The sequence below is a fragment of the Ambystoma mexicanum genome, chromosome 1p, assembly GCF_040938575.1.
Source record: "Ambystoma mexicanum isolate Mex_15411 chromosome 1p, UKY_AmexF1_1, whole genome shotgun sequence".
NCBI lineage: Eukaryota > Metazoa > Chordata > Amphibia > Caudata > Ambystomatidae > Ambystoma > Ambystoma mexicanum.
Window position 1 is genome coordinate 640,263,249 of NC_090921.1, and position 288,358 is coordinate 640,551,606.

General features: G+C 46.2%; 1 protein-coding gene across 4 annotated transcripts; it reads right to left on the minus strand.

The window, feature by feature from the left end:
* Positions 1–88,964: 88,964 nt before the first annotated feature.
* Positions 88,965–215,792, minus strand: CTXN1 (cortexin 1). 4 transcript variants are annotated; one of them, XR_011303983.1, is made up of 5 exons: positions 215,471–215,792; positions 97,858–97,938; positions 96,811–97,194; positions 95,162–95,250; positions 88,965–90,784 (listed from the first exon to the last, which is right to left on the minus strand). XR_011303983.1 is itself a non-coding variant. In XM_069649677.1 (4 exons), exon 3 carries the CDS (start codon positions 97,103–97,105, stop codon positions 96,848–96,850), a length of 258 nt encoding a protein of 85 aa, XP_069505778.1. In that variant the 5' UTR covers positions 97,106–97,194; positions 97,858–97,938; positions 215,471–215,785; the 3' UTR covers positions 88,965–90,784; positions 96,811–96,847. The 4 variants fall into 4 exon arrangements, 1 of the variants encoding a protein (XP_069505778.1); XR_011303981.1 differs by having other exon boundaries at positions 96,295–97,194; positions 215,471–215,788; XR_011303982.1 differs by lacking the exon at positions 95,162–95,250 and having other exon boundaries at positions 96,295–97,194; positions 215,471–215,788.
* Between the last annotated feature and the right edge of the window lie 72,566 nt (positions 215,793–288,358).

The following is a 288,358-nucleotide window of genomic DNA, read 5'->3' on the forward strand; positions in this document are numbered from 1 at the left end:
ATGGGACATGGCCACATGACTGTTTTGGAGCTGCTGCAGCAGCGCCTGAAGGCAAAGAGGCAGCTGCCTGAGCGGCTTTGGCACCTCTATTTCCCTGACCCCCACGGGTATTTTTACAGTGACCCCTTTGACTGGCGGCTCCTCTCGTTCTCACGAAGGAGGAGTATTAACGAAAAGAACCTCCCCTCCACTGCTGTCCCCCAGGACAAAAAAGTGGAGGTTGACCCATGGCTGCGCTTAAAGATTTCGCCGCAGCTTTTGAGGTCTGCAACCTCTCAAGGCTCTCGTCAGCCTTGCTGCCAAACAAATGCGCACCATCAAAGGGCATGTTCAAAAGACATCCGGGGAAAACCAGACTTCTGCAACCATGCAAACCTGCGTATAACAGTGCTCGCGACCATGGACCGGCTAACACTGTCGGCCGTACCCAAACCCGATTTATGGAATTTGCATATGGCATCCTTGCCATCTTGCATGAGAGCAAGGAACCCATCCCTTTCTTCCCCCTCGGGAATATGCTCAGCCGCTAGAGAAACACAGTTCCACAGAGTGTGTGAAAACCTTGCTAAGGCACACTCCTTGCAGAAAAAACCTTTCGAGCCCAACCGTCGAAGAGTTTGTTGTCCCTATCCGGAGGGATGCTAGGGTACGCCGCCTGCCTCCAGGTGACCATAGCCACCTGAACCACCAAACTCTCAGGAGTGGGGTGAGTGGATAAGTAGCTGGGGTCACTAACGAAAGGGTGGTACTTCTTTGTCAAAGATTTATTAACAGCGGAAGAGATTCCGGTGACTGCCAAGCTGCTGCCACCCTTTTCTCTAAGGTGAGATGAAAAGGTAACACCAGGTTAGAGGACGAACCTTTATCGAAAATATCCCTTAGATCATCTTGTACAAAATCTTCAGGAGGACTGGACCAGGCCAGATACTCCGAGAACCTAGCCATGAGCCGCCTGTATGACGACTCAGCATGAGCCCCAGGCTCAGGCCTACCAAATTGCACTTCGGAGAAGTGTCCAACACACTGGCATCATGAAGGGTTTGCCTCAACTCCTCCAATTGACTGTCTCCAGAAAACAAAAACAAAGAGGTGTGATGGCTGGAAGGGTTAGACTGAATCTTAACCACTGCCATTGCTCGGGGCAACCCTCCAGACCATCGTTCTTCGCCTGCCGAACCATTACAGAAGGGGAAAGACCATATGCAAATCAGGCTTGGTCCCACCCCAAAATGGGGCAGTCCAGCCCGAACTGCTAGGTCACATCCCTTCTGCACAAGACCACAAGCATCCCCAAACATGTTTCGGCCTTGTTGGGTCTCATCAGTGAGGAGTTGCTTGGGTCTCTAGCAGTTCGGGACAGAGTCCGTGAGCGCATGGTGTAGAGGAGAGTTCACTTCTTAAAGGATGGAGGGGGAGGCCTGACGGGTCCACAGGGGAATATCCCAGATCACTTTGCAGAATACTATGAAAGACTCTATTCCCAGCCCCCATGCATGGGGAGAGGGACATACAGGAGTACTTGGGCGGACTTCCTCTCCCATGACCGACCATAGGGGAGAGGTCCATGTTAGAGGTGGACAGCACAGATTAGGAGGTACTGTTCGCCATAACCCACCTTAAACTGGGTAAAGTACCAGGGGAAGACGGCTATAATACCGATTTCTGTAAGCAGTTTCAGGAGATTCTGGCGGGCCCCTTGCTAAGGTCTTTAACTCAATCCAGGGTGCTACTATATGCCCCCTACTTTTCTCAGGCAATAATAGCAGTTATTCCCACGAAGGGCAAGGACCACATGTGCTGTGCCTTACATAGGCCCATATCTTTACTAAATGTAGACGCAAAGATATTTGTGAGGATAGTAGCATCGCGGTTAGAGGTACACCTGCCCCGGCTGGTTCACCCAGATCAGACAGGGTTCATCCAAAAAAGGCAAGGCTCAGCAACCTATGGGAGGCCCTACACATACTAAATGCCCCACGGTTGCAACGGGAGGGGTCCTGGTCCTCTCCCTTGATGCCAAAAAGGCATCTGAATGAGCCAATTGGTCCTCTATGGAAGGGATCCTGGGGGAGATTGGTATGGGAGCACAGTGGATGGGGTGGATCTCTGCATTTTACTGTTCCCCAAGGGCCAGAGTGGTGGTGAGTGGAGGGGTGTCTAGGCCAATATTGTTGAGGAGAGGCACCAGGCAGGGATGACCTCCGTCGCCCTTGCTATATGCACTGGTAATGGAGCCCTGGGTAGTTGACCTAGGGGCAGTGAGGACATTACTGGGGTGAAAATTGGAGGTTGCAAATACATGGTGAGTCTTTTTGTGGACGATGCCCTGCTCTATAGGTCACAAACCTGCAGGTCTCTGTTCCTGCCTTGCTATGGGCACTATAGGAATATGGGGAATTATGGGGGCTCAGGGTTAATTTGGACAAGTCTATGAAATGTCTGGCTGGGAACTGGAGTCAAGAGGATAGGGATTTTGTGAGGTATAGGGGATTCAGGATGCAGCAAGCAGGGTTTCGATACCTGGGGATTGAAATTACGAAGGATACCAATGATTTGTTTGAAAAGAATGATCTCCCATTCTGGGGCAAGATACAGGTCGACCTGCAGAGTTGAGGATGGCTTGGTCTTTCCTGGATAGCATGTTTAAATTGTGTCAAGATGACGGTCCTCCCCAAACTGCTGTTACTGTTCCAGATGCTGTAGAAAAAATGAGTTCCAATTAGGAACCTTGCATCCCCTGCACACTATTTGATGGCCAAAGCCTATAGGATATTAATAAAGCGCAGTCTAGTGTCTATTCCCCTTGTGATAGGGGACTAGGTAGACCGTCTTGTGTTCGTATAGGTATTCAAACAAAATTCATTGATTGATTTGACATATCATATGATAACTATCATATAGTGACTTGTAATGCATTTTTTACGTTAACAACGTTAACAATTTAGACCATTTCACAAATGTAGATATTTAAAGTTCAAATTATTGATTTACTATACAGAGTAGCCTAATCAATTTCTACAAAGAAAAAACATTTTATGAACAGTTTTAGAGTTTTACAAACAAATTAGGACATCAATTCAAGTACTGTTTCAGTTATAAGTCAGAACAAAAGAAAATCGAACTACAGTTATTGCATGAAGTCTCGAAAGAATTTCAACCTATTTTTTTTTTTTTTTTTTTTTCCCATTGTTTATAACCTCATAGGTTTTTACAACATGTTTTAAAATTTTTCTTTCCCAGTTGCGCCGTTTGTTTAGTATCTACCTAGGGACACCACTCCTATGGATTCCTGTCTCTTATTCTGGGCTCGCGAGCCGGCCAGACGTGTGCGCCTCCTCAGCGGGTCCCTGTCGGCTCTTACAGGTTCAATTTGGCCCATTAGCTCTTTGCAGAGCGACAGTCAAAAACTTCGCGGCTGTCCTGGACCATTTAGCCGAGTCCCCGGCTATCAGCCGTGACCAGGAGGTTTCCTCATCCAACGTCTTGGCTTCATTGAAGAGTGGTGTCAGATAGGATTGTCTCTCATCGGATAGTGCTGGACAGATCATTAGCAGGTGTCGAAGTGATTCTTGGTTGTCCGGCGTACTGCATAGCCGACACTCCGCTAATGGGGACAGCGCTCTATTAAATAGAATTTCTCTAGTAGGGAGTAAGTTTAGCCGAGCCCGCATAAAGGTTCGTCTTAGATTTTTTTCCGGGAACTTATCACAGTACTTCAAAGGTTCCTTTAGGCGATTGTACGAAGGAGGTAGATGCATTAGAGATTTATAAGAAAGAGCTTTTTCGTTTGTACAGATCCAATCTTGCTGCTCTAGCTTAGTTTTGACACGGCCTGGATTTGAGATCAATGTTTCTTCATCACACAGCACCGCCTCCATAGCAATCTTGATTTTTTTTCCCCAATCTGCCAAGGCTTTACAGTTCTGTCCTTGTAATTCCCCCCCCACGATTTTGAAGATCGAGGGGGAGCTTTGTAACCGAATTTTTCTGTATAGCTGCGTTGCGGATATTATCACCACCGCTCCGAGAGATAGCAGACCTAAGTCTCGACGGATTGCTGGAAGGGGAGCTGACTTAGGCAAGCCTAGTACAGATTTCCAAATGAAGCCTTCTAGACGAGGCCATAGTTCAACCGGGAGATTGAGGTTTGCCGCCATGCCATAAGTAATAGTTGGAACTACTTTGGTTTTGTAGAATTGTATGGCGGGAAACCACGAGAATTTTCCAAATTTCCCATCGACTGCCCGCATTTGAGAGGTTAGGTTCCGTACTTTTGACCAGAGCGAGTTTTGGAGTGAGTTTTCCCGGAGCGTGTTGTCTAGCATGACTCCGAGATATTTGTATTCAGTTACAACTTCAATTTTGGTTTGTCCCAGTGCCCAGCCGAAAGTAGGTTTCGTGCTCTTTGTTGGTTTTGAGAATATCAAGATTTTGGTTTTCGTTTTGTTGATTTGCAGGTTATTCATGCTCATGTATGCCGCTACGTTGGTCAGCTGACGCTGGAGGCCAATTGCTGTTTGGTCTAGTAGAACCAAGTCGTCGGCATACCAAAGCCTGGGCACTTTCACCCCTCCTAGTTTGGGGGGGAATGCTCGCACCGTTTTCTCGGACTCTTGATAGTCCCCAATAAATGCAATAAATAGGGCCGGGGCCAGGGGGCATCCCTGTTTAACTCCTCGTTTGGTGTAAATCATGTCGGAGAGGGCCCCTTGCTGGTTTAAGCGGACCCTTAATGATGTTTCCGTGTGGAGGGCCCGGATAGGGTCGAGAACTGGGCGCGGGCAGTTCCATGCTGTCAGTTTGTCCCATAGCATCGCCCGATCTACTGTGTCGAAGGCCTGTGAGAGGTCTATTAGTGCCATGTAAACTTTAGTCGCCCCCCTCTTAGCATTGGCCTTGATTATACTCAGGATAAGAAGATTGATTGCCGTTCCTGTACCTTTTTGGAATCCTGTCTGAAAACAGTCCGCCGCTGGGGAGAAGGCGGCCCAGTCCTTGAAGTGTTTTAACAGCAATGATGCATAGATTTTGCCAATTATGTCAAGAAGTACAATCGGTCTGTAGTTGGCTGGTAGGTTTCTATCGCCCTGCTTAAAAACTGGGACTAAAATTGCCTCTGTCCAGGATTTAGGAACTTGCTTCAGGGTTTGACATTGGGTGAAAAGTTCATAAATCGCATGTGCCCATGCTGCTGGATGTCTTTTAATATCCACATTCGTCAGTCCATCTGGGCCCGGTGCCCTTGACGTTTTTAGCTTGGCAATTATTCTTAGGATGTTTTCCTGGTTTGCTAAGTTGATCCATGGGTATTCCCCTCCTTTTTGAGGCTGGACGGGCGAGTTCCCGGGTGCCCGGTATAAGTCTGAGTAGTGGGAGATCCAGCTTTGTTCCGATACTGAACTTGAGAGTGGAGGCGCTTTTTGGCAATTTCTATTTCTGAGCAGTGTCCAAAAATCTTTGGTCTTTCTCGTCGCCCCAATTACCAGCATGGCTTCCGCGTCCTTCTGGTACAGTGCTTGGCGATGGTGTTTTAGCCATGCCTTGTAAATCTTCTCGCCCGTGTGATATTCAGTCCATGCCTCCACCTTCCCTACCTTGATCGCTTTCTTTTTTAACTTTCTCAGTTCCAGCCTTTTTGTCACCACCTCTTGGTTAAACGTGTGGACATGGTTGGGAGGGTTTTTCTCCTTCCCTCCAAAACTTGTTTGGTAGGGCACAAGTAGCGATACATATTCCGGTCTGCCCTCCATTTGGTTTCCTGGTTGGACCCTCCCTTTTTGCTTTAGGGCGATTTCCAGCCCTCTCACGATGTTGGCTGAGAGACGAAGACGGTTTTGCTGCATATTCGAGCTTATCACTGGAAGGTAGTGCACTCTTTCCTTCATAAGACCGCCCCAGGACATCTGTAGCAGATTGTGGTCACTTTTTGATGTTCGGTATACTGTGAAGTCCGTCAGGTACGGAATCAGACCTTCGGAGATGAAGATGTAGTCGAGAGTCGCCTCCGCCCCCGACCTTTCCCATGTTGGAATTTGGGTTTTGTGCTCCACCAGTTCATCTACATTGTATAGCTTACGTGATTTCATTAGTTCAGACCACGCTTTACCCCTTTCGTCGACCACGGGATGGGGAGGCTTGTCATCTTTGCCATTTCTGGTCCCACATTTTGCGTTCAAATCACCGCATATTATTACGTGGGGGATCTTTAGATCGATTGTAATATTGTCGATGATGTTCGCAGTGTCCGTACAGAAGCCCTCAGTGGAAACTCTCTCCGGGTTCCAGTATAGGTTGATTATTGCTATTTCTGATGTGGCGTCTACGGCTAGATCTTGGAGACGATGATTCCAGGATACAAGAGTTGTTAACATGCCATAATCTTCGGCTACCTTCTTTATACTCGAGATTCCTGAGCCTACCCGGATTGCCGTCAGTAGGCCGGCCGATGGTCGTCCCTTTAAGGCCCTTGTTGCTGGGGACACTTCAATTTCATAGCCGTCCAAAGCCGGTTTGCCCAGGAGCCAGGTTTCTTGAAGGCAAATAAGGTCAAAGGCTCCTAAGTTAGTCTCACTTTCAGTCATTAGGTGGCGGTGACCTCTTGTGTTCCAAGATGCCATAAGAAGGGATAGTTCTTTTTGCTTAGTGGGCGGCCTTTCTTCTCGCCCCATAGTGGCATTGGAACACGATGGTAATTGCTAAACTCTGGGGGGGCGGGCAATAAGGTCTTGAACCCACTTCCACGGTTTCAATTGGGTTCCCTCTTTGTTCGGCACTGTTTTAATCTGTTTACCTCGTTCCTCCTGGTGTTGCTTCTCATCACTTAATCTTTGGGCTTTCGGTGGATCTGTGTCGACTGTTCTAGGTCGACTGTTCATGTGATTACTATATTCTTTGTTTTCATAATGATTAGACGGCCTGAATTCTCCCCTTACATGTGCCCTTGAGGACCACTTGGGATTATACGGTGTCTTTTCTGCAATGTATTTTGCGGCCTGATGTAGAGTTGCGCCATTATTCTCTCTCTCGTGGGTTTGGTTTGTGGGCAGTGTGGTTTGAAGTTTTTCAATTTTCAGGCCCATACGATGCAAATCCTTTACAAGTTCTCTGGAGAGATCGAAGGCTGCCTTTTTATTCACATGGAGATAGGCTTTGGCTCTGTGGTCTCGATGGTATGGTTCCACCAGTATAAGATCGGCTGATCTCAAGTTTCGCAACGTGCTTGTCTTCCGCAGCAATTTCAGGACTGTGCCTCGGTTCAGTACTAGGTAGGCATCTTTTGCAGACGTTTGCTCTAATTTAAACAGTACTGAGTCGTGTAGTTTCCCTTGTATCTTTTCCTTCGACTTTTGGTGGCTACTCAACAATTTGTGAGGTTGGAAGCGAGTTTTATACTGGTGCTCCTGTTGGATTGGCCTACCACTTATGTCTTGGTCTGGTTTGCGAGTTCTTGATATTTCTTGTTCTTTGAGGGTTTTTAAGGCCTCTAGGGCAATACTTGGTGAGTTTGCCGGTGAACTGGAAATGCGAGATCTTCGGCCTCCCCCGTTCGTACTTGTTACCTCATTTTGTAATGGGGACCACTTCCCCAAAGAGGGTTGTGGCGCACTTGTCGATGGGGAGCTGATTTTTCTCGATGTTGAGGGCCTCGCCTTCTCACCATCCGAGTGTTGTGAAATATTCAATAGATCCTGATCTGACTCCTCTCCGCTACTTACATCCAGGGTCAGTACTGGTCTCAGAGTGGTTGAAGGATTCTCTGGCTGTACAGCGTTATTGAGTTTGGGTTTTAAGCTCCCCTCATCGCGACTTTTTTGTGCTTCTGGAAGTTCCCTTTGGGTGGACTTTGCTTCTTTGTCCGTTTCCAGCACGCTTTTGCCCTTTGTTTGCTTTGAATTAATCGTGGGCCGCCCGACTCTAACCTGTTCCTGTTCGTGGCTCGCCGTTTTCTTTACTGACTTTTTGAAAATGGGGGCGGTACCCATGTTGCTGCCACTTTCTATTATCTGTATGGCCTTTGTGGCGGAAGTGGTCTGGTTATTTTTTGCTTCTAACTCACCTTTCAGTAAGTCAATTTTCCCCTCAAGGTTTGCAGCAATCCTATTTGAGTTTTTCTCCACGGCCATTAGGTATCCTTCCATAAGGGTTAGTTTTTCGCTCATTGAGCTTATCATGGACGAGTTGTCCTTGAGTGCTTCATGAATTGCCTCATACAGTTTGCAAAAGGGGTTTAGGGCTATTGTCATCGCTGACATTATTGACAGTAAGTCAGCTTTATTTTTAGAGGGGGTGTCTTTCTCTATTATGCTTGGAATTTCACTTAGGCGCCTCGATTTCTTGGGGGTTTTTGTCTCTCTCTCCATTAGGTGATGGGCCGGCCTTTCTGTTGACCTTCGCTTTATTTGTGGCGATGGGCTGGGCGTTGGTGAGTTGTTTTCTCTTAGTGGCCTCCCTGGATTTCCAGGAATATGTGGATATGTCCATGCATATTGGTCCTTCGCGGTGGATACAGTCTGCTCATCTCTTTCACTGGGAGTGGCTGGGCCCCGCTCTCGAGGATTGGAGATAGCCTCTTCTGACTGAGCTGCTTTTGGAGATTCGTGCACTGCATCTCTCTCAGTCGCTTGATAAGCGGAAGTTTCTTGCGTACTTAGGTTTACCCTTTGCTGGGGTGAGATGTTTTCTGAGTCGCCGCTCTCCTCATTGTCTGTCGGCGTGGCGAGGATCGCTGGGGAGCTATTAGCGAACTCTTGAGGGGTATCTTCGGTTTTCCTAGATTTCAGTCTTGGAGAGGGTTCTATGATGGCCTCCAGTATTTCAGCATCTGAAAGTTCCGGCTCCCTCTCATGTTTCCTTTTATGCTGTTGGATGAAATAGTCTTTGAGTGATGCTGATATCAGAGGGGTTGCTAGGCGATTGGTTCTCCCCTGTGCTCTCGCTGGGACTTTGCGGGATTTCTTCCCTGGCGCCTTTTCCATCCTTGCTTTTGCTGTTTTACTTTGCTTTGATGGAATTGTTCTACGTGGTACTGGGGATTTGTTCAGGGTGTCATCCGGTTTAGGGACCTCATACCGGGAGGCCAAGTACTGTTGGGTGGAGCCTCCACTGCCACTGTACTCTGGTTCCTGAGTTTGGGGCGTGCGTTGTGAGGGTCTCTCTTTTGTTTTCGTCTCCAGTGCTACCGGTGGAGTGTATTGGTCTGAATTTTCGCGGAATGAATCATCCTGGGGCGTAGTCACATCCTCCTCGAGTACTTCGAATACCGAGTCGTCTGATTGACTGCCACTCATAGCTGATTTTTCCGGTTCATGGTCATAGCTCTTGTTCAGATCTGAGCTGTTTTCACTCCTTCCAATTTGGGTTGCCTTGGCGTTAAGTAGATTAGACTGATTGGAATGGTCAATGGGTGAGTGTGTACTTATCCTTGGTTGGTGCATTTGAGCAGTAGTCGAGACTTTAGAAGTTGAAATGTCTTGGTGATTGGAGGTGCCCTCCGCGTTTGGCCTACAGGCGACTGCGTGAAAGCGTACTCCTGGCCCTGTGAGTCGGTCCGCGGCTCTTCTATCTTGAGAGCATTTTCGGGATGGTAGATCAGGGCCTATAGATTCTTGCCTTGCCCCTACTCCGACGGTCTCCGGCGGGAGATCACTTGCCATAGCGGTCGAACCGTCGGGCGTTCTGTGCATAGATCTTTTAAGAGGGCTCCGCGTGGTGGCGGGTGGGGGGAGTAGCCCTTTCCACACTGCACCGTTCTTCACCTCTCCTTCCCCTTTACCCCTTAGATCTACTACTGGGAGCAAGGGGCCATCCAAATACATGGGGTCCGCAGTGGGACTCTTGGAGCTGCCTAGTTCCTTAACCCTATCCACAGGTGAGTTCATCTGCGTACAAGGCACAGGTGGCGAGGAGTGTGAACAGGGATGGAATACGGGGGAGGGATTACTCATAGTTTGTGGTTGCACCTCTCGTGGGGTTGCTTTCTGTATTTTCAGAGAGTATTTATTTAGCGGGGTGTGCTCCTGGCACTCTGGTGGAACAACAGTGTCGGGTACCCATTTGCTGCTACGCAGACGACGGCTTATGTCGTCTTCCAAGGGGGGTGGGCAAGCCATCCCCCAGTAGTTAGAGTTATATGTGTTTAATACACAGCTAAGGGCTGGGTGGAGGGGGGGCTTTCTATGTAAGCCCCAAGCAGATGTCAAGGAGGGGCTTACCGTCTGTTGCTTCTCGACGCCCTGCCCCGCGCACTTGCCTGTTCCTCTTCGGGTGGCCGTGCCGTCCAGAGCCGAACAGCAGCCAAACAGCTCTTTTTGTATTAGATGCAGTGCCCTTTACTCCGCAGTCGGGCTTAACGCCGCGAGGGTGTCTGGGGCTGTTCTTTGTAGTCGAAAAAGGTCACGTGACAGCACACGTGACCGCAACCAGGCAAAGCTCCACCTCCTCCAGGAAGTGGCTGAACGCCGGCAAGCTGCTCTGCGTGAAGCCAAGACGAGTCTGAATGCGAGCGTTCGGGAAACACCCCGCTCGGGCGTCTGGGGCTGTTCTTTGTAGTCGAAAAAGGTCACGTGACAGCACACGTGACCGCAACCAGGCAAAGCTCCACCTCCTCCAGGAAGTGGCTGAACGCCGGCAAGCTGCTCTGCGTGAAGCCAAGACGAGTCTGAATGCGAGCGTTCGGGAAACACCCCGCTCGGGCGTCTGGGGCTGTTCTTTGTAGTCGAAAAAGGTCACGTGACAGCACACGTGACCGCAACCAGGCAAAGCTCCACCTCCTCCAGGAAGTGGCTGAACGCCGGCAAGCTGCTCTGCGTGAAGCCAAGACGAGTCTGAATGCGAGCGTTCGGGAAACACCCCGCTCGGGCGTCTGGGGCTGTTCTTTGTAGTCGAAAAAGGTCACGTGACAGCACACGTGACCGCAACCAGGCAAAGCTCCACCTCCTCCAGGAAGTGGCTGAACGCCGGCAAGCTGCTCTGCGTGAAGCCAAGACGAGTCTGAATGCGAGCGTTCGGGAAATTTCAACCTATTCATTTATTCAAGGGCTCAAGGAGGTTGCATATGCTACATCCTTAGAATTCCATCACTCAATATGATTTATAGACTTTATGTCCCTAGCCCGGGAATGCTTGTGCATTGGTGGGCTCTCGGTTTTCAGATATTTGCAGTTAAAAGGATTGCTGACGAGACCTGGCTTGGGGGCTCAATTTGCATAGGGAGTTCATCTCCTTTGAAAAAATTTTGCTGCAAAATAACAATATGAAAGGTCGGCTATCTACACTATATGGGATTTGTGGCATAGTGACCCTATTGATATGCTGTCGGCGAGGGCGAAGGGGACCAAAGACTTGATGGTAGACATAACCGCCCAGATGTGGGTCAGGATCTGTGGAAGGGTTTAGATGTCCACATTGTCCCTCCCAATACCAAATGCAGGCGTTCAAGTAAATACACCGGTACATAGTGATTACTAGCATATGGGTTGGGGTTGCTTCCTCAGAGGTCGTAGACTGGTTCAACGATTTAGATGAAGTGAAAAGGACCCTGTCGCTGTGCCTATTGCTGTTTGGGGGTATATGAGGGGGAGGAGGAGGTGCGGAAGGAAGGCCACATGGTGTGCACCCTGCTAGTGGCAGCGAGATGCTGCATTGCACAGCACTGGAAACATAGGGGCATACCCACAGAAAAGGAATGGGTGCAGAAAGTGAGGACTATATACTATATGGAGTATTTGCCACACTTGTTGGACGAGGCAAGTACGGGCATAGAAGGAGCATGGCTTCCTTTCTTCAGCAAATATGGACGTTAACCTACCATGGGAAAGCAATACGATTGTATATATGTGTGTTATGTGAAAGTGAAATAGCGTGTGTTTACAGCAGTGCATGTGGCCGTGGGGGGGGGGAGGAGGAGAAAATTGACATGAGCTATATATTGTTAAAATTGATAGAAATCCTATTGAATGACAGGTATGTTATATACAATTACAATGAATTTGATTTTAAACAACTATTGTTCTGCAACACATTCAAAGCTGCATATTAGCTTTTTAAAATCTAATCCGATTCTACAGTGATTTTATGCATCAGTAAATGGAAGATCTCTTACATTATTTAAAGGTATTAAAGGGAATGGCAGTGTGTGGCCATGTATTATAAGTAATAAAATGCCCCCTACCGTATGTAAAAAAGGATATTACAATTCACCTTTGACTTCGTGACCGTATAAAGGAACTCGGCCTTCAGTCTTGTTCTTCTAATTGGTCACAAAACTACTCATTGACTTGCAATACCCTTATAACGTACAGTAAGGAGTATGCTATCTCATATATAATTTGTGACCTCTGCTGTGCAAGGTGCGGTCAGGGGAGAGAAGCGGGTGAGAGAGATTGGGTGTGAATCCACTTAAGAAGCGTGGCGTATCACTGTGCGTTTTAGATGCATTTACCTGAATTTTAAAACCATCCATTTGCGTTAAAGAAATAACATGTCAATTTCCATCTTCCTTTGAACAGCAGGGCCATGCATCCTCATCCGACGGCCAGCTCCACCACACCTGCGGGAGCAAATCATGTTTGAAAGGAAAATGAGGTCTCTGCTGTATGGATGCTATGCTATGCTGGGCCGACAAGTAGTGTCTTTGGAGAAAAGTGTTTTGGCCTAAAAATTAGGTCCTTGGTGTGGGTGCGAGCGCAGATAGAATAGATGTGTGGAGCTCTGTTTCACGCTCTAGTTATGAGCCTGGACTAAGCTGTTATTTATTGAGAAGAAAGCGCCTTTTCGATTCTAGAATCTTGATGGTGTCATCAAACATGCACACTTGGTTTTCATGTGTAATACAGACTTAAAAACATACAGTGACCAAAACACAACTTAGACCAGAGTTGATTGTGTTTTTGCCAGTGTGGATTTGAAAACCTGTTAATTTCTAGCAATTTCAGGATGCCTTGTTTGTGCCTCTTAAAAGGTTCTGCACAAAGTGAAAGCTCTGTACACAGGGAACGATTCCCGTTAGTAGAAAGGCTCTATACCTGTGATCATGCACCATTTCCTTATAGAGATGCTGTGACAATCCTTTTTTTGTTTTAGCCATTGGGTGGCCCTTAAGCACCGTGACCACAAAAGTGATGGGTGGAAGGTTTTGAATGAATCTGTACCACTGGCATTGCTCTGGGCAACCTTCCACACCACCGTTTTTTAGCCCGTCTGCGCCATTGCAAAAGGGGTCTGGCCATATGCAAATCAGTCAGGTACTGCCACCAATGGTAGCAGCCCAGCCCGAAATGCTAGGCCAGGTCCCCTCTGCACGGAAACACAAGCAACCCCAGACATGTTTCGGCCTTGTTGGGCCTCCTCAGTGAGGTGCAGCTTGGTTCCCTATGGCGCAGCGAGCAAAGGACCCACGTCTGGGCATACCCTCTCTCACATACTGAGACAAACTGTGACCACAAAAGTGATGGGTGGAAGGTTTTGAATGAATCTGTACCACTGGCATTGCTCTGGGCAACCTTCCACACCACCGTTTTTTAGCCCGTCTGTGCCATTGCAAAAGGGGTCCGGCCATATGCAAATCAGTCAGGTACTGCCACCAATGGTAGCAGCCTAGCCAGAACTGCTAGGCCAGGTCCCCTCTGCACGGAAACACAAGCTACCCCAGAGGTCAAGATTTATTCTAAACCTTCCAGCCATCAACTCTTTTGTTTTGCTATGGCCCTTAAGCACCACCTATAAGCCAAAACGATTGCGTTGGGGTACAGCTAGTATGATGGGTAGAAAAGTGGAGGTACAGACAGCTTATGGGTGTTTGCTAATTTACCCACCATTTGCCTGTTAATGGACATGCTAATGCAAGTGGCTATTCGCACACACAACCTGCCCCTCCCGCCCATAACATATCCTGCTGGGATCTCTTTGAAACAGTTCTATCAAGAAGTACCATTATACTTTGGCCTGCCAGTGGCAGTATTATTTCTAAGCAGCCTGCAGATAGTTAATGGCTTAGTAAAAGCTGTAAATGAGCTACTGGTCTAATTAAAATGTCTTAACCAAGTGCGCCTTCAGCCACTTGTTTTAGATCTGTGGCTTGCACTGAAGTCCTGTTAACAAATCATTCAAAAAGCCGATAATTTTAGCTTGTGTATAGGTATTATATAGGCATTTGCCAGGTACTGCTCTCATATGTCCAGGTAATCACGGCATTTTCCAGCTGTTTCCATCTTATGGCTAAGTAGTAGCATTATGGCAGTGTCTAGCAAATCAAATTCCTACCCCGTGCCTACACAAAAGCTAAAATGGTTGGCTTTCCAATGACTTGTTTGCTTTTCATTCTGGCACATGTAGCTTTTTGTCATTTGTAAATGTAGCACAGACAGAATGCTAAGTAATGCTAAAACAGAAAACTAGATGAGCTACACATTAATCATTCACTCATTCTGTCAAGCAAAACACTTCATTTCAGGAGTCTCCTGAATGCCAGAATGACTTCCAACTGTCTGTGAGAGAAGCTGGGCTTACTCTTATATGGAGCATTCTCTCAAGTGAAGTTCTGCAAATCCTCTGTCCCTTCAGTGAGAAGATGGTGCAAGGCGCAAGGGGGTTCTGCCCTTAGAAAGCCTTACAGTCGTATACTTTGAGGGGTCGATTCATGGAGCAAACGTGCGCCGAAAATCCCAGCGCAAGCAGGCGCGAGGTAGCGCAAGCACGAGAAACGCAGCGCACGCGCACGTGTGCGATTCAAGGAAGACGCTGCGCGTGTTTCCCGCTGTCCGTGCACCCAATCCTGCCATGGCGCATGCAGGCACACACGGCGTGCGCTACGTGCACAGCAAAAGCGCACATAGCGTGGCGCACACAACCAAAGTGGGCGGAACAGTGGGCGTAACACGTGGAATGGGGAATAACGCGTGAAAAGAAGGAGTAACTGGGGAAGTACTGCAGGGAACTACACGGAACGCCCACACGCACGCCAACAACCCGTATTCATGGATTCGAATACGGGAAACCCGCACACGGCAAAAGACGCACACAGGCGTCAACGCGTCCGCCACACGAAGGCAGGCGGAAGCGTCCCTGCGCACAGTATAAAAGTGCGCGCAAACAACAAACACATATCTACAGCTACGATGAATGCCCCATTTGTCGCAGCACTGATCGTGGGACACCGCAGGAGGAGGAGAATAGCCCGGGCACGCATTTTCGTACCACGGACAAGCCTTTTTGGGATGCCTGACGACCAGGTCTATGGCAGGTATAGGTTTCCACCCCACATCATCCTAGACCTGGTCAGGGAGTGGGAAGATGACCTTACATCACCCACCCTTTGCTCCCAAGCATTGAGCCCCTTGGAGAAGCTGCTCAATGTCCTGCATTTTTTGGCCACTGGGTCATTTCAGCGGACTACTGCCATAGTGGGGGGGGTCTCACAGGCCACGCAGTCACGCTGCCTACACCAGGTACTGGCAATCATGACAGTTCGCCCCTCAGTCCGCAGGCACATATACATGCCCAGAACACCCGCAGAAAGGCAGGCCGTTGTCCTGGATTTTTTCAGGGTGGCACACTTCCCCAAAGTGCTCGGTGCCATAGATTGCACCCATGTGGCCCTACGTCCACCTAGGGCCACTGAGCACATCTACCGATACCGCAAGCACTGGCATTCCATCAATGTACAGGTGGTATGCGATGCAAAGGGAATCATCACCTCTGTCTATGCAAACTACCCTGGCTCCACCCATGACAGTTTCATATACAGAATGTCCGCCCTGAGCCGGGCCCTGGAAGCTGGGCAGCATGGCGACACCTGGCTCCTAGGTGAGTACAAATGCCCTTGCACATGCATGCATGTCACACACACACACAAATAAACAAACCCCAATAATCACAACCATTTACACCTCCCCAGGGGACAGTGCCTACCCTCTGAGCAACCACATGATGACGCCAATCCAGAACCCCACCACACCACCCCAGGTAAGATACAACGCCGCCCATATTGCAACCAGGGCCATAGTGGAGCGCACATTCGGAGTGCTCAAGTCACGTTTCCGCTCCCTTGACCGCTCTGGCGGGCAGCTACTCTATGCACCACCAGTAGTGTGCAGGATCATTGTGGCAGCATGTGTCCTGCACAATGTTGCAACACGGCAGGGCGTCCCGGTGGACATGGTGGTGCCCCCACATCCCCAACCACAGGCACAGGCGCTGCCCATGGGAGGGGACAGGGCACGTGGCGAGGAAGCCCGGACCCAGCTTGTGGCCACATTTTTCACCTAAACTCCCACCGCTGCGGAGTGCACACAGGCCTGGCACATACCAGGTGACAATCGATGATGACAAAGAGACAGTCAACTGTCACAACCCTACCACACTGAGATAGTTGCCATGGAAGTGCCACATTGTCTGCATCCCTAGCTACTTAAACACAAGCTATCCTGTGTGACCAAAAGGCACACATATGACATGACATGATATGGCCTATACACAAGTATTTCAAGGTGCGATGAGGCAGGCAGGGGGGAACAAGGGAAGACAGACAACGGTACTACTAGGCCAGGTGTCATTTAGATTGTGCAAGTGCAGGGGTAGGGGGAAGGGAAAAGTGCAAGGGGAAGGGGAGGGGGGAGTGCAGTACAGGGTAAGTAGACCAAAAAACAAATACATAGGCCAGCTGGTGGCAACTGCAAAGGCAAGTGCCTACAAGCGCTCGGAAGGGGGGGCTGTAGGGTTTGAGAGACAGTCCTGCAGTGCAGGGGTTGCCAGGGAGGCAGTGCAAGTGGAGAGTGGCTGGGCCAGGGACCGAGGTCGGTGAGAGTGGCCCAGTTGCAGATCCAGTGCAGTTCCAGTGAAGAATTTAGCAAGGGAGAGGCAGAGAGAAAGCAGAAGCAAAGAGGAAGGTCTTGAGGTGCTTCCCGAACCAGAGATGGTTCTCCTCAAGTTCCAGTGAGGCAGGAAGGCTGTTCCAGAGGGAGGCCCCTGCAGCGGAGAGAGATCTACCCCCAGCTAGTTGCTTTGAGAAGCGGATGACCCTGACATGCAAGGTGTGAATCACACACACCTGCAAAACAGGCCATGGCCATCACTGTTATGTCACTCAAACCCTCCCAAACCACAACATGACATGGAAAGCAATACCCATACACCAACACAGTAACAATAAGGTACACATTGCCATGTCCAAAATGTACAGTGGCATCAGACAATGATGCCTGACCTGGAATCAGATGAAATGACTGACCAACAACCTCCCACCCAAAATAAGTAATTTCCAAATGCATTACAAGAGTTGTAGACGTAACATAACAATGAATGCCTGTCTACATGCACATTGTGCATTGCAAAATCAACACTGCAGCTTCTGTGTGCTGTGTCCTAGTCCTGCAACACACTGCTTAGCGCACAGCACAGTGAACAGCCATTGTGTGTGATGCACATCTAAGCGACAGACCACATCAAAAAGCAAATTAGGCATGTACAGGATCCATAATTGGTCACAGAACATGTGCTGCAGGGACACAGTGGGCACCAGAAGGCAAACAGTGTACACGTGGATATGCAAGGGTGGTTGTACATGTAGTGCATCAGAGTGCAAGTGTGTGGGTCAGCAAGGACATGCACTCAACATATGCATGTGCAATCAAGTGACCATCAGTGTTCTCTACACATCACATGTGAACATTCACCATGTGTACACCCCAGCATGTCAAACCACAACTATCCCCTCGCACCTGAAAGGTAAACACAACACATGAACAGGCATTGATCAGCAGAACACAACATGTACATAGGATACCACCATTACAATGTCAGGGTTCCCATCACACTGCAGGGCAAGGCAACTATCAACAACAACCCCCTCCCTCACAAATGACCATGACCCACTGAACAACTACACCTGGGTCATGGAGCCTTCAACCCTCAATTCCACCTGGCCACAGGATCACCTTTCCCCTTCGTCACCATCTCCCACCTTGTGTGTAAAAAGGTGCCTGTACCCTCAGAATCCACACTCATTTACAAAATCACAAAATCCAAGCCAGAAAAACGAACCAGAACACCCTCCAGTAGATGACTCGACGTAGCAGTACCTCACAAAGGCCAAGTACTACCACAATGATGCAACAACCAAGGTAGCACAGTAAAACAATGTCACAACAGGATGTGAACCATGTGTGGTACATAACATAGAATGATGCACCATGAACGGATGTGTACTGTCACAGGTCCCGTGTACAGGCGCGGGAGTGTCATGAAACAACCACCCCCACCGTGTCCTGGGTGCCTGCAAGGTCAAACTCACACAGGCCCCTGAGACCCTGGTGGGGAAGGAGGGTCAGGGATATGCAGTCGGGACAGGTGTTGGCACACTGGATAACTGGAATGAGTGGCAGGAGAGGGGAGGAGGAATGACACATGAAATTAGGGAATGCATGAAAATGTACTACCTGCATGAACACATACACAATCCAAACAAACCTGGACATCATTGTCATGGCCTTCTGTAGTCCAGGCTTAGGAGTGGCACGAACCAATCACCCCCTCTAGGGTTTTGGCGCCTGCAAGTGTGGGGCTTACACAGGCATCCGCAACCCCAGCGGGGAAAGAGGGTTAGGGAACGTTGCTTGGATAGGTACGGGAAGCAGGAACACCGGGTAGAGGGTACAGGGTTCAAAATTGCATAGGATTCCGGGTGATTAGGGGGAAAAAACATACCAAATTGAATTACACATTCATCCATGCATTAGTGCACCCCCCAGCAAGCCTATGCAGAGCAGTTTGAAAGAAAAACAACAAGACACTTAGCTCTGGTTTTGAGTGCTGGCCTCCTGCCTGCGCACTCTCAGGTCCGGTTACAGGAGCACTGCAATGCTGCAAAGAGAGCCACAGTCAACAACCTGTACGTGCCAATTACACAAAAACACACCACAAACATGCCCCATAGCAACAAACTACTCTACAAACAGACAATCTGGTGTAGATGCTTCGTACCCATATATAACATTACCCCTGTGATGGGTCATACACAGTCAATGCAGTAAGTCAGCCGCCGGTGGGTGCGTGGCAAATGGAACACCAATGTGTCACAATTCACACAACATGCAATGTTCCCTGGGTAAGCAGACATACCCATATAGCAAGCCATGACTTCAGAGCAAGTTGTGTACCACCATGACCGAAACAAAGTTGGCAGTGCATTTATCAAAATGCACATGGAAATGAAATGCACTGCACCTGAGTATGTCCCTTGCTGTATGTCCCTGTGAGCTGCCCCTTTCCCTGTCTCGGAAGGCTACATGGTTGATACAAGTGCCTCAATGGACCTTGGTGTACCGGAGGGTTTGTGCCACTGCCCCTGCAGGTGTCCCAGACAACCTTACAATCAACAGCCATCAGTCCACCAACACATCTGAGCTGCATTGTGTGCTTCAACACCAATATTCGTCCAAGCTCACCCTCAGTGCTGTGACTAAGCCTGCATGTGCAACTCGCCTGGTGCAAGCTTTGCTGTGTTGTGGCCCCCCTGTGCTGCTCACCTTGCCTGGAGTTCCTTGGAACACGTCAGCAGTTCTATGATGTAGGTCTGCAATCCCTGTGCCTCTGCTTGTGCACACATGTGCATGTGGGCACCAACAAACGTGTCCAGAATTCCGACGTCCAATGGGCCATGTCTGCTGGCAAAGGTGCTCTGGAGGCTCATCCCCCTGCAGAAAGGGCATGAAACACATGATTAATGCTTCAAAGTCATCTGTGTGTGTCTCTTCAGGCATCTCATTACTTGACCATGTCAGAGAGTCACATCAGAAATCACACCATAAGTCCATCTTTCACATCCAAAGTGTGGAACACTATCTACGGCATGAATTGCAACAAGCACGTGTACAGTAAAGATAAGAAACATACTACACAATGCATAGCAATGAATGTACACATTAATCATGAAACACCCCATCTAGCAAAAGCTGAACAGTGGACAATAACACCAAAATCATCCCCACTAGGGGTGTAAACACAAGTCACACAGCACCAGACATGTCACAGATATGACAGTCCAAAGCCCTTGTAAAAGGTTGTGACACCGAACCATCCTTGCGAGCCCATGGATAAGGGAGGCAGGAGTGGCATATGTGAGTCATGGACCCCAAGCAGCAAACACATACACAAGACAAGCCTGAAGGGCCCAGCTGGAACAGACAGTGGATGCCTTCAAAAGCCACAAAGCACCGCACTGTCACATGAAAGCACAATAGACAAGCAATTTTAAACTATATTAACTAATTACACTAACTATGGAAAACCTACATTACCTAATTAAACTAACTATCAAACAGAAACTTAACTAACTAAACTAAAAGAAAAATCAAAAATGGCCACATACGACCCGGGGGGAGGGGAGACACCCAGGAGGGGGGGAGGTACAGGGTGCTGCTCAACATCCACATGCGATGATGCTGAGCTAAAAAAAAAAAACACCATGGGCTCAACGCCTGCACAGCCCGACCTATGTGGGAGATAGATGGTTGTCCGAGTCTGGCTCATCCTGTAAAGGAGGATGTGGCACAGTAGCCTGGCCACGCCTAGCCGCAGCTTGCCCCTCGTCGGCAGCAAGTCTGCCGTATGGGTGAGCCTGGTTCTGTGTGGCGATGTGACGTAGGTCTGCATGCAGAAACTCACGTGATACACGTGCTTCCTCTTGCAAGGTAGCACGTGTAACACGGAGTTCCTCCTGCAAGGCCTGGCTGGACAACCGCTGCACCTCCCGGCAAGCCTGTAGCTCAGCCGAGATGGTACGCTCAAGCTGTGCAAACCTCTCCTCTGCCTGCTGCCTCTGGGACATCATAAGGACACCCAGAGTGGATTTGAGGGAAGCATACTCCTCCCTCAGGGCATCCATGTGCGCCTCTGCGTGAGCAGCAATTGCTTGACGCAGAGACGACATTTCAGCCTGGCGTGCCCTGTCTGAGGCCACCATGCCCAGCCTGAGCGAGCGGGCCGTGGACTGTGCCGCCTGCTGCTGGAGAAGCATCTGCGTAGCAGGGGGGAGCACAGATCGGGCCACACGCTCCATGCTCTCAGCGATGTTCTCCATTGCTGCCCCCTGCCGTTCGGAATTGGCAGTCATGTCTTGCTCCCACTCAGTATACTGCGGTTGCGCGCGGCGACCGCGTTGCTGGGCTTGACCCCTGTGGGACCCAAGGACCGGGGGTCCTCGCTGTGTTGGCACCGCTCGCGGCTGCACGACTACATGCCCCCGTCGACGTGATGTCCCAGGCACATCAGTGACTGGTGTGGAGGGTGACCCTGCGTCCCGATCCACCATGGGCGGAGGAACCAAGACTGTCTGATCCCTCAGTGCAGGTGTCGCGGACAGAGGAGTGTCCACATCAGAATCACTCACCCCTGACACATGGACTTGATGCTCATCCAACTCAACATGGACGTCAGAGTCGTCATCAAGGCTGGACTCATAGGCTGCCAGAGACAAGATGGACTGTAGCACTTGGGGGTTTTCGTGGCCTACCACCCCACGACCCCCACTAGTGCCGGGTTGATGTAGTGGTAACAACCCTGTGTCTGGCATGACAACACCATCCTCCGCCTCCATTGCGTCATCACCTGAAAAATAGAGAGAAAAAAGGTCACTACACATGTCAGAAGCACACAACACACACACACCGACAGCAAACGCATCAGGCAGACATGTGACACACAACATATAACCTGGCATGCATGCTGGGTCAACTTTGAATTGCTTCTGTGATCAGACCTGTTGAAAGGTGGCAGTTTCCATGGAAGTGGGTCTATGCAGTGCAGAAAATGTGTACGCCACTCACTACCTACATGTACAAGGACTCCATGGTCTGTGCCAGGAAATGTGAAGGCAGTGCAATGTCAAATTCAGACATCACGTGCATTGTGCATTCAATGTGTACCATATCTAGAAGCCAAGCACCCCTCCACCCCAGTACCAAAGCAGGGATGCCTAGCATGGTATCAAAAGGCTGACCATACACCTGTGTATTGACAGGCAGTGTTGACTGGCATCAACAGCTTAATGTGATTCAAGTGACAACACTGCAAATGATGCTGGGACAGTAAGCAGGACACATGATGAAAACTCTGGATGCCGCCCATGTGTGAAGAAGACACAACAACAGTTGGACAGAGTCATTGGCCATTGAACAGGCTGAGGCCTGTGAGCCACACAGATTGTCAGACCCTAAACATGTGTGCAATGCAGGACTGAGCCACAGTTGACATGGGAAGGCTGATGAGATGCCAGGCAATGTATGTAACCAAGGACTTGTATTACAGTGATTATCCAGTCAAGGACACATAGGGGCATGCATGCAATGCACATGGAGCATGAATGGGCACTCATGTCCCTGCGGGATATCTGACCTATGCACAGTACAAGTGAGATACCCTGCACCAAGTACTAAGGCTGTACCACACGGCATATGTCTGGCAGATTCTACGCTGGAAGTTAGCATCTACACAGGACGCATGAACAAGAAAGTACACATTGGCAAGATTGAAGCAGACCAGTGCAAAGGTGGAACTGGGGTGCAGAGTGGCGGAGGAGGGGCAAGGGAGCATGCCTACATGGAGTCCCTGCATGCAGGCAGAGGAGACATGCATCACGGAAGCATTGCATTACTTACACATCAGAACCATGTACACGTCACATGTAGTGGCAATCATGCACAACACATCCCACAAGTGAAACACACACGTCCTCAACAAACACGCATCAACACTCACTGGACTGGGCATCAAAGTCCAGCATCTCTCCCACTCCTTCGACCAATTCAGGTGGTATGAACTCCGCAACGAGTGCCTCATGCGGAGTGAGCACTTCCTCCTCTGGTGCAGGCCCACTGCCAGTCACCAGAGTCAAGTTGTAATTAGAGGCACGCTTAGTCTTAGTGCTGTGTTTGATGTCATTCCAACGCTTTTTGCACTCTTGTGCCATGCGCACCTCATGGCCGAATGAACTGACATGTTCCGCAACATGCTTCCAGTGGGTGTCACGTTGGGCAGCCGTAGTCTGACTATTGGCACCCACTAGCATGTCACGGCTGTGCCCCGCATGTAGTCCACGAGGAAGTCCAGTTCCTGCTTGCAGAAAGGCTTCTTCCTCGACGTGCAGGAGTTTATGGCTGTGTGTGGGGTCCCAGCCTGTGCTGCAGGTGCAACCTTCCTCCTCTTGGACTGTGGCGCAGACCCTGGCTGGCTAATGGTCAGTGGGTTCGGTGGATTGAGCCAAGGGAGTGGCAGGTGGAGGGACGACCAAAGGCCTGACTTGTGTCAGTGGCAGCTGGGTGCCCTCTAATGGACCCTGCGCAGCAACATCAGCTGTGGCAGGGTCATTGACCGCAACAGTCCCGGTTGGCAGACTTACAACCGGGGTGTTGTTGGGTGCATCTGCCCCTGCACTTGCCAACACCCAGCTGTTCGTGGCAGCAGATGACATGACTGCCCCAGGGACACGTGTCTTGGTCTGAGCAGCCCGGCCTGCCCCTATGGTTTCCCTCCTGGCCTGTTGGAGATCTACCAAGGGCTCCTCAAGTGCCAACGCAGCCTGCGCTGGCAGACCCTGAGCCTGGGTGGCGGTGTCCACAGCTGCACCTGCAGCTACCACTACCCTTGGGCCCGTGGCAGTCGATGGAACAGACTGCCGGGTCACACGGGTGCCAGTGCCAGATGCAGAAGCTGCATCCCCCGGAACCACAGGGGGTGGTGGCATGACTGCACCGACACATGGCACAACATTGTGCTCAAGTGGCGCACCCCTGCCTCTTCCCCCTCTGTGGCCGCCCTGGACACCCTGGAGTCCCCCTACTCCCTGGTCACCATGGCCACGTCCCCGACCACGCCCACCACGAGGATGACGCCCAGCTGAGGCGCCCCTCACCTTTGGTGGCCTCCCAACCATGGCACAGATGTAGTAGTGCCGGCACAGATGGAGTGGTGCCAATGGGAGGTGTACACCACAATTGACCAGGGCAATTGGGGTGAAGGGGGTGGGAAGCAAGATGTTAACAGCCCCCCTGCACCTGCAAGGCTGTATGTGACCCCGGTGATGTAGTGACAGGTCACGCAACGCTCAGGCACCCCAAAACTGCAGTAAAACCGTGCACGCAACCCTGCAGCCTACGTGCGTGGATTCAACCTCCCGCAGTACGCGGTGGCACCCAGTAACACGAAAAACGCGTACGCGTGGGACACACAGGCTACTATGCCATCGAAAATGGGTGCGATACACAGGGGCACCCGCAGTGGGAAAAGAGCGTGTGCGACTCACCGTCTGACTAGCGCGATGCAGAAAAACATGTGTAGCCAATACCCCCGCCAAAAGAAGAGATGCGTCCTTGATAGCTGTGTAGTTGTGATGGCGCGCGAAACAACAGGAAGCAGCAACACACGTCGGTCTCCACGAAAGGCACGTACAGCAAACTGCTGGGCCCGCTCACCTTTAACCAGTGCTGAGGGAAACGCCCGCGCGCGTCACGTCACTTACGCGCATGGGCCCTTTCCTCGGATTACACGCGGACATGCAGTTTTTCACGCGCGCTGAAATGCCCATGCACGCCTGCGCGCGTCACGTCACAGGGGCGCTTGAGGGGCCTTCTGTCTAATGAAATTGCGTACGCGTGCAGACGCACTTATGCGCTAAGGGCCTTTCCTCGAATTACACGCTGCCGTGCAGAATTTTCACGCGTCAAATCACTCCGTATCAAGCTGGCCACGCGTAAGCACACGGAAGACCACGCACCTGCCCAGAAGGCCGAATTACTGCCCCCCAGAGCCCCGAGCATGCTCCCACCTGCCATCTGCTGCTGCCTGACTGCCTGCTGCCCACGTGCCCTGCCATTTGCTGCCTGCACATCAGCCAGGGGTGCTGTTGCTGTGACCACCCCTGCTGGAACCAAAGACTCCCGACTGGGATTCCATCGCTCCACAGCCCAGCCCCAGGACCCAGTTGCCCACCCACTCCTGCCTCTGGGGTTGTCATGTCGGGCACTGAAACATCTGGCACCACTGACAACCCCCGGCCAGAGAGGCAGAGGGGCACCAGCTTCAGTGCCAGGGAAGTTGGTGTACTGGTGGAGCAAGTCCTGGGGCAGTATGATGCCCTCTTCGGAAGTTCCCGCGCCGAAAAGGAAGGACGGACTCGGATCTGGACGGACATCGTGACTGCCATCAACGCGGAGGGGGTGGCAGTCCGTGACTTCCAACATGTCAAGAAGCGCTGGGAGGACTTCAGGTCCAGGACCCTGAACAAGGCCCGGCGCCTCTTGAAGGCAGCGGATGCTAAGGGGCGCCGGAGCCACTTGTCGGAAGATCAGATGAGGGTCTTGGAACGCATATCCCCAGCGCTCCACGTCCAGGTCCTTGAGAGGCAGACCCGTTTGGAGTCGAGCGGTAAGTGTACATGCATCCTGATTGTGAGCTGTGCGTGTGGTGATGTTTCAGTAGTGTGCAGGTTGCACATCTGTTTGTATGGGGTCGAGTATGGGTGGGGGTGTACAGGGCCGTGAGGCTAACACATGCGAGGGCTGTAATGTGTGAGACATGGATGGTGCTTGTGTGTGTAGGCTTGCATGCCAAATGCAGTTGTGTGGGCACACATGTTTGGATGAATGTGTATGTAAGTAGACATGTTCTTGATGTCACGCATGTATGTTGTTTTCAGCTGCATGTATCAGCACTGTGTACATGTGCATTTGTGTGTATTTGACAAGGGTGCAACAGTGATGCAACATGGATACATGTGACAGCAGGATGTGGAAGCCTGATTGGCAGATGTGACATGGATGCCCATCTGAACAATGCGACACTTGGCAGAGGTGTACACATGCATGCAAGTTTGGTGGTGTGTGTACATGTGTAGTGCACTTCCTGTGTTGCATGTGATGTCTGGCTCAGCTTTGCCTGCTCATGCTGTTGTATGTGTATGGATGGTGCTGGCAGTTGCGATATGGCTGTGGTATGGCTCATGTGTGCGAGTTGAAATGACGTGTGTTGGGGATTGTGATGGCATGTCTGAGGTTTGCCAATGCCACTCATGTACAACTGTCATGTGTGTATGTGTCCATTGTACAGTGCCCTGATGCCTGTGTTTTATTTCTCCCTGTCTGCAGCGTCAACTGATGAAGAGGGCGGAGAAGGTGCTGTGGAGCACAGCGGTGGGGATCCCACCGCCAGTCGGAGACGCAAGGCCCGGCTCCCCTCCCAGGTTGTGATCTCGTCGGGGAGTGAGGAGTCTGGTGCTGCGTCCCAGGCCACAGCTGCCGGGGGGAGGTCCAAGAGGCGGAGGTTGGAGTTGGACTCCTCGGCATCAGAAGGGGCAGCTGGGACCCCACAGGGCCCAACGGGGGAAGATGGCATGGAGTCATCCATGTTGGTGGGGGGTTTGGTGGAGGAGGAGGCCTTGCAAGCAACAGAGACGGGGTCTGGAGGTGGGGATTCCACTGGTGCTAGTGGTGCAGTGCAGGACCAGGGACAGGAGGCAGCACAGGCCGCCGCGGAGGTGCCTGTGTGCAATCCTGTCCCTGATCCTGTCCCTGCATCATCTTGCACCAGCAGGGATGCCTACGTCCAGACCCGTTTTCAGGCAGGGGATGAGCTCACGACAACTGGCCTTCCTCTGCCTGCGGACGTGGCTATCCGGGTCTGGGTTGAGCCTGTCCTGACTGGTGTGGCATTGCGTCAACAGGCCATGCGAGGTGACCTGCAGTCTTTTCATGAGGAGACTGCACGTCATCTCGAATGGCTCGTTGACCGTGTCGGCCTACTGGGACAGGTCACCCAGGCCGGATTCCTCCATTTGATGGGGCTTGCTGTGACCCCCTCCTCAACTGAGGGCAGGAGGACCCAGGACAGAAAGTGTCTTCCGTGTGGCAGCGGTTGGGCCACGCCATAGATGCGGAGCGGCAGCGGGCGGAAGAGGCACGGCTCACGATGGTCAGGGCGGAGAACTCCATGCGGAGGGCCCTGAGGCGGGCCGAGTGCCTCGAGGCAATCCGCAGGGGGTTGGAGGTGGACACGTCGACGGCCCTGCGGACCCTCGGGGCAATGGAGGAGGACCGCCTCCGGGACATTGAGCAGGAGTTCGATGATGCCCTGGCCCGGGACTTCCATAAATGAGCCGTCGGACTAGCCCGCTGCCCTTGTACATAGTTCTGTAGTTAGTGTTAGGTTTCCTTTGGTTTTGCATTTTTTTTGGACCTTTTGGACAATGGGCCACATTTTTGTATATAGTTTTTTTTTATTAGGTAGGTTTCATTTCTTCTGTCGGGATCATGGACCCTGGCTTGTTCCTCTGTACATAGTTGACTGTTGGATTTTCTTTTTTTTTTACAATTTACCCATGGAGCAATGGCTTTCAATTATAATTTTCCATTGGATTTTCTTTTGTGGACTGTGACTTTGGACACCATTCCTTTGGATTATGATTTTTGGTTTTGCATTTTTTCACGGACATGCTTCTTTTTATTTTTTTACATTCCCATTTCTGTTTGTTTATTTTTGATTCAATTTATGTTTCCTTTAATACATATTTTTTGTTCAAACTTCAATGTGTAGTATCATCTCATTTGTTTCATCCATATCATGATATGGGTTTTGAGATTCACTGACACCCATTGGGTGTATGTGAGGGACATGTGTTCGTTTCCAAACTTGCAATTGGGGTTCTATTGTGTTATTGCCATTTCTAAGTGGGTGGAAGCAATACTCGGGTGGGTGTTTTGCATTTGGAGGCTGACCATAGGGACCAGGGATCTAGATTGTGATGACATGTTGGCTGGGGAACATGAGTTGGGGCCTGGTGGAGGGTGCACCACAGTGCGGGGGGGTGGGGGTGATGGGAGACATGAGTGGGGGCCTGGTGGAGGGTGCACCACAGTGCCGGGGGGTGGGGGTGCAGGGGGACATGAGTTGGACATGAGTGCGGGCCTGCTGGCAGGTGCCACACAGTGCTGGGGGTGGGGGTGCAGGGGAACATGAGTTGGACATGAGTGGGGGCCTGCTGGCAGGTGCCACACAGTGCTGGGGGGTGCAGGGGAACATGAGTTGGACATGAGTGGGGGCCTGGTGGAGGGTGCACCACAGTGCTGGGGGGTGGGGGTGCAGGGGAACATGAGTTGGACATGAGTGGGGGCCTGCTGGCAGGTGCCCCACAGTGCTGGGGGGTGGGGGTGCAGGGGAACATGAGTTGGACATGAGTGGGGGCCTGGTGGAGGGTGCACCACAGTGCTGGGGGGTGGGGTGTTGGGAGACATGAGTGGGGGCCTGGTGGAGGGTGCACCACAGTGCTGGGGGGTGGGGGTGCAGGGGAACATGAGTGGGGGCCTGCTGGCAGGTGCCCCACAGTGCTGGGGGGTGGGGGTGCAGGGGAACATGAGTTGGGGCCTGGTGGAGGGTGCACCACAGTGCTGGGGGGTGGGGTGATGGGAGACATGAGTGGGGGCCTGGTGGAGGGTGCACCACAGTGCTGGGGGTGGGGGTGCAGGGGGACATGAGTTGGACATGAGTGGGGGCCTGCTGGCAGGTGCCACAAAGTGCTGGGGGGTGGGGGTGCAGGGGAACATGAGTTGGGCATGAGTGGGGGCCTGCTGGTAGGTGCCACACAGTGCTGGGGGGTGGGGGTGCAGGGGAACATGAGTTGGACATGAGTGGGGGCCTGGTGGAGGGTGCACCACAGTGCTGGGGGGTGGGGGTGCATGGGAACATGAGTTGGACATGAGTGTGGGGCCTGCTGGCAGGTGCCCTACAGTGCTGGGGCGCGGGTGTGCAGGGGAACATGAGTTGGGGCCTGGTGGAGGGTGCACCACAGTGCTGGGGGGTGGGGGTGATGGGAGACATGAGTGGGGGCCTGGTCGAGGGTGCACCACAGTGCTGGGGGGTGGGGGTGCAGGGGAACATGAGTTGGACATGAGTTGGGGCCTGGTGGAGGGTGCCCCACAGTGCTGGGGGGTGGGTGTGATGGGAGACATGAGTGGGGGCCTGGTGGAGGGTGCACCACAGTGCTGGGGGTGGGGGTGCAGGGGAACATGATTTGGGGCCTGGTGGAGGGTGCACCACAGTGCTGGGGGGTGGGGGTGATGGGAGACATGAGTGGGGGCCTGGTGGAGGGTGCCACACAGTGCTGGGGGGTGGGGGTGCAGGGGAACATGAGTTGGACATGAGTGGGGGCCTGCTGGCAGGTGCCCCACAGTGCTGGGGGGTGGGGGTGATGGGAGACATGAGTGGGGGCCTGGTCGAGGGTGCACCACAGTGCTGGGGGATGGGGGTGCAGGGGAACATGAGTTGGATATGAGTGGGGGCCTGCTGGCAGGTGCCCCACAGTGCTGGGGGGTGGGGGTGCAGGGGAACATGAGTTGGGGCCTGGTGGAGGGTGCACCACAGTGCTGGGGGGTGCTGGGGGGTGGGGGTGCAGGGGAACATGAGTTGGACATGAGTTGGGGCCTGGTGGAGGGTGCACCACAGTACTGGGGGGTGGGGGTGCAGGGGAACATGAGTTGGACATGAGTTGGGGCCTGGTGGAGGGTGCCCCACAGTGCTGGGGGGTGGGGTTGATGGGAGACATGAGTAGGGGCCTGGTGGAGGGTGCAGGTTGTTGAGGCACAAGCAGGACTCTGGTAGCGGAGGCAAAGGAAAAATGCAAGGGCAAGCGGCGAAAGCGCCGGCAGAGCGAGGAAGAAGGCAAACAGAGAGCAGAATAGCAGAGAGAGAGATCGAGGTTCGGAATGCTGCCAGCAGAGCGTATCCGAGAGAAGAGCAGGTGGCTGCGAGACAGCCGTGAGCGGAAAACAGCATCTTACCCAAAGGTGAGCGAAAGGCTAAACTAAGGGGGTTGCAACGCAACGGTCACCGGAAGTGTGGTGGATAAATACTTCCCGGCGGCCGCCCCGGGCACAACAACTAGACCAGTACTGTGAGCGAGGGTAGAGACGTGCCGAAACTAACAATGCACTCTTCCGTGAAGCGTCCAATGCGGAAGTAACCGCCATCCGGCACGGCGGATGACATTCTGGTTCTGGAATTTGAGGCCTAGCTGAAAATGGTTCAGCTATGCAATGGGTTTCTGATTTGCCAAGTTTCTGGAGTCTGGAGCAAGGAAGCTGTAGAGTTCAGCAGCAGGGTGCTCCGCCAGCATCGGGATAGTGGGTGAATCTGTCTGTCCTTTTGTGTGGTGAGCTGTGTCTATTTATGCTATGAACAGATGTCATAAAGGGGGTGTGTGGGCTGGTTTAGCCTAAGTTTGCCCCTTTTGACAAGTGATTGGGTCAGAGTCTACTCTCTGCCTTGATAGGAGGAGAGAAACAGAGTGTCACCTTTATGGTGTGATTTTATGAGGCTGAGAATCCACCCCTAGCCCCTGGAACACAAAATCTACTTTTGGCACAATACATATTTACACATGTGCAACCTCTATAACAATTACATATACAGATTACATATTTTACAATGCAGCTACTCCTCAAAACCCCATAGCTGTGGGATCTTGTCTCCGCTTTTCACAGAATTTTGCCCTTTTCATCAGGAACACAATGTCCACTTTTTAAGCAAACTTCTACAAGTGTGCATGTTTAACAGGGGCATAAGTGTATAAAGTTTCATACTTCTAGCAGAAATACATTTTGCGTAAAATCACATTTCTTGCCATTTCTTTCCAGAACATGTCACACGATTTTGCCGCCTCTTGAAACGTGCAGCCAAAATTTAGATTCACAAATCTGTTACTTTTATATTTTTCACAATTTTGACTGGCAAGTTATATGTCTTTTTAAAATGTGTTCTTTGTTAATGTTCAGCCACAGATGGTTGTTTGAGTCTGCCTCTTTTTGTCTCCCTGCAGTCCAGTAGCAGTCTCCTCCCTGTTTGCTCCTGGCAGAGGCCATTTACAACTGTCCTCACACCTCGCATTTCCTTAGTTGTGGCTGGTCATTGTTCCTCATGCCTCTGGAGACCAGGTTCTTTCCCAACCCCATAATTAGAGCTTTTGTGTGATTTTCTGCTGGGGGGAAAGACTTTCCTTCTGTGAGAAACCTGTTATTCCAGTTTGGTAGCTTCAGCCAAGTTTATTTTAATTGTTACTTCTGTTGAAATTTTCTTAGTTTAAAACAAACTTGTTGTATCAAATCACAGCTACATTCTCATTCAAGATTTTAAACCATGGGATCAAAACAATTACAATATGGGTTACTATCAGTACCAGGCCTCTTAGATTGCAAACATTTGATTTCAGTTTATACATGTTAAAGTTTAATCAGGCAGGCTCCTGACAGCTGTCATTCAGGCGGCCCAGGGTACTGCGCCCAGAGATTTTTGACAGATCCACAGACAGCTCACTTTTGCTGTGGAAATTTCTTTATGCTCTCAGCTTTTCAGGACTTTGTAAGTTCGCAATGATTTCTTCAACTAAGTGAATTGTAGCACCCAGCAAGAATTTTGCATGTTTGAGGGTATTCTGTACCTGCAGTTTCAGCAACAAAGAAAAAGGTATTTAAAGCAAGATTTTGGGTTTCCGTTAGCAAAGCACTGCTTTTTCCTTCTGTACTCCATTTTCAATTGTTGTGGAGCCCAGTGGCATATTTCAGGAGTGAGAGCTCTGTTCCACCACTGACAACATGCGTGGCAGATTGGGCAGCCATCTTTTTGTGCGTTGCAAAGTGGGATTTTCAGAGGTTTTGGGGTGCACAAGGGTTTTGCAGCCATTTTTCTGTTTTCTTGCACATCATAACACAGTGATGCGGCAGAGCAAAAAGTGGGTCAAAACATCCCACAGTAGAGAGAGATTATAAGATTGCAAAATTAAATGAGTGCCATTGAAATGGAAGAGAACAGGAAACACGCCTAGCTGTTCATTCAGGGAAACTGGTATGATCAAGACGCTGGGTACTGGCAAACTAGAATGTACAAGACATTCCAATGTAGTAGGCACTGATATTTGGTAGGATGGTGGGATGTTAAATAATAAAGCTCTAGAGTGGTTTTACGTGACTCAAAAAGCGTGTGAGGAGCAGACTAAAATGGCACAACTCATGGGTCAGTTATATTTCCATTTCCAAATAATTGAATAGCGATTACAAAATAAAGAGGCCAGTATGCTGAGTTAGACTGGAGACCTGGAAAAGGCCCAGCAATCACTCATGCAATTGGAATATAAGGTACAACAAAGGCAGATTTTAGAATTAAAACATGAAAACCTTATTGAACAACTTCAAAATGAGGTAAGAACCTACCTTGAGGCCATCGCAGAGGGATACATTGAGTTTGCTGCCCTGCAAGATACATATAAAGAGGGCAGAAACGATAAACCACCTTCGACACCAGTTGAATGACCAGACTATTCAACATAGAGTGTTGGATGAAATTGCGGCCTTTAAAAATCCCATAAAGGAGCTTAAACAAGAGAACAGCCAGTTAGTTTTAAAAAGGGTTGACTCCCGAAACGATTTTGATCAGATGCACCAGGATTTAAATATTCAGAAACAACAGAAAATGCAACAGATTAAGGAAAAATACATCTTAAACCAGGATAACAGTGTCCTATTATAAAAAGTAAATCAGCTGAAAATGGATGCAGAAAAGAGTCAGTCAGGTTCTCAGTAACGGACCGGAACCAGGGAAGAAAATATAGGGTTTATGGAGCATTTGAGTCATGCAGAAGCTGACCTATTACAGGCAGGGCATAGACGCTCAAGAAAGAGAACTTGTTATGTTAAAGGAAAAGTTCCATGACCATATGTGCATAACACAAGACTGTAAGTGAGAATATGAAATCCTTCAGGAAGAGGTTCAGACAGTGGCTCAGAGCAGTGTGCTGGAAGCCAGCCAAGTCTCAGTGTCAGATTTAAATATTCAACTCTTTGAATATAAGCAGGACATTCTGGCAGAAAGAAACACCTGTGAGAGATCAAATAATGAAATCTGAAAACATATATCAGGCATTGAGACATCCTGATCAATCAGGCTACGGAATAGGGCCATATGACCAAGGAGAGATGTCTCTGTCATCAAGGACTTTGTGACAGTTACCTAAAAACTCCCAGGTACAGACTGGAACTGACCTCATGCATACCACTTATGGAGAACAGGGAAACTTGAGGCAAGGGGGCCTTACCTATTCCTGGTCAACCTGATTAGGAAGGCCTGTCCTTATCTGACATTAATGAATATTCACATCTACCAAACTGAGGGGAAGGTAGACCAGTAGTGTGTCATGGGAGACCAAAAATAGTCCGATGAGTATTTCTGACCTTGAAAACTCATATGATGAGAAAATCAGAGAGTTACATTGACAGAAAATAATATTGCAAAGGGAACATCTATCTTGCTTCGCTGAAAGAGAAAAGCAAAACCTTCAACCTAGGAATGGCTTTTTTAAAAACCGCCACATATTCAGGTGAATGGGTGGATTCTCCCAGACTACCTGGATGGAGGGAAGTACCCATTGATAATATTCTGGAGTAGAGACTGTGTTCTATCCTGTGCCAAAAAGTGATGACAGGGAAAATGACCCTGAAAGTTCACAGCGGCACAGGTGAAAGGATTCCAGATCCCATGATTCCAAAAGACATTTCCAATCTCAGAGAGATATAGAGCGCCTAGAAGATGGGGACGGAAGTTCAAATTGCAGCACTGATTCCATGGGTGAATGGACTCAGGTTCAGAGGTGAAAGGAAATATGAAGCAAAGAAAGGGGGTTGTTAAAGTCCCAATCAGGCAGATTAAGGTCATAAAGAGCTTCATGGCGCCATACTACAAGAACGCCAAATATTCGGTGTGGGAACATTTGGAACTCTATGAAAAAATTATGCCATCATTTGAAATAAAAAATTATGTCAATTGCATGGAGTTTGGGAAATGGACATTTCCAAGGAGTTCGGTAGTTTCTCTGGTGGACTGGAAGACCAGGATCATTGCAAATGGTTCACCTATATGGCGAAAAACACAGGGATACTTTTATTTCATAAAATTACACCTAATAAATGGGGTATATTTCCCTTCCTGTTTGCTATATATATATGGTATCACACACAAAAAAGGACATGCAAGGCTTTCATTATGCCAATCATTATTCACACTATTACTGTGTACCCTAAACCAGGTAAATAGAGTTGATGGTTTGCCTATACATTGAGAATTTCAGCCGATAACGGGCATATAGAGAAAATAGATGTAAGGAACAATGGGAATAGCACATGTCGAGACCCCGGGGGAGGAGGAGCCCGTCCAATGTCCTTGCATGACTCAGAATAATTTATTGTATATGAATAAGACAAGTAAAATAATAACTGCCCCAACCCACCATGGCTTAAGAGAAGTCACCCTTGACTTTTCTATGTCTGTTCTACAGAGTATGCTATGCCAAATCTGATGGGTAAACAGATTCAGTCTCTCTGATTGAAGAAATTGGTCCCGAAGAAGATGCCGAATGAAAAAATATGTTATTGAAACCGGTCGACCAGATGTTTGGATTTCTTCCAAACAAGGGGGACACACAGAAAAACTAACAAATATACTGACATCACTTAGGATATTGTAGACTTGTTCTATCTTAACCTCTGCTATTTCCCCAATAAATAAATAATCAGTTTTGGAAAGAGAAACACAAAATATCGAAATATGGAGGCAATTTGTACCAAATGTGTCCTCCCTAATGTACAGAGTTTTTATTAAATACACCATCAAGCTGATCGGGCATACTTCACGGAGGGCGAATAAATCATCATTTAGACACATAGGGCCTCATTACGAGTTTGGAGGTAGCCATGGTGCTATTAGAGCTATGCCTGCCTCCAAACTCGGTCCAGGTCCGGGTTACTTGAATGAAGAATTACCAGCCAATTCCAACCTTGGAGGACCCGGTAATGCCTCATTCAAAATACCCCTCTCCATTCCCATTCGAGCCCCCATAGGACTCAATGGCAATGGGGAGAGAGTTAATAACGGGCCCGTTAACAACGGGCCCGTTATTAGCTCCCTGGTTCTTTAGCGGCTCCCGCTAAGGGACCTCGTAAGGGGTTAACAGCACCGGCATCCTTACCGGCGCCGTTAACCCCTTACCGCTGCACTTGTAATGAGGCCCATAGTCCCACGCGAACTGCATGATCAACCAATTAACGCAGTACAGGAGTAACCACCCTTAACTGTCTTTTTACTTTCTAATTGTTCAGCTAAGGCTGGGAATTTTTTTTAAAGTGACGACCTCATTGTAGAATTAGGGCTAGTTTCCCCTCTTACCTTATCTTACCTATCCCACTTAGATAGGCGGTGCCACAGCGTTACCTAGGGCTTATTAACATCACAAAGGGAAAGGGTGTCTTCCAGTTAGGGCGAGTGTTAGTGTACACAGTAATAGTGTGAATAATGATTGGCATAATGAAAGCCCTGCATGTCCTTTGTTTTGTGTGATATCACATATATGGCGCCCGTTGCCAAACACTTCTCCACTCACAGGAACCCACAAGAGGCACTGAAATATGCATATAATTTACAATGTGGGGAAGATCAGTCACCTACGGGGTTTGCACAAGAAATAAAATGTTATTTTGCGCAGGTGGGTGAATATGGGAATTTGTGACCACATACTTCCATGCTCTTCCCAAATATATAATTACCAAACTAGTTCACGATTTCAATCACCAGGATATATGAAGTCCAGAAACCCACTGACAATAAAAACAACCCTGAAACCACTAAGACAACTACCACACATGCCGCTTTGAAGGAGACAGAGGTAAAAACTACCACTTGTTTGGATCTGAAGATGAGGGGACATAAAAATACTCCTCCAACTGATAAGCAGAATCAGAGCTAGAGGAGACCCCCCCCAAAAGCCCAATCGAATGGGAGTCAGGCAGGGTATCAGCATAATGACCCCTCTGATCCTGCCACCTAGGTTATGTCCTCAATATAAGGGTACAAAATCAATCCTGGGGTATGTGTACACTCCCCCGGCACAAAGGGGTGGTCAAATCAGGTAGGTACGTCCCAGGAAACTTGCCTCCAAATTGTTAACAGGAGAGAAGTCCCCTGCTACCTCCAAACCTGAATTTTATCAACAAGTACCCTCTTAATCCTAACTTCCAAAACAATCATCCTCATTCTCCCCAGTTCCAGGACAATAGAGTCCTGAACCAAGGAAAAGAGAGAATCAAGACTGCAAAATTATGTTGGAAATGTTCAATACCTGAGCTACTTCTCTAGAAGGGACAGTTACCCTTTTATGGAGCAGCAGAGGTATTAGCAGAAACCTCCCTAAAACCCAAAGAAAGTTACCCAACTAGAGCGACAGGTCCAACAATTGACCGATCAACTAGAGTGCATGCTGAGGGTTCAGTCGATCCCTCAACCTAACCATGCTTCCCAGAATGACCCAACACCGGGGTCTGATTTCCAGGGGATGGAGCGGGGGGTGACAATGACTGAAGAAAAGTCCCGACAAGCAACAGGTTTCTAAGGATGGGGCCCTGGTGGAAGGGGGATGCCAAACCCTTGAGGAAGCTTCCTTTCTTATCAGAACAGAGCCCCTGGAAGCCTCTAAGCCTGATGGTGAATCTTCTACCCCCGGAAGCTAAAACCCAAAGAAAAGAGGGTAAATAGGAGAGGTCAAAGAAAAATCCACTTTGTGGAGAACAAAAATAAGATCATCCCCTTTGAAAGAGAAAATCCTGGAGGATTCAGGCAAAGAAATATTCTCTTTCAGGAATGGGGGGATCCCTCCCAAAGAAAAATGGATCACAAGGGACCCTGAGTCCGACAGGGTAGTTATGGAGACTGACCCAGACCTAGAAATTCCCAGACCCAACCATTCCATTCCAGATCTTACAAAGACCGTAGAGGCATCATCCCCATAAACAGTTGTAGTGCACTGTCTTCAAATACCCTGGGACAGCCAGCCAAGAATCTGGGGAGATAGAGGATTTTCTTAATACACACATGATTTCAAAATGTTGTTTCATTCATACAGATTCCCAATATCCGACATGGAAAATCGCCCAAGATCACACAGTGTCAGAATTCAGTATTAAGAAAATGACTGCCAAGCTGGCAAATATCTCACACTTTATTTGTACACTTGAGGAAAAATAGGACAGCTATTATTCACTGGTCAAGGAACAGGGTCAGTGTAAATTATTGGCTCTGGTGGACAGTGGATCCCAAGCTACTCTCCTGTCCAAAAAGGCTCTCGACCAACTGCATTTAGGAAGGGGGGAGAGGCACCAGATTCCCCTCATACCTCTTTCCAGACAAATCCAACATTTCGATGGCAAAGATATTTCTGTTGAAGGCACTGCAGATCTAGTGATAAAAATTGGGTGACATCATTTAAAACACCCGGTGATAGTTGGAACTCCAGAGGGCACTCCTTGTTTACTGGGGAATGATTTCCTTCAGAGGTTATCACCTCTGATCCGCTGCGTGAACCACGGCATCTAGACCCGGACTAACCAGCTTATCAAACTAAATAGAAGTATAAATCATGTGAGTCTGGATGTCGCCTGGCATCTTATTGACCGGCATACTGATCAATTGGAATTTCACTTTTACAACAACCAAGTCACAGAAATCACCATCATTTCTGTAGGAGACCCAACTGGTGATGGGAACTCTTGAAAATGAACTTCCTCCCAATTGGAAGTGTCATTCCACACTGGAAGGGAACAAGCTGACATTTTATACCAGCCAAAAGTCCGAAGAAACACTGAATCCCTTGAAAGAGGAAGCTGAAAAACCAGCTCAAAGTCTCACCGACATTCAGGAAAAAGGGGAACACTTGTCTTTCCCCATTCAGATGATTGAGGGGGAGTAGCCAGTACTCACCAGAGTATGCCTCAATAATGGAAAAAGATTCATCAGCAAAGGATTATTCAGGAAACTCCAAAAAGATCAGACCATTTCCACATTTAAATTGATAGATAAATGGGAAGATGGTCTAGAAACAGCACATAAATTCAAAGCATTTCCTGCCTAACAGGTGTATGCTAAATATTTCCATTGGCAGCAAAATTATAGTACACAAATGTTGGGTCTTTAGAGATGTCCCTTCTGACTTTTTTTGGGTAGTGACATTCTAAATCAATTCGCAATTTGTCTAGATTTGATCAACAACCAAGTATAGTCACGACTGGCGGGTAACTCCATGGGGTTTGACAACGCCGAAAGAGAATTCCTGTCAGCTCAATTGCTGCCTTATGTGGTTGCAGTTCAAGTGGGAGAAGAGGTCACCATCCCAAGACAGGTGCAACAACTCATCATTCCCCTCAAAATAAAGCGAGGACAGAACCTCAAACATAAGGACGTCTACATAAACTTGAACTATTACCTCCAAAATCAAGGTTTATATTTACATCCGACTCCTTTAGTGGATCGAGAACACGACACCATTCGAATATTGGTGGATAAACGCAACCCTCAAAGTATCAATTTGGGTGTGGCCACCTCTATTTGAATGGCAGTTGATGCCCAATACTATTCTATTAATTTAGGGATTGAAATCATCGGACCAATCTAGAAAAACTGTTTCGACACCAGTGACGATATTCCTCTGGAAAAGATTTGTACCTGTTGTGGGGGGGAATTTCTTGGTATACTCTTCATGTCCTTATGGGATGGAAGAGGCAACCTGTGACATCAGGAAGGATGAGGTAGTATTTAGAGTGAATAACCACTCCCTCGAATCCAAGCAACCTCATGTCCAGGTAAACACCATCAAAAGAGATCTCTCTACCCAACTGGCGGATATCGCTGACATTTCCAAGCCTGAGGTCTTTCCAGGTTTCAAACAGATGGTCAAGGAACAGATCAATCTTGCTGATGCCTGTGAGACTGAGCAGCAGGGACAGAAGGTGAAACAGATGTTCCTGGACTTCCAGGATATCTTTTCAGTGGATTCATATGACTGAACGTACATCTATCAATTCAACCACCATACCCATGGACCCTGAGATGGCTACAGTATTCTTTAAACCATACCAGTTACCTCTCGCATCCATGCAGTCACTCACAGAGATTATTAGCAATTTAGAATCCTGTAGGCATAATTTGTCCGATCCACAGTACCTTTAACAACCTGGTTGTGGGGATACTAAAACCAAATGGGCAATGGAGACTATGTGCAGACCTGAGGGAGTTAAACAAACAGGTCCACATGTCTAGATTACCACTTCCCTATGTCGATCATGGGCTGGCACAGATCCAAGGATCAAAAGTGTACATGACCATTGATTTGACTAACGGTTATTGGACAGTACCTGTGAGTAGGAAAGACCGATCCAAGCTTGCCTTTCCATTTGGGGGGCAGATATACACATGAACAATAACACCTTTTGGATATATGAACTCCAGAAATGAGTTAAATATATTCCTTCATAAGGCCATGGCTTGGGCGAAACGGGAAACATGGCCTATGTGGATGATGTATTGATCAAGAGCTCAACTGTGGAAGAACATATTGCAGAAATTCGCTATATTCTGGCCCAGTTGCAGAAAGGCAGAGCAAAGCTGTCCTTTCGAATGGTACAATGGTGTAAGACCAGAGTGAACTTTCTAGGGCACAAAATAAATCACCCCTGAGGGTCTCAACCCCCAGGTGAAGAAAGTGGAAGCCATATTGAAATGAAAAGATCCTACTACTCTGCGAGAATTGAGAATCCTTCTTGGACACACTAATTATAGTCAAAAGTGCATTGATGACTGTGCAGAGGTCACTCGACCCTTGGTCCATTTATTAAAGACCAGAGACAAGTGGGAGTGGGGTCTGGACCAATCTGAGGCAGTTAAACAACTGAAAAGAAGCCTTTCTCAAGCTCCTTGTTTGGCTTACCACATTAAGATTAAGGAGCTCTTCTTGGAGACAGGGTTTTCAGATACTTGCCCAACAGGAGTATTGCACCAAAAGCACAACAAGGTCAACAAAGCTATCTCTTACGTGAGCAAAACTGTGAATAGGAACTCCTGGCAATGGTATGGGCATTGAAAAACTAGTGCCCTTTTATCCAGCGGGAGCACATCATAGTAGAGACTCCTTACCAACCCTTGCAGTACTTACAAAGTTGCAGAATCTGGGCAAGGGATGTAAGCAATTACAGCATTACTTCCTGGATTCTGTCCATGCAAGGCTTTCCTGTGGGGGTCAGGTATGGCCAAAACAAGAAGAGTCCTCTAGTGCAAGGATTGGCAGACTTGCATGATTGTGCCCAAGAAAACTGTCTCAAAGATGAAAGTCTAATGACCAAAGACAATATGGAGGCATACCTAACTTCCCTATGCAACAGGAGAAGACACTTGTCAGGGGACACCCACAGTTAATGCGGATGGGTGTTCCTACCATGTTGGCAATAACGGGGAAAAAGAGCTTGTGGCTGGCATTGGGGATGCCTGGGTGAATGATACCCCGCAGCCCTCTGCTGGTTACATAATAGGACCCTGAGATGGTCAGGTGGCAGAGTTGATGGCCGTTCATTAAGCCATCCTCAATGCAGTACAACACCAACTCAACCAACTCAAAGAACTGGTGATAATCACTGATTCTGACTATTTCAGGAATGGGTTCGTGGAACACCTGACAAACTGGAAGATTTGTGCTAACAAGAAATCATTAAAACATGGGAAACTGATCTAGTCTATTGATGATCTGGTGACCTCCAATGGGATGACAATCTATTGGAAGAACATTAGGGGGTCATACCAAAATAGAGGGTCCGGATAGGACTGGGAATTACCTGGCTGACCAGTTGGCTAAAACGGGAGCTCTGCAGGGGGGATTTCATAGATATGGAATCCCTGCTGGGTGAAATCCAAGTCACAGATGAGACCATGCCTGAAACTCATGGCAACAGTGAGCTCTTGCTCAGTGGAGTAAAGATGCCCCGGTGCAGATTTGTGCACTACACAAAAGGAGCACCCGATTAATGGAAAATTCTATCAAAACATTGAAGAGAATTGGATTATACTGGTAAAGAGGACCTCGGGTGTTGATGAAATCTTCCAAAATGTTTTGAATCCAAGACGGTTTGTTGGTACAGAGATCCCTATCTGGATGTGACCAGTGGGTATTACCTATCTCATTACAGAGCCTAATGTTGAATCATGCCCATGATGCGGCTACTGCCGGTGATAGGGGTTTTCACACGACATTGGAAATCTTACGTGAGGCTGCATACAGCCCACACATGGGCCAGGACCTCAACATATATCTAAAAGGTTGTCTTTTGTGTGTGAAATTTCAGCCAAATTCCCCTACACACAGATCTCCCCTTCAAAAATGGGGAATGACACTGCCTTGGTCAATTTTGCAAGTCAATTTCATCAGGCCAGTGATTTGCTACTTTAAAGGAAACAAGTACATGTTGATTGTAACTCGCTTCTTGACAAAGTGGGTAGAATGTGTTCCTGCTCCGAAAAATTGTTTTACCTCAGCATCTGTTCTATAGAACTCAGGAGCAGACGCTGATAAATTCATGCACCACCCACGAGTACATTCGGAACCTGAGGGAGCACCTACAGCATGCTTTTGCTTATGTCTAGCGCAACTTGGAGAAGTCCGCCGAATGTATGAAATCATACTATGATTTCAAGACCACAGAAAAGGAGTACGAGGTAGGTGACAAGGTTTATTTGTACAATTTCCAGAGAAGCCATACTAAGGAACGGAAATTTCTTCCATCTTGGCACAGTAGTTTCAAAATTGTGGACAAGATATCACCTTTTGCCCATAAGATCTGCATTCCAAAAGGAGAACAGATAGAAACGAAATGGATCCATATCAATCAGTTAAATAGCTGCCATCCTAGACTAGCTTTAAGAGTGATTGAGGAGCCCACTGAAGTTAGAGCCGAGGAACCATCTGAGGAATGAAGGTAATATCAAAACCCCAGATGGAAACTAAAACAAATATAACAGGTGAGTAATTAAATTAAATATTCATTTAAAATGTTTGGCTAGAAAAAGAAAGAGTGTGTTGAAAACTTGAAATCCAATCAATGTGTTTCATCCTGAAAGGTTACACGGGGAATGAAGGTTTAAACAAAAATACTGAACAATTCTTTCTACTCCTCTCTTTAGTAAACAAATTCCATTCCGTCCATCCTTGGGACTGGAAGAAGTGGAGTCCTGGGAGGACTCCTGGAACCCTGGAATGGAACCAAGGAAATAAAAGGAGAAGTACTTTCCGTACCCCTGGAATGCAAAATCAGTAGGCGGAGACTGGGCCACCCACTCCCTGGGGAAGAAAAGAGAGCGGGATGTGCTCCATCGAAGAATTTGACTTGTGAAAAAAAAAACACTCTCCCCTGCCCTTTCGCACTAGCTACGTCATGAGAATAATGGAGAGGTGGGATCTGTGAGGTAGTTTTAGCCCCAAGACAAAAGGAAAATGTTGTTTGGCTGACTAAGGCCTAAAAGTGCAGAACATTGAACACACACTGTGGACTGGCAGAGGAAAAGCCAGCATGCACATTTCAACACTGCCAAATACACCAACAGTGTTGACAGAAGAAAAAAGCCAAAATTAAATGGGCCCTGTGCTGAAATGAGAAGGCCCAGAACCAGAGGCCTACTTTACATTAATTGTGACTGATGCCTAAAGTGTAAAATTAGAAACAGTGACCATGGAAAGGTTTGCATTTTGCAGCTTAGAACAATGAACACATGTAAAACGAATCTCAATTGCCAGAGTAATGTGAATATACATTAGGATGTAAAGATGTACATTAATGACTTGAGGTCAAGTATTAAAGCAAGACTCACGTGTAAACAGCATTGCAACATTAAAAAACACCAGTTTTCAATGCATAAAGAAATGCTGGGTTTACCCCAGAGGACATTCTTCTCAGGAGATTTGCTGGCCCAACACTGATCACCTTCTCCTATCTCCCATCCCCCTTTGAAGCCACAGCAGCGGCCAGCAAGTAATTTATGGGGTAGAGGTGCTGAACAACTGTGTAAATAAAGGCAGCTTTTAATGGGTAGAACTCTGATTAATCCTTGAAAATAAAATCAAATACTTGGGGCCTCATTACACGGACGGCGGTGGACCAAGGTGCTATTAGCACCTTGGTCCATGCCGGTAAAATACCGGCACCGCCTTGGAGGAAAGGGGAATTACCGCCCTATTCCAAGGTTGGTGGGGCGGTAATTCCCCCTTCCCCCATTGCCCTTCCCCATTCCCATTTTTGCCCCATAGGGCATAATGGGAATGGGGAAGGTGCTAATTACGGCACCGCAAATTGCGGTACCGTAATTAGCTACCTGGTCCCTTTGCAGGTTGGTTTTTAACGCCTGCAAAAAGCAGGCGTTAAAGTCTCCAACCCGCAAAGGGACCTCGTAGTAAGGCGGTAAGGGTTAACAGTCACCGGTACCATTAACGGTGACCGTTAACCCTTACCGCCGTCCGTGTAATGAGGCCCTTGGTGTCTGTTTGGAGATAATGATAGCAGACCTGTCCCTGAGGGATTTCCCATGAGTATGGCGGTGGAGCTTGCCTTTCTGCTCTTACAGATAAGGACCCAAATGGGCATTATCCTGGGAGAAAGAATGTTAATGGATTAATTACGATCCTCACCAGGGTCGTAAGGAGGCCCTAAAAGCTGTCTAGGACTCATACCAGGAGAGGTAAATCAAAGGGGATTGATGCTGGAGGTATCCATAACTGAACCTGGAGAGGCCATTTGACCAGATACATGTCCTTTCCCTATAAGAAAAACCCAGAGAGATTTCATGTAAGTAACCTGTCCAAACAGACCAAGGGCCTTATTACGAGGTGGGCGGAACCCGCTCAGAATGTCTGGTCAGACCAGATGTCCTTTGCGGGTACCGCAAGGGGACCAGGGAGCTAATAACGGGCCCGTTATTAGCTCCCTCCCCATTCCCATTGACCCCCTATGGGCCCCCTATGGGGGCTCAATGGGAATGGGGATGGGTATTTTTAAATGAGGAATTACCGGGTCTTCCAAGGTTGGAATGGCCCGGTAATTCCTCATTCAAGGAACCCGTACCCGAGTTTGGAGGCAGCCATGGCGCTAATAGCACCATGGCTACCTCCAAACTCGTAATGAGGCCCCACGTTTTGTGGGGGACCTGTTTGATTTATTATCTTTACATTATTAATTGGGTGGGCAGATTAATAGATCCTTAGAATGTTTTACTAAATAATCATTTATTTAACTCCCCAATAGCCAACTAACACAGGGTGATTTTGTTGAAATTCGAAATCAACAACATCGCTTCTGGTGTGAATAAAAATATAGGGCCTCATCATGAGTTTGGCCTGAGCCCTTAAATGCAGCGGTAACAGCATTACTGCCGCATTTAAGAGCTGGCATTTAAGAGCTGGCCAGATCAAGAGTTGGGCAGAAAATCTCATTTTAACCTCCAGCTCTTTTGCTGGAGGTAAAAATGCCCATTTTTGGGGCGTTTTCGGTGCTATTACTGCCGGCACAATTTACTACCTACCGCCCCAGCAACTCATGGTCTGGGTCAAATTGCAATGGACCGAGTTACGGTATTACCCCCCTGGGATACTGCCAAACTTGTGATGAGGCCCAGAGTCTGTTAAAGTAATTGGGTACTCATATTTCTCATTGCCAACTCCACAATTCCCTTATGGAAAGGGGTGTACTTGTCAAAACAAAATCTCTAACTGTTCACCATGCCTCAGACCCTGCCCTTAAAGCAGATGGGTGCTGAATGTAAACTGAATATCTGGGTGTTTGTGCTGGGGCAGAAAAATGTGTTGCCAAAATTAAATAAAGTGAAGTCCCTGATTGATGCACCCAAGACCGAAGTTCTATGCACTGAAGTTATAAGCAACCATGGGTGGCTTATAAATTCGCTCTCCCTGGATGACTTTTCACCAAACTTTGCAAAAAGTGTGATATGTGTGGGCCCATATAGACAGTTAAAAAGTTTGATTCTATGGGTGTGATCTATGGGTGTGATATGCTGCGGTGGTTGTGCCCAGGGCCTAGAGTTTTGGGTGCTTGGGTGCATGGCCGCAGGCGTAGGCCGTAGGCCATACACCCAAGACTGTAGGCCCTGGCCACAACCACTGCAGCATATCACACCCATAGATCACACCCATAGAATCAAATATCTATCAAATATTTGCAAATCTACAGTTTGTGTACTGTGCTGTACTGTTTGATTTATATAGTTTGTATGTGAAGTTTTGGATACGTCATGTCATTAATATTGTAGAGTTTGGTAACAAGCACTGCAGTATAACCTATCAATGGAAGTAAACTTTTTTTATTGTGGTGTATGGTTAGATGTTTGCTTCAATGGTTCTGTTATGCAGCAGTATGTATGCGTTGTATTAGAATATACTTACTGTTTGATTTTTTGAGATTGGATATATTCTTTTCATGAGTTAGGTAACTGGAGTAGATATTCTTTTTCAATTTCTGTGATAAAAGAAAAGAGCATGTTAGTGTATGTATTTTATAAAGACTTATTACATTGCATAATAGACATTTCAGCTTTCTTTGACCCTCATATTTAGTAGTTTACAAACCAGTGTACTGTGCAATTTGCTCAGTTTCTGTGTTTGTTTTTCAAATCATTGGGTCTGTGGGAAAAAAAATCCATGTCGGATTAAAAAAAAAACTTTTTTTATGCTACAGGCTATTTGTTTGTTTGTTTTCAGTGTTCACTTGTTGTTTCTGGCTAATGTTCTATCTGTTGGCTTTTTGCAGATTTTTGGAGCAGTTAGATACCTGTTGGCGTATTATAACAGTCTATTTTTTGTTAGAATTTAGTGGTATTGATTTTTCTGTTTGGTTGTTGAAAAATCTTGGGGCAGTTAGATACCTGTTGGTGTATTCAAACTGGTTATAGTTTCTTAATTGAAGTTTTGTTAATGTTTAAGTACAGATTAGTTATTAAATTTGGTTTTAAGAAGATTAAATAAGCGTTTGTAAGATTTGCTGGTAATCTCTGCTTTACAGTAATGGTACTATCATTACATTCTAACCATCCACATTTCTTTTTTATATATGCAGTGTAGTGACCTGCATTGGTTGTGACTCCTGCGTGGTAGATTATACCTATTGTTGTGAAGGTTTTCTTACCAAGTGATACTTGACCATGTGTGAATCCAGTCAGCTTGCAGTTGTTTTTGGTACCATCTGCATGGTAACGTAGAAGCATTAGTATTACGTATTTACTATGTGTTTGTATTAGTAAGGTGGAGCGATTATCTGAATTGCAGGTAGTACATAATCTACCATGGTTTGCATTTTGTACAAGTTACTGAAATCGAACAGATTCACAATTAGGTATGGATACATACACAAAGCGCTCATTAGGGATTTGTTCCTGTGCCACATTGTTGGCGATGAGTACATGGATATTTCCACATGTGTGAAATCTGGAAGATTTCATTTATAGATATTTTTTGTTTCCCAGTACTTGTAGTAAGTACATTAGAAATTCTTGTGGATCTTCTTGTGAGTTTATAGTTAATTTCACCATTCCAGCACAGTAGTGCTATTCTTGTCTTAATCCATGAACACCATACGCGTTGTCAGGATTGTTTGTTGCGGTTCTATGAAGGACTAACATTTGTAAACACAATTGGTCTGTACGAGTAAATGTTTGAACATTTGTGGTGCTTCTGCTTGGATCAATAGGGCGGTGGTGACGGCTATAAAACAAATTATGAAGGTCTGGAAATCGCGGAAAAAAATGTGTCGTGATGGATGGTTGGTGGATATGCGCATATTATCGAGATATGAAAAGTCTCGTGCTTATCGGCTTCATCGGGAGTCTGAATATTGTGAAAGGTGGGATTCTTTTAATGAATTATTTGGGTAAAGGGTAAGTAAATTGGATTGAAATATCATAGGGTTAGGGGGGAATTTCTGTTGTGGTAGTTGTTTGTATGTATGTGTTCGTTGTGTGTGTTACTTTGTGGTTTGGGTATAAGGTGGGAAATTTGGAAGAGGATTCATTGTTATATGGTTGATGTGATATGTTAAATGAACTATTGATATGTTGTCTCTTTTGTTATTCTCACAAGTATTCTTCATTTTTTGTTGTTGTTATGTACATTTTAAATAAAGATGGAAAAAAAGAACAAAAAACAATTGGTCTGTACTGTGTAAGTAAATGTTGTCAACAATTGGTGGCAATTGAAATAGAATATTCATTGCTACATTTGCGTAGCTACTTACACCAGTTATATTTGAACATTTGAATGGATCAGATAGTTCTGTGTCCAAGTCATTTTTTCGGGGTGTGTGTTGCTTCTTTGAAGAAGTCCCTGAGTTACTTTGAGTAATAGGTTCTTCTTTAGTTGTGGTAATTGATGAAGTATTATCTTCTTTTACTCTCTTTGGAGGATTTGCAGTGAGATCCTGTTGCATTTCTGTTTGAATTATTTTTCTTTTACAATGTTTTCTTTTTTGTGGAACAGGGTATATTTTTAGATGGGGGTATATAGTGAACGTAGTCTATTGTATTCTAAAATGCAAGGAATATCAGCGTTTACTTTACTTGCATCAAAGTTGATTAGAAATAGACAGTCAAGTGTACGTAAGCGTGATAGTGCTACCTAGCTCATGCCTTCTTTAAAGACTGTGTTCCCAATATCTATCAATGCTTTGTCTAGGGTAAGACCTTGTGATTTGTGAATGGTGACTGTGTATGCTAGAGTTAGAGAAAATTGTTCTCTGCGTACATACATATCTTTGAAGAGAAGTAATTGAGCTGTTGAGCGCCCTATCCTTTTTACTTCTGAAAGTTTGTCAAAGAGATTATTGACAAACTGAATGTTGTCACGTGGGTATGTTTGAAAGCCAACAACTGTACCCAGTGCTCCATTAAATAGTCCTTGCTTCACGTCAAGGTTACGTTTAAGCATTACTCTACAGTTTAAGGATAATTTTAATATTTTCTCCAAACCAGCCAGAATTTTCTAAGGTATTTAATCTTGTTGTGGCTTGTTGACACATGGGTACTGTCATACCATGTACGTCCAGTTTGTCTGTGGAGCAAATTTCAATTACTGGTTGCATTTCTTTTTTCAACATGGTTTCATTGAATTTGGAACAGCTTGCAAGAGTTGGCATTAAGGACATACAATTGACATTTCTGTGTGCTAATTCTTCCATGACATCAGTAGCACATGAATTATGGCCATAAGGTGCATGGATGTGCCGGGTTTTTAATATTGCTTATGCTTCCTGAGAACACCAACGCTAATACTTTTAAAAATGTTGGCGTATGTCAGGTCTGTGGACTAACGCATATTTTCAGTTAATTCTCTGTACTGGAAATGTTGCCAAAGGTTGACATTTCCTATGCTGCCAACAGTTTTACGGCAGAGTTTGTGTCATAAGGTTTTAAAAATAGGTTCACCTTTCACTGGTGTCAATTGAAGAAGATCTCCGAAAACAAAAATGTGTTTTCCTCCAAAGAGCTCTTCGTAATTTGTTTTAAGTACTTCTTGCAATCTGAGGTGAATCAAAGCTAACATTAGGTTGGAGACCATGCTCACTTCATCTATTAGTAGCATTTTCATTTGTTTTAACACTCTGCGTAGTTCCATTGCAGCTTCTGTAGAAAGTTTGTAATATTCTAATTTGCTTTGGTGTTCTACTGGAACGAGTAGTAATTGGTGTAAAGTGACACCACCTATGTTGTAGGCAGCTAAACCTGTGGGGGCAGTTACAACAGCTGACAGTTTGTTGTTTGTCAATTGTTGAAGGAACTTGCTGAGGATTTTGATTAAGAATGTTTTGCCTGAACCAGCTTCACCACTGACATATAGTAGTATAGGTTTGTAATTTTGGCAGGTACATTCTTTATTTTCATGTTGTACACCATGTGCAATTTCTTTTGTTACTTCTTGAAAAATGGTACGCTGCACTTTGTTCAGTTTTGATTGTAGTACAGTTAAGTCGTCTGTATCTTCTTCATAGTGACACGGTGTTCTCTACTTCTGTCATAGCTAATTCTGCCTCATTTGCTATTAGTGGCCGTCCCAGTGGTTCTTGACTTCCTGTTACAGAAGGTTGACTACTGTCGGTGTCCTTATCTAGTTGGGCCTGGAGTTCTTCTTCGTGTTGCTGTTTATTGTGCAACATTGTTTTGTACTGCGTAAAGTTTATATCGGTGATAGTGCTTTCATTTGCTTTGAAAGCGTCTTCATATGAGTCATAGTTTTCTAGTATCTCTTCTTTTTTCCATGGTTTAAAAAGTTGTAGCAGAGACATGTAATATAGTTCTTTATGTTGAGGAGTTTTTAATGACAATTTGATATGATTACTTAAGCTTTGTTTGGTAAGTTTCACTAAGCTGCCTTCACAAACTGTCACTCTATATCTACCTTTTTTTTCATTGGGTTTTATATTATTTTTGTATGTGAAGTTTTTGGCTATGCGGTATAGACACATGGTTTCCAAAGTGGTACTCCTGTTCAGGTAGTATGTGTCTAGTAAATTGTTTTTCAAAATGTCTTGGCTGTTGGATCACTTTTTGGCTATTGTTTCTATGTCGTCGTATGATTTGAGAACTCTTTTTCTAGATTTAGCATGACCAAGATTTAGCCATACTATATTTTCGTATTTTCCATACAAAGCAGTACCGGTTAAACGATTTGCAGCTTCATAGGAGCCACATTCTCTATGAGAGAGCATTTTTATGCCTAAACTGTACAGTTTCTGAGATAGTGTTTTGTCCGATGATAGGTCATTCCAGAGATCTTGAAGCTCTGTTTTTTCTGCTTTTGTTAAGTAGGCTGTAACATATCGTGCAACTGCAGTGGAATTGTCTGCAATGTACTGCACATCTATGTTTACATTCCATAAGAGAGCAATGATTGCATTGTAATCACTGATACATTTTGATTGTTCTGTTCTTTTTATGTAATACGTGTTCTTAGGTGATTTACCTTTAACACTATATCTAACTGAAGACATGAAGTTGTTCACTTCACCTGCTTCTGTAACTAATCTAGGAAAACCAAAGCAGCATTTGGTGTAGTATTGTGCTTTGTTTTTGTATTTGCGATGACAAAATTTGCCACATTTGTGTCTTTGAAATTGTACAATTTGTGCATGAAGATCACTATTTGTTATTTCTGATGGAATTTAACAAGTGACATATTTTTCGATAAACTGTAAAACAGTGGCATCACTGTCTTGACCGAATTTAAGAGCATCTTTAGTCCATAAAAGCATGTGGATATGTGGTGCTCCTCTGGCTTGGTATTCTTTTCTCCAAAAGAAGTGTTGCACTTCTCTGAGGGGAGGAACAGTTTTATTACAAATAAAGTGTAGCATTGCAATGAAACGATGATGGAAATATCTTGAAACATTAATAGGATCTAGAGAGCAAAGTTCTCCAGGTGTTAGTATATCTACGTTTGTTTTTATTTTTGTTTGATATGCATAGGAAATCATGTAAATCTTCCCATGTATATTCTGCACAACTTAATGTAACAAACCAAGTGGGTTGGCCAAGGTTTACACCTGGATGAACAAGTATAATAACCAGAATCGTCCCCAGAATAAAACCTCAACTGGTAACTGAAGCTCAGGTTCAGAAGCAGAATCAAGCAAAACTACTGATAACCACACAGAACAACAACCTAGTGAAACAGTAAGACCCGTGACAGATCGAACCACAACACCACCATGTAAACAGCCTTTTTTAGGGAAAGGACAAGACCGAAGAAAAGAACACGAAGGGGAAAGAGAAAAAGCAGGAGCATCTGCACTCAGAGCCGATATCCGAACAGAAGGCTTTAGTTATCAATCTATCACATAGAAACCTCACAACAACTGAATTGACAATACTACAGAAAGGCTTGAACTTTGTTCCCACGCACACGTCCACCTTGTTGAAATGAAAATAGAACTGTTTAAATTCATACGTAAGCTGAAACTCAAAGCCTTTTTTGCTGACACGTCGCCTGATCGAGTCAGTAGAGATTCAAAATTCTTTGACTTACGCTCAAAAAGCACTTACATGCTTCCGGTTACGCATGGAACGATAGACGTGTTTCAAGAAGCAGTGTTGAAGGATTTGCAAAAAGTTTCTTTTAAGCCACCCAAATACAGGAACCTCGGCAAAAAAGACATGTCAGTAATAAGAAAGTTGTACGAAGACCCAGACATCACAATTCGCTCAGCTGATAAAGGAGGAGCCTTAGTAATATTGAACACAATAGATTACGACGAAGAGTGCCAAAGACAACTCCAAGATACTAATACGTACAAGGTTCTACCCAATGACCCAACACAAGACATTAAGCTCAAAATTGAAGAAATGTTAAGTGATGCTGAAGAAAATGGATGGATTTCGTCAGCAACTAAATCATATTTAACAACACAATATCCGAAGATTCCCCACTTCTATTTACTACCATAAATACATAAGACCCTGGATAAACCACCGGGAAGACCGATTGTGGCAGCCACCGAAGGACTTTTGCAACCCCTAGGAATATATATCGACAAGATTTTACAACCTATCATCCAGAAATGTCCTTCCTACATTAAGGACACCAGAGATTTTCTCAATAGACTGCACACCGTAGTAATAGAACCAACAGACATTTTAGTTACTACTGATGTATGCAGTTTGTACACATCAATACCATATGATTTAGGATTACAAGCAGTGGAGTGGATTTTGTTGAATGAAGAAGATGTAGGAGCCTCTAAAGAATTCATGATGATCTTACTTGATATGATAGCACGGAACGCATACTTCAGACATTACAAAATCTTATTCCAGCAAATAAGTGTAACCACAATGGGAGCCACTATGGTGCCAGCCTATGCCAATGCCTTTATGATCAAATTTGAGGAGGAATATGTCTTGCACCACCCAGTTTGGCAAAAGAATATCAAACACTGGGGTCGTTACATTGACAACATTTTCTTGATTTGGAAAGATACATTGGAGAATCTACAACTGTTTTAGCAGAGACTTCAGTTTACATCAGAAATTGGAAATCCTGGTTTACACTTCTTAGACGTACCGATCACCCCATTGGTTCCTAATTTTGAGACAAACATTTTCCATAAAACAACAGACAGAAATAATCTCCTTCACAGGTTAGGTTTTCACCCACCCACAACCATCAAAAGCTTACCATACAGTCAACTACTAAGAGTTAAAAGAATTGTCAATACTGACACAAACTGGGAATGTGAATCGACTAAAATGCTCGACAAGTTCAGATCAAGAGGATACAATGAACTAGAATTACAAGAAGCAAAGCAAAAAGCGGATCAAAAAGAACGTTCTCAGTTACTAATACCAAAAACTCATGACAGTAAAACTGACCCACTACTGGTATTCGTCAACAAGTACAGCATCCAATCTAACAGGATCAAGAAAACAATACTGAAGTGTTGGCCAGTACTAGAATGTGACACAAGATAACAAGGCAACTTCAGCAATAAACCAATCTTTGCTTTTCAAAGAAGTCACAATCTAAAAGACCTTCTAGTGGACACTAATCCCAATCGAATCAAAAAACAACGCAGAAAAAATCCAGGAACGTATCCATGTCTTTCATGCAATAACTGCAACAATGTGACTAAGGGTAACATCATTACACATTCAAGTACTGGTGTAAAAATCTTACTAAAAGATCATGCTACATGCGAAACACAGAATGTAGTATATGCAATCAAATGCCCATGTGGCCTTACATATGTTGGACAAACCAGACGCAAAGCATGCATACGCTAGAATGAACATAAATCCAATGTAAGAACAAACAATCGTCATTCACCTATATAGCAAGGCATTTTCAAGACCATCAACATCAGTTATCTCAGATGAGGTTTCAAATTTTGGAGGTAATCAGAACTAAAGACTTACGCATGAACATGACAAAGAAACTGCAACAACGGGAAGCGTATTGGATTAATAGGCTTGGAACGGTTGCTCTCACAGTTTTGAATGAAGAACTAGACCTATTTTGTTTCTTATGAACTTGGTATAATTGAAGAATGTCACTCACAAAGGTAATCATTGATAATGCGGAGTCAGAAGCATAAAACTGAAACTGTTGATAAGCAGCTAACCAAAATTCAGTGGAAGTTGCTCTTACAATGCATGGGAACGTATTTGAGCCACTATGTGATACGAGAAATAACAAGTGTCAATGAATAATTATGCCATGCCAGAATAACTGTATGCACAATATGTATAGAGTAATTCACATGTGATACAAGAAATAACATGTGCCAATGAGTAATTATGCCATGCTACAATAATAGTATGCACAATATGTACACAGTAATTCACATATATGCATGGGGATGGTTATGAGTCGTAATCCAGCAAAAACCATGGTCAACTAAAAATCATGCCATTCCAAAATCACGGTATACATAACATGTATAGAGGAATTCACATTGAGCAGCGAATGTAATAGATAAGAAATACTGATGTGTTTATTTAGAGACACTAACAGGAGACAATTGATATTCTGAATTAAATTAACATAATTATCAGGTAGCAATCACTGAACTTTATGATGTGTTAAGTAGATACCTACACATTTCTCTGTAATACGTAAATAGAATGGACTGTCTCGTACTTACAACAGTACACTATTACCCAACGTTACACCACCGGACATCGTATACAATTTTCTATGCCTTACACCATTTAAAGAGCAAAACAAAGATATTTAAGACCTTAGTACGCAAGTCAGCCCGATCATTTAGTAGAGTTCCCATTGACTCGCACACAGATATCGCCTGCAGGAAACCACAACTCCCAGACATTCATGGACTACTAATTTGCGTCATCACATGCTCTGCTGTGATGACGTAGTACATTTAACCGCGAGTAGCGGTACGCAGCGTCCTGTTGGCAGGGGAAACACCTGTTGCCCCGGACACCACAACGCTGTGGACCCTCGAGACGAGCTCGCTAGGTAGCGCAAACAGGTAAGCGTTTGAGACGATGCTTGTACGAGTACATGAATCTTTAGAGAATACACGTTAGTCTCCAAACCGATCCACATGTCCTTCATTTAGAGAGGACCAGCCACACGCAACACACTGCCTTGAGATTCCTTTATGGGATTTGACTAAGAGTATTCCTCACCGGCAGCCGGATGAGGTAAGACAGCAAATAGATTTGTCCATGTGTTTTTCTACACAAAACTGTGAATCAGCATGTAAACAATCTCTTAGAGTTAGGGCACACAATTTAAATATATGTAAAGTGGAGTATTGTCAATTTCTTTTCAGAATCCCTGTGAATGTACCAATACTATGAGTATCAACACAAACAGCTCAAGAGCTTAATATACTCTGGTTCACTCTCACGAGATGCGACACAGTAGTTCTAAACAAGAATTGCTCGTAGACAGCACAGTGTGTGATTTGAAGATATTGAACAATAAGAAAAGCATTCATAAAATTGGCAGGTATGTGTTATATCATTTGCATGTATAATTGCAAAAGAAAGCAAATGAATGTTGATAAATACAGATTGTATTGTTTAGTTTAAGTTGATTATACCTGGGGTGAAGTTAACCCGAAGTTGTATATGTTTTATAGAAACTCGCCCTGAGGAAGGACACAGTCCGAAATGCATCGACAAGGGCTTCTGCCATTATGATTACAATAAAGAAAAATTTGAAAATAATGATGAATAAGTGATTGAAATACAAGCAAACAACATGAGTCGATCTATGGACGATTGACTACTAACATAGTACTACAAAAACCTTGATGTCTTAATTGCAATACAATTGAAGTAGTATTTACTACATAAACAGGCGTCTCCAAAGCTCAGTGGAAGTGCCACTGAGCTGTTCTCTCCTGGGCCAAGGTTTCTTATCATACAACGTACATCTCTGTGACATCAGAACCAATACTCTTTCGTACCACGCATGTTTGCTAACAGATTTCTAATGCTTGATTGTAAAACCTCATCTTTTTCATGCACTTTTTTGTATCAATTGCATAGCTGACATATTTTGAAAGTGGGTTCCTGATTTCAATATGTGTGCAACTCCGTAACATAGAGTTGCTAGTTCACTTTCAAAGAGTAGGTGGAATATGTATTTGACATTTTGTCTAAATCTGGGATCTTCAGGATACATTCGTAACAAGCGGTATTCTGATGCTGTTATCTGAGTGGGTCTATCATCGTACCTTCCTCCTTTGCCAGTAGGAAAGAGTAGAGGAAAAGCACGTGCTTCTATACTTTTTTCCCATATGCTGATTGGTGATCCTTTGGTTTGTCACATTTGGTATGTTTCTAGTGCATCATCTATGGTGTAATATTGGATACTGTAGCAGGATCTAGAAGTTCAAATAGACCAGTTTCTGGTGACTCTTGAATTATGTCAGTTGTTTCCCTTAAGTTTTCTTCAATATTTCTTTTTTTGTAGTATTCATTATGGTCTTTTAGATATTGAAAGGCTTGTCTACCTTTATGTAAGTCTATGAGTTGTTGCCAAATTGTTTGGTCTTTTGTTGGTACACCATTTACTAAGACAATTAAAGATTGCTCTACTGGACGTTGCACACCCAGAGTGTGCACATTTTTTTTCAGATCTAATGGTAAATAAACTACTTTGCCACAAATGCCTTTCACCAATTCAGAAGGAGGTAATTTTGCTGTTTTTGGTTGAAGGCGTATTATTGCTTGAAATGGGTGCCCTGTTTGAATTATAATGCTCTCATATAAATTGAGTTGTTGTAGGGGTTTTGGTAGTGGGAATAATTCCACGTTATTTGTGAAAGCACATGAAGGAGTTTGGTTGTTGTCAAGTTTTGTAGTGCAGTAACTGCCAAGTATTAAGAGGTCAGTTATTTCGTATTTGTTTTCTGTTATAAGGTACAGAGCTAATTCAAACCATTTGGAATCTTCATTGTCTTCTATTTTGTATGTTACGTCTACAGTTTTTGTCTTACTTTTATAGAAAGTTCTGCGGCAACACACACACACATGGTTTGGTACTTCAGCGGATGTAAAGCTATTGCATTTTGTAAGTGGCTTTCACTTCAAAAATATTTTCTCTGGATATGGTCGATTTCTTTGAGTAGGTCTTTGGGTGTACCATGTAGAAGAGTGTTATTTAAATTGACTAGTGCTAAAGCAGGACTTTTAGCATAGTACAATTTATAGACTAGATTTCTTATAGTTGAATGATGTGTTGATATCATTTTGATATGATGGAAGGTGTTTTTGCAAATAGGTCCTGAAATGTAGGCAAATTAATGTCCTTGTAGTCCTGTGTATTTGCACACTGGACAGGTATCCGTATTTTGCAGCACTTTCATTTTGATTTTGTCTTTGCCTTGCACATACTGATTGAGGAACTGGCGTAAAGATTTGAAAGATTTTTTGGGAATGTTACACATTGACGTGCATGGCCATTTGTATACTGGACGTTCTGGTTCAGTCGAATGGAGAGGTAATTCTGAGTTTTCTGGGGATATTTTTGTAAGCAGTATTTCTTGTTCCATTATGGTATTAATTTTTTCATAACCTCGTCCACTGCTATGTGTGGCAATTGTGTTTGTTTGGTTTTGTTTGTATGCTTCTCCATTAAAATATGGTTCTGTGCTCGTGGTGTGACTCCATTCACCTCCACAGATATTTAAGAAGTTATTTTTGCTGACATTCCGTTTATTGCTTTCATTCTGTTTAACACTAAAATGAATAACTTTCTTTTGAGAAGGATTGCACTGTCTATCAAAGCTTCTAATATTAATTTTCTACGGTAGGTTTGAAGGGTTGTGGATGATTTGTCTCCTGTTTTTATAAGGTTCTGAAGGATTCTGTGGCGGAACATTTTTGCTAAAATACTTTTTTTGGTATGGTTACTTGCTAGTATATCCAGATTTATAGGAGCAGTTTTAGCAGTAGTGGTAGCCGAATTCTTGTTAATCCTTTTCTGTTTCGTTTTACATTTTGATAGAGGAGGCAAAGTTTCTGTACTGGAAGCTTGTTTTGTTTCGCTAAATGACTGTATTAGCTGTTTTGTTTGAACTTTTTGTACAAACTCTGGTAGAGATGGATGCTTATTTTGGACACTTTTATTTTGATTTGCTCTACTTCTGCGTTGCTTTCTACGGACTTGCTTTTTGGTAGGCATTCTTTGGGGTCTGTTAAAAAAAAAAGAATGTATGGGTTGGGCCGTTCTGCAATGTATGTGTGCTGTGTGCATGAGTGTCTGAGTATGACAGGAAAGATGTATGTGGTGGCGTGTGATTGTGCATTGGGCAGCTACAATTAGTTGGGAAGGATATTCTTCTATTTGTGTGTTACTAAACTGCGGTTCAGATGAGAGTAGAAAGTAAGCTAGTGGTGAGGAGAAGCATTAATAGTAAACCTAATGGTATAAAATTAAAACAGTTTTTTGTTTTGTAATACTAAAAACAGTTCTTTGTTTTGTAATACTAAAATTCTAGGGGTTGAGTATGTTATTTGTGTTCCAAAAAAACAGGGATTTGTGTTCCATTCTGCCTGCTAATCCCTGTTTAATAAATGGGGATTTGTGGGCAAAATGGTTCAGAAATCTCAGTTTTTTTCTTGTGCGCAAATTACATGAATGAACCACACAGTCAGGGTAATTCATAGAATTTCGCAGAAAAGTGTCGCAAGCGGCTGGCGCAGAGTGTCCGCGTGCGATTGTCTGCGCCAGGCACGTGCGCTAAAACCGATTTCCGCGCACAGCGTATTCATGGATTTTAGGCTCCCAAACCAGCCGTGGCGCAGAGGATCGCAGCGACCCTGCAGCAGCGCCAGTAAGGCCCCCAAGAACGCCCTCGCGCAAGGAAAAGCCATCAAAATCGCTAAATCATCGCAAAGGGCTGCGCTAACCCTGGACCAGTTTACAGGGCTGCCAAACAAGGAACGCAAAGCGGGTAACGTGCATATCAGGGGTACGCGTGAAGTTATACACGCGATTAGCCAGGGTGCCAGGGTACGTGTATTTCAGGGGTGCGCGGGAAGTTCAACACGCGATAGTCCAGGGAACGTGTATTACAGGGGTACGCGGGAAGTTCAACACGCGATAGTCCAGGGAACGTGAATAACAGGGGTATGTGGGAAGTTCAACACGCGATTGTCCAGGGAACATGTATTACAGGGGTACGCGGGAAGTTCAACACGCGATTGTCCAGGGAACGTGTATTACAGGGGTACGCGGGAAGTCTTACATGCGATTAGCCAGGGCACGTGTAATACAGGGGTACGTGGGAATTATCACACGCGATTTGGCAGGGTACGTGAATTACAGGGGTGCGTGGGAATTATCACACGCCATTTTGCTGGGTACGTGTATTACAGGGGTGCGTGGGAATTATCACACGCGATTAGGCTGGGTGGGTCCACACAGGTGTTCCCTGTACACCCTCCACGGCCCCTGCAGGCAGCCCACAAAACAGGGGACTACCCTGCACACCTGCTCATGTCCCCTTGCACCCCCAGCCACCAGGGGCACCCACCACCAGGCCCCCACCCATGTCTCCTACCACCCCCACCCCCCAGCAGTGCAGGGGCAGCCTCCACCAGGCCCCCACTCATGCCCGACTCATGTCTCCCACCACCCCCACCCCCCAGCAATGTGGGGCACCTGCCAGCAGGCCCCAACCCATGTCACCCACCACCCCCACCCCCCAGCAGTGCAGGGGCATCCTCAACCAGGCCCACACTCATGTCCCCTATCACCCCCACCCCCCCGCCACCAGGGGCACCCTCCACCAGGCCCCCACTCATGTCTCCCCACGTGCTATGTGTATTTCAGGGGTGCGCGGGAAGTTCCACTCGCGAATAGCCTGGGCGCGTGTATTTCAGGGGTGCGCGGGAAGTTCCACACGTGAATAGCCTGGGCGCATGCATTTCAGGGGTGCGCGGGAAGTTTTACACGCAACTTCAGCAGGGTACGTGTATTTCAGGGGTGCGCGGGAATTCTCACACGCGATTTGGCTTGGTACGTGTATTACAGGGGTGCGTGGGAAGTAACACACGCGATTAGGCTGGGTGGGTCCTCACAGGTGTTCCCTGTACACCCTCCACGGCCCCTGCAGGCAGCCCACAAAACAGGGGACTACCCTGCACACCTGCTCATGTCACCCACCACCCCCACCCCCCACCATCCAGGGGCACCCTCCACCAGGCCCCCACTCATGTCTCCCACCACCCCCACCCCCCCAGTCACCAGGGGCAGCCTCCACCAGGCCCCCACTCATGTCTCCCACCACCCCCACCCCCCAGCAGTGCAGGGGCAGCCTCCACCAGGCACCCACCCATGTCTCCCACCACCCCCAACCCCCAGCAGTGCAGGGGCACCCTCCACCAGGCCCCCACCCATGTCTCCCACCACCCCCACCCCCCAGCAGTGCAGGGGCAGCCTCCACCAGGCCCCCACTCATGTCCCCTATCACCCCCACCCCCCCGCCACCAGGGGCACCCTCCACCAGGCCCCCACTCATGTCTCCCACCACCCCCACCCCCCAGCAGTGCAGGGGCAGCCTCCACCAGGCCCCCACTCATGTCTCCCACCACCCCCACACCCCAGCAGTGCAGGGGCACCCTCCACCAGGCACCCACTCATGTTTCCCACCACCCCCACACCCCAGCAGTGCAGGGGCAGCCTCCACCAGGCCCCCACTCATGTCTCCCACCACCCCCACCCCCCTGCCACCATGGGCAGCCCCCACCAGGCCCCCACTCATATCTCCCACCACCCCCACCTCCCAGCAGTGCAGGGGCACCCTCCACCAGGCCCCCACTCATGTCACCCACCACCCCCACCCCCCAGCAGTGCAGGGGCAGCCTCCATCAGGCCCCCACTCATGTCTCCCACCACCCCCACCCCCCTGCCACCATGGGCAGCCCCCACCAGGCCCCCACTCATATCTCCCACCACCCCCACCCCCCAGCAGTGCAGGGGCACCCTCCACCAGGCCCCCACTCATGTCACCCACCACCCCACCCCCCAGCAGTGCAGGGGCAGCCTCCACCAGGCACCCACCCATGTCTCCCACCACCCCCACCCCCCAGCAGTGCAGGGGCACCCTCCACCAGGCCCCCACCCATGTCTCCTACCAGCCCCACCCCCCAGCAGTGCAGGGGCAGCCTCCACCAGGCACCCACCCATGTCTCCCACCACCCCCACCCCCCTGCCACCATGGGCAGCCCCCACCAGGCCCCCACTCATGTCTCCCACCACCCCCACCCCCCAGCAGTGCAGGGGCAGCCTCCACCAGGCCCCCACTCATGTCTCCCACCACCCCCACCCCCCTGCCACCATGGGCAGCCCCCACCAGGCCCCCACTCATGTCTCCCACCACCCCCACCCCCCAGCAGTGCAGGGGCATCCTCCACCAGGCCCCCACTCATGTCTCCCACCACCCCCACCCCCCAGCAGTGCAGGGGCAGCCTCCACCACGACACCAACTTCCCTGGCACTGAAGCTGGTGCCCCTCTGCCTCCTTGGCCGGGGGTTGGCACTGGTGCCACCTGTTGTAGTGGCCGACATGGCAACCCCAGAGGCAGGAGTGGGTGGGCAAGTGGGTCCTGGGGCAGGGCTGTGGGGCGACGGAAAAGCAGTCGGGAGCCTTTGGTTCCAGCAGGGGTGGTCACAGCAACAGCACCCCTGGCTGATGTGCAGGCAGCAAATGGCAGGGCACGTGGCCAGCAGGCAGTCAGGCAGCAGCAGATGGCAGGTGGGAGCGTGCTCAGGGCTCTGGGGGGCAGTAATTTGGCCCCCTGGGCAGGAGCGTGGTCTTCCGTGTGTGAACGCGTGGCCAGCTTGATACGAGTGATTTTGCACGCGAAAATCAAACACGTCTGCATGTAAATCGACGTGCACGCGTAGGAAAATGTTGCGTGACACGTCCCAGTGTCAAAGCGTGTAATAGTTGAAAATGGACCTACACGCAGAAGTGACAAAGCGTGTGATTGGTGAAAAAGGACCTACACGCAGAAGTGACAAAGCGTGTGATTGGTGAAAAAGGACCTACACGCAGAAGTGACAAAGCGTGTGATTGGTGGCAATGGCCCTAGCACGTACACGCCGCGTAAGTGACGCTGTACGTGTGAGCCTGTATATAAGGTACGTGTAGAACACCATTTCCTTGTACGTGCTTTTCGTGGAGAGCGAGTGGGTGAAATCTGTACTTCTTGTCGTTTCACACGCGATTTACTTCACAGCGTTTCCAGTTCGTACTCCCTGTTACCTCTGACAGCTTTTTCTCTTTTTTCTCTTGTACTGGTTTACCTGGGCCTGTTCCCTCAAACAGTGTCCCCTTCTACTTTTGTCCTGTCTCCTCAGACAGCGTACAAATCTTCTTTTGGCGGGGGTGTTGCCAACCAAACGCGCTCATTTTTCACGCTCTTTTACCTGGCAGACGGTGAGTCACGCACGTATCTAACTTCTGTGCTTACCCCGTGTGTAGCCTACCCCTTCAGAGGTCATTCTAGGCTGCGTGTGACACGCATACGTTCATTCTTGTGTTACTGTGTGCCACAGCGTAGTGCAGGTTTTTCTTTCTGCACACGTGGTCTAGGAGGGGTTGCGTGCACGTCATCTCCCTTTTTTGGGCCTCCTGTGCGTTGCGTGACCCGTCATCTTTCCCCAGGGGTTACATTCAGCCTTGCTAGAGCACTAGGGTACAATTACCATCTGGTACCCAACCCCTTTGACCCCCAATTGCCCAGGACAATAGTCTACATCCACTCCCATACGCACATTAATATCAGTGCCATGGCTGGGAGGCGAGGATTCCGTAAGGGTGGCAAAGGTGGAAGAGCCACAAGTGGTGGCCGTGGTGGATCCGGTAGGGGACGTGGTCGTAACTTGCAGGGTGAGCCTGTCCCCCCATGTGTGGAGGACCAGTCAAGGGCACCCATAATCCCCCCCCCTTTCCCCCCTCCCCCCCTCCCGTTGAGGCTGATGTGGCTGACACCATCCATGCTCAGCCCTTGTTGGACCAGCCCATTGTGGCACCAGACCTGGCTGACTCCATGGCTGACTTCCAGGTCAGCAGGGCTACGACACGTGCGCTGGTGCACGTTGATGCCATCATGCCACGTGGATCTGGGGCAGCAAGGTCATCTGCTGCCCCAAGTAGGCAGGGCGGAGAGGCTGCAGGGGCAGCTGCGGCTCCATCCACCCCAGCTCTCACACACCCAGCCAGGACAGTGTCGGTCCTAGTCCATCCTGCTGACATTCCCCCTGACACCATTACACTAGAGCCAATGCCTGCACCAACTCCCATGCTGAGTGTGCAATCCCACACACCTGATACAGAGCTCACCAGGCTCCTGCCCCTAGTGTCCAGAGCGGCGCAGGACACTCAGGATCATCACCACCTTCCAAGCGGAAGAGGAAGAGTGCTCGTCCGGCACAGGCTGATGCCCCAGACACGGCTACACAGTCCGGCCCGTCCAGGAAGCCCAGCTTCACGGATGACGAACTGAATGCACTTGTCCAGTATGTGTCCGGACATGATAACGAGATGGTCATTGTTGCAGTATCCAAGACCACACCTGCACAACGCCAGGCACACTGGCAGACCGTTGCGGACATCGTAAGTGCCCTTGGAATCGTGAGGCGCACAGCCAATTATTGCTATAAGCGCTGGAATGACCTAAAGCGCAGGGCAAAGAAGAAGCTGGCCTCAAGTCATGCCGCAACTCTAGTGACTGGAGGTGGGTCTCCAGTATTAGACATGGAACTCACTCCACATGAGTCAGTCGCTGGGACCTACGTCACGGAGGAACAGATCCAAGGCGTGGGAGATCTGGCTGATTACGAGGCATTGTCCGGTGAGTGCACATGCATGTGTGTGTCATCCATGTGCATGGTGTGTGTGTGAGGGCATCTGTTTGTGTGCCAGGTGAGAGTGTGTGCACCTGAGTCGTATGGGTCAGCCATGTGCTTTATGCAATACATCCTGCGCAGCTGCATTTGCCCATTGCAGTATCCCTTCTGCCAACAGTAGACATCTAGCCCAACAGCACCCCAGTTGCCCTTGTAGTGTCACCTTGCCACAACATTGTTGCTTATTTTTCTATGTTCAATCAGACAGATTGTTTGCATTCCACCACTTATACTAGGCATTCCTCAGTCCTCTGGTCACATGTCTGGCATGGCTATGGTAAAGTGGAGTGACTTTGTTACCTGGATATCATATGTTCACACATGTCCCTGTGCAATTGGACCATATTGGACTGGCAGCTCCAGGTGAAAAATCAGACCTGTTTGAATTAGAAAAGCTATTGCATGCGGGAACTGGACTGAATGAATAAGTGCTGCCCTCTTCTCCATCTACACTCAATAGCAATGGTACATGGCAGCTGTGTGATGGCATGTGTGTGTCACCTGGCAATCACAGGCCAATGTGTGATGCCACTGCCAGGCAGCATGCAGAAAATGTGTTCATCTTCCATCTTTGTGTCATGAGTGTGTGCCATTTGCCTGCCCTTCATACGCAGTGAGGGTGCATGCATGGGAGGGTCTTAGTCATGTGGGACATGTGTCAATCAAGTACTGGTTCTCTTGCTTCTCAGCCCTCATTGTGTGCCATGGTGCTAATGCGTGTTTCCATTTCTTTGTCATTATGTCATTGCAGGGGAAGACGCACCTAATACTGCTGGGGTTGTGGAGATGGTGCAGAGCCAGGAGGGGTCCGAGGGCCGACCAACCACCAGTGAGGGACGTGGTGTGCTGGTGGGTGAGAACCCACAAGTGCTGCAGGTCGTGCTCTCAAGGGGTGTCTCTGGCTGCACCTCCCCCGAGCTGTACTCAGCTGTTGACTCGGATGATGAGACCTACGTGCCGTCGCAGGTGAGTGTTCCAGGGAGGGATTCTGTTCTGTCCCACCCACCTGCACCAGGGTCAGAACCCTCAATGGGGATGTCAGTGTTGGCAGCTAGGCCTTTGGTGGTTACGGATGCAGGGTCACACTCCGCGACATCTGATCCTGTTCCTGGGCCAGCAGATCAGAGGGGGAATGCAGTCCTGCAGCCTCAGGCAGTGCCGGCACAGCAAGGCGCAGTCCGCCTTGCCCCAGACAGGTGTGGTGCCCGCCGACGTGGTGGCCGTACGCCACCTGGCAATACCGCATGGGAGCAATCCATTTACGGTATGGCTATCCAACAGGCAGCATCATCCGAGATGATGGCTCAGGCCATGGATAGGGTGGCCACTTCCATTGTCCCCCCTGAAAGGCTGATGGAGCGACTAGAGCAGGCAACCAACTCCATCTGCCAGTCACACAGGGAGGACATGTTGGCGTCCAACAGGGACAGGCGGGCGGCACTGGCGACTCTGCAGGAGTCCATCTCCATAGAGTCCCAGGGCCAAAGGGAAGCCCTGAGGCAGGAGCTACATCAACTCAGGACGACTCTTGTTGAGCTTGAGGCTTCAACACACCAAAGGACAGAACAGCAGCTGGAGCGTCTCACCCGTACACTCTCAGCTGAGATGCAAGCAACGAGGGCGGAGGTCCGGGCATCCCGTGAGTTGTTGCATGGGGACCTCCGCACCCTCATCCTCCAGAACGAGACCTACCACACCCGCATGCTTGCAGCCATGGAGGAACAGAGTAGGGCCTTGCGTGGGCTGCCTCCCATAGTGCAACCACCTCCGGATGCAGCTGCACAGGGTGATAATAGCGACAGCAGTGATACTCCCACAATAGGGTAGCCGTGTGGGCCATTAGCCCATGGAGGTGTTTTTTTTTTCCCAGGATCCACACAGGTGGGTTTTGGTGTGCACCCTGACCTCGGACCTCCTGGGTGGCCTCCCCAACCCCCCCGGCCTCTTTAATGGCCATTTTTGTTTTTTTTTTATTTTTATTTTTATTTTTTATTTTATATTTTTCCCAATTTGTTTGGGACAATTTGTCGGCTCCGTGGTTCCTGTGGGCATACACTGCATTGTGGCTGGGCACATGCAGGCTTGTCATGTATTAGGTTCAGATGCCTGGGTTTGAGTCACACACACCACTCCTGCTTCCCGTTTCCATGGGCTTGCAAAGGGTGTGCCCAAGTGACATTGAAGTACATGGTGACATTGGACTCCCACTACATGTGTGGGTAGTCTAGTCAATACTGTGTATACATTCCTAGTGCATATTGCTGTTGTGTTGTACACTGCATGTTGCATTGATGTGTAACTCATCATCTGTGTCTGCCTCTCAATTTGCAGGTCCCTACCTCATGTCTACACAAGGCCCTCTAGTCTGGAGATGGGGTCCTTGTTGGCAGCAGTGCACCTACAACTCTACATGGCACCAACACTGTTCAGTTGGAAGTGGTGGGAGTGCAGGCATTTCCAGGTGGTGAGACTATTGATTTATCACATTAGTGAAGTCATGTCAATGGTAGTACCTGCTCAAGTTTGTTGTTGGTCCTGCATTACAGTGAGTATTTCAGGTGTAGCAAGTTTCAATTGGGGACACTGTACATCGCAACACTTGTCATGTTGTGGGGATTACTTTGTTTACCTGCACATAGCATGACATGGCACGGTGTGTTGTGTGGCGGTGCTGGGGATGGGTTGGGTGACATGGCACTGTCCTCTTGTTGCATTTAGCAAGTGGGTATTCATTTTAGCTGCTTGAATGTGTTTCTTCACAACACTGCATTGGTGGTGTGTGTGGATAGGGATGCACACATTGTAACACTTCCAGGTGAACAATCTCAGGCTGATATGCTTTTCACGGTTGAATCTCCAGACATTCAGGATCAGTGTCAGGTTGAGTCATCATTGACTGTCAGATGGAATGTGCCAGGCCAGTGTGCAGTCCACAGGGGTGTGATTACTATGTGAAGTAATTAGCCACTAGCTGTGTACGGGCTGCCTCCCCCCGTGCCCTTTCCCCTCCCATGCGCAGCGGCTGTGCATGTGGTTGGGGATGTGGGGCCACCACCATGTCCACGGCCAGGCCGCGGCGTGTTGCAACGTTGTGCAGGACACATGCTGCCACTATGATCCTGCACACTACTGGGGGAGCGTATAACAGCTGCCCGCCAGAACGGTCAAGGGAGCGAAAGCGTGACTTTAGCACTCCGAATGTGCGCTCCACTATGCCCCGGGTTGTAATGTGGGCTGTGTTATATCTTACCTCGGGTGGCGTGGTGGGGTTCCGAATTGGCGTCATCATGTGGGGGCTGAGAGGGTAGGCACTGTCCCCTGTGGAGGTGGTGATTGGTATCATTGGTGGGGTTGTGACCTTGCTCAGTATCCAACATGCATGCATGTGCAGTGGCATACATACTCACCAAGCAGCCATGTATCGCCATGCCGCCCAGCATCTAGGTCCCGGCATAGGGTGGACATTCGGTAAATGAAGCTGTCGTGGGTGGAGCCGGGATAGTTGGCATATACTGAGGTGATGATTCCCTTGGCATTACATACTACCTGCACGTTGATGGAATGCCAGTGCTTGCGGTTCCTATAGATGTGCTCAGATGCCCTGGGGGGACGTAGAGCCACATGGGTGCAGTCGATGGCACCTAGCACTTTGGGGAATCGTGCCACACCGTAAAAATCCAGGGCTGCAGCATGCCTTTCTGCAGGTGTTCTGGGCAGGTATATGTGCCTGCGGACTGATGGGCGTGCAGTGATGATGTTCAAGACCTGGTGTAGGCAGCGTGACTGGGTGGCCTGTGACACCCCACCCACTATGGCACTTGTCCGCTGAAATGATCCAGTGGCTAAGAAGTGCAGTACATTGAGGACCTTCTCCAGGGGGCTGAGTGCTTGGGAGCACAGGGTGGGTGATGTGAGGTCATCCTCCCACTCACTCACCAGGTCCAGTATTATGTGTGGTGGAAACCTGTACCTTCCATACACCTGGTCATCAGGCATCCCGAAAAGGCTGGTTCTGGGTGTGAATATTCTGGCCCTGACTATCCTCCTCCTCCTCCTTTGGTAGCCCACTGCCACTGCTGCTAGGAACGGTATGTTCATCCTGGCGTCTGGCTTGTTATTGTTAAAGTGCGCACATTTTTGCTTTGCGCGTGTTCTAGGCGAGCGTGTGACCCGCGCACCCCTGGAATCCAGTTCCCAGTCCAATAGCGTGTGGAAATTCACACGCACCACGGGATACAGGTTTGCTGACGTACTTGCGTGTGTAAGTGCCCGCGCACCCATTAAATACACGTACATAGGCCAATCGCGTGTACGCGCACTTTTGTCCAATTACACGCGATGACACTCTGACGTGCAGTATTTCCACGTGTGCCCCGTCATCACGTGCTGAGTGGGGAACACCCGTGCGGGTCACGTCACAGACGCGCTTATGCGCTGAGGGACTCTGGTCCAATAGAATCGCGTATGCGTGCTGACGCGCTTACGCGCTAAGGGCCTTTCCTCGGATTTCACGCTGACGTGCAGGATTTTCACGTGCCAAATCACTCCGTATCAAGCTGGCCACGCGAAAACACACGGAAGACCACGCTCCTGCCCAGAAGGCCGAGTTACTGCCCCCCAGTGCCCCGAGCAGCCTCCCACGTGCCATCTGCTGCTGCCTGCCTGCCTGCCTGCTGCCACCGTGCCCTGCCATTTGGTGCCTGCACATCAGCCATCTGCAGGGGTCCAGTTGCTGTGTCCACCCCTGCTGGAACTGAAGACTCCCGACTGGGATTACATCGCTCCACAGCCCAGCCCCAGGACCCAGTTGCCCACCCACACCTGCCTCTGGGGTTGCCATGTCGGGCACTTCCACATCTGGCACCAGTGGCAACCCCAGGCCAGAGGGGCACCAGCTTCACTGCCACCGAAGTTGGTGTCCTGGTGGAGCATGTCCTGGGGCAGTATGATGCCCTCTTTGGATCGTCCCGCGCCAGCAAGGAAGGACGGCAGAGGATCTGGGCCGACTGTGTGGTTGCCATCAACGCGGAGGGGGTGGCAACCCGCGACGTCCTGAAGATCAAGAAGCGCTGGGAGGACTTGAGGTCCAGGACCCTTGTGAAGGCCCGGCGCCTCATGGAGGGGGGCCGGGGCCGCATGAGTTCCATCCAGATCAGGGTCCTGGAACGCGTACGCCCAGCGCTCCACGCCCAGATCCTTGAGAGGGAGGCCCGTCTGGAGTTGAGCGGTAAGTGTCCAAGCATTACTGTGTGAGACAGGGCATGTTGCGGTGTGCTGGTTCTATGATACTTGCCTGTAGGTGTGCCATAGGCCATGTATGCATGTATGTGTGCAGGGACATCATGGTAATGCATGTGCGACCAGTGATGTGTGACCCACATGGTTGTTGCATGTGTTCAAATGCCGCATGGGGAGCCCTATGCAGATATTGAACATGAGAGCATGCCAGTCTCTGTACCTGGACATGGGTGGGGGTGAGGGATGGGTGCTGATGCCAGGTACATATATGGTAGCCATGTCTGTGTGCCTGACCTGCGTGTCTTTGACTTGTGCATGCCATGGATGCATGACACATGTGTGTGACAATGCACAGATTCAGTGAAGCAGCCAAATTACCCTTGTATCCGCTTTGTTTGGTGTGTTTGGGGCCAGATGGATGTGACTGAGGTGAAGTGTGTGCATGTGATAGGCATGAGCCATGATGCATGTGAGTTACATATCATTGAATGTTTCAAGAGTCCATTGGACATGCATGGAAATGTCCATGGCATGCACCATGCCTGTTACTGTGTGTGTTTTGCTTGGACTGACCCATGTGTTGTGTAGGGACATGATGGAAGTGTACTTTGACAGTGGTGCTCATCTGCTATTGCTTCCTGTCTAGGGGACCATTGTACAGTGCCCTGATGCTTGTGTTCTTTGTCTCCCTCTACGCAGCGGCTAGTGAAGAAGAGGGCGGAGACGGCGCTGTGGAGCAAGGCGGCGGGGATGCCCCCACGGCTGCAGCGGAAGGGGTGGGTGAGCCCCCACAGGGGCCTGCTACGGTGGGAGACGGTGAGGAGCCATCCAGGTTGGTGGTTTGCACAGAGGAGGAGGAGGCCGCCACTGGGGCACACATGGGGCCTGGTGGGGGCATCCATGCTGGTGCAAGTGGTGCAGTCCAGGGCCAGGGGCAGGAGGCAGCACAGGTCACCGTGGAGGGGCCTGTGCATGTCACTGTCCCTGACCCTGTGAGTGCACCACCATGCACCAGCAGGGATGCCCAGGCCCATCCGCAGGTAGAGGGGATGTCCATGTCACCTGACTCCCCTCCACCTGCGGACGTGGGAACCCCTGGCCGTGCGGAGAAGATCCTGATTGGGGTCGCGATGCGCACGACTGTGATTCGTGATGCCGTGCGTGCTTCCCAGGAGGAGCACGCACGTCATCACGAAGTGCACCGTGCCGACGTGGCCCAATTGGGATCGGCCATGTTCGGGGGTTTCCTGCATGTGTTGGCCAATGTGGCGGCCCTCTCCTCCTCTGTGCAGGCTATCCACCAGTCGTTCTCCTTGCCGTCTTCCAGCCCAGATGCCACCAGGGCCCCCTGTGGACCTGCCCCGACCAATGCAGCCAGCTCGGTGGGGATCCCATCCCTGCCACAGTTGGGAGTCGGAGGTCCAGCAGGGGTGGACAACACAGCAACTGGACCCCAGCAGGTGGAAGATGTGACAGCATCATCAGGCAGGGCACGTGCACGACGGCGTCGGTGGTTTCCATCAGCCTGGATGCCGTCGTGCTGGCAGAGGCAGTGGCGTCGGAGGCAGCAGCGGGCTCGACGTGGGAGGCATCATGGCTCGGGGCCATCAAGATCAGAGGGGCAGGCATCGGCCGGAGGGCAGGGCAACCCTGGGATGGTGGTGTCTTCCGTGTGGGAGCAGTTGGTCCAGCGGATAGGTGCGGAGCGGCAGCGGGCGGAAGAGGAGCAGCTCGCCATGGTCAGGGCGGAGTTCTCCATGCGTTGGGCGTTGAGGCGGGCTGAGTGCCTCGAGGAAGCTCGCAGGGAGTTTGAGCTGAACATGGGGTTATCCCTGCGAGACCTCGGGGCCAGGACAGAGTCCCGCCTCCAGGACATCGACATGGAGTTCGATGATGCCCTGGCCAGCAACATCAACAAGTGAGCCGCAGGACTTGCCCGCTGCCTTTGTATATAGTTATATAGTTAGTTAGTGTTAGGTTTCCTTTATTTGTTTTTATTATTTTGGACCGCTCGGACAATGGCCACTTTTTTGTATATATTTTTTTCATTAGGTAGTAGTAGGTTTCCTTTATGGTGTTGGGCTCATGGACCCTGGTACATTCCTGTATTTAGTTTGTTTTTTGAAGGAACATTTTCTTTTTTTCATTATTGTGTTCACCATGTGGAAATGGTTTTTCATTCTTTTGCTTCTACTTGATATTGCTTTGGTCAAAATTTGTTTTTGTATTCCTTTTTCGTTTTTTGATTTTTACTTTTGTTCTCCAACATGGACCATTTATTTTGTTATCCACATAGTTGTATGTTTGATTTGTTTACTTATTTTTAATATTTAATACATTTTTTATTTTTACTTCCACTTGTGTTATTTTGTCTTTGGTTTCATACATGTCATGATATGGGTTTTGACATTCACTTGCAGCCATTGTGTATGTGTGTGTGACGGACATGTGTTCATTTACATACTTGCCATTGGGGTTGTGTCATGTAATTGCATTCACTATGTGGGTGGATGCAATCCTTGCCTGGGTGTTTGTGCTGGGTATGCTGCCCATTACTGCCATGATTGTGTATCGTCAGGACCTGGGGGCAGGGGGACATGGGTGGGGGCCTGGTGGAGGCTGCCCCTGGTGACTGGGGTGTGGGGGTGGTGGGAGACATGAGTGGGGGCCTGGTGGAGGGTGCCCCTGCTGGCTGGGGTGTGGGGGTGATGGGAGACATGGGTGGGGGCCTGGTGGAGGCTGCCCCTGGTGGCTGGGGGGGTGGGGGTGGTGGTAGACATGAGTGGGGGCCTGGTGGAGGGTGCCCCTGCACTGCTGGGGTGTGGGGGTGGTGGGAGACATGAGTGGGGGCCTGGTGGAGGGTGCCCCTGCACTGCTGGGGTGTGGGGGTGGTGGGAGACATGAGTGGGGGCCTGGTGGAGGGTGCCCCTGCACTGCTGGGGTGGTGTGAGACATGAGTGGGGGCCTGGTGGAGGGTGCCCCTGGTGGCTGGGGTGTGGGGGTGGTGGGAGACATGGGTGGGGGCCTGGTGGAGGCTGCCCCTGGTGGCTGGGGGGGTGGGGGTGGTGGTAGACATGAGTGGGGGCCTGGTGGAGGGTGCCCCTGCACTGCTGGGGTGTGGGGGTGGTGGGAGACATGAGTGGGGGCCTGGTGGAGGGTGCCCCTGCACTGCTGGGGTGTGGGGGTGGTGGTAGACATGAGTGGGGGCCTGGTGGAGGGTGCCCCTGCACTGCTGGGGTGTGGGGGTGGTGGGAGACATGAGTGGGGGCCTGGTGGAGGGTGCCCCTGCACTGCTGGGGTGTGGGGGTGGTGTGAGACATGAGTGGGGGCCTGGTGGAGGGTGCCCCTGGTGGCTGGGGTGTGGGGGTGGTGGGAGACATGAGTGGGGGCCTGGTGGAGGGTGCCCCTGCACTGCTGGGGTATGGGGGTGGTGGGAGACATGAGTTGGACATGGGTGGGGGCCTGCTGGCAGGTGCCCCACAGTGCTGGGGGTGAGGGTGCAAGGGGACATGAGTTGGTGTTCATTAGTTCAAGGAGACATGTGCCTTTGCTGGGGGGCATGCCCATGTTGGGTGGGCTGCCTGCGGGACATGACCAGGGATGCAGGGTAGTCCCCTGTGGTGTGGGCTGCCTGCAGGGGCCGTGGAGGGTGTACAGGGTACACCTGGGAGGACCCACACTGTCAAATCACATGTGGGACTCCCCGGCACCCCTGAAATACACGTACCGTGCAGAAATCGCGTGTAAAACTTCCCGCGCACCCCTGAAATACACGCGCCCAGGCTATTCGCGTGTGGAACTTCCCGCGCACCCCTGAAATACACGCGCCCAGGCTATTCGCGTGTGGAACTTCCCGCGCACCCCTGAAATACACGCGCCCAGGCTATTCGCGTGTAAAACTTCCCGCGCACCCCTGTAATACACGCGCCCAGGCTATTTGCGTGTGGAACTTCCCGCGCACCCCTGAAATACACGCGCCCAGGCTATTCGCGTGTGGAACTTCCCGCGCACCCCTGAAATACACGCGCCCAGGCTATTTGCGTGTGGAACTTCCTGCGCACCCCTGAAATACACGCGCCCAGGCTATTCGCGTGTGGAACTTCCCCGCGCACCCCTGAAATACACGCGCCCAGGCTATTCGCATGTGGAACTTCCCGCGCACCCCTGAAATACACGCGCCCAGGCTATTCGCGTGTGGAACTCCCCGCGCACCCCTGAAATACACGCGTCCAGGCTATTCGCGTGTGGAACTTCCCGCGCACCCCTGAAATACACGCACCCAGGCTATTCACGTGTGGAACTCCCCGCGCACCCCTGAAATACACGCGCCCAGGCTATTCGCGTGTGGAACTTCCCGCGCACCCCTGAAATACACGCGCCCAGGTTATTCGCGTGTGGAACTTCCCGCACACCCCTGAAATACACGCACCCAGGCTATTCGCGTGTGGAACTCCCCGCGCACCCCTGAAATACACGCGCCCAGGCTATTCGCGTGTGGTACTTCCCGCGCACCCCTGAAATACACGCGCCCAAGCTATTCGCGTGTGGAACTTCCCGCGCACCCCTCAAATACACGCGCCCAGGCTATTCGCGTGTGGTACTTCCCCCGCACCCCTCAAATACACGCGCCCAGGCTATTCGCGTGTGGAACTTCCCGCGCACCCTTGGAATACACGTAGCCCGCTCCCCCAGGCCCGATCGCGTGAGGAACTTCACGCGAACCCCTGTAATACACGTAGCCCGCTCCCCCAGGCCCGAGCGCGTGAGGAACTTCATGCGAACCCCTGTAATGCACGTAGCCCGCTCCCCCAGGCCCGATCGCGTGTGAAACTTCACGCGAACCCCTGAAATACACGTAGCACGCTCCCCCAGGCCCGATCGCGTGAGGAACTTCACGCGAACCCCTGTAATACACGTAGCCCGCTCCCCCAGGCCCGATCGCGTGTGAAACTTCACGCAAACCCCTGAAATACACGTAGCACGCTCCCCCAGGCCCGATCGCGTGAGAAACTTCACGTGAACCCCTGAAATACACGCGCCCAGGCTATTCGCGTGTGGAACTTCCCGCGCACCCCTAAAATACACGCGCCCAGGCTATTCGCGTGTGGAACTTCCCGCGCACCCCTCAAATACACGCGCCCAGGCTATTCGCGTGTGGTACTTCCCGCGCACCCCTCAAATACATGCGCCCAGGCTATTCGCGTGTGGAACTTCCCGCGCACCCCTGGAATACACGTAGCCCGCTCCCCCAGACCCGATCGCGTGAGGAACTTCACGCGAACCCCTGTAATACACGTAGCCCGCTCCCCCAGGCCCGAGCGCGTGAGGAACTTCACGCGAACCCCTGTAATACACGTAGCCCGCTCCCCCAGGCCCGATCACGTGTGAAACTTCACGCGAACCCCTGAAATACACGTAGCACGCTCCCCCAGGCCCGATCACGTGAGAAACTTCACGCGAACCCCTGAAATACACGTAGCACGCTCCCCCAGGCCCGATCGCGTGAATAACTTCACGCGAACCCCTGTGATGCACGTACCCTGCAAATCGCGTGTGAGACTTCCCGTGCACCCCGGTATACACGCACACGTATTTTTTGTCAGCGGGTGTCCGTGTTTGTGGGTACCCCTTTGCACGTCATTTTTCCTGGAGGACCACAGTATGGGACATTCATCATGGCAGTATATAGGTGCTATTTGTTGGCGCACCTTTTGGCGCACATTTCTTACAGCCGCAGAGACGCTACCGCCTGCTTTCTTGTGGCGGTCGTGTTTGTGCCTGTGCGCTGGTTTGAGCGTGCGCTTTTTTCACCTATTCTATTCCATGAATACGTGTTGTAGGCGAGCGTGTGGGCGTTCCGCGCACTTGTGCCCTGTACTTCCCCCGTGACGCCCACGTTTTGGCAAGTTGTTCCCCATTCCGAGTGTTACGCCCGTGTTCCGCCTACTTTTGTTGCGTGCGCCGCGCTATGTGCGAATTTCGCTGTGGCCTGTACGATTTTCGCTGTGACCTGGCGCACGCTGTTAGATGGCCTGTGCGCCAACGTGCGCCGCGCACTTTTTTATCGCACATCTGCTGGTTTTCTCGCGCACGGCCTTCCATGAATCGACATGCGCTGCTTTTCGTGCGATTTTCGCACTTGCACTGCGATTTTCGCTATTCCACTGCGATTCGCACGTTTTTGCCCACTTGCGCCGCGCTAATTATTCCATGAATCGGCCTGAGTGTGTTTAAGGAACAGTAAGAGTATTAAGGTAGTATTGTATTTACTCTTTTTTTGTGGAATGAGCAGGTTTCTTCGGATATGTTGTTTGTAGTTCAGATGCTGCTGGGTTTCAGGAGAATGGTCTTCACTGCAATTGTAAAAGAACGAAGTTAGTAATTTTGTGTGTTTATAGCACTGATGTTAATGTAGACATTGATTTGTTTGTTTTTGTAGTAGTATTCTTGTTTGATATCTGAACATAGTGTATGCATACATTTCATTTGACTATGTATAGCCTTTATATTTTATTTACAATATGTTAGTTAAACATGCTTTGCAAATGAGTAGAATTTTACGTGTATGAAATTCACTTTGTTTTTTAAAGGTGTGTTGTAGATAGCAGACAGGTTTGGAATTGACAGTTGATTATAGTAGTTGGGAAAAATTTCAATAAGTTAATTTTATAGGTTATGCAGGTCTAGTGCTATCACTCTGTTTATATGCATTCATAAGAGTTGTACATGTACATACATGTCAACAGCTGGGAGGGAGATTCTCTCCGAGCGATTGGGAGAGCTGAATTTCCCCATTAAAATGCATTGGGATTAGAATTATTTTACGAGGAAGGCAGTACAAAACAGCAACATTTTTGCTAATGAAATCGGGAGTTTCCCGCCTAAATAGTGAGGGTTGGCATGTATGAATGTACTTTGAATACATCAGGAAAATTTATTTTTCCCATAGGATTGCATTGGGACTAGCATTAATTTAGGTGGGAGATAGTAAAAAATAGTGCGATTTTTCAATGAAAAATCGGGAGTCTTGTGCCTAAATCGGGAGGGTTGGCAAGTATGTATAGGTTATGCAGGTTTAGTGGCATTACTCTGTTTATATGGATTCATGAGAGTTGTACACGTACTGTGAATAAAATATCCATACCTGTAGTTTGTATTCATGCATGTGGATATGAATGCAGCTGTAAGTAGAAATCTTGGAGAGTTGTAGAGTAGATTTTGTAGTAGGTGCTTTCCAATGATATGAGACTTATACTTAGAGTGATCAACAGTACATTTGAAGTGTGGAACTCTGATGATGGAGTTAGATGTAGAGGTCTTGGATGTGATTGGTGGATGGTTGTGTTACTGCTTATCTGTATCCAATGAGGGAATGGCACCGAGAGTGATGTGGAAAGGGTAGAAGGGCTGGTAAGAGTTACGCGCTGCACGGACACCGCGGCTGTTCGCGGATAGGGCATGCCACATCCAGGGTTTTCTAGCAAATCCAGTATGGAAAGGGGACTGTAGGGATAAGCCAATCAGATGTTGACGTTGTGGATTTGTGTAGAAAGAGACTGCTTGTAGTGAAGATGGCAGAGGTGGAGAAAGTCAGGGTGTTGGTGCTCGGAGATATGTTTGTGCATGCTTTACAGCAGTATGCTCAATGTAGGCATGTGGCAAACAATTTCGATGTTAAAGGAGTGGAGGTGGTGTGGAGCGCTGTGCCTGACTGCAATGTAGAGTGAATTCTACACGTTTGTGAAGATATGGGCAGGATGAACAGTCCCCATCTGGTAGTTTTGCACTATGGTGCTTTCCATTTGGGCTACGTCAGTGCCCCTACTTTGTTGGCAAATTTGGAACAGTTGGTTCAAGCAGTAATGAACATCCTTTCAAATGCAAAAGTAATTTTCTCTGGATTAGTACCTAGGGCAATATGGGACAATAGTTCTGTTTTTTGTCCTCAGCAAAACATTGCTAGGTGTGCAGTCAACCGAGGCATGTCTGCTTTCATGCTTAGAGCTGGTATGTTTTTCTGTAATAATGAGAATATTGATTCGAGTAATGCTGTTTATTATAAAGAAGATGGCATTTCCTTATCTTTTTTGGGAAATGCCATGCTGTTTTGGAATGTAAGGGTTGCTTTGGAGAAGGTTATGTGGAGATTTTAGTAATAAAGATGAAAAAACACCCCAAAAAATACAAAATAACAGGTGTCTCTCAGGCATCTGCAAAAAATACAAAATAAATGGCTCTTTTCAGAGCCAACCTCAAAGGGGAAATGAGGCACACTATTTAAATTTACATTCACCACGCTGAGATTTTCGATATGTCCGTGGACATGGCGGTAGTCCGCGGCCAGCGCTTATTACATATACGGGGTGGAGAGGCATGCAAATGAGAATGAGCGGAGCAAGGGATTGGTCAGTAAAGTTTACTGGGTGTGTTGTTTAAGGAGAGATTTTGTCAGAACGTCTTTTACCTGAGAGTAGAACAGATAGCTATGGCTGTGTGTTTCCGAAAACAGATAATCTGTATTTTGGGAGACTCATGGATACATTAGTTGGAGGTGCATGCAGAACGTTGTGGAGTAGCTGCAGATCTTGGGTTCCTTCATGTGGAAATGCACTGACTTGGAGTGCGTGGAATGAAGTGGCTGGACTTGGCACCTCTCTGTGCTACTTTAGAGACAGAGCATCATCCAGACATAATTATAATTCATTGTGGAGGGAACAGTTTAGGACATGTGTCTGGAATTTCTTTGCAATTTGCAATGAAAGAAGGACTTGGGAAGGTCATGGACATGTTTTCAAATTCCCAAGTAATTGTTTTCTCATATTGCGCAAAGACAAATGTGGCTGCGTTCTTCTTCATTTGGTCCACAAATGGAGAAAGCGAGGCGCAATGTCAATAAGGCTGTTTGTGCCTTTCTAAGAGATTTTGGCATGTCCTCTTTTCACAATGAAAATATTATGTTTCATAGCACATGCATTTTTCGCAGAAATGGAGTCCATTTTACCTATGCTGGCAATCAGATTTTTCTGAGAAATGTACACAATGCATTGCGACCTTTTTTGGAATTACAGTCATCTATTTTGCTGTAGATGTTGACGATTCCAAGTTTTTCAAACACACAAAAACACCACCAAAAAGGCTCTTTTCAGAGCCACCACTTCCTCCCAGAGAAAAGTGCATTTGTTTTGCTAGGGCAGCACCCTAAAACTTTATATGTCCTAGGACTGTCCGCGGACTTCCAAAAAATGCACAGGGCCATGCGCTGTTTATTTGCCACTTTTATTTTTATACTGTGAAAGGTGGCACTGAAAAGAGCCTTTTTTTGGGGATTTTTGTTATTTTATATATTTTTTGGTTTTTTACACACGACACACTAGGAGAGGAGGGGAAACGAGGGTAAGGAATGAACACCAACCATGGGGATAAGAAAGGGCAGGTGGAGAGAGGAATATCTAGGGTGGGCCTTACTTAGGTAGGTAGCAGGTCTTCTGGTGCTCCGTGACTGTAGTCTTGAAAGCACTTCGAAGACTCTCCCCACTGCAGTGTACTGCATCGCAGTGCATACACAATATTGTGACCCTCGAAAGGTAAGGTTCAACAGCATCGCAAATGGCCTGTGAAGCAGCTGGAGGGATGCGCTCTCCCACAGGAGTGTCTCTTGTGGCGAGAGGAGCTGAAACGGAGGATGCTGTAGAGGAACTCAACCTACGTTTATCACAAGGTACAACCTTGCGAATGTCCCCACTGTGGAGCAACGTTAGGTGTTGCTTCATGGATGTCGTACCAAAGCTGTACGAACCACGTCTCCCACGACTCAGCACCATTTTGCACTGTTTGCAGGTGACCTTGCTCGCACATGCTTTTGGTACGTTACCATGAATGGTAAACAAGTGCCACACCCAAGACTCCCAGCGAGTGCTGGTAGTAGGGAGTTCCTCGACCTCATCCTCGTTCTCTACATCCTCACGCCTGTTCCCCTCTGCAGGCCCTTGGGGAGGTAGTGGTGGTGGAGGGTTTGGGGGTGGTGCTGAGGCAGATGTAGCAACAGAAGCCATGGATGCCATCAGGGTTGATGAGATAATCTCAGCAAGAGCAGCAAAGGCAGCAAACGTCAATTTGCAATAGCCAGAAGTACAATGAAGATCAGCTCTGGGGTGTGGCCTTTTATAGGGGTGGAGGGGTGCACTTCGCAAACAGATCAAACACCCAAAAAGGTTCATAAATTTCCAAAAAGTATGTGGAAAGCCAGGGTCATTGCCTGGGACATGTGCAATGGTGAAGTTTTAATGTCAAATAATTTGGATTTGTATGAAAAAGTTATTTTCAAATGTTGGGGAACCGGACAGTGTCTACAAATTAGGACACACACTCAGCGTGGGTGCGGTCACATGATGACGTCGGGAACACGTCCGCGAAGGGAACAGGTGTACGCAGGACACTAAATGCACGGGAACGGTCGTGCGCATGCGTGCAGGTTTTCTACAGACAGTGTTCTGGTCCTCAAACAAATTAAAAGTGCGACACAAGTGAAACAGACAGTTACGGACAGGTGCAAAGTTCGCAGGACTTACGGGTGTGGCGCACATGTGCGTAGATGTTCTGCAGACTGTACCTCCATTTTGTTCAGTTACGGACATCCCGGACACTGGGTGTGTTCTGAGAACAGTTCCATCTTGGTTGCAAACAGTACAGACAGGTATAGTGTCCTTAGAACATCCCCATTTTGTTAATTTACAGACATCCCGGACACTGGGTGTGTTCTAAGAACAATTCCATCTTGGTTGCGAACGGTATGGACAGGTATAGTGTCCTTAGTTGTCATGATGCCTGCCCCCGGAAGACCAGACCAGGCCCAGCAGCCCCGGAAGCAGGCATCATGCCACTTGGAGCATGCCCAAAAGCCCCAGTTAGGGGCTGTTTGGGTGCAGTCCTGGCGCCTATGGCGCCAGGCTCATAAAGATAAAGTCAGTCCTGGTGCCATGGGCGCCAGGCTCATTATTGATAACTTACCTGCATGAAGACTCAAGCCAAATGAGGCTTAGGAGGGACTATTTTACTGAAGGGACTATTTTGTTACTTGGGTGGGGCTGTGGAAGAATACTTACCTGCATCTTCTTCCAAGGCTATTTAAACCACGCCCGGACAGCCACACGTGCTTCGCGTTATTCTGCTTGCTGCAGCGTAATGCTCACCGTGTTTTCAGCAGCTCCAGTCTTCAGCCACGCCCGCTTCAGTCCTGGGACTCCTGAAACAAGAAAAGAAGGATAAAGGTTAGAACAGGAGTTTTAACTTCAATCCTTACCTGAATCCTGATCCATTTCGCCAGGGAGCTGAAAGACAGAAGTCTTTGAAGCATTGCTTCGCATTCCTACGGCGCCGCGCTGAACTCACCTGCTTGGCGGTACTTCAGCATTCCATCACGCTCTCTCCATCTCGCGGCCGCCCTCCGACACCTAAGGAGACAAAGACAGCAAGGTGAGCAAGGGGACTCTCTAAGGCTATACAAGCTACCCCCAAGGACTTACCTGATTTACCACGGGGGGTACTCACCTCATATCGGGGCGGCGCAGTCAACTCTGATTCATCGCCGTACCCCGGCCCCTAAGGGGAAAACCACAATAGACTTACCTGAATCTTACCAATTGCCATTTGGAAATCTTCGAGTGGATTAATTGGCAACCTGCAAGGAATCGGACAGAGTGAAGATCAGACATTTGAACTCTTATGAACAATTGGACTTTAGAGTCAATACTGGAACTCACCAATTCCTCTACTCCAGTGAAGTAACTGGTCATCAACGCGCCCCTGCGGTCGACGCAGGATGGAGAGCTCATCCTTCCAAACCATCAGGTGAGACTAAGGAGGGGACATCAAGAGTGATCTGTGGGAAGACAACGGGAGTGGGGAAGGTGGGTTGACACTCAATTCCACGGGTGGTTAATTCCTCTTCTACTTTGCAGAAGAATATTCCTGCGAGCCAGACAAACTAGGCTGAGCGGGCCAGTCCAGTCAGTCATCTCGGCGCTACACGTCACGCTGGTGGAAACAACAGTGGCCCAGTTCCAGTCGACGCCCCCGTGGGAACCAGGTGAGCGTAACATTAGGACACCCCCATTTTGTTCATTTACGGACATCCCGGACACCGGGTGTGTTCTACGAACAGTTCCATCTTTGCTTGCAAATGGTATGGACAGGTATAGTGTCCTTAGGACATTCCCATTTTGTTAATTACGGACATTCCGGACAGGCGTGCTGTCTGCGGACATTTTAACTGCTTTTTAAAAAAAAATAAGACAAAAAGGATTTCATTAAAAGAAGCATAATATTTTTTTTATTATATACATATACCCAATTTATGAAAGAGATGGGGAAGCAGAAGCTGATCCAAATATAGGGGAATTAGGGGTTTGGAGAGGATGGATGGATGGAAGGGGATGAAGGGATTGAAGTCTCATCAAAACGTTTTTCTTGGTGTTGAGGGTTTGGGGATAGTTGACTGGGACATGGAGAGGAGGAATTTTTTCTTTTAAGTGGTCCTCCACAAACTGTTTCAAAACATTGACATTTTCCTTGAGCATGTCCATTTCCTGTTCCATGTGTTGCAGAGTCTTTTTCAATGTGTCATTTGGTGTATTATTTTCAATGTTTGTATGGTCTGTTAAAAATAAATATATATATGTTAAGTACACATAAAGTAATGATTATTACTTTGCTTATATAGAGAAGTGTGTGCCATTAGTATCACTGTCTTCAGACATTTCCTCACTTGGAAAATGTTCCTCAAGCCATTCCAAAGTACTGCACATTTCTGTGTGAAAAACAAAAATATATTAATTTTAGTGCATCTAATACAAACAGTTTAGAAATATATATGTATATATATATCATTTACTAGTTTTGGTAAGTTGTATTGGTACTGTGGTGTAGGTCTACTGTTGCTTCTAGCTCTGCAGTTTCTGTGAGGTAATTATGTTGGAGGCATATCTTTTTTGTTTTGGTACATTCCATTTTACTACATATGGTATTTAAATGGATGGTTGATGTGTTAGATATATAGGTTCCACTTCTTATTTATTATTACATATAATGTGTTTATGTGCTGCTTTTTGAATTTGGCCAGTGTTTATATGGCATGATAGAACAATACAAGATACCCCCTGAGTTTTTGGGTAGTGTTGATGTTGTCCGCGTCCATTCCTGGACATACGCACAGTCCGCGGACATCACAATCACTAACAGAGGTTTCAGTATGTTCTATGTTACATGTATATAAAATAAGGGAATCCTAGTAAACATATATCAAATTCACTCTATGAAAATGTATATTCAGTAAAAAAAACTTTGATCAAGGGAGGTTATGGTTAAGTTGCGCTACTAAAAACCTATGAAATTCAGTAAAAAGACTTTGTTAAAGGGACCTTATGGTTAAGTTGCACTACTAAAAACCTATGAAATTCAGTAAAAAAAACTTTATTAAAGGGACCTTATGGTTCAAAGTAAAACCGAAAACCCCCTAAAATTCGCCAGTTATGGTAAGTTGAGCAACCATAACTCCCGCCACCACCGTGCACTGCTAAGACTAACACCCAGGACATTAAAGATGGCATCACAAATGTCATTGATGACATCACTGATGACATCACATGTGCATTTACCTTTCATGAAAAGTCTGTACAAGGGATTGTTATTGGAATGTTAATAAAAAAGTGTCAAGAATCATTGGAATAAATATCATGAGGTACGTAGTGCATTAAGTAATGCGTTAATCCATATAGCATTGTATTATGAAGTTTTTTTCCAATATACTAAGGTACACATGTAGTAACATAGGCATAGTGTGCAGCAGACATGATGGAGATACAATATTAATAATCTTGCCATGTTAAATACTAAAATTATAAATGCTTTCTTATTAGAGTCTTGCATACTGTGAAACATTTAATAAGTACCTAATCAAACCCACTTACTACATTATTGCATTACTGCACACAAAACACAAACAGACAACAACACATACAATTAGAGCATATACAGGGAAAGTGAAGTAAACAAAAAAACAGCAGTATTACCCAACAATCTTCATAATCTAACTCATTATCTTCATGCACATAAATGATTGCTCTGCTTCAAAGCTACTACTTCCCTATGTATAAGTATCACATATGTTGACTAGACTCTAAGGAAAGTAGTGTAAATGCAATGTGTACAAATATGAGCATATCCGGGAAAGTACAGTAATAAAAAACAACAGAACTATAAGACAGCGCTGATAATCCTACTAATCATCTTCATACATAGAAAGCATTGCTGTCTTCCAAGTCTGTGTTTTCCCCTTTGTAAATGTTTCATATGCTTTGAGTGGACCCTAAGTGAATTACTGTAAGAACATATTTGAAGTACAAGTCTACAAATATAGTACTTTGTACTATAGTATAGTGAATTCTTAGTTCCTGACTGTTACTGGCCTAGATCTATCAGTAAAGGAAAGAAGAGTGAGCCAGACATGTGATATCAGTGATGTCATCAATGACATTTGTGATGTGATCTTGGATGTCCTGGGTGTTAATCTTATATGAGATCAGACTAGCCGGGCTCAGGAGACTTACAATCAACGTCTCCCTTAAACCTCACTTTTCACCCTGTGTTTTCTGCACCTAATCATATTGGCACATCTCACCTACTAACAAGCTGCCTGTTAAATATACAAGTGGATTGTTTGCACTGCAGGCCATCTGTAAACATGGAACATTGAATTTCCGACACAGCTATTTGTTTGTACACTATGAATTGTTATCATGTACTGTTATGTGTATATATAAATACTTAACATCTTGAAAAAGATAAAGCATTAGCCTATGAACAATAAAAAGCTGACACTTTTCGTATGAGTAAGAGTTTGGTGATTAACAACAGTGAGTGTGTTGTTGCCCACAATGGCTGCCCCAATTGTATGGGCATCCATAAGGGTCTAAAACCAGTTTGCATTTTATCTATGTTTGCATTCCCTTTGACTCATAGAGGGTAGGACAACCCCCTTGTTATAGCTGGGTGTTAGTCTTAGCAGTGCACGGTGGTGGCACGAGTTATGGTTGCTTAGCTTATCATAACTGGCGAATTTCAGGGGTTTTTCGGTTTTACTTCGAACCATAATGTCCCTTTAACAAAGTTTTTTTTACTGAATATAGACACATATATATATGTTCACAATTATACCTTGCGGGCAAAAGATTTGAGCTGCACTCCCCACAGCAATTAGCAAACCAAACAAATTTGGAAAAATGAATCCAGGTCCACACCACTGTAGTCAGAATAATGTCTTCCTTTATTCTTTCAACCAGGGAAAAATCATAGTATCGCCAACACATGGAAATCCATTTAAAATACAAGAGACCAAAATACATAGGTCCTCCCAAAGTGTAGCAATTAAATTGCTGAGACATTCACCCGTTCCGCGGCCAACTCGCCGCTTGCTCACAACAGTTTGTCTCATTGTCAGAAACCCATTTAAAACGTAGAGGAAAGACAGACGAGACAGTTTGGGTGTGAAAATAGAAGAAGGACCAGTTTGCCCTGTTTACTACAAAGACCAATTTGCATGTCGGCCATCTTAGCCTAGTGTGCTTTTGCGTTCTGAGTGTAATCATTTTAACATGTGTTAATAATGTGTCATACATCTCCTTTACATGAATCGGATGCCTGCCTAAAATGCAGATTGTGGCGCCCACATAGTAGCGTGCCATGTGAAAATATGTGGCTTGTTCTACCTTTGAGTGCAATTTATTTCTGGCAGTCTGTCGGTGATCAGTTGTGGGTATGGCATACATTGTGTGAGTATCAGAAGGCCATCATGGAAAAAGACTGAGCGCAATGTTGCCTTATCTATATATATGTTTTGTTTTTAAAAATGTGTTGTGCTCCACCACTGCTAAAAATGTTTAGTGCGCAGGGAGATAACAAATATAGAGCGCTGCATGTGTGAAATTGCTTTTGCAAATAGAAAGTGTGCCACTCTCTGGAACAAACTCCCAGACCAGATCAGATGAATCGAGTCTCATCATGCCTTCAGCAAGGCCTTAAAAACTAGGCTCTTTGTCTAAAGGGCCTATCCCCCATGGGCGATATTTTACTTTTGCTACTTCACTGTACTGGACATACCATGCGATGTAGAATACTGTACTCTGTAACTTAACATTGTAAGCAACTGCGTGCAAGCTTTTTTCTTGGCCCGCTTATTGTAACCCGCAAGCCTGCCTTCTTAAGTATCCTTTATGGCGCCTCGATGCCTGGGGGCTGCAGTGCGCTCTACAATTCCAAAAATAAATATAATAAAATAGAAAAGTGTTGAATATTAATTAAATTAAACCTCATGTAAAGTATAGTGCCAAGTGCATGATCTGGTCATGTTTCAAGGTGCCACATGTTATTAAAAGTGAACCCCATACAAAGTATTTTGACTGTACATGCTGCGGGGTTAAAGAGTCTGTGATCTGTGTAATTCTAAGCCAACTAGTGTCTTCAATTTGCATGAAAAGGGAAGTGTTAGGAAACAAAATCATTTGGGCCACGGAGTGAGGTGGCGTGATTTGTGATTTTGTACAAACATGAATTTTCCTATTCCTTAATAAATATATTCTTTCTACACACTGGCCTGACTCTTGGATTATCTATGGCACTGGCGTGAGGGATCTACATGGTTTTATATGTGTGACATATAGGGCCAGATTGAACATAAAAGGAATATTGTTGTGGTGCTTTTGATTGGGGGGGGGGAGAATTCCCTGCATTGATTGTTGCCTCATAAATATCTCTAACATGTATTTAGGCCATGACAATGTTGGGGTGGTTATGTAAGTTTAAAAAAGTTCTAAATTGGGTGTAAGACACCAGGCAGCTACAGACTGCCTATAAATGTTGGTGAACACAATCCTTGTGTTGGTTGCCTACCTGTAATACCTTCTGTCATTCAGTGAGTAGATCACCCATCTGACCTCCCCCAGGCTCTGCATGGGGCTGGGCCGACTCACTGGTGTTTCAGTGTGCCGGCTTAGGGCCTCATTACGACCCAGGCGGTAAGTTACCGCCTGGGCCGTGACTTTACCACCATGGCGTAAACTACGTTTACGCCATGGTGGTTGGCGGACTTACCGCCCCATTCTGACCTTGGCGGGGCGGAAAGTCCCCAATCCCCATTTACCCTTCCCCATTCCCATTTTTGCCCCATAGGGTATAATGGGAGTGGGGAAGGCGTTAATTACGCCACCGTAAATTACGGTGGCGTAATTAACTCCATGGTCCCTTAGCGCCATGGATTTTAACACCTGCTAAAAGCAGGTGTTAAAAGCGCCATGGCGCTAAGGGACCTCGTACTCAGGCGGTAAGGGTCGGCGCTGTTAACGCTGCCGTTAACCCCTTACCGCCTGGGTCGTAATGAGGCCCTTAGTGTCTCCTCTTTTCTGTGTGGGTTCAGGATTGGTGTTTGAAGGCCTCTGTGCTCTGCCACAGCTTACCCATGTTGTCAATGTCACCACCACAGTATACTGCAGCAATCTGGATGCCATTGCTGTAGTATGAGGCCTTGGAATAAATGACCACGTGGTGTCACTCCAAAGCTGAGGGGCTGTAAGAATCAAGAAGCCTTAAACCAATGCTGAAGGGAAGTGCAGGGATATTGAGAAATCTTTGAGTGATCGCAATGCAAAAGCTTTACAACAGGTTCGAATCTTCCTGAGTTTAAGCAACTGTTTAGGTAATTAATTAGGACCCACACAGGAGCGCGGGTCAGAAAGCCCAAGCTCAGGGATGTCATTTCACCAAAATGCCTGGGGTAGCGGCAATGACATCACAGAACTTTTCACCTCTGGTGACATCACAGGAAGTGATGTCATTTGACCCCCCACCTCAAAGACACATCACGGGAAGCGATGGAACACGAACTTTCACCCCTAGAGAAAACAGGAAGTGACATCACATATTGTTCATAAGTACACTACGAAAAATATGGTTGCGATATCACTATATTGTTATATACATTTCATACAAGAATGGATCACCATATGTTTCGTTAATATCAGTGTGTATAGGCCCATATTACCAAATTACTGTGAATGCAAGCACACCTCGAAGGCCAAATGATAATTATATGTTATTATATAAAACTTACGCTTAAGCGCTTTATATAGAATAAATATACATACAATTTCAACGGTGTTGGTACTCATTTATCGACCTCAGAAGGGTGAAAGGCTGGGTTGAGGTGTTTAAGAACAGGCTAAATCAGTGACTTACCCCCTGAAGTTGACTGGAAATAAACCTTTATGAGTCTAGCATGTATTGGATAGAATTCCAGAAAGACAAATTAAGATGTGTTTTTTTTTGTTTTTTTAAGAGGCCTGGTCAAGAAAGTCACCCACTCCAAAAATAAAGAGCCTCATGACACTGTCCACAGCCCAGGAGCTTGCATCTAAAACAAACAAAAAGGTTTAAAAAAAAAAGTTTTCTTCTAGTGGTAGGATGGGAGACCTCAGGCGTTGCAACTGCGACCTCTAGCAACCCCCAAATGACGTCCCTGCCCGAGCTCTCTCAATTCTTTTCCTTAGCCTCCCACAATTGTTATCGGTTAGTGATCAGCTAAAAGTTAATGTCCCACACATTCCGGTTCAGATGCAATGACTGAGCCAACATAAAGAAAAACTGGTTTACAATATGCACATTTCTCCAAGTTGAGCATATTTTTGTAAAGTGAACATTATGCAGATATTCCGGGAAAAGCTTCTCCACTTAACTGTGTAAATACGGCTCTTGGCCGTGGATGCTCTACACTTTTAATCTGGTGTAAGATATTCTTATGTTTTCTGTGGAATATGTATGGTTTGCCCTACTGGGAAGGAAACACATACCCAGTTGAAGTTCTTGAACAAAGATTCCATGTTTTCCTCATGATATGGAACCTATCGCGAATTCAACAGGAAAAAAGGGCCATTCAAAATGGCTGCGGTGTTTATACTCTTTAAAAAGATGAATCGCTTATCTGGCTGGTCTTATCCAATGTATCTTTCCATGAAATAACTTTATTCCGTGTACCTGTGGGGGCACACAGATTTAAAGTCACCAGACAAATATATGTCTGTCTTTTTCTCTTGGAAAATGTCCATCTCGGCGGTGGTCGCGTGTTTACATGTATGATGTACACTATTGCGTTTTCAATCAGTTGCCATGTTTTTCTTCAGAATTAAAGTATATTAGCCTAAAAGTATTGCAAGCCCAGGAACAATTGAACACTTCTGCACAGATTTCCTTTGGATGTAGATTTCTAATCAAAACAAACAGAATCTTGGCCTGTTTAACTGTACAAGTGGGTTCCCTTCATTGTAATATGTGCCACCACTTGCACGATTGTAGGATGTACAATGATTGGAACTTGTGGCACCACTCTAAGCTTTAACACTTTTTCTGGGCTGAGAAATCATTAAGGGCTGTGACTTCATTTTAGGTTGTGCCTTCACTGTAGGCTCTATTCACATTTCAGACTGTGATATGTTTGTAAACTGTGGCACCATTTAAGATACACCATCATTAGGTTGTGTTTCCATTCCAGACTTTAATACCAATCTGTTTGGTGACACCATTCTGTGCTGAGACATAATTGTAAACTATGACACCATTGCAATGTATGCACTACTCTAGGCTGTAGTACCATTCGCTGCTCTACCCAAATGTTAAACTGTGACACATGTGAAGGCTGTAACACTGTTGCATGTTGTAACACCACTGTAAGCTAAGCTTACATGTCACACTGTAGCACCAGTATAGAGTGTTAAATTTTGGTATGATATGACACCATTTTACCTATATAAAACCATTCTTGATTTGAGTGCCCTTGAATTAGGCTGTTACATCATTGTAAATTGTGACACCGTTGTAAACTCTGACATCATTCTAGTCTGTGGCACCATTCCCGTGTGTTAATCTGTGGCACTATTTAGGTAGACCCATACCGCAGCATACATCTAGGCTGCAACAATATTCAAGGCTGGTCTACATTTTTGAAAGAATATGTTTGTCCCAATAACTCCTCAGAATGAGTATAGTAATGCACTGCAGTAGTTGTCATGGTTATCTTACCTGTATGTAAATCCATAACCTGGACCATGGTATGGTCACTTATCACAAAATAAAAGGGCAGTCTTCTGGTATAGAGCAAGAACTGTTATTTTCATTTGATGTGCGACATTCAGTTCCAGCCAGCCAATCAGAACCTTGACTTCCAGGGGTTCCTAGTGATTGTTTCGAATGCCAAAGTTTTGAATGGCAAAGTTTTTTTTAAAAATGCATCGAAAAAATGCATTTTTAAAAAACATAAAATGTTTAATGGGGGGGTCCACCCAACCCGTTTTAGTAAAAAAAACCTTTACCTACAAAAAAATGCATTTTTTAGATGCATTTATTTTTCGAAACTTTGGCATTCGAAACTTTATATTCAAAATAATGCCTGGATACCCTTCCAGGCACTCATCTTATTTTCTGATGTTCCTGATGGCTGTCTGTGGCTGTGTGAAAATTCTGGAGGCCCGCCTGTCCCTATAAACCTCCAGAACCTTCCTGTCTGATGGCTTCTTTGACGCCACTTTCAAGTCCTGGATCCCCTTCTCCTGGCATTGCATCATCCCTCTTGTTATGGAAAGGGGACTGGCTCATCACATGCTCCCATGGAAATCGTTTACTCTTCATGCTTGCAATTCTTTTGTCCTGTTTGCATGCAGACCAGTTTGTGCTTGGTAGCATGCACAACAGCTGAATGACTCCAGCTGCCAGCATGATAATAAAGTTAAAGCCCAAAGCAGTGAGCAATACAGTAATGAACAATAATCAGAGCTAACACCTATTTTGAAGCTTACATGAGTTCCAGTATGCAGGATACACTTTATTTCAGGAAGTGTGCAGATAACATACACATATGATATAACATGTAATATCACTTGCAACACATTACAAGTAGATTAAATTCAAACAGTGCATTTCACTTTCCTAATGTCAATCCAACAATTAGAGACCCGATTGCTCAATAAACCAACATGTCGAGCAAGCTATAGCGACAGGTTCTACTATTTAAAAGCCCATTGGAATCCACGACAATTGACATCAATGCATTTCATTCATAGCTGCCCATAAGTCCCTAGGAGAATTTCGTTTTCCCATGAGCTAGCCACTCCTATACAATATGCTGCTTATAGTAGACAGCAGTCTGGTCTGCACCGAGGTTCCATTGCCCTATGGATCATGCTAAAAGTCAGTGATCCTGCTTTTAGGGTTTTATGTCAATGCTCGGTGTTAATCTTGCCAATTAACCTTTCACTGCTTAACTGACTCCTTGAAGTACATTATGCGAATGAAGGGCAAATACGACTCCTTGTAGGAGAAGAAGTCTAAGCAAAAGTCCACATCACACATTGCATACTGCGTCAACACTTACAAACAGGACACAAGCAGACACTGTAGCTGAATCCTTAAATATAGCACATTTTACAGTCACTCACAAGATTTACTGTAGAGAAGGAAAACTGAACAACGCCAAGAAACCTGAGAAATCCAATAAGACACAATTTCCTACTACTGGTAGTGAAGAAGTTATCAGTGTGACCACAGCGACGGTAGCGCTCCCATTCATCCAGAAGATCGTCACATATAGTCTCCATCTCAAATTACCAAAGTCACAAACAAATCCACATACAAAAGAGAAATCGTAAATCTAGAAAACAATACAATAAGGGCCTTATGCTATGCTAGGCCTGGAATGTTGTCAATTTCTAAAGGCATCCGAACTTAAAGGCGGGTGAGCGGTCTCTGACACCATTTTGTCTCCACGTCTGACCGCTACATTTCGGGGCAGCATCAAGCTGTACGCTGCAAAGGCAAACTTTGTTTGGCGTTTGGCCGGTGGGAGACAGCTGTCAGCTGCCTATTGAGCCAAGCAGGTGTTGGCTGCAATTTCTTGTGGCACTCGTTTGCAAAGTAGTTTTAGGATATTTCTCATGTAGATAACAAAAGAAGGCCCATAATGGATTACAGCGGCTGACCACTCCTGACCAGCCAAGGATGAGGCAGAGTTAGTGGTAAGAAGCAACTTCCATCCAGATATCACTGGGTCAGAGTAGTGACACAAAGTGTATTTTTTAATTGAACGAGACAATACTGTAACCACAGATGACTAGATCTTAAGGGGCCTGCCAATCGTATCACACGCAACACTGCTGAGCACGTTATGAATGTGCTCCAAAGGCATTGGCCAGCACACACGAGGCCCACACTCATGCTGCTCGAAGAGACTCCCAAAACAGCTTCACTCTCTCATGGCATTTGACTGTAGATATACGTTTATACTAATGCATTGTCAAACTGCCCTCTGTCCAACCCTTCCTTGTGGTCTGTCCATGAAGAGGCAGGCATTTTGCTGTAGGGGTCCACCAAGATACGAACGCAGCGGACCATCAAAATCACAAGAAAAACCATCAGTAATATCACCAGCGCAAATACTGTCTTTTGTTCAGCATCCATCCCCATGCTGTTGGTGGGATCGTCCAGCAGGTTTGAAGACGGCAGAAGGTGATGATCAGTTGTGGATGTGTTAGTCATTGTAGAGGCATCACAGCCTGACTCCGACTGAGCATCGATTTCTAAAATGTGCCACTCGGTAAGGGATGCTTGCTAGATTCCTGAAAAACCCTGAAATGATACACATGAAGTAGAATGAGTGATTTTAGGTAACAGGGCTTTTAGACAGATTTGAAATTGCTCAAATGCTCTGTCAGGTATCATAAGAATGAAAATAAAAGTGACACAAGGCAGGCCGAATGAGTGAGCAGGTGAACCCCACAAAAGCTTTCCATTTTGCAATAAAATACAACTTTGGACGCATGCTGTGTAGAAGGGTATGCAGTGATTATATCGTAAAAGAAAAGGAATGAAATAATACCGAAAAAACAACTAAAAATATATATATGTAGGGTAGTGATAATGGCTTATAAAGTGTGGGGGGTGGGGTTAAAAACACATGGAAATGGTGGGTGGGTCCCCCAATAAACAAATGTGTCTCTGTATTATTTCATTCACTATTTTTTGATTCGTTGAAATCACATGTAACCGTGTAGGATACGCTTTATCTCTAGAGCTACTTTCTTGTACTTTTTCCAAATGCGAAGCCCCACTCCTTAATGGCGGTACTTAACAGGTTGTGTTAACGAATGAGAAAAGAAAACGAATGAGATAATACCGAAAAAACTACGAAAAATAAATATATGGTGGGTGGGGATAAGGGGTTATAAAGTGTGGGGGGTGGGGATAAAAACATGGGGAAATGGGGTGCTTGAGTGGGTGGGCCCCCCAATTTAAAAATGAAAAACAAATATAATTCTTTTTCGGTATTATTTCATTCACTATTTTTTGATTCGTTGAATTCACATGTAACCGTGTAGAAGATGCTTTACCTCCAGAGCTACTTAATTACACTTTTTACAATTGCAAAACCCCACTCCTCAGTGGGGGTACTTAACAGGTTGTGTTTGATCCGCAATCAGCCCTCCAATTATTTCCAAGTGTGAAACAAGCATGAGTGCTCAGGTCTCCTGTTTCTCATACTATACTTCCACCCAATTCTCCCCCTGTGTTCGGACCTAGTTTGTACAGACATACTTTTTTCATGATAGTTGGTGGGTCCCATTTCCACTCTCGATCCCTCCTTTAGTCACGCTCTATTCTTCCATGTGCTGGCTGCTTGGCTCAAGGATCCCTTACGTTCACCCTCCACCCCCTGTGATCAGGCCGTAATATCAATCACCCTTTCAGTGCTTTCTCGTCTACTTGTACCCTGCACTGTTGCTGCCATTCCTGACGCATCTCCTTAATTTTGGTAGCAGACCCCAGAAATTAAGGACCCACCCCAAGGATCCTTTGTGGCTATCACGGTCTGCTGGGGTCTTGGTAAACGTGTGCTCTAGTCGCTCTAACTCAGTATCTACACCCAGTGTAAGACTTATGAGAGAGGCGGACATCTTGGAATAGCGTTGCTCATCAACATATTTTTTATTTACTGTCCTCATAATATCTTGTCTCTGTAGAATGTATGAGGAAACCAGACCTTCCAAAATGGCTACACAGTAGGGTGGACAGCTGATCTGAACAGTCTTGTCCTACTTCTCTTTACATTAAATACCTGCACCCAGTTAACTGTCCACACAGAACAGTCATTGGCAAAGACACGTCTCCTTCTGTACCAACATTTTCCTCTTGGGTGCTGCCAAGTGCTGGCATGTATGTTGTACAGTATGGAATAGCAGACAATTTGTTCTATGATTGGAGAGCAAACAATTAAATCTATAAATGGGTTGGTGGCTGATGTATCTTCAACTTCTGTTTTCTATCCTCGCACTGGGCTACTTTCTTAATTACCTTTCACTACCCGATGCTGAACATAGGACTCTGTGCTTCTAGTGTCAAAGGTCTTTCCTAATGTCAGTTTCAGCGAGCTCCAAAGATTCGACCTTGTGCTGTACTCATGTCTGGGACTCACATACTAGAATATCACGTTTTTATAGAGGATTTTATGCCAGATACCTCCTATTTTTGAGTTCTGTAATAGTAGGAATATGTGTCATTATTACCCCACTCAACTGTACGCAATGTATTTGCGTTGGAAGGATGAAGGTCAGAATCCATCTCTCAGGGACAGACACCTGTGTCCTGCGGGCCGGACACAGATAGCTAAATTGGCTGCTTAACTAACAGGTAAAGCACTGGTTACATGATGCAGATGTGTTATGTTCCCTTTTCAATCCACTGTTCACTTGCACAACCAAGGGAATGTGCAGTTTTGAAAACCTCTTAGTAGATAGGGCAGCAGAACCAGACTTAAACCATACCACAGTCCTGTATATACACAAATAATGTGTAGCCCATTTTCTTTGACTGGGGGTCTCGATTTACATCAATGAAAAGTTGTAGTTTGATGATCCATACAAGGTTTATTATAGTTTCTAAGCTGTGACGTCAAGTGCAGGCTGGGGCTTCATTGTTCGCTGTAATATCAGTGTACGCAGTGACACTATTCTAGGATGTGATGCCATTGTCGGCACTGACCTCATTGTTGGCTGTGCTACCACTCCAGAATGACATAAATCTAGGCTCTGGCACTATTCTAGACTGTAGTACCATTTTAACTATGCCATCATTTCAGACATTTGCACTGTTCTAGAATGTGACCGCTTTAACCTTTGACACCATGGAAGCTATAAGATCAAACTGGGTGTTGGCAACATTCTAGGTTGTGAGAGCACTGAAAGCTATGCCGCAACCAAGGTTAGTGACACCTTTGCAGGCTCAGGTGGACTTTTCAACTGTAGCCTCATTGCAGGGTTTGGCCACACCACCATTCTAGGCTACAACAACTTTCTACCCTCAAATGGATTGTGGCAGTATGTGTTTGTCCTTTTCACCACATAGATTGACCCTTCTAATGCTCTACTGTAGCTGCCCGGGCTATCTGAAATTTTTCAAATGAATAAACCAGTCCATGGTAGTGGACATTCCTTACAATACAATGTGGCACTCATCTGTTCTAAAAGAATACCTTTAATGAACACATCAGGTTATGTGACAGACATGTGGTAGCCACTGTAGAATATGTTCTAGCTGATGAGTATGCATGTACAGATATAGAGTCAGCTAAGTGGGACAGGCGTGGTACATATGAGACTGGTGTAGAGCATGACAAGGCTTGGGTCACACAAGAGAGTAGAAGGCATGTCTTGATGCTTGTGACATACAGCTTGCAACATTTCCATGAAAGGAGACTCTACCTTAAACAATCCATGATCGGATGGCAGTGCACTTTACAGTGTGACAGTGGCATAGAGCATCAGCTGACAAGCATGCCTAGCAGATCGGCAGTGCACTTTACAGTGCGCCCGTAGCATAGAGCATCAGCTGACAAGCATGCCTAGCAGATCAGCAGTGCACTTTTCAGTGTGCCCGTAGCATAGAGTACCAGCTGACGAGCATGCTTAGAAGATCGGCAGTGCACTTTACAGTGTGACAGTGGCATAGAGTACCAGCTGACCAGCATGCTCAGCAGATCGGCAGTGCACTTTACAGTGTGCCCGTAGCATAGAGTATCAGCTGACGAGCATGCTTAGCAGATCGGCAGTGCACTTTTCAGTGTGCCCGTAGCATAGAGTACCAGCTGACGAGCATGCTTAGAAGATCGGCAGTGCACTTTACAGTGTGACAGTGGCCTAGAGTACCAGCTGAACAGCATGCTCAGCTGATCGGCAGTGCACATTACAGTGTGCCAGCGGAATAGAGTACCAGCTGACGAGCATGCCTAGCAGATCGGCAGTGCACTTTACAGTGTGCCCGTGGAATAGAGTATCAGCTGATGAGCATGCTTAGCAGATCGGCAGTGCACTTTACTGTGTGCCAGTGGCATAGAGTACCAGCTGAACAGCATGCTTAGCAGATCGGCAGTGCACTTTACAGATTGCCAGTGGCATAGAGTACCAGCTGACGAGCATGCCTAGCAGATCGGCAGTGCACTTGACAGCATGCCTGTGGAATAGAGTATCAGCTGATGAGCATGCTTAGCAGATCGGCAGTGCACTTTTGAGTGTGCCAGTGGCATAGAGTACCAGCTGACGAGCATGCTTAGCAGATCGGCAGTGAGCTTTACTGTGTGCCAGTGGCATAGAGTACCAGCTGACGAGCATGCTTAGCAGATCGGCAGTGCGCTTTACAGTGTGCACGTGGAATAGAGTATCAGCTGACGAGCATGCTCTGCAGATCGGCAGTGCACTTAACAGTGTGCCAGTGGCATAGAGTACCAGCTGACGAGCATGCTTAGCAGATCAGCAGTGCACTTTTCAGTGTTCCAGTTGCATAGAGTAGATCTCAAGTAGAACCAGAGCCGCCTCTCATTATCAAGCTTACATCATTCAGTTTCAGTGTGCAAGACACAATTTGTTACAGGAAGTGTGAAGATACTTATCACATGAAACATGGCAATGAATTAACAGTGCATTGCATCCAAGCAATTAATCTGCACTTTCTTACCGTAAATCCAAGCAGCAGATTTCAAATGGCTCATGAAACCAAATTCTGTTGCCATATGACATTCTTGTATGGTTCTTGTATGGATCCCACTAAAAGTAAGTAATGCTATATGATGAGTTTTGTCATTGCTTCATGTCTTGTGAAAGTGTATTCAATAGTTTGGCTAACTCCACTTGAAATACCCTCTGCCAATTCAGGGCAAATACCACTTGTTGAATGAGAACATCTAAGCAGACGGTTACATAACACATTGCATTGCATCTCTTCACTACCTCCTTTCCTCTCACCCTCGCCTGCTAACCACCCCACTGCCGCTGAGACTGCCGGCCTGGTCCTTCATGAGTCCCACAGTTTACCAAGCTCCCTGCCCAGTCGACACCAGCAACCCCCCGCCCCATCATCACTTGCCTCTGGGCCATCAGCCGGGTGGAGGTGCACCCCTCCAGAACACCCCCGCCTTCGCACTTAGCCAGTGGTCCCCCCTCTGGTACCCTGTGCACTTCCCCTCCTGGGCTCACTCTAGCACTTGCCCTCAACTTCTCACTCCCACCTCCCTTCCCTCGCCTCTGTGCCTTTTGTCACTGCACTTGCATGTCTGAGTGTCACAAGGCCTAGTAGGACCATGATTGTTTGATTATGTACTGTTTTTTTGCTGTTGTTTATTACTCCTTGCTCCCTTCCCACTTTTGTCTTGTAGCGCCTGGAAACACCATTGGGTTGTTTAGGCATCTAACAAATGCTCAATAAACAAAATAAATACATAAATAAGGAATTCTTCAGCTCCTACAATCAGGACACTGAAGGCCACTGGGTCTGAATCCTTAAATATAGGGGATTTAAATGTCGATGTAGTCAAGAGAACATCAACACCCAAAAAAAACCTGAGATCACTAATAGGACACAATAGCCTATTACTGCCAGCGAAGAACTGCTGACAGCTGTCACCATGGCTGGAGCTTCTGTAGTGCTCCAATTCACCCGAAAGATCTTCACACGTTTTCCCACTTTGAAACCTTCAACGAAACAAAGTCTACATAGAAAAGAGAACCATAAATCTAGAAAAGAATACAATAAGGGCCTTCTGCTAAACTAGGCCCGGAATGATCTCAAATTTTAAAGGCATCCAAACTTACAGGTGGGTCAGCTGTCTCATACACCATTTTGTCTCCACGTCTGATCGCCACATTTTAGGTCAGCATCAAGCTGCCGAGTGCAAAGGCAAACTTTGCTTGGAATCTGGAGAAGGCTTTGAGCTGTCTCTCGAGTCATGCAAGAATTAAGTGCAATTACATGTGGCAATCTTTTATGAAATTCAGTTTTAAGATTAATCTCATGAAGACCAACAGACAGATCCCTTACACATGTCCACATTTTCAATTTCGGAAATGATCAGCCGTGTTTGAGACAGAGGTAAGTGGTAAAAGCCAATTTCCACCTAGATATCACTGGATCAGGGCAGTGGGAATTAGCATGTTTTTAAAATGGAACCTAATCATATTTTACCCCAGAGCTTTATGACTTGATTTAAAGTGGCATTCCTAATCCTTTACCAAGCAACACCACTCAACACGTTAGGCTAATACTGCACAGGTGTTGGGTCACTCTCTATAGGCCCACACACATGTTCCATCAAGAGACTCCCAAAGCACCTTCTTCCTCTTATGGCATTGGTTGGAAGATACAAGTTTACACCAACGCATAGTCAAACTGCCCTCTCTCCAACCCCTCTTTGTGATCTGTCCATGAAGATGCGGGCATTCGGCTGTAGGGATCCAGCAAGATTCGGACGCACCGCACCATCAGGATCACCAGAAACACCATCAGTAATATCACCAGTGCAAAGACTGTCTTTTGTTCAGCATCCATCCCCATGCTGTTGGCAGGATCATCGAGGAGGGTTGGTGACAGCAGCAGTTCATAATCAGTGGTGGATGCATGATTCATTGTAGAGACATCACAGTCTGAATGCGACTGTCGTAGGCTTGTAAAATATGTCTCTTTGGAGGTGATGCTCACTAGACTGCCACAACAATCTGGAATGATAAATAGAGCGTGTATTGAGTTTCTAGAATTTGCAGGCATGTTCTTCAATTGCACAAATGCTCCTTCAGACAGGAAAACAGCTAAACTAAATTTTATAAATAACATACAAAAAGTGACAGCAGGTGTGTTGTATCAGTGAGCAGGAGAGCTACACAAAATTGTTCAATGGTTTAAGCAAAATAAGTGTAGGTAAATAAAGTATTCAATACAAACTATCACAACTGAACAAGAAACCCAACCACTCCAGAAACAAAGAGCCACATGGTGCTGGCCATAGCCCATGAGCTTACATTTAAAGGGGTAGCAAGGGACGACATCCCTGGAGGAACGTTGAGATCTGATGCGGCTAGTGCAGAAGAAACAGGGTCCGGTGATTGACTGGTGTTTGGTGGGGGTGTCACCTGCATGTGACAGGGGAGTTGGCTGGGGAATTAGGGTGCAGTACATCCGTGGGTTGCAGGGGTAACGGGCACATGAGAGAGGAGGGTGGGGGAGCAAGGGTCCCACGTAAAGGACAGCACCAAAGCCGGACCCGGGAAACGTCAAAATGGCCTGTGGGGAACTGTCCTAGAAGCATTACACCTGCTCAGAATAAACTTCCATCATTCCGAATGTAATTCGAAATGATTGACAAAGTGTTAAAGGCAATTTACCCGAAAGATGGACAGCTTCTGAAAGTAGATGCTTAAACTAAATATTTTCATGAAGGACCCAGGAATAATTGGGATTTCCGCCTAGAAAAAAAAATAATTTACAAATGTAAGTTGCACAATTTTCACAACGTAACATGATTCCCAAAAGTAGCGAGGTCTAGATCACCTCCATACATTTGTTTTATGAGTTAAGCACGCCTGTCTGACACAGTTGTAAATCTTCAAAGCTATCTCAGAGAGTGTCGGTTGTGAGCTATACAAACACTTGTGTGCACTGCCCAACTAACTTACATGGGTATCCAGAAATCTTTCACGATAATATATTCCTCTTAACTGCGCGACCAGCATACAGCCGAGTGCTCTATACGTAAATTATACAATAATTGCCGCAAAGTGCACTGATTGCTGTAAAAACGGGTGCCTATGTCAAGGAAAAACTATTGTGTGAGCCCAATTTTCAAAGGTACGTGTGTTTTCTCAGAGGACACAATCAATTTCATATATAAGTTCCAATCAGTGTACATTGCTCATGTCTTGGATGTGGTTCTTTGCAAATAGCATGTTCAGTTGTGTAACCTACCACCACATTTAAATCTATCTGTCTCCTATCCCAATGTACACATGCAGCTATCTTTGTGAAGCCGGCTGAAAGAGTTTGAACGTAGTGTCCATTGTGCTAGCATTTACGTGTTTGTGCAACACAAGAAAGAGCAACAGTATGACAGTGTGTGTGTGCGTGTGTCTGTGCGTGCGCGCGTTCGCGTATCTGTGGGCCCAAGAGATGGTTATTTGCTTGAGTGCTAAACAGTACGTATAGCCAGACAGTACTTCTCTGGTATTCTAGTTAGCTTCATATTAGGCTATGGTGAATAAGTAAATCACTATAATTTAAGAAATACATACATACATACTTACAGGCCGATGCATGGAATTAATGTGCGCCGAAAATTTTGGCGCAAGTGTGCGAAAACGTGCGATTCGCAGTGAAAGAGCGAAAATCGCAGTGCAAGTGCGAATATCGCAGGGAAACCAGCGCACATCTATTCATGGAAGTCCGTGTGCGAGTAAAATCAGAGATGTGCGCTTAAAAAGTGCGCGGCGCACGCCGGCGCACCGGTCATCTAACGGCGTGCGCTAAGGCCACAGCGAAAGCGCACATAACAAAAGTAGGCGGAACACGGGGCGTAACACTCGGAATGGGGAACAACTTGTGAAAATGTGGGCGTCACGGGGGAAGTACAGGAGGCAAGTGCGCGGAACGTCCACATGCTCGCCTACAACACGTATTCATGGAATCGAATAGGGCAAACCAGCGCACGGGAAAAGACGCGCACTGACCCAAACGCGTCCGCCACACGAAGGCAGGCGGTAGCGTCCCTGCGCTGGAAAAAAATGTGCGCCAACATGTGCGCTAACAAAAAGCACGAATATACAGCTCTGATGAATGTCCCATACTGTGGCCCCCTAGGACAAATGACGCGCAAAGGGGTACGCGACAAACAGCGACACCCGCTGTGTGAAAAATTAGCTTGTGCGTGTATTTCGTGTGTGCGCGGGAAGTTTTACACGCGATCGGGCCTGGGGGAGCGGGGTACGTGCATTTCAGGGGTGCGCGTGAAGTTCTACACGCGATCGTGCCTGGGGGAGCGGGATATGTGTATTCCAGTGGTTTGCGGGAAGTTTCAAATGCGATAGGCCCTGTGCGAGTGGGGTGCGTGTATTCCTGGGGTTCGCGTGAAGTTGCACACGCAATTGGCCTGGGTACGTGTGAATCTCGGGTTCACGGGAAGTCTCACACACGATAGGCCCTGTGCGCGTGGGGTGCGTGTATTTCTGGGGTTCGCGTGAAGTTTCACACGCGATTGGCCTGGGTACGTGTAAATCTGGGGTGCGCGGGAAGTTTCACACGCAATTGGCCCCCACTCATGTCCCCTTGCAGCCCCACCCCCCAGCAGTGCAGGGCACCTGCCAGCAGGCCCCCACTCATGTCCCCCAGCACCCCCACCCCCCAGCAGTGCAGGGCACCTGTCAGCAGGCCCCTACTCATGTCCCCCAGCACCCCCACCCCTCCAGCAGTGCAGGGCACCTGCCAGCAGGCCCCCACTCATGTCCCCTTGCACCCCCACCCCCCAGCAGTGAAGGGCACCTGCCAGCAGGCCCCCACTCATGTCCCCTTGCATCCCCATCCCCAGCAGTGCTGAGCACCTGCCAGCAGGCCCCCACTCATGTCCCCTTGCACCCCCACCCCCCAGCAGTGAAGGGCAGCTGCCAGCAGGCCCCCACTCATGTCCCCTTGCACCCCCACCCCCAGCAGTCCAGGGCACCTGCCAGCAGGCCCCCACTCATGTCCCCTTCGACCCCCACCCCCCAGCAGTGCAGGGCACCTGCCAGCAGGCCCCCACTCATGTCCCCTTGCACCCCCAACCCCCAGCAGTGCAGGGCACCTGCCAGCAGGCCCCCACTCATGTCCCCTTGCACCCCCACCCCCCAGCAGTGCAGGGCACCTGCCAGCAGGCCCCCACTCATGTCCCCCAGCACCCCCACCCCCCAGCAGTGCAGGGCACCTGCCAGCAGGCCCCCACTCATATCCCCTTGCACCCCCAGCAGTGCAGGGCACCTGCCAGCAGGCCCCCACTCATGTACCCCTGCACCCCCACTCACCAGCAGTGCAGGGCACCTGCCAGCAGGCCCCCATTCATGTCCCCCAGGACCCCCACCCACCAGCACTGAGGGGCACCTGCCAGCAGGCCCCCACTCATGTCCCACTCATGTCCCACTCATGTCCTCTTGCACCCCCACCCCCCAGCAGTGCAGGGCACCAGCCAGCAGGCCCCCACTCATGTCCCCTTGCAGCCCCACCCCCCAGCAGTGCAGGGCAGCTGCCAGCAGGCCCCCACTCATGTCCCCCAGCACCCCCCAGCAGTGCAGGGCACCTGCCAGCAGGCCCCCACTCATGTCCCCCAGCACCCCCACCCCCCAGCAGTGCAGGGCACCTGCCAGCAGGCCCCCACTCATGTCCCCTTTCACCCCACCCCCCAGCAGTGCAGGGCACCTGCCAGCAGGCCCCCACTCATGTCCCCTTGCACCCCCACCCCCCAGCAGTGCAGGGCACCTGCCAGCAGGCCCCCATTCATGTCCCCTTGCACCCCCACCCCCCAGCAGTGCAGGGCACCTGCCAGCAGGCCCCCACTCATGTCCCAGTCATGTCCCCTTGCACCCCCACCCCCCAGCAGTGCAGGGCATCTGCCAGCAGGCCCCCACTCATGTCCCCCAGCACCCCCACCCTCCAGCAGTGCAGGGCACCTGCCAGCAGGCCCCCACTCATGTCCCCCAGCACCCCCACCCCCCAGCACTGAGGGGCACCTGCCAGCAGGCCCCCACTCATGTCCCACTCATGTCCCCTTGCACCCCACCCAGAGCAGTGAAATGGCGATCCCATGACACAAACCAAAAGTCAACTATGTACATCAACACATGTCCGCCACACGAAGGCAGGCGGTAGCGTCCCTGTGCATTAAATAAATGTGCGCTAACAAAAAGCCGTATATACAGCTCTAATGAATGTCCCATACTGTGGCCCTCTAGGACAAATGACGTGCAAAGTGGTACACGACAAACACGGACACCCGCTGTGTCAAAAATAGTGTGTATTTCGGGGGTGCGCGGGAAGTTTCACACGCGATTGGGCCTGGGCGAACGGGGTACGTGTACTTCAGGGGCTCGTGGCAAGTTTTACACGCGATTGGGCCTGGGCGAGCGGGGTACGTGTACTTCAGGGGCTCGCGGGAAGATTTACATGCGATTGGGCCTGGGCGAGCGGGGTACGTGTACTTCAGGGGCTCGCGGGAAGTTTTACACGCGATTGGGCCTGGGCGAGCGGGGTACGTGTACTTCAGGGGCTCGCGGGAAGTTTTACACGCAATTGGGCCTGGGCGAGCGGCGTACGTGTACTTCAGGGGCTCGCGGGAAGTTTTACACGCGATTGGGCCTGGGCGAGCGGGGTACGTGTACGTCAGGGGCTCGCGGGAAGTTTTACACGTGATTGGGCCTGGGCGAGCGGGGTACGTGTACTTCAGGGGCTCGCGGGAAGTTTTACACGCTATTGGGCCTGGGCGAGCGGGGTACATATACTTCAGGGGCTCGTACGAAGTTTTACATGCGATTGGGCCTGGGCGAGCGGGGTACGTGTATTACTGTGGTGGGCGTGGAAGTACAGGAGGCAAATGCGCGGAACGCCCACACGCACATGCCAAAAAAGACGCGCTAATCCGGAAACACGTATGCCAGCAGGAAGCAGGCATACGTCGACCCGCGCAGCATAAAAGTGCGTGCAAAAAACAAACAAGCTCAGACGCCAGGATGAATATACCGTTCCTAGCAGCAGTGGCCGTGGGATACCGCAGGAGGAGGAGGATAGTCAGTGCCAGAATTTTTACACCCAGAACCAGCCTTTTTGGGATGCCTGATGACCACGTGTATGGGAGGTACAGGTTTCCACCTCACATAATACTCGACCTGGTCAGTGAGTGGGAGGATGACCTCACATCACCCACCCTCTGCTCCCAAGCACTCAGCCCCCTGGAGAAGGTCCTTAATGTACTGCACTTCTTGGCAACTGGATCATTTCAGCGGACAAGTGCCATAGTGGGGGGGTGTCACAGGCCACGCAGTCACGCTGCCTACACCAGGTCTTGGCCATCATGACTGCACGCCCATCAGTACGCAGGCACATATACCTGCCCAGAACACCTGCAGAAAGGCAGGCTGTCGTCCAGGATTTTCACGGGGTGGCACACTTCCCCAAAGTGCTAGGTGCCATTGACTGCACCCATGTGGCTCTACGTCCCCCCAGGGCATCTGAGCACATCTATAGAAACCGCAAGCACTGGCATTTCATCAACGTCCAGGTAGTATGTGATGCCAAGGGAATCATCACCTCAGTATATGCCAACTATCCAGGGTCCACCCACGACAGTTTCATTTACAGAATGTCAACCCTAAACCGGGACCTAGAAGCTGGGCGGCATGGCGATACATGGCTGATCGGTGAGTATAAATGCCACAGCACATGCATGCATGTCAGATACTGAGTAATGTCACAATCCCACTAATGATACCCATCACCACCTCCCCAGGGGACAGTGCCTACCCTCTGAGCACCCACATGATGACGCCAATTCGGAACCCCACCACGCCACCCAAGGTAAGATACAACACAGCCCATATTGCAACCCAGGGCATAGTGGAGCGCACATTCGGAGTGCTCAAGTCACGCTTTCGCTCCCTTGACCGTTCTGGCGGGCAGCTGTTATACGCTCCCCCAGCAGTGTGCAGGATCATAGTGGCAGCATGTGTCCTGCACAACGTTGCAACACGTCGGGGCCTGCCCGTGGACATGGTGGTGCCCCCACATCCCCAACCACATGCACGCCCGCTGCGCATGGGAGGGGAAAGGGCATGGGGTGAGGCAGCCCGTACGCAGCTGGTGGCTAATTACTTCACCTAAAATCACACCCCTGTAGAGTGCACACAGCCCTGGCTCATACCAGCTGACTATCAATGATGATGAGTCAAGTGACAGTCAACTGTCACAACTATACCAGCCTGAGATTGTTCACCTGGAAGTGTTCCATTGTGTGCATCCCTACCTACACAAACACCACCAATGCTGTGTCATCAAAAGACACACTTCTATGCTGCCAAAATCATTACCCCCTTGCAAGATACAACATGACAACAGTGCCATGTCACCCAACACGTCCCCAGCACCGCCACCCAACACACCATGGCATGTCATGCTATGTGAGAGCAAACAAAGGAATCCCCAAAACATGACACAAGTGTCACAAAGTACAGTGTCCCGAATGGAAAATGGCCACACACAATATGCTCCCATTAATGTAGAACTGACAACACACATGACCAAAGACATACCACAATACAATGCAGCTAGCCAACCCCAAACATAGCATTCACATGACAGTACTAAGTTAAAGGATACATAGTCTTACAACCTGGTGATGCTAGCACATCGACCACTTCCAACTGTACAGTGTTGGTGCCACGCAAATCTGGAAGTGCACTTCTTACAACATGAACTCCATCTCCAAAGTAGATGGCCTTGTGAAGACATGAGGAATGAACCTGCAAATTAGGAGGGAGACATGGATGCACAAGCACACATCAATACACCATGCAGTGTATAATACTACAACAATATGCACTAGGAATGTATACACAGTATTGACTACAGACTGCCCACACATGTCATGGGAGTCCAACGTCACTGTGTAAGTCACTGTCACTTGGGCACACCCTTTGCAAGCCCATGGAAACGGGAAGCAGGAGGGGTGTGTGTCTCACGAACCCAAGCATCTAACCCAAACTCAGGACAAGCCTGCATGTGCCCAGCCGGAATACAGTGGATGCCCACGGAAGCCACACAAGGCAACACACTGTAACAAAAACTCAAAAATCAAAAACCAAAAATCAAAAATGGCCATGTGGGGGCCAGAGGGGGTGGGGGAGGCCACCCAGGAGATCCGAGGACAGGGTGCACACCAACAGCCACCTGTGTGGATGTTGCGAAAAAATACACCTCCATGGGCTCATGGCCTGCACGGCTACGCTATCGTGAGAGATTCAGAATCGCTGTGGTCGCTCTCATCACCCTGTGCTGCTGCCGCCACAGGAGGTGGTGGTGCTATGGGAGGCAGCCCACGCAAAGCCCTAGTCTGGTCCTCCATGGCAGCAAGCATGCGGGTGTGGAAGGTCTCGTTCTGGAGGAATATGGTGCGGAGATCCCCATACACCACCTGACGTGATGCCCGGACCTCCTCCCGAGTTGCCTGCATCTCTGCTGAGAGCATACGTGTGACCCGCTCCAGCAGCTGTTCTGTCCTCGTGACAGTGGAAGCCTCAAGGTCCACAAGAGTCTGCCTGAGGTGATGGACTTCTACCCTCAGGGCTTCCCTCTGGCCCTGGGACTCTAAAGAAATGGCTTTCCGCAGAGTGCCCAGGGCCGCCCGTCTGTCCCTGTTGGACGCCAACATGTCCTCCCTGAGTGATCGGCAAATGGAGTCTGTTGCCTGCTGTAATTGCTCCATCTGCCTTTCTGGGGGGACAATGGAAGTGGCCACCCTCTCCATAGCTTGAGCCATCATCTCAGATGCTGCTGCCTGTTGGTTTGCCATACCGTATATGGATTTCTCCCATGCGGTATTGCCTGGTGGCGTACGGCCACCGCGTTGGCGGGCTCCACACCTGTCTGGGGCAAGGCGAACTGTGCCTTGCTGTGTCGGCACTGCCTGAGGCTGCAGGACTGCATTCCCCCTCTGATCTGCTGGCCCAGGAACAGGATCAGATGTTGTGGAGTGTGGCTCTGCATCCGTAACCACCAAAGGCAGACCTACCAACACTGACATCCCCATAGTGGGCTGTACCCCTGGTGCAGGTGGGTCGGGCAGAACAGAATCCCTCCCAGAAACACCTACCTGCGAAGCCACATAGGTCTCATCATCCGAATCAACACCTGAATAGAGGTCTGGGGAGGTGCACCCAGAGACACCCCTGGAGAGAACGGTCTGCAGCAAGAGTGGGTTTTCACCCACCACCACACCCCGTCCCCAACTGGTGCCCGGTCGTGCCTGAGATCCCTCCTGGGTCTGCACCATCTCCTCACCCTCAACAGCATCAAGTGCGTCATCCCCTGCAGAAACATGAAAGACAAAAAATGGAAACAGGCATTAGCACCATGGCACACAATTAGACCTCACAAGCTACAGAACCAGTACTTGATTGACACATGTCCCACATGACTATAACCCTCCCATGCATGCACTGTCACTGAGTTTGAAGGGGAGGAAAATGTCAGACACTGATGACACCAAGATGGAAGAGCAACACATTAGCCTGTGAGTGGCATGTCCAATCCACATACATGACACATGCCATCACACAGATGGCATGTACCATAGGCATGTCACATATCGTTTGACAATAGGGCTGAGAAATGCGTAGTGAAAGTGGGAGGATCGAAACAATCAGCCTGAATGAACAATGAGAAATACGGAACAATGTTGTGGCAAGATGCCACTTCAAGGGCAACTGGCGTGATGTTGCACAAAATGTCTACTGTGGGCAGAAGGGATACTGTAATACCCAAATCCAGGGGCGCAGAATGTTTTGGATGCACATGGGTGACCCAAACCACTCAGGCACACACACCCTCACCTGGCACTCAATCAGAACCCCTCACACACACAACATACACATGGATCACACACACATGCATGTGCACTTACCGGACAATGCCTCGTAATCTGGCAGTTCTCCCACACCTTGGATCTGTTCGTCTGTGGCGTAGGTCCCAGCAACAGACTCATGTACAGTGAGTTCAATGTCCTCTTGTGGAGACCCACCTCCAGTCACCAGAGTAGCGGCATGACTTTAGGCCAGCTTTTTCTTTGCCCTGCGCTTAAGGTCATTCCAGCGCTTGTAGCACTCACCAGCTGTGCACCTCACTAATCCAAGGGCACTTATGATGTCCGCGACGGTCTGCCAGTGTGCCTGACGTTGAGCAGGTGTGGTCTTGCACCCTGAAGTGATCAACATTTCGCTGTCATGTGCGGCCACATACTGCACAAGTGCATCACGTTCGGCATCATTGAAGCTAGGCTTCCTTTGCGTGCCGGACTGCGTAGCCGTGTCTGGGGTATCAGCCTGTAGTGGACGAGCACTCTTCCTCTTTTTTTGGAAGGTGGTGGGGATCCTGAGTGGCCTATGCCGCTCTGGCCACTAGGGGCAGGAGCACCGGTGGACTGGGTAGTTGGAGTGTGGATATGCACACTGAGCATGGGACTTGGTGCAGGCATTGGCTGAAGTGTTACGTAGTCAGGGGGAACGTTAGTAAGATGGACTGGGACCAACACTGCCCTGGCTGGGAGAGTCAGAGCTGGGGTGGATGGAGCTGCAGCTGCCCCTGCAGCCTCCCCACCCTGCCTACTCGGGGCAGCAGATGACATAGCTGCCCCTGATTTACGTGGCCTGGTGACACCAACTTGCACCGCCAAACGTGGCCTAGACTTGGCGACCTGGAAGTCAGCCTGGGAGTCACCCTCTGCCAGGTCAGGTGCCACAATGGGCCGGTCCAACAAGGGCTGAGCAGAGATGGTGTCAGCCACGTTTCCCTCAACTATGGGGGGGTATGGGTGTCCCTGACTGGTGCTCCACACATGGGGGGCTAGGGGTACCCTGCAAATCCCGGCCACGTCCCCTACCGCGCCCACCACAGCCACCTCTTGAGGCTCGGCCACCTTTGCCACCCTTACCGCTTGGTCGCCTCCCAACCATGGCACTGATGTTGTTGTGCGTATGGGAGTTGCAGCAAACTATTGTCCTGGGCAATAGGGGGTCAAAGGGGTAGTGTACTAGATGGAATTCGTACCCTAGTGCTCTAGCAAGGCTGTATGTGACCCCTGGGGAAAGATGACGGGTCATGCAACGCACGGCACCCCAAAAACAGAAAATAACGTGCACGCAACCCCTCGTAGACCACGTGCGTGGAAAAATGAACCCGCACTACGCTGTCGCACCCAGAAACACAAAAATGAACGTACGCGTGTTACACGCAGCCTACAATGACCTCTGAAGGGGTACGCGACACACGGGGCAAGCACAGTTGGTAAATCCGTGCGCGACTCACCGTCTGCCTGGAAAATGAGCGTGAAAAATACGCGCGTGTGCGCTTTGGCAACACCCCCGCCAAAAGAGACAGGACAAAAGAAGAAGTGAACGCTGTTTGAGGAAACAGGCCCAACAGAAAATCAGAAAAAAGCTGTCAGAGGTAACAGGGAGTACGAACTAGAAACGCTGTGAAGTAAATCGCGTGTGAACCGACAAGAAGTACAGAATTCACCCACTCGCTCTCCACGAAAAGCACGTACAAGGAAATGACGTCCTACACACACCTTTTGAACCGGCCCACAGGTCCAATGTCACTTCCGCGTATACGCGCTAAGGCCCTAACCTCCAATTACACGAGCTGACACTTGGACGTGCAGTTCTTGGATGTGTAACATGCACCCGGGTTCAGGGAAACGCCCGTGCACGCACGTCACAGACGCGCTTACGCGATGAGGGCCTTTCGTCCAATGATATTGCATACGTGTGCTGACGCGCTTACGTGCTAAGGGCCTTTCCTCGAATTACACGCTGACGTGCAAGATTTTCACGTACCAAATCACTCCGTATCAAGCTGGCCACGCGTACACACACAGAAGACCACGCTCCTGCCCAGAAGGCCATTTTCCTGCCCCCCAGATCCCCGAGCACGCTCCCACCAGCCATCTGCTGCTGCCTGTCTGCCTGCTGCCCAGGTGCCCTGCTATTTGGTGCCTGCACGTCAGCCATCTGCAGGGGTCCAGTTGCTGTGTCCACCCCTGCTGGAACAGAAGACTCCCGACTGGGATTCCATCGCTCCACAGCCCAGCCCCAGGACCCAGTTGCCCACCCACTCCTGCCTCTGGGGTTGCCATGTCGGGCACTACACCATCTGGCACCACTGGCAACCCCCAGCCAGAGAGGCAGAGGGCCACCAGCTTCACTGCCACCGAAGTTGGTGTCCTGGTGGAGCATGTCCTGGGGCATTATGATGCCCTCTTCGGAACATCACGCGCCAACAAGGAAGGACGGGAGAGGATCTGGGACGACGTAGTGGTTGCCATCAACGTGGAGGGGGTGGCAACCTGCGACATCAAGCACGTCAAGAAGCGCTGAGAGGACTTCAGGTCCAGGACCCTCCACAAGGCCCGGCGCCTCGCCGAGGGGGGCCGGGCACGTCTGAGTGCCATCCAGATGAGGGTCCTGGAACGCGTAGGCCCAGCGCTCCACGCCCAGATCCTTGGGAGGCAGACCCGTCTGGAGTTGAGCGGTAAGTGGCCAAGCATTGCTGTGTGAGACAGTGCATGTTGCAGTGTGCTGGTAGTCTGATGCTTGCCTGTATGTGTGACATAGGCCATGTATGGATATGTGTGTGTGCAGGGACATCATGGTCATGCATGTGAGACCAGTTATGTGTGAGCCACATGGTTGGTGCATGTGATTTAAAGCAACATGGGGAGCTCTATGTGGAATGCACACATGAATGCATGGCTGTCTCTGTTCCTGGACATGGAGGGGGGGGTGAGGAATGGGTGCTGATGTCATGTACATGTATGGTGCACATGTGTGTGTGTGTGCCTGAGAAGTGTGTGTGTGACTTTGAAACGCCATGGATGCATGTGACTTTGAAGGCAACATCTTGGTTTACAGGGGCCCTTCTACATGGATGTTGATGTTGATTGCAGGCGCACGGACTGTTTCTGCATGTGTGTTGTGTGCATTCACCCATGTTTTGTGGAATGACAGGATGGAAGTGACATTTGACAGTGCCACTCATGTGTTATTGCTTCCTGTCGAGGGTATTTTGTACTGTACCCTGATGCTTGTGTTCTATGTCTCCCTCTACGCAGCGTCAAGTGAAGAAGAGCGCGGAGACGGCGCTGTGGAGCCAAGCGGCGGGGATGCCTCCACTGGACGGCGACACAAGGCCCAGCCACCCTCCCAGGAATTACCATCATCCGGGAGCGAGGGGGCTGGTGCTGCGTCTGCCTCAACGGCTGTGGCGGAAGGGCCGGGTGAGCCCCCACAGGGGCTTCCAATGGCGGCAGACGGTGTGGATACATCCAGGTTGGTGGTCTCCACAGAGGAGGAGGAGCCCGCTACTGAGCCGCACATGGGGCGTGGTGGGGGTAGTACCACTGGTGCAAGTGGTGCAGTCCAGGGCCAGGAGGCAGCACAGGTCACCGCGGAGGGGCCTGTGCATGTCGCTGTCCTTGACCCTGTGACTGCACCATCATGCACCAGCAGGGAGGCCCCATCCCAGGCCCGTCCGCAGGTAGGGGAGAGTGCCATATCACCTGCCTCTCCAGTACCTGCGGGCGAGGGGTCCCGTGACCGTATGGGATCCGTCCTGGTGGGTGTCGCATTGCGCACGCGTGTCATTAGTGATGACGTGCGTACTTCCTGGGGGAGAACGCACGCCATCACGAAGAGCAGCATTGTGACGTGGCACTGCTGGGAGGGGCCCTGGTCGGAGGGTTCCTACATGTGACGCGCACTCTGGCTGACCTCTCCTCCTCTGTGGAGGCTATGCGCCGGTCGTTCTCCACATCGTCTTCCGGCCCAGATTCCACCAGGGCCCCCTGTGGACCTGGCCTGACCAACACAGCCAGCTTGGTGGAGATCCCATCCCTGCCACAGTCGGCAGTTGGCGGTCCAGCAGGCACCATCGGACAGGGCACATGGAAAGCAGCAGCAGGAGCAGGCTGTAGGTGGGAGCAATGATGGATCCGGGCCATCAACATCGGAGGGGCAGGCATCGGCCGGAGGGCAGGAGGACCCTGGCCGGGAAGTGTCTTCCGTGTGGCAGCGGTTGGGCCATGCGATAGATGCGGAGCGGCAGCGGGCGGAAGAGGCACGGCTCACGATGGTCAGGGCGGAGAACTCCATGCGTAGGGCCCTGAGGCGGGCCGAGTGCCTCGAGGCCATTCGCAGGGACCTGGAGCTCCAGTTGTCATCGTCCCTGCGAACCCTCGGGGCCATGGAAGAGGACCGCCTCCGGGAGATCGAGCAGGAGTTCGATGATGCCCTGGCCCGGAAAATCAACATGTGAGCCGTTGGACTTGCCCGCTGCCCTTGTAAATAGTTATTAGGTTAGTGTAAGGTTTCCTTTGGTTTTTTCTTTATTTTGGACCTTTTGGACAATGGACCACATTTTTGTATATAGTTTTTTTATTAGGTAGTAGTTTTTGATAGGTTTCATTTCTTCAGTTGGGATCATGGACCCTGGATTGATCATCTGTATATAGTTAACTGTTGGATTCTATTTTTTTTTTTGGATTTCCCCATGGAGCAATGGTTTTCACTTTTGTTTTTCACTTGGATTTCATTTTTGGAACTGTGACTTTGGACAGCTTTCCTTTGGATTATGATTAGTTGTTTTTCATTATTTTACGGACATGCAGCTTTTCTTTTTTAATTTCCATTGTCGTTTGTTTGATTTTAATTCCATTCATGTTGCTTTTAATACATTTTTTTCTTCAAACTTCAATGTGTGGTATTATCTCATTGGTTTCATGCATGTCATGATATGGGTTTTGAGATTCACTTGCACCCATTGTGTGTGTGTGTGACGGACATGTGTTCATTTACATACTTGCCATTGGGGTTGTATCATGTAATTGGCATTTCTATATGGGTGGATGCAATACTTGGGTGGGTCTTTGGCATGTGGAGGCTGGCCATAAGGGCCAGGGATCTAGATTGTGATGACGTGTTGGCTGGGGGACATGTGTCAGGGCCTGCAGGCAGGTGCCCCACACTGCTGGGGGGTGGGGGTGCAGGGGACATGTGTAAGGGCCTGTTGGCAGGTGCCCCGCACTGCTGGCGGGTGGGTGTGCAAGGGGACATGAGTGGGGGCCTGCTGGCAGGTGACCCTCAGTGCTGGGGGTGGGGGTGCAAGGGGACATGAGTGGGGGCCTGCTGGCAGGTGCCCTGCACTGCTGGGGGGGGTGGGGGTGCAAGGGGACATGAGTGGGACATGAGTGGGGGCCTGCTGGCAGGTGTCCCACACTGCTGGGGGGTGGGGGTCCAAGGGGACATGAGTGGGACATGAGTGGGGGCCTGCTGGCAGGTGCCCCGCACTGCTGGGGGGTGGGTGTGCAAGGGGACATGAGTGGGGGCCTGCTGCCAGGTGCCCCTCAGTGCTGGGGGTTGGGGGTGCAAGGGGACATGAGTGGGGCCTGCTGGCAGGTGCCCCTCAGTGCTGGGGGTGCAAGGGGACATGAGTGGGGGCCTGCTGGTAGGTGACCCTCAGTGCTGGGGGGTGGAGGTGCAAGGGGACATGAGTGGGGGCCTGCTGGCAGGTGCCCTGCACTGCTGGGGGGTGGGGGTGCAAGGGGACATGAGTGGGGGCCTGCTGGCAGGTGCCCCGCACTGCTGGGGGTGGGTGTGCAAGGGGAAATGAGTGGGGGCCTCCTGGCAGGTGCCCCGCACTGCTGGGGGTGGGTGTGCAAGGGGACATGAGTGGGGGCCTGCTGGCAGGTGCCCCTCAGTGCAGGGGGGTGGGGGTGCAAGGGGACATGAGTGGGGGCCTGCTGGCAGGTGCCCCGCACTGCTGGGGGTGGGTGTGCAAGGGGACATGAGTGGGGGCCTGCTGGCAGGTGCCCCTCAGTGCAGGGGGGTGGGGGTGCAAGGGGACATGAGTGGGGGCCTGCTGGCAGGTGCCCCTCAGTGCTGGGGGTGGAAGGGGACATGAGTGGGGGCCTGTTGGCAGGTGCCCCACACTGCTGGGGGGTGGGTGTGCAAGGGAACATGAGTGGGGGCCTGCTGGCAGGTGCCCTGCACTGCTGGGGGGTGGGGGTGCAAGGGGACATGAGTGGGGGCCTGCTGGCAGGTGCCCCTCAGTGCTGGGGGGTGGGTGTGCAAGGGAACATGAGTGGGGGCCTGCTGGCAGGTGCCCTGCACTGCTGGGGGGTGGGGGTCCAGGGGGACATGAGAGGGGGCCTGCTGGCAGGTGCCCTGCACTGCTGGGGGGTGGTGCTGCAAGGGGACATGAGTGGGGACCTGCTGCCAGGTGCCCCTGACTGCTGGGGGGTGGGGGTGCAAGGGGACATGAGTGGTACATGAGTGGGGGCCTGCTGGCAGGTGCCCTTCACTGCTGGGGGGTGGGTGTGCAAGGGGACATGAGTGGGGCCCTGCTGGCAGGTGACCAACAGTGCTGGGGGGTGGGGGTGCAAGGGGACATGAGTGGGGGCCTGCTGGCAGGTGCCCTGCACTGCTGGGGGGTGGGGGTGCTGGGGGAGATGAGTGTGTGCCTGCTGGCAGGTGCCCTGCACTGCTGTGTGGTGGGGGTGCAAGGGGGTAATGCGTTGGTGATCACTAGTGCAAGGTGACATGTGGCTTGGCTGGGGGGGCTTGCCCATGGTGGATGGGCTGCCTGCGGGACATGACCAGGAGTGCAGGGTAGTCCCCTGTGGTGTGGTCTGCCTGCAGGGGCCGTGGAGGGTGTAGACGGAACACCTGGGAGGACCCACACTGCCAATTCACATGTAGGACTCCCCCAAAATACACGTACCCCACTCGCACAGGGCCTATCGCGTGTGAAACTTGCCCGCACCCCAGTAATACACGTACCCTGCTGAAATCGCGTGTGGAACATCCCGCGCAGCCCAGTAATACACGCACCCTGCTGAAATCGTGTGTGGAACTTCCCGCGCACCCCAGTAATGCACGCACCCTGCTGAAATCGCGTGTGGAACTTCCCGCGCACCCCAGTAATACAGGTACCCTGCTGTGATCGCGTGTTACACTTCCACGCACCCCAGAAATACACGTACCCTGCTGTAATCGCGTGTGGAACTGCCCGCGCACCCCAGTAATACACGTTCCCGCTCGCCGTTTGCTGTTTGGCAGCCCTGTATACTGGTCCAGGGTTAGCGCAGCCCTTTGCGATGAATTGGGAATTTTGATGGCTTTTCATTGTGCGAGGGCGTTCTTGGAGGCGTAACTGGTGCCATGGCTGGTTTTGGAGGCTGAAATCCATGAATACGTTGTGCACGGATATCGATTTTAGCAAACGCAGCTGGCGCAGACATTCGCACGTGCACACTGTGCGCCAGCCACGTGCACCACTTTTGTGCGAAATTCTATGAATTACCCTGATAATATTAGGACTAAAAGGAGAATGGTGCAGCGCAGTCATAATGTTGAGAAAATAAATTAGAGGTTGGTAAGATGGTGGTACGGCTTATCCATGGGAGAAAGAAAAGGGATCGCTACCCCAGACTCATTCCCGACATTACCTGGAAAATTGGGTAATGTAATAAACAAAGTTTGTCAATCCCTATCAAAATCATGGCTGGATGTTAAACGGCCTGTCTATGATAGAGAGGCTGTCAAGAGAAGAGGTCTGTTGAGAGCAGACATAAGGACAGTAAAGAAGAACATCCAAAAAAGCGAAGAACTGAAGGCGGCAGAAATAAAATCCTTAAAACAGAAGTATAGACTGTGGCTGAGATATCGGAAGGTACAGAAATGTATACAAAGAAATCAAGATTTATTGTCCAGTCTAATTAAAAAAGTTTCTAGGGCCATATGGTGGACCATAAATAGAAGGGGTTCATTACAGACCCCTGCACAAGAATCTGGTGTCCCCGAACAGGATTGGGTTAACTTTCTGCAGGCTAAGTTCAGCGGAGGTGAAGGGAAGACAATGACGAGTAGAGAACCTGTGGCTAAACCGACAATCTGGGACTGCCGTTTTGACACTGAGGACGTAGAGTCAGTGATTAGGAAGCTTAACAATTCTCGAGCAAGCGGACCAGACGGAGTGACAAATAGGCTGAGATATTCTGTAACCTTTTCGATCAAATAGCTAAGACCCGTATCTGCTCAGAGTCGTGGCATAATGCAATTGTAATCCCAATATACAAAACGGGAGAGAGAGGATTACCAGAGAACTACAGACTAATCTCACTAGTAGACGCAACATCAAAGGTGTTTGCCAATCTGATACTGCGAGAATTACATAAATGGGCAGAAGCGTCAAACTGCTTGCACACGCTTCAAACAGTGTTTAGGAGGGGGGTAGGTACCTTACAGAGTGGCATGACACTTCATGCGTGCATTTCTGATATTGACGGCAGAGAACCGAAAAACCTGTATGTTGCAGCTATCGATTTATCTGCAGCTTTTGACAATGGTGATATACCTTGTCTTTGGGCAAAGTTAGATAGATGGGGCATTGACAAAGGTTTGCTTGGCATGATTCGAATGCTATACTCGAACAATAACACAAAAGTGAGGTTAAGTACTAGGGGAGAGCTGTCCAGGAACATTCCCGTAACCAGGGTCATACCACAGGGCTACGAGTTTGCAGCTACTCTATTTAATCTGTACTTATCAGACCTGTGGGAGGAGGCAAATAAGTGGGAAGGCTATGCACCAAGATGGATGGATTTGAGAGTAGGCTGCTTAGCATATGCCGATGATAGACTACACTGTGGCAGGTTTACAGCATTGCCTAAACGGCATGATGAATTACTTGGCTCGCAACCACTTGAAAGTAAATCCAGCTAAATCTTACATAATGAAATTTAGTAAGAGGAAAACAAAGACTCATTATACATGGAAGATAAACGATACACCTATTTAGAAGGTAGAATGCATTCGCTATCTTGGATACTTTGTTTCCTATAAGCAGAAGAATAGAACTGAAGAACTCAAGTTCAAGGAGAAGGTAGGAGCTGGTACTTCACTATTAAAAGGCAGTGAAGAGAGAGTTCTGTGAGTTGTCGCTACTCCCGATGATTGGGTTCTATAGAGCAAAAACATCTGCCACAGTATTATATGGCTGCCAACTATAATAACAGGACATTTTTTGACAGAATATAAGGTAGGAATTTGAAAAGTGTTTTAGGTCTTCCTCGTTCAGTACTGGTGAGTGTAATCCAGCTTGAACTGGGTCTGGTCTCATGGTGGGCACAAATGATAAAGAGGATGCTCTCCTTCTTCTTTAAATTGTCAAGAGCAGAGACACCACAGATTGATTTCTACCTGTTTAATATGATACAAAAAGAGCAGAACCTATTTTTATGTACATTTAAGGAAAAATGTGGTCTCTTTATGGAACAACTCGGTCTAAGTGATCTTGTTTCCAAAGGGTCATTAAAAGGGAAGATAAAAAACAGGACACCATTGCTGATATGCAAGATCTAAACAGGGAGAGAACTAGAATACATTCCAAGTAGTTAAGTTAAACTGTATGTGAACACATTTCCATAAAACAAATATAGAAAATGATATTTGAAATTCAGAGTCAATTGCCTACCAACGTTGGATGTGATAGGCCCCAATTTAGAGATCCCGGAAGAATTACGAAAGTGTAGATTGTGTGGAGAAGAGTGCACATTGTTAAAACATTTGGTACTTTACTGTCTGGAGATGATGACTGAAATGATTGCACACTTCCGTCCCTTTATAAACTCACCTTCTGCTATAACATCCTAAGGGTTTTGGCATAGGCTAATGATGACCTCTCAACTGTCACTTATGGTGGCACTAGTTACATTTTTTCTGACTACCTTTGTTAATATTGAAAGGTTAATGGGTCAGGCACAACTAGAGGTGCGAAATTGTACTTAACCAAAATACATTATTTCTTTTTATATTGTTGATTTGCTGTGCAGTTGGAATGGCCTCGTGTATATAAATACTGCGAGGTTGGGTAAATGAGAACATGTAAACAAATGTAAGAAGTTGTGTGGAAGCATAGAAATATTTTTTCCAACTTTTTACATTTCTTTCGTTATTACGTGATTTGTTTTAGGAGAAGATGCTATTTTGGGTTAATGTAAAAGTACTTTGTGTACTTAACACATTTAAAATAAAATAAAAATATCTTACAAATTAATATTTTAAACAATTCCTGTTGAAAACTGAAAATGCTGACTGACAAAGGGGCAAGCATGAACTGTATACATATTTCCTTTGCTAAATTGGGTTCAAACAATAATACATTATAACAAAGTTTAAATAAGGCTATAATGCTATATATTACCACAACAAATGACCTAAAAAGTAAAATAATGGGCCTCATTCCGAGTGTGGCGGTAAGGGATAGCGGCCACCGGTAACGAGACCGGTGGCGGTGATCCCTTACCGCCATACTCCGAGTTCCCTTTGCGCCCTCGCCCTTAACGCCTGCTTTGAGCAGGTGTTAAAGTCGAGGGCGCAAAGGGGCCTCCAAGCCAATAACGGTGACCGTAATGAACGGTCACCGTTATTTGCATCTTCTCCATTCCCATTGAGCCCTATGGGGGCTCATTTGGGAATGGGGAAGAGCCTTGGTGAATGGGGAATTACCGCCCCGCCAACCTTGGAATGGGGCGGTAATTCCGCCATCCACCAAGGCGCTGCCGGTCCGGGTACGGCGTCAACCAAGGCGTTAATAGCGCCATTGGTTAGCGCCGTACTCGGAATGAGGCCCAATATACTTGTAATACTATAAATAATGTAGGTCCTTCCATGCACATTGCAAGATGGCCACCTCTGTGTGAGTCTCCGCTGTTTCATGTGTTTTTAATCAGGCATGGTACACTTTGTGTCTATGATTTCCCATTAAAAGCAAAGGGGAAAGAAATGGAGCCCACAGAGCGGTGGCAGGAGAGAAAATGGAGGCTAGCTAGCGGACCTAGAGGTGGAGAATATCCATCACCATTTTATATGGAGCACAGCTTTGCTGATCTGGGCTGACCTAAGGGCGACCAAGGGGCCCTAATACTGCACCAACAGAAGTGAGAATCACACCATCAATTGGAATAGTAAAAGCAATAAAGGTAAACCCATATGCAGGCACTCCAAAAAAAGGAAATATATTATAGATACATTGGGCCTCATTACAAGTTTGCCGGTCCGGAAACAAAGGTACCGGTAAGCTTGCCGGTACCATTGTTTCCAGACTGGCAAAGTACGAGTTCTGCAAGCGGGTGCTTTTCAGCAAGCCAGGTCGCAGACCTCGACGGATGCACCGGCACCATTTATCAATGGTGCCGGTGCATCCGTCCTCCCCATTCCCATTGAGTCCAATGGGTCTCAAATGGGAATGGGGAGTAATATTTTCCAGCACCCGGGAATGGGCAGTTACTGGGTCAGCTGGGGCTGTAATGCCCCGGTTATTGGCCATTCCCGGAAAATTCATGACTCTGACGGCAGTCAAGCCAACCTTGTAATGACCCCCAAGTCAGTTGGTTTATTGTATTTATAAACTAACACAAGATCCTTCTTTTCACTCAAACACTCATGCTTTATACATGCGATTGTTAGTAGGTGACATCCTATATAGCAATTATTATGATAAAGCATTTGCCACTACGATAGAATGTTTGCCAACTGCATAGCCATCAGTTTCATCCTTCCTGGGCTTTTTCAAGGCAAGTAGCACACAAATATGTTGCTTAACATTCAAAAATTAAATCATCCAAGTATTTACATCAACCAAGTACATTAAGTACATCCGTACACTGAAAATGTGTAAGTTGCACTGTTTGCCATGTGCATTGCAGTCTTTAGGTAGTGGGATGTTTCCCATTCGTCGCGCTATATGAGAAATTGATATTCTGCATTGGTGAGCTTGTAGCGTTAGGTGTCAGAGTTTCCTCTGTCCCTCAGTTGCTGATTAGTGATTGGGCTGGCCACCATACATGTTGCTGTATGACAATGCATTACTTACCGTAAAAGCATTTCTGATGGTTGTATCTGCTTAGATTCACATGCTGTGCATAGGTCCGACATCCAGTGGTCACTGCGGAGTATTGCATTTTGTTTTTCGTAGTCGAAAAGGGACGTCGACAAGGCGTGTCTGAAATACTATCCCTATAGTGACGTGCGTTGTACCCACAATCCCTCACGCGTCGAGGTACCTCTGTTTGTATTTTTCTGCCCTGAGGGAGCCTTCTAGACGTGAGTGAGTACAGAAAAGAGAGATATAAAAGGAAGTCTATGTTCCTTCCATCCGAGCGGGGAGGAAGGGTGGGCGCATGTGAATCTAAGCAGATACAACCATCAGAAATGCTTTTACGGTAAGTAATGCATTGTCTTCTGATGTTTGTTAATCTGCTTAGAATCACATGCTGTGCATAGACTAGCGAGCAGTACCCGGAGTTGGCGGTGGGTTATGAGAAGGAACAGTAGAGAAAAGATGTCTTAATACTGCCTGTCCCACCTGGGAGTCAGATCTCGAGTGTGCATCTAGACAGTAGTGTTTTGTAAAGGTGTGCACAGAACTCCAGGTAGCCGCTTTGCAGATGGACTCAAGGGGAACATTTACAATGAATGCTATGGACGCCCCCGTGCCTCGAGTAGAGTGTGCTCTTGGCTTAAAGGGCAGTTCTCTCTTAGCAAGAGTATAGCAGAGAGTGATGCATTGAACAATCCATCTAGAAATAGTGGACTTTGAAACTGCATCCCCTTCTCTTCCTGCTGCCACCGAGACGAAGAACTGATTAGTCTTCCTCAGTGGCCTGGTTCTTTCCATGTAGAACGTGACCGCTCTGCGCACATCTAGTGTGTGCAGAGTTTTTTCTCCCAAGTTGGAAGGATTTTGAAAGAACGTTGGCAGTTCTATAGACTGGTTTACGTGGAATTTCGAGATGAATTTCGGAGCAAACCTTGGGTGCGTGCGTAGAACCACCTTATCTCTGTGAACTGTAACGAAGAGCTCTAGAACAGAAAGAGCCTGTAGTTCACTTACTCTCCTGATGGAGGTGATAGCTATTAGAAAAGCAGTCTTAAGAGTGAGGTGTTTAAGAGATGCTTTGTGCATGGGTTCGAATGGTGAGCCCATGAGTCTGGTAAGTACCACGTTAAGGTCCCATCCGGGAGTTGGGTCAGCTATCGGGGGGTGTATTCTCTTTACTCCCTCCATGAAGGCCTTTATAACAGGGATCTTCCACCACGACACTTTGAGTTGGGAAGTGGTGTATGCAGAAAGTGCCGCTAGGTGGACTTTAATGGAATTGAACACTAGACCTGAATCCAATAAGTGGGTCAGGTATAGAACAATATGTGTGGGAGAGCAGTCAATCGGATTGATGCTTTTTCCTCTGCACCAGATGACAAATCTCTTCCACTTGCTAGAATAGCAGTGGCGAGTGTTAGGTTTTCTGGCTTCCCTGAGGATGTCCATGCATCTCTGCGGGAGCTGTAGATGTCTGAATTCTATGATCTCAGGAGCCAAGCTGCTAGGTTCATGTTCTGGGGGCATGGATGCAGAGTCCTGCCCTTGTCTTGTGACAGCATGTTGTAAGGGCAGGGGAGTTTCACTGGGGGAGATAGAGACATCTCCATCAAGTGAGCGAACCATGGCTGTCGGGCCCACATTGGGGCCACCAGTATCATGGTCACTTGTTCCTGGTGCATCTTGTGCACCACCTTGTTGAGAAGGGGAGTCGGGGGAAAAGCGTAAACAAATTTCCCTGACCATTGCATCAACAGACCGTTCCCCTTGGATTGGTTCTGGGGGTACCTGGAGGCGTAACTTTGGCATTGTGAGTTCTCCAGGGTTGCAAACAGGTCTATTTCTGGGAATCCCCATTGTGTGAAGATGTCGAAGACGATGTCTTCGTGCAGTCGCCATTCGTACTCTTCGGGCAGGGGGAAATCTCTGCTGAGTTTGTCTGCCAGCAGATTGAGTTCCCCTGGTACATGTTGTGACAGTAGGAACATGTTTTGTTTGAGAGCCCACTTCCATATATTTTGGGCCAGTTTGGACAGTCCTGGAGAGTGGGTGCCCCCCTGCTTGTTGATGTAGTACATGGCTGTGGTGCTGTCTGTAAGGACCAACACAGTCTTGCCTTGTAGGTGTTCCTGGAAGGCTTTTAGCGCCTTGAACACAGCTAGTAGCTCCAGTAGATTTATGTGTTTGGATGCTACGTTCGGAGTCCACACTCCGTGAGCAGTCTGATGGGATAGGTGAGCCCCCCATCCTGTGAGGGATGCGTCTGTGGTTAGAGTGGCTTCCGCCGCGGGTGTGGCAAAGGGTTTCCCTCTTTCCAGGTTTTCCTTTGTCCACCACCGTAGCGAGAGAACCAAGGCCTGCGAGACCACCACTAGATCGTCCCATAGTCCGCTGGCCTGACACCACTGGCTGTTGAGCCACTCTTGCATAGGGCGCATGCGCAGGCGCGCGTGAGGTACCAAATAAATACACGACGCCATCATGCCTAGCAAGCGCATTGCTTTGCGTACCGTCACCTCTCGACCGGTCACATATTGAGGGATCTGAAACAGCATGTTTTGGACCCTCTCGTTGGAGGGGAAGACGAGGCCGTCCTTTGTTTGAATTAGAGCCCCTAAGAATTGTTTGATTTGGCTGGGGTCTAGGCTGGACTTCTTTTCGTTGATGGAGAAGCCCAACTGGAACAAAAGGTCTACAGTCTTTTGGGTATTGGAGAAGCATGTTTCGTAAGAATCCCCTGTTATGAGCCAGTCGTCGAGGTAAGGGTAAACTGGGATGGACAACCTGCGCAGGTGGGCCGCTGTCACTGCCAGTACCTTCATGAATACCCTTGGTGCCGATGCTATGCCGAAGGGTAGCACTCTGAACTGGTAGTGTTTGCCCTCTATCATGAACCTGAGGTATCTTCTATGCGCTGGCAACATTAAAATATGAAAGTATGCATCTTTCATGTCCAATGTTGTCATGTAATCTCCCTGTGATAGCAGTGGGATCACTTCCTGTAAGGTCACCATACGAAACTTCTGGGGTTTGATAAACTTGTTCGCTGGGCGCAGATCTAATACAGGGCGCATGGTTAAATCCTTTTTGGGTACAAGGAAGTACACTGAATAAATACCTTCCGTTACCTGAGATAGGTGCACGACCTCTATGGCTCCTTTTTCCAGCAGTTGTTGTACTTCTTGGAGAAGGATGGCAAGGTGTTCCGGTGTCATGCATCGTCCCCTCGGGGGTCTGTATGTTGGGGAACCGTTGAATTCGATGCAGTATCCGTGGGCTACGGTGGAAAGTACCCAGCGGTCTGACGTTATTCCCTCCCATGCTGGAAGAAAGGATGTTATCCGGCCCCCGACCGGTGTTGCATGGGAGGGGACGCGAATCTTCGCGTCACTTGGTGTTATTGGGGGCTTGGGAGCCTCTGGGGGTGGACCCCCGACCTCTCCCTTTGCCACGGCGCTGGCCTCTTTGGCTGTATTGCCCACTATTGGTCTGATAATTGGTGGCAGGGTAGTGTTGCTGCTGATTCTGCTGTTGGCGTTGGCCACGAAAAAAGCGTTTGTTGCCATAGCCGCGTCTGGTAGTGGGTTTAGAGATCTGGTCAAGAGTTTTGATAGTATCGAACTCTTTTTTAGCCATCTCCAGAGCCTCATCCACCGCTTTCCCGAAGAGGTTTGAGTCTCAACAGGTTTATTTATTAAAGACGCCTGTGTCTCCGGTTTGAACCCTGAGTTGCGCAGCCATACATGGCGTTTTAGGAGTATTCCCTGAACCAGGGAACGTCCCGCTGTCTCTGCAGCATCCAGAGAGTTCTTTACAATACTCTGGTTGACCTGGGTTCCTTCGCCAATAGTTGATAGCAGGCGTGTACGTAGAGGTTCCGGCGCTTCTTCGGCGTCTTTGCGCAGTTTGGCCCACTGCGCGTCTGCGTAGCTAGCTAGCAAAGAATTGTTGTTCGCAATTCTTCCCGAAAAGGCAGCTGAGGATGTGACTCTCTTTGCAAGGGCATATAACCTCTTGCCCTCCTTGTCAGGTGGTGCCTCGCTGGTGGACAGCGGCACCCCTGCCCTCTTCCTTGTATTAGTTACTACAAGGGAATCCGGAATGGAATGTCCCCTGATGTACAGCGGGTCTGAGGGTGAAGGAGTGAAAAGTTTTTCAATTCTTGGATTAACTCCTCTGATTAGTGCGGGTGTGGATAGCGAAGGGATGATTCTTCTCTTCACTGAAGCGAGGAGGGGAATGGTCTGGCTGACCGGGGGTTTCTCCTTAATTACTCTTTCCACAAAGTCTATTTCAGGAGAGATCTCCCCAGTGTCCAGTTCGAAATGTGCTGCTGCTCTGCGCAACAGGGCATTGAATGTGGGCTGATCGTCAATGGGAGACGTGTTTCTAACAGGTGAATTGTCAGGAGGATTAAGGTTCAGGACATCAGTGTCCGAATATGCTGATGGGGATTGCCAGGGATGAGAAGGTCCTTCTTCTGGATTTTCTCCGAAGCCTTCTCCTACCATGTCTGGGCTGTCTTCCAGACCTTCCTCCTGGTTCTGTCCCTCTTCATCGTCCACAAATTCATCCTCCTCCTCCAAGTATTGTTCCTCACCAGTGAGGTCATACACATTATGTAAATCTGAGGCTGTGTCCTGCTGGGGATTGAATAGTCTCGGGAATTTGGCCCTGGGGTCCTCCTGAGGCCCTTCTCTTGTTCTCTTGGGAGTAGGAGGGTTCTGGGTCTTCATAAACCTCTCCATTCTCTCCATGCAGAGATAGAGCCTTTCCATGGTTTCATGGGGTACCCCTGAGCGGTCTAGCGGGGGAAAATTAGTGTCATCTAGCTGAAAACGGCTCGACCTCTCCCATAACGTCGAGGAAAGTGTCCCGTCGCCTTCCGAAAAGCCTTCCGGTGTGCTGGGGGCCCCCCCGACTGAAGGGGGTAGTCCCTGTCTTTCTTCGGGCTTTTTCGGCGTGTCTTTCGACCTTTGCGTAGCGCTCGACGTGTCTTTCGGCGTACGCTTCTGGGCGTCGGCTACAACGATCCTCGCCAAGCTCTCTGCGACTCGTTTGTCAGCTTTGGGCTGTGGTTTCGACGTTACGGGTGTCGATCGTTCTACGGCGGCGTGCGCTCTCTGCTGGTGCGCTCCGTCCGATGGTTTGGGGGCGGCGCCCTTATTTGCCAAAAGCCCAGTCGCTGGTCGCGGCTGCGAGAGGGGCTTCGAACCTGAACGGTCCGAGGAGGCCGCCGGTGGAACCTGCGTCTCCTTGGGCGCTGATGCTTTCTTCATCTTCGACGAAGAAGAGCCATGGGTTGTGTGCTTATGTGTGGTATCGTGTGCGTCAGTGTCGCCGGGGTGTTCATCCCCATAAGCAGGGCGTGAGCCGAGCCCGTCGGGGCCGGGGACAGACTATGAAGAGCGCGAGCGCTCTTTAGAGGGGTCTACGACTTCCGTAGCGGAGGTCGTGTTATCACGTTCCTCGTCACTGTCGGTGGTAGCAGCGGCGGGTGAAGAATCGGCCTTCGACATAGCGTAGGCCGCCCACCTCTTGACCCTACGGTCTTTTAGAGTCTTTGGCTTAAGAAGCCGACAAGCCGTGCAACCCTCCTCTTTGTGATCGAGGGTCAAGCAGCGGTTACACCGTGAATGCTTGTCCTTCCAAGTAAACTTGCCCTTGCAAAGCGGGCAAAACCTAAAGGGTGTCCTATCCATAGCCGAGGCAATAAATCGTGATAACGACCCCAAGGGAAAGGAAGGGGAAAAGGAAAGGCATTCTCAGAAAAGAACCAGAGATGTCCCACGACCCCACTCTCCCTACTGTATTTGGCCTGCGAGGCCAGGCCACGTGTTCGGCAACGCCGAAGGATCTCCTCCGCTCGTCCCCTCCGTCAAAGATCTTGCTCGGCGGAGACAGCTTCACAACTGCGTCGAGGGAGGGATCGATGTGTTATATATTAAGTAGGAAAACGACCAAAGGTCGAGGAGAAGAAATCTGCAATGTCTCTCGAGGAGCTCTGCGTAAAGGCGACCAGTAGCTGGGCGGAAAAAACAATCTGAGGGACCTCGACGCGTGAGGGATTGTGGGTACAACGCACGTCACTATAGGGATAGTATTTCAGACACGCCTTGTCGACATCCCTTTTCGACTACGAAAAACAAAATGCAATACTCCGCAGTGACCACTGGATGTCGGACCTATGCACAGCATGTGATTCTAAGCAGATTAACAAACATCAGAAACTAGGTTACTGCAATTGCATTTGATTTGAGATTTTCCTCTTAGCCTGCAATCCTGCAATTGCCTTTCCGGCTGTGGGTTCTTGAATAATCTTGTGCACACATAGGGACAATAAGGACAGCTCACTGGTCTATGCAGCCATCGCTGTTTCAGTCATTTAGAATAGTAGCTACTCGCAAGACAGTGTGGGAGCAGCAAAGAAAAGCCCCAGTGAGATGCTCTTGGATCACCAGAGACATGTTCCTGATACAAGAACACTTCATTAACCAAGCCACGATTTAACTGTGGCAATACAAAAGTAATAATTCATAGTGTTCTGGCAGAGCAATCCCTCAACTGAGATACAATGTTGCAAATTGACTGCAACAAAATATTCTCTAGCCTTTTAGAAAGTTGAAATAACATACTAAGACTTTTTCCAGCCCACAATCTACATAATGAGGAACAAAAGGAACCCATGACCTGCACATGCAGCCTTAGAGTGCAATTAGAGATGGTCGACAGGCCATATAACAGGTCGATCCAGCCCCCTATGTCAAAAGTGAGGCCAGGTGATTGAATCCAAGTGGAGCAAAACATCCAAACGACGGAGAACACTGTCAAAACCAGAGTGCCCAGTTAGTTAGTTTGGGTTGTTGGAGAAGGTTGTGGCAGGTAATTGGAGAGGGGTTGAGTGATAGGAGAGTTAACGGCTTGTTGCTGACAAGAGGTGGAGACGGAGCAGATGGAGGGGTAAGGAGGTAGTAAAAGCAGAGGAGGAGGTATTAACACAGAAGAAGAGGTGGTAACAGCTGAGAAGGAGCAACTATGGATGAGGTGATTACTAGAGTGAAAGAGAAGGTTATAACAGCAAAGGTTTAGGTGGTAACAGCAGAGAAAGACGTAAAGAGATGATAACAGCAGAGGAGGAGGAGGTTGTAATAGCAGGCGAAGAGGGAGTAACAGCAGTGGAAAAGGAGGAGGGAACCCCCCATGCCAGACAAAACAGGAAGGAATGAAAAGGCCGGGCTGGCCAAAAGCATGCAGTGGAGGCTTGAAGAAGGGCATTAATCAGGAAACGGGGGTGAGGAGGAATAGTCACGGTGAACTTGCGAGAGAAGCCATGAGCTTTGGGGATGAAGTGGGTCTGACATGGAGGATAAGTGGGGTGTTCGGAATTGGAGGTGGCAACCTCTGGTTCCATCTCAACCTGAGGGAAAAGCTACACCTATCCCTTCAGCTGGTGGAGACGTTGATAAGGCTTACCTGAGGAAATTGTAGAGTACTTACTGTTAACCAGCTTTGGGAATCCCTGGGAAACTCGCAACAACCACCCAAGAAACATTTTGAGGGCTCAGGAACCCCTGTGAAACCGGAGAACCACTGGGAGGTGAGATAGTGTGATTGCTATTTCATTGATCTGACTTATGTGTAAATAAACAGGGTTTGGGATAGAAAAGGTGTATAAAGGGCGACCCCCCACCCAAAAAACGAAAACTGGTTGAATTGATTTCGAAAAAAGTGCACACGTTTAAAAAAGTGTCTATCAAAAAATGTAGAACCAGTTTGAGGATAGAGTAACACATAATTGCAGGACCTCAGAAGTCAAAGCAACCATAAATCTTTATGGCCATGTTATTACTATTATTAGGTTTAGACATAATGCACCAACTCACCGCTCTAGTAGTCTCAAAGTGAGCAAGCCATGTCTGGGTAAAAGTGCATTAAGTCCTGCCAAGGGACAGCAGTACCTAAGTATGCATTGACCAGAAGAGTAAGAAGAGAGAGATGTGCAGAAGTAAATGCGTGTGCAGAGTATGAAGTGTGTACGCAGGTGATTGATAGGTGGAGATTGCTGTATATTAAATATACATGTAAAGTCTGGGTGCGTGAGGGGCTCGAGATCCTCAGGCTATCCTAAGTATGTTGTGGGCATGGTTGACCAGGGTCCTACCTATGGATGGCTAGTGTCTTATTTTATTAAAAGGTTTAGAAAAATAGGCTGGCCAAGGGCAAATGTCCTAGGTTTATGAGTCGCTTATGAGGCCAAATAAATGAAGCAGTTCTAAACGGTAAGCAAAAAAGGATGAAATAAGGAAAGGAGTATATATAAAGATAAGGTAGATACATGCACAACAGCACTTCCAAATACCAGTTTAGTAATTCAATACATTATCAATTTATTAATAGTAAATAAAACACAATTAAACACAATAAGATAAACCACTTTAAAATAAAGTACTTGTGACACTAAAGGCTTATAATGTAATAGCAGCAATTCAACACTGATATAGTAATGACATAAGCTAACTTCAAAATCAGATCTTACTAGGCTTTTAAAACTGAAGTTTGATTAGTAAGGATCTCAATATACCTCTAGTTTATAGAATTACTAGATCTTCCCCTCGACATATTTCAGTTCTCTATATTTCATATGGAACTTTCTTCAGGAGGATGACTTTTTCGGTCACTTGAACTTTATGGTTGATCTAAGTTGATCTTTCCAAAAGCGCCATTAGCTGCACATTTATAATGGGAGTGCTGTTGGTAAAGGAGAAAAACAAGGTTTAAGCTAGATAATGCTTAATATCTTAGCAGTACACAAATCTGCAAAACACGAGGTTAAGGAAAGGAAATATGGTTACCTCGCATGTGAGTGGTCATAGTCTACACAAGAAACTGGGTTCTTCTGGAATCCTTCAGTTTGACTTACGTCCCCAAGTGGACAAAATAGTCTTTAAATACATATTATTTGTATAAGACTACATGTGCCAGCCGGTCTCTACACATACCCTGCTCTCTTAAAAACTACATACATATGGTGCAAGATGTTTTTAATTATAGAATTTCCAATTTCTAATGGCAGAGGAAGCTATGGTTTACCTGTTCGTGTCCCCACTGTAGTTCGGGAAAAACTTCCCACAAAGTGTAGACAGTCTTTGTTTATGATGATTAATAGTCAAAATCCAACATTCACAGCAACACTGTGTTGTTCCTTTGAATAATCTTATTGCAAATCTAGATGTATCTGTCGAGTCAGAGTGAATTTTACTTGGGTCTAGCCATTCGTAAAGCTAGGTTTGCCCCGCTTACCTGTCACAAGGTAAGTAGGGAGCTCGTGGTTTCCCAAAACGGTTCTATCTGTGTAGAGATGTCAACATTGTGCCTCATGCGAAATGATTTTCATCTCGGCCGCATGCTGTAAGTAATTACAAAAAGCGGCCCTCTGTCCACATCAATTTGAATTATTTTTACATCCGTATATATATATATAAGCTGTGTTATATTCACTGCTCTTGTGTTGTTCCGTTCCCGAAATAACACAGGCGGGACTCCCTGCCACTTTAAAATGCTATCCGATCACTATAGATAGTATTTATCCTGGTAGCCTACTCTAACCTTTCAAAGAGGGTGATAACTCCACCACCTTCCTTTCCAGGCACGATCCTCTGACCAAATTGGAGAACCGGCCGCCATAAACTGAAATTAAATCGCAAGGACAATTCCGTTCTGGGTTTTAAATGCCTTGGGGGTAGATTGTTGTAATGTTCAAGAACACCAATATCAGCTGGAAGACGCTGAAAAACACTGCAAAACAACTGTCGGCAGCCATCTTAGGGGAGGGTTGAATATCAACCCTTCTCTTAGAAGGCATTGAGTAAAAGGCCTTCGTTTATTTCCATTATTCTCATTCATAATGAGAAAACCTATCAACAGATCAGATTGACTATACGGCCCTCTAGTGGGCACAGTATATACTGCACTCCCAGCTTTCAATTCTTTGTGGAGAAAACTACTAATACTTAATGACATTAAACATGTTCCGGCGAATCCATGCACCGCGTGTCTACATCAATGTTGGTTGTACCCGGAGCAGAAGAACATGAGCAAATTTTATCAAGAAAACAACAAACGGGGCTGGTCATTCTCATAGTTCTTAGTTAATAGCAGTTTGTGCCGGACTGTATTTGTTCTAGCATAAAGTTATTTGAGCTTGTGCCACTCTACTGCCTCATTGAGGCCTCGAAGGTCACTTCTGGTTTTGAAAATTAGCTTTTGTTCCTTCTGTAGAAGTTACTTGTTCCTAGTGGTCTTGTTCTCACCTTTAACCACCATAAGTACGTTCCACTTAAAATCTTAAAATCTGTGGTCTTTTTCTACAAAGTGCTTGACCATCGGTGCTGGTAATATCATATTTTTCAGGCAGCTTTTATGTTTAGTTATTCGGGTTTTGATTTTGCAGTTGGTTTTGTCTATATATTGTAAACCGTAAGGGCACGTGATCATATAAACCACGTGATCTGTATTGCAGTTTGAGAAATCCTTTTGTGTCCACATTTTGTTGAGAACCACATTGACCTCTTTGCTGTTTATTTTTAATTTACACACTGCACAGTGTCCGCTAGGGTGGTGTCCTACAACTAGTGTTAAACCCCTTTGGCTGGTGATACTTGTCATTGAGGGAATTTTGCTTCTAAGTTTGCTCTTGCTAACGCAGTTGCCCATTGAGGTGGATTTTTTGTAGGCAAAAAGCGGTGTATTGGGGTTAGCTCTGGTGGTTTACAAAATCTTCCAGTGTTTGGATATTATATTGTGGATTGTCAATCTATGGTTGGTAAACGTATTGACGCACACTATTCTTTGATCTAGTGTTTTTTTTGCGGTATCTTGCAGTAGGGCTGACCTGTTATTATTAAAAGCTCACTTTGCTGCTTTTTTAATAGGTTTTCTTGGGTACCCTCTGCCTCTAAGTTTGTTCTTAAGGTGGTGCGTAGGGGTGTCACGGTATTAGTTTTATGACGGTACAATAACCTTCTTGCCAAATGACGGTATATCATGGTTATCGCGGTATAGCAGGTGGAGTTAACTAATCTTAACAAATATTTTCTAAAAGGTCATACATTGTCAGATTTATCATCACCAACAAAACCAGGCACCCAGGGCCAGAATTGGGCTTTTCAATATACTTTCCACTGAAATGCCACCCCTTGCTTCCACCAAACTCAAACACATGTGTGGAGAGGAGGAGGGGCGGGGGGAGCCCTGCTGCGACTGGCAAAGCAAACTGAATGGCTTTTCTTAAGTGGTCATTTAGGCTTTTAGCCCCCCAACTGGCTACTGGTGAAGATGAACATGTTGCCATTTTGATAACCTGCATGCCACAGATCAATGGAGTCTGATGGTAGTATACGCTTGTGCGCATACACACGAACACGTACTCTCTCTTTACGTTACAGCCTTTAGTTTACTTGCGGGCCAATTGGTGTTCAGTAATCACGGACATGTTACACCTTGGTATGGCAGCAGGGAATACCCACAGAGATGAGTAAATTTCGCAGTGTGACTTATTATATGTAAATTCAATGATGGAACCAGGGAAATCCTCCCTTGTCATATGTTTAGAAAACTTTAGCCATTATAAATATATAAACCTCAAAGCCGCCAACCCAAAATAAACCCTTTTCCTTCTTGGCACTGTATTTATTCTTCCTATTGCTAACATATTGATTTTGTGTCAGGCACGTGTGGTTTATGGAATGGCATTTAAAAATTGCTCCAACTGAAACTACTTGGCAGACGGCACATCCAACACTGCAAGACCAAGACTGCACAGCACTTGCTTACTGCAGCCTTTCCAAATCAGACTGAAAAGCACACTTAACGGTATGAACGGTATACCGGTATAAACAATGTGACGGTTATTATTGTTCAATTAAGTGGTTCACGGTATCTTTAACGGTATACCGTAATACCGTTACATCCCTAGTGGTGCGCTTCTTCTTCATAGGACTTGTTACTTGTGCTATTACGTTTCAACCTCAAAAATTGCTCAAAGGGTAAGTTATCCTTGAGGTGTTTTATGTGATGGGATTTGTAATGCAGCAATTCATTTTTGTCTGTGCTCTTGTGAAAGGGCTTGACAAGAATGTTACCATTGTCACGGTACAGAGTTAGATCTAGAAAATTAATAGAATCTTTCTCAATCGTCATGCTAAATTGAAGGTGTCGGTTTAGGCTGTTTAACCACACTAAAAACTCTTGCTAGTTCTATTAAACCTTTCCATATGACCAGCACATCATAGATATAACGTGACCATGCCCTGATATAAGATGAGTCGAATGGGTTCTGCGCATAAATGAATTGTTTTTCAAAGAACTCAACGTATAAGTTGGCAAGGCTGGGAGCTATAGTGGCCCCCATTGCTGTGCCCTCAATTTATTGATAAAAAGCACCCGAGGATTCAACAAAAATTTCTAGTGAGTGCCAAGTCAATACACCACATAATAAATAATGTGGGGACCGGCTCTTGGTCAGTTCGGGTCGAAAGGATTTCTTCAACTTTCTCCAAAGTGTCTTGTTGAGGAATTTTTGTGTACAGAGACACTATATGGAGTCCCAATAGATAATAAGTGTCCCCGTCATATTCCGTATTTTCAAATTTATCGATAACATCTTTGGTGTCCTTCAGGTACGATCTCATAATTTTAACGTATCCCTTTAGGTAATGATCTGCAAAAATGGATAACGGTTCTAGGACTGAATTAATTCCAGCAACTATATGCTGACCCGGGGGCTTAGTTAGGGTCTTGTGGAGACAATAAAAACTCGGTATTGACGGTTCTTTATTGATAAGGAACTCACTTTCTTGTGGGCTAATCCAGCCCCTTTCTTTGGCTTTGGTCACCTTTTGTTCTTTCAATTGAACTAAATCTTTTGTTGGATCTTGTGCCAATTATTTGTAGTACACCTCATTTTGCAGTTGTCTACTGCATTCCTCTACATAGTTGCTCCGATTAAGAACAACTATGCCTCTGCCTTTATCCGCTTTATTAATAATGATATGTTCATTATTAGCAAGATTTTTTAAGGCTACTTTTTCCATTTTGGTAAGATTCTGGAAGACACTTGCATTGGTTTGTTCTAGTCTTTCGAATTCCGCCACGACCCGTTTCTCAAAAACAAGGGACTCTCGAGAAAATGACTGTGCTGGTGGATAGAAAGTAGATGCTGGTCAGAGACCAGTACAATTTTTCACAGAGTGAGCACTTCTCTCAATGGGTGACTGTGCAAAGAATTCTTTGATATGGATTTTCCGCATTAGTTTGTAAAAATCCATACAGAACTCAAAAGGGTTGTGTTGCTTAGTCCTTTATTAAGGGCTTCCTGTTCAGTGTTTGTCAAGATGTAATCTGAAAGGGTCACTAAAAGCGACTCCCGCTCCAGGTGTACTTTTGGTTGTCACTGCAGGTCCCTCTGGAGGGGCCTTGGTATAAAAAAGGTCTTTGCATTATATTCTGATTGCCTCGCCCCTGCCTATAGTTCGGGTTACCTTTGCCTCTTTTGGGAGGGCGGGTTAAGCCTCCTTCTCCTGGGTCATCTGGGTCACTCGCGTTACTGTCATTACTAGTACTGTATGATGTAGTGCTGAAGCAAACTCTCCACGACTGATTGTTTTGGCCATTCTGTTGGAAGGATGGGTTCGGGTAGCCCTCTTGCATGTAGGGGAATGCTTTCCCATAAGCGAATCTTGCTAAATCTTTCTTCAGCCTCTGTATACGGTCAGCTGTATTTCTTTCTTTGAACTCCTTCATTTCCTTCTCAATTTCCTCTATTTGTTTTTTGAAGTGAGCTTTTTTATGTTTTATATTCTGATCGATTTCAATTTTTTGACTGTTTCATTAGCAGTGTCAATAATAAGGATTAACCAATCCCATCCACATCGATTCGAAATATAGCTCCACTGAAGTTTGAATTTGGAGTTATCTAAGAATAATCTCGGTTTGTTCAATACAATCAGCCCTTGAAGGAGAGACTTATTCTTAAGATATTCGAGCATTATTGCCCCATGTAATTCCGTACGCATCAGTCTCTTCCTTAATTGGATTACCACATCCCATTCATTAGTTTTGTCCTTCTTATCTCCCTGTTCATTATTGTTCAAAATGGAGATTGTGTTCATTAAGGCTGTTGCATAATCATCACTGCATGCCAGAGTTCTATCATCAGTCATAGTAAGATCTGATTTTGAAATTAGCTGATGTTATTACTATATCAATATTGAAGTGCTGCTATTACATTATAAGCCTTTAGTGTCACAAGTACTTTATTTTAAAGTGGTTTATCTTATTGTGTTTAATTGTGTTTTATTTACTATTAATGCATTGAAAATGTTTTGAATTACTTAATTGGTTTTTGGAAGTGCTGTTGTGTATGTATCTACTTTATCTTTATATATACTCTATCCAACTCCCAAAAAGAGGTAGAGAAATCACTATCTTTTGTGCAGTGGCTTTTGGGTTTCCCCCCATTATATGTTTATTATCCTCTCCAATCTTCATCAGACCACATGCAGAGATGGCATTTGGCCTTGTGTCATGGGCCTTCATGTTTCAAACACGAGATACTTTTAACTTAGGTAGTAACTTTTGCCTACAATCCCCTTCTTTTAACTTGCTAGGGGATAACTAGGGTTGCCCATTGTCACCCTTAGTATTCGTGTTGACATTAGAACCCTTGCTATGTAAATCTAAGAGTATCTCACACGTTTTGGAAATTAGAATTGCAAAGCAGGTCGTTTTCTGTGTGCCTAATGATATTCATTAAACAAACTCAAGAGTTTTCTCCTTCACTCCCTCCTCCACTACAGCTATGTTGGGCAACAATGGTCTATGTTTGAGCAGAGACACGTTAATATATCTTGGGTTCCTGTCACTAACATGGCTGTAAAGACAATGGACACTTGGGACAAAGCTATCCTGGATGGACCTGCAGAAGCAACAACCATGTACTGCCCCACACCTCCCTTAAATCTCCTACTCGTGTGGTGGAGCACACTGAGGCTGATAAAATAATTCTTGCCCCAGAAATCCTTTACCTATTGAGACTTCTACCAATTTCTTTGCCTTCATTCTTATGTTAAGTAGTTGAATAAACTTTTCTAGGATTTCATATGAAAGGGAAAAATACGAAATTGACATGATTGCGCTAAAGGCATGGAGATCCCGCTGTTAGCCTGCATTAGCCTAATTTAGCAAAGGGGTTATGTATACAGTACTTCACTCACATCTACATTCGTCACAGTGTCAGACAAAACAAATTCTTACACACACACACACACACACACACGCACACACACACACACTGGGGAAACAATTTGGGAGCAGTGGGAGAGAATCTGCTTGTACAACAAATCAGTGTTTTGGAATTCACAATTGAAATTGATACATAGGACATGCCTGACCCTTGTAAGGATGAATAGAATGGACCAACCCAGAGATACTAAGGGCCAAATTCATTCTGCGTGCAAATCCCCATTCATTGATTCATGGAATCGCCTGTGCTGGACTTTTCCTGGACTTGCGTGGAGTTTGCACAGGCTTGGCACATCCCTGCAAGTCATCATGCACCTTCTGCGATACACCACGCAGAGCATGGGCAGAACACAGAAAAATGGGAAAGAACATGTGAAAAAGTGACAGGCCACAGGCAATCCCAGCACAGCCACAATTTTGCCAAACGACACATACTCATGGAACCACCCACACAGTAATGGAAACGCAAATGCCTCGATCTCTACGCCACCCGACGGCAGGCGTAGGCATACTTGCACATAGGAATCGCAGAGCAGAGGTGGGATTGTATGTCGGATATAGGGGTGTATGTACACAACCAGGGTTCTAGGGTGTGCGGATGCAGTGTAGCAGGATGCATGAACAGTTTACGGGGGTTCGCACACAGATTTTCTGAGTTTAGACTGAGTTACAATTTTTAATATGCATGTTGTTTGGGTGCCGGCAACAGTTGCAGGGGACCCTGTGCAAGGTCCCTGAGATGCAGGCCTGCTTCAAGGGGACCTCACGCACTGTTTGAAGGGTGCTTGTTTTCGCGCCTGGGGGAGCGTGTAAAGTTAGCTGTTCTGGCTGTTTATGGTTTGCGTGTGAGCGTGTTGGGGGTATTCGGACGCGACTTGCGATAACGGTTTATTTTTGCAGTAAATTCCATGAATACATAGGGTGCACATTTTTTATTCTGCACCCAGGCTCGCGCAGTGTCCTTCTTGACACAAGGCCCTTGTGGGAGTTCTGCACACATTTCCATTTAACGGGCCCTAAGTGTCTGAGATGCAGTTTAGAGGAAGCCACATTCCAACATGATGACTACTACAACATTTTTTGGAGGCGGTAGTGGACAAACTGCACACCATGGGTGCCACAAGGTTAGAGCTGACACCATTATCATACTTATTGGGGATATTTTCTTGGGTGAAAAATGGAAATCAGTGGACAAAAATGATGGATTTAGCCCTGGTTTTGGTGATGAGGCGCATAGCTATGTTCTGGTTTAATGCTGAAGGCTCCAAGGCAAAGGACTACGGCAAAGACCTGACAACATGGGCCAGCACATAACTAGCTGTCCTGTCCAAATTGGAAATGATATATAGCAATGTTAATATGTCAAACAGGACCAAATGGGCGATTTAACTTGAGGGCTTTTTATACCCCTCGGATGTCAGACCCCCATGAGATCTTCAGAAGTTGGTTATTGTAGAATATTGAGGAGTTGATAAGAATGTAGACATCTCAAAATTTTGCTGTATCAGATTACCCAATGATGATGTAACAACAATGTAGTTTTAATGGGTATGGGAGGGAATGAGTGGGTAATTGTGCTGGGTTATGATTTTATGGTCCTACATATTTATGGCAGTGATATTTAAAAGTAACATTGTTCGCCACTGATGACAGTTTGTGGTAAAATGCTAACACAATATATGAATATATATATATATATATATATATATATATATATATATATATATATATATATATATATATATATATATATATATGGGATACATTACTCACCGTAATCGTATTTCTGATGCTTGTATCTGCTTAGATTCACATGCTGTGCATAGGCCGACATCTAGTGGAAGCTGCGGAGTATTACAGTTTGTTTTTCGAAAGTCGAAAATGGGCGTCGACACAGGCGTGCCAGTAATACTATCCCTAGTGTGACGTCCACTGTACCCAAGATCCCTCACGCGTGTAGGATCCTCAGATTGTATTTTTTCTGACATGAGGAAGCATGAGGAGTAGCGTGAGTACAGATAATCCAAGCAGATAGACAGAAAGGTAAGACTACAAGCAATCATGCGCCTTCTCTCGGAGGGGAGGAAGGGTGGGTCGCATGTGAATCTAAGCAGATACAAGCATCAGAAATACGATTACGGTGAGTAATGTATCCCTTCTGAGGCTTGTGGAATCTGCTTAGATCACATGCTGTGCATAGATTAGCGAGCAGTACCAGAAGAAGGAGGTGGGATGTGAGAAGGGTCATGAGCAAACAGGTGTCTTAGAACCGCTTGTCCCACTTGTGTATCTGTCTTGGAATGAGTGTCAATGCAGTAATGCTGAGTAAAAGTGTGAATAGAGCTCCAAGTAGCCGCTTTGCAAATGGTGTCGAGGGGAACATTTGCAATGAAAGCCAGAGTGGCACCAATGCCTCTAGTAGAGTGGGCCCTTGGCGTAAAAGGCAGAGTCTTTTCAGAAAGAGAGTAACACAGCTGTATACAGTTGATAATCCACTTCGAGATAGCGCCCTTAGAGACGCGATCCCCCTCTCTGCCTGTAGCTACGGAGACAAACAGTTGATCTGTTTTCCTTAGCGGTCTGGTTTTATTTACATAGTATAGGACCGCCCTACGCACATCTAGGGTGTGTAGTTTCACCTCAGCCGAGCTTTGCGGGTTTTGGAAGAAAGCCGGAAGCTCGATGGACTGGTTTACATGGAACTTGGATATGAATTTAGGTGAGAACCTAGGGTGTGTGCGTAAAACCAGCTTGTCCTTGTGGATAGTAAAGAAAGGATCTTGCACTGACAGAGCCTGAATTTCACTGACCCTTCTTATGGAGGTAATGGCTACTAAGAAGGCCGTTTTATAAGTCAGGTGTTTGAGACTACTTTTATGCATGGGTTCGAATGGGGGTCCCATGAGTTTAGCTAGCACCACGTTGAGGTCCCATCCTGGCGGTGGGTTCGAAATAGGAGGGTGAAGTCTCTTTACTCCTTCCATGAAGGCTTTAACCACTGGTACTTTCCACCACGAGACCTTGTTATGGGATGTGGTGTAAGCCGAGAGGGCTGCCAGGTGTACTTTCAGCGAGTTAAAAACCAACCCTGCATCCAGCAGGTGGAGCATGTATGTCACAACGTTGGAAGGAGTGCAATCAACCGGGTTGATTTGTTTATTCTGGCACCAGATAACGAATCTTTTCCACTTATCAAAGTAACAGTGCCTTGTATTTGGTTTCCTGGACTCCTTTAGAATGTCCATACACCTCTGTGGTAATTTGAGATGTCCAAACTCTATGACTTCAGGAGCCATGCTGCTAGGTTCATAGAGTTGGGTTCCTGATGCACTGTTTGACCCTGTTGCTGGGACAGTAGGTTGTACCAGGCTGGGAGTCTGATGGGCTCGCACACCGCCATCCTGCGTAGGTGTGGAAACCATGGTTGTCTCGCCCACATGGGAGCAACTAGGATGAGCGTCATCGATTCCTTGTTCATCTTGTACACCACCTTCCTGATGAGAGGAGTTGGTGGAAAAGCGTACGCAAACATCCCTGACCAGTTCATCCACAGGGCATTCCCTTGGGAGTCCGGCTGGGGGAACCTGGATGCAAATCCTGGGCATTGTTTGTTTTCGCTTGTGGCGAATAGGTCTATAGTGGGGAAACCCCACTGAGAGAAGAGATCTTCTACCACGTCTCTGTGAAGGACCCATTCGTGTTCTTCTGGGAGGGAGTCTCTGCTTAGAGCATCCGCTAGGGAATTGAGCTCCCCTGGAACATGTTGCGATGACAGGAAGATGTTCCGTCTGAGTGCCCATATCCAGATTTTCTGGGCAAGCTTGGACAGATTTGGCGAACGAGTCCCCCCTTGCTTGTTTAGATAGAACATGGCTGTCGTGCTGTCCGTTTTGATCTGCACCGACAAGTTCAGTAGATGGGGCTCGAACGCCTTTAGCGCTCGGAATACTGCCAGAAGCTCTAGCAGATTGATGTGGTTCTTGGCTACTGAGTGAGACCAGAGACCCTGAGCTGTGTGGTGGAGATGGTGAGCTCCCCACCCAGTCAGGCATGCATCTGTAGTTACCACGGCTTGTACTTCGGGATCGTAAAAGGGTTTCCCCTTTGCGAGATTCTCTCTTGTCCACCAGTGTAGGCTCTGTACGAGTGTTGGCGAAACGACCACTAGATCGTCCCAATGACCACTTGCCTGAGACCACTGTTTCGCCAACCATTCCTGCATGGGACGCATGCGCAGACGCGCGTGGGGGACCAGGTAAATGCATGACGCCATCATGCCCAGTAACCGCATAGCTTTGCGTACTGTTATCTGTTGACCTGACTGATAATGCGGAATTTGCAGAAGTATATTCCGAATTCTCTCTTCCGAAGGGAAGGTCAATCCTTTCTGAGTATCTAGGATAGCTCCTAGAAACTGTTTTGAGGTGCTTGGCACCAGACTTGACTTTTTCTCGTTGATAGAGAAGCCTAATTCGTGGAGGAGGTCGATAGTCCTCTGAATGTTTGACCTGCAAATTCCTGGGGTTTCCCCCGTTATGAGCCAGTCGTCCAGATAAGGGTACACCGGGATTGCCTCCCTGCGTAGGTGTGCAGCCGCCACCGCCAGTACCTTGGTGAATACCCTTGGTGCTGAAGCTATCCCGAAGGGCAGTACCTTGAATTGGTAGTGGCGACTGTCCACCTTGAAGCGCAAGTACTTTCTGTGCGCTGGGAGCATGGAAATATGAAAATAAGCATCTTTCATATCCAAGGTTGCCATGTAATCCCCCTTTTTTAGGAGGGGGATTACCTCTTGTAGCGTGGTCATACGGAATTTTTGGGGCTTGACATACTTGTTGGCAGGCCGTAAGTCCAATACTGGGCGCATTGTCAAATCTTTCTTTGGCACAAGGAAGTAAGTTGAATAGATACCCTTGTTTACCTGGAGTCCTGGGACGAGTTCTATCGCGTCCTTTTCTAGCAGAATGGCGATCTCCTCGAGAAGGATCCTTTGATGCTCTAGGGAGTGCACTCTTTGTCGTGGAGGATGGTTCCGGGGACGCTGCAGTAGTTCTATACAATATCCTGCGGATACTGTTGACAGCACCCATCTGTCTGAGGTGATCCCTTCCCAAGCCTGGGTGAAGGTGGAAATGCGTCCCCCTACTGGGGTTGCGTGACAAGGGACCCTGAACTGAGCGTCACTGTTTTGGTGGAGGCGTGCCACCTCCCTTGTTGGGGCTGCCTCTGCCTCTTCCACGACCTCTCTTGTTACCCCTGCCGTAACTCTGGGTAGACTGCTGGTTATTCCATTGTGTACCCTGTCCCTGGGCATAGTTGCCTCTTTGTGAATTTTGGCCGCGTGGGCGACGAAAATTACTGTTCCCCCTCTGGTTAGGGGGTTTGTTGGTAAGCTGGCCAAGGGATTTGAGAGTCTCATATTCATCTTTGGCATTTTTAAGTGCGTCTTCGACCGCTTTCCCAAACAATAGGTCGGGTTCCACTGGCTTGTCTATTAAAGAAGCCTGGGTTTCTGTTTTGAATCCCGACTGCCGTAACCACGCATGTCTCTTGATAACAGTACCTTCTGCTATCAATCTCCCTGCGTTGTCAGCGGCGTCGAAAGTTGCTTTTAAAATGCAACCAGACACGGCTCTCCCCTCTGCCGAGATCCGAGCCAGTTGGCCCTTTAACGGTTCTGGAGCAGAGGCAATGAGCGCCGCGACTTCTTCCCATTGATGGCAATTGTAACTAGCCAACAGGGTGGTGGAATTCGCAATCCTTGCTTGGTAGGCGGACGTTGAGGCTACCTTCCTGCCAAACCCGTAAAGTTTTTTGCTCTCCTTGTCGGGAGGAGCTTCTGATGAAGATAAGGGCGTGCCAGCCCTTTTTCTAGTGTTGGTAACCACTAGGGAATCTGGTTTAAGATGTCCCCTTATATACAGAGGGTCAGACTGGGCTGCCCGGAAAATCTTTTCAATTCTGGGGTTGACAGCTCTGGTGAGGTTCGGATTCACCAGGGAAGGATCTATTCTTCGTTGGATGGATTTGAGGATAGGGATGGTCTGAGCGACCGGTCTTCTCTCTCCTACAAACTCCTCCGCGAAGTCCCTTTCCTCCTGTACACCGTGGGTGTCGATGTGGAAGTGTTCCGCTGCTCGAGCGAGAACCTCGTTAAGGAGGGGCTGGTTATCAACTGGAGAGTCAGTAACTGGGGCTTCGCTTTGTACTGGGGAATCTACTCTGTAAATTTCCTGCTCATCTTCTCCCTCCTCCAGGTCCTCATCCTCCGCATAGTAATCTGTCCCGGTTTGTTCTTCTATAATGTCAAACTCCTGGTCCTCTTCAGGGAAAACTTGTCCCTGGAAACTGGGGAGTGGAGTAGAATATGGAGTGGAGTAAGGCTGAACCTCGAAGGGTTCAGGTCTTTCGAACCGGGGCTTTTTACTTAGCGGGATAGGGTCGGAGGAGCCTGAGGGTGTGGCCCCTTGAGGGTTATATGAAAGAAAGTGTTCTGGGTTCTTATCATAAAAATCAGCTAAGGAAGACATCCTAGACATAACCCTGTCTATGTCTTCACTGGACCATTCCCTGGAACAGGGTATTACTTTAGCAGGTGATTTATGGGACTTTTCAAGGGTAGACTTGTGTTTGCTTGTCTGCCTAGGGTGAGAGGATGGCTTTACAGGGGTGGAAAGCTGTGCTTTCCGCTGTTTCCCCCCCTCCCCGTGCGTGGAAAAATGTTTTCCCTGTCCCTTGGAGGCCCCAGAGACTTTCGACGCCTGGCGCCGAGGGTCTGGAGAGGTATCTGTGTGCTTCGGGCGTGGGGCCTCACTGGTGTTAACCGCGGTCTCGGTATCTTGGAGCGCGGCCTGGGGGTGGAAGTCGTCTTCGTCTCCCGACGATCGAACTTCCGTTAATGTGTGTAGCGAGGCACTCTTGGCAAGAGTGGATGATTGCCTTGCGTCGTGAGGCGATCTCGATCGAGAGCGCCCAGAGGACACCGAGTCGGACCGTTCTTTTTGTGCCTCTTTCCGGGAAGTCGACGTCGTCGAGGTCCGGTTGGTCTTAGTGTGTTTAGTGTGTGTTAGGTGTGTAGCGCTTGCGTCGCCGGGGGTCTTCCCCATAGCCGCCCTGCCGGACGACCTTCCGAGGTCGGGGACCTGCGCTCGTCGGCTGTCTTTCGACGCCGTAATGCCCTCGCCGTCCGAAAGTACGGCGTCGCTGCCATCGCTGAAGGCGCCCTCCGCTGCCATGGCCTCCTGCCTGGCGTGGTGGGCCCAACGCTTTGTCGAACGGTCCTTAAGTGTCTTAGGTTTAAACCTACTACACGCTCTGCAGTTCGCTTCGGGGTGATCCCTCGGCAAGCAGAGATTGCACGTGGCGTGCCTGTCGACCCAAGGGTATTTGCGATTGCACTTGGGGCAGAATTGAAAAGGGGTACCCTCCATACGCACCTTAAGGCAGCGGGCTGCTAAGTGTAGGAATATATAAATGTAACTATATATCAAGAGTGAAGAGTATGTACCACCCCCCACTCTCCCTACTTGTAAGGGCCGAGGCCAGCGGCCTACTAGGCCCGGGCCGAGGCCAGCGGCCTTCCGAGGCCCAGATCCGTCGTGCAGCAGTCGACGGTCGATGACTTCTCCAGCCGTCGTCGAGGTTGAGGGTCGACGTTGGGGTGGGGAAGGGAATGAATAAGAATTATAATTATAATAACAGCAAAAGTATGGCTAAGGCCAGGGAACTCCGCAAGATGCTTCCGACCAGTATGGCGGAAAAAAACAATCTGAGGATCCTACACGCGTGAGGGATCTTGGGTACAGTGGACGTCACACTAGGGATAGTATTACTGGCACGCCTGTGTCGACGCCCATTTTCGACTTTCGAAAAACAAACTGTAATACTCCGCAGCTTCCACTAGATGTCGGCCTATGCACAGCATGTGATCTAAGCAGATTCCACAAGCCTCAGAAATATATATATATATATATATATATATATATATATATATATATATATATATATATATATATATGCCGTTCATAGAAACCTAGTGGTTCTTTCGTCATTCTTAATGTTGAGAGCCTAAATGTGTATCAGTGGATCAGTGGAAAGAGGTCTTTTCACTCCCCATGTATATGCAAACATGCTGAAGGACCTTCACAATTCTACATTATATGTTTTCCCAACTTCAATGAAAAACAATGCTGATTCCCTAGGGACTGGATAAGGCCATACATGGGGAAATGACGAAAATCTTGAAAGGCTACGTTCTGGGGAAATCATCAAATACGTCAGTGGACTCCCATTGACATAAAGCCTGCATGTAATCAATACAGGAGATGTCCTGGATCAGGATGGCTTCTTGTAATTGGGGCTCTTCAAGAGCAATTCAACCTCCTTTTTCATTAATTATTTAAGAACATTCATCTCAAATTGTGCTGTTTGATTATTCACTCAAAATGAGTGATCCTGACTGTAACCTCAAGCTGTAATACTGTCTTCTCACGTTATCCACAAAGGGTGATTTTGTCACAAAAATGTTTTAGCTATTCAGAGATGATAGTTATAATAATATTTTGTGTTTTTGTATCGCACCACATACTGGGATGCTTCCTGAAATAGGTGTTACAATTAACAATGATTACTCACAATTGTGTTACTCAATATGCAACCTTTGAAAGATGAATGCATAAGTCGACCTGGCAGGGTTTCCAACCCCTGTCTCTGCGACAGCTTTTCCTCATCGGAGGCACACAAGGTAGATCTGCTGAGTGATAATGATCCACAATGGGAGGAATTGTGGTGAAATAATAATGTTTCTGTAGGGCTGGCTGCACACTCACAGACTGCTTTCTACACGTTACATGGAGCACTGTGGACACTGGTCCAACTACGTAGAGCAGCTTGGTCCTATTCCACTCAATGTGAACACTGTGGAATAGCGACAGGATCACTTGATCTTATAATATTCAGCTGCTCAGAGGTTACACAATGCAGGATGGTAGTCTGCATTAGCTGTTAGTTAAATACTACTTGCTAATGAAGCCTTTAAATATTCTGCCTTCAATAATGATGTATTGCCAGGCCAGGCTCTAAAAAACTATTCACATTTGTTTTCTCTGATGGCCTCAAATGTATTACCCCTAACTGAAAGTCAGCAAAGTAACTTTCAAAAGATTGCTGGAGGGCATGAATACACTTTGCTAGGATGAGGAGTGTGTAGAGATTGGGATGAATTATACTTCTAGCCTCGAATAATGTCATCCTCCTGTGATGGCTGTTTGTTTGTTTGCTTCCGTCCTATTCTGCTTTTGTATTATGTATCATAATGCATTCCTTAATGCAATATATCGTATCTCGTCAATAAGCCTCTATAGCCGATGATGATCTCCCTGGAGCCGGCAGTGATCTATGTCTGTCTGGTTGTCTTGGCCCATTTGTATCCTAATCCCGTTGTCTTATAAACCTCCCTTTGTTTACGCTCGTCCCTCTCTCTAGTGTGCGCCCCTCTTATTGGTTATGATGATATGATATGACATGGCATTTTTAACGCGCCTATACACAAGTATCTCAATCATTGTAGGTTTCTTCACGGTGACTATTACGATTTCTCATTGTTTTGTTACACTCCAGTGTTCTCCCTCTCCACCTATGGAAAAGTTGTTTACTGTGTGTCTATAATTGAATTATGAATTGAATTGTGATTACAAGTTGCGATGAATTAATTGTGAAATTGTTGGAGTATAACTGTTCTGAGAACTCTGATTAAATGATTTAATAAAAATGCTGAAACAAAAAAAGATTGAAAAATATCTGACCACAGCCTGTGCAACAGGAGAAAAATTGTTCAATTAAAGTTGCTAAATGTGGAATACACAAAAGATACTGTTTATCTACAACTTCCACACATTCTTAATTTTACTTTCGCTGCAGCTAGGGCTTTGACGTAGTTGGTAGGTGAGAGGTGGGTCAAAGGAGCTTTATTGCATAACCATTGAACCAAACACATGGACAATGCCTCAGTAATATAATTACATGATATGATATGATAGTTTATTTATATAGCGCCTATACACAATGTGTTTCAAAGTGCTTCAAGGCAAGAGAGGGAACAAGGGAAAATACAACGACATTCTTACAGGCCATGAACAGTAAGGAAGTGAAATTAACTATCGTACTCGGCCTGACGACATTTTAGATAGTGCAAGAGCTAAGACATAGATAAGGAAGGGAGGGGGAGTGTGGGAAGGAAATGGACAGGCGACTACCGTACTAAGCCTGACGACATTTCTGGTAGAGCCGGAGAAAAACAAAAATGTGAGGGAGAGGGGTGCAGAAAGAGAGGGGAGGAACAAAACAAGCGACTATCATACTATCAATGTAGTCCAAAAAAGTAAAATCCAGCATTGGCCACAAGACTGTGATAGTGAAACCAGAATGTATCAGGACAGACTCCTGTATGTGGGATGGGGGGGGGCACAAGGGAACAACACAGGGGGGACCAGAGAGGGTGGAGATGGCCTGTGGGGACAGAGGGGGTAAACACATGTTTGTGCATGCTTACCTGCTTAAAATAAGATTATTCAGTCTGTTGTCTGATAATATCATCTCTGTTATTTTTTGTTTTAAATAGCTTCTTTGGAATGCAGTCTAGATCCTGACCCTGAAAGTTCTCCATGCTTCAATCTCCCCATAAAAACGGTTGCTATGCACTTAATTTCTTCAGTCCAAAGCACCAACATAAATCCCTCTTTACTGTGACCATACCCACCACCAAGGAATGAAGTGCAAATGGTAAATTAAAGCACTCTTTAAATAAGTGGATCATACTTGATGTCGGATTCTTTTATCAGAAATTATTTAGAAGGGAAAAGACATCATCTTAAACGGAAAAATAATACAAATAAGTTATTGTTATTTGTGTATACAATGTATTCCTGCTATAAAACAAATTCTACATATAATGGTTTAAGCTAAAATCTGTTGCTAATTTGTATTACCAACCAATATGCTGTGCGTTAAACTGATATTTGAAAGTCAAAGCGAAGTCATGTTAAGATTATCACAAGAAGGCTTTTTTGATTCATGTTTAAGGTTTTTTATAGGTAATAAGTAATGAATGATGACATCTAGGTTGGTCTCTAAATTACGGTTTTAGAAATGTATGGCTCGGCAGAAAAGACATACATCAGTTTTTTCTCACTTTTTCTAACTTTGTGACCTTTTCATTCCCGCTTCTATAAAGAATGACCTGCCACGTCCCTGGATCGTAGTGTAGTGCTTGTGTCAGATGTAGTGTACTGCTGATGATATTTCATAACCAACTAAAGATAGGCTGATCGTCCATTGTTCAGGCATGTAGCCAAACACTTGTTTGCGTCAGTAGCTCTTAATCTGTAGAGACGATTAAACCAGCGAAATGTAAACTATTCTTACTGAACTTTGGAGAAAAATGGTCACATGTTGCTCTTCGATCAACCAAAATGGCATCTCATCAACACACCTCCCGACTAATTTGGCTGAAAATGATATCTGTGAGATACAGCCTTGTGAGGCCCTGTCTATCATTTCACCACTAGGTGACTCCTTCAACAGGGGTCAAGCCGCCTGCATTTTCATGCCCTGTCCCCTAGCGCTACAGGAGCATTTGGCCACATATGCATTTGTCCACCCGTCATAGCCAGTGGTGAAAAAAGAGTAACTTCCACAAGTAGCCAAAAATGAGGAGTTTGAGCCTTATCACAAATGCTCTCTTTTTTTAAATTTCATGCATTTAACAAAGACATCAGTTACATTGAGTCTGGGCCAGAGTATTTCCCAAAATAAAGATGTACATCACTGATGTTCTTTAATTTCCCCCTTTACTTTGGTGCAACTCTAATGAGAGAAAGGTGCAGAGAAATGCGGCCAGCGATAGTGTTTCTGCTACTCGGTGCCAGAACAGGCAAAACGCCAGCATTCTAACTTTGGACCACTCTGCAGGAGAGTTTTAAATCACATCTACCATTAGGACTATCCTGGCCTCCCTCTGGCTGCTTAGCAACTTAATGAGCCTCTGGCATTGCGAGCATGAATTGGCACAGGCTTCTTGTACTTTGTGTGATTGCATTTGGGGTTGTAATGGCACCTGCACATCTTTGACATTTCCTTTGATTGGGAGAGTATACTCCATGCATGCATAAACCGAAATCCAATGTTCTAACTTATATGTTTTAACCACGCCTCCTTTTCTACATTCCTCTTAGTACCAATAAGGTCCACAGGTGAAATATGAGTGTTCTTTACAATTAAATTACATTACATCATATTTAATTAAAACCAAAGGAGAGATTCTCAGTGTCACCATTACTGAATGCAGTATTTGCCAACACCCAATCCATTTATGGCCCTCATCCTTAATATTGAGTTTACAATAGGCAGACTATGCCACTCAACATCTCAATAGACCAGTGTTAACATGTTCAGTGGTAAGCATGACAATTCCAGTAGTTCTATAGGAAGATCAAAGTCCTCCTTATCACTGATGGTAAGCTACAGTGCTGTACAATGTGTCTCTTTCCTGTTTCTTTCACTATTGGAAACTAGTACATTTTCTATTGGCACTGGACGAGTTTGATATGTGGGTACAGAACTTTGTTTTCTGTTCTTTCTGTTTACGTGGGTATAATTCTGTTTCTGTTGGCCTTAGAGGAGTTTGATATGGGGCACAGTAATGTTTGCTGTGTTCATCCCATTTGCAATTTTCTACTGGCATTGGAAGAGTGTGATGTAGGGGTGCATACTGCCTGGTGTGTTCTTCCCACTTGTCGGGGTCCAAGTTAAACTGCTGTATTTTTGCTTTCTTTGAAACCAACAGCTCTGCTGCCTGTACCAGTGCTAGACCTCATCTTGCAGAAGGCATTGACATTAAATGTCATCATTTAGTGGGTGAAGGAGGAGAAGAAAGGGCCAGAACAACCGGCTATCTCTATGGCATGGGTAAGGATCAGGAGGTGCAGGAGGGGGGGGGAGGAGGCGGCAGAGAGCCTTTTGAATAAAGAAAATGGACTTGTGGATACCCGAAGAATGGCAAGGCACCTGCTGAACTGGCCCACTACCCAGGCTACTGGATGCAGAGGATTTTCAATGAAATGTGTATGAAGAAGTAGCATGTATACTTCCTAAGCAACAATGTGTGCCTATTAACAGGCACTGTACACAATGCATGGGCGTTGGCTGCACAGGTCAAGCAGCAGGAAGAAACAATGGGGCAATGGCAGAGGTCCCTTCTTTTTATAGAGAAGCAACTGAGCACTTTACAAAGGTATACACCAATAGAGATACATAACAGGGTGCTTTACAGAGGTGCACAACATTACAGATTCAGAACAAAGCACCTTTCAGAGGTAACAACAGAACAGATATACAGCAGCGGGTAGAATACAGAGGGGCACAGAGGAGGGGTACAGCTGTACCGGGGTTAAGAAGGAGAGGGGCGGGCAGCATCTAGACAGGTGACGCAAGGGGCAACGTGATGGCTTAGGTGATAATTACCTCTATCCCAGGCTTTCATTACTCCCACCCAAGAACCCCCAAATATCGCAGCCAGTTCTGCCCATACTGTCTTCGCCTACACACCTTTAGCCACCTGTTATCAAGCCTAATTGTGTAAGGTAGCCATTTTGGGAGCCAGTGTAAGGGTGTAAATTAGCTATACTCTAGATGGAGCCTAAATTACGTACAGTAGCCATACTTCACGCCCAAACTGTTGGTATAGCTTTGTTATATGCCCCTCCTGAGCTCTGAGATATAACTGCGCTGCGCCGCATAGTTAGTGATTATGTTCTGCAGCATAGCTACATTTGTGTTGAACTTTGTCACACCCTGTAACTAGCCATCATAAGGCGATACGGGCAGGAAGGACAGCCATCACTGTGCTCCAGAAACCCAGGCACTCTTACACTATTACTACTCTGTAAACAGTGCTGACATAGTTGGCCTCTGAGTTGAATTGTGCTATCCTCCATAACCAGCCAGTGTGATACACCTCATAGTGGGCCATTGTAGTGAAATGTGGAAGGAAATGTGTTTCACCTACAGGTATACACTTAGGGGCAGACACCAAGCAGTATTTAGATGTATTTTGCAGGAAATTAAAGGTGTTGCGCCCAAATGTATTTTGGGGGCAGGAAATGTCTTATAACAGACATATTAGGAAGATTAGTAATGTGTTTTATTTGGATAGATCTGTGAAGAAAAGCCATGTGTCACATTTAGGTAGATTTGCAAAGAATAGCCATCCGTCACATCTAGATAGAACTGTGAAGATTAGCCATGCGTCACCTCTAGGTTAAATTGTGAAGATTAGCCATGTGTCACATTTAGGAAGAATTGTGAAGATTAGCCATGCATCACATTCAGGTAGAATTGCGAAGACTAGCCATGTGTCACATTTAAATAGAATTGTGAAGATTTGCCATGTGTCACTTTTAGATAGATTTGCAAAGAAGAGCCATGCGGCACATCCAGAAAGAATTGTGAACATTAGCCATGCGTCACCTTTAGGTAGAATTGTGAAGATTAGCCATGCGTTACATTTACATAGAATTGTGAAGATTAGCCAAAGTGGTCCCTGATCAAGGCATGCTACCCAGATCTGCCTGGGAATTGATGCCATGAACTCCTTCACCCGGGGCTCAGTATCAACTGTACTTGGGTTGGACTTGCTCTTTTTTCTATTGCAGATATGCACTACGCTGTCCAATCAGATGAGCTCAATAGCACTCTTAGCTCTCGGAAGGGACACTGGGCCTCATTATGACCCTGCCGGTCCGGAAAGAACGGTGGTGGTAAATCCGCCACCACCGTTCTGTCGGAACCGGCTGATTAAGAGTCCTGCATGCGGACATGGAAACACCAGCACCATTACAGCATGGTGCCAGTGTTTCCACTTCCCCATTCCCATGGAGTCCTATTGAACTCCATGGAAATGGGGATTAACAGAATTCTGCCTTCGGAATTACCGGGTCACCGGGGTTGTAATGCCCTGATGATTCCGGCAATCACGGAGGTGGAATGGTAATACGAGTCCGGCGGTAACCTGCTGAAATTTCCGGCACGGTTACCGCCGGACTTGTAATGAGGCCCAATGATACGATATTTCAGCAATTCAAACCATAAACTATGACAGAAATAACCATCCATCCGCTATACACAATTACCCGGGACCCGGCAAATGGGCCCACTGCCACTTATAAAGAAGCTTCATCAATGGACTGACTCTGTTCCACCTGAAGGGAATACGCTCTGAATCAGGTGAGGAATCTGGCATGGCAAGTTCCTGCAAGTGACATTGAGGTGCTGCTGCCTGCCATCAATACTCTCAATGCACTCCAGATCAGGAAAACTCTAACCCCCGCTACATATAACACTGCCAGTTTAGACACACCACTTACATCACAGCCTGATCTGTTGCTTGATCTTCGGGCTCACCGAGTACTGGTCTTCATACCTAGGATGCACTTGTATGTCCGATAGAACAGAAATGAAGTAAATTCACACTGAGAAGGTGTCATCCTATCAGCATTCTACAGACCCAACAAGACACAGGGATGACCATAGTGGCTGTTGCTGGTAGCTAGATCGACTGAACACCAGTGATCAAATCTAGCTGGGACTCGTAAGTCTGATAGAACAGAACTGGAAGAAACTGTACAATGAAAGGTATCTTCCAATAAACAATGGCAGACTCAAATAGACACAGGGACGACCATAGACCTGCAATTCGCTTAACCCAATAAAGATTAGGAATGGGCAACTCAATACCGATGACACTGTCAAGCAGGGAAAGACAAACTCAAGCCCAGTAATCAGAACATACTCTGCCCTAGACTGAGAATCTCTCTCGCAAACCAATGCTCTAATCCTCTAGAATAGATACGGTCAGCTCAGTGGGCACTGGAAGGTAATCTGAAATAGGCTTCTCCAACCGATCCGCACAGACACTAACACATACTGATATGCTTACTCTCTCCTCTACACCAACAAAGGATAGAATGCAGCTATACCCCCTCGGTCAATTTCAGCCTAGCTGTACACATACCTACACACCTCCATGAACACCTCAACAGTCTTTAGAATGCAGTTATACCCACGACAAAAATCACACATAATCTCATACACAAGCTCCACCACCACCAGAATGCAAACTTCAAGGTCAATGACCTTGCTGCACACATTCTACTGACCTCACACAACCACCTCACCACAACTAGTATTAAAATGCAGCTACACACCACGTAAACCGCACTGGCTGCATACATACCTAGTGCACACACGCACTATGTACTACCCTACTCTCTCCACTGACCTGGACTATGGTACCCGAGAGCGTTCAACTCACAGCAATTTGAGATCATACCAATGGTATTTGTATTTATTTTGTATTTATTACCATTTTATTTAGCGCTTTACGCCAAAGCACTTTACAAAAGGACAACAAGAATTACAACAAGCAATATATAGCAACATTTGAATCAAGTACCAGAAAACAGTATAAGGAACAATTGACATAAGTGATGTGGTTAAGCATGAGTGGAGAAGGACCACAGTTAGAGAAGCAGTAGGAGGTGTAGGATGTGGAAAAGACTGAAGTGAGGAAGGAAGTATAGATATTAGGGAGGTGAACGGAGGAGATAGGATTTTAGAGAAGTGTGGAAGGTAGGATAGGAGGAAATCGAGCGTATGGGGATAGGGAGGCGGTTCCAGTGGAAAGGAGCAAGTAGTTGGAAGGAGCGGAAGCGAGATGGGGCACAGGGTGGAGGGGGAGAGGTGAGTTGGAAAAGATCTGTATATAAGGTGCTATAAAAATGCACAATAAAATCCTAGTGTCACCCATCCCACCACCAACACCCTGCAATGCAGATTGAATGCTGAACCCTTTGACTTTTATTCCGTTGAGACCATTGCACAGCACAGTGTACCCACCACCACCATGTCTCTGTGTACTAGACATCGGCATTGGTTAATACTGATTTCCCCTGGTTAGCGCTTGACCCAGTTACCCCCCCTTTTCACACAGATTTCCTGCTCCTGCCTCATGATTTAAAGTAAGAGGTGCACAGCTGCCCAGCTGCCTAACTACCCATTGGGAGCCATTACTGTGGAGGATGAACAGGTAATTGGTAGCAGCTCCAAGCATTTTGTGGGTCAGAAGGTCTGTATTCTGATGAAATATTTCAGTTTTTTAGGGAGTAAAAGTGTCTGATACACCCCTTTTCTGTAGGAGTGACGGGTTCATAAGTTATAGTGGAAACTACTCAAGTCTGTGCTCAAGTCTGTGCTGTTTGCTAGCAAGTGACTCTGCTGGACTCTACAGGACCCTGTTGGAGGACTGTTCATAAGGACTATTGTCAGTAATTGGAAGGAAGCCGCACCCCTTTTCCCAGAAGCCTTCAATTGTACTGGCCGCGTGCATCTTCGCGCACGCATAATGTCCGTGCTGTTTGCTGGCGAGTGACCCTGCTGTACTCTACGGGACCCTGTTGGAGGACTGTTCATAAGGACTATTGTCCCCTGGCAAGACCTTTGACAATCAATCCCATAAAATACGGAGATCATGCCCCACTATCTATACGTTTGCTAATTGATTGTTCAATGTTAGACATTGACCATCCACTAACTCTCCCTGAGGTACATCGTGACATATCTTTACGATGGAACCCTGGTTTATGTATACAGTTTGCCCAATATGTATCTGTTCACATCACAAATAGTAACATGAAACAGTACATGTCAACTTTCCAAAAGGAAGTTACTTGTACAAAAGTAATTAACAAGGCTCTGTTACATTTCCGCACCAAATGTCGCTAAAGCCCCAAATCATCTTTATCACTTTGATCAGTGTGCAAGATACTAAAAAGGGAAAAGAATAATGAATTGAGGGCATTAAAAAATAATTAACTATACTCCTCTAATTATCATACACTACGCAAACGGGTACTATTGAAATTAAAAAATAAGATGAGACGTGCGCATATTGAATCATAACAATGTTAACTGTGCTTTGATTAAGGCTATATGCAAACATGACACAAGGATCATCTGGCAAACTATCAAAGGTTTAAACCACCAAAATGTTGCTCCGTTGCCTAATCTTATCCCTGCAACGACTTAGTGCGAATATATCACAATGAAATGTGCACTTCCAGACGAATTTAAAACTATAACAACTCTGCTGGTGTTATATGGTGAGGTGGGACATTTTCAATGGTATATCGATGATATTAAATGGGCAATAGGTAAATTGACATTTTCTAAGTCATCAGGGCCGGATGGGCTACCGCTTTGTGTTTATAAGACAGATCTCATTTTATTGGCGACCATTCTGAAATCAAAGTTTGATTTCATAGGGCCTCATTACACCGTAGGCGGTAAACCATGGTGCTACTAGCACCATGGTTGCCGCCGGTAGCATACTGGTACCACCATGGAGGAAAGGGGAATTACCACCCCATTCCAAGGTTGGCGGGGCGGTAATTCCTCCTTTGTCCATGGCCCTTCCCCATTCCCATTTTTGCCCCATAAGGCATAATGGGAATGGGGAAGGAGCTAATCACGGTACCGCACATTGCGGTACCGTAATTAGCACCAAGGTCCCTTTGCGGGTCCCAACTTTAACGGCTGGTCTACACCAGCCATTAAGGTTGGGTCCTGCAAAGGGACCTCGTAGTAAGGTGGTAAGGGTTTACCGGTAGCGGTGCCCTTACCGGTACCGGTAAACCCTTACCACCTACCGTGTTATGAGGCCCTAAGTCTACAGAATATCATTGGCAAATACTGAATACTCTGATACCCCTGATTACTGATACTACCTATTTGGGTTACCATATATCTGAGAAGAATTTGTTCAAATTTTGGGAAGAACAATTAAATTTGAAGGCTAGACCTCTCCTTTCGCAATTAAAAATAATCTTTGCTAAATATTGTAAATACTCCTTGGTGCCCATAATAGATTTCTTTACTAGACATTTGCCTATTGGACATGAATACATTTTTAGACAGTCTCCAAGGAAGGCTTTTGAAATCAACAATGCATGTAACATTGGCATTGCCAAATAGCATACTTAGACATGAACTTGGTCTAATTTCACTTTCTTCAAGAAGGAAATGGAGACAACTGTCAAACTATGCTAAAATGAGCAGCCCTTCTACTAATTCCCTCTATCAGGATTTGAAAACAAACTTATCTGTGAATAATGTTCTTTCTGCCAACCAATATCAACGGGAAATGCGGGGAATATTGATTGATGCAAATATTACATGCAATGACTTGCGTTTAAGACCTGGATATGCAAAGAAGTAACTATTTGAGTATGACTGGTGTAAAACCCTTGAAGAAATACGAAGTGATAAAACATATACTGAATACGCTAGATTTACAAAAAAAACTAATTCCTCGATATAAGTATATTGAGTCATTTCCGGGTTATCACACCAGAATTTTCTTTAGGATGTTTAAACTTAACCAATACCATACAAGGGTAAGGGCGGGCGATTGGAATAAGGTTAAAGGTGATGAGATTCCACCCGTAGAAACATTGAAACATTTAGTACTATCTTGTTCCCATTTTAAATCTAAGAGATCCAATTTGTTAATGAAAATTGTTAACATTGACTTTGAGGACTGTTTGGAAGCACTATGGGCTAGAATGATGAACGGAAATTATAGTTTGGCTATTGAAGCACATAGCAAATGAACTTGCAAATTACGTTTCGCAATGATGACCTGTGTGCTCTTTTTGGTTCTTTCTGGTTACATGGTATTTTATGATGTTAATTGTTTTAGATGTCTGGACATATTAATGATTATTTTTAGAACGTATATTCCATTGTACTATAGACTATGAGATGTATACTTAATTAAAGAGTTTCTTCTGGATGTGTACACTGTACATGGTCTAAAAAGCAGCAGTGCGGCATATTGTCTTGCTTAGAATCCTGTTAGGCTTGGTTATGTCATGTTATGTTATGGACATTTATAAAGTGCACATTCAGCCTAAACTAAAACTGAGAGGCATGTCACAATACTACGTGGGTTTCTGTTATGCATCATGGAACACCTACATTTGTGATGCTAACACACCATTTGTGTATATTTCACCCAGGTTTGGATTTGTCTCCCCATCTTCCCACCCACTTAACCTTTATATGAATTGGGTTAGCTGTAACCTTGCATGCCTGTAATGTATATTGGCTTAAAAGGCACATGCTGCCCGTACACCAAAAGGCTGCCACAGACATTCTTTTGAGTGGATTCTTACCACACTTGATATGGCCGGTTGGATGTACCAGGCCCAGTAGCATGCCACATATGGCAAAGATACAATTAGGAGTTCCAGTGCTCCAGATAAGATTTGAAAGTGGAAGTATTTTATTCCCTATTTTTTAATGTTGGGAGTACAACCATTCCTAATGGGAGCATTTTATAAGCGAGTAAAAATATGTTTTTGTAATAATTATTCGTTTGCACCTAGTTATTCATGCACATTAAAAGATACAGGTTTACTTCTTCCAGTCAGGAAGTATTAATAGTAGTTTCTTCCTGTGGTACTACGTGTTCTATATAAATGGGTGTCATTTGCTTATGAATGGTAGACTTTGAAGAAAATGGACATGAGTGGCTGAATGTACAAAGTAAACATTAGGGGAGACGAGGACGAACCCTGGGGGACTTCACAAATGACTGGGATGGCCTAACAACTGGCAATTTGTATTTGTTGAGTTTAGTCAGTCAGGAAGGACCTGGACTATCCAAGACTCCACTGGGATACAACATCGACCTCTGAAAACCTATTAACAAGTATATTGAAATCAATGGCGTTGAAGGACACAGAGGGGTCAAGCCTAATCAGAAGTGTAAAGGCACTCTCATCTGTATTCTGCAGTATATCATCCCAGACTGTGTAGGGCAATTTCTGTCCCATGAGCTGGTCAAAACCCTGACTGGAACATATCATGAAGGTGGTGGTCTTCAACATATTTTATAGCTACTGGGTTACAGCCGTTTCCGAGATGTTTGCAGGCTAAGGCAGGTCAGTGATTTGGCAATAGCTCTGGAAGACAATGGGATGAAGAGAGGGTATTTGGAGTAGCAGAGTAACAGTAGAAACTTTGAGACTGTTAGGAACTATGCCTTGATCAAATGAAAGACTAAGGAAAGAGGCAAGAAAATTGGAGAGGACTTGAGCATGAGTGCGAGCAAGGCATGCAGGGATCAAATAATAGTTTGTGGCTTTGATAGATGTAAGGGGTGCTAATACCAAGTCTGTGGAAATATTACAGAGGTAAAACGTAACTACATTGGAGGTTGGTTTTGAAGTTGAAGGCTCGTTTGACTGGTCAAGAAGTCTAAGAGTCTCCTGGATCACATTTATCTTGTACTTTGTCCAGGAAGAATTTATTGATCTCATTTGGCATTTCTATTGAAGGGGTTGATGTGTATGGATATCAGAAGACGTGTGAGCTTCTTATTATACCAAACAGCTTCTTTGGCTTGTTAATGGATCTGTGGATAAGATTCTGAAAATGTAATTATTTGACTGAAAAAAATGCCTTCTTGTAAGTTAGTATGGTGCAATTTACTACATTTAAAGAGAATGTGTCTCTCCTATTGTGCCAGATTTTGTTTTTCTCCAATAGTCTGCTTTATGATCTCATTTTTTGAGTACAACCCTCACTACCCCTAGAATCCTCATGCTCGTCGCAGTCCCTAATGGCTCCCACAACCCCTACAACAGTCACCCTTGTCACAGTCCCTCATTTCTCTTATCCCAGAATTCCCCATTCACGTCACAGTCCATCATTACCCCAGCATCCCCATATGTCACAGTACTACATTACCTCTGCATCCCTAATTCTCATCTCAGTCCCTCATTATCTCTGCACCTCTTATCCTCATCACAGTCCTTTATTAACCCCACATCCCTTACCCTTATCACTGTCCCTCATTAGACCAAAAACCTGCTTTCCCATTACCATCACACATAAATGCTTCAAGCCGCATCTTTGTCAGACTTTCATTACCCCCAAAACCATTATCCTTAGCACAGTCCCTCACTACACTTGCATCCCTCATCCCAGCCACCTTCACTCATTACACACGCCACTCTTATCTTTGTCACTGTCCATCATTAAGCCTGCATCCCTCATCCCAGTCCCTTATTATAGCTGCATCCCTCACACTTGCCACAGTACTTCATTACCCTTGGCAACCTTATCACCCTCAAAGTATCTCATTAACCACACACCCATCATCCTCTTCACACTCCTCCATTACCCCCTGCAATCCATATTCCCATCATATTACCTCATTACCCAAACATCCCTCATCCTCCTCACTGTCAATCATAACCACTGCATCCTTTATCCTTGTCATACTCCTCACTACCACTGCATTCCTATCACAGTGCATTTGCCCCATATCTTAATTCAAAACACAGTCCTTCATTACCGATGCCACCCTTATCATCATAACTGTCCCTCAATATTTCTGCAGCCCCAATCCTCATCACAGTACCTAATACCCCGGAACTTGAATCCTCATCACAGTCCATAATTACCCTTCCATCTTTCATTACCAAGTGTCCTGCATCCTCATAGCATTCCTTCATTACTTTCTCCACACTCATCCTTGTCACAGTCTAGCATTAGCCACTATCCATCATCTTTGTTACAGTTCCTCATTACTGCTCAAAACTCATCCTCTTCACAGTTCCTCATTACCCTAGCAACCTATATCCCCATCGCAGTCCCTCATTACCCTTACCCCAGCACCTTTTATCCCCATCAAAGACGTTCATAACAACTGCATTTTGCATTACCCCATCACTAATCATTATCACAGCCCCTCAGTAAATCTGCAACCCCACCCTCATCACAGTCCCTCATAACTACTGCATTCCTCATTCATGTCATAGTTCTTCATTATCCCCAACAGCCCTATCCCTGTCACAGTACATCTTCAACTGTGCATCCTCCCACCTGGTCACATTCCTTTATTACCACAGCATCAACTCTCCTCCTCAAAGTCCCTCATTACCTTTACCATGACATGCTTCCTCCTTGTCACACTCACTCTGTTACCCTACCCTGGCATCTCTTCTCTTCATCAAGGTATCTATTTATGGAGGCAATCCTCATAACAGTCCCTCATTATCACTGCATCCACCATCCTCATCACAGCCCTTTTCAGGATAAATTAAGTATGTAAGAACAAAGCATTCCATTAGTTATGTACAGTTCATTGACATTATGAAACACTATCAATTATGGAATCCTTTGAAATTCAATGAATAAACTATATTAAAGATATGCTATGGTTGAGCTTTTCCTTTATAAAAACATTCCATTTCAGGGGAAAACTTGGTTAAGTAATGTTTTAGTAAGTGGGCTTTTTAATAAGTATGGCTCAGTGCAGCAACATCATGAGATACCTTCTGTTATAAAAACCTTATACTTTAAAAACAATGCAAGTTCAATAACAAACTTTGTTCAAAATGACACTATGTTTGCAGAACAAAATAAAAAAACAGAATGTGACATTCATGGTAACACAACCATAACACACTCCCGCGCACTATGCACTGCTCATACCATAGGTGGAGCTCCTAAAGGCCTTCACATATTTTCTAGGCTACAAAGAGGATGGGTCATGTCTCAACTTGAGTGCAATCAGCACAATGACAATACTCCAAAGAAAATATAGGTGGCAAGAACACTTTTCCTTTTAAAAAACAACAATGGGCCTCATTACGACCCTGGCGCTAATGGGTTAACGGTGCCGTAAAAGGCTGTGGCGCCGTTAACCCATTAGCGCCTGATTACGAGGTCCATTTGCGGGACCCGACCTTAACAGCTGGTCTATGCCAGCCGTTAAAGTAGGGACCCGCAAAGGGACCTTGGTGCTAAGTACGGTAACGCAATTTGCGGTACCGTACTTAGCGCCTTCTCCATTCCCATTGAGCCCTATGGGGCAAAAATGGGAATGGGGAAGGGCCATGGAGGAAGGGGGAATTACCGCCCCGCCAACCTTGTAATGGGGTGGTAATTCCCCCTTTCTCCATGGCGGAGTCGGTAAGTTACCGGCATGGACTATGGTGCTATTAGCACCATGGTTTTCCACCTGGGTCGTAATGAGGCCCAATGACATAAAACTGAACAAATACTTTGAAAAATCAGTTAAGGTCACGCCTTACAAAACGTTAAAACCTACAAACATTGGAAATACCAACTGGTAAGGTCCAAAGAAGTTTCTCAAAGGAAAACAAGTACAACAAGGTACCAAAAAATCGATTCTACTCTAAAACCACCAATGCAGTAACCATAACTCACCCTACACAAAAACGTGCTCACCTAAGAAACCCCATCCAGTGCAAACAATCATACATGTAAAATATGTTTAACATTGAAATAAAAAACATACTGAAGTTGTACTATCATATCTTCCTTTTAGTTTACCATCTTGCCAATGCTGAATTATACAATCTGCACTAAAATAAAATGAAGTCAAAATTCTCAAAACATCTTAAATCTATATATAAACTTCAAAACTTCCAAAAAATGGAAGCTTCAATGACAAATGTTACATCATAATAGCTGTTCATTAATCATAACCATACAAAAAAATCACAAGCATGCAAAATCAAAACTTGAAGTAAACAAAAGATTATTACAATTGAAAACATTAACAACGATAAGTAGACAATGGGCCTCATTCCGAGTACGGCGCTAACCAATGGCGCTATTACGCCTTGGTTGACGCCGTACCCGGACCGGCAGCGCCTTGGTGGATGGTGGAATTACCGCCCCATTCCAAGGTTGGCGGGGCGGTAATTCCCCATTCACCAAGGCTCTTCCCCATTCCCAAATGAGCCCCCATAGGGCTCAATGGGAATGGGGAAGATGCAAATAACGGTGACCGTTCATTACGGTCACCGTTATTGGCTTGGAGGCCCCTTTGCGCCCTCGACTTTAACACCTGCTCAAAGCAGGCGTTAAGGGCGAGGGCGCAAAGGGAACTCGGAGTATGGCGGTAAGGGATTACCGCCACCGGTCTCGTTACCGGTACTTAGGCATTGTAGGGGTGACTTGATCTGTCACCCCTACAATGCCTCTGGGCCTGCCACACACTTAGGGGCTGTAACTGTAAATCTACAGTCCCTTGTTCTCCTTGCACTACTCAGAGCTGCACTGCCCTGGCTGCACTTACTCAGAGAATTGCTGCCCTGTTTTTCCCTCCCCTCTCGCTTGCACTTCCCCCCTCCCTTTCCCCTTGCAGTTCGTGTTTTTTTCACACCTGCAAAATCTGAATGACGCAAGGCCTAGTAAGATCGCTTGTCTTGTCCTCCTTCTAACTTCCCTCCCGTGTCTTATCGCGCCTAGAAACACTTGTGCACAGGCGTCTTATAAATTACTTATATCATATCATTTTATCACAGATTCCAAGAAAAATATACAATGCCCCAGTAAAAAACGACTAGTCTGGCAGCACCGAAATGCCAGTATAGCCAGATAATTACACTTATCAGGACTGCTTTATCAGAAATGCCCAGTTATAAAAAAAAGTCATATCAAACTGAGGAATGACTAGACTGGCTGCACCAAAATACTTCTCTAGCCACTAATATCACATAGCATGCCTGCTTAGACTGGACATGGACACCATTATGATTTGTCACACAATCCTCCCTACCCCCACAAACATCCTCTCTCCCTCCCAACCCTACCCCAACCTCCAAAATCAGCTCCTTGGCCCAGAATTACCTCCATGTCCCTCTTCCTTGTCCCAGAGCTTACATATGAGGCTCCTTCACTCATAAGTAAGTACTGGGATGAGGAAGAGTGGGACTAGGAGTAATGAAGATTACAGGTAGCTAAATCAGGCATTACCTCCATGTACCTCTACCTCATCCCAGTACTTATGTATGAGGCAGAGTGCCTCATACACAAGTAGTGGGACGAGGAAGAATAGGGTTAGGAGTAATGAAGATTACCAATAAGTAATCAAGGAATGAAACACAAGTAGTGGTGCAACACCATTGAGTTGACTAGATTCAGCACTCCTCCCCCCGAAATTTGGACTCAATGGGAATGGGGAGGCCGGATGCACCGGCACCATCCATGAATGGTGCCGGTGCATCCGTCGAGTTCTGTGCGCCGGTGCCGTTCTGCCCCAACAGGTCAGACCTGGCGGGCTGAAAGGCACCCGCCCGCAGAACTCTTAGTTTGCCAGTCCGGAAACAACGTTACCGGCAAGCTTATTGGTACTGTTGTTTCCGGACCAGCAAACTCATAATGAGGCCCACTGTTTCTTTTTGAAGTCATAGGGCTTTCCCACCCCCTGATATGGAGGCCTCCAGCCTAGGGTCTTCCATTGCATGGGGTGGGAGGATCCCTCAGACATCAAAAAGAAAGATTCTTTTTGTAGTTACTCTGCCTTCATAAAGACATTATTTCTGATACAGAAATAATTTCTTTATGAATACAAAGTGAAATCAAAAAAATCAAAAAAATTATTTTTATGAAAAAAAAATATATATATTTTTTTTCCAAGTGGGGCCCCCTCCCAGGACATGTGCTGGTGCCCCCCCCCCCCGCACCGCTGGGGCTGCGGGGGCCCCCGTTACGCCAGTGACTGTGGGCTGGAACGCTTTTTGGTGTATGTATAGATACCCTTTTGAACATCACGCTACACTGTGCCGATTTTCTTATTTGAAACATGACACATTGGCTCTTTCAACTTTAATTATAGGTTCTTACATACATTTGCCAATTCATGTACTTTGGCATACCATACTGACTGTAGGAGAATGTGAAACATACACATTGCCTTCATTCATAAATCCAAAGGGGTATTTCCAGATGCGTATATTTGATATGTTCACATACATGTGGATTACCCCCGGCAGCTCCCCCCCATTACAGCATAATGGTGTTTTGTTTGAGAATTCCAACCGTGTGAAGAGAGGATGGTAACCCCTTAGGCTGGAGTGGAAGGCCTACCTGGGTAGAGCCAGTCCCACCCCAAGGAGGAAAGTTGACAGTTGGGAGCGTATATCAGATATGTGCACCTGCATGTGGATTGCCATCCCCCCACATATGCCATAATTGTGTTTGCTTTCAGAATTCCATTACAGGTGCATGGTATGTTCAGGAGTACATCTCAGCAGGGTTTTTCCATCCCATACACTGATATTGTGCACTTTGGAGCATGAGTCCTGTGTCAGATTCATTAACCTGACCCTTTCATGAGGGAATGGCAATCCCTCTTAGCCTGGGATGGGAGGCCTACCAGGGTAGAAGCCAGAACCAGTCCTACCCAAAGGGGGAAGGTGGCCGTTGGCAGCGCCCCAGTCCCTGTCCCTTTCTTGTGGACCTGTGTGCTTGGCAATGGTATCTGATCGTCACCTCATACCTCTAAGGCAATACACTGGACAGTTTCCCTCTGTTTCTGAGAACCAAGAATACCTGCAACCCCAGCGGTGGACCAATGAGAAAAGAGCTGCAAGAGCCTCAAGAGAGGGACTGTGTACCAGCACATGCCAAACAGCAGCAGATTGGAGGAAAACAACTATGCAACAGTGCACAACTAGCCACAAGTATTGTCAGCATGTCTGGGGAAGATTGGGATCCGTGCCATACCCCACCATCACACATCTGTAGCAGAGCCACAGAGCTTCTCTCCAACACAGTAGGCAATCCACTCACAAAGCCGCCCAGTGGCTCGTCAACAAAGACTGCAAGTCCACAGACTTTGGAAACCACCACAAGAACTGGAACATTTAGTATACCAGGCATGTGTTGACAAACTTCATTGGGCCTGCATGTGAAGATGAAGCGGGCGTAGACTGTCAAGATATATTTTGCTGATTGTAACTTCTTACAGGAGGGTAACACAGGAATACGTTGGTATGGGGAGAACCAATAGAGAAAGGAGGGGGATAAAAGAGGGCATTGGAAAGTGGAGGTTTTGGGTTCTTCAGGTGAGGTCAGTGGAGGTGGACCATGATACCCAAAGGAGGAAGAACGGTGTAAAGGAGTATGGAGGCAGTTTATTGAAATGGTGATGCATTGGGTGGGGAGAGAGTGATACTGTGTTGCGATTGTGCATTTAAGGTGTGTGAGAGAAATAGGTAGTAAGAAAGTAAGGAGTGAGTGATAAGAGGGTGACTGAGGGAAGGTGGGGAGGAGTAGTAGTGGAGGAGGAGAATTAGTGGTGTGGAAGTGGGAGCGGAAGTGGTGTAGAGGTGGGAATATTAGTGTTGTTTAGGTGAGAGTAGTAGTAGTGTGGTGGAGGAAGCAGGAGTAGTGTGCAGAGGGGAGAGCAGTATTGGTCTAGGAGGAGAAATCAGTAACCATGTAGGACGGAGAGTAGGAGAGAAAGAGAGAGGGAGAGAGAGAGAGAGAAAGAGAGAGAGAGAGAGAGAGAGAGAGAGAAAGAGAGAGAGACAGACAGACAGAGACAGAGAGAGAAGAGAGAGAATGAGAGATACCATCTGAGGGACAGTGAGAGAGAAGGAAAGTGTGGGGCAAGAGGGAGGAAGGAAAGGGAAGAGAGTAGCAGGGAAGGGATAGAGACAGCATAACATCAGGCAAAGGAATAGCAGGGCATGGAAGACCAGACGAGTACCAGCAGCGATTGAAAGGCACTATCCACCCAGGGTCCCAGAAAGGTGTTCCTAGAGGAAGCCTAGATACATAAGGCATTTGCCTTTAAGCCAGCACAAGAAGGCAGATAGCTTTTAGATTGTAGGGGTTACTGATCACTGGTACCAGCCTGGGGAAGAGGGACATCTGGGTTAGGGTCGGACTGCCCATCCCGAGGTTAGAGAGAAAGGGATGGCCATCAGCCCCTTTTCTGATTTTAAAATAAAAACCATTGAACTACGTCTGGGAGTTGGTGTATTCTAGAGGCCATCTGCAACAGTCCCTAAGTGCTTGCTATTTAATTTGGTAAAGCAGTGCAGATTTTTAGAATCACTATTAAGGGTTCTCATCAAATCACAAATATCAAATTCCCTGTCCTCATTCTTTCAGACATTTGAAACCGAGATGTTAGATGCAATTCAATACACAGTGCAAAATTCGTGTCTTGTATGTATGATTCAATCTAGGCCATTAAATAATTGCACTTAATGACTTTTAGTTAAAACAAGTATGACTGAACATAAGGCAACGGCAAAATCCATTTCCATAAAATGTTAGATGACATGCCTTTCATCACTAAATACCTTTTACTTCTTTCATTTTCAGCATTATTGTACATGGCAAATCAACATTCCAGCTCAGCCACTTATTTTACTTTAATAATGGACAGAGAGCAGAGTCTCACACAGACACATACAGTAACAAGGCAGACTTGCTTTTACTCTTTCATTTCCCTCTCTATCTTGAGAAGAAATAAATGAAGCCTGCAAATCACCCTTTTCAGGTGGTATTCCTTAATGGGAAAGAGCGGTAAATGAACATGTAAAGCTAATGCCTTGCTTCTACGCCTTCATTTACCACTCTGCCTTATCTAAAAAGGACATCACTATCATGATACCATGGTCTGGTGGAGAACAAAGCTAAGATATGGGCAAATGATGGCCGTAAATGACACTAAAACGAGTCCATTTTATTTCAGGTAAGGATACCAACATGACATGTCATCCAGCAGGGTCATTGAGCAATACCCTGCCAGTGAACAACTAGTTTTCTGCTGTAGTTTGGCTGAGAATTATAATAACATATCAGAGAGACTGGCACTCAATGAAATAAACATCAGCTCATAGGCTGCCAGTAAGGAACACCAACAGAGGGCACCATGCTAGTAGTAAACTCAAGCAACAAGGCGGTGGAGGTTAGCACTACCAGCTGATGTCAGCATCATGGACTAGAACGGTATTGAAAAACACAAACATGCTATCACAGACTGTCAGTGAGCAATAGCAACATTGCACAATAGGTTGCCTTCTAGAGGTTAGCTTTCAAAGACCTTGACAAGCCGATTGTGGAAAAAAGCACGCCTTCAGGGATCCAAATTCATAAACTAGATTATATGTTCACTGTGTTCATTGAACTAATGGGACGCCCATGTTCTCAAGTTAAACAATTTGCCGGTCATAGTGAGGGATAACATTTTCAGTCTTGTTAGGTAATGCCAAAATATTGCCAGGGAGTGATATATTTTAAAGTATGCTTAAAGGCAGCCAAGTATGGTTGAAATACATGCTGCAAAATAAAATAATTACAATGAGGCAGCCTGGCAAGAGTCTGGCTGGGCCAGGACCACAGCAAAGGCACAGGCCTGCTGCCCAATAAGTGAGCACTGACTGTCATGTTAAACAGGCCGCAGGAGTAATGCAAGGTGTAATGCATCTTCGCCTTGCTTTACCACACCAGCCCATGTAGATCTCTTTCTTAGGCCGGGGCCTCCCTCTGGAACAGCCTCCCTGCCTCTCTGAAACTTGAGGAGAGCCATCTCCGGTTCCGAAAGCACCTCAAGACCTTCCTCTTTGCTTCTGCCTTCTCTCTTCCTCTCCCCTGCTGATTATCTGTCTGATACTGCACTGGTCGCCTGGCTACCCCCAGGTCCCTGCCCGCCCTGTTGCACACCTGCACTGCCTCCCAGCAACCCTTGCACTTGAGTATGTATCTGTAAGCCTACAGACCCCATACCTGCACTTTTGGACACCTGCTGTCTGCACTTACCCTTGCACCTGCCACCTGCTGGCCGCACTTCTTGTTATTGTTTTGATCCCATGTACAGCACTACCTCCTCCCCTTACCCGTGGCACTTTTCCTCTCCCTCCTCCCCTGCACGCACAGTCTCAATGTCACTTGGCCTAGTAAGATCGTTGTCTCTGTCCTCCCTCTGTTCCCCCTTCCTTGCCTTGTTGCGTCTTGAAACACTTGTGTATAGGCACGTTACAAATGCCATATCATATCATGTCCGTCCTCTTCCAAGGAGGAGAAGGGGCACAGAGTGGAGTTTGCATCTCTACTATCTTCCTGTCATGGAAAAGCACATCGCTTTACCCTTGTATGAGATTTTAATACAGGTGTATAACAAATGGATTTCTAAAGAATCCACCTCGAATAAACACCCACTAAGAGAAGTCAGATTACATAGGAATCCATTAGTAAACGCCATTTGCAAAGCATAATGTGTAGGCAGAGTTTACTTTTTTGCAAAATAGAGTGTAAAAGTAAAAAGTACAATTTCACCTGGCTTTCCTCCTTTACACTCCACTCTGCAAATGTTTAAAATTACATGCAGGAGACTCAATAGCACATACGAGCAACCTTGGTGGTCCCCTGCATGCAATTAACATTTGATTTAAAATGACCCTCTGTGATATGATATGATATGGCATTTGTAACGCGCCTATACACAAGTGTTTCAAGGTGCGACGAGGCAGGGAGGGGAGAACAAGCGGAGACAGACAACGATCCTACTAGGCCAGGTGTCATTCAGATCGCGCAAGTGCATGGGTAGGGGGGACGTGAAAAGTGCAAGGGGGAAAGGGAGAGGGGAAAGTGCAGTACAGGGTTAATAATGAACAAGATAAATAATAAGGGCCAGCTGGTGGCAAGTGCAAGATAGGTGCAGACAAGTGCTGGGAAGGGGGGCTGTAGGGATACAGAGACAGTCCCGCAGTGCAGGGGTTGCCAGGAAGGCAGTGCAGGGGAGAGTGGCTGGGCCAAGGACCAAGATTGGTGAGTGGCCCAGTTGCTGATTCAGTACAGTTTCAGTGATTTAGCAGGGGAGAGGGAGAGAGAAAGCAGAAGCAAAGAGGAAGGTTTTGAGGTGCTTCTGGAACCGGAGATGGTTCTCCTCAAGTTTCCGGGAGGCAGGAAGGCTGTTCCAGAGGGAGGCCCCTGCTGCGGAGAGAGATCTCCCCCCAACTCGTTGCTTGGAGAAGCGGCTGACCCTGAGGGAGTTTGAGGCGGAAGAGCGAAGTGCTCAAGAAGGAAGGTATTTAGGAAGGGAGAGTTGAAGGTAATTTGGCCCCAGGCCCCAGAAGGCCTTGTGGACAATCCAGAGGGTTTTGAACTTAATCCTCGCAGCCACAGGGAGCCAGTGTAGCGATTTCAGTCCTGGAGAGATACGATCCCTGGGCTTGAGGCCAAGGACAAGTCTTGCAGTCCTGTTCTGGATGAGTTGCAGAGGGCGGAGAGTAGAGGCAGGCAGATTTAGATAGAGGCTGTTACAGTAGTCCAGCTTCGAGAGAACCAGGGCTCTGGAGACAGTGAACTTCTGGGGGAAGGAGAGGAAAGGAAGGATACCTCTGAGGAGGTGCAGCTGGTAGTGTGACTTCTTAGAAACGTCAGAAATGTGAGTAGAGAAGGAGAGTGTGGAGTCGAAGATGACCCCGAGGTTTTTTGCCTTGCAGGTAGGAGCAGGAAGAGGGCCAAGAGAGGCCGGCCAGAGAGCTGCAGGGAAGGAGGGAGTGGGTTTGCCGATGAGTAGAATCTCGGTCTTACTGGCATTAAGGCAGAGGTCGTTGGCGGCACACCATTCCTGGATAGCAGAAAGACAGTCAGAGATGAGGGAAGGAGAAGAGGAGGCCGAGGGTAGCCTGAAAATGAGCTGGGTATCATCCGCATAGCACTGAAAGTTGGGGCAGAGAGCAGGGATGCGGTGGGCGAGAAGTGCCAGATACTGGTTGAACAGCCAGGGAGAGAGGTTAGAACCCTGGGGGACACCACAGTTAGAGAAAAAGATGTCAGACAGGAAAGACCTCAGTTGGACACACATTTGTGTGTTCATGTGAACATGCAATCAACTGTAACAGCTGTACTATGGATGCTCATGCATCAAGCTAAACAAGTAGACCATTACAAAGAGAAATGCAATGGGTGATAATGTGAGAGAGAATACGGGACTCCCCTCTGCACTAAACAGAGGTTGCATATAAGCATGAAAGGGGTCAAGTGAGCCTGCAAAATGGCAGTCTGCCATACGTGCACCAGGGAGAAGATGCAAGGTGTTAAGGGGTACCCCTGGGAAATGAATAAGGTTATAAGAATAGAGGAATTAATAGTGTAATATTGTATATGGACATTGAAATTAGTGTTGTATGTAAAGACAAGTCAATGTTGACAATCAACTATTGCTGTATGTCTAAACAAATCAATGTTTATGTGTAAATCATATTACGCGTTTGTCAATTCCTAGTAAGCTCCAATAACATGTGTTGAAGGAACAAAACATGTTGGGTTAAGGTAGTATAGATTGATATGATCTAATGCAATAAGTGTCTTAGACAATGGAAATTGTGGTAACCATACTGGATAGGTACCCATACAAAGGAAATACTGACTCATGATGGTACACAAGTTGTGTGTGTTTTTAATAATTAGCTGCAGTATTGTATGTACAGCTCTTTCAGCATTGAGAACACTTTTATTACAGTCTCTACTGCAGTAAAAACCCTTGGAGTATACCTTGACTCCACTTTATCAATGGAAAGTCAAGTTAGCGCCATCTCATCATTTGCTGCTCCTCCGACAAAAATCATAAACGCAGTGAAACCCCTTCTATCTCCAGAATACTGCTCAACATTGCAAGAGCTACCGTTGGCACAAAATTGGACTATTGTAACATCTTACTCCTAGGTACATCTGCAAATAACATCAACAAACTACAAATTATGCATAACAATGCACTCAGAGCGGCCCTAAGTATCCATAATAGGGAGCACATCTCTCAGGCAAGAAAAAAGACACCCATTGGCTCCCGATCAATGAGCGCATAGTATTCATGGCCCTCACAATTACACACAGATGACTTTCTCAGACTCCCCCATCCTACCTAACTGAGAGAATACATCAAGTGCCCATTTACAGACCAAAACGAGACAAATACTCTCACTTACTCTCAGTCTTAGCCTTCAACAGAGCCAAAACTGTGGGCACCAGCTTCGAAGTGCTAGCCCCAAAAGCCTGGAACGCCCTACCACCTAGTCTAAGAAATTAGGATTCTCTCATAGCTTTCAGAAATGCGCAAAAAACCAAGTTATTCAACTAAGATTGTATCTGCTGATGTCTAAGGTTGCTCATCTGTAAGCACGGAACAACTCCACAACATTGTCTTTAACCTGAAATTCTGCCTCGCTTGTATCTGTCCTAAACTGTACCTAAGTGAATATAAATGTATCTAAGTGAATGTACATAACTGAATATACTGTAACAGCGCCATGATGCCTCCGGGCCGCTGGGCGCTTTATAAATCCAAATAAATAAATAAATAAATACTCATTAAATGTATTTATCTTTTAAAAAAAAGAAAATGAGAATTTTTATGTTAAACAAGCATATGGGCTTTATGTGAAAATTAGCTGTATGTTGTATTGCTGCACAAGCACTTTAAACACTTTTTTGAGCATGCAAGTTTTGGTCGACAGCAAAATGGAATCAATCATAAAAATATGAAGCTGCTCCACTTGTGACTGAGCTTTTGAATGGCCTCAGTGTGCTAAAATTCATGTGTAATCTAGAAGTGGCCTATTCACTGATGATGCCCTAGAGCAGCAGTATTCAAACTGTGGGGCGCGACCCCCTGGGGGGCCGTGGCCACATGTCCAGGGGTCACTCACCCAGTTTGAATGTAACTTTTTTTAATGCAATATTTTTTAAAGTCTAGAATATAGACTGGAGTCTAGATTATAGACTAAAAAAATCTGGTCTTAAGCATGCAATGAAAGTGTGTAATGGAACCATTTACTTGCATACGGCTATCATTACACATGATATTCATTGCATGCTGAAGACCAGATTTAGCATATAGTATAATGGCCACAACATACAGCATTGTAGCTCTCTACACTATTGGCCATTGGATCTTGCATGCTCTGTTAAACCATGACATAAATTAAGTGTGCTATTTAAAATGCAGACGATTTGAGGAGCACCATAAAAAGAGAATGATTGCTGAGCATGCTAAATGATTTCCATCCGTAATAGGTTTCTACAGGATACCCACTTTCATACGCCTGATCAAACAGGGCTTCCTGTTTTCTATGTTTTTTTTTTAATTCTCGGGCTGACATTTTTTCAAAGCTTTAAAAAAATTGTAAAATCTGCTTTGATAATTATTTTTGTCACAAAACATGCCAAACAAAACAAACTTCGGCAAAGCCACAAAGCCACTGTTGGCTCTTTTATAGCTATTAGATAGTTTGCCAGCCACTGCCATGCATATGCTCAGGTTCTCACTCAAATCGCCAGCTGTCGCAATCTTATGGACAGATACCACTGCTATGGTAGGGCCTGCAAAGGCCTATCTCCTTTCCACACAGAAACCAGAACTGTGGGCATTATCACTACGTGTTAAATCATGTCAGTTTAGGTTTGTAAAGACTGCAGGTTAGTGCATTGCAAAGGAAAGAGAGACATTTATCAAATTATTCATTCAGTTCAAATATTCATGAGTTTTATATTGTACCTTAATTTCACCCCAGCAGCCACTTCAGAATGTTGTTTTATACATAGGTGATTTATAAGGAGCAATTTGGTGCCAAACGTTCATTTCATAGCACAGGGTACTTGCTCTCTGGGTGTTATAGGTGCACATTGGGTTTAGTGGGGCTTTTTCCATTGGAAATGAGGGAGCACTGATGATCACAAATAGGTGCAACTTTAATTTTTCCACCAGAGATTTCTTTCCAACATTAGAATGCTAGGTGCTCCAACAGTGAGTGTGCAGATACTGAATGAGTACTGTCATTGCGGGTCCAAAACAAGCAAGCCTAAATAAGGAGACATCCACCCTGACACCTACAAAGAGATTTGTACACATGTTGCTTCTTCTTTCCTTCTACTGCCTCACATGATGACCCTTGTTCTAGAAAGACTTGTTAATAAGCTGTGCAGTTTAGGGATGGGAGGCAAGACCCGCCCACCTTATACCAAAGACCCCTTTAGAAATAGAGCACACAACATTCACCCCAAAGACAATACTCCTGTATATTCTGTATAAACCTTACTCACAGCTACTCTCCTATCGCAGAATCACATGCAACACCAGACCGCCATCGTCAGTACCAATAATATAGGCACACACAATATAATGCCCTACTACCAAGACACCAATACCACCAACAATACAATATGCTCTAAGGGAACGTTCATCTACTTAGGCGCTGGCCTAGCCCATTTACACTGCCCCGGCGCTGGCCTAGCCCGGTTACACTGCCCCAGACACCACCCTCTACCATGCCCCACTACTTTCCTTCCCCAAACACTAGTTTTTCCAGCCTTACCATATAACACTATCCAAATCACTCCTCTGCTAGGCAGAGAACGCCATGCTCACCTCTCATCAAGAACATTTCACACCGCTGCCTCCCCGAAAACCACCCTAGCAGCCAACAGAATAGCAAGGCTCTCATCAGATCACACCCACGCCTACCATTAACCCAGCAATACACAAACCCCCTGTGACACAGAACATCCCCACCAATACCGTCCCACGTAATAACACCTTGCAAATAACACCTTGCATCACCCTAGCTGTACCACAGACCTGGTCCACCCAAACCCCCCCTCTCACACAACTAAAGACTCACTGAAAGGAGCCTTACTTAATGTAAGAACGCTAGGTGCGCATGCCATAGACGTACATGACCTTATCCTAGAACTCAACCTAGATTTTCTAGTACTTACCGAAACATGGTTACACCCAGCCTCAGGCCCACTGCTCACACTAGCCATCCCACCAGAATACACCCTATTCAGAGCAGATTGTCACGATACTGTTGGTGGAGGAGTGGCCATTATCTTTAAAACCATCCTCCAATTCAGAGAATGCAAAATGGAAACCCTAACAGGAGATGAACTCCTATCCATGAAACTAGCCATTGACCCTAAATCCATGATCAACTTTCTAATAGTTTATAGAGTTCCCAGTTCCACCAACAACCATGACATCGACTTACCGCTACTCATCACCCTTCTTCTCAAACCCAAAACTAAATTCATCCTTTTAGGAGACATCAATCTTGGCTACAACGACCCAACAGACAACAAAGCCACAGCATTCCATAACGCATTCCTTGAAATGCAATTCACACACATTGTGAATGCCCCTACCCATTAAAAAGGCAGAATCCTTGATTGTATACTCACGCTGAACACTGTAGTCACTATAGAAGGCATCCTTAAGATTCCCTGGACTGACCATTGTCTAATCAAATGTAATCTAATCACAGCCACTTTTCAACAGTAAACAAAACCCAACTCACACCTATACTGGTGAGAAATACATGAACACTCACTTCTGAAAACTTGACGCCATTACTAACTAAATTATTCAACTCAGAACCACTAGTTAACGCCAATCCAGATAGCATCTCCTTACACTACCACCTCTGCCTGAAAACGGCCATAAACGAAGTTCTTCTCAAATCTAAGCTTCCCAAGACCAAACGTAGCGCACCCTGGTTCAACGATGAACTCTTCGAACTCAGAAGGAAAAAAAGAGCTCTAGAACACCTATCTAGAAAAACCCCACCACAGAACTCCAACAGGAACTCCAGCAATTTGGAATTGAAGTAGGCAGGGCATGCGGAAACGCTAGTTAGCAATTTGTTTTAATACAACAGCACTTTTGTGTGTTTTAAGCATTTTAGGATTAATTTGATTTTAAAGTTTTTAACTGCTTAAATTTGTAAATCTGTTCAATGTATCTTGGCTAAATTTGTGTACAGCAAGGCAAGGACCTGCTAGATTCGATTTGAGGCCAGGGGAGCATTTTACCTCGTTCGTGTGTTGCAAGGCAGCTGAAACACACGAAAACTACAAGTCCTAGCAAACTTGTAGTTCCCGCGCGCTTTTATTTCTAAGTTAGTAAGCGCCGGCGCGTAGGGGCCGGTTAACTCCGGTTTGCTCTGCTCTGCCACCCCTCTTTCGTCCCATTGAAGGTACTGTTTTCATCTCATTCTTTTTGTGTGCTAATTGTGCCATTATGGTCAATATAGATAACAGTGCAAGCGGCTCACTAGTTGGGGTTACAGAGCTCACTGCCTCTAATCAGAGTAATGAGGAGGTGATGCCAAAAACCAACGAGCAGAACATAAACCTTAAAGTGGGCTTGCTCAATACACGCTCACTGGTTAAACATGCACACAACATAAATGAACTAATACTGGAAAAAAATCTTGACTTATGCTGTGTGACCAAAACATGGCTGAAGGACCCCATGGGTCCCACCTGCGAAACAGCGGTCCCATCTGGGTACATTATTTATAATGAAACAGAGAGGGAGCAATGGGAGTGGTGTTGCTATAATAGCTAAGGAAACACTAAAGTTGTTTAAAGCCTCATTTAGTTGTGATGGCTTTGAAACCATCCGTTTGAAACTGACATTCACCCCCAATAGTTGCCTCAATTTGATAGTCGTATACTGACCTCCGTCACTGAGTTCTGATTTTTCTAATTAACTATGCTCCCAATTAGTCAATCTGAAATCCACTAACACATCCTCTCTGGTGGTAGGTGATTTCAACTATTATCGGGGGTGATACAAAGGATAAGGAAGCGATCTCGTTGGAGAAAGCACTATATAACCTAGATTTCAAGATTGTAAATTAGGTAGCCACCACTCCTCAAGGAAATCAATTGTACTGGGTTATAGTAAATAATTTGAAATACTAAAACTGCAAGACTGAGCCATGTATCTGGAGTGACCATCATTTAGTCACTGCATATAGAACTCAATGCTCCCTTGACTACACATAACCCGCATGTCAAGCTCACCAGCAGAAATTTAAAAAATCTGACATCAGAACATATCCAGCCATGCTTAAATGCAGTACTCGCCTCCTTTCAGGAGCAGGACACATGTGATGTTTTGCTTCAGAAATACACTACTCACCTACAAAAACTAGTAGACGAAATAGCCCCAATCAAATCTAAGTTAGCCAGGAAAATCAACAATCAAAAGAAATGCTATAATCAGGACATAGAAACCACTAAAAAAGAAAAAAGAGCTTTTGAACGGAAGTGGCACTCAGACAGGACCACTAAAAATAAAGAGAGATGGAAAGCAGCAAACAAGAAGTATAAAGATAAAATAAGATTAGCCAGGGCTAACTATTTTAACAAGGAAATTGAATTAGCTGATAACAAGACCAGCAAACTCTTTGAAATACAGTAGAGAAACCGAAAAACCTTACCACGTCTTTGTCACCATCGAAAGAAGATTGCGATACCGTACAAAATGCGTTTTCTGCCAAAATAGCCAAAGCCAGGCAGAACATTATCAACGCCAGGAATAAATTAAAACAGGACATTAGCACCACGAAGATGGTTAGAAATCAGGGACAGGAGAATTTCTCTTTCACCCCCATAACCGAAACAGAGCTACTGGAAGTGCTTGGTCACATGAGGCCCACGTCTTGTGCGGAAAATGTTTTACCACCCAACATCATCCTTCAAAATAAAGAGCAATTTGCTCCCATTTTACTAAGAATTATTAATGCCTCATTTAAAGAGGGTTTAGTTCCTGATGAAATCAAAAAGGTTACCATTACACCTTTAGTGAAGAAAGTTGGGCTGGATCCCAAAGAACCAGGGAACTTACGGCCTATCACTAATTCTAATTTTATTCTTAAAATCCTGGACAAAATAGCTACCCAGCAGCTGCAAGACCATGTAGAAACCAATGCATCCCTACACCACCAACAGTCCGGTTTTAGAGCAGCACACAGCACAGAGACGGCCATGCTGGATCTCCAAAACCACATGCTAGGACTCATTGATAGAGGTAAAATTGGGATTTTTATGCTTCTTGATCTTAGTGCGGCATTTGATCTGGTTGATCATGATCTACTGGTCAAAGCCTTGCGAGATATTGTGGGCTGCTCGGATATAGCACAGAAATGGCTAGTTTCATTTCTCACTTATCGCCAAGCTAGAGTTCACTGGGGAGACAATTTTTCTGATCCTACTCTAATTCTCTTTGGAGTGCCCCAGCGTGCTAGCCTTTCACCTATGCACTTTAATCTGTATATGCGTGCACTGTGTGACATCTTGACAGAATCCGGAGTTTTCTTCACTAATTACGCTGATGACACGAAGCTAATATTAGAGCTAGATGGATCTCATAGAGCAGACAGTGAAAAGATAGGACTTATATACAGTAAAATAGATGATTGGATGCAAGCCAACTGGATGTGCCTCAATGATTCTAAGACGGAACTCATGTCGTTTGGATCTAGCCGCCTCCTAGACAAACTGGGGGGGAGAACAAATCATTTCAGATCAAAGAGGCCATCATAACAGTATCCAGCCAGGTTAAAACCCTGGGTATGATGATGAACTCCTCTGTCAACTCAGAAGCCCAGGCCAACCTCTTGCGAAAGAACACAGCCTACTATTTGCGGCTCATGAGGATTATTAGACCTTTTTTGAGCGAAAACAACTTAGTCACCATTGCCAGGGCGGTGGTGTTGTCTAGGTTAGACTATGGCAATGCCCTTCTCATAGGCACTCGTGCTAAAGATCTACACATCTGCCAAGTCATTCAAAATGATGCGGTAAGACTAATCAAGCACCTTACAAGAAGAGACCATATTAACATGGCTAGAAAAGCGCTACACTGGTTAGGAGTCGAAGAGAGGATTAAGTTTAAATTCCTCACGCTCGTGCATAAATGCCTTTTTGGGAAAGCACCCAACTATCTGAAGAAGAACATCGTACCTTATATGCAGAAGAGACAGCTGCGCTCGGCTGGGAAAAATGTGCTTGCAGTCCCCAAATACAATCTTAAATCAGCGATGGGCAGATCCTTTGCTGTGCAGGCAGTTCAGATGTGGAACTCCCTTCCAGTGACTCTGAGACTACAGGAGAATCACCTACAATTTTAAAAGCACTTGAAGACTCACCTCTTCAAGTAATCCCACTTTCTAGATCTTTTACTCCTCTAGCTGCACCACTAAGATCACTAGATAGTTTGTGTTTTGTTTGTGTTAACGCGCCTTGATGCCTGCGCGCAACTCACTCCTAAAAATTGTATCACGCTTGCGAGAGAAGATAGACTACTGCAATATCCTCCTACTAGGCACTGCGAAAAAACAAAGCAAGTTGCAACTATTACAAAATAAAGCGCTCAGAGTAGCACTGGGCATAAACAGGAGGGAACACTTATCACAACATAGGAGAGAACCATGCTGGCCACCCGTACATGCAAGAATACTTCACAAAACACTCACCATCACACACAAATGCATCCCTAACAATGCCCCGATCTATCTCAGCCAAGGCCTATCACGTAAATCCACAGCCAGAACACTTAGACCCAGTAACAATACACACCTTACTATCCCCCGCTTCACCAACGCTAAGTCAGGTAGCTCCAGCTTCCCCATTGCAGCCCCCAGAATCTAGAATTCTCTACCAACTGACATCTGCAACGAGATCTCTTATACCAAATTCAAGAAACTACTAAAAACGTGGCTCTTTAATAAAGACTAACACCCGTTGAATATTGTACTCAAGACCACCCATGCCACTACTTAGCTCGGCATATTATGTTAGAAATGAACCGTAAGCCTACAAAGTAATCATTTATGTGTACATTTTCTCTTGTCTTCTACGTGTAACTCAAAGTGTATCAATTTGAATGTAACTGCTAAGACCTCAAATATGATTCTGAATCTACGCCGTGATACCCCAGGGTTTGGGCATAAAATCAAATTTAATAAATAAATAAGAGTGGTAAACAGGGTTAATAAAAAAAAGTCTGCTCTAAAATGCAGCATTGTGAACCACTATTTTAAAAAATTGATTGGTTCGGTCTCCCTCACTACGCTCGGTCGCTATGGCAAATTGGAGAGAAATATGTATGCACCTCCACTTAAAAAATGTACCAGTCGCCGCTGGCCCTAGGATTGTGCTGGGAGCAGGGTGGGGAGAGCCCAGGGTCTGTGGTGGGATGAGGTGGGTAGAGCCCAGGGACTGGGCTAGAAGTGGGATGAGGGAGTCCAGAGACTGTGATGGGAGCAGGTGGCAGGGCACCAGGGATTATACTGGAAGCAGAGAGCAGCAAATGCACGCGAAAGTACCACCCCTTCCCTGGTCCCTCGCAATGTCCTTTGTGCCCCCACTCCCTCCTGTTCCCCTGTGATGTCCATTGTGCCCCGAGCCCCTCCCTGGTCCCTCTTGATGTCCTATATGCCCCCTCCCTGGTCCCCTTGATGTCCGTTTTGCCCCCTAACCCTCTCCTCTCTGGCCCCCTAACCCTCTCCAATTTTATGTCCCTACCACCCTGCTCTGCCTGTTCTCTTCTTTCCCGCTTTCCCCTCCCCCCTTTTCCCTTTTGCACCCCCCTCCCTTCTCCCAATCACTGCAGGAGTTGTCTTGATTCACTATGGTTTCACCATCACCGACCTGTTGACAATGCTTGGATTTTGACTTTATGAACACATTGACTCTTGGTGCTTCACCTTCTCAAACTCTCATGCTGGACCTCCCCTGGATCTCGTACACATGGTGGCCCTGTATCATTCTGTGCCCATCGTCATCGTGAATCCTTGCTTACATTTCTCTGCAGCATTATGTGTTTTACTGACCTCTGCAACTGTATTCGCTCTCCCCTCTTCTTCCCCGCACTTTTCCACAGTTTATTCTCTGTCCTCTCCTCCTCTACCTTCTCCCTCTCTCCTCTCGCCCTCCTTTACTTTTTGCTATGCACTTACTCTATCAGAATTATCCCTGGACCTAGTATGATAGCAACAAATGTATGTCTTCTCCCCCTTCCCCTACTAGTTCCCCCCCAGCACTATCTGAAATGTCATTAGGCCTAGTACGATAGTCGCTTGTTTTGTTCCTCTTCCTCCTTCTCCTTCCCTTCTCCCTCACCTCTTGTAAATCTCCGGCTCTACCAGAAATGTCATCAGGCCTAGTACGGTAGTCACCTGTCTGTTTGCCATTCCCTTCCCACCCCCTCCCTTTTTATCTGTGTTTTAGCTCTTACACTATGCTGAGTATGATAGTTAATTTCACATTCTTGTTGTTCATGGTCTTGTAAGAATGTCATTGTATTTTACCTTGTTCCCTCCCCAGCCTTGAAGCGCTTTCAAACATGTTGTGTATAGGCGCTATATAAATAAACTATCATATGATATCATAGCCATTTAGACTTACTGTCCATTTGTCATTTTTGGGGGTCCCGGCCTGCCCAAATTTTGCTCAGGAGGGCCCAGGCCAAAAAGGTTTGAAGACCACTGCCCTAGAGTCTCCTAAGTAGGTTTTTAGTTCACGCAGGAGGTTAGTAAGTGACACTGGGAGCTGCAAGAAGCCTAAAAGCTGTTGGAGTAGGTGCAATACAAGTTGTGAAGCCCTCAGTAAAAAGAGTAGGGACTCACAAAATATAATTGAACGTAATCATTTATATATTGGATATCATGACTTGAATTGCCTCTTGGTGCATCACAATAGGTGCTACAATACCAAATGTGACGGCATATGCATAATTTTAATACACAATGTGATACGTGGCACCCTGCAATGAAATATAAACATCTATAAAGTCGCTATAAAACTTGGGAACCTGCAATGCTGTATACAATTTGGAAGTGTATCATGACTACAATTGTAACGTAATAACATAACCTATTAAGAAAATGGCTTCACTATTCTAATTAGGTACCAGTGGTTGATTCATGATGAGGCTTATTGTAGACCCCCCTCCTTAGCCAATAGGTTACGTGCTCTTTTGTTAGTCCTGACTAGATCTCAAATATATATAACCTCAAGCACAAAACTGTACAATCCCATGTATTGTGAAAGGCAACTCAAGAGAATTCCAACTTCTGCTAAGGCAATTCATTAAAGCAGGGACGAATTTTTCAGATTCCTTTTTCTTTTTCAAGTCACAGTCATTAGTTTATAAATAGGCACTCTTTTAAGGGAGCATGTTTATTTAGGGTGCTATTTTTTACCGGGCAGTGAGGGAAATCAATGCATATTCATTTTATGAGTCAATTTTTCTCTATTCCCCGATGCTCGCGCTGGAACATGGTGAAGGAGAATCATGGAATGGAATGGAGTTAATATCGCTGCTGTGCTTTTCTCTTCCATACTGTGCTAGCACTTTTTGAACACCTCCACGAGTTTTACGTGCAGACGTAAATTTGTTTGATTCCGGCTGGAATCCACCTTCCATACGCACCTTCTAATGAGCAGTTGGGCACCATAGGGATCCATTAGTAAACGCTAGGCAGCGTTTAATTTTTTGCAAAATGGAAAGTAAAAGTAAAGGCAATTTTGCCTTTTAGCACTCTTTAATTTTGCCCTCCATCTTGCAGAAGTTGAAAACCCAACAGCATATAAATGCAAACGTTGGTGGTTCCCTCTATGCAATTTACATTGATTTCAAAATGAACTCCTTAGTGTTCTTCAGGGATCCAGCATAGGAGAGCGGGAATCTACCTGCATTGTACCCCTTATTCTAAGCTACAAAGATGTTTATTAAACGCATGTTAAATAAATCTCTTCAATTGTTTATTTGTACACACTACCAACTATATGTGTTTTTTCTAACTCAACAAATTCTGCATTTATTCAACATTACAACTGCAAGATCTTTCCTCAATGTGAGAAAGTGATCAAGTAAAAAGATGATGATGTGACCACGTATTATAAAGCATCAAGCACAGCCTACTGTGTATTATAAGGATATTGTAATTCACCGGGAGTTCTTTGACCTTTTAAAGAAACTGCGCTTTTGGCCTTTGTCTTCTAGTCACCACAGACAAGCTTTGATTTAGCAGGAGATACATAATTAAATATATAACTGTCTAGTACTCAACTGTAATAAGAAAATTACATCACTATCTCAATTGTAATAACGTATGACAGTCGGTGTGCGATCACACAATGGCTGTTGTCGAAGCCAGCTGCCACTGAATCACTGGAAGCCTTCAATAGGTTTTGAGAGTTGATTTTAAACCCCAAAACTTCTTTTAAATGCATTAAATTAAACTGCTTAATATAACTGCTTAATATATTTTTTGTAACATATTACAAGTTGAATGTACATTTTCTATTCTTCCGAACAGACTCTTTATTGATTATGTGTATCAACAACTTGAAGATCTCTCGCCTTAGAGTAAGCAAGAGACTACGGGGGGTCATCAGGAGTTGGGTGGAGGCGTAAAAATGCGGTGGTACTGCTATTACCACTGCATTACCGCTCTGCCCAATCCCGAGTTTGGGTGGATGGAAAGCGCTGCCCATTTGCAGCGCTATTACTGCAGCTTAAATTTCACTGTGTTAATAGCGCCCAGCATGCATCATAGAGTCCTCTGGACTGTTACAAAAATGGGGATTTACAGCCTTACCGAAACTCGGGATCTAGCGCTATTAGTGCTGGACAGAGTTGCGGTAATACTATTTGTGTTGGTGGTATCCCGGCGGATTTACCGCCGGGATGCTGCCAACTTTGTGATACAGCCCCCAAGTGTTAAAGAGAGTGACAGTGTGGCCTTGTATTATAATGATTAAAATATTCCTATTATATGTAAAAAGGATATTTCAAATCACGTTGTAGTTCCCTGACCTTATGAAGGACATTGCCTGTCTGCTCTAATGCTAGATGCAAAGCCCTCTTTACCTAATGTTTTTTTCTTACCTCATTGGTTTTTACTCCCAGTCGTGTTTGATCTGAAGTCTCTCTGGAAAGCTGGCTCTGTTCGTTATTGCTCTGCTTTAAGAGTCCCTTGGACTTTAATGACAGGTATACTCCAAATGTGCCCCATTGTGTCCCATGGTGGCATTATCCTTCATGTCTGTCATGTGGTTAAGGCCTGTGGCAGCATTCCTTTGTGCCAAATCATCTCCAACAGCGGGAAGCATTATGTTTAGATCGGCGTCCTTTTTGAACCACTCGTCCAGGTACCTAAAATGGTGGTTGTCTTTGTTCTCCTCAAAGTCCAGAGATGTCACATGACTATACATTGCCCTTCTGTGCATAGGGGGAAGTGGCAGTATATGGTCAAAGGATGCCTTTCTCCCTGAGGTGGGGCTTTAGCAGAAATCACAGAGCTCTCTGTGAACAAGAATCATGCCAAGTCATATGTTCAAGTTCAAACATTTATCTAGAGAAATATTTCAAACTTGGGCCAACTTAAATAAAACAGGAGCTATCCAATAACGAAAATGTGTCATGATGGTTATTTTCCTCAGTCTTAACTGGGCTTCTCTGTCTACGGGTGGCCCCAAAATGTCCTCTTCATTCACTATGGGCTCTCAGCCCTTCCTGGCTCTCGAAGGTCCTTGACAATTCTGACAAATCAAATAGATTCCCTCACCCCTGATCAGTTATTTAGTCTTCTGGGCTCTGGGGATTCCCAAGCACTTCTTCCTGTGACTAATTGTTGAGCTCTAGTCATTATTAGGCTTTCAGTGGAATGATCTAGTCACTACATTGTAGAAGAGAATGGTCAGGTCATAAGAAGGAGTTCGTCGAGAGTGGGGGATGGTGTAGGTGTATACCTACACATAAGAACAAATAAATAACTGTACAATCTACCGATGTCTACAAATGATTCCTGGTAAGCCGTAACTACAATAAGTGGCGATGAGCTGCGCAGACTCCAAAAGCTACCTCCTGGAAAACCGCTGTCTTGGTCTTTCGCATCTTACTTCATCAACCGATCCTCCGACGAAAGCGTTTGTGCTGGCAAGTGTCATTCCATCATTTCCTTCCATGGATGCACCGTCTTTCAAGCGGAAGTGGGACACTCCAAGGTACACTGTACTGTTTACATTTACTGCATGGCCGTAGTACATATGCAGAGGGTGCGAGATAAATAAGGAAGAGGCTGCATTAGAACAAAGACCCTCTAACGTGCAACACCACTCCTAAGCATCCATAGCGACGTGGCCTACAAGCATGTTGCCATTAATTTTCCATGGCACCAATGACGTAAGTCCCATGCTGAGTAAAGAGGAAAAGATACATTTGAACATAACAAAGAGAGAAATGCACTATAACAATGGGAGAGACAATTAAATCTACAAATACACAGTAAAAATTAGCTGCTTCAGAAATGTGTAAAAGATAGAGCCCGAGAACATTCAACGCTGTATAGTGCAATTTCATTACAAACATAAAATAATGCAACAGGACAACATGGCCTTGCAACATCTCGATCCACCTCCATAATTCCTACCAAACACTGGCAGTGGCGTTGCTAGGGAGGGGGCTGGGGGGCCGGTGCCCCCCTGTGAAGCCCTGTGCCCCCCCTTTCACTCCCCTACCTAAGACCAGCAGTGACCATGTTCTCTCCCAACTTTTGTCTGTGCCCCCCTACTTTTGTCTTTGGCCCCCTCTATTCCCCTCCTAAATGTTATTCCTGGCGACGCCACTGAACACCGGATGGTCCTCAATACCCAGGTGCAGATAGAAGGCTGAATTCGACATGTACCTGGAGGCAATTAATGGAAATTGGTTATCTCAAGTATATAAACAGCACTATTCATGCACGGTTTAGGTTTGGAGTGCTAAGAAGTCTGCAGAACTCTTCCTCCAATCTTGCAGGCTCACAAAGGGGAGGATTTAAATGTCTACGAGAAGGTGGTGGCAACAATGGGCCTCATTATGAGACCGGTGGTAGCCATGCCGGTATAACCGGCATGGCTGCCACTGGTATCATTTTTTTTTACCGGCACCCGGCAATGGGCGATTACCGGGGCATTCCGGCACCACCGGACCCGGTAATTGCCCATTGCTGGGTGCCGGTATTTATTACTCCGCCAATGAGAATGGAGAGGCCATGGTAGGTCTGCTCACGGGACCTGCCGGGTTGACAGGCACCCGTAAGCAGACCTCGTAGTTTTCCGGTCCAGTAACAACGGTACCGACAAGCTTACCGGTACCGTTGTTACCGGACCAGCAACCTTGTAATGAGGCCCAATGTTATCTTGGAGAGACATACGTTCTACAACACGAATCAGCTCCCGGTAGAATCTATTGATGATTGTCTGGCTGCTCTCAGAGGCATTGCCACAAGATGTATCTTTTGGCAATTTGTAAATTAGCTGTTGAGGGATCAATTGATGGTTCACACTATGAATGACCAAAATAGGGAGAGATTATGGGAAGAAACCATCCCTAAATGAAGTAATTTGCACAGCCAAGAGCATAGAAAGGTTGTCTGCGGCCTGCAAGAAGATTGCAGTAGCAAACAGGCGTCACTCGAGCATCAGAAGTTTAGGATGTTGCGCCTTTGATCAAATTGTAACCTCAAAAATGTGTCAGGCTCTTGGGAAGATCTGCAGTGTGTGTGGAAGAATGGGACACATTGCAAAAGCACACAGGAATAGGAATTTCAGAAATACTGCTATCAGAGAAAGGAATGATATAGCACTCATAGGTGAAGGATTTGTGTAAATTTAATGAGAGGAGATACCTGAAGAAAAGACTGAGTCTGGGCACAGGAAGGTTGTGTTAATGGTGTGGGATCCAGATGAGGACTCCACCTAATTTGCAAGTATTGGGAGATGTGAGAAACCAGAGGGTGTCACACCCATTAGTCCCCAGGGATCTCTCTCTCTCAGGTGGCCAGGGAACAGTCATCGCCTTTGGATCCAGACCCTGGGGGTGGACCAGTGCAAAAGAATCACCTGGGTGAGGGGCCTTTGGGGAGTGGCAGTGAGGCAGCCGATGGTGAGACTCGGTATTCCCCCCTTTTTTGTTTATCTAACCCATTCTGTTTTTTAGGATTCTTCAAGGTCCCAACTCCAGCCCCCCTTTTTACACAAACACTGAGCAGTGGAAGAGGATGACTGAGAGTAACAACACAAACACTCATACATGTGCACCCTGAGGCCTGCGGGCATGTGGCGCGATATATAAACATTCAAATTAATACATAAACATCATACTGGAAATGCCCTGCTAATTAGGTCAGGCAAAGTCAGGCACTTGACATTAAGAGCATACACCTGATACCAATTAGCTCTCCTCACACAAATAAAAGGCAGAACCTAGAGACACATTCTGATCCGGGCGGAACACGCGTACATGAAGAACTTCCAGGGGGTGAAGACAAATCTACTGGAGCAGAGCGACAGAGCAAGGGATGAGAGCGACGGGTCGTAAACCCCAAGAGTTCCCTATTGGAGGTCGTTCCTTACGATAGGCCGCAAAAGACACGCAGAGATTGCCATCTGAAGGCTGCATTGTGTTTCAAGGATGCCAGCGACCCTCCCGGGTGAACAGCAGAGTTGGGGAGGCGAGCCCAAGCCTTTGGCACTAACCCTTACTTGTGAATTGGAAATCAGAAAACGCACACAGCCAGTGAGTTGGCAAGCAACCTGAGAGACCGGTGTGTGTTAAAGAAAGTTTGAAGTGGCAACATTACATTGCAAGTGAAGGGGACGAGACGCGAAGAAAGACAGGCCTGTGGATGAATTTTGAAGTAAGGACAGCTGTGAAATCAGCAATACTGGGTAACGGAGTGGTCCGGCGAAAGGTATTAGCCCAATCAAACGTCTCTGTAAAAGTTGAATTCTTTGTGATGATAAAGGGAATGAACTGCAAAAGCAAAGTAAGCAAAATTAACACCTAGAAAAGGGGAGAGTGAAAGATGAATCTTGCATTTTGAATCGAAGTGGTCCTGCGGAAGGCCTGTAAAGAAAGCCACGCACATTTGAAAGTCTTCGAGACCTGAAAGCGGTCCGAGCCCGACAGAGGGAGACCCCCCTTTTCCTACTTCACCCCGTCACACCTGAAGAAGTTACCAGAGTTACCCACTCTATGAAGGCTTCTTCCAAACAGGTTCTCCCCTGCTTGTCCAGAGCTTTCAAGGACAACACTGGCTCTCTTGCCCCCGCACTTGCTGATTTCAGCAACCACTTTCGCCACTGGATCTTTCCCCTCCTCGCTTGTGCGCCCACTCCTGAAAAAACCTTCAGTAGACCCTACCTGTCCAGCCAACTACCGCCCTATCTCAATCACCCCCTTCCTGGGGAAACTGCTGGAGAAGTTGGCCTTGTCCCAACTCAACTCGCACACTGAACTTGTCAGTGGTCTCCACGATCATCAATATGGTTTCTCAGCATCCAGAGGCACGGAAACTACCCTTCTGAACACCTGTGAAGAAATCCTTGCATACTTGGATACCAACTCCCCAGCTGCCCTCATTCTACTTGATCTCTCTTCTGCCTTTGATATTGTCAACCATGCCATCCTCATACAAAGGCTCCATAGTACCTTTGTTATCTCGGAATGGGCACTGGAATGGCTGACTTCTTTCCTGAATGACTGCTCTTCCCATGTCACCCTGGGCACTTTTTCCTCTCCTACTTCCTTCTCTACCTGTAGTGTCCCGCAGGGATCTATCCTCTCCCCCTGGCTCTTAAACATCTACCTTGCTCAGCTGGCACGCCTCATCTCCTCCTTCTCCCCCAACTTCCAGTGTTATGCAGATGACACTCATCACTTATTCAGACTTTCTGCTGACTCACTCGCACCTTCCTTCATCCCTGACTGCCTGTCTGCCATCCAGGCTTGGTGCTCTTCCGATGATCTCTGCCTCAATGCCAGCAAAACTGAGACCATATTGGGACCGCTGCTCCCTCCTTCCTCCCTTCTATCTGGCCTCCCACGTTGGACTCTCCCCCTGCTCCTTCGGAAGCCAGAAACGTTCAGTCATCTTTGACTCCCTTTATCCTTCCTCCCTCACAGGCAGGACCTTGCCAAGAAGTTCCATTTTCAACTCTTCCTTCTCAAAGGAATTCTCCCATTTATCACTTTCCCCCAAATGCTCAATGTCTCCTGAACACTGGTTCTCTCTAGGCTTGACTATTGCAACAGCTTCCTCCTCAATCTACCTTCTTCCACTCTGCGACCCCTTCAGCTAATCCAGAATAGAGCAGCAAGACGTATCCTTGGCCTTGGGCCCAGGGACCGCCTCGCTCCTACCCAAAAAAGCCTCCACTGGCTCCTGGTTGCTGCACGGATCAAATTCAAATCCCTCTGCATCATCCACAAGGCTGTCTGGGGCTGGGAACCACTATATCTGCAACTCTCTCTTACCAAATACTGTCCTTCTAGACCTCCACACTCCTCTGGCACCAACTCTCTGTGTGTAAAGCATTTCGCTAAACAGAGAGAAGGAGGCTGTTTGCCTTACTCAGATGGAACCCTCCTCTGGAACAGACTCCCCCTCCCAATGCGTCTTGAGCAGGACCTTCTGAAGTTCCGAAAGCACCTCAAGACTCTCCTCTTTTCCTCCTCCTTTGCTTCTTCCTTCCTCTGCTAATCCCACAGTTGCTGTGATTGGTGTCTTGAACCCTTATGCATCCTCGCGGGCCTCTGACCATTCAAACTCAATCTCTGCAGCATCTGTCTTCCTCAGCGCTTGCTTCGGCATACCTTCCGCACTGGAGATTCACACTTTTCTCCCATCGTGGCTCCTGGCCGCATAGCACTTACCATACCTTGCACTTCATCTGTCACTCACCCTTGAGCACAGACACCGCAGCACCTACCCCACTGCTCTCTTTGTTGCACTTAAATGTTCTGAATACTCACAAGGCATAATAGGTTCGGCCTTCCCTTACCCTTCTGTATTTTTTGTATTTATTTGTACTGCTATCCCATGTTCCCTCCCTGCTGCCCTGTGGGCGCTTTGAAACAGAATGTGTTTCCTGTAAAAGCACCTAACAAGCAAACAATAAATAAATAAATAAGCTTGGGGAAGGGAGCCCCTTCCAAGTTGCATTGATTTTTGTTCTGAAGAGGTCTGAGTCTGCCAGAGGGGGACCTATGTGAACTTTGTTGTGAAAGGTCTGAGCCTGACAGAGGGGGACCTATGTGAACTTTGTTGTGAAAGGTCTGAGGCCGACAGAGGGGGGACCTATATGAACTTTTTGTTGGAACATTATTTGGAAGTCTGGAAAGAGAGACTTTAACGTTGAAGGCCAGGTGGGTCTCGATCGACGTTTTGGAATAGTTTATTGTGTTGAAAACCAGAGCCAGAGTGTGTCATCCTGCCAACAGGGACTGCCTTACTCCATGTGGTCTAACATGGGGAGGAGAGCTGATTCAACCACATTTATTCTTTTGAACATTGATTTTTCGTTTACATACAATTATCCTTTATACACTTTTTGTACAAGCGATAGGGCAGGTATTAGGTATTGTTAGCATAGGCCATTTTGATTTGACGGACTCCGCTAGGACTGTTCTGTTTATAGTTTGATGGTCGAGACTACTCCCATCTTAGTTATAGGGAAAAATAGTAGTTTTTTCAACCCCAGAAACTTCAATAAAGGATTTTACACATTGGGCCTCATTACGAGCATGGCGGTAGCCGTGCCTGTATGGCAGGAACGGCTACCGCCATGCTCGCAACCGGCACCGCCTCCTGCGATTGGGCAATAACCGGCCCATTATGAGATGAATGGACCGGTAATTGCCCATTCGCGGGAGCCGGTAATGCCGGGCTCCTGAATGCCATTCTACCCCATAGGGCAGAATGGGGGTCGGGAGCATGGATGCGCCGGCAATGTTAATAACGGTGCCGGCGGCATTACGAGTTCTGCTCGCGGGTGCCGAGCTGTCTGCCAGGTAAAACCTAGCGGCCTGTCAGGAACCCGCGAGCAGAACTCATAATGCGGCGGCCCGGTATGAATGGCGCCGGTGCCTTACCGGCACCGTTCATACCGTGGCTGCCACTATTGTAATGGGGCCCATTGGAATTATTGTGTCAGTGTCATACTTGTGATACCATGCCTCCCCTATCGAAACCTACCTGCACAACTGAGCTAATGGCAGATTCAGGCTATTTTCATACAATAATTCCACAAAGTATGCACAAAGGAGAACTACAGAGACGAGTGGGGGCACTAAACCCAGTTACTAGGATAGAGAGATAGTCAGCAAAGCCAATGTTGTTGACAAAGGGGATCCCATGTTAAACTGGAAACACCAAGCAGAGTTTGGTTTGGAGCTGAAACCAGGGGCCCAAGAGAAGATATTAGTTATAGACCAGAACTGGCAGGAACAAGATATCTCAGATAAAGTAGGAACATTGAGCAGACATCAACATCACATCAGACTAAAGAAGGGAGCACAACCATTTAAAGGAAGGGTCATGAGGGTACCCATGAAACTATTAGGACCCCTGCAAGCATTATTGCAGGACATGTCCTACTGAGCCTAGAGCACACCTAAGCAGTTAGAAGATATTGATAATTTTATGGTAGTTAGCGGGGTGCCTCGGAGAAAACCAACCCTGACACTGGGTTATACTAACGATGTAAGAACAGTGGATGTCCACACACTTGTGGAACGCTCCCGACAACTGCACACCCAATTGTTATTGTATATACAATTAATTTCTCAATTATTAATAAAGCATATGCAATAATATAATTTGACTCAATTAAAGTAAAAAGGTCATTTGACTTCAGTAATATACATTCATGTGAATTCCAGTTTGTTTACCACAAAATCATAATATCATATTTGTATCAATTGTGATTACTTTCAGATTGCCCATGCGGTCAAGTCTTCAAATAACCAAACCTTAGGTTAGAAAAACCACTCTTAGTGTATGGCAGTTTGAATTAATCACAGGTAAACAATTGAATTGTCATCAATTTTCACATATGGCATAGTTCGCAATCAAGAAATCATATATGATCTGACTGATCCTTATGTATTTCACTCTACAGGTTTCAGGGTGACAAATCCCCCCTTCTTCAGGAGTTGTTTACTCACTTCTCTGTGTCTTCAGTGTATCTACAATGCATAATTAATAACCAAGTTTTAGTTTTACATTCCATTTTATAATAATAATCTTCTGTCATGATTCGTAGATCAATAACCAATAATCACCTGGATGTACTGTCCTTCAAGTGTTACTTCCTTCTACTGATAAATTGTTTCAAATTTTACTTGTCCTATCTGATTCTCATGTTCTAAGGTGTAGAATTTCCTAAAGAAAATAATCAAAAACTATATTTAAAAAAGCCAAAAAACCTTGGTAAAAACAATCAATAATCGCATTGTATCTAATACTAATTAGTTATCATAGTTGGAGATCATGGTTAGTAGGGCGGGATTCCAAGATCCCAAGCTGAAGTCATTACCTGTATATGATGCATCCCATCAATCGCTTAGTCCGTGCTAGAGTTTATATGGTGGAAAATATGTTTAAGTGCTGTACCTAAAGATGGAAATGGAGCATAGTGGCTACAGGATTCAACCTCTATTTAGGTGTACTGTCTACATATACATACTGATATCAAACCTCACCATGGTGAAGTGACCTTATCCCAAATATAGTAGCTGGAACTTGTATGGATGTTCCGAATGGTAGCATGTCCAAATGGGAAGGATCAAATAGAAATCTTCCTGCAAATATATATAGTGGTATGTATTGTGTCTGTATCAGACAAGCTAATTCAATAACTCGCTTAAGGTACATTCCTAATGTTTGAAGAACGTTCTTACCTGTAGCAGTAGCGTTTTCCTCGCTGCGAGAAATGCGGCAAAACAAAATGGCTGTCATATATTGGATGGCGTCACCGTGCACACGCATGATGACATCATGTTGTTGACATACATCACGTAGCATGATGACATCAATCTGTGCTTGTAAATAGTCCCGCAGGAATAAGGGAATGACTATTATCGCTAACTGCACGTTATCATGTATAACTATGTCTCACTGAGTCAACAAGATTATGAGATGTACGGCTCAAATCTCAACCTTATTTTATGTCACGATGGAAAATCTACGATTATGTTGGTTAAATCACATATAAAATATCAAATATCATTGTGCAGATAGAGTTTGCTACATAGTACAAAAATGATGCAGTGTCTCTGTATAATCCAAAATCAATTGGAGTATCTAATGTAAATAAACAAGTTAAATCATTCTTTATGCCCAAATGGATAATCGGTGATTGCGATTATGAATCTCATCATATGTAATACTGTCATCAAAACCGTTAAGTGGCTGTGACTAGTCTTAGTATCCAAGGAGTTTATCTCTTACTCGTGAGATTGGGGTGGTCATTTATGCTAATGTGTTAAAACATATATAAGTTTACAAATCTCAAATCGATCCTGGTGGCCTAAAGAAGGCTCAATGGATCTACCCAATGTTCAATGAGGATTGATGTAAAGGACCAAAGTGAGCATCTTCAGTGTGTGGGGGTTATCTCTCTATGACATTCGAAACAGTATAAAGTGCCATATATTTTTCAACTGTGATCTTTAGATGTTTAACAGCATCTTAGGTGTGTGGGGGTATCTCTCTGACAGTTTATATATTTTTCAACTGTGATTTGTAGATGTTTATCAACATTTTAAATGTGTGGGGGTATCTCTCGGTGACAGAGCCTAACGTGCCATATGTATTTTAAACTGTGAATATTAATCCGCTAAATCCATTATTCCAGAGAACGATCTGCAGATGGTTATTCAGGAATTGATCTAATCAAATTAAAGATTAAACTAATGACGTTCATTTGGTACATCCAATTGTAATCTACTGTGCTACATCTAGATGTTTATCTAGTCATAATCATGCTCATAGTCTTATATGTTATGAAGATCATACGAGTAACTCGGGTGACTGTCTATTGTTTAGTTCAAGACAAAGTACAAAGCCCTGATTCTCTGGCCAGAACAGCAAGTTTAGACAAATCAAAAGGTATATATGTATAGATGTTTCATGTGTTTACTCATATGAAGGAACCCAAACAGTATTCCTCTTTCATTCCATTAGGTGTCAAGCTGTTCAGTTTTTCAAACTAAAAGATTTCCCTTTGGTTCATATGCTTAGCACGGTTCCCGCCCCTGAGGGATTCTTTTACTATTTCTAATATCCCTACCTTCAATTGGGCAATATATGTTTGTTTTGAGCAAAATGCTGTGCTACTGGTAATCTCAAATGTTTTTCCGGAAGTTGCTTTTGTGCTCATTCCAGCATTCTTTTGCCTTTCTACTTGTTTGTCCGATGTAAAAAATACTGCATGGGCAACTCAATCCATATATGACCGACTTAGAGTCACATGTAGCATAGTCATGTAGCTTTACTTTGTTTCCATTGTTGTGATGTCCTACATATCCTCCTTTCATGATGGTGTTACAATTATAACAGTTTACAGAAGCAAACGTGCCTGTTTTCTTCTTCTTAAGTGTCTGTTGTTTGTCGATGTGTGGTCTCTCTGCTTTGACGAGCTGGTCCTTGAAATTACATCCCCTTTTATATGCAATAATGGGGGTTTTAGGAAAAAGCTTGTTTAGTTGTGGGTTCAAATTCTTGATCCTCCAAATTTTCTTTATTATTCTCGTTAAGTGATGGCTCTCTGCCGACTACCTCAATGCATAGAAAAATGGAATCTCTTGATTTATTCTTGGAAATTAGGGGTCCTCTTCTGTCCAGTTTTTCTGCTTTGTCCTTAGCTGTCTCTATGATTTCCTCTGGATATTCTCTCATTCTGTATTTTTCGGACATCAACAGATTTTCTTCTCTCAATGTGTCGGTTGATGATAAACTTTTCAGACGTAAAAATTGGCTGTAAGGTAAAATATCCCTTAAGTGCTCCGAACGGTGGCTCAAATAATGTAGGGAATTATTCCCATCTGTTGGTTTATGATAGATGTTGATGATAATGCCCTCTGGTCAAATCTCCAATTCGACATCTAAGAAGTGTAATTTGGGGGTCCCCACCTCCATTGTAAATTTGATCCGTTCATGTACAGAATCCATATACTCCAGAAATCTGTCACAATCATGTTGAGTTCCTCTCCAGAAGACAAAAATGTTGTCTATAAATCTTTTCCAAGTTATTAGATGTGATTTCCATCTGGGTTCTGTTAGAATCTGATTGCTCTCAAGGTAAAACATAAAGAGGTTTGTGTAAGCTGGGGCCATGGAGGAGCCCATATATGTTCCTGCAGCTTGCAGAAAGAATTGTGTTTTGTTTCTAAAATAGTTGTTCACTAACATAATTTTGCTCAATTCCAGGATGAATATTTTGTTGGCCTCACAATTATTCCCTAACAATGTCCAATCCGTCTTGATGTGGAATCGATGTGTACAAACGTTGTACATCAAACAAAACCAAAAGGTCATTTTCACTGACAGTTGCTAGAGTGTTCAAATGATTTAGAAAGTCCATAGTGTCCTTGAGATAAGTAGATGTTGCCTGTACCAGTGGTTGTAATGCTTTATCAACATATATTGCCAGGGGATTAAAGATGCTATCGGTACCGGCACCTATGAGTCTTAATGGAGGTGTTCCCAAATTTTTATGAATTTTTGTTTGTCAAGTACTGCTTTGTTTTCTCTGATATCCATCCCTGTTATGTCGCTTTGTTAAGATGTTTTTTATGATCTTTGCGAAATGCTTAACAGGATCTTGATCAATCTTAATGTAGGTACTTTCATCCTCCTGTAATTCGTTGATTTTATTGTTGTAATATATTGTGTCCATTATAACAATGGCTAGTCCCTTGTCAGCTGGTTTCAGGGTTAAACTTCGGTCATCCGCTAGATCTTTAATTAATTCATTTTGTCTTCTACTGAAATTATAATTTTTAGACTTTGAAAAGTTAACTTTCTTCAAGTCCTCTATCATTTGTTCCTCAAACATCTTAATCACTATGTTATTTATTTGAGGGTCAAAATGACTTTTAGGTTTGATCTCCAGGTATCTATGTTCTTCCCGTTGTGCCTCTAGTTCGACTTGTGAATCAAATTTTTCTACATCCAATATATGACGGCCATTTTGTTTTGCCGCATTTCTCGCAGCGAGGAAAACACAAGATTTAGGGCCTCATTACACGGAAGGCGGTAAGGGTTAACGGTCACTGGTAATGGTACTGGTGACCGTTAACCCTTACCGCCTTACTACGAGGTCCCTTAGCGGGTTGGTACTTTAACGCCTGCTTTTAGCAGGTGTTAAAAACCAACCCGCTAAGGGACCTTGGTGCTAATTGCGGCACTGCAAATTTGCAGTACCGTAATTAGCACCTTCCCCATTCCCATTATGCCCTATGGGGCAAAAATGGGAATGGGGAAGGGCAATGGTGGTAGGGGGAATTACCGCCCCGCCAACCTTGGAATAGGGCGGTAATTCCCCTTTCCACCAAGGCTATTAGCACCTTGGTCCACCGCCTACCGTGTAATGAGGCCCTTATTTTATTCTACCACTACAGGTAAGAACGTTCTTCAAACATAGACGCATCCATTGCCCGTATGCTAACATTAGCATACGTGGGGCTACTGCAGGACACACTTGGCTTCCATTTTGTGTGCCCTCGACTCCATCTTTGGACTAGAACTCACTTCGATACGACGAAAAGGCTTCTATTCCCTCTGCAGCGCCGCGCACAGCACGCTCATGGCTCCCACCTTTTCCTCCCTGTCTGAAAAGCTTCACAACTCCCTTTCCCACGGATAATTGAAACAAATAACATAATGTATCATCTCACCCTTCCTCTGTAAGCACTGTGCTGTGTGTGAACCGGCACGAACCATGCCTTGTAGCTCATCCATCTCCACATACCTGCACCTGCTCCCTTGCCCCTGCTGTTCGAAAATGACTGCCAATGTAAACCTGTGCCCTCTTAAGGTATTCTCTTGATGTACCAGAAGTGTGACCCAGCTGTGCAGCCCACGCTACAGTGCCCCCAATAAACCCAGACCTCTGTCTGAGTATATTGTGCCCTAAAAACAACACATGTCATTACAACTCCCCACTTGTCTTGATGTGCTAAGAACCACCCAGTCGCCCAGGTTATCACAGAGGACAAGCCCTCTTACCTTGTACCCCATAAAAGTCCCAATGAAAGATGGTATAATCATATGCATGCAATTTATAGGTTTTCTAGATTTATTCAAAGGTATATTAATGATTGCAGTCATTGTTGTTTATTATATATTGAATTGTAGTTTCTCATGCCAGCTTAGTTAGTGTCAACTCTATCTCGCCATGACCTAACCCTCACCCCTCCCGTACACATGCAGCTGGACTTCGTGACGCTCACCCTCCCGCCATCTGGGGAACCAATCCAGAAGAAGCAGCGCCTACATTGCTATATGTACCTTTGCTTTCCAGCCAATCCTGCACTATTGTAGCACCCTATGTTAGTTGCGTCATCTATGACGCTGTTTTTCTTTATAACTCTCTGTAATTGTAATGTTTGCCAGAGCGCTCTTGAGGCAGCAGAGTTCTCTGGATGCCAACTTTATATAAACGTATCTAAATCTTGCAACTTGTCCTCCTAACCTCATTCCCCACTGAGCTGTATTATATTTTATGAATATGCATGTGTAAGTCGGGGAGTGAGCCTTTACAAGATCCATACAAGCTCCAACTACTATACAGTACACCGAAATAGAGGTTAATCCTGTAGCTACTATGCTGCATTTCTATCTTTAGATACGGCGCTTGAACATATTTACCGCCATATAAACTCTGGAACCTTTGACCATCATAAGTTGGCACAGACTAAGCGACTGATCGGATGCTGGGATGCATCATATACAGGTAATGACTTATACCGCCAGTAAATCCGGCAGGATACCACCAAACAGTATTGCCGTTACAAGCACTTGGTCTCCTGGAATTACCGGCAGATTAAAAGTGCCGGTAAGGGTGGGTATTCCCCATTCTATGGCGTCTCATAGGACTCCATGGGGAGAATTTCCCGTATTATCGGCCCCGGTAATGCCGGGGACTGTAATACTGACATTTTGTGGTGGTGGGATACTGAAATTACCAGTAGCTAGGAGCTGCAGGTAAATCCGGCCACACTAGCATCAAAATTGTAGTTTGGCGGTGCAGAAAAAGTCATGGTAACAGAATTGCTGCCACTTTTTTCCCCACACGCCAACCTAGTAATGAGGTCCTATGTGTGGACCTGATACGTCTCAATATCAACATAGTGGTTGATACTCATCTGCTTCCCAATATAATTGAGATGATCCTTATCCTGCAGGATACCACTATTTTTCCAACTTTATACTTGAGGAGTACCGATCATCAAATCCTGTTGAAGGAGAAGAGTAAGCAGCTAACCACATTTGTCACACCAGGTGGATTATTTCGTTTGAATAGGATGCCTTTTGGGCTGGCCTCTGCAGCTTCAGTCTTTCAAACGTTGATAGGGAAACTGTTTAAGGACACACCGAATGATGTTTACTTCCGGGATGACATACTAATTGACAGTAAAAAATAAAGAGGAACATACACGGAACTCAAAGTGTGGTATGACGGTTAAGTTGCAGAAGTGTATCAGAAAGAGGTGAAATATTTGAGATCCAGATTGTCAAAGGAAGACATCAGTCCAATTAGTAAAATGCATTATATCAGCACCAGAGCCCAAAGATAAAATTGAACGGATGTCATTTTTGGGAATGGGTGAGTTTTACACAAAGTTCATGAAGAATGTCATTGAAATTGTTGAACCCGTCCGAAAATTATGGAAGGGAGTAAAATTAGAATGGACGAAAAGGCAAGAAATCATATTTGAGAGGACAAACAAGAGCTGAACGGGTGTATTCAGTAATAGAGAGAGAGAGGCATTAGAATGGAGTGTACAACATTATAGGCAGTTCAATTGGGGATGCACCATTCATTGTGGGAACCGATCATAAGTCTTTGTTTTGCTTAAAGATTGTTGGAGGAGCAGATAAAGCATCACCAGTGCTATTTAGCATAGTGTCAAGACTAGTAGAATATAACTATAACATGTAATTCAGCGAGGGACAACACAACAAGGTGGCGACTTTTTGTCGAGGATACCTCTGATAGAAAAACAAAGAGATGAGTCCAACATATTGGAAAATGAAGAATTGCCCATGGCTGAAGTGTGTGTGTTGGCTGGGAGCGCCATATCCAACAAGCGATGGATGACTCTACAGAATGAGGATGCAGAAATACAAGAAGTATTGGAAGGTTGGTCGCTGCCCAAGAATCAGTAAATATACAATTTCTTTAGAGTAGTGGGAAAGGAATTGTCATTAGAGGGAGGAATATTGCAAAAGGAGAGAGTGTAATACCTACTAAAGAAGTGAGAATGTAAATAATAGCAAATGCGCACATTCGCCATTTGGGTATGACAGGCATGAAAGGATTGCTCATGGAGAATTTTTGATGGTGAGGAATGGATAGAGAGATTGACAGTTGTGTTAGAGAGTGTGTGCAGTGTAACATGAGTGATACGATATTGATAATGAGGACTCTACCATTAGTGGTGGCAGAGGTATAACCCAAACCATGGAATAGAGTAGAAATGGATCCAATGTCAAGTCAAAGAGAATGTATGCATTGGTTTTGATAGATTATTACACCCATTGGCTGGAGGTACAGTTTGTCAGAGTGATCACAATAGAGATGATGATAAGGTTCCTGGATAATGTATTTAGCAGCGAGGGTGTGCCCTGTGAGATGATCACAGATAAAAGGACACAATTTGTAAGGGAGAGTGTATTAGACACATCACCACACCAGGCAAATGGGATTATTCGAGCGATCAAGGAAACCGTGCAGTTGAGTCCGATGTCAAATTTGGAGTTGGAGGAGGAGATTTGATGCATGGTATATATATACAGGGTGAACGCATCCACCTGATGTGGGCACCAAAAGGGCCGGATCCTGGAACCCTGCAGCATAAAGGAGACGGAGCCAAGGCTGATTAGTTAGACGGAAAATAAACATTATACTGAATAATCAGCTGAGATTCAGCGAAGCACGGGATGACAAGTGTCAGCAGTTGCCAAACAGACTCTGAGGTTCTTGTCCCAGAATCCAGCTTATAAAGCCATATCACTAATAGATCAACATTTCAGTTGGTGAGGGGTAGGAATCACAGGGATGCCAAGTGTCCAGGATGGTTGGAGGAGATATTAAAAAAGGACAGGAAGGTGGTCGATACAAATGTGGATGAGGAGATTGTGGTGAGAAAGAAGAGTATGATGAAGATGCAGTATGATACGAGGAATTGTGTGGGATATGTTGGCGTGCAAGTGGAGCATATGGTTCGGATAAGGTCTCCACACTCTGTGCAAAAGGGTGACTCAAAATATGGGGAACCTGTTGGACTGGATAGGATGACTAGAACCAGTGTGTTTACACGTGATGAACGTAGGTGTAATTTGAGGATTTCGAAATGTGCTAGTTAGCGGTAATGTGTGTAAAGGGGAAATATATTTTGTGATCTTGTCCTTATTAGGGTTGAAGTGGAATGATCTGGTTGTTCCACTCTAGAAGAGAAGAGACAGGTCATAAGAAGGAGTTGGTCGAGAGAGGAGGAGGGTGTAGCTATATACCTTACACTTAAGAAGAAATAAATAATGAATTGTACAACCTGCCAATGTCTCTGAATGATTCCTGGTAAACCGTAACTACAATACTAATTAATTGTTTTTTTTCTTGGGTCCATACCCCAAGGCTAACTCTAGCACATAGTCGTGCCAGTAAACAAGTCAGCAGGAGTTGCAGGCAGGGGAGATGGGGAGGTTTGCCTTTTGGCCTGTCATGTCCAGAGCCACAGCCCTTCTTGATTGTTAACCTCTCACCTCTCTGATCTTCTCATGTCCTCCCTAGCCCACCCCTCTCTCATCCCACCTTTTGGTCCTGCCAAGGACTGACTTGGCACACCAGGGCCTTCCTTCCCTGTCTAATTCAGCATCTGCTCTCCTCCTTCTCCTCAATCTTTATCTTGATGCCTGTTGCTATGCACTTCTACTCTGTACAACCTACATCTCTTGATGTTACCACTTCCTTCATACCAGCTTTTATGATACCACATCCTACTCTTTTTCACCACCTTGAGCCCTTGATTGTATCACCACCTCCTCTGTACCACCTTCACCAACTGATGTTATCACCTCCTCCTTCTGGTGCCACTATTGCCTCCTGATATTACCACCTACTGTAGGCCCTTGGGTTTTGGCACATCCCCTAAGTACCACCCCCTCTTCCTCATGTTTCCACCACCTCCTGCCCCCTGGTCTTATGACATCCTCATCTTAATGTCTCCACCTTTTCCTGCACTCTGTGCAGCCTTTGTTTTTCCTGAAGGAGAAGCCAGAGACACGTGCTCCAGTCACTCTGTGAGAGCGTGTGTTATTGAAGGAGACAGAGTGAGACTGACTCCTAGTCCGACTGCGACTCGACCTCCACCTGAGTCCTCAGCTACCATAAGGTAAGTCAAGTGGCGTGGCCCCCCTCTCCCAGGTGCAGGGTGGCATGTGAGGATTTATTAGAGGGAATGTGCCATTGCTAACGTCAGGTATACAGTTTCTAAGCACGCGTGGTGCATTGCAAAACTGATCAGGAATCCTGGCCTCTTAATGTTTGCCATGCCGCCCTCAGGTTTTTCAATTCATGAAAGTGTGCCCCTGCCAAAGAGGGACATCACATTGGAATGGCTCTTCCTTACTGATGGGCAGCCAGGGCTCACATTTAAGCTCCAAGCATTGGCCAACATGGGCTTGCAAGGCTGCACAAACAAAACACGGAGGCCATTCACTGACACAGCAGAGGATCAAGGGTGCACAATGGGAGCCGGTATTGACATGTACATGCAGTTTCTGTACAAATGCCAGGCACAACACTGTTTAATATATTATGTATTGCCTTTTTTAAGGAGAAGGGCATGATGATTATTTTTGCTGCTTACACTAGTGCCCGTCAGGTTACTTTGAGATTGTTTCTAGTTTATTTCCTTAGAGTTGGATCAAGCTGATCGCACCGGAAACGTTTCTCTGAAAAATAAATTACTCATTCTATGAATGCATCTATAACTGCTTCCCAAAATGAGACCCGGTCCCCCAGCTGGCGGTGACATCTATTGATATGATATGATATGATATGATATGATAGTTTATTTATATAGCGCCTATACACAATGTGTTTCAAAGCGCTTCAAGGAGGGAGGGGACATAGGAAAAATACAGTTACATTCAGCAAAAGTCCTTGAAACAATACAGAATGTGAAAAAACTATCATAATAGGCCTGTCGACATTTCTGATAGTGCAAGTGCATAGAACAAGTAAGGCAAGAGGTGATGGAAAGGAAGGAAAACAGAGCAAGCAGTAACATTACTAAGTCTGACGACAATTTACGCAGTGCAGGTGGTAACAAGAGGTGGGGTGGGAGGGGGGGCAAGTGGACGGAGGGGGGAAGGAGAACAAGACACGCTACTGAGCAAAAAGTCAGTGACAAATTGAAAAGTAGGGGAGGGGGAGAACAAAAGGGGGGGACAGACAAGCTGCTATCAAGAGTCACGGAACAGATGATAGGAGTAAGTGCTAGGAGGCGGAAGTCTAAGAGGGGGGAGAAAAGGAGGGGGGAGTAGGAGGGAAGTTGAAGAGGATGGAAAAGAGGAGGGGGTGGAGCGCAGAGCAAGAGGGGGGCAAGCAGGGTGAGAGTACACAGATACTCACGGGAGGCAAACAGAATCTCCGGGTGGGCAAACAGACACTCACGGGGGGCAGGGGGGGGGCACACAGAACTCACGGGGGGCAGGGGGGCACGCACAGATACTCACAGGGGGCAGGGAGGACAGGGGGGCACACAGATACTCACAGGGGGCAGGGGGGCACACAGATACTAACAGGGGGGCAGGGGGGGCACACAGATGATCACGGGGGCAGGGGGGCACACAGATACTCACGGGGGGCAGGGGGGGCACAAAGATACTCACGGGGGCAGGGGGGCACACAGATACTCACGGGGGGCAAGGGGGGCACACAGATACTCACGGGGGACAGGGGGGACACACAGATACTCACGGGGGACAGGGGGGACACACAGATACTTGCGGGGGGCAAGGGGGGCACACAGATACTTGCGGGGGGCAGGGGGGCACATAGATACTCACGGGGGCAGGGGGGGCACACAGATACTCACAGGGGGCAGGGGGGCACACAGATACTCACAGGGGGCAAGGGGGGCACACAGATACTCGCGGGGGGCAGGGAGGGCACACAGATAGTCACGGGGGCAGGGGGCACACAGATACTCACGAGGGGCAGGGGGGGCACACAGATACTTGCGGGGGCAGGGGGGCACACAGATAGTCACGGGGGGCAGGGGGGCAGGGGGGGCACACAGATACTCACAGGGGACAGGGGGGACACACAGATACTTGCGGGGGGCAAGGGGGGCACACAGATACTTGCGGGGGGCAGGGGGGCACATAGATACTCACGGGGGCAGGGGGGGCACACAGATACTCACAGGGGGCAGGGGGGCACACAGATACTCACGGGGGGCAAGGGGGGCACACAGATACTCGCGGGGGCAGGGGGGGCACACAGATAGTCACGGGGGCAGGGGGGCACACAGATACTCACGAGGGGCAGGGGGGGCACACAGATACTTGCGGGGGCAGGGGGGGCACACAGATAGTCACGGGGGCAGGGGGGGCACACAGATACTCGCGGGGGCAGGGGGGGCACACAGATACTCACGGGGGTAGACAAACACTCACATGGGGCCGGCGATCCGGCGTACCGCGGTAGACAGGGCCTTAGGAGTGGGCCTTGTGAGGAGGGCCGGCCAAGCCTGCCGGCCTCCTCATTGGCCCAGATGTAGTGGGCCAGGGCCAATCCCAGGCCACCAGCAGCAGGATGGAAGGCACTCCGGTGCCCAACAAAGAAAGAAAAGAAAACGCCATCTTGGAATGGCCGTGCCTCGAGAACCCAGTGAGGCAAAAACACACAACAACACACAAAGCATGCCAGCATCTGCGAATTTAGCAAATAAAGTACTTATGGCTGAATGCAAAGTTACGGAGTGAAATTAGCAGAATGCTGTGAGTATGCTGTGGTGCGATCATGTGCCGATACAATAAGCCCAGGGGGGCTTACCTGCAGTTCCGAAAATGGACTGTGTGCATTGCAGGGCCTCAGGATGGAAGTGGGGAGGCATCCAAGTCGCAGCTCCGGTCGTCGTAGATGGAAGAAGTGAGGGGAGAAGGCAGCAAGAGAGATTACAGGGCCGGGAGTGGGCCTTGTGAGGAGGGCCGGCCAAGCCTGCCGGCCTCCTCATTGGCCCAGAAGTAGTGGGCCAGGGCCAATCCCAGGCCACCAGCAGCAGGATGGAAGGCACTCCGGTGCCCAACAAAGAAAGAAAAGAAAATGCCATCTTGGAATGGCCGTGCCTAGAGAACCCAGTGAGGCAAAAACACACAACAACACACAAAGCATGCCAGCATCTGCGAATTTAGCAAATAAAGTACTTGTGGCTGATAGCAAAGTCACGGAGTGAAATTAGCAGAATGCTGTGAGTATGCTGTGGTGCGATCATGTGCCGATACAATAAGCCCAGGGGGGCTTACCTGCAGTTCCGAAAATGCACCGTGTGAATTGCAGGGCCTCAGGATGGAAGTGGGGAGGCATCCAAGTCGCAACTCCGGTCGTCGTAGATGGAAGAAGTGAGGGGAGAAGTGACACTTTGTCCCTTTTTGCAATCACTCAACATGTTTAGCATACATGGAGCAACAAGAAACTCTGTTAGAACATTTACGATTGAGGCATTCCGTTATAGTGTACACTGCCATCTGAGTCACTTCTAGGTGATGCCAAGTAAACCTATAGAGAAAATAATGCAGAGTGGCGGGTCACACGATTCGCCCAGGATTACACAATCTGGGAAAGACTGGATTTTCTCCAAGATGTCCCTGTACCCCAGGCTTGGCTTGCAAAGTGCAAACACTGCCTGAGATATCAGCCTGACATAGCATACAAAATCCTCCTGAAACCATATAAAGTAAAATGAGGATGAGCCAATCTCAAGAAGGGCCGCTACATGGGATGTGTCCTCTTTTCCATAGTAATTTCTAAGGTAGGCAAGGGAAACACTTGATGTATGCTCTAATATCAGTAGGCCTCACTTAAGGCACAACCCTCCACCTCTTTCCACCAACTCACACCTGCTTGAAGTTTGGATGGTACCACACCTAAAGCTTGGTCTCTGACATAAGGGCTACCTGCATTTCTCTAGTTCAAACCCAGCAGCAGCTGGGTCCACTTAACCTTTCATAAATTCAGTACCGTTCAAATGAGGGTAATAATACCTGCTATTGCATTGCCTAGAAGCTGAAAGCATCTAGCATGAAGCACTATGACCAAAGTGTTATTATATTCCATAATACAAACTATTACCAGCAACCATAAGCCATCTTGGTGACCCAGAAAAAAATAAAATGGAGCCTCGAGATTCAAACAGCGCTTGTTCCGCTATCCATGTAAATCCAGTAAATACCCTGGTGGCGAGGTATGATTGCAGCCCATACACTGCTGTAAAGGGGCTCAAGTGGAATAGGATAGGATGGGTTGGCGAAACTCCATCAAGCATCTGCATTTAAAGCGCAGGTGAGAGTATTATAAAAGATCTCTCTAAATGTCCATTGCTGGGAGGATTTTATACTCTGAACTGCTTTTCTTTTTCTTAATTTTCTTTGGTGTTGTTTTCTTCTATTCTCTTGTTTTATACAGTGATGATATATGTAATTTAATACATACTGCTATTTTAATTTTGTGAAAAGTCGAGTTCTTTAAAAAAGCAAAGTCCCCAAGGTGTCCCTTGTCCCCCCCAGATTTTATGGGTCTCCTACACCGCTGATCCTTCCAAGGCTATAGCTTTGGTATGACACTGGCCAGATACAGTACAATGCACTCTGAGGAAATGTAGGTCTGTGTCACAGAAGGCTGCACTTTCCAAAAAGCACAGCTTTTCTAAGACTTACAAAAAATGTCTTACTGCAAGGCACCCATTAACTACTTCAAAAGATGATTGCAGAGTATCGTGTTGTTATTTAAGCATAACCAACTTTACATTATATTTGGGATGAAGATGCTCAATTGCACGTTATAAGGATACAGCAAGCCACCAAGGAGTTCTGTTGCCATATAGGGCCTTTACAAGGTCACGAAAATTAGAGATGACTTGAATGAAACATTTTCAAAACAGTCTGGGAAATTGCATTCCTTCTAACAGATGGCGGTAATGACCCCAAATTCTTGGTGTGATTTACTTTTTTTTTTACACCTTTTTCCGTTTTCTGTGATTGTTCTGCATTTATTCTTTCTTATGTGTTTCTGCCTCCCTTTCTAACACTCTTCCATTTTAGGTATGTTATCTGTTCTCCCATCTATTTTCATTTTTTTCTAAAACCTCCTTCATTCCATCCTTACAATGTTCTTTCTTCAATGAATCTACATCTTGCTGCCTGTCATTTATCTCGCTTCCTGTTCCTTTTTTAGTGGTCTGTCTGATGTTTTGCAATCTGTCTCTGTGGACCTCTGCTTTGTCCCCTAAATTAATTTCCCCATGGTAAGCATTCTTTTTCATGCATTCCCCTTTCTCTGTTTTTCTATCGTTCATTCTATCTCTAGCTCCGTCCTCCGTCATTCCTTTCTAGTTTTCTTTTTTCAAAACCCCCGCCCCACCTCCCCCCGCCACGGGCCCTGGGCTTCCTGTAGATACAAATAACTTGTTTGCGCTCGCACCGAAATCCATTTCTGAACTCAGACAATGAGAACTGACAGGTGTTGACTGCCAGTGATGTGCTGAGGGCAGACTTGTCAACTCTGATGTGTTATTAAAGCCTACTTGTGAGTTGATGTTTTTTTTTATAAACGTGAGATATGATGTCAGATCTTGCTTGTAATTAGAAAGTTATTTCCAGCTATATCTATGGGATATCTTATCCCTTCTTGTATCCTGTGTCAGCGCCCCCGCCCTAGCATATTGCAAGATAACTCATTTCTGTAACAGTTGCAAGGCAAACAGCTCTGAGGTGACATGCAATATATACTTTTTACATACAGTCGAGGACATTGTATTATTTTATTCCACATAACATATGGAAGCCATTCCATTCACTCCCACACAGCTTCTGTATCTTTTTTTCAAGTGTTCTTTCTCTCTTTCATATTTCCCTTTTTCCTCAATCTCCACTTTTCCTCAATCTCCCCTTTTCACTCAATCCGCCGTTCTGCTGCCCACTGCTCTCGAGCTAGGTCGATGCCATAAAACCTCCTCTATCTATTTCCATCTCCTGTTCCTCTTTTTGCAACATCTTTCCAATTATTTTCTTACATCCTTTTCCTGACCTAGTTCTTGCTCAGTTATTTCCTTGTGCCTTTCATCTTTCTCTCACCACTTCGATTCCTGCAGTTCTTTTTCTTACACTGAGTCTCTTCCCTTTCCCTGAACAGAGCCCCAGTTGTGCAAACAAGCAACCTTTCAGAGACACATTTCATCTCACACATCCAAGCAGTGAGAGGGAACAGGGGGTGGCTTTGTGTTGTTGGAGCTGTGCAGAGGTGCTGTGGCATCACAGCCGACGAATTATGTGATTTTCTGTTTCATAGTAAGTTATGACTTCAAAGTTCACTTCTAATATATTCAATACAGTACCCCGTGATGTTTGTTGCTACCGGTATACACCCTCATTTGTCCCCACCAATCCAAGTGTAGCAATTTTGCCTAGCCAAGCCCACGCAGCCAGTGTCCCACCAATGCAGTCAGGCTCACCGGACTTGAAATGACTCTAACATGTCAAAGAGCATGTACAACCATCTTTTTTTAGTTTTTTTTTATATAGATATTACCACACACTAAATCTCGTAACTTTTAAACAGAGGTAAACATAAGCAATACAAGGAGGGGATTGATTGGAAGGACAATTTTGGACAGCGTGTACATGTAGTGAAAAGCTTGAACCTCAGGCTGCACTTGCCAAAATGAATGGGAAGACTGACTCTGAACTTTACTGTAGGCCATTATGGATGAGTCAACGCCATCCCAGTGAAAGCACTCACAGGTGCTCCTGGGCTGGCTTTAAATGCTGACAGTTTACATTTCCCAGCACACACAGCCAATGAATGGGGTTTTGGGTCCCCGGCCTTGTACGAGCCACTGGGGATACACGCTGGGGGGGCCTAAATGTGCTGAGTGGGGGCTTCTGCACATTCCTGCAGATTTAGGGCACATCCCTGCACATTTAGGTTTCCCTAGGCAGCATCAAGAAGGCAATCCGCTCCACTGCGCATGCCCTCAGGAACTAGGAAGCGCTATCTGCGCCCTTGTTCCTGTTTGTGCTGCTCTGAAGCCAGAGGGCTACTGTGGCAGATGTCATCCAGCCTGGGGCTGCAAATATGGAAAGAAATGTATTTGTTTATGTATGTATGTATATGCAAATGCATGCATGTGACAGTGTGTATCTGTAAATGTGTGTGAGTGAATGAGAGAGTGTTTGGCAGATGCACGTGAATGAATGCAAGAAATTAATGTATACATTAATGAATGTATGAATGCGTGTGTGTATGAGTGAAATTAATGAATGTATAAATGCGCGCATGTGAGCTGCAGAGCAGACCTCTGTGCATGAGGAGGAGGGTTATGTGTGCAATGACCACCAGGGCATGGCATTTTTACTGGCAATCAAAGGTAAAGCAAACATGATAAATGTTATTAGATGGCAAGACTGGTCACGTTGGTGGGTCAGTCTGGATATATTTTCTTCCTGGGGCATGGCATGTTTTAATGAGCATTAACAGTAAAGCAAACCTGACAAACGTTATTATGTGGTTAGACTCGCTTACTTTGGTGCAGTCAGTCTGGCCATATATTCTTACTTTAGCATGGCATTTTTCACCAGGCATTAAGAGTAAAGCAAACTTAATAAGTGTTATTACGTGGCTAGACTGGCCTACTTTGGTGCAACCAGTCTGGATATAGTTTCTGAATTGGCATTGCATTTTTTACTCATCAGGGCAACGCCAGTATAATGAGTGTTATTGCGGGGCTAGACTGGCCTTTCTTAACATGTGTTCTTATTAATCTTTATTGAGATTATGAGAGGTTAAGAACAATAAATAGTAATAACAATTCAAACATTAACGGAAAGTAGCTATGATGAAAATATAAATCAAAGGCAACAAGGTAAAACAGTCGAATAACTAATAGTCAAATGAGTGAGGCTATGAAACTGATTAATGAGGAAATTCATATACACTAAAATCTGCAAGTGAAACAAATTCATGAGTGGAAGACGGACAGGGAGACAGACAAAAGACAAACAGTAGAACAGAGGGAAGGAAGAAGGGGAAGGGACGTACAACAATATGCTACTTGGACACTTTAATTCATAACATTCTCCAAATCTGATGATCAAATATAAGGGATCAGACAATGCACCAAGCACTAAAAATAGATCAAATATAAATAACTCAGGAACCATGAGATGACATATTAAAGCAGTCTAGATAACAAATAAAATTAGCCCATTTGCCATTGTACTTGGGTATAGCATCAAGGTATGTGGCCATACATAGTTCAATTCTTTGCACATGACATATGTTGTTCCACCAACCTTTAGTGGTTATGTTTTGTGAATCTTTCCAGTTGGTTGTGGTGAGCTTAAGAGCAAGGGGGATGAACAGATCGCATAGCTCGGCAGAAGCATGTAAGTTAATATCCTTGACAGCCAGGCCACACAAGAAAACATAGAAAAAAGTTAGTTGAACATCAACAGTAAGGATAAGTTTAAGAAATGTCCATACCTTCTGCCAGACCTTAAATACATATGGACAGTCAAAAGAAATATGTTTGTAGGAGGCAGGGGCACCACCACACAACCAACATTTATCATCTGCACCATCCGTGGATTTTGATAATTTCAAGGGAGTAATAAATGCTCTGTGAATGAAGAAGTACAGATGTTGTGTAATGTTGGCAGAAGCAGAGATGCCCCTGATCCTACAAAAGAGACAAAGTATGGTCACTGAGGACACAGCCAGGGTCATGTTCCCATTTCAAGCGCACAGGCCAATTAACAACCACAGAAGTCAATACAGTGTAAAATGTGGAAGCTTTGATATTGGAAACCATGGTCAGCAGCAGAAGTCTGGCTGCATCATGTAATAGGATGATGTTAGAGAAATGGTGGAGTGCATCTAATCACGCATTGACCAAATTATTATAAAAGTTGAAATCCGAAATAGGAATGGAAAAGAGATTTCTCAGTTGTTGGAAGGAAAGAATGGAGTGACCATTGACAATTTTCTGAATAAATCTGATGCCTTTGTTTAACCAGGATTTTATGATACGGAGCTCTATCATTAATAGTAATAGGTTTATTGTGCCAAAGAAATGGAGAGAGGTTCTTGGATGGGGTATTAGTGTAGGGGAAGAGAAACAATCTTAGAGCAGAGATAGAGGCCTTAATAGGGTCAGACAAAGCTGCTGAGGAGTGACTAAAAACATAGGTAAGGTCAGCAAAATCACAGGGATGTGCCAAGTGTTTCTCTAACTCGCACCAGGAGGGAATATCCGAGGATTCAGGAGTAGCAAACCAACAGCGGAATTGTTTGAGAAGAAACGCTGAATGATATAGCTTGAAGTCCGGAAACCTAACCCCCCCATATAATATGGGGCTTTTAACTCAGCAACTGCAATCCTCTTACATTTTCCGGAGCCCCATAAGAAATTGAAGAATTGAGTTGACAGACTTGAAAGATGAGGGAGACAAAGGAACTAGGAGCAATTGCAAATAATATAAAACAATGGGGGACAGCATAATTTTAATGGTGTCAAGCCAACCCCACCAGGAAAGGTAAAGGGGTGACCACATTGAAGTTAATTCCTTAAGTCTGTTGAACAATAACTGCGTGTGGAGTTTGACGGTATCACACACTGAGGAGGCACAATGAAGACCAAGGTATTTAATTGAATCATTACACCATTTAACACTAACACGTCTAAGTCATGTTTGATACAAAAGAGGGCTACATTCTCAGATTTATCTTTGTTGATCTTATAGCCAGAGACTAAGGAAAACTGGTCAAGTCTATTCAGCAGATGAGGGAAATTAAGTTTGGGGTTCTTAATCAGGATAAGAATATCATCAGCATATGGAGCAATTTTAATAATGGATTTCACACAGGAAATCCCAGAAATGTTCGTATCAGATCTGATGAGTTCTAACAAAGGTTCTAGAGAGAGAATGTAAAGGACAGGAGAGAGGGGACAACCCTGTCTAATTCCTCTGCATAAAGAAAAGAAGGGTGAGGTATGGCCATTTATACTAATAGACGATTTGGGACAAGAATAAAGAAGTTTAATAAGGGAGATAAAATGCTCACCACAGCCATGCCATCTGAGAAATTGAAACAAAGTCCCAGTTAACCCAATCAAAGGCCTTCTCTGAATTAAGCGCAACTGCAGCATAGTCCCGTTTATCTTTTTTATCCTTAGAAACTCCATGGAATGCGTCAAGCAGTAATCTAGAGTTTGCCGAGATGTTCCAGCCCTTAACATAGCCGACTTGGTCGGGTTTGATCAGAGCGGGTAGAGAAGATTCGATTCTGTTAGCGACAATTTTAGCAAAGATCTTGCTTTCAACATTAATGAGGGAGATTGGTCTATAATTGTTGGGAAGAGCAGGATCTTTATCAGCTTTGGGAAATAAGATGAGTAAAGCCTCAGAAAAGGAGCCAGAAGAGGATTTCTGGGAGACAAAGTAGGAGTATAACGATTTAAGTCTAGGGGTAAGGGAATGGACAAAATTATCAAAAGATTCAATAGAAAAAACATCCGGACCGAGGGCCTTTCCTTTACTCAGCCCTTTAATGGCACGAGTTATTTCAGGAAGTGAGATATCACCATCTAAATGAGTAGGATCAATCTGAGGATAAGAATGTCTGATGATATTACTGAGAAAGGATTGAATGTTCGCCGAGGGTACTGTGGTTTCAGGAGTGTATAAGTCAGAATAGAAATGCTTTTTTTTATTGTATTTGGTTTAAAAAACCTTTTACAAAACAAAATATCAGCATACATATCGAGATACACAAAACTCCAATTAATAACAAGCACAATTAAAATCGTTTCCTTTTTTCCAAAGAGAAAGAAAAAGAAATTCCATACTAAAATCTAACATTCAAACCAGCATGACTCTCTATTCCATTTCATAACCCACGCACTTTTTGGCTACATAGTAAACCAGATTTCCAACCACTCTAATTTTCCCTTCAGAGAGTTATGCCCCTGACGATTCAGAATGCGATATTACATCTTTCTAGCATCTGAATTACAGCTATTGTCATTCCTTGTGAGTAACCAGAAATCATTCTGTCCCAGAACATTTGTGATATGTAGTGTGGTGACCTAAATCCAAATCTTGAGAGTTCTTGCATGCCATGTACCTTCATAGTCTATTAGTAAATGTCTAATAAATTGGTCTGTTTTTTTACAGACCTGGCACTGTTGGATAGCAGAGTCTCCAAGACCTCTTTCCGCAAGGACCTCCCCTGTGTGTATTACATTTAAACGCAATCTTAGGAACTTTTTTCTGATACTCCGGTCCGGGAATTCCACAAGATATTTGTTAAGATAGCACAATTTTTTGTCGGCTTTCAGCAGTGGATTTGGATTAGCCACGGATTGCACTTCCTCGATAGTATTAATCCAATCCATCTCATCCCATCTTTTTTTGCTTTCACTGGGTTCTCAATTAGAGTTTGGATATCAATGTCAGCCTTCTCCAACCAGTCTTTTACCTGGATATCTAAATTTGATAACATTTTGGATCTATTATTTTCCAGGTGAGCCTTTATGTCCAGATATAGTGTTCCTTCTTGGGGTGCTATTACAAGACAGAAGAGGGAGACTAACTTCCATACTACTTGGCTTTTAATGCTCTTAGGCCCAGTTCAAACCTAATGTTTGAAATGGGGAGACACATTGGCAGGCCAAGAACATTTTTCCAGATCAATCCCTCCCATGTTTGCCACATTGCATTCCATAAGTGGGGCTTTGCTTCCACTCCATACAGAACAATTGGAATTACATTGGCATGATAAAATTTAATTAATGGTAAGAGGGAGAATCTACAGTATCTCATCAATACTTTTTTCATCTGGGCAGACAGTTGTTTTATTTTCATAAGGATATCCTGCTCTACTTTGCATACAGTCGGTGAAGCATAGATTTTATACCCCAAATTTAGAAGTTCCTCTACCCTTGGAATATGTTGTCCTCCCATCGCCCACTGTTGAAAAGCAACTCTTTTATTTCTGTGTCTAAAAACCATTATCTTGGATTTGTTGGGCTTCAGAGCTAATCTGTTTTCCTCTGGATAGCAATGCTATTTATTTAGGAGGCGCTGCAGCCCGATTGCTGTCTTGTCAAGTAAAACAACATCGTCGGCATAGGCAAGCCAGTAGATCTTAACCCCATTTAACACTGGACTTGCCAAGGCCAACGAAGCCAGGTACTCCCCCAAATCAGCCAGGTAGAGATTAAAGAAAAGGGGTACTCCCAAACATCCCTGACGGACCCCCCATTCAACTCCCACTGACTCTGATAGATGACCCTCCTCATGAAGGCAACTCTGACTGTGGTGTTCTTATGAAGTTCAATTAGCATACCCAGAATTCCTTCTGGGATACCCCTTGCTCTAAGCTTTGACCAAAGTCTACCTCTGTCCACCTGGTCAAAGGCTTTGGAGAAGTCTACCCACGCCCCAAAACGCTGTTTCTCCCCTTTATTGCCTGCATTTTCATCCATAAGGTTTACTACTACTCCATTTGGAGCGGTGGATAGGCCCCTCTGAAATCCCGTTTGACATTTCGATAACATCCTCACTCTCTTTTCCCAACATTCCATCTCACCCACCAGAATCCTCATGAAAAGTTTGCTTTCTACGTCCAGGAGGGCGATCGGATGGTAGTTGGCTTCTGCCGACCGATCGCCCCCCTTGAATAAAGGTATTATAATTGTAGACTTCCACGAGATGGGGAATTTCTTTCTTACCAAGATCTCCCTAAAGAGCCAATTCAACAATCTGGCCCATAGACGGGGGGTTGTTTTTCAGCACCTGGTACTTCAGGCCATTTGGGCCTGATGCTTTAGAGGTTGAGCTATTCCCAATTAGATCAATGATGTATTGTTCATCAAAGGTAAGGTTCCAGGCCACTTCCTTATTATTCTGCAGGATGGTTTTTTTGTGGCTTCCAAAACACTTCTGTTAGGTGTTTAATCCAGTCTTTTTCAGAGACTAGATTGCACTGTCTGTTTTCTGACTTACCCTCCAGTTGGTGAATAAATGACCAAAACTCTCTTGAGTCTCTTTTCCCAATTAATTTCAACATGGATTCGCCATTCTGCTGGAGCCTCCATATCTTTCTATCCACTAACCAGGCTTTGTAATTCTGCAAAAGGGATCTAGATTCTTTTTTACTAACCTCTTCACTCACACTGGCTTTTTTTACCCTTCTGAGCATTTTATTCATATTTGTTTTCCTTATCGAATGAGTGGCGATGTATCTGTTTTACCCCCCTCCCCTCAACGACGGTGGGCCTACAGACAATACAGATTTGATGAAACTGTCTGGCTGACAGCTCTCAAATTAAGTATTCTCTCCAGTGTCCCCATAAGTCGATCATTGAGCTTCCTGCCTTTCCATTTATATTCCAGGAGGCGTAGTCTTCCTTTCCTAGCCTCGAAAGACTGGTTATGTCTCTCTTGCGGATCCAGCAGGAAGTCTGGAAAGGATAATTCCAAACAAAAATGATCACTGCCCCCCCCCCTTGTGCAACATTCAAAGTAACCTTTTGCTCAAATGATCTGCCAACATGAATAGATAGTCTAATGTGGAGGATAGCTGATCCCTGACATCTAGTTGGGTTGGCTGGGAAATCCCCCAGTATTTTTCCGTTTGTCATTTCCAACTCCCAATCTCTGAGAAACTCTACCCAGATTCGGCCCTTCTCAGATATTCTATGTGTGGTCTGTTTTGTTATTTCTTTTGAGAGTTGGATACATTGTGAGTTTAGATCACCTCCCAAGATTATTAAAGCCCCCCCCCAAACATAACTCTTGCTTTTTCTAGCAATGTTGATAAATCATCCAGAAAAATCTGCTGGGTTGAACAGGCGGCTTCCAATAGATGTTAACAAATATCACCTCCAAGAGGGGACCTTGTTGTCTTAGATGTGCTTTACAGGCTTGAATTCCCATGATGTTATCTGTAATCAAAACAACAAACATAGAATTTTTAAATGCTAGCAGCAGGCCTCCACTGGGTCTGCCTTTGGCTTTTTGGAGAGCTGGGTGAATATTGAGTATCCTTCCACAGCAATTGGGTATAAGTCAGAATAGAATTGCTTAAAACTATTTAAAATGTCATCAGAATGATTAAGGTTGGTGCCAGATTTGTCTTTAATGTGTGAGATATATATATTTTTTCTTCTTGGTCTTAAGGTAAGAGGCAAACAACTTCCCAGCTTTGTTGGAAGTCTGGTAAATCTTGGTTTTATATTTTAATAGATTTCTACCAGCCATCTCAGTGAACTAATTTTCTGCCTTGAAAATTTGCAGTTAGAGATCATCGAGATGTTTTTTCTGCAGTTTATTTCTGCTAGAGTAGGCAATAATATGGCCCCTAAGTGCAGCTTTAAAGGCATCTCAATTGGTGGCCACTGAAGTGTCAAAATCCAGATTTTCAGCAAAGTATTGTTGTTGAAATGAATGAACGGATTGGATGAACTGCTGAACTTGCAGCAAATAGTTATTGAACCTCCATCTAGATGACAGCTTTTTAATGTCAGCAAAGTTAAAGGAGGAGCAAACTGGGGCGTGATCAGAAATGATATTCGAGATAGTAGAACCGATGATGGTACCAGTGAGATATTTAGAGGAAAAGATGTAATCTAGGCATGAGAGTGTGCCATGTGGAGGCGAGCGAAAGTTATATTCTAATTGCATTGGATGAGAAAGTCTCCATGAATCTACTAGACCGGTTTCAGTGAGAAAACTTGCAAAGGATTTATGGGTCTTGGAGCTTTTGAACACACATTTAGATTTCCTATCTAAAAAAGGGTCTAGAACCTGATTAACATTGCCACACATGATAAGATTACTGAGACCATTGTTGAGAATCGTTTGTTTCATGGAAACCCAAAAATGTGGTCAGGTAGCGTCGGGCCAGAGATGTTCAAAATGGAAATATGATCCGACCCAATCAGAAGTTTGACCCATGCCCAACATCCATTAGTGTCTGCATCTTGGCCCAAACACTTTAATGCCATTTGTTTGTTGAGAAGTATAGCAACTCCATTCTTCTTACCCACAGCAGGACTCGCAATCACTGCTTTGCCCTAAAAAGATCTGAATGTCATCATTTTCGCATTTGGGAGGTGAGTTTCATGTATACAAGCCACTGACGGCTTAAATGTATTGAGGTGGAAAATAATTTTGTGACGCTTAATTGGATTATTGCATCCCTTAATGTTCCAAGTTATGCATTTAAATACCATTGCGACGGGTGAACAAATGTAAGAGCAAAATATAGACCTGTAACGAGCACAGAATAAGAGCACACCCGAATAATATCTGCAATGCCTTAACTACATGAATCAATGAAGTAGAAACAAGAGCAGGACGGCCCTTAAACAGGGTCCAAACATAAACGGAAAACACACGAGGATGAAGGGATAGGAAAGGGAAGTCTGACCAAGGACTGAATACTAGGAGACAAAAAGTGAGGAAAAAACCTCTGAGCCAGGAAACAAAAAAAACATTGAAACATATCACATAAAAACAATAAGATATTCAGGCTAGGAAATGGGGGAAAATGTAGAAAAAGTAATAGGGGTAGGGGACACCTACTGAGCCGTGAAAAAAGGAAAAAAGACGACCCACAGCAGTAGAAGGAGGCCACAACTGCGCCGTCCCACCAGTTTTATAGCACAGGGTTAGTGATGGCATTGTATAGAACCCACAAAGGTGAACCGCCAAGAACATCATGTTCCGGAAGATGAGGGGGAATTCAAGGGTAACGACGTATCCATGCCCTCAGTTTTGATGGAACGAATAAGGGACATTAACTCAGCGGAATCGTCAAAAATGGAGGTATACCCCTCATGAGTAACTTTGAAGGAGAAGGGATGGTATAATCCGTATCTCACGTTAAGCTGTTTCAAAGCAAGGCGGAAGGATAAGAATTATTTTCTGCCTTGAGCCGTAATCTTTACCAAATCTTGTGAAATATGTAGTTTACTTCCATGCCAAGTGAGGGAGTTTTTCTCCTTGACTCTTGGGATTATAAATTGAAGCCGAGTATATTCAAGCAAGTAGAATATGAGCGTATGGGGAGGAAGGCAAGGGGATGCAGAATTTCTTAGCCGGCCAATGCGGTGAGCATGTTGTATGTTAAATGATGATTCCGGAGGTAGATGAAGCAGGGCAGGCAACAACGTCTGTATAAATGCAATGGGGTCCGTACCTTCACATCCCTCAGGCAGGCCAGAGATGTGCAGGTTATTATGCCTACTCCTGTTTTCCAACTCCTCATTGTGTTTCTGAAGGTCTTTGACCATTTTCTCTAGCAGCACAGCCCTTGGAGAGACATTCTCAACAAAACCAACCCTTCTCTACATTTCTTCAATGCTATCTTTAAAGCCCTTCCACCTATCATCTAGTTGCTGAAGTTTTTGATTAGTAGTTTCAATGAAAGGCTTCAGTGCTCTGATTTCTTGCAAAATAGTCTCAATGGCTAGATCCGCAAGGGCGAGCGGAGGAGGTGAGTCACTCTTAGGCCTTTTCAGGTTGGTTGAGGAAGGGTTAGAGTACTTATTGACAGTCAGCGTTATTAGATTATGCTTACCGGTGGCCATAGTAGCACAAGTCACCAGATAGGAGTCAGCTAGATTGAAGACAATTAATTCAGAAAGGTGCAGGCTAAGGCGAAGCCAGTGAAGTGATCCAAATAGAGGCTTGCACACTCCATAATGCAGAGGACAGCATAGAAGACTGCGCAGTATCCAAAGGCAAACCCCAAATTATCTGAAAGGGTCAAAAAATAAAAGAGAAGCTGCACCTCCAGGTTCAGAATTACTTCAGAATGGGATTATGTCAATTAATTTAAATATAGGTATTGTTTGTTTTCTACCTTTATATCCTTTGTTTTTCCTTTTTTTTTAGTTTATTCTCCTTTAATTCCTCCCCTCATGCTCTCCTCTCGCATACCTTGTTGCCACCCTTTTCTTTCTCCCTTTCTTAGGCCTTGTGGGAAGATGTACAACAAAAAGCAGCAATAAACGTTGAGGAGAATGCGGTTAAACTTCAGAAATATCCCTCAGATGTTGAATTATATGAAAAACATAGTTTAGAAAATGTCAGCAGATAATATTTCTGAAGTTCAAGAAGCCCGCATATATAGCGCTGTATCATTGAAGAAGGCCGACAAGGCCTGAGCCAGCACGTTGCGTCCCAAAAAACGCTGGATGTTTCCTCATGCGAGGCAGCCGTTGTCGGGAGCAGCCGGCGCTTGAAACATGAGGTTGTACGCACTCGCAGACGAACGCGAGAGAAGTCAACAGGACTTCAGTAAGTGGCTGCCTTCACCCAGCTGCAACACGGAGGACAGGACACGCCGAAGAAAAAGGCATGTAAGTGCACAAAAATTGCTGTTGTTTATGGTAAGGTGGGTCGGAGCCAAGCCACGCCCACCCAGGAGTATGTTCTTATGTAGGGATACTGGCATATTTTGGCAGAGCCAGCATGGACATGTTTTCTTATAGCCTCATTCCAGGCATTGTGTGTAAAGCAAACAATAGCATGTTCTGATACGGAATGCTGACAGATATGGTGCAGCCAGCATGGAAATGTTTTTTACTGCCTTATATTGTAGAAGTCATCATTAAAATGCTCCTGCGCACTGCTATTGGCTTGCACCTATTGAAGGTTTTCATGAGTCACCCTACAAACCCGATTGCAAACTGTGTGGCTTTTTCCCGATTTTTCAAAAACATGTCCTGTTAAATACACTAGGTTAAAGCATTATTTTTAGCCACTCCCACATATTTGTGGGAAACATTTACGCTCCTCCAATTAGAACGTTTATTAGTAGACACTCGTAATGCCAGTTTGTGCATTCATTCACAGAGGTACGGAAACGACAGCACATGAGACTTATCATGGCTGGGTTACAGAAAACCCGCATGTTGGGAGGGATGGGTGGGGTGTAAAACGTAACAGTTACAGATCGGCCCTGGATGGGTGTGGGGGACCTTCCTGATGTACTTAGTCCGCACCCCATCTACCCCCAGGGTGTCAGTTTTCTCCAAAAGCTACTGTAAATAGAGGTCATGGCCACTTGTGAAAAGGTGCGCGTTATTTGATGGGTAATGTATACTTAACATGGGACAGTGGGTTCACGGAATGCTCATGGGGAGACGTCACTATTTATGACCACGATATTCTGCCCTTACATATATTTGTTCTGCTATATTATACACGGAGATGTGTTTCTGTAATATGATGTGTGAAAATGCAATGATCTTATACACGTATCTTTTGTTATTTGCGATTTATAGCACACCGTGTTTAACGCAATGGTAACGAATTGGAATAAAGACACTGATACATTTTATAATCCTACATAGTGCTCGTTAACACATAACTTTGGAACGCATCAGGTGGCGGCTCCGCAGCGGCAGTGTACACTCGAGGTAACAGGTACCATCGCCGCAACATAGAGAATACGTGAGGTAGAAAGGAACACCCACGCAGTGCTGCAGAACTCGCAGAATGAGCTAATGCACCTGATACAATACAGAGAATGTGTGTGCGTTTGTGTCGGGGGTGGTTGTTTCCTTTCTAAACACATCTCCCCCGCCTTCACGGAACCAAACTTAGGAAAAAGCATGGTCACGCCCTGCCTGGCACCGAAAAACATCACCTCGGGTACTCTGAGGAACAGCCTTCCCTCCACCAACGACACATCACCAGCACCTCATCTGCCACCCCAGCTGACTTCAATAGCCAACCCCCCCCCCCCCCCCCAAATGTTGACAAATCACGACTTTACATTATTTTGCATAAAGAGTACTAACTCTCTCCCCACAGTACCCTCGCAGGGCACCGTCTCCAGAAAGCCCACCAGAGAAAAACGCAATGTTTTTACCTGAACGGTTCTCGCAGGCTCTGCCCCTCACCCTCGGCGCTACAGCGGTGCGCGGAGCCTGCCTGCGAGCGAGCCTCTGCGAAGCAAGAGAAGCAACAGTTGTCTTCCTCAGGCAGGGAGGACGCGGGAAGAAAACGCTGCGACGCCTCAAGTCCCCAGCAGGTTCCTATGGCAATACAGCATTAACACCACCAAAGGTCAGGAGCATGAAAAACAGGACAAGATGCGCACGAGCACCAGGGCTGCGCGGGAAGGATTGCTGCGAGGCGGCTCTCGGCTGAGCCGGGGGACCAATGAAATCACGCAATTCACAACGAAGCCGCCTTTTATGATTCATCTTTCAAGAGTTTCCCCTCATTTTTTTTACCACGCACAAGGAATATGTGTGTGTGCGTGCATAGCTATGCTGTGTCATTTCTAGAAACGGTGGTCCCTGTATGTTATAAGAGAATAACAGGTGTATTTATTTCGCACTAAGTCATAATCATTTACACATCGGACGCAATCGTTAATATGTCCATATTTTGCTTTCTGTCAAATTGAACTAGCACAGTAGAACTATTTTACGTTGGCTACAGGCAGGGAATTTAGCATTTAAATGCAAAAATATGCCCAAACGAATTCCCATTTTGTATGACGTCTCCAGGGTCATGGAGTTTGCAAGCAGACATGGGTACGGCGCTGCAGGGTAGATAAGTGCGTAGCGACCTCTGCACCCAGGCGGCGGGTGAGACTCAAAGAGAAAGTCTGGGGGAAGAAAACATTGCTTCCACGGCTACTTCCAAATCGTCTGCAAATCAAAGAAACAACATCACTGCAAAAAAGAACGAAAGATTATCGACGTTAGCAGCATCACATGGTATTTGTGCGTTGGACCAATAGTATTTCCGAAGAAGCCAACTTTCAAAGTAGCAGGGAAGGATCCCAGGGGGTGAGGCCCACACAGCTTTGCATTGGAACACAATGCAATTAGTTCTTGATGTAAAACATTTTTTATCACATCTGGGAGTTGTTGCTGCATGTTTCTCCCCTTGCCAGGAAGCCATCGAAGACATTGATTTGAATAATCGAGTCAGTCATTTAGTAGAACAGTAACCTTGGCCCTGAGCTTCTGGGGCCTGCCTTCATCTTGAAACTTGAGCCCAAACCAAGATGTTCCTAAAACAAACAATGGAGGCCCCGGTTTTGATGAGTGTGGTAGTGTGGAGAAAAGTGTGGGTTGTTTGCATGCTTCATCTCTCGAACTACGTTGCTACCTAAGCAATCAAATAAAATAATAAAAGCATGTGTACACACGAGTTTGGATCTGCAAATCACACAACAGCTCCTGTTTTTGTGTTTTTTCCAAGGTATGGTCTTTAGTTACTGGCAACTATGTTTTCCTGTATTGACACATTTAAGGCACACCTGTTAAAGACACAAGAGCTATTTCTGTCCTTGAAAGAATTCCCCCTCCCGGGAAACGCTGGAGGTGCTGAAAGGCAGTCCGATTTGTGAAGAGGCTGTGCTTCACTGGTGACATTAACTGGAGGACAAAGGGCACGGCTGGACACATTTTTGAGTGTACTGAAAAAGGAACATTTATAGTAAAGCACACTAGCCATTGGCACAGTACTTTGCTGGTAATGAGGACATTGGTGTAGTCTGCAAAGGAGAGTGTGCAGGAAGACAGCCCTCTGGGATAGAAGCGCAAGGCTGGACACGCCGGAAGAAGGGTAAAAGAAACCAACTAGACACTGCCATTGACAGGCAGGTGTAGCCTTTATCGACTGCAAGCTATATTTCATGCAGAGCTGCTGCTGCTGCCACGGCTACTATTGGGGCTGCACTATGGGGGGCGATTTCTGAGGCTCAAGCAGCAACAACGTATAAGTAGAGATAGTGTATTTATTTATTGGTTATTTATAAAGTGCCTATACAGCTGTTTTTCGCCACAAGACAAACAAGGTGAGGGGGGGGACAGGAAAGAAAACAACAATCCTGTTACTACTAGGCCCTGTGTCATTTGGATCGTGCAAGTGCAGTACCAAGAAGTGCACAGGGGAGGGAAGTGGGGAGAGGGGATGTGCCGGTCATGGCGGAAGGGATAAAGCTAGGGGACTGGAGGGTAGTTGGTAAAGTAATTAATCTCAATAGTTCAAGGATACTTGGTTTTAGCACAAAGGGAGCAATGGGTCGTAAAATGTCACTAGCGGCCTTCAGGGAAGTACCAGGGGGACAGAACGACAATGTACATTTTTCTTGTAGAAGTTCTTGGTGCTCGACTATGTCGAGTCGATTTCAGGGAGCTTTGCAGCTTCTGCGACAGAGTTCAAGACGGGAGACAGATGTGGGGATCAGGTGGCAGGCAGTGTGGCGAGCGAGGCTGGACCGACGGATGTAGCCTGGCCTACATGGCGGTTCAGGGTCAGGAATCGTTGTGTCAGTGCTGGTTGGCGGGTCTGAAGCACTGGTCGAGGCGTCTTGGACGGCATGAGAAACTGCAGCATGACAACAGTCAGCGGTGTAGTCGGTTGCTGCTCGAGGGGCACTACTCCCTTGAAAATGCCCTTAAAACTTAAAAGCGGATGCTGGTTGATGCTTGTCTGTGCACTGCTCCTAGCTTCTTCTCTGGGCTTGTGTCGTCCTTTAAGGCGGATGGCCCAAAGCCGAGAAGAGTGTTGCAGGCAACGGCCTTGTCCATCTTTAGGTTCATAGACACTCTGCCACTTCCCACCTAGAAAGCTTGCTTGCAGAGCCTAGCAGGGCACGCTTTGTGCTGGCTGTGTACTGGTTCTGGAGCTTCTGGAGTGTCCTCTGGATTCAGAATCCCCCTCTGTTCCCTGGGAGATGTTTAGGAGAGGGTTCTTGCCTCCCTCTTGGATTTCCTGGCCTTCTTTCACTGGCGAAAGCTGTGAGGCAGACTGTACCTTCAGCCAGGGTCCAAATGAGTCCTTCTTGTTACTCCTTGCATAGTCGTCAGATGTTCTGCTAAGTGAGGGGCTCAGCACTCTTTTAAAGCAAATGGGCCCAGTGATTGGTTCAGGCTATGCCTACCTTAATGAACCAATCCTGGGTCCCCACCAACAATCTGCTGTTATGCCTGAGGTTATAACCAGGTTGCTTTGCAATAGGAAAGGTAAAGGGGTGAAAAAATGTACTTCTAAGTCCCACCCATCTTCCTGTCTGATCAAAGGTTCTCTCTGGCTAATTGTGCTCTCTGTGGTCCCTGATCAAAGTGTAGGTCTCCTTTGAAGTTATGGCGAGAACAGCATTTCTGTCTCTATTAAATTACATACTTCTTCCCTCCGAAAGGGGGTCCCACTGCAGGGGTTGCTTACTGTAAATAGTTGTCCCGGACAAGACAATCACCGCCCTTCATCCCGAAGGGAGGGAGCTGACTTCAGTTGACACAGATGCATATCAAAAAGATGTTGGGTTTCCTGCCCTTTGTTAATTATGTGACCAGGCATCCCGAAGGTCTGCATCAATTAACTCTCATCAGTATGCACTGCCACGACACCGAACGGACAATGACCAGGGCAGATTCATAGAGCCTTTGATATTTTAATTAGGCTGGCCATGGCAGGAGGAAGTTGTTGCCTTCCCCCATCCTGTGCTGCTTTGATGTACCTGTGACTGTCACATTCCAGCTGAAGATGACAGGAGGATTGCGCCTGTAGGCTGTGTCCCCCCAGAGTACACTTGACTATGTGTTTGTTGTGCGGCAAGCATAGGAAAATGTGTGCAGATTAGTCGCACACATTTTCTGGATGTTGAACTCCCAACATTCCATTTCATTCAAAAATTTCAAAAAAGCCCAGACGAGTGCACACTCCCCGTGCTGATGGTCATTCCTCACAGGGAGATGGAACGAAGAAGAGAAAAGGAGGGTCTTGAGAAGCTTCAGAAACTTAAGGAGATCTGGCTAAAGCCTGAGAAGGGCATGTAGGACATTCCAGAAGGAGGCTCCTGCCGAAGACAGGGATCTACCCCCACTCTCTGCTCGGAAAAGCATCTGATCTGCAGAGTTGGAGCTAGAAGTCCAAAGGGCTCTATCAGGGAGGTATTTAGGGAGAGAGAGTTAGATGTAGCGAAATAAATCATATAATGGTATTAATCATTGGCACGTAATTTTTACAGAACGTGCCTTTAGTTCAAAGGCTCAAGAAACGCATCCTTGACTCTTTGTCTTTCTTCATAGCCAGTTACAGAATCAGCTCAGGCTGGACATTCAGGCACTGCCAGTTAAAAAACAAACACACACACACACACACGCACGCACGCACGCACGCACGCACGCACGCACGCACGCACGCACACACACACACACACACACACACACACACACACACACACACACACACACACACACACACACACACACACTCTCTCTCTCTCTCTCTCTCCCTCTCTCTCTCTCTCTCTGTGGCTAGGAAGGTCGTTAAGGTGCTGAGGTTGCAAACACATTTTTTCTATCAGTGGCTGACCCTTTCATGTGCATGATGGAACATTCCCAACTGAAAGAGTTCATAAAAATGTCAGTTACCTTGCAAATCTGTTCTAGTTAAAGTGAGTAACACAAAGTGCCCATTTAAGGATTTGTTTATACTCATGGTGCTCGATTAATGGAATATTTTGCACAGTTCCAAGTGACTTTACACTGCAGAAAAGTGACTTTGCACTGCCGACACAAACCCTGATTCATGGAACTGTGCAAAATGTATTTTCTTGGTGCAAAGTCCGTTCAAAGACAGTGCATAGTCATTTCTGCAGTACAAAATGACTTTGCACAATTCCATTAATCAGAGTTTTTGTCGGCAGTGCAAAGTCACTTTTCAGCAGTGCAAAGTCACTTTGAACCATGCAAGAAATTCCATGAATCAGGCCCATGATGTCCACTACCTTGACATGCAAAAAAAGAAAGTAGCTTTAAGCCACTAATCAAATGTTTTCAACACCATGAATAACAATGTCCTGGAAGTTTGTGATAAAGAATCTGGATATCTATCTTTATTTACTACACAACTTCTTTTTATTACATGTCTTAAATCACTAAAGGTATCCAGAGGTTAACTAGATTTTTCAGGTTGGCATTATCTTGCATTCTGAGACTTATAGTTTACCATTCAAGAGGTGAAATTAAAGCCACAATGATATTTTTTTTAGCTTAACATGTTGCTATAAGGATTTATATGCTGTCATGTAGCTTTATTATGCAATTTATGTTTTTGTCATTAAACTCTATGAGACATTATTACTGTAGATCTTGAAATCCAACTATTTGAGCCAAAGTTTGTGATCCAGGTCACCAACCCTCTAGACCCCACCCCCGGCCATCTGTCCGACCATCCCACTCCCTCCTTTTTGGATGCAGCCAGAGTACCACCAGATCCCTTGTTTCCACTTCCACCCCTGTGTATAAGTACCTGTATTGACTATACAGCATATTGTCCATGGCACCCACGTTCTAGTGAGCAAATGTGCAACCTGTGCATGATTTACAAAGAAGTCACTACCAAACATGGATATAGTGTACAAGTGTCAATTGTTTTGGGATGGCAGGCAACCAGATGCTAAAGGTTTATCACATGGACACACACACAGTATCCTGTTTGTATCGGACATAAGTACCCGGCGCGACAAAAAAAGAAAATCTATTACCTCTGGTTGGCTGGATTTCGAGCCTTACTGGAGGGTAATCTCAATCACGCAACGGCGTGCAGCTCGCTCCCATCTCCGACAGCATTTTCGTTTCAGAATGGCTGCCATAGAAAGGTATCTCCCTTTCCATGGCGGTCATTTTTGTTGTGGCCGGCATGGAAAGGGAGAAGGGACTACCCATAGTCCCTTCTCCCTTTCCATGGCAACCATTTTCCTTGTTTACTCTGGCCGCCACAGAAAGAGAAAACGGACTACGTTTTCTGGCTGCAGCAGCTATTTTTTAAAACTGTTGTGAACTTTTTTTTTTGGGCCGCGAAACGCAATGCTTCTCGCAGCCGGAAAAAAAAAACATTAGTACCCCGGTGGAACGGGCCAGGGTACTAATGGTATAAGCCCCGAGATTGCGTGCTATTACTGCCTACAGTAATGCCCCCACGGCCTTCGTTAAGGCCCTCGCTACGCCCGGGCCAGTAACTATGGGCCCCATGGGCATTACATCAGGCAGTAAAGGCCCACAGTTTCAGGGCTTTTTGCCACATAATTAAAACTAACATGAGCCTAACAGAACAACTAACCCAGCTCTGCCAACACTGGCAACTATTTTGGCAGTTCGACATTGTGTGAAAATAGGTTATTTTCAGGATACAGTTGGCATGGTGGCCAGAGACTTGCTGACAGCCTTTTCAAAGATTCTGCAGCAGGTGTTCTCAACAGTGTTGAAGCATGCTGGCCAATTCGCCAGGTTTCCCATAAATTACCATGCGCAATAGAAGGTGAAAGTAGCATTAGTTCAAATGTGAGTTTAATATGATACTCTCAAGTTCTGTGCATGTTTGCTATTATGCCTTTTTTACTGCTTTCTAAGACCCAATCTTCAGCTCCAACCTTTTGTACTAAAGTTAAATCAGTCATGTTGTAGTATCGTAACCCTGTGTGTAATGTGTGTGCTATGCCATAAAACAAACAGCCAACCCTATTGCATATAGTAAGTGAAACATATACTTGTGATTTAGTCTAAATCGTAGCCCAGTAGAATACACGTGACTTGCTCTGTATTCATAGGTGGCCATTCCCAGTCACCCATTACATAACGAGAGTGAAGTGGATGAATAGTGTATTCTTCATAAATATTTTCTGCTGCCAGCTGTCTGTAAATCAACTTTTTCAAACTGTGCATCTGTCTCTTTTGTGGCTTTGTTCTTTACATATATGTTCATGAGCACCTCTATATTCATGTCACTGTGGTTGTCTTTATGTTAGTGCCGCTGGTACGTTATATAAGTCTACTGGATCCAGGCATTTCTTTTTAACATTTGGCTTGGATGCCTTTACATGCACTAACTGTGCATTTTCAGTGGCACAACTAGTATCTAGTGCTTTATTAAATACATGTAAATATATATATATGCCCTACTAAAAACCCGTAAAATTAACTAAAAAAAAACTTTGTTAAGGGGATGTACACTTCACTAAAAAAACTGTTCAAAAGTGCCATTATGGTTCAAAGTAAAACTTAAAAACCACTGAAATTCGCCAGTTATGGTAGGCTAAGCAACCATAAAAAAATACCGGAGTGGTGGGCACCACAATTTTTACTCACTTCTATTCAATGTGTACATCTCTCAGTTAGTTTTCAATAATTTGAACCTGGAGCTGCCAGTTTAAACTGGTCCTATAGCACAAGGACCTCGATAAACCACAAAAAACTTTGCCTTATTATAACTGGCGCTTCTCAGTTGGCCCCTAGAGAGAGCTGCAAGCTCCCAGAATTGTATATTTATGTCCAATGTTCTAATAAAATCAAAGCATCAGTTAAATCCGTGCAGTTTTGGCCAGGAATGTTTTATTCACATTCGTGTTTTTGTAATAAGATTTATTCTTAATGTAATCTGTTGGGTGATCATATTTTGCCATCAATATACATTTAGCCAATGCATTTCGGTAAGAACCTTCATCAGGGCTGTATATCGGCTCTTGATTACATCATCAAGCTGAGCATAGTAATACATTTGTCAGTACAAGTATGTTAAATGGTTTATATACAATAGATAAACAAATTCACACATACCATTTTGTTTGTCCCACGAGTATTCAATTAGTACGCCAGAAAAAATGAATGAAAAACAGAAATTGCCATTTAGTATCAGCGTTAAAACTCTATATACACGGTTTAAGGACAGAAAAGTGTCCTACCTGATTGCTTTCAATGCGCTATCTCTGTCAAATATAATAAGCCCCAAAGGCTTTTATTCATCTAATTCGTTTCTGTAAACCATGCACAAAAATATCTCCAAGGACCAAAACCCTGACCGTCTGCACCACTGCCATATTCAGTATACGAACCGTCTTTCGACACAAAAGAGCAATGTGAACATCTGATTGGCTGATGCCTACAGAGCCCTTTCCATGCTGGATTTGCTGTAGAAACCCGTATGTGACACGACCTACCCGCAGACAAGCGTTGTCTACGCGCGGCACGTAAATCTTAGCCAGTCCTTCTACCCTTTCCACATCACTCGCAAATCCATTCCCTCATTGGACACAGCTAAGCAATCACACAACCATCCACCAATCACATTCAACATCCCTACATCTAACTCCGTCATCAAAATTTCGCACTTCAAATGTATTATTGATCACTCTGCATGCAAGTCGCATATCATTGCGAAGCACCTACTTCAAAAACTACTGTGCAAGTGTTGCAGATTTCTAAGTACAGTTCCATGCATGCACACATGAATGTGTATAAAGTAGAGGTATGCCTATTTTAATCAGAGAACATGTACAACCCTTATGATTGCATTTAAACAACTTAATGCCACCAAATCTGCATAGCCAATACATACCAATGCTCCCCCTTTACGTGTCTGATTTGTCATTGACACACCGCACTACTTCTTACTGTCTCCCGCATAACCTATAAATACGTTACAACCCTCCCTATTTAGCGCAAAACTCCATTTTCCATTAGAAAATGGCACATTTTGTTACTGTGTACCGCCTACATAAATGCTACTTCCAATACGATCTTATGAGAAAAATAAACGCTCCAGATTGCTGTGGTGACATCTCCCTCTGAGGCTTTCCCAATTTTTCAAAATCGTACTTATAATATGAAAGTGCAGACATTTTTCCCATCTACTATAATGGCCTATCGCTTACAAACCTCTCTGCTATAGACAACACAGCATTTTCATAACCTAAAAATTGTACTCATTTCTGAAGCACGTGCAACTAACATATGGAAAGTAACATACAAAAGCAGAACATAGTGAAGTGAAATGCACACATGCACTGTGTTGAAATGTCAAAGGAGAATACCCAGACAAAAGATGCAAAATTAATATGTACAGCAACATCACTGCTTTAAACACACAAAGTTACTAACTTCTTCTTTTTACAATCGCAGTGAGGACTACTCTCCTGAAAATCAACAGCATCTACACTGCAAGCTACATATCCGAAGAAATCTGGTCATTCAGCAAAAAAAGTAAGTACAGTACGACCTTTATATTCTAACTATTCCTCAAACAGACTGTGTAGGTTATGTATTTAATTTGCGCACCAAAGCAAACAGTGATTTCTGAACCATTCCACCCACAAATCCCCATTTAGTAAACAAAGAATAACAGGCAGAATGGCTCACAAATCCCTGTGTGTTTGGAACTCAAATAACATACAGAAGCCTTAGAATGTTAGTACTAGAAAACAAATAGCTGTTTCAATGTTATGCCATTACAGTTACTATTAATGCTTCTCCTCACCACTAGCCCACTTTGTACTCTCATCTGAAGCACATTGTAGTGCTGTATAAACAGAAAAATAGCCTTACCAAATCATTGTAAGAGGCCAATGCACATTCACACACCACCACAAAGAGCTTCCCCATCAAACTCATGCACACATGCACACAGCACACATACATTGTACAACAGACCAAACCATGCCTTCTTTTTTTCAACAGACCCCAAAGAATGTCTAACAAAAAGCAAGCCCGTAGAAAGGAAAGCAGAAGTAGAGCAAATAAAAATAAAAGTGTGCAACCTAAGCATCCATCTGTAGCAGAGTTTGTAGCAAAAGTTAAAACAAAACAGCTAATACAGTTGTTTAGCAAAACAAATGAAGCATCAACTACCAAAACTTTACCTTCTCCAACAAAATGTGGCACGAAACACAAAACACTTTACAAAAAAATATCGGCTGCTAGTACTGCTAACAATGTTCCTATTAATCCTGATATAGTAACAAGAACCTATAGTAAAAAAAGTATTTTAGCAAAAATGTTTCGCCACAGAGTCCTTCAGAATCTATTAAGAAGAGGACCGAAATCATCCTCAACCCTTAAAACCTACCGTAGAAAATTAATCCTACAAGCTCTCGTTGACAGAGCAATTCTTCTCAAAAGGAAGTTGTTTATATTAGTGTTAAATAGGATGAAACCACTAACAAAACTAAGTACCAAACTACAAAAGAAACTTATCAATAAACGGAATGTGAACAAAAATAACTTCTTACATATTTGTGGAGGTGAATGGAGTCACACAACAACCACAGAATCATATTTTAATGAAGAAGCATACAAACAAAATCAAACAAACACAATTGCCATCCATAGCAGTGGATGAGGGTATGAAAAAATCAATAATAGCATCATGGAACAAGAAACACTGCTTAGAAAAGTATCCCCTGAAAACTCAGAATTACCTCTCGATTCGACTGAACCACACCGTCCAGTGTACAAATGGCCGTGCACGTCAATGTGTGACATTCCTAACAAATCTTTCAAATCTTTATGTCAGTTCCTCAATCAGTATGTAAAATGTAAAGACAAAATTAAAATGAAAGTGCTGCAAAATATGGATATATGTACAGTGCGCAAATACACAGGACTACAAGGACATTCATTATCCTGCATTTCTGTATCTATTTGCAAAGCAACCTTCCATGATATCAAAAGTATATCAATACATCATTCAAATGTAGTAAATCTAGTGTATAAAATATACTATGCTAAAAGTCCATCTTCAGAATTAGCCAATTTAAATCACACTCTTCTACATGGTACACCCAAATTTGTACAAGAAGAAATTGACTGTATCTGTAACGCTCACCTGACTCCCACGGGGGCGCTGGCCTGGTTCGCGCTGCTGTGACCTCGTCTAAGGTGATGCGCAGGGTTCGGAAGACGGACTGGACCGGGCCCCAGATCTGGCTTGTCTGACTCGCAGAAGTATCCTTCTGTAGGTGAGAATAGGGGGTTAACTGTCTGCGGGGTAATGCAATCGGCCTCCCACTTACCCCTCTCACCCTCCTCAAAACCCTTCTGTGCTTCCCCGTAGCGTCTCAACTTAGGGTCTGGAAGGACGAGCTCTCCATCCTGCTTCTGATACAGGGGCGCATTGGTATCCAGTTACGTCACTGGATTTTCGGATGGGTGAGAACCAAACTTGCTTGGCTTCCAGGTAAGTTTTTTTATAAGTGGTTCCCCTTGTGTCCATGCATTAATGTTCTAATGCTAGTGTCTTTTTCCCCATAGGGGCCGGGGTACGGAATGCCGGGGAACAGGCACCGACCCGAGGTGAGCGGTGAAATCCTTGTGGAAATCAGGTAAGTCTTTAATGAGTGTTTTGGTAATGTCTTTTCATTCACTCATTAACGCTGATGTCTTTTTCCCCTTAGGGGCCGGGGTCCGAAAATGCCTGGATGCGGCACGGACCCAAAATGAAAAGGGAATGACCCAACAGGTAAGTCTTGACATGGAGTTTTAGCTTCCCTTTTCCCTTCTTTCTCTCACCTTTGTTCTTGTCTTTTTCTCCCTAGGCGCGGAGGCGCAACTGCGAATCCGGATGGTCGCTGCTGAACATGGAGGCGCCCTGTAAAGGTGAGTAGAATGCGGCGCTGCAGCGATCGATGCGATGTGCTTTTAAAAATAAATGTCTTCCTTTTCAGGATTGTCGGCGAAATGTCTCTGGGATGCAGATTTAGCAGGTGAGGCCTTTTCCTTCTTCTGTTCTCTTGTTCCCTTCCTTTGCAGGTGATTCAGGATGCTGGCAGGTGTGGCAGAAGTCAAGATGCAGGAGCAGACACGGTGAGCGTCCAGCTGCTAGATGCAGAACAACGCGAAGCACGTGTGGCTGATCGGGTGTGGTTTAAATAGCCTTGGAAGAAGTTCCTAGAATGTGTCCTTCCTCCAATCAGGTATGTATCCTTCCCCGACCACGCCAGGGTGGTAAATGAGTCCCACAGGTAAAGTAGTTCCTTTCAGGCCTCAAGGAGGCCGGGGTTCTGCAGCATGGTCTGCATCAGGTAAGTGCACCCAAACACTTTCATAATGAGCCTGACGCCTATGGCGCCAGGACTGACGTTTTCTATGAGCTTGGCGCCATAGGCGCCAGGACGCTGTCCAAAGGGCCCCTATAAGGGGTTGCTGGGACCTTCCCTGGGGACTTGATGTCCGCTTTCGGGGACGCAGGGCCTGAGCCGGCTCTCCGGGAGCGGGCATCGTGACAGCACTCCCCCCCAAGGCCCCTCCCAAGGTTGTTCCCTCTGGGGGTTTTGGTTTGTTTGGGAAGAGTCGGTGGAATTTCCTGACTAATCGAGGTGCATGCACATGGTCACTGGGTTCCCACGACCTCTCCTGAGGTCCGTACCCCTTCCAATCAATTAGGTAGAAAAGCTTTGACCTAAACATTTTTTAATCTAAAATGTTCTTCACTTCGAATTCGGGTTCCCCATCTATTTGAATAGGTTCTGGAGGTTTGAGTAGTCGGGTTCCGGGTACCACTGGTTTCAGAAGTGACACATGAAAAACAGGGTGAATTCGCATATTAGCTGGTAAATCAAGTTTAACCGCTACTGGGTTAATTATTGCCGTAATAGAATAAGGTCCCAGATATTTTGGGTTAAAAGTTCGAGGCCCTTTGAGCGGTAAATGTCTGGTAGCTAACCACACTTGATCCCCAATCTGATACAGAGGTGCTTCACTCCGATGTAGGTCAGCATTCTCCTTGTATTTTCTCTTGGCTTGTTGTAAATGCGTGGTTGCCTCTTTGAAGGCTCGGGTAATGGTAGAATGCAGATGTTCTACTGCGGGCACTCCAAGGTTCTGAGGTGAGTCGAGGTTGACGTTCGAGGGTGATGTCCAAACAAGGTATAAAAAGGACTATGGCCAGTTCCAGAGTGTACCGAATTATTATATGCGTATTCGGCTATCCAAAGAATGTCTTTCCAGTTGCTTTCAGATTGCTGTAACATACACCGTAAGTACTGCTCAAGGGTCTGATTTGTCCTCTCGGTCTGACCATCAGTCTGAGGGTGGTGACTGGTCGATAATCTTACGTCGATTTGTGCCTTTTGACAACATTTGCGCCAGAAGTGGGAAATTAATTGGCTTCCCCGGTCAGAGATTAGTATAGATGGGAATCCATGTAGCCGAACAATATTTTCGAGGAATTCTTTGGCTAGGACAGAAGCTGAAGGTAAACCTTTCAAAGGAATGAAGTGGGCCATTTTGGAAAACAAATCCACAATTACCAGAATGGTATTGTATCCCGAACAAGGAGGCAAGTCCGTAATAAAATCCATTGATAGGGTGTGCCAGGGTGCTGGCGGTATGTCTAGAGGTTGAAGGAGACCGGCTGGTCTTTTCTTTTGACCTTTATTTTGGGTGCAAACACCACAGGACATCACAAAAGATTTAACATCTTTTCGCCAAGAGGGCCACCAGAATTGTAGTTTCACCTTTTCCATTGTCTTGGCAATACCGGGGTGTCCCTCTATTAATGTATCATGATAACCTGAAATAACTAGTTCGTGTAAATCCTTGTGCGGCAGAAATAAGCGTCCTTGGTAATAAGGTAAACCATTATCTATGGTAAAGTCTGATCCCTTTTGTATCCAATCCTGTAGGACTGTAGGGTCCAGGAGTTGTTTCACTCTGACTTGAATGTCTTCAAGCGTCTGTAACAAAGTCATGCCTAGAATTCTCTGTTCGGGAATTATTGGTACTGGTTCTGAGTTTGTATCAGATTCTCCCATTCCAATTCGGGATAAGGCGTCTGCTTTGCCGTTCTTGCAGCCAGGTCGATAGGTAATCACGAAATCAAATTCAGCGAAAAACAAAGCCCATCGGAGCTGCCGTGATGACTGAGCCTTTGGCGGTTTTCAAATACTGTAAATTCCGGTGATCAGTGATCACTGTGATGGTATGTCGAGCGCCAAGCAGGTAATGCCGCCAGGCTTTAAAAGCGGACTTTATGGCTAACAGTTCTTTGTCAGTGATTGCGTAATTAATCTCTGGTGCCGAGAATTTTCTGGACCAAAATGCTACGGGATGCAGTTGGTTGGTTTCAGGATCTCTTTGAGACAGAACTGCTCCCATGGCTAGGCTGGATGCGTCAGTTTCGACGACATACGGGAGATCTGGACGTGGGTGTTTCAATATAGGTGCGGAGGTAAACTTAGCTTTTAAATCCTGGAAGGCCTGCTCGGCTTCTTCAGACCATTCAAAACATTTATTTTTCCTCAAGAGTGCAGTAATGGGTTGTACTATGCGTGAACATTCTGGGATAAACCTGCGATAGAAATTGGCAAAGCCGAGCATGCTTTGAACCCCTTTTACAGAGCTAGGTGATGGCCATTTGAGGATGGCATCCACTTTTCTTGAGTCCATTCGGACTCCTTTGGGTGTCAGGATGAAACCGAGAAACTCAACTTCTGTGGTATGGAAAACACATTTCTCCAGTTTAGCAAATAGTTTGTGTTGGCGCAGTTTTTCCAGAACTGCCCTAACGTGTTTTCTGTGATCAGATTCCGAAGAGGAGTACACTAGAATGTCATCAATATAGACGACAACACAAACATCGATGAGTTCCCAAAGGACATCATTCATGAAGAATTGGAAGGCAGCAGGCGCATTGCACAACCCGAAAGGCATTACCTGGTATTCGAATACTCCATATTTTGTACGGAAGGCTGTTTTCCATTCGTCACCTTCTTTTACTCGCACCAGATGATATGCCCCCCAGAGATCTAACTTGGTGTATATGCAAGCGTCCTTCACCTGGTCAAGGAGTTCAGGAATCAGAGGCAGAGGATAACGGTTTTTAACCGTTATCTGGTTCAATGCGCGGTAATCGATACAAGTTCTAAGGTCGCCTTCTTTTTTAGGCACGAAGAACAAAGCCGAGGATGCCGGGGACTTTGACGGGCGAATAAAACCATTGGCGAGGTATTGATCCAAATATTGTCTCAAATGCAGGTTCTCAGGTTCGGTAAGGGCATAAATCCTGCTACAAGGGGGTTGTGCACCGGGCACCAGATCGATTTGGCAATCGTACGATCGGTGAGGAGGTAACGTGTTGGCCTGTTCCTTTTGGAAGACGTCCTGAAAGTCCTGGTATTCCGGAGGTAATTGCATGGAGGCAGAGGTTACAGATGCTAGATTAATCTTCAGGTTTTCTGGGTAGCAGGTTTGTGCACAATCCGGGAAGGTTATTCTCTTAGCTCGCCAATCAATTCGAGGATTATGTGTCTCTAACCAAGGAATTCCAAGAATAACCTGAAACTGTGGAGCCTTGATTACATGAAACACAACTGCCTCCCGATGGCCGTCAGGACCAATAAGAGTCACCTCAGTAGTGGAATGTGTTACCGGTCCAGAGGCAATTTCAGTTCCATCGACTGTGGTGATGACATCTTTGCTGGTTTTAGGATGGAGAGGGAGGTTAATCCTAGAGACCAATTCACGATCCACATAGTTTCCAATAGCCCCACTATCGATGTATGCCTTTATTGCATGCAACCGCTTAGGCTTTTCTGGATCTACGAGAACCATTGGCACAATGAAATGCGAGGTCTGAGAGTTAGTTTTCAAGCTCGGCAAGCGGACCCCTACGCTTGTCGGGCTGAGTCGTTTCCCGAAACAGAGTCTTCATGGTTTTTATCAGCGGCTCCTACCGCTTTTCGGGGCGGTTTTGCCGGGCAATCTCGTAGAAAGTGTCCAGAGTTCCCACAATAAAGACATAATTTTAACTGCCGCCTCCTTTCACATTCCTTTTGAGTTAAGGGTTCTTTAACCCCTCCAATTTGCATAGGCTCAGAGACATCCACTCCCTTGGGGTTAGAGTGGGTCTTGACCAACACCCGGGTCTCAAACCTGGACCGATCTGTTTTTCTGTTTTGAAGTCTGTGATCCAATTGGACCACTAAGTCTATATATTCTGTGCATTCTTGGGGCAGATTTACAACTTGGGCCAAGACATCTTTAAGTTCTCCGCGTAGACCTCGATAAAATAACGTGACTCTTTTATCCTCTGGCCATCCCGTTTCCACAATTAGTCTATTAAAGGTTGCAGTATAGGATAGGAGGTCCTGATTGCCCTGTCGCAGGGATAGAAGTTCGTCATCCAGAGCCTGCCCCTGAGAGTGTCGAGCAAATAACCTTTCCATGCTTGCTTGAAATCCTTGAAAATCACGGAGAATCGGGTCATCTTGAGTAACCAGTGGAACTGACCAATCGGCAGCGCAGCCGCTGAGATATGACAATACAAAGGCTACTTTGGTCTGATCATTAGGGAAGGCCCCAGGTCTGCATAGGAAGTGCAAACGACACTGATTCATGAATACGGCAAATCGTTTGGGGTCGGTCCCCAGCAAAGCGTTCAGGTGGGGCCAGCGGCATGTTTCCAGGTAGATTAATCTGCACAGGGTTACTGGGAACCACAGGAGAGGGGTTCCCTCCGGAACAGGGTAGAGGAGTTTGTCCAGCTTGACCTTGCAAAAGCTGTCTGGCCAGGTCATCAGTTCTTTCCTTTGATATTATTAATTCCCTCTTGAGGGCATTAGTCTCTTGACGAGCGGCATGTACTTCGGCCCGTAATTCCCCCAGTAATTGGGCCAACTGATCAGTCTCAGAAGTTTCCATAGCGCCTGGGTGGGAATTTGTAGGAAGGCTTCGCGTTCTGTAACGCTCACCTGACTCCCACGGGGGCGCTGGCCTGGTTCGCGCTGCTGTGACCTCGTCTAAGGTGATGCGCAGGGTTCGGAAGACGGACTGGACCGGGCCCCAGATCTGGCTTGTCTGACTCGCAGAAGTATCCTTCTGTAGGTGAGAATAGGGGGTTAACTGTCTGCGGGGTAATGCAATCGGCCTCCCACTTACCCCTCTCACCCTCCTCAAAACCCTTCTGTGGTTCCCCGTAGCGTCTCACCTTAGGGTCTGGAAGGACGAGCTCTCCATCCTGCTTCTGATGCAGGGGCGCGTTGGTATCCAGTTACGTCACTGGATTTTCGGATGGGTGAGAACCAAACTTGCTTGGCTTCCAGGTAAGTTTTTCTATAAGTGGTTTCCCTTGTGTCCATGCATTAATATTCTAATGCTAGTGTCTTTTTCCCCGTAGGGGCCGGGGTACGGAATGCCGGGGAACAGGCACCGACCCGAGGTGAGCGGTAAAATCCTTGTGGAAATCAGGTAAGTCTTTAATGAGTGTTTTGGTAATGTCTTTTCATTCACTCATTAACGCTGATGTCTTTTTCCCCTTAGGGTCCGGGGTCCGAAAATGCCTGGATGCGGCACGGACCCGAAATGAAAAGGGAATGACCCAACAGGTAAGTCTTGACATGGAGTTTTAGCTTCCCTTTTCCCTTCTTTCTCTCACCTTTGTTCTTGTCTTTTTCTCCCTAGGCGCGGGGGCGCAACTGCGAATCCGGATGGTCGCTGCTGAACATGGAGGCGCCCTGTAAAGGTGAGTAGAATGCGGCGCTGCAGCGATCGATGCGATGTGCTTTTAAAAATAAATGTCTTCCTTTTCAGGATTGTCGGCGAAATGTCTCTGGGATGCAGATTTAGCAGGTGAGGCCTTTTCCTTCTTCTGTTCTCTTGTTCCCTTCCTTTGCAGGTGATTCAGGATGCTGGCAGGTGTGGCAGAAGTCAAGATGCAGGAGCAGACACGGTGAGCGTCCAGCTGCTAGATGCAGAACAACGCGAAGCATGTGTGGCTGATCGGGTGTGGTTTAAATATCCTTGGAAGAAGTTCCTAGAATGTGTCCTTCCTCCAATCAGGTATGTATCCTTCTCCGACCACGCCCGGGTGGTAAATGAGTCCCACAGGTAAAGTAGTTCCTTTCAGGCCTCAAGGAGGCCGGGGTTCTGCAGCATGGTCTGCATCAGGTAAGTGCACCCAAACACTTTCATAATGAGCCTGGCGCCTATGGCGCCAGGACTGACGTTTTCTATGAGCCTGGCGCCATAGGCGCCAGGACGCTGTCCAAAGGGCCCCTATAAGGGGTTGCTGGGACCTTCCCTGGGGACTTGATGTCCGCTTTCAGGGACGCAGGGCCTGAACCGGCTCCCCGGGAGCGGGTATCGTGACAGGATCCAGAGAAAATATTACAAAATGTAATAGTTCTAGAACAGACTATCAACAATTCTGCACATAGCAACCTTCTATTACACACATACAAAAAAGAAATACTAAAATTTAAAAGTGCATCGGCTGAAATACCAAACCATGTGTGTGTGTGTTGCCGCAGAACGTTTTACAAAAGGAACACAAAAAATGTAGACATAGCATACAAAATAGAAGACAATGAAGATTCCAAATGGTTTGAAATAGCTCTCTACTTTTAGGCGAAAATAAATATCAAATAAGTGAACCCCTAATATGTTGCAGTTACTGTACTATAAAACTAGACAACAACCAAACTCCTTCACGTGCTATCACAAATAATTTGGAATTGTTTCCACTACCATAAACCCTGCAACAACTCAATGTGTATGAGAGCATCATAATTCAAACAGTTCATCCATTTCAAGCAATTATACGCATTCATCCCAAAACAGCAAAATTACCTCCCTCTGAATTGGTGAAAGGCATTTGTGGTAAAGTAGTTTATTTGCCATCAGATCTAACAGAAAATGTACACACTCTAGGAGTGCAACATTCAATAGAACATTCTTTAATTGTCTTGTTAAATGGTGTACCAACAAAAGACAAAACAAATTGACAACAACTGGTGGACTTACATAAAGTTAGACAAGCCTTGCAATATTCAAAAGAGAATAACGATTTTTACAAGGAAATAAATATTGAAGAAAGCTTAAGGGAAACAACTGAAATAATTGAAGAGTCATCAGAAACTGGACAATTCGAACTTCTGAATCCTGATGCAGTATCCACTCTTTTGGAAAAGTACACAATTCATCCATTGCATTCCAATGAAAGCATATATGATGCACTAGAAACTTACCAAATGCAACAAACCAAAGGTTCACCAATGAGCATATGGGAAAAAAGTATAGAAGCACGTGCTTTTCCACTACTATTTCCTACTGGCAAAGGTGGAAGATACGATGATAGACCCACTCAGATTACGGTATCAGAATACCGCTCATTACGAATGTATTCGGAAGATCCCAGGTTAGACCAAATGTGGAATACATATTCCACCTACTCTTTGAAAGTGAACTAGCAACCCTATGTTACGGATTTGCACACATTTTGAAATCTGGAACCCACTTTCAAAATATGTCAGCTATGCAATTAAGGGTGAGAGGTCACACAGTTCCAACATTATAACAAATATAACAGTCACTTCTTACTGCGTTATTCTTCACAAAATGTATTTTAATGACATCTGGATAATGAGCCTGCGTGACAAGTTCACAAATGACATATTTTTGGATAAACTGCAAAACAGTGGCATCAGTGTCGTGACCAAATTTAGGTGCACCTTTGATCCATAAAAGTATGTGAATATGTGGTGTTCCTCTCGCTTGGTATTCTTTTCTCCAAAAGAAGTGTTGCACTTCTCTGAGGGGTGAAACAGTTTTATTGCAAATAAAGTGCAGCATAGCAATGAAATGATGATGGAAATATCTTGAGTCATTGACTGGATCTAGAGAGCAAAGTTCTCCAGGTGTTAATAAATGTATGTTGGTTTTGTTGCTGTTTGATATGTGTAGGAACTCATGTAAATCTTCCCATGCATATTCTGCACAACTTAGTGTAACAAACCAAGTCGGTGGTCCAAGGTTTCTGATCATACAACATACGTTTCCATGCTGTCAGAACCAGTATTCTTTTGTACCACGCATGTTTGCAAACAAATTTGTTATACTTGATTGTAAAACCTCATCTTTTTCTTGTACTTTTAGTATTAATTGCATAGCTAGATTGAAAATTAGGGCACCTGGCAGAGCCCTGAAAAACCCTGGGATGAGGAATGGGGCATTCTGGAGAACATACAACAGTCTGGGGAGGGTCATCATCTTGAATAGTCCCCCTCTACCCATTAGCGATAGGGGGAGTGATTGCCAGTGGGGGGTGTCTCTGTTGAACCACTCAATTACTGGTTGTAGGTTAAGTTGGAGGAACCCTTCGAGTGTCAGGTCAAGCCGTATACCCAGGTATTTAAATTCCTTAATAGAGACATGGTATGGGCAGGTCTCTGGGATCGCAGACTCGCCACTCTGAATCGGGAAGAAAATGGTTTTGGCTTCATTGACCTTTAGGCCCGCAAAGCTCTAATATTCCCTAAGAATGAGGGAGACAGCCGGGCATGAAGGGCTCGGGTTACTGAGGTATATGAAGAGGTCATCCACGTAGAGCGATAGGCGGTCATCTCCCCCTCCCGGCCAAATGAAACCGGTCCAGTTGGTATTAGCTCTAAGCTCAATTGCAAGTGGTTCGATGGCCAGGAGGAAGAAAAGTGGGGACAGCGGGCATCCCTGCCTCGTACCTCGACCCAAGAGAAATGATTTAGAGGACCTGCCGTTCACCCTCACCGTGGCCTCCGGGGATGCATAGAGAAGTTTAACCCATGATATAAATGTTTGCCCCAGGTTCATCCTAGCCATGATCGCCCACAGAGCATCCCACCCCACAGAGTCGAATGCCTTTTCAAAGTCCACCGCCAGGAGGGCTAGTGTGGCTGGTATTTCTTTGGCTCTACTCAGCGCCAATTGGACTCTGCGTAAGTTCATGCGAGTGGATTTATTGGGCATGAATCCAAATTGGTCTGGGTGGACGAGGGTCTCTATCACCTGCAGTAGTCTGTTGGCAAGTGTTCTGGCGAGGACCTTGGCTTCGCTGTTGATCAGGGATATGGGACGATAGGAGGCACATTCCTCCGGGGGTTTCCCAGGCTTGTGTATGACTACTAGGCATGCCTTCCTGAGGTCTGGGGGGGAGTGCTCCTAGTTCTTTGCTGCGTAGGAACATTCAGTGCATGTGGGTAGGTAGTGTGCCACTGAGGTATTTCCATGTTTCTGTTGGGAACCCATTGGGACACAGAGTTTTCCCGGGTTGGAGCTGTGCAAGCACCTCTTGCACCTGGGTGTCAGTGATTTCAGCGTTCAGGTGATCCGATTGGTGCTGTGAGAGTTTCAGGATCTCAATCCGGTCAAGGTAGCATGAGGGTTCAACTGCTAAGCTCCCGGAGGGTGGGGTATAGAGATTTTTGTAGTAGGCGGCGAATGCTTCAACAATGTCAGAGGCATCTGTCAGCAGTGTTCCATCCAGAGATTTAATGGCCCGTACATGTCCCCTGCTTTGTTCACGTCTCTCTAACCAGGCCAGGGTCTTATTTGATTTGTCGCCCCGTTCATAAATTTGGCTCCGGACTAGTTGATGGGCTGTTCGTGCATTATCTACAGACATGTTGCTAAGGGCGTCTTGTGCTGTGAACAGCGCCTCTTTTGCCTCTTGGTTGCTGTGTTCTAGGATTTGCCGTTCACACTCCAAGACTCGTGCTTCTACTTCTCTGATCTTTTGGACTTCTCGTTGTTGGTGGGCGGAGACCGCCGAGATAGCTTCCCCCCGGAGGACAGTCTTGTACGTCTCCCAGATCGAGATTGGGCAGTCCACTGAGCCTTCGTTGAGTTTGAAATATTCCATTGTCTTTTTTTCCAGCTCCTCCGCAATTTCAGGGAGACGTAGATGGTATGTGTTCAGGCGCCAGTTACGATCCGGACGTCGGCAGGAATTCTTCATAGTTAGAAGGAGCGGAGAGTGGTCCGAGATTCCCCTTGCGAGGAATTCAGCGTCAAGAAATCTGGGATTTATGCTGCGGGGGATGAAGGCATAATCAATCCTGGAGAGCGATTTGTGGACGCCCGAAAAAAAGGAAAAACCAGCCTCGTTGTTATGAAGTGAGCGCCATGTGTCCGTCAATCCCAGGGCTTCGGCGAGCTTGGCGAGTGGTGTGGAGGCGGGGTGGCTTCCAGATCTCCTATGAGATCTATCGACTGCGGTGTCCATCACTTCGTTGAAGTCCCCACCAATCACCCATATATCGGCCTCTTCTTCCAGGAGCAGACTCCGTAGTTCGGAGAGCAGTTCTTTCGTAAGCGTGGGGGGGCATAGATTGCTGCCAGGCCCCAATTCTCGCCCCAGATGTCAGCAAGTATCAGTACATAGCGGCCCCGGGGGTCAGTTTTGACCGTCCTAACCTGCAGGGGGACTCGTTTGTGGACGAGTATCATCGTGCCCTTGGCACCTTTCGTGAATCCGGCATAGTAGGTATGCGAGTAGTTGGATCTTTTGAAAAAGTTGGTGCTCGTGCCTTAGACAGTGCTTGATTTCCTTGCCAGCGTTTGTCAGCTTCGAGCCTTCTTGTCCCATGATTCTGTTTCCTTAGATTCCCAAAACTCCCCCCACCCTGTACTTCCCCCCCAACTGGGAGCACCTGTCGCCCAAACATTAAACTTATAACTTGGTAAACTTCCTCGGGATAACCCGGACTGTGATAGCGCCCGCACCGCATCAGGAGCGGCGGCCGTTAGGTGAGCGCTCCCATGTTATTATGTTGCAGATTAGTCCCCATGTTGCGTGGGCCTTACCCCTTTTCTGTAGGGGTCCCCATCTTTTGTTCGTCTGCATTAGTCAGAGATCGAGGGGGCGAGGGCCGCCCGGACCAGGGCCTGTGTTTGGGCGGGCCCGGTGGTGTGCGCCTCACTCTGAAATCCGTGAGAACTTGGGTTTCAAGCCAGTCCCATGCATCTTTGGGATTGTAGAATAGATGAGTGGTGCCCTCATAGTGGACTTTGAGCGATGCCGGGAAGTATAAGGCATATTTGATAGAGAGCGACTGGAGTTTCCTCTTGACCGAGTCAAATGATATGCGGGCCTTTTGGACTTCCTTGGTGTAATCGGGGTAGAACCCGACCCTGTAGCCGTTGTATGTGATCGGGCCAGACGCCCTTGCCATTTGTAGGATCACATCTCGGTCGTGGTAATTCAGCAGGCGTGCGATTATCGTTCTAGGCGGGGCGCCCGGGGTAGGTTGGCTGGTGGGGACTCTGTGTGCTCTTTCTATGGAGAAGAATTTGGACAATTTTTTGGGGGCGAAGACATGAGCGAGCCAATCTTCAAGGAAAAGTTCAGTGCTCGGGCCTTCCTCCTTCTCCGGTATCCCGAGGATCCTGAGGTTATTGCGCCGCGCTCTCCCCTCACTGTCCTCAGCACGGTATTCCAGTTGAGCAACTTTTTGGGTAATCAGAGTGAGTTGTTGCTCCAGTCGGTGCGCAGCGTCTTCTGTGTACAACACTCTCTGTTCCGCCTCACCAACCCTGGCCGACAGGTTGCGGAGGTCCTGGCCTCTAAGGGACACCTCAGTGGATAGGCCACCTATTTTGAGTTCCAATGATGTCCTCGAGTCCCCAATCACTCTCATGAGGTCCGTCAAGGAGACTGGGGGGTCATGGGGCTCGTCGCTGGCCCCTTCTTCTTCTGGGGGCTGAGCTTTGCGGCGGGGAGGAGCCCCCACAGTGTAGAGGTCCATTTTGCTTTGTAGATTTTGCCGCTTAGACTTTTCTTTTCCCATGTTGTGGTTGATCAGCCCTGTATGATGGGGGTCCGGGTGCTTCACTTTGTCACCCAAGGGGTGAATGTAGGGTTTGGGAAAGGGCTAGCGTGAGCCAGGCGGGCGTGTAGAAGCAACGCAGGGGCCCGTCGTGTGTCCGTGCGAGGGCTGCGCCAAGAACAGAAGAGCGTGGCCTCTGTGGGTATTGGTCTCTTTTCCTGGGCCGCTGGGCATGAGTGGGAGGCAAATCCTGCGCGGGCGAGAGCTCGTACCAGGGTCCCGCGAGGGTCGTTCTGGCACGTATCCCCCCGGATTGCGGTCGCTGCTCACTGGGGGGAGAGGGGGGGAGAAGGTCTGAGGGTCCCCCGTGCACGGGGGGTGGTCCAAACAGATGCGCCTTTCTCTGTCCCTTATGGTCGCCCCCGTTGGTTCTGTGGTCTACAGAGCAGGTTTGAGCTGTATGGTGGGGCCTTGAGGGGGAGACAGGGTTAAACCCCCACGCTGCCCGCACGCGTACCTTATTATAAATGAGTCTGTTGGTAGCATATCTTCAATCCGCTGGGGAGCGCAGCACACGGTTCTCCTTGTCCTGCTGCAGCTCGACCCCGGGCGCTGCCGTCTTACTGATGGGGGGGGGGGCAGACAGCGTGGGCCCGATCTGCGGGCAGATATGCAGGCGGGCCTCCGAGTTACAGAACTCCACCCGTCCGCAGCACCGACGAGGCCAGGAGAGGCACCTTAAGGAATGGCTCCAATTGCGGCTGCTTCGCGTCATGCCCACCGTAGGGTCTCCAGTGCCGGGCCGATGAAGGAGACCGCAGTGGGTCTCTGGCGGTGTCTGCAGGGCGCCGCCGGTTCTTGGAGGTGGGTTGGCCCTGTCTGCCGGCGCACCTTCTCGAAGAGGATTCCCCACGTTCACTGTGTCGTGGAGGGGGCGGGCCCTACGTGTGTGCCTCAACGGCCGCGGCTCGGCCGTCCGCAGGATTCGGGCAGAACCTCGCGTCTGCTGCTCCGTTTTTCCTAGGGGTTTCGGGCACTGCTTCTCTGCTACATCCGCCGCCCCCGGAGTGCAGCTGAGGTGGGATTATTACACAATGAGGGAAGTTATTGCAGGATAATTGTAGCGGCCGCCGGGAGCTGAGATGATTAGGTCAGCATGCGTCGCGCGTGCATGCGCAGTCCCTGCACTGGACTTCTTAAAGGATTCTGGGAGCTGGTGGGCGGGGCTTGTCTACGGGGCAAAATAAAATACATTTTAGGACTTTTAAGCTAATAATATTATTACTTGAATCATATACAGATTGTTTTCAGTCCATGGGTAGCATATACAAGCTCACCCTTAAAGCAGTATTTATGTAAGTCTCTGTGTCCATGTTGGATTCGAGCAGCTCTCTCCTGGTCCAGCAGTCTCCCCAGGCAAACAGGCACTTCTGGGCACTTCTTGGTGCGTGGGCGCAGGTGCACGCGCACTGGACTTCTTAAAGGATTCTGGGACTTGGTGGGCGGGGCTTGTCCTTAAAGCAGTATTTATGTAAGCCTCTGTGTCCACGTTGGATTCGAGCAGCTCTCTCCTGGTCCAGCAGTCTCCCCAGGCAAACAGGCACTTCTTGGAGAAACTAGACAAACATGAATAAACTGTGGTAACCCAACATTATGGTTAAGTTACTCTAATAAAAAGCTTTCATATTTAGAGAAAAAACTTTGTTAAAGGGATGGTATAGTTATAAAAATCGTTGAAATTCAGACAAAAAACGTTGCTAAAGGGACATAATGGTTGCAGCGCAACATCAAAAAATCGAAGAAATATGTGAATTATGGTAAGCTATGCAACGTAACTCGTGCCCCAACCATGCACTGCTCAGACTAACACCCAGGAAATCAAAGATGAGTGGGCATTTTTCCTCTACTCATCATTGTACTCCTACAGGGCAGAAGTGAATTTGTCACAGCAGGCACTACCAAGCTAGCCATAATAGCCACTAGACCTAGCCTGCAGAGTAGACCCGGTCAATGGCGGAGACCATGCCCAGTGCCCGCTTTAACCCCACAGCCAGTACCCTGGTGGCCATGGCCAGTGGCCAGGTTGTCTGGGGCATGGGCGAAGCCACACTCAATGCCCTAGGCACCAAAGTTATAGCAAGATTTATTGTACCTATTTTTGGCATTTTTGGAGAAAAAAAACACAGGATAGATTAACATAAAATTTGAAAAAGCATGCTTTTTGAACCTGGCTGAAGCTCCTCACGCAAGTTTGGGGAAAATATGCACAGCGTTTTTTGGCTACAGGTGTGACAGAAATTTCTTTCCCATTCACGTCAATCCAAATTTTGAACGTTTTGGACGTTTTGGAGTGAAACTGTACCAAACATTCCCAAAAACATTTGTATTTTTTGGTATGTTTTGTGCAGATTCATGGAATGGTGCAAAAGTTCCACGCCACCTCAAAAATGCCCTTCCTATAGGAAATGGATAATACATATGCATGCTTGTCTTCAAAGACTTATCAAGTCGTTGCAGCGATGTCCCCAAACATCTGAGAGGAAAACCACCCTATTATTGGCCTTTTATTCCACCCCATGCTCAGCACCCTCACATCCCCAAATTTCTTTCATTTGTAAGACAAGTGTAATTTTCTGTTTTGAAATTTTTTCTCATGGTGATGTTTGCAGACTGCGGGTGCAGTTTGCAAATCCATCATGGCTCCGGTTAAAATGTTTGTATTTGTATTCTATTTATTTGTATAGCGCGCCGGGCCTGGGGGCATCTGGGCCCATTTCTTAGGAGGGTTACAGTCACACATATTTACACAGTGTTACAAAGACATAGTATTTACATATATTACACACTATTACAAAGGTATTACATCTTAAGTAAGCATTATAAAGTACATAGACAGTTAAATACAGATGATATTTACAGTAGCATTACCAAGGTGCACAGCAAAGATTAGTAAGGCATGTACGTGGTGGTCCTGCGCTACCAGCCACGTTTTTACTTTACTTCTGAAGGCATAGAAGGAGGGTTCAGTTCTGAGTGGGCTAGAAAGAGAGTTCCAGAGCCTTGCAGCAAGCACCGGGAAGCTGCTGCCCCCCTGCCTTCTGAAGCTTGAACCTCGGTAACAAGAGGCAGTGTGCTTGGGCCGCTCTATGGGGTCGATCTGAGCTGTTGCGTGTGAATAGGTTAGACAGGTATTTCGGTGCCTGCTTGGCGAGACCTTTATGCGTGAGTGACAATGATTTAAACAAGATTCTTTGGGAGACAGAAAGCCAGAGTAAGTTGCGTCTGGTATTTGAGATATGATGGTTGCTGGGGATGTTCAGAGCTGCCCTAATGGCGTTATTTTGTGTTACTTGTAGTTTGTTTACATTCCGTTGGCTGGTCCCTAGATAGAGCGCTTTGCAGTAGTCGAGTTTTGACAGTACAAGGGTTCTAGCTAAGGTGGTGCAATTGGCGGTGGTAAGGAATGGTCGACAAGCGACTATGAGTTTGCATGTGTAGCCTGTGAAGGATATTATGGCGTTAGTTTGTCTAGTTAGAGACAGCATAGAATCTAGGTACATACCAAAGGTTTTAGTGTCGTTAGATACCTTAATGATGTTGTCATCGATGATGAATGAGTCAAAAACAGAATCCAATTTATTGTGTCTGGGTTAACACCCAACGAGTAGTAGCTCTGTTTTATTGTTGTTCAGACAGAGCCCGTGTTGGTCCATCCATGCCTGGATGACCTGATAGATATCATTCAAAGCTTTGGAATCTGATTTGTGGTCTCCAATGATGGGGATGCGTATTTGGGTGTCATCTGCATAATTAGTGTAGGTGACACCCAAATAGTCAAGAATATCAAAGAGGGGCTTCGTAATCACATCGTAAAGTGATCATGATACACATGATCCTTGGGGGACTCCGAGCAGAACTGGTAATGGTTCAGCCGAGGCCAATGGGGAAAAGACCCTCATTGATCTATTCTCCAAGAAGGAGCTAATCCAAGAGGTGACTGAGAAATGAGCTGCAGATTTAAGATGGTTGCAAAGTATTTGGTGATTGGCCAAATCAAATGCCGCTGATAAGTCGAGCAGTAGGAGGAGGGCCAACTTGTCATTATATTTTAGGTCTTCAATTTGAGTTTTCAAATCTATCAGCACCGTTTTGGTTCCATGCCTTGGTCTGAAGCCTGATTGTCTCAGGCTGAGGATGTTATTAGATTCTAAGTAATCCTGCATCTGCAGGTAAGCTGCTCTGTCCAGGGCTTTGAGCAGGAATGGGACGGTGGTGATAGGCCTATAGTTGGAAGGGATGCTCAGGTCTAATGATGTTTTTTTAAGTAGTGGGAGAACCCAGGCATCTTTGAGGTTGTTGGGCACGATGCCCGAGTTGAATGAGGCATTTATTAGGGTAGTGATGAATGGTGCTAGTTCTTTAGTTGCCTCCTTGATGATATGGGATGGGCAAGTGTCTCCCTGACAGTTGGATGCTTTAAGTTTGAATATGATATTTTCTACCTCTTTGGTGGAGAGTGTTGAAAAATTGAAAGGCTTGTGAGTGTGTTGAGGGGGTCTGAAATGCGGACTGGTGTGCTATTCTGTGAATCCGGAGACAGACTACTTTTCTTTGGCATTGATTTTGTTTTGGAGCATGATCATTTTATCTAGTAGAGCTTTTTGGATGTTAGCGCAGCAGGTACTATCTTTAAGACAGGTATCGGTGGGCGCTGCTGTAGATTCTAGTTCTTTGAGTATCTTAAAAAGTTCTTAAGTTCTCAATTTCGCTTGAGAGATCCGATTGTTGTAAGTATCTTTTTTGGCTTGGACGGATTAGACCAATCAGAGCCTTTATGTAATGTCCACAAATGTTACGCGGCTTCCTGATTGGTCCAGAGGGGTCCACAGACACTGAGTCAGGAAGTCCTACATTTTATTTGCAAAGTTTTGTGCGGATTCGTTGAACAGCAGCAAAAGTGTTAAAAGTGTTAAAAGACACCCAAACACCATTCTTCCTGTGGGAAAGCCAACTTAACCACAACTCCCTCAGGGTCAGTCACTTCTCCAAGCAACAAGTTGGTGGTAGATCTCTTTCTTCGGCTGGGGCCTCCTTCTGGAACAGCCTCCCTGCCTCCCTGAAAGTTGAGGAGAACCATCTCCGGTTCCGGAAGCACCACAAAACCTTTTTCTTTGCTTCTGCTTTTTCTCCTTCTCTCCCTTGCTGACCTCCTGGCTGAAACTGAATCTGCACTGGTTACCTGGCCACCCTCTGATCTCGGGCCCAGGCCCCTCCCCCACCAGCCACACACACCTGCACTGCCTTACTGGCAACCCCCTCACCCGGAGACTGTTTTTTCTGTATCCCAACAGTTCCACTACCAGCACTTGACACCTGATGTCTGCTGGCCGTACTTTCACTTATTGTTTATTTATTCTATTATCCCATGTACTGCACTGTCCCCTCCTTGACTCCCCCTGCACTTTCTTGTTGGGCTAGTCCCTTTGAGCAGCCTTATTGCCTGGGGGTTAACAATCTACAAGTGAGTTGAAGCATTGCTTTAATCATTGTGACCCTCGCTGTTGTACTGCAAGGATCGGATCGCTTTGCTTTACCTGCTCATGTTTTCTGGACTACGTTTCCCAGTTCCATGTGGAGGTGCTTGTTGGGCTGGTCCCTTTGAGCCGCCTGATTGCCCAAGAGTTAAAAGCTCCACAGGTGCACTTCAGTAGCGCGGTAGCTCACGTGTGCTGCATGCGAAGTGCGCTGCATGTGAAGTGCGCAAAGCGCCTCACCATCACACCATCATGCAGCAGTGCACCGTGTTGGCGCCTGTGGTCTGTGAGACTTTCTCAACAGACATGGAGTCACGAATGAAGGCTGTCAATGTTGTGGGTAACCTTTCCAGAGGTAAGGCATCTGCTTCATCTGATTGTTCCACACACCCCTATTGTTTACGACAGCAACGTACATGCCCTGCGAAGGTTATTAAGACTCCTTCTCTTTCGTCTGTATTGGATCCTAGCAAAATTACCAGATTTTTTCCAACACAAACTTTAAGTGATTCTGCTCTTCCGGTTGGGTTGGATATCCAATTGTCACCATACCTGAGCTACTTGGGGTGTAAAATGGTCAAAAGCATCTCTAAGGCTATCATGGGGTTGATGCCTGAAGCAACTAACTGCATGCCCTGAAATAAATGCATGTTCTTACACGACCCGGATGACAATGGCAATCCCTGACTGTCTACCACAGATTGCTCCTGTTTTGCCTATAGATACCGTACAGACACCTCGATTATCAGCTCAAGTGGAGGTTATCATGAACCTTAATGCTGACGAAGTTCTGGGTAAGAGAGTGTTACATACTCCAGATAGACCGTGCTTAATTCCACCCTTGAAGAGAAAGGGGTAAGCATGGACGCTGATATAGGGACAACTTATTCTGATACCAACCCGTGAACATTATTTCTTCATTATTAAATCGATTACTTCAGAGTCTTCTTGTATGAAATTTCTGGCTCTGGAAAGTCTCTTGAAACCCCTAATTAAAAAATGTGATCACATTAGTGATATTACAGAATCCCACACACACATGCTTACAGCAATAACAGAATCTCTTAATTTTCGAACGTGGCTTTCACTCAAAAACTGTCCATAGAAGTGTTGACCTCTGCTGTCGTTATTGCATTCTCAAATATTGGACCCAGTGAGTATCTCAAAATTAGACTGTTTTGTAGAACAAACTGATTGTGCACCTGGGCTCTCTCATGACATATTTGTCATTGCTAATCTCACTGAGGAACCTTCTGACAATCTGGTCTGTCGTTCTTCACTCAAAACTAAAAGGAAGAATTAGAAGAAAGCTGTTAGTAAGTGTCAAGCACCTTTAGTTTCTTATCCCTTGGCTACACTTATTTTGGTACCTCGCAGCACTTGTATTAGACGGCAACAACAAGCTACTGAGAAAGTTAAAACTGTTGCTGACCTGTGACAGCTAAGAGAGGTAAAAGAAGGTCGGCCACGAATAAAAAGAGTCCTGGAGTCTCTTTGGTCCCTCCCGTGAAGCAAACAGTTGCCTCTACTCATAAGTCACAAAAAGACATTCATAATCTTTTTGGGGCTATAAATAACAAAGACAAAAAGACTTTATATACGCCTCATAAGCATAAGCCTGCACCCAACCAATGTAATGAAGATTCACTTTTACTTGAAGATATTTATCAGCTATTTGATTTGGAACCCTTTTTGCAACCTATGGTTAATCCTTCCATTAATACTCTTCCATTGAGTGGGGGTGCGCCTATCAATGCCTACTATCTCAAAAGTAAAAGTAGTATGACTAATCTACCTACTGTCCCAGTGTCTGGCACTCACTCTGGGTCGTGGTCCAATTCTCACACTGACAGAGCGTCCCTCGCTACGGATCATCGGATGTATGTGATTTCTTCGAAAATATTTCACCTAACAGAGATTTCACTGAATCCGTTTCACCCAAAAACGAAATAAACTTTTTACTTTTTCAACTTTTTTTTATAATGGCGGGGAAGGCTCGCTGCAGCTCCCCTCACCCCTCCCTACCCTAATGTATACCATTACCCCATATCCCACCTATTAGGCATTACACGTATACCATTTCCCCTACCATTTTGGGTGAAATACATTCGGTGAAATCTCATTAGGTGAAATGGTATTCTATGAAATCTATGTAATACCAATGATGGATTCTCCAAGCAGAGGCAAGATGAGGGCTTACCACTTAAGAGGATTATTAGAGTCCAAAGCTTATCTAGCAGACATAATGATTCTGTCTTAAATCGTTCTGCATTTTTGGAGTTATGTCATCCCATTTCCCAACTGCATGTCATTTCTACAAGGGACATTAAATTAGTGGATATTCTCAAATCATATGAGTTGGTTACTATCCTGGTACATTTTTATTGCAACTCCACTATTGATTTCATCCAGCAGAATGAATCTGAGTTTCATAGATTGGGCTATGATTGTTCTATCACAAAGGCCCTGATTATTGATGAGGGGGTTACTGCATGGCAACATCCTTGGATTGGATTTTCGACACTGGCTCGTAATACGATGCCTAAGGAGTGTGCAGGCTCCCTTCAGATGCCTGCTTTAAGGGAAGCAATGAATGTTAAGGGAACTCGAGAGTTTCACCTTACTGAACCTCATAATTTGCAGGAGCCAGCAACCTCAGTCTATTGGTCATGGTTATCCATATTTTTTCCCTTTGATTTAAATAGGTGTCCCTGATCTTGACCTTAAACTGTTGTTCTGGAATGCAAGAGGGTTTACCCATTGATCTCGGAGGATTGCCTGTTCAATTATTTGCCCTTTTCCGACTTAATCGCTCTGCAGGAAACTTGGCTTTCACGTAGTGGTTCTGGATGACGGCTTACTATTGAGTGACTGGCTGTGAAAGAACCTTTGGGTAGGCCCAGAGGGGTCTTCCTGTAAGTTGTTCTTCATCTTTTAAATTGATCAGACATCTATGTAGCCTCTAACTAGGTTTTGGCAGGATTATTGTCTTGTAAAGCAACTGGTGGGAATTCTATCAAGAGTTTGATAATCAACATATATGCTTCCCCTCGCGTAAAGTTCTTTACAGAAATTCAGTCCCTTGTTTATAGCTTGAATGGTTACGGCACCACTTGTGTGACACTATTAATGGGCGATTTTAATGCTAGAATTCCTCCTAACTTGCACTGAAGAGACCCCAAATGATGTGATGTTGCAATCTATTGCTGACAAAAAGAGGCACCTTTGGGCAACATTTTTGTGTGTTCATGATCTATACATGTTGAATGCGAGGTGTGTGCATGACTGTCCCGGCAACTACACTAGGTGATGGAAAGGTTGGTTAGCACAATTGATTACATGTTTGTTTGTTCCTTCCTTCCTGCTTCAAGAAATATTATTATGTGGATCATGCCCAGAGAGCAGAGCAATCATTTTCCCCTGTTGGTATTGTTTGACATGTTGATTCCTTCTGTGTCTTTCGATCCAGCAGGCTATTTAGATGTCAATTTAGGCATGAATAGGATAACCTGGAACCCAGCCAATCTCCAGCCAATATCCGGCCAATCTCAAACAGAAGCTATTTTACTTAATTTTCTTAATATGGAGACTGACAAACGTTCTGCTTTTGGAACTATGGTGTTTAATGGTGAACCCACAATCCGGATTGGTGGGGTTCTGTCCGATGTGGTTTAAAATTATGCATCTATGCATTGTAAGGAATGCATCGTGCCAATAGTAAGACAGAGACAAGTGAGCACAGTTCAAGGGCGTGTATTGAACGTTTGCTAGGGGATGATAAACGCCTATCTAAACCTAAATCTAGCATAGGAGCAAGCTAAAACCATCATATAATAATAATGTAGTTCTAGTGGAGTCTTGTCAAATCAAAAAGGGCCTATACTAAAACAACCCATTGCCAATTCTTACCACTAATTTATAAATATTGTGGGGTGAAGTTCATGAAAAAGAAAGAAGTGTTCACAAAATAATAATAATAATAATAATAATAATAATAATAATAATAATAATAATAATAATAATAATAATAATAATGTAATAATATAATATAATAATCTAATAATAATCCTAAAGATGTCAGGATAATTGGGACGTTGGCCTCCCTTCCCCACGTTTTCAGCACGGGGTAAGGCGATTCACTCGAGCAAAGCGCACACTATGGCTTCAGTGGCACAAGGATACAGTTCTATTTTCACAGTTCAGGACCTCTTATGTCCAAGTCTCTTTGCTCCTTGCAAGTCTCTTGACTCAGAGGGCCTGGTGTGTACAAAGACAACACGCAAACGTTATTTTCCTTATTACCAGTATTCAATTTGGGCATTCGCCCTGGATCCCCCTCAGCCGTGCGCAGGTCCTTTTCAACTATGCTCAGATCATTTCTTTTCGGGTGATTCATGGTTCACCCCGGATCCCCTCAGCCAGGCTCAGATCCCTTTCTCTTGGTCAATTAGTTTGCCTCATCCGGGCACAGACCAATTGAGATGTACTTTAAACTATCGAAGACTTTCGAATGTGGACGGGATTTAACAAGACCCATTGCATGACCACTTCGATCTCCGTATTCCTTTTCTCACACCCACTTGGAAACCTAACAGAGACTTTTGAATGGGTGCCCACGTGGCACCAGGACACTCTGTGTATGGTATCTTGGGTTGCCTCCCAAAGTTCAATCACAAAGTTCAATTACTTCTTTGGTTCCAATTATACTTGCATCGCTCCATGTAAACAACTCACACACTGTTCTCTTTGTACAATGTTGCTGCTTGCAACCCTGGTTCAAAACACAAACAGGTCTGCTGTCAGTCTCTAGGACTCACCGGCTGTGCTGCCTTTTCTGACGCTGCTTTGTTGTAGGAGCCAAGGACAGTACCACAGCAGCAATCGCTCCTCCCCACCTTGGTTATCGATGCAGGAGAGCCCCGGGTACACCCAACCCACTGTGCAGGTTTGATCAGCCTTAGTTCCTGGTCTTCGGTTTCTTACTTTCCAAGGCTCATGAAAGTAACAATCTTTAGAGGTCACAGGTACTTCCCTACTTCCGACTCTGGTCTCGCTGTCTTTCTCCTTGTAGTAAACTACCATCTTGTAACTGCTGTTTCCTCGTGTGCTTTGCCTCGCTCAGAGTGTGCTTTCGTGCTCCGCCTTTTATCCATGTGTGGAAGTGTGATGAAGTCAAGTGTGTGTAATAATCCGTAACTGCCTGACCTTGCCTGTCCATGGTGTTGGGACATGTCAGGAATACGGCTCTGGTGTTAGTCCGTTGTCGCTCATGGTGAACTGTCCTTGAGAAAGAGTTTGTGTCAGAAAAGGGGGGTGTTGAATTCCAAGGTATCCTACCTAGTAGCATGGGGAAAGAGTGTTATTGATGGAGGGGATACCGCGTCTCACCCCCTGGTGTCCCACTACCACTCCTCGAGGCCCCCTCATCCAGGTGATCCTCTGACCTAGTCCACCCCCAGGAACTGAATCCAAAAGCAATGGCTGTGACTTGGCCACCAGAAAGACAGATCCCCAAGAACTAGCGGGTGAGACACCTTCAGGTTTCTCACAGCATACATTTATATTCAAGGTATTGGTTTGCAGGTGAAATGTCCAAAGCATGAAAAGAGGTACAGGCTCTGTAAATTCTATTAGCATGGAGATCTGGTCCTTTTGGTGTCAGGATTTGTTGACATTTGTTTAGCATTTCTGTCCACGTGTGAATAACACTAAGGTCTGACACATTTTTAGAAAGCATTTAGTGTAGACACATTTTTGCAGAGCACAATTCTCAGAAAAGGTTGTGACACTTATGTATAGAGTTTAGGCACGTCACTTCTAGGGTTTCTTACCCAGCATCCTTGAGTTACGCTGCACCTTGCTTGCAGTTATCAGAGATAGAATGTGTTGTTCATGTAGTTGGGAAAGTTTTTGTTAGTTGTCGAGTGTATGACTGAAGTGCTAAGTAGTGCAAGCATTAGTAGGAATGACATTGATCTTTAATAACATGAGGGCGGCCTGCCACGATGACCAGAGTCCTATCATTTTGAACTAAGCCCAGCTAGAGTCTCTAGCTTTCTGCCATTCAGGGTGCTATGCTGCATTTATTTTAGCTTGGTCCGGTGCATTTTATGCTTTCCCCGTGTGAGCACCCAGATTGCCAAGTCCCTTGGAGGAAGGGTGACGCACTAGAAAAAGATGGGTTATTGTTGCAAGACTTAGCTGTTCTCATATGTTTCAGGCAGGAGATAGGTAATGCTATGTTCCCAACAGTAGATACATGTAATGGTAGTGAAGGACACATTTTGGGGTGAACAAGGCTTAGAGGCGAGACCTATTCAGGGTATTGAAAGAGGTTGTGATTGTACTTCCCCCAATGAGAAGTGGTAGGACCATTTGAACTGCAGCTGACAGGCTAAATAGAGCAAATAAAGCAGAGAAATTAGTCAAGAGCAGTATCTACACTGCTTTTTTTGTAAAGCCACCTGGTTCCCAAGAGAGATATGAGAGTATGTGTGCTAGGAACGCATGAGGTGATGCCAAATGTAAATGTACAACTGCAAGGTCTGAGAATCGCTGACGGGTGCCAAGTTCTCTGGTCTCATGGGAACGTAGTATTGTGTCCATTTTGTTGCCACAGGGTACTGACTTCACTATTTGCACTTGCTCCGGGATTGGGTCGTCTCAGGGGGCATGCACATCATGAAGTTGTCCTGGCCAATGGGAAAAGGCCATTGTATCAACAGTAATATTGATAATGTTGTCCAATCAAAATTAAGTATTTTTGCTGACTAAATGATATAGTCATCCACAGGGGGCAGCATTTAAATGATCTTCGGTACGTTACTAACCAATGGGTTTGGGTTGTATAGATTTTGTTTAGATTTTTGTATAGGGACTAGCCAATGGGTTGTGTGGGATTAACGTGTACTTGATATTTGTAACAAATGTTGTTTTGTGGGTTTCCTCTATAAAAACATAAACTAATATTGGTGTGTCAAGAACGTTTTCAGTTTTTCAGTTCTGCAGAGCTGACTGATCCTCCCAGATGTATTTGTATGTAATAAAACCTGTTTTCATTTCAAAACGTGGTCATAATTGGTTCCTTGGATTGTTTTTTCCGATCCTTTTTTGGACCTGTTGTACATTTCTGCCCACCCTGACATGATTTGCAGGACCCACGAGAGCCTATGGGCTCCCCCACAGCACACTCTAAGCTGCAGCCCCTACCTGCAGTGACCATTCCATGTGCACACCACGAAGAGGTTTGCAAGTGCCTTGCTTCTCTGAAGGCCTGCCTGATCTCTGAAGCGGGGCACTGCTCCCAGCTGTGCAAGCAATTGAGGGGGACGCATAGAACATGTATTGCGGAAAAAGAAGGGAGAAGGTAATTAACAGTTTTTTGTTATTGTGTGATGTAGGAGTGAATAAAAGAGAGATTGTGAAACCCCTTGAAGACGAGGGAAGACAACATTGTGAAATAATGCATCATTTTAGATTAGTAGGGAGGTGAACTTCCCCCGCCGCATGAAAAGATGACTTCATGAATAGAAATAAAGTGAAGAATTGATGTCGGGTACTTTCTCTTCTCTCTAAATGAGGAAAAACTGTGCTGTATTTTAAGGGACAGGTCTTTGTGGAAAGGGCCTGGTATCCCTCCGTCCTAGAGTGAAAGGGACGTGAGGAGGGTTGAGTTCCCTCGTCTCTAGAGAAGGAGACAGAGGAACGGTCTACACTATTGTGTTAATACATGTGTTTGATTATAGTTTTTTGTTAAGCAGTTGTGTATATGGAAGTGCTTGGTGTGGGCAATGATATCTCATTGTGTGGACAGAGTCTTTTATGGTAGTGGTTGTATTAGTAGAAATGTGTTAAAAGGGGCGGGTCATTTTTTGTTGTACGCATGTGAACCGGTTTTGTTAATTGGTTGTTGAGGTGTGGTGCCACCAGTTCGGCGTCCGTGAGAAGTTTTGTTTTAAACAAGGTTCAATTTGAGAAGGAGCATGGGTATTCCGTTGGGACATATCTGTAAGACGCTCCTGCATTATAAGGAAAAACTCTTGAAGTACCACCGTAAGAGAGATCAGGGTACGGAAGGCAAAATGTTTACACCTTTGCCCGAGGAGGGCATGCATGATGAAGCTATTTTAGAACATATGTATACACATTTATTTTCAACTTATAAAGGGAAAAAGTTGAAAACCAGATGGGGCATACTTGAATTGTGGAAAATGTGTGAAGATGTAGAAAACGCTCCTGAGGACAGCACACAGAGAACCAATCAGACACCTATACAGGCCTCTGGCCACCCATGTGGGTCCTTTCATGTAGAGCCCACCATAGGGTACACCAATGCCTGGTATTTTTTCCCCACTAAGCCCAAAAAGGGAACACCAAAAGAACAAAATGATAAACCACCCATAGATGGTGGAAATAGAAAATAAGGCTTGCAGAGAGTTATAAGCAGTGCTAAAGAGAGTCGAGAATGAGTTTGCGAGAGTAGCTCAGGAACAAGAGCGGGGGCAATGTGCAGCGGTAGGCACGGATGAGTGAAGAGCGGGACAGATCCTTTTCAAAATGTATAGCAAGGTTATCAAAAATATCAAGGTAGAATCAAGCAAGGAATCTCTCAATTCAGGGGGAGCTCCAGAGGTTTCTCAGCATAGGGACGAATGCCACACTAGCATAGACTATGACATGATATACAGCGAATGAGAAGCAGCAGGTGAAGAGGAGGATTGGGAGACAGATGAAGAACAGGGGGAAATCACCCCATGAGGACCTAGGTTAAGACCGCGGCTCAGTCGAATGGCCCTAGTAAAGGGTAAGAAGGGAAGGAAGACATTGCAGAATAGGAAACAGAGAACGCAGTTCCTGTTGATACAGAAGGAACCAGGGAAAGCACATTATGTGCTCTGGCTTCACATGGATGGAACAATCTAATGAAGACAGTGCCCTTCCTTACAGCAGGAGCAGGCATGTGGATTTATGCCTTAGAAAAGCAGACAACAGCGATCACGTTAGCTGTAGTTTATTCACTGCATTACTAGCGGGACAGGCGGATGAGAGTTGGCGGACGGCGGGATACCCACGGGTGCAGTTGAGCAGGGACACCCATGATGACGCACCATTTAATAACCGTCGAGCACATGTACGGAAAGCATTGAGGGACACATACCCGACACACCTGACATAAATTCCATCATGGCTCACACGATGAGAGCAGACGAAGACACTACTCTTTACATTTATCAGATTCAAGAGATATGGCGACTGGAGACAGGAGAAGGATGGGACAAGAATATAGCTGTCTTTTATCACATGCGGCACATGGGTCTCCCTGCACAAGTGTTCACTGATTTAGATAAAGTAGTTGGTATTGAAGTGAAGGTATGGCCCAAAATACAGGCCCACATACTGTGTTTTTGTAGGAGAAGGCATGAAAAGGAGAAAGAGAAAGTGGCACAAGCGCGAAGGCAGTGGGTAAATTGGTCCAGAAAAAACTGGCTAAATACAGCATGGACGGGCCATTGATTGCTAACACAACAGCAGGGCAGCAGGTACAGAATGCCCAGCAGGGATGAATGGAAGGGCAGATAGGAAACAGGAAGCTTCCAGAGAGAAAGGGGCAGTTACCAAAGGGATGGAGGGCACGGATGGGGAGGAATGCGACTCACGTTTGGAGGACAGTATTGGTCGTTTCAGCTCACCTACCACCAACTGTCTCAAATGCAGCCCCCGGTTACCCTGTATGCTCCAGGCCCCATGCACACCCTAGGTTCCATGCAGTTACTGCAAATCCAAAACCCACCACTGAATGCCATTCAGACTAAAATGCAGTAACCACCCACACAGGCCCCTGCTCAGCAAAGGAATGATTAAACCCTGCCACAGTACCCAGTAACACATTACACAGGAGCGAGCAATCCTGGGACAATCCTTTCCCGCTCCCAGGCACAAATGCTTATCCCTGAACGATACCCTAGTTAATCGTCTGGGCAGGGATCTTCTGAGTAAACTGAATATGGCAATTTCATTCATCAAGGAAGGTATAGTTTGTTCAACACCAGACATATATCATGCTTGAGCTGCAGAAATAACACAAACACTTTGAAGTGACAGCACTATGCGGGGAGCACCCCTACATCCAGATTTATTTTTCCACCGAATAACAGTATTTTTAGAATGGGTGCCCGGGATACAGGACAAGACACTGCACATACGGGGAGGTTCTTATTACTTTATTGGCTCATCTTTCAAAAAAGGTAGCAGGTGCTCCTCTCCAGAAAGAACATGGCATGATAACCCGTTCTGAGATGAGAGTTTGCAGCACACACATTTTGCTCACTGTACCTTTCACAGATGGGAAATAACCATTTGCATATCAGTCTTTGTCCCGACCACATGGGCAGTCCATCACCGAAATGCTATGGCAATTCCTCTCTGAACAAGAGTACCAACAGCAACCCCATACACATGTTTCAGACTTGTTGGGACTCATCAGTGAGGTGAAGCTGTGCCTCTTTGAGCACAGTGAGCAGAGAGTCCACGTCTGGTTGCCCCCAGGTAACTCAGGGTGACCAACCCCAAGTTCCTTGCAAACATTTCAAAAAAGGTAGCAGACGCTCCTCTCCACAAAGAAAATGGCATGATAACCTGTTCTGAGATGAGAGTTTGCAGCACACGCTTTTTGGTCACTGTACCTTTCGCAGATGGGAAATATCCATTTGCATATCAGTCTTTGTCCCGCCCACATTGGCAGTCCAGCACCGAAATGCTATGGCAATTCCTCTCTGAACAAGAATACCAACAGCAACCCCATACACGTGTGTCAGCCTTGTTGGGCCTCATCAGTGAGGTGAAGCTGTGCCTCTCTGAGCACAGTGAGCAGGGAGTCCACGTCTGGTTGGCCCCAGGTAACTCAGGGTGACCAACCCCAAGTTCCTTGCAAAAATTTAAAAAAAGGTAGCAGGCGCTCCTCTCCAGAAAGAACATGGCATTATAACCCGTTCTGAGATGAGAGTTTGCAGCACACGCTTTTTGCTCACTGTACCTTTCACAGATGGGAAATAACCATTTGCATATCAGTCTTTGTCCCGCCCACATGGGCAGTCCAGCACCGAAATGCTATGGCAATTCCTCTCTGAACATGAGTACCAACAGCAACCCCATACACGTGTGTCAGCCTTGTTGGGCCTCATCAGTGAGGTGAAGCTGTGCCTCTCTGAGCACAGTGAGCAGGGAGTCCACGTCTGGTTTCCCCCAGGTAGCTCATGGTGACCAACCCCAAGTTCCTTTCAAAAATTTCAAAAAAGGTAGCAGGCGCTCCTCTCCAGAAAGAACATGGCATGATAACCCTTTCTGAGATGAGAGTTTGTAGCACATGCTACAGAAGGAACCAGAGAAAGCACATTATGTGCTCTGGCCCCACATGGATCGGAACAATCTAATGAAGACAGTGCCCTTCCTTACAGCAGGAGCAGGCATGTTGATTTATGCCTTAGAAAAGCAGACACCAGTGATCACGTAAGCTGTAGTCTATGCACTGCATTACTAGGGGGACAGGCGGATGAGAGAGGAAGGATGGCGGGATACCCAGGGGTGCAGTTGAGCAGTGACACCCATGATGACGCTCCATTTAATAACCGTCGACCACATGTACGGAAAGCATTGAGGGACACATACCCGACACACCTGACATAAATTCCATCATGGCTCACACAATGAGAGCAGACGAAGACCCTACCCTTTACATTCATCAGATTCAAGAGATATGGCGACTGGAGACAGGAGAAGGATGGGACAAGAATATAGCTGTCTTTTATCACATTTGGCACATGGGTCTCCCTGCAGAAGTGTTCACTGATTTAGATAAAGTAGTTGGTATCAAAGTGAAGGTATGGCCCAAAATACAGGCCCACATACTGCGTTTTTGTAGGAGAAGGCACGAAAAGAAGAAATAGAAATAGCCGCAAGCGCAGAAGGCAGTGGGTAAATTGGTCCAGAAAAAACTGGCTAAATACAGCATGGACGCGCCAGTGATTGCTAACACAACAGCAGGGGAGCAGATACAGAATGCCCAGCAGGGATGGATGGAAGGGCAGATAGGAAACAGGAAGCTTCCAGAGGGAAAGTGGCAGTTACCAAAGGGATGGAGGGCACAGATGGGGAGGAATGAGACTCACGTTTGGAGGACAGTGTTGGTCGTTTCAGCTCATCTACCCCCCACTGTCTCAAATGCAGCCCCCAGTTACCCTGTATTCTCCACAGATGGGGTATCGTTCAGGGATAAGCATTTGTGCCTGGGAGCGGAATACATGTGGGACTCCTGGTAGTGCAGCTCTTCCTCTTTTATGTTGTGGTGAACAGAGACCCTTGGGATACTCTTATGGCACCCATGGGTGGAGTTGCAACCCTGTACCCCTAGTGTATGCCTTTGGGCACCTGTGTGTGGCCCACAGAGCACGATATGGGCTGGTGGAAGCTCCATGCTGAATTTGACAGGTGTTCTGAGTATCCTCCTTTTTGGGATACCTAGGCCCTGGCATAGGAATCAGTGGATTCCTGATAGGAGACAAGATGGCCCTTGTGGCCTCTTGGTTTCTATTACCTGTTACTTTGTTTTCCCAAAGTCCTGGGAAGCCCTGACTCTGTCCCTTCCCCTGACTGGCTGTTGGATGGAAGAACCATATATGGTATTGTGGGGAAGTCCAGGCCAGAATGGCTGTAATCTTCGTAGTGCCTGTATGTTGTGGGTACACCGCTGAGGTGTGACCTGGGTGAATGGAGTGTGTGACCAATATGCATTCCATGTTATGGGTGTCTGGTATTTGTGTGTGTGACACAAAGAATGAGACAGCCATGCCCGAAAGTGACATGAATGCAGTGTGGTGTGCTGAAAGGCTGGGTGCTTGACCCAATCCACATTCCTTGTTGTGAGTTTCTGGGTGGAAATGAATGGCTTATATGCACTGTGAGCCTGATTGGCTGCCTGCCGGCATGAATGCCCTTCTGACTGATTGGCTACCTGAGCTTGGCTCAGCAGTGTGAATGAGGGACAGATCTGTATATCTCAGTACCTCTCACTTACCAAAATTGTTCAGAAGCTGAAGTTTAAACTTGAAGCTGCTTATCCTGAAGCCCAGCTGGAAGAAGAAGTATTCCTGCTGCTGTCCTTCGACCCAATCCGAAAGCTGTCGAGTCTGTCAAGGACTGATCCAAGAGAGGACCAGGTTAGGGGACCTCTCCCCGAGCTATGAGGGAACATCGTGCAGAAAGCTGATCTTCACCGAGGCACCCTCCAAGCCAGTCCAAAAGGCTGTCGATCGGAGACAGGGTTTGCCAAGAAATCTGAAGTAAGGCACCCGGACATCGAGGCTGTTGAAGTCCATTGCCGTCTACCGGGGTTCAGACGATTTCCGTAACCACTGGAAGCCAGTCGAGTTGCTCAGAAGTGGGGACAGCTTGACACCGTTCTGCTTGATGACCGAAGCCACAACACTCCACCTTTTTGCCTAAGAACATTTAAACCAAGGACTCCAACTGCTCCACGACCGGAGCCGCAACGCTTCACTTTTTGCCTAAGAACATTTAAACCAAGGACTCCAACTGCTCCACGAGCGGAGCCGCAACGCTCCACCTTATTGCCTAAGAACATTTCAACCAAGGGCTCCTTTGACATCACCGTCGACTGCTTTGTCCCACCAGAGAAAGTAGAGGTCACAGACGACTGAGGAGCTTCCGCTGGCGGGTTCCCCGCCACCCGAAGTCGACAAAGATGCCGACAAATGAAGAATCAAAGTACAGCCGTGGTCGAGTCCCTATCACCAACGCTGATATCCGACACCGACCGTCGACGCCTGCTGCCGGGCCTATGATCTTCATCGATTCTTCTTTGCGTCACCAAACTCTCTTCTTGAGGACTCTCGACCCCGAGGTTCAAATTTCTCTGAGGACTTTCGATGCCCTGTGGTTCCTGCTTTAAAGGGAGTTCACCCTCGAGGGATCCGTCTACGAACTGTCGAAGAAACTCTGCTAAACAGAGAACATTGGGGTAGAAGAAAATTTTTGCAGGAAACAAGACTATTTTAACGATATATGGACTGGGCTCGTTTATACACTTTATTTACAGGTTGCCCAGGTGGGGGGATCCTCACCCAGACTGTGTCATGGTAGTAGGAGAAAGTATTCTGCCATTGTTTAACCTAACATGTCTACCTTCCTATGGCTGATGTTGATTCACATTGCTATTTGATTTGTATGCCATTGGAACTGTCAGCAGTTGGTGCATTTTAAAGGAGTCAAGAGTGACTTGTGGTACCACATAGACATTGTACATATTTACCATATCAGATTTGCCAAAGCACAAAGTGTGTTATTGATTGTGTATAAATATTGAACCTTATTTATATAAAGAGCTGTGTTATCAGATAACATAGTGTGTGGACATTCTTTTGTGGGGGCTTGGGAACTACACTGTACTTAAGAACCAGCCTGCATCACCTCCTGAGAGCTTAAGCCTTGATTGCTCATCGATAGCTACCCTATAGAGAATCTTAGCTGGGGTGCTCTGTGCTTCTACTCTGCCATATATAGGGCAGGAGTACAGATACCACCCTCCAGTCTTTACAACGAACCTAAAATGTATAGGCTACTCGCCATGCTAGATATACCATTAAACATTTTTGCAGGATTTTAGTGAAGCATCACACTGAGTGTGCTATGGAGGCCAAAATTGTTTCTATTTTTCAAACTGGTTTCATTAAAGACACAGGCACTCTCACTAACTTCTTTACCCTAAGTAATTTAGTTGAATATTCCTGGGCAAAGGGAAGCCAACGCACATACGCCCTATTTGTAGACTTCAGTGCAGCCTTCGATGCTGTTTGTAGAAGCAGATTGTGCCAGAAACAGTGCAACTGGGGTATCCCTGCCAGATTGCTTACGATGGTAATTTCCCTTTATTCTGTTACGGGTGTAAAAATAAGGCTCATCGGTGAAGGCGTTCCATTAGAACCTATGTGGAGGTTAAACAGGGTTGCGCTCTCACCCCACTGTTGTTTAACCTTTAGCTTGGGGATCATTCTGAACCTTTAAACCTATGCAATGGTTTTTCTACGAGGTTAGGGCTCTTGAAGAGTCCGTGGTTAGGCTACGCTGACGACCTGGTGCTTCTTAATTACACTACTCAAGGTCTCCAGAGTGCCTTAGACAAACTGTGTGATTACACTGTTGCTAACGATTTAACAATCAATGTCACTTAGACTAAATCTATGATTTTTGCACCTGCAAACATGAAGAAGAAGAAAGTAATCAGGCTGCATCTGGGCACAGTACCTATTGAACAAGTTGATACCTATAAGTATCTTGGACTCCTTTTAGATAATAATCATAATTTAGCATTTATATAGTGCTGCGAACCCTCAAACATCTGATCGCTGCTTATTGTTACCCATGGTGTGTGGTGTTCATTTATCGACCTCCGAAGGATGAAAGGCTGAGCTTGGCCCTGCTGGGATTTGAACCTGCATCAGCAGGCTCTGCACGGATACTCGGTGTGCTATCTGACGGCTTATAGTCAATCCTTAACGTGGTGTTCTCACCTGGACAAGCTGTCAGTTAAATTAAGGACACTGACTGAAATTTACGAAGGAACACGCAGGCTTTTCCTTGTCGGCCATGCTTCAAAATATTTGCCCATTATTGCTCTGTGGTGCTGAGGTTCGGGGCTTCAAGCACTCATCTAGATGTTATTTGATGGAAAGACACTGTCTTAAAGCTCTGCTCAAGCTTCCGTCCTCAGTTCCTTTTGAGTACATTTTGTTAGAGGCCAAGATGAACTCTGTACATTGTTCTCTAATACTGAACATTGTCAACATGTATTTGAAACTGTCTCAGTCCTCAGACGGCATCCTGTTACACTTTGATGTCCAGATGACCAAAATTCATGCAATAGGTTATAGTGATCTGTCTATTCGCAAATTGTACTAGGAGGCTCATACTTGGATGCAAAGGCTCGGGTGTCCTCTTATTGTTTACCAATAACCTAAAACGAGCCCCAAGCATAAACAAGTCTCTATATATTATTGATCAGGAACAATCACTAGTTAATCTATCGTCTAAATAGTTGAGCTGTACTTATACTGACCACCAATTGAATTGCAAGGGTGGGCAGGGCTACTTTACTGCTTACCCATACAATTGGATTGCAGTTAAGTATCAGCATATCCAATTCAACTTAGTGAACTCTAGAGAGGTCATGGGGGGGCGAAAAGTATTGGCCAGGGCATTGTGTGGTTGCAGATTATGTGGAGCCTGTAATTGGGAAAATACTAGACAGATGATTGTTGAGTGTGAGGGTCTTTTTGAGATTAGACGCATGACACTGTTAGCCTACTGGGTTGATATTAATCATGCCAACTTAGTTGAACTACGGTCCCCTTATTTTGATAGGGATGATGTGGGTCTAATTTATTCCTTGACTAAATGTGGTGCAAGTTTGAAGCGATTTTATTGTTATTAGATTAAGAATGTATGGAATAACTGCATGGTCATTGATTATTATTTTTCTATGGATGTTGTATGCTTCTTATACTGAATGTAGTTTTAGATTACTAATTTGTGAAAACTGAGATGTTCACGTTTCTTAACCTGTATCTATTACTGTGTACAAAAAGACATTAATTAGCTGTATTGTACGATTTTAAAATAAAAAAAAGCAAACAATGTATTATAGGGTGGTGATAGCCGCCCTATAGTTAAGGTGAGTTTGTCTCCCATTGGAACCCCTCAAAATTCTATCGTTAATAACTTTTGATTGCAGTAACGGATTTGAGTGAAATTGCAAAAGTGTTTAAGGACTTGCGCTCCCCACCTCAGACTGCAAAGTTTCGTAAAGATTTGTTAAAAAATAAAGGCTACTAAGAAGACAAAACATAATTTTTTTCCCGAAGTGCAGCCTACTTCCCTTTCATTTTCCCATAGACAAACACGGTCAATTTCTGCCAAAGCGCACAACCCAATCCGCTGGGCGGATTTGGACCAGGTCTAAAACAACCTGGGAACTAAGCGTTGACTCGCGATCCATGCATGGTTTGGTTTTTTTTGTGCAGTAGTTATTTAAATATTTGATGGAGAAGGGGGTGTCCCTTCTCAAAAATACATAGCTATATCTCAGGGATTTACCCGAAACCGGGTTTTATTTAGAAATGAAATGACCGCCATCTTGTTTTTCTCTCGATGCAAGAGATATTCGAGGGTATAGCCGAGGATATGGGAAAATGAAATACAGGAAAAAAGCTATTTACAGGTCATAAATCATGCACATTAAATCAGGCTTGAGGGGGCTAGAGGGCACCAAGTGGAATTTGGGAGTTGGAGGGGGTCTAGGGACTGAATTTGCAACACAAAGTTTTCTGTAGCCTCAAATAGCTGACATCTCAAACAAACAGCGTCACAGAAACAGCATGTGTTGTAATTCAGGACCTGCGGTATCAGTTTTTAATTATTTTCGAAAGATATTGTTAACACTATAGCGACACCGGCTGTGAAAAATCTCTGGCCACTTGACAGGCTTGACATCTAGGTCTCCCATTCATACAAAAACCCAGACGGACCCTGCTGAGCTTCAAAGTAAGGAAGGGGCCATCCTCCTTAGGCTATGTTACCCAATAAATTATCCAACATTGTCAGACCACTTAGAGAAATGGGCAGGCCATTTCCTTGCTTTGAAGTTAAGCCGGGTTAGTCCCAGTTGCTGCATGGATGGGTGCCCGAATGAGCACCCAAATTTTTTATTTTTCTAAACCATGCTACTGTCATTCCTTGAAAGTTTTGCACTCAGAGACAATTTTTTGCCATTCTGGTATTTGTAGTCTTTTAGTCAATAATAAAAAATAAATAAAAGATATGTTTACAGCAACAGGGGGGTTTCCCATACTGACAATAACTGAGACACACCCTGCTTAGCTTTCTTGGGCGGAAGGGGTGAGCCGCCTAAGGCCATGTTGCCTGATAAATGAGCCCCCCTTACAAGACCACGTAGAGAAACATGGCCTAAGGCGTCTGGATCCTTCCTCACTTTGAAACTAAGCAGGGTCTGTTCCAGTTACTGCATGAATGGGAGACAGTCCACAGTCCCAAATGCCATGCGTTTTCATAGTTTTAAATATCTCATAACACAGCATCCACAATTTCTTTAAACCGGGCTACTGTCATACCTTGAACGTTTTGCACTCAGAGACCATTTATTCTCATTGGAATCTTATTTTACATGGAATATTTCTCTACAGATTGCTGGGTGTAAAAGGTGAGCACCTTCTATACTTTGCCAGCATATGTATTGGAACATTTCCTCTCTCAGGTTATTTTTCTGGTGTTCATTACTTTTTTAAAAAGTCCAATCCAATTTTGTCTTGCACACTTTCGTCTAAGGAGTAGGTCTATTGAAATACATTTGTATATTTCACTTTAAGATATATGTTCACTTACTGTGTATATATTCATTGTTGCCAGCGTTTAATTTTCGCTATGGGGGCAAAATTAACTGGACATATGTTATTTTTGCACCTGGTCATTTATTTCCCTTTTACGTGCTGTTTAAATGCGGTTAGTTGGGGTTGTGCAATGTACCACAACAGTCACCACGAGACCGGCCATAAAACATGGGGCTTGGAGTACAGAGACAGGACATTTCAGAGCGGCCAGTTAGGTGCACACCTTTATAGCGCGACCATTTTGCCTTAAGTCCTGTTTGGGTGCACACAGTTAGACGCAGCCAGTTGGGTGCAGGGACCTCTCGGCTCAAGGATGTTTTGGCCCGAGAGGTCTCAATTGATTCGGCATGAACCTGCAGACACAATGCATTTTGTACCTCTCGGCGGAAGGATGTTTTGGCGCGAGACGTTGCAATTGGCATGAACCTGCAGGCACTTTGAATTTTGTGATATGGATTATACATGAAAAACATTTATTTACTGCAACATTATAAAACAGGATGGGACATGTATTACACTGTCTCTGGGCAACATTATAAAACTGAAAAAATTAAATAAAAATACATTTGTGTTGAACGCTGCCTTTGATAACCCTGGCCTGTAGAAGTTCAATACGCAGCACGTAAACATGATTCTACAATGATATTATTGTTTACATTCTGACTAGTTTCATAATTAGCCTTTTACAATTGGGCATATTAAATAGTAGGCTAAGTAAGACATGTATGCACCATGATGCACTAAACCATTGTGGCGTAGTGATTGCATGCCGGTACTTGAACTCTGGCAGACCAGAGTTCAAGACTTAACATTTTTTTTTTTTTTAAACAGTGTATTTCGGTAAACACTATGTAGTCTTAGCAGGCATGCCTTTGATACTTGTGGCCTCCTTCATGGAAACACTCACCCAATCACTGCATGATTTTAAGAAAGTCTTTTGAGATGCACTACCAATGGGATAATAATAGTTGTGTGTCTTCCAATGCACGTGAGTCAGCGCAACAAAGACTTTCTTTGCAGCTCAAGGGAGTGGCTTGCCACACAGTCCCATTATTCCCTTAATATATTGCAATACTTTTAGACTTTGAAAACGGCGGGGGCAAGTAGACACCACTCCTCTCCAGCCCCTTATTCGCACTTTCCCCAATGGAAAAAAAACACATTTTACTTGTTTGCCCCCTTTTCTGATTCCACACTACGTACCTCCTCCTTCAACGGCTTTCATATCCCCTTCTGCCGTTCAACCCCAGTAAATAGAGTTGCAGGAGAAAACATGAATATAGCCAAGTTATATGTCTTGTATATATTTTTATATGCCATGTGTCCCTTGTTATTTGATATGATATGATATTTATAACGCGCTTAATAACCAGAGGTTTCTAAGCACGGACCTGGGGATCAAACCTGCGTTGCTTTGTGTCTGTTGTTTCCAAAGCAAGCACGTTGCCGCTGAGCTATCCTCCCGAGACTCAGAAGATGATCATTCAGATTTCCTTTTTGGGACTTGTAGTACAGGACACTTGATGGACATAGCAAAACTACAAGTCTCAAAATGCAACAAAAAACAAGAACTGGATGAGAATCTACCGAATTACATGGAGACATGCACACACACCCAGACACACACACACACACACACACTGACATTGAAAACTCTTGCTCGATGTGTCACAATGCTCATATACACACATGGGTGCGCACGCATGCGCACACACTAACACTCGCCTTCACGGAGCAAATGCGCACTGCACGCATAATCCCTCACACACACCTGCACACCATGTACACACACACACACACACACGCTCACATCAAACACACCCACATTGCATGCACACCCTCTCAGATGACATGCATACCCTCACACCACACATTCCCCCCTTACACTGCACATATATTCAAAATGAGGACTACACCGTCTCTGGGCAACATTATAAAACAGAAAAAATGAAATAAAAAAATCACATTGATGCTGAACACTGCCATCAGAGAACCTTGGCCTGCAGGAGTTTGAGACACAGCGCTTAACCATTATGCTACAATGATGTTATTGGTTGAAATCTCAAAAGTTTCATATCTTTCCTTTGATCTTTGAAAATATTAAATGATAGGCTAATTATGAAATGTATGCCCCAAAAAGCACAAAGCCATTAATCCCTCGTGGTTAGATGCTGTGCCTTGAACTCTGGCAGACCAAGGTTCAAGGCTTTATGTTTTCAATTTCTTTATTTAACTGCTTAACTTTAATTGAAATAAAAGCAACGCAACTGGGAGGTTGCAAGGTTTGTTGCAGTACAGTCCTGTGATCTTATTTGGCATGAGGGCATTTAGACATGGCTGCAATGTCAGCCACGTCCAAACATCCCTTGCACCAAAATAACGGTGCCAGAATGGCTTTCGTGCCAAAAAGGGCTTGCTGAAATGGGCGCTGCAGTGGAATGGCTGCGCCAAAATGATGGCACCAAAAATGGGTGTACCACTTGGAGCACGCTGATTAACCAAAGTGTGTGGTCCATGGCAAATAATTTAATCTCACTGTGCATTGCCTAAAACATTGTGAGTTCTCAAAGCCTGCAATCCGAAGACCATGCTAGTGGTCTGGAAGCGTTAGAAAAAGCTATAGAATAACAAAACCCTTGAAATTCAAGGAAGAAACTTTAGTTGCAGTGACATTAAGGTGAGAACTTAACGCAACAAAAAACCCTGAAATTCAGCTAAAGCCACCTTAACTTTGCGCCCCCTGTTGCACAGCATATGACCACAATGATGACATCACAGACCACATCACTGATGACATCCCCACTATCAGACCATACTCATGAACTCCTATCTCTAGAGACTTAACTCCTACTTTACTTGCTGGTAGTGGCTACACCCTCAGAGTCTTGGAGGTCATGGAGTAAGATTAGGATGTGTGTGTGCATTTGGCCAACTAAGGCTTAGCAGGGATGACCAAGCTCCAGTAAAGAGCAACCCATGCGGTCAGGCATGTGGATGTGGGCTGAGAGGAGTCAGAAGATGGTGTGAGCACTAGAGACTCACTATGTGTCCAGCATGCCTGAATTTGTCATTGGTATTTGCTGCATTCTGATATCAGAGGTGTTTAAGCAGAGTCTGGTGTAAGTAGGCAGAGAATTTTGTGAACAGCAGGACCGAAGTTTGTCATAGTTCTTGCTGTATTCTGATGTGTGCAGGTAGCCATGCCTGTTGCCAGTGTCCACCGGAGTGGTGGGTGCGTTATACGCACCTATCAGAATTTGGTGGTGATTTGTTGTTTGTGCGCCCGCTTAGATGATTGACTTCTTCTATCGATTCTTGTGGCTGCGATAAACGGTTAGCTGCACTGACAGTCTATGCTCCAACTATTTATAACAAGAGGGGCATTTTGGGTTGTACTTCCAGATTCTTGTAGGTGGATATTTTGACGAGTCTACCTAGATATTGAGCGCTTTCTGAACCTTTTCAGTAGTTACCTTAACCATGGTATGGGCCATCCTATAGTTCATAGAAGCGCAATACCTGCCCAGCGATTCTGGGGCTGGTTCTCTGTGACAACAGTCTGGGCCTGTGTGGGCATGGGAAAGGCACTTGCCTGCACTGCCGTAGTGATGGTAACTGGCTATTGATGGTAGGAGGTGCAAAATGGTGCGAGTACCTGGGAATCTAATGGCATTGTCTGGTAAATTCCTAATATTTATACACAAGCCAAAATTGTTGGCCTTGCCAATGCTTGTTTTTAACAGAACTCCAGTGAAGGGCAAGCATTGTGCTTATAAATCGAGAAGCTGAACGCAGACCAGGTCAAGCCCTTTTTATTACAGTAGCAGCACGTTTACAACTCCAGTGTAGTCATTCACTCTGAGAGGACTGCTTTGAAAAAACACTGGCAGGCACTTCGAATACCAAGTTTGATGGTATGGCTTAATTAAAGTGAGCTTAAAGAGGTGTTTTGGGCAGGGAGGGGCAGGAACTGGGTGGGAATGGCTATAGGGATTAGCATGACCAATGAGATTTGTGCCCCTCCTCATATGCCATTTATCTCTATCTGTACTCTAATGCAATAGTTTCGCCTTATAGAGGGCGCTAAAGTGCCACCTAATAACCAAAACTAAAAAGGGATGATTTCAAAACCACGTTCATCACCCATCGTTCATACCACGGATGGGGCCAATCTTCCTTCAGAAGTACGTTTCATTACTACACTCCTTCCATTACACTTAGATCCAGCAATTCTGCACTAGTGCTAGTTCCCAACTTCAACAAGAAATGGAAAGAAGGATCCTCCTTTTACGTTCTGGACACAAAACTATGGAACTCCCTATCCAAACCTCTCCACCTGGAAGTAAACCACCTGACGTTCAGGAAAAGCTCAAGACTTGGCTTTTCAACCAACCACTTTGAAAGAAATTAATCTATGCTGCGTGATTCCATTCAACCAATAATCTCAGTGAAATCTACAACCAAGAGTCAGTAAACAACAATACCATAACAATCTCGCCCCCCTCTCCACCTCTCAACTAACTCTGCACCACTAAAATCTTGCATTCTTACACTTCGCATTGATTCGGGTCACAATAATCTCAGTGAAATCTACAACCAAGAGCTAGTAAATAACAATACCCTTCTCACCTCTCCACCTCTCAATTAACTCTGCACTACTAAAATCTTGCATCCTTACACTTAACAGATTTAGACCCTATCCATCTTCTTTCAACAACCATTCTGTCGATGTTTCCACTCCACTCTCCGGAACAGCCCGTATGGCTAACCTGCATTGTCAGTACCCACCACAAATATAGAGATTTTCAAATCTGCTTCAAAGGGGCACTCACATAATAAATGTGTATCCTTCCCTTGTTGACTCACACCAGGGCACTGCACACCAAACCTCCTCGATGCCACATCACAACATCATCGCTGATCACAGTCTTGGTTTGGACACCGACTCACCACTGCGGAAGCCTTTGACTTGCTGCTTCTTTGAGCACTGCATCGAACCAACATAACCTAGACTCGAACCACTGGAAGCCATTGCGTCTCTCATTGACTCGAACCAGTCACATCATCATCTCGATCCGATTCGACCTGAACCTGTTGGGCCCTTCAAACAGAAGCAATTTGAACGTCATATAAAACTGTACAACACTACCCTTGGCGGTATCCCGGTGGTAATTGTGCCAGGATACCGCCATCACAATTAGCGTTACTGCTAATCGGTCTGGCACTAATTAGTGCTGGATCCCGATTAGTGGTAAGGCAGTAATTCCCAATTTTTTTGAGAGTCCATAGGACTCTATGGGGATTTTCGGCACCATTACCGCCAGCGGTAATAGCACGGAAAACGGACGAAAAGCTGGATATTTACCTCCAGCTAACAGCTGGACGTAAATCTCCAGATTTCTGCCCAAACTCGGGATTGGGCGGAGCTGTAATGTGGCGGTAATAGTATTACCGCCTCATCTTTGCCACCCCGCCCAACCCCTGATGAAGCCCCTTGTCTCGAAGCTGACTTGCTGCCTGGATCCAACGTGGCTCGCTGTATCATGATCAAAGTTCGACTGCAAGGACTGCACAGAGAAGCCCAGTTCAAAGCGGTAGATCCGCCCACAATGAAGAGCAAAGGACTGTTGAGACACCTGCCCCCTTAGTCTATTTTCTGGGACCCCTGATTACCCTTTGCTCATATACCCAGAGTGCTAGTCTCTAAATCTTCTGAATTCTCTGTGTTGTTGCTACAAAGTTAGGTTTTTGCTAGTGTTTTCTAGATAGTTACTTGCTTTCTTGATTGACATCATCAAGTGCTAACCCTAACGTGCCATTATCCATTGATAGGTTCTGGGTACAATCAGGGCTTTTTGATGGGTAAGAGTGTATCGTCTAACTATCTAATTACATTGCATAGAGTTTGTCAGACTTTTGTAGAATGAGATTGTATTAATGATACAGATGTGTTTGGGAGCTAAAGGGAAGATGAGACAGACAAGTCTCTGAGATTGGGGCTATTCCAAGACTCACTACTGATTAGCCCCTGGCCTGGTGACATCATCAATATTTTTTTGAATCTGAATTATTCCTCCGGTTCAGACTTGTCAGCTCTCACACTGAGCACTTGCCAAACTGTCTTCTTGGCAGTTTCTGGAGTACTAGTAAATTAAGCAAGGTTTTTACTTTCCAGAGTGATCAGCTTTTTATTTCATTATCATTGCTAAATTGCCCGCTTTTTAAGCCGAGGAAAAATACGAGTTGGGCATTTCTTTAATCAGAAATCTATGCGAAAAAGCCATAAATCTGTAGATGAGATTTAAGCACCTTTTGCATTGCTGACAAAGTAATATTATAAAATACTGCATTGATTGCACTGGATATAGTCCCATAGCATAGAACAGTACATCCATCCTCTGTGGGATACCTCCAGGCCTTTTCGCTTGCAAGGGACTTCTGTTCTCTGGCTTGGTGAACACTGTGTGCCTCTCACTGCAGCTTTTTCGAGGGGAGCAAACAGCCCTTTGTAATTCGGGGGAACCTCGAATATCATGTAAAGTACGGATTATATGGTACACAAGCCATGATGCCTGACAACACACACCACCTTTCTACAGCTGTTTACTCAGATATTTTACCCAGAATTAAAGCTCAAGGTGTGTCCAGGTCTATATGAAGACCAACATTTACCAAAATGTTTTTACTACATTGATTGCAAGAGAAAGCTTGGAATAGTTACATCTTTCCGAAGGTGTAGTTAAAGAAAACGTGAGGGAAGCAAGAAATGAGGTAGAGCCAAATCCTACAGACTGAATGATTGAATTAATGGTTGCAGCTATGAATGATTGGTCTAGAGGGGCGCAGCTGTAGTTCCCGCCCTTCTTTGATTGATGGAATTGAAGGCAGTGTGGGAAACTGTCCACAGAACGGGCGATTAGAGATGCTCAAGTTGGCTGTGTAAAAGCTTCTCCTACTGGACAACAAGACCTGATCTCTTCGATATTCCGAAGTCCTTATCGCGCATACACAGCAAAGCAGGTTGTGACAAAATACAGGGTTCTCTTTATAGTGAATTTGTAACACAGCTTCATTGCATATTTTATTTATTTATTTATTGGACATTTGTCACAGAGAGCGGCGCAGAAGACAGATACTTACAGAATATTACCTTTGATGCAGATAGCCTGCCAAGAATGTGTTAATACGCAATTATCTTTTAGTTATTTCTTCAACATTTAAAAGAATCCTCCTTTTTTGGCTTGCTGGCCTCGGCACCCTCATTAAGCAGCTCATTCTATAGGTCTTGCCTGGAGATTAGTCCAGAATTTCATGTAACCATGATGGGTTTGGCCTCTGGATCTTTTTTTTTAATAATCTTTATTTTTAACTGACAGGTACATTACATTTAAATCACATTTCATAAGTAATCCCAAATCACATCTACACCTTTAACATTAATATATGATTGACATAGCTCCTTGAGTACATCGGATTATAATACAGAGTTAACTGAGTCTGTGTCCGAAGTCTCCTGGTTGACTCTTAAATATCTCCTCAGGGGTTCCCAAATGCCCTTCGGTCTGCAAATGACAGAGACCCCTCTGACATAAGTCTCGTCAGTCTCCTGTACGTAGATCAAGTCTTTCAGCCATGCCTGCAGAGTATGGGCTGACTTCGCTTTCCAGGCTTTGAGTATGTTTCTCTTTGCCACTGCCCCTGCCACAAAAAACAATCGCGTGATTTGATTGACACCTTTCCTATGTATCTGAGTAAATACTTCAGCGGAGTGGCTGGTATATGTAAGTGTATTATCTCGCTGATCACTGCGGCCACCTCCTCCCAGAATCGTTTGATCGGGGGACAGACCCAGTAAATATGTATTGAGTTCACCACAGGAGCGTAACACTTGGGGCAGATCTCTGGTTTAGAGGGATCAAACTTGGCAATTTTATTTGGAATAATGTGCAAGTGGTTTAACATTTTAAATTGGATTAGACAAAAGTTAGAACTTATCAAGATGGTCTTAGTATATTGGCAGTATTTCGCCCATCGGTTATCTTCTATTGTTATGTCTAAATCTCGTTTCCACTTTTCCTTCAATTTATTTTTTGCAATTGCACTGCTTTGTACAGTCCAGAGATATTGCCCATGAAGCCGTCTTGTGACATGACTTCCGTTAAAAATTGATGTGTGGGTGGTGCGTCTAGAAAGGATGGACATTTTTTTCTGCATGCCGCCTTCAACCTCTGATACTTCATAGCGGTGACTAGGCCTGCCCCCACCTTTTCCTGGATGTCCAATAATGATACAAATTTCCCATTTGGGTAGAGGTCCGCTAGGCGCAGCTCTTTACCGGGGTCCTATTTGCTCTGCAACATCGTATACAGAGTAGGTTCGAGGTCGGGATAAGGCCAAAGGGGGCTTAGGGGCCAGTATGGGTCTACGCATTCCACCCTGCAGAACCATTTGTCCCAGGCCCGCACAGTAGAGTTCATTGGGTCACCCTCACCTGCGTCTTTCTTGGCTGTAGGCTTATTGGGAGCCTGCAAACTTTTTAGCTTGTATGTGCGCATAGTGTTCAGTTGTATTCGACCAGTATTTTGCAAAATGAGCTTGAGCTGTGTAATAGTATAATTGGAAATTGGGGCCCCTATGCCACCTGTTTCATATCTTTCGCACATTATGGGCTACTGGAGCCTAGCCACCTTACCCCCCCACACGAAATGTGTTGCTAGTTTTTGCAGTGTATTGAAAAATTGCCTCCCATGCCATATTGGTATGTTGATAAAAAGGTATAGTAACTTCGGTACAACCACCATTTTAAGTAGTGCTATCCGCCCATATAGGGATATCGGGAGTTTGTCCCAGATTTTAAGCTCGTGTTCGAGGAGCAATAGGTATGGTCCATAGTTGTTGAAATATAGGGTTTGTCTGTCTGTTGCCAGCATTATACCCAAATAGTGTGCAGAACTAGGTGACCAGCGAAAGTGTGTGGTAGCCTGTGTTTGTAATGTAGTTGGAGCTAGGGGGATGATTTCAGATTTTTTCTGCTCAATCTTATGACCTGAGTATTTTGCAAATTCTGCTATCTCTTGCATCACTGGTGGTAGGTTCTTCTCGGGATCTCTTATGAAGAGCATGGTGTTGTCTGCGTACCAAGAGATAAACTGGGCGGAGCCCCTAATACGGATACCTCTCCATGAATGTTTGTGTCTCAATCTCGCCGCCATGCCATCTAGTGTGAGCGCAAATAAGAGAGGGGATAGAGGACAGTCTTGCCTTGTCCCCCTGCCCAACGTAAAACTCGGTGATAGTGTCTTATTCGTTCTAATTATGGTTATTATATAGTAGTGTAATGTAGTTCATGAATACTGGACCAAAGCCCATTCTATCCATTATGGCGTACATATAGCTCCATGATACAGAGTCAAATGCTTTTTCAGCATCTAAGGCGACTGCAATTGTCTTGGCATCTGGATTTAATTGAGAGGTGATAGCAAAGAATCTGCGGAGATTCAGCGCGGTCGAACGGGTGAGGACAAATCTGTATTGGTCTGGGTGTACTAATTTATTCATGAAGGGCAGTAGGCCATTGGCTATTACTTTAGCATATATCTTAGTGTCCACATTTATCAGGGATAATGGGCGATAGGATGTGGGATCTTGATGGGGTTTTTGCGGTTTGAGAAGCACCGTTATTATCGCTTCTTTCATTGTGTTTGGTAATCCCCCATTTCCTAAGGCTTCTTCCCAGACCTCTAGTAGTCTAGAGGCCAGTTCTGCTTTGAAGGTTTTATATAGGTCTGCTGAGATGCCATCGGATCCGGGGGCTTTGCCAGCCTTTAGGTCTGCTATGGCCTGTTCTATCTCTTTTGTGGATAAAGGGAGGTCCAATTTCTTCCTGTCTGCCATGTCCAGCGTGGGTAATGGAAATGAATCCAGGTATTCCTGAAGTTCTTCTGGAGACACTTGATCCGCATTTGCATATAATTGGGTATAGAAATTCATAAACACATCATTTATCTCCCGTGCCTTGTTGTGCACCACCCTCTGGGTCCACGATGCTCATAATTTGCCTCATCCCTAGCTCGGATTTAATGAGATTGGCTATGGATCTGCTCGCCTAATTTCCTTCTCTGTACCTTCTGGCCTTTATCAGTTGATTTACATAATGGAGTTTGCGGTCAGCCTGTGACCCAAACTTCATCAGGTGTTCTTGTATTTGTTGCAGTTGATCCTTCCTCTGTGTTTGGGACTGCCTGACTTCTAGATCTTTCAGCATTTGTTCAGTTTGGTCCAGTTCTCTCCTTATCTCTCTCAGTGCCCCTTGTGTCTGCGCCATCAGGTATCCCCGTAGCCATACATTAAAGGTTTCCTAGACCGTCTTACTTGATTTTACTGATCCTGTGTTGCGATCAAAGAAGTCTAATATTTCTGTCCTTAATGGCTCTATCAGTGAGTCGTCTTTCAGTAATGCGGGGGGCATTCGCCAGTTCCACGTGGTGTATTCTGCGTCTGGAGGCTGTAGCTCAAGAAGGACTGGAGAGTGATCAGAGAGTGTGTGTGGGAGTATCACACACTCCCTTGTCGCTGACATGAGGTACATGGAGCAGAGCCAGTAGTCTATGCGGGAGCTGGAGCCATGGACCCTCGAGTAAAATGTGTACTCCAGGTCTTGTGGGTGTAACTCTCACCATGCGTCTGCTAGGGGCAGTGTGGCCATAGACTGCAGTATTGTCGTAGCCGACTTGGTCTGGTGTCTACGACCCTCTGATGAATGGTCCGAGTTTGGGTCGAGTATTGTATTTAGATCGCCCTCCCATATAATTCCAGCCTGCCCCACGGGGGTTTTTAATGCTATAATCTTCAGGTAAAAGTCTGGGGTATCCACATTGGGCCCAAATGTGTTAATCAATATTACCTCCTGAGTGTTCATCTTCCCCCACATGATCACATATCTGCTCTCCTCGTCAATTCTTGTCTCTGTCAGCTAAAAGTTAACTCGTTTGTGCACTAGCATTAATACCCCTCTGGCTTGTGAGGAGTAATCTGTGGCAATTTTTATTGGAACCCAACTCCGGGCAAATGTGCCCGTAATCTTCTTAGTGGCATGAATCTCCTGCAACAAAAGGACATCAGTTTAGTGTCTATTAGCATATGCTATTCTTTTCCTCGCTTTTTTTATTAGATGTGCCAGGCCTCTGACATTCCAGGTCAAAAAGCTAACTCCTTGTACTTTTCTGGGTGTGGCCATTCTTTTGTGTAAGTTCTTAATGGTATCATTCTTGGGTATTTGATTGAGGCTTGATTTGGTACTGCACCTGTCAGTCTTTTAAACAAACTCTTAACTCCCCAACTAAACCAACTGTTCCTATTGTTACATTCGTATTCATTGTGGATTTCATATCGTATCATCTCCCCTTTTCCAAAAAAGGCAACAGGCCTGTCTACCTCCCTCCCTCCTTCCCTCACCATCCGTCCATTGGACAGTGTAGCCCCAACTGTGAATTGCAACTTCTGCAACTGTGGGCGGCTCTGTTTGGTTGCTTCTATGTTTGTCCGACCATTCCGCCCATTAGGGTCACCGCGCTTTCTTCTTTGCGGATCAGGATCTGTGTAAGATAAGTCACTTCCCCAAGCACCCTGTATCAGTCAGGTGTTAGCTTCGGCTGGTGGTTCCTTGCTGTTCGGGGGTAGTGGAATATTCTGTTCGATGTATCTCATGGCTTCTTATGGCGTTTCAAAAAAGTGTGTCTTTCCGGCATGCTGAAAGCGAAGCTTTGCAGGGAGCAGCATGGCGTGAGGTATCATTCTTGCTCTGAGTGCACGTTATACTTGATCAAAGGTGCGCCCGGCTGTCTGCACCCCTCTAGAGAAATCGGGGTATATATGGATCCTTGTGGAGTCATTCATCAATGTTCCTTTTACGCTAGATAAGCGAAGGATTGAAGTCTCGATAGTTAAGGAGACGGGCAAATACTGTCCACGGAGTCGCTCCTGGTTTCGGCGGTGGGGCAAGCGACCTGTGGGCCCTCTTAATCAGGAATTGTCGGGAGAATTGTGTGTCCGGGAGTATAGTGCGGATCACTTCCTCCAAATAGATTTCCATTGGGATATTAAGAGGTTTCTCCGCCAGGCCGACCACCCTGATATTATTCCGTTGTGATCTTGATTCTAGGTCGTCACACTTCGATTGCACAAGCCTTAGGCTCTTTTTGATGTCTTCAATATCCTTACCTTGCTTGTTTGAAGTGTCCTCAACATCCTAATTATGGTTTCGGCTTCTGAGACCCTGTTGTTTACATGCTGCAGGTCAGCCTTGATGGAGGAGATGGTGCTGTCACTATCATCTAATCTGATATTTGTTGCTGCAAATCAGGACTGCAGTGCCGCTATAGAGGGGTCTGTCTCATTTCCACTGTTTGCCTGTGTGTTTGCTGTGCTCCCTCTCTCCTTTCCTCCATGGTAATGTTGGAGAAAGCGTCCATGGGGCCTTTCCTGCTCCCTTTGTTGCCCCTGTCAGATATATATATATGAGCACACCGCCTTATACTTCGTCTTAATATTGTCTTTCTGATACTGAAGGGCGGCTCTAGTTGGAATGTTGGGGTTCAGACCCAAGGCACAGCTTTCTGTGTTCTCAGCCTCTGTGCAGAACCGTGACCTTGTGGGTTCTGGGTGTAAGGGTTCACACCCTACATCATGTGCTCCGTTCTCAGACTATGGTTGGCCTGTTCTACAGAACATATACATATTTTTACGTGCATGCCCGCCGTTCCCCTGCAAGCCCACTCCTTCCTGTATTTTCGCTAGCAGGTCAGTCCGGACTTGTAGTCTTTGTGCTCTCCGGAACGGTGTGTCCCCCTCAATACTGTTAGGTATTCTCCATTGGTCCTCTTGGAGTTGTTCTACCCAGCTTTACTTGACCAGGTAGGGGTGTTAGTATTTCACAGGCTCTCGTACTTGTGTGGATCCACAGGTTCCCCGCATGCCCGTGTGCTACGGAAGGTTAGATTGTCAGGCCCCACGGCAGCATGAGCGGTGCAGGTATCAATTAATCCTTGTCAAAGGGTATATGTCTCCATGTGGGCACACTCTCATTGCCTTGGCCAGATGTTTTAAGGACCAAACTCGCCCCCTTTTATATGGGCTCCTCTGCCCCCTCGTCAGCGTATCCCGGGCTCACTTTGTTTTAACTGTGCAGTGCAGTTAAATGATGCAGGTGATACATGCCTGGAGCTGCGTATCCTATTTGTAGGCAGTAGACATCTCCGGACCCCACCGTCTCCCCACATACCTCTGATCCCTCCCAGCATTGCACAGTCTCATAAGGGGCCTCCCTCGACCCTGCGCCACGCACTGCTTACACACAGCCCACACGGCGGGGTGCCAGGGAGGGGGAGCCCACTTCGAATTCCTTATGGAGCCTCCGCTCCTGAATAGCCGCTTCATTAGAGGTCGGGGCTCCACTGCAGCCCGATCTGTATGCTGCTGGTCCGGTCCTGCCCAGCAGCAGTGTTAGCTTTCAGCCTGTATGTCTTCGCGGCTAACAGGGATCCGGTAGTCAGTCCTAATTTTGCCATGTTAGCTCCTCAGGGTTTCACGCTCGGGATTGCGTTGCAGTTGGGGGAGGGGCGGCGCATCCCGTTCTCCCGCCTCACTGGTTTCCCGCAGCTCGCTTCACTGCGGTTATCGACAGAAATGCAGCGCAGTTCTCGACACCTGGGGGTTCCTTCTAACGCTCAGTCACTTCTGCCACCAGATACTGGGTAGCTCTTCTCCTGGGGCTTACCCGATCCGCAGGATTATAAGGAAGGATTTTGTAGTCAGTGCAGCGATGCACTCAGGCGGCCATATTTGTCGGCGTCCAACAGCGCCCCCCTTGGCCTCTGGATCTTAACCTTCACCTCTTAAAAAATGTCACTGTTCAAGTCCCAATCACGCCTGGACAGTTTGGTGTAATTGGGATGCAGGTAGGGCTCTCACATTCGGTCTACACTTCCTATTCTACTTCCCTTCTGTGCTCCACACATTCACCTTTCACACAGTCACCCTGGGCACTGTCACTTCTGATAGCTGGAAGTGCAATCCGAGCATTGCCGGACTGTGGTCTGTTAGTTTACACCTAACAGACAAACCAACTGCCATACTTGAAGGGTATGCTGGATCACACCTCGAGCCCATCACGCAACCACCCACTGACTAAATTCAGTACCTCTTTAAATTACTTCAAACTGCCCTGCTGGGCTACACGTATGATCTCAAGAGTATTATGTGTTAGCCCTTTCCTCGTCAGCATTATGCTTTGATCGCAATTCCCGGCGCCACAGGGATGTAGCCGATGGCAACATACATCTCTATCCTCCATCCCTCTGCAGGCTAAGATCTGGCGATTCGCTGTGTTGGGGAGAGGCACAGAAACCCCCTTTCCAGATACGAGCCTCAGCAATGCATCAACCTCTTCTTTGGTGAGTGGTGCAGTGTAAAGAAACCTTCAACATTGCGTAGCAAAACATCACATAACATAACATTCAATTATTGAATCCCGCGACACATACTACAGTGCTATAAGGGTCAGGGACATGGCCCCTGCAGCTCCCCATCTGAGTATGCTTTGTCAATTGAATGCAAGACACATGCTCATACGTTGAACAGTAACACCTGACCTATTTTTACCTGGAGATGGATTTGGGCTGATCTCTTTGTGTCAGGGGGGACTTCTGCCAAATGTATCCATGCTATGCTTCGGTCTGAATAAATATGTTGCATATGGCTTCCATTGACACCACACCAAATATTATAACTGCACGCAGCGATGTCACTGCACATGAAAGTCATATTCCTCTGCGGGCGCATCACACACCCACCTCCTAACACCACCACTCTGCTTTGTCACCTTACCGAATAAGCGGCGACTCACTGCACCACTGACACCGACACTCTAAACCACCCATGTATGTACAATGGGGAGTTCCTGGCACTTTCACTGTGTGGGTGCAGAATTGGTCTCTAAATATGACTGTTCAATTCAGGTCTCTTTTTGGAGTACTGACATCAGAGACAACTCGAGCTTTGCTATCGTTGTCTATCAGAATCCCCTCTCAGCCTCTCAGGATGATATTTCCCTTTCATTGATTACTGCTCACCTCCAATTCTATATAATAATCGGATCGGCAGGAACACCTGCCCCACTGAGCTGTGTGTTCTGTTTGCATCTGCAATCCTATTCTAGCCTTGGTTGGGTCTACATGTATCAAATGATGGAACTTATTAGGGGAAGTGGGTGGCTTCCCACTTCCTTGAATCACCCAGGGAATCTATTCCATATGATCAGCAAGAACCCCATGGACTGCACACTCGCACTATAGCACTTCTAGGAGTTGGTTGGAGTGCTACATTGGGTTGTGTGTCTATCATTTACCTCATTCAGCAAGGCAATTGGGGGAAGACTAACATGACAAATGTGCTGCGCTCGCTTGGGACACAGCTCCATAGGGCAGTAAGGCCACCTAAAAAGGCACACTATTCCCTCCCCCAGACCATCTTCATGCAGCCAGCAGCAGTCATAGGTGAGAGCATCAGGGCAGAGTGACACAGGAATCAGGTGAGGAGGTGGGATTTAAACCTTTGGGAGGCATGGAAGGGAATGCCTACTCTGCTACTATGAAAGTTGGTAATGTGTACTAACTGATATGATATGATATGTCATTTATAACGCGCCTGTGCACGCGTGTTTCTAGGCGCAACAAGACAAGGAAGGGGATATATTGTGTGGACAAAACAAACGATCTTGGAAGGCCTTGTGTCATTCAGATCGTGCAAGTGCAGGGGGAAGGGAGAGGAAAAGTGCCAGAGGGAAGGAGGGGGAGAGTGCGGTAAGCAAAGCTAAGTAAGTGCTGCGGGGTGGCTGGCTATACATAAGTGTAAGGAGGTAGGGGACTGTAGCATTGCAAATACAGTCCCAAGTGTGTGGTGGGCCCTGAGGCAGTGCATGGGGCAACTGGTCGTAAGGAGCCTGGTGCCTATTAATGTTCAGAGGGTGGGGAGATAACAAAGTGCATCAGCAGTGGAGAGAGAGGGAGAGAAAGCAGAAGTGAAAAGGAAGGTCTTGAGTTGCTACCAGAACCTTAGGTGCTCCTGCTCAAGTTTGAGAGAGGCCAGGAAGCTCTTCCAGAGAGCGGCACCAGCTGAGGAGAGAGATCTACCACTCACTCTCTGCCTGGAGAAGCGTCTGACCCTCCGACATTGGAGGTGGATGAGCAGAGGACTTGAGAAGGAGAGAGCTTAGGAAGAGAGAGTTGGATGTAGTGTGGTCCCCGGCCCCAGAAAACCTGGTGGACAATGCAGAGGGACTTGAACTTGATCCACCGTGAGCCACTGGAGATATTTCTCGGCTGGAGAGATACGATCCCTGGGCTTGAGGCCAAGGTCAAGTCTCGCAGTTCTGTTCTGGATTAGTTGCAGAGGGCGAAGAGTAGAGGGAGGCAGATTTAGAAAGGGCTGTTGCAGTAGTATAGCCTAGAGAGAACCAGGGCTCTAGAGACGGTGAGCATCTGAGGGAAAGTGAGAAAAGGAAGAACACCTCTGAGGCGGTGCAGCTGCTAATGGGCTTTCTTCGAGACATCTGTGATGTGAGGAGAGAAGGGGAGGGTGGAGTTGAAGATGACACCAAGGTTTTTGCCTCACAGGAAGGCGCAGGTGTAGGGCCCAAGGCGGGTAGCTAGAGTGAAAGCAGAAGTAGCGGTCCCAATGAGAAGGTTCTCAGTCTTACTGGCATTCAGGCAGAGATCGTTAGAGGCACACGATTCCTGAATCGCGGATAGACAAACAGGAATGAACGAGAGAGGAGAGGAGGCTGAGGGGAGCCTGAAGAAGAGCTGAGTGTCATCTGCAGAACACTGAAAGTTATAAGAGAAGGTATGGATGAGGTGGGCCAGTGGTGCCTAGTAAAGGTTTAAGGGATAGGGTGAGAGGTTAGAGCCCTGGGGAACCCCATATGTGGAGAGAGAGGTGGTGGAGAGAAAGAACCCCAGTTGAACCTGGGAGGGTCGGTCGGAGAGGATGGAGGTCAATCAGGCTAGGGATGCCAGGTTGTTACAGAGATGATGGTGTGGTTGACCATGTCAAAAGCAGAGGAATGATCAAGGAGGATGAGGACAGAAGGAAGGCTAGAGTCTAGATTTGGGAGCAGGGCTTCACTGGTGTTCAGGAGAGCAGTTTCTGTGTTTCTGGCTGCTGTAAATCCTGACCGATGGTCATGGAGACAACCAACAGATTCAGAATGGAGAGTAAGCTGGCAGCTGGCCAGCTTTTCCAGGAGTTTGGCCTGCAAAGGAGTGATAACGATCAGGCAGTTGTTTGCCTGAGAGGAAGAATTGGCAGAAAGCTTCTTCAGGAAGGGAGTGCTTTTGCGGGGGAGAGAAAGGTTGCAGTGGCAAAAGAATGATTGCAGAAATCGGCCAAGATTGGAGCAAGGGTGTCGATGTGGTCCTTGATGGTTCTGGAGTAGCAGAGGAGCACCTGCTTGGACAATACTTTCATAGATCAGGCTTGTCTAGAAATATTGTCAGCGGTGAACGCGGGGAAAGAGGAGAAAGGATGAGGAGAGGCAGAGGCGGCCAGTGAGGGACCAAGAGAGTTAAAGGAAGAGGAAGAGGAGAGAGAGGATAGGACGTCCTGAGTTTTAGTTGTGAAGTGAGAAGTCAGTGTCGTGGAGAAGGCCTGGGAGGGAACAGGAGAGGTGGAGACTGCAGCAGGATTGACCAGCTCCTTGCAGATTTTGAAAAGTTTGGCTGTGTTGGTAGAGGCTGCCGAGATACAGGCTTGGATGTAGGCTCTCTTCTTGGCGAGGACAGAAAATCTGTATTGCCTTTGGAGTAGGCAGCAGGCCAGTTTGTCACAGGATGCACCTGAAGCCCTCCACTTCCTCTCTGCCACCCTGCTCTTGCGTTTAAGGGTGGCGAGGTCACAGTCATACCAAGAGTTGCACTTGGAGATGGGCTTCAAACAGATCCTCATGACAGGGGCAAGGACATCAAGAGTGTTAGTGATAAAGAGATGCAGGTTAGAGAGGGCTGTGTCAGAGTGTGAGTCAGCCACAGGCGTAGGAGGAGGCGACTAAGTAGCAGCAAAGGCCTCCACTGACACACGCTTCATGGGCCAGATGGCCGAGAAGGTGGGTGGCAGTGCTGGAGTCGGCTTCACCTGGGGGACACAGAGCATCAGGTGGGAAGAGAGAAGGAAGCGGCCAGTCCAAGAGAGAGGAGGGGTGAGACGGTTAGAGAGGGGGATGTCTGAAGAGATGAGAACATCCAGGGTGTGCCGGGCAGAGTGTGTCGGGCCAAAGGGTAGAACAGAGAGAGAGAGTTGCAGAGATTGCGACAGAGCCAGAGGAGGGGTTAGAAGCATCCAGATGGATGTTGAGGTCTCCAAGCAGGAGAAGTTAAGCGATAGATGCAAGGAGATAGGAGGAGAGCTGGGCCCACTCAGAGAGGTAGAGTGCAGCATCACCAGGTAACCCGTAAATAGTGGCCACAGTAAGAGAGAGGCCAGGAGAGATAGAGAGCCTGCAGATCAGGCATTCAAAGGAAGAGTACCCCTGTGCAGGAATGACAGAAGCAGGGATCCACTCCAGCAAAATCATCAGAAAAATCATCAGAGCTACTCTGGTCCGTTCAGCTGGTATTGTGGATACATGACCATCAATAACACTACTAATGAGATCTAACTGAACCATAGATAGTAAGCAGCCTCTCTAAAGACGTAGGTATTCAACCTTGAGAATTGATTGCTATCTACTTTGTGACCTATAGTTGTGTAATTCCCTTACCCCGTTCTTCCCTACTCCTCCCTTCTGAAATTCTCCTTTGCCCTGACCCTTGCCCTCTTTGCCCTTTTGATCACTGATTGGTGTCTAGTCCTAATTTATTTTGTGTTGTCCACCTTTAAGAAATTCCAAATAAACATAACGTTGATTATGTGCCTATATTGGGCCATTGTGGGTACTAATAATGTGTGCCTTGTGGGGAATGAAGAAATTGGCAAAATCTACTAATTGAGCATGATCAAAACAGTTGTCTACATTTAGAGGTGTGATGAGGATGATAATATATACCAATTGGGTAATTAATAATCTCCTTGTACTGTGCCATGATGGAATTTGATAATGTGTGTCTATGAGTTCATTGTTCAAAGAAAGTCAAAACTGTCAATGTTGTTTTATGCTGTATTACAAGAACAGTGTTTGGCTTCTTTACAGGATCTTGCTGTTGATAGCTGTGTCTGATGTACAAGGGGATCCAAGGCAAACTACTGTAAGCTAATTGTGGGTCACACGTTAGTTGCATCCCTGTTCTAATTATATTCTTAAGATATTACCCAGGTCCCTCTGGGTGTGTAGTTAGGGGTTTAGGCAACGTCTTCGAAAACTGTGAATGTTAGGAGTGGAGTGTGATTGTGGAAGTGGGTTTTGTTGGTTGGGTACTGTCAGTGGTGATCGAATAAATGTGTTGGTGTTAAGAGTTGGTAGGTGTTGCTTGTGTAGCATGTTTGCTGCCATGATGTGTATAGGTAGAGTAGGTGCCAGCAGGGTCTGGTGAGGGAGGGCAGATCTAGCAGAGTATCAAAGTTCATAGGATTTAGAAGTTGATGTTTTCTTCTATGCATGCAGAATCTCCACAAGATATTGTGCAAACATAATGGGTGGGCGGTCCTTAAAGTTCTTGACTTCATTTGTGGTTCAAATCACTCTGAAAATGGTTCAAATCAGTTTACATTTGTTTTACTTCAGTGTGGATTCGAACCCAGCTTTAAGATGCTCAATTCATCTCGATTGTGATTGCAATTTGTTAGAACCACAGGCATTTCATGGCTTGAATCAAATACAATTTAAATTGAGCCAACCTTAATAAAGGCTCACATCAGAATACATTCATATGAAATAAAAAAAACATAATGATAATAAAACAAAATGAAAGAACAAGAAACATTAAGTTAATAGTACACCTACGAATTGGAGCCCCTTGGAACTGATCATTTCAACCTTCATCTTCAAATGGTTCAAATAATTTAAACCTCATTGTTTAGGTATGTTGTTTTAACTACTTTGCCCATCCCTAGCGTATACCAGGGAAGGCAGCTTGAGCTGAAAATTGCCTTTGAGTAAGCTGGTGCATTATGGGCTGATTGATTAGTGTACAGTAGATTATTTTGTATTTACTACCTGCAAATATGCTGTCTGCAATCAATGTTTGCTGTAAAATCAGTAAACACTGTACCCACCTGCTGGTGCTAATTTCCTGCCTCCAAAAAATTAGATCACATGAAAACACATGAAAAGCAGGAAATAAATGCAACCAAAAATCATATTTAAATAGTCAATACATGCCATAGGTGTGAAGTGTACACATTAATGGATGCATTAAAAGCAACAGTGGAACCAGTTGATTTGGGGTCACCCAATGGATTAGGCCCTTGCCCAGTTGATGAAGTTCCCACCAGGTTCAAATGCCAGTCCCCAGTCAATCACGGATGCGCCAAGTTAACTTTCAACCCAGCAGCCATAGTTGCTACAGAGATCAGGGAACACATGAATGCCTATGTACTAGGAAGGACATCCATGTCACACTCTCCTCCCATTCACAGCATGCCTGTGGCTATGGCCTATGACATTTATTTACTGTGTGTAATTGAATTTTGTTTTTTATTTGACCTCTGCCTATTGTGTATTTCTATGTACTCTATTACTCTACGTCACCATTCTGCTGTCAAGATCTGAACAAGATACAGAGTAAGTACTGTATTTTCCGGAAAACTCTCTCCCTCTTTCTCTCTCTCTCTCTCGCTTAGTGCAGTGCAGTGTTTCTCAAAAGGTGCCCCCAAGAGTTGGAATTTGCCCACCTGCAGAAACAGGAAATCAGCAGTACTATTCGGCTTGGAGACATAGCAAATGGTACAGTACAGTCTCCAATTTCTTATGTTCCATTAATGTGGAGTATGTTAATGCGATTTATATTATTTGTACAGTATGTCCTTCTCTCTCTCTTACTTTTGCTACCCAGCTCCTGACATCGAACACCCAGTACACAGTGGATGCTCTACGAGCTGGAGGTTCACAGAATACCTTTCTTACAACCTTCCCTTAGAGTGTGCTGAATCAGTTACTATTTGTACATGCTGGTAGAGAGCAAGGAGGAGGCTCCTGCTCTGACATTTGAAATAGAAATTGTAGTTGAGAAACAGGAGGGTGATGTTGGAGCCTCCTCGACTGTTACTGCCCTTGCACACTCTTCCCTCTCTTCACCAACCCCGACCCTTGAACCCCAACCTGTTCCTCAGTTGCCCACACCCTTGAACCTGGAGCAGTGGTGCAAACGAGTGAACTTTGATGGATTGGACAACAATGTGGGCCTTTCTGTTCTTCTGAGGACCGCCATCATTGCCTTTATGCATGCAAGTTTCAAATGCATCTTAGTAAGAATTAAATAAACAAATATGAATGGATGCAACAGCAGAACTGGTGAACTCATGCCCTTCCTTTGCCATCCCAACACTCCGCTCCGTAGTCCCCCTTGCCCATGGCAGACATCAACCTTCCTCCTGTACTCCACCTACTGGTCCTTCCCACCTTGACACCAGTGACAGCCCTCAACCTTAATGCCATGTATCTCACCCCAAGCTCCTCCCCTTGATCCCTGAAACTATTTGCAGTTGTCAACCCTCCTCCCCTGCCAATCACCTTCCGCTTCATCAGTTACACTGAGCAGGCAACTCTTTGCTTTCAATGTGCACTTTAAAATACTATGCTGCGCTTATGTATTCACTGCTACAATAAAACGTTTGACTACAGTTCTATTATGTAATTCTTTATAGCACTATATTTACTGGGTCGTTGTCACAATATCAAAATTGAGTAGCCGAGTAGCAGAACATAATGTTTTGAGCATTCTGAGGGGGTCATACAGTGTATTTACATATTTGCTGTGGCCACGTTGCTGCACTGTCACAGGGCACCTTCCTATTGTGATTAATTGTTTTTGTGCACATTCCTTGGGTGAGGACCTGCCAACAATACCTTGAGATGCCCTCCAAGAGTGCTTCCTTGTTGATGGGCTTGCGCAAGTGATTGAAGTACCCCTTAGTTTATGCCCAGACTAACTCAAACAAATTTAGGTCAGGAGATTCTGCCGAGTTAGAACCATAATGAGCCCCTGTTCCAACATTAAGGCAGCTGCAGAATACTTGGGGGCATTGCATTGCACAATGCATGATTTTTTGAGGTGTCCACTGGGTATTTCTCCTTTGCATATAGCAACATCCGCCATAATTCATGATCTCTTGAAGGCAAGCTTTGTCCATTATGCCCTCAAAATAAATCTGGGGTCTTCAGCCCCTTTTGGAGATGCCGCCCCAGACTTGTACTTTGATCGGATGCTTCAGGCTGTTGGACTTGTTTAAAAATGATCCCTTTCTCCTTAATACACTCCTAGTAAAAGAAATGAACACTGGAATATGTGAGGTAGAGGGGGTGAGTTGGTGAGCTATTATGTGGGGTGAAGCAGACAGAGTGGGGTGAGATAAAGTGGGGTAAGGAAGTGTAGGTGAGTTGGTTGATGTACAGTGGGTTTTGGTAGAGATCAGTAAGGTAGATATGGTGAGTGGGATGTGGGAAGCAGAGTCGGGAGAGATTAAGTGCAGGCAGGTAAAGGTGGGGAGTGGGTAAGGTAGAATGGGATGAGGTAGAGTAGGTGAGATGGATGAGGTCATGAGGAGTGAGGTAGAGTTGGGTAAGGTAGGATGGGTAAGTAGGGTGCTGGAGGCAGAGTCTGGTGAGGTAGGGTGCTGCCATGTAGATTTGATCAGTGGGTAGGGGTGAGGTAGAATAACAACGTAGAGTGGGAGAGTTGGGGAGATAGCGTGGTGTGAGGTGGAGTGATGTGAGATAGAATTGGGTGAGCTAGAATGTGGCAAAATAGAGTGGAGCGTGGTAGAATAGTATGAGGTAGAGTGGGATGAGATAGAGTTGATGAGTGGGTAGAGGGATTTGAAGTAGAGTCAATGAGGTATAGTGGCGTGAGGTAGAGGTGGTATGCACAATGAGTTAGAGTGGGTGAGGTAGAGTGGATGAATGCAGTGAGGTAGAGTGGAATAATCAGAACATTCTATTAGACCAGCAATCATTAAGCAGTGTAGTGCAATAATGCGCCATTATTCAGTACTCCTGCAATACATATTATTAATCTGTAGTAAAAAAACAAATGTAGCATGGGATTCAATGGCAAATTGCAATGACATTGCTGTGTACTATTGTACTCAAAGGTTATCACTGTTCAAAGTGACACCATTGTAGTATTAAGAAGTGGCGTGCACCTTGTAGTAAAGGTTCTTTATTGTCTTTTTTATTCTAATGCTGCAGATATGGTCTAAAAAATAAAAACAAAATACAGGGCCAATTTCATAAAAGTGTTGGCAGACATGGTATTTGAACCCAGCTCTCACGACTGTACCTCATTCAGAGGTCCATGCCGTATTCATTTGCCAATCCAACTCTGCGTGAGTGAATCCTGCTGAAGCAGAGATGAGTGGAAAGACATCGACAAACGTCACCATGCACTCGACTCGGGCAACACCCTGTGCACGTCACACGATTCCACTGGGGGTTCCAGATTCCACTGTTCACAGTAAACGGTTTTGGGTAGTGTCAGAACTAAAATATTTATTTGTAATGTTGTTTCTCGGGAGACATGCCACTGAAAATGCAAGCCAGCATTTTTTCTGGTTTGGTAAGGAAATAGGTGCTTTATTTGTTTAACTAAACCACAAAAAGTAGTAATGCCATAGGTTGCCTTCTGAATGGCTTCCACATATCATCAAACAACGCAGTAGAAGACTAAACATATTTAAGTGGGGCCTCTCAGTGTGTACAAGAGAACTGCAGCAGTCCCTCAATTAGTGACAGGAAGCCAACCCAGAGCTAGAGTGTGAGGTATGATGACAATCTAAAAGACCCTATTCTGTACGGATGGCAGACTGAAAGAGTGCATTCCGTTACACTAGTCACTAGTCAGGTACATGTAGAACCAGATCTATGGTGATGAACAAAAGACCCCCCTGTAGGCACCCGACAACCATTTTCATCATCTGTGTGAGCCATAAAAATCCTAGCAACTGTTAAGAATGGTACTACTTTGGGCTGCTAACTGCTTAATAAGCATTATTGTCCATTGTCTTCCTATTAAAAAAACTTTAAACACCATTGAAAAACCAATATCTTTAGAGTGCTCCGCAGATAATATCTGCAGGTTTCACCTGTATTTGTTTACAGAATTCTTCGGGATAGTATTCCCACTATCTAAAGAAGTTAAGTTCCTTGATTGGGTATATTTCAGGATATCCGTTCATGAGCACAGGCTCCCGTGCCTGTGACACCAGCACATCTAAAACACAGCACAGGAACTCCACTCTACAAGTACATCATGTTTCTGTGATATTCAAACCTTACAGTGAGAAGCAAAAGGATGCTCTTCTGTCTACACTTCTGTGAATTATAAACAATCGGTGTGGTGGCATGTCCCTCCTAAGCCTGCCTAGTGTACATATAGCAACCTGTTAATAAGAGAAAGAGAAAGGGACAGAGAGTGGTGACGTATGGTGTTTCAAATCCCTTTGTTGACTGCATTCGGTGTCATAGGATGCTGTTATCTGGGCAGACATCGTGGGTGCCATCAACGCAGAGGGGATGGTAACCCGTGACTACCATCATGCCCACAAGCACTGGGAAGACTTCAAGTCCAGGACCCACAACAAGGCCTGGCGCCTCCTCAAGGCTGGTGATGATCGAGTGGGGCGCTGGGGCCGGTTGAACACCAACGAGATGAGAGTCCTGGAGCGCTTCTACCCAGCACTGTACGCCCAGGTGTTGGAGTTGGTGCTCCGTCTGGAGTCAACTGGTAAGTGTTCATGTGTTCCTGTCCACCATAGTGCATGTGCATGTTGACGTGTGGCTGGAGTGTGCACCTTGGCCTTATGTCTGGCATACTGTTAAAGGACTTCAATTCAGCACTCCAACTAAGTCAATGCCTGGTCTGGGATGCCCAAGGGAAGCCCTTATTTATATATTTTTATGACAAGTTATAATCTGGATGATAAACCCTTATATAATGCCTCTCTCTTTGAATCCCCCTGACCTCACTGAGCCAAGAAGTAGATTTGTTTTGCAATTTACAAATTTATTGGAAAATTAAACAAGATATATGTATCACACTTTTATAAATAAATTAATATTTGATAACACACTTATGATGATAATGTTGATCAACAATGGATCCTAGCACACTTTTTTTATCAGTTAGGAGTTGGTACAGAAAGGATAAAATAGCTGAGAATGCTTTATGGTTTCAAGGAAGGGTAATGGTGGACAGGAATGCAGTACAGAAATAAACTGATATGGTTTCAAC

Bases quoted from the DNA above. Each gene is read 5' to 3' on its own strand.
- CTXN1 (XM_069649677.1), bottom strand. From the start codon at position 97,105: ATGAATCATGCATCCACCACTGATTATGAACTGCTGCTGTCACCAACC.